Source organism: Capra hircus, chromosome 3 (genome assembly GCF_001704415.2).
Source record: "Capra hircus breed San Clemente chromosome 3, ASM170441v1, whole genome shotgun sequence".
Lineage (NCBI taxonomy): Eukaryota > Metazoa > Chordata > Mammalia > Artiodactyla > Bovidae > Capra > Capra hircus.
In genome coordinates this window covers 7,281,832-7,525,624 of record NC_030810.1, presented here as the reverse complement: position 1 = coordinate 7,525,624, position 243,793 = coordinate 7,281,832, and the positions used below count along the sequence as shown (strand labels likewise).

The window sequence follows — 243,793 nt, the reverse complement described above, 5'->3', positions numbered from 1 at the left end:
TCTGAAAGGCAATATATAGATATTTTAAAATTTATATATTGTAAATTTATTTACATTTATATAAATTATATATAATATGGTACATATAAAATTAAAAACATATATATTTGTAAGTACAAATATAAAGTAAGCATAATTATCAGAGAGAATTCTGACCTCAAAGAAGACCCTTTAACCAAGATCCTTGGATATAGCATAACTACAAAAGGAAATTTTCATGAAAAAACTTATGGACATCATGTATTTTTCCTGTGCACTTTAAAATGATTAAGATGGTGAATTTTTTAAAGTGGAAAAAAATGTCTTTTAACAGCGGATTGGTTTGAATCAGGATACAAACATGTTTCCCACATTGGATCATTTCTTCTAACTATCTGTAACTGCCTCCTCCCTTTTAGCAATTGCTTGTTGTAGTAACTGGATCAGTGTCCTGTAGAATGTTTCACGTTCTGGTTTGTCTGATGGCTGTCTTGTGGTCGTGATTAACTCGTTCCTGTAAACTGGAATTCAGCGTAGGTTTGATTGATCCAGGTTCCTCTTTGGACAAGCACATCCGTAGCATCCGTAGCACTGTGTGGTTGGTACTGCATCACTGCAGATGGCAGTCTATATCTGACTGTTCTACGCTGAGTGATTTTGACTTTGGTCTGAATGCAGAGTCATGCTCTCCTGTGTCTGCTGTGGCTTTCCAAGGTCCTGAGGGAACTTGGACCAGGTGACAAGTAGGCCTGAAGCTGGACAAGTTGTCACCTCCAATCTTTTGGCTCGAAATTGCAGACCCGAGACATCCTTGGTGCAGCTAACAAGGCTCTGTGTCTTCTAGTCCCTGCCCGCCCCACCAGCCATATCCTTCTCCTCTTTTATGTTCCAACCCCACGGCCTGCTTCCCGTCTTTCACACCGTTCCACTTTGGGGCCCTCATACCTGCTGTTCCTCTCTCTGGAATCCTCTTTCTCCCATTCACAGCCAAGCTAAATTCTTATCCTTTTTTTGTTTGGTTTCAATGATGTTTTTTGGGGGAAACTTTCCATGATCCCCATGTAAGGTCATACACTCTACTTATAGGCTCTCATGGGGCCTGATATCACCCTTAAAAAATTAGTAATCCAATGGCAATTAATGAGTTCTCTGGCAATCTTGTGGGTCTGTTACACCTCCCTGTCCTGTAAGCTCCAGGCAGGAACCACATTTGCCTTTCCTGTTGCTATATCTCCAGCATCTGGTCTGGTACTGGGAGCAAACTTGCTGGTTGAATGAAAACACAGTTGGAGTAGAAGGATGTGTGAAAATGTCCCAGAAAGTTATGTTAAGAGGAAGAAAGGCACTGTTTCATGTCAGCCTGAGGCTTTTGCCACTCCCGTTACGAGTACATCGAGCCTTAAAGGACAGGATAAGTGAAAATGCTTGCCTATATCCTAGGTTTCAGTCAAACTGCTTTTTGAAAATGGAAATCTATGGACTTCCCTGGTGGTCCAGTGGTTAAGACTCTGAGTTTCCAATGCAAGGGCACAGGTGATCCCTGGTCTAGGCACTAAGATTCCACATGCTGTTCAGCATAGCAAAAAAAAACGCTAAAAAAATTCACACGTAGAAACTCCAGTACTTTGGCCACCTCATGCGAAGAGTTGACTCACTGGAAAAGACTCTGATGCTGGGAGGGATTGGGGGCAGGAGGAGAAGGGGACGACAGAGGATGATATGGCTGGATGGCATCACTGACTCGATGGACGTTGAGTCTGAGAGAACTCCGGGAGTTGGTGATGGACAGGGAGGCCTGGCGTGCTGCGATTCATGGGGTCGCAATCAGTTGGACACGACTGAGCGACTGACCTGAACTGACTCTCCCAGGCCTCTCAGTGTTAGGAAAGGGGGCGGAGGAGACTAGTCACTGTCAAGGGTTATGTGACAAGTGAGAGCTCACCAGTGGCTGAGAGAACTTTCAGGAACAAGAGAGTCTTCTATGTGGCCTCAAGTAGTTTTCTTTATGTTGTGTTGATCCCTAAGCTCTACCTTAGAGACCCTTGGCCTTCGTAGATGTTTTGGTACATGAAACAGCCTGGCATTTAGAGTTGCTCCGGTGGGGTGAGTGGCACCAAGGAACTGGATCCTATGTCTGATCTGAAATAAACGAATATCCTGAAGACTTAAGGCAAGTCCAGAAGCTGTGAACAGGAGTCGGGAGGCAGCACTATGCTTGGGAAGGGCCAGGGGCTCTCAGCAGAAGGCTGAGTGGTTGTTGGACTCAGTGCGGATCTTCAGGAGCACAAGAACCTCAGCTGAGGTCAGCTGATAGATATGTAGGTGTGACTCAAGATGTCACTCACAATCCCTCTGGATACTTCTGTTCCCGAGTCCAAGCTCACCCTGCTCACTGCCTGATAGGCCAATGAATCCGAGAGATGAGGTGTTGAGGCGAGGAAGAGGCTTTATTTGGAAAGCCAGCCGGCTGAGAAGATGGCAGACTAGCGCCTCAAAATAACCATCTTATCAGGGTCTGGATGCTAGTTTCTCTTACAGATCAGAGATGGGGGAAAGGCAAGGAAGCAAAGCAAAAAGGACATTAATCTTGGAAACATCTCCTAGAATGGCAAGCATCAGGCAGGGGATGTGTTCATTTCCTGCTTCCTGCCATCCACAGGTGGACAGGGTTCTGAACAAAGGCACTTTAGCTTGACAGTCAGGCAGAGGAGCAGCATTCTCTGAGGCAAGCTATGAAGTATGGTTATAATAACAAAAGCAATGAAAAGCTAATCCAAGAAACAGTTCCAACACGCAGTCGGGACTGACTTCTTCCCTGTGACACTTTCTCCTTTACTGTCTCCTGCCTCCCCCTTCCCTGCAGTGCCCTGTTTCTTCCTATCACTATTACACCCATCTTCTCTACCTCCCTCCCACCCATGTTTTCCTATATCACTTTCTCATCATGAATCCTGCCATACAGTGGGCAACGAGAAAGGGCATCCCAGTGTCTGACTCAGACATGGTGCTTTCAGTAAGGAGAGGCAGTGAAGCTTTGCCCAGAGGTACAGAGAACAAGAGTTGGGAACATAGAGGATGTGGTCGGAGAGCCCAGGTTCCCCTGGCCCTCTCTCATTACCATCTCTGTAGCTATAAACCAGTGTTCTTCCCTGCCCTCTGGGTAATGAAGAGCTGCTGCAGATTATGTGTTGCACCTGCTCAGTAAGTTGGGGTTCCCAGGTGGTGCTAGCACGAAAGAACCCGCCTGCCAATGCAGGAGACGTAAGAGACATGGGTTTGATCCCTGGGTTGGGAAGATCCCATGGAGGAGGAAATGGCAACCCACTCCAGTACTCTTGCCTGGGGAATTCATGGACAGAGGAGCCTGTGGGCTACAGTCCATAAGGTCGCAAAGAGTCAGATACAATGGAATCAACTTAGCACACACATACATGGATAAAATAGCACCAGCACACAGAACTCTCTTCCAGATCAAATATGATAATGCGTGTAGAGTACCTAGTGTGCGGCAAAGACTTGGTGACAGCTGTAACCCCAAACTGGGTGATGCTAGGTATTTCCCAGGAAAATGATTTCCAACCGTCACAATTTTTGAAACATGATCAGATACCAATGTTCTCCTCTTGTTGGGAACCACCTATGAATTATTTAACCCTCATGGCTCTCTAATCTCACAGTGGACATGACATTTGTTGGCTTTTTGGTACTACAGAATAACGTGCAGTTGGCCCTTTTTTTGTTATCGTAAAAGATCCTTCATTGAACAGACATCTATTGAGAGTCTTCTATGTGCCTGGTTAAGAGCTGGGGATGTGGCACCAACAAATGAACATGACTGCCTGATGGAAGCTGCCATCCAGTGGGGAGCAGGTATAGACCAGTTACAAATGATGAAAAGCCCTTGAAGAGCAGAGGGTACAAAGAGAACTGACACTGGAGGGTCTTGCCAGATGAGTGACCTTAAGAAGAGCTGAAGAGAGATTGTGCCAAGCCGTGCAGCCCAAACCCAGATATCACGAGGCATCTCACGCTGAAACCCAGGCACGTTCTTCCCCCTTCACCCATGTCTCTGAGGTCTCCTTACTCTAGCAAATGCAGGAAGTGGAAGTCCAATTTCCTGTCTCTTCCAAGTAGTTCTTTGTCATGGCTGCTGAGTGACCTGTGCCCCCTCCCCCTCCTCATTACTGCTGGCTCCTGGGGCCACCACCCACATTGATGCCACACACACTCCCCCACCCCCACCCCGGAAGTCACAGACAAGGTCCCTATGGTAAGATGCCCACCAGAGACATCAGGCTGAGCAAACCATATTTTCCAGGACTGGCCTATCCATGGGTGATTCAGACTTGACCCTTTGGGACCTGTGCCAAGACCTGGGCCCAGAGCACTCTGACTTCAGGGGTCCCCATCCCACAGCCTAGCAAATGGATTAAATTGCCCCTGTATCCCACATTGCATATTCTGTCAATGTCACTTGATGAGCTGAAACACAGTGGACCAACTGACCTGAGGTTATATTTGTATAGCTTTTTATTAATTTGGTTTTGCTCTTTTTAGATTCTGGATTTAGTAAACGTCTTTTTCAGGCCTCAAACACTTGGCAGGACCTTTAAAATCTTGTAGATCCAACTCCTCTTTATCATAAGCTGCAGGTAATTCAAGGGTCAACCTTTCTAATCATCTTCCTTCTATCATGACATCAGCACCTCCACATACACAGAGACCTTTTCACCTCCCCTCTGGTCAAAATGCCAGGTTTCCTCCATTTAATTTTAGGGACATCTCAGCTTCCACCCCAGAATCTGCCCCCTTCTCCCTGTGGATGCTGTATCGTGCTATGCTTAGACGCTCAGGTGTGTCCAATATTTGCCCCTTATGAACTGTAGCCCACTGTGGATACATGCCCTAAACTCAGTGGTTGGGTCTTCAGGAGACCCCGAGAAAAGGCTGACTTTCCACCTTGACACTCAGTGATGCCCCAGGACACAGAGAGTCCCACAGCACTACCCAGAGCAGGCCTGACCCTCCAGGGTGGCTCACCCGTCTCCCCTGCTGTGACTGGCAGACACTCTAGATTCTTCTCCCTGTTGTCTTGTTCGTACACACGCACATGCATACACACACATCATTCTTATTAATAGAAACCATCTTCTACACACTCCCTTCTTAGTTTGCAAGGTTATCTCTCTGGTGACATTTTACAAAGTGGTGTTAGTTTCTTCCTTTCATCTCCTGTCTCCTTGTATGACCCTTTGGGCCTGCTGAGAATAAGAACATGCCCCATAGCCAAGCCTTCCATCCAGCAACTCAGAGACCAGAGCAGAGCTCTGCTAGGAAGGGCCCAGAGTGGTCCTCGAAGGGTGGGGACTAGGCCGAGGAGCCTGAGGTTTGCAGAGCATCTTTCTGCGTCCACCTCCACACACTTTCTTTAGTCTTCCTGCCTCTAGAAGCACTGTTCTTGCTTTAGAAAGGTTGACCCTTGAATTACCTTGAACCTGCGGGGGTCCTGCCTGCCCTGGAGGGTGGACTCTCACCTACTCTGCTCCCCTTGGGACCATCAGGGTCTCCGTGCCACCTTGATGGACACACACCAGGATTCCCTCCTTTCCTGACTCTGATCACTGTGAGTGGGAAACCCTGCTGGCACTCTTCTCCCTGGGATGTTGCAATGAATTTGCGATTTGGCTGGGTTCCTGGGACCCGCGTTGTGCTTGCAACAGCCCCTTCCATGCCGTTTCTCGGGCTTCTTCTCTTTTCCTGAGTCTCAACATGCTTCCTGAGCCCACGGGGCTAGGTTAGAACAGGCCCTTGCGTGCCAGTTCAGCTGTGCGTGACTAGTCCTGGGCGAGTCTGTTAGAGTTCTGCTAGGAACCACCTCTCGCTTCGAAAGCCTGCCTCCCACACCCGTCATCTCCTGGACTCCCTCTACTTGGCAGTAAATCAGGCAGCGCTAACGTGAAACTTGAGAGCCAGGTCACAGCCTGGACTGATGGGCGGGAGGGCTGGAAGTCGCTCCCCGGCTTTCTGACTCACACTCCAGAGCCCTCACCATGTGCTAGCTCCCATGGGGACTTGCACGCATGCAGCAGAACACCTAAAGAACAGCGACTCTTGGGCGAGGAAGCTGCTCAGTGACACTATAATCTGTAATCACGTAAATCTGTAAACTGTCACTTACAAAAAAGAAAAAGAAAAAGTGTCACTCTTCTAATCCTCTAAACCTATAATCTGTCACTTGCAAAAAAAAAAAAATTAAAACAGTGTCCCTCTTCTGTTTTTTCATTTGTTTGTTTTGGGAAATGCAGCTATTTTTCTTTAATATGCTATTTATCCTAACCCAGAATGGACTTATTCTTATTATCTTAAATCAGTTAATGAGGAGCTTTTGTTTACAGTGATTTTAATTTCTAAAACAGATCATTTTGTTGTTGTTGTTCAGTCGCCAAGTCCTCTCCAACTCTTTCCGACCCCATGGACTGTGACAAGACAGGCTCTTCTGTCCTCCACTGACTCCTGGAGTTTGTTCAGATTTGTGTTTATTGAGTTGGTAATACTAACTAACAGATCACTTGGGTAGACATAACCCCCATGGGATTTCGCAGGTGACACACTGGTAAAGAATCTGCCTGCCAGGGCAGGAGATGTGTATTCGATTCCTGGGTCGGGAAGATCCCCTGGAGAAGAAAATGGCACTCCACTCTTGTATTCTTACCTGGGAAATTCCATGGATAGAGCAGCCTGGTGGACTACATACAGTCCGTGAGGTCACTAAGGATTTGGATAGAGCTTAACAACTAAATGACAACAACAACAATGTCCTTATAAAAAGGGAAAGTCATCAGAAGCTAGAAGGGAACCTGGAGCAGACCATTCCTGAAAGCCTCCAGAAGAAACCCACCTGGCCCATGCCTTGATCTCAGGCTTTCAGCCTCCAGAACCCTGGTAGTAAATTTCTGCAGTTTAGACCACCCACTGTGCAGTCTTTGCTTCAGGGGCCCTCATTAGTGGGAAATTCCCTAAGCCAATGGGAATTGTTTTCTAAGCCAAGAAAGTGTTCTCTGGTGTCTGGGCTAGAGACACATTTTTGTTTCAAATGCTGGCTGGTTGAGTTACCATCAAACCCCGTCACCTGCTGCTTTTCCCTTGTTTTATATTTCTACATTCTCTCCTTTTTCACATTTTCCCACTGTCTCTCCTGCCTCTTTGATTCCTCCTATCCTCTTTCCATTCTCAGTACACAACTTGGAACTTTCACTCCTTGAGATTTTATCTTAAAATTAGTTAATTATTAGGCTGTCTTGGGTCTTAGTTACAGCGTGCAGGATCTTTGTTGCACACACTCTCTAGTTGTGGCATGCAGGCCGAGTTTCTCTATGGCATGCCATCTGGACAAACCTAGACAGCATATTAAAAAGCAGAGACATCACTTTGCCAATGAAGATTCATCTAGCCAAAGCTGTGGTTTTCCTAGTAGTCATGTATAGATGTGAGAGTTGGGCCATAAAGAAGGCTGAGCACCAAAGAATTGAAGCTTTTGAATCATGGTGCTGGAGAAGACTCTTGAGAGTCCCTTGGACTGCAAGGAGATCAAACCAGTCAATCCTAAAGAAAATCAGTCCTGAATATTCACTGGAAGGACTGATGCTGAAGCTGAAGCTCCAGTACTTTGTCCCCTTAATGGAAAGAGCCAACTCACTGGAAAAGACCCTGATGCAGGGAAAGATTGAAGGCAGAAGAAGGGGGCAGGAGAGGATGAGATGGTTGGATGGCATCACTGACTCAGTGGACATGAATTTTAGCAAGCTCCGGGAGATAGCAGAGGACAGAGGAGCCTGATGTGCTACAGTCTGTGAAGTCGCAAATTGTAGGACAAAACTTAGCGACTGAGCAGCAATAGCAACAAAGTTATTTGGGATCCTAGTTCCCCGACCAGGGCTCAGGCCCACATCCCTGCATTGCCAGGCAGACTCCCAACCCCTGGACCACTAGGGAAGTCCCCCTTGAGACAATTTGAGGATTTGCTTTTACCCAGCAGAGGGCTTCTCGGTTCATCCACACAGAACCCAGCTGCCTGATCAGAGCCAGAGGAAGCCCCTCTGAGAGACGTGCCCTGGTGCTCACACTCTCGGATTGGCAGATTAACTCACTAATTCTAGATGGAACCCTCTGTGGGAGATGCGGTAATTCAGGTGCAGAGCAGTGGGTTGTGCTGCTGGGGTCGGGGGTGGGTGAGGAAGGGGAGGCTACAGACTTTGGAATTTCTGTTCTTAACCACAGTCAAAGTGGGCATTGTGGTCTTCGAGCACATATCTGTTGGGATTATTTTTTTTAAATAATTTTATTTGTTTAATTTTGGCTGTGCTGCTGTCTTTGCTGTGGCGGGGCTTTTTATCTCTAGTTGTGGCAAGTGGGGGCTACTCTCCAGTGTTCCGCCAGCTTCTCATCATGGAGGTTTCTCTTGTTGCAGAGTGTGTGCTCTGAAGACTTCAGTAGTTGTGGGACGTGGGATCTTCCCGGGCCAGGAATCAAACCCCGGTCTCCTGTGCTGGCAGGTGGACACTTGATTCCGAGAGCCACCGGGGAAGCCCCCTGTTGGGATTCCTTTTGTTTTCTGGTATAACAGAGAGCCCCCAGGCACAGTGGTGAGACCAGGAGAAGTGGGGTGGGAGGAAGGTCAGACTCCTCTCTGCCAGGGTAGCTTTCTTCATCCTCCTTTGAATCCAGCCGTCGCTGTGGTAACCAGGTAACCAGGATTTGGAGTGACCAGCTCTGCTGTGTTGTTGTTCAGAGGCCTGAACTTGCATCTGTTCACCTTGCATTCGGGAATGAGAAAAGTTGACAAGTGGGGAAGCCCTGAGAGTTTTTTGTCCATGGACATGGTCACGGGTGCTGCAGAATCCCGGGTGGGAACTGCTCAGGATGGAGGGCTGAAGCCAGTCCCTGGGACCCTCTGAGATGTCCCCCAGTGGGACTGGGACAGACCCATTGTTGGGGATGCAGAGAGAAACAAAAATAAATCGAGAGGCTCAGGTGAATGCCGGTAAGGGGCCTGGTTGTTGCAAGTTAGCCATGTGCTTGAAAGTGGTTAAACATTAATTTAGATTCCTTCATGTAATAGGGCAGTTCAGAGCAAGGAGAGGTAGGCTGGGTCTGTGAAGGGCAGGGATTCATTGAGGGATAAAAAAAGAAGAAATTCTCCCCGAGCTTGGCCATTTGGAGCCTGTAAATTATTCTTGTTGCTATCTGCCCATCCTCCTCCAGCATGGCTTGCCTTCTTCGCAGAGTTTCCGTGACAGTTTTCTTCTTAGCACTTTGGGGCTTCGCCCTGGGGGACAGGCTGCTGGTGGTCCCTCAGGATGGAAGCCACTGGCTCAGCATGAAGGACATCGCTGAACATCTCAGCGAGAAAGGGCATGAGATCGTGGTGGTGGTGCCCAAAGTCAACCTGCTCCTCCAAGAGTCCAAGCACTACACAAGGAGAATCCACCCAGTGCCCTACGACCAGGAGGAGCTGGAAGCCCGTTACCGTTCCTTCGGGAAACACCACTTTTCTCCACGCTGGCTGGTGACTGCCCCTATGGTGGAGTATAGGAACAACATGATCGTCATCAACATGTACTTTCTCAACTGCCAGAGTCTCCTGAGGCACTCGGACACCCTGCGCTTCCTCCGGGAGAGCAAGTTCGACGCCCTGTTCACAGACCCGGCCTTACCTTGCGGGGTGATCCTGGCCGAGTACCTGAACCTGCCCTCTGTGTATCTCTTCAGGGGCTTTCCCTGTGCCCTGGAGAACACGTTCACCAGGACTCCAAGCCCTTTGTCCTACGTCCCCAGGTACTACACTCAGTTTTCAGACAAGATGACCTTCCTCCAAAGGGTGGCCAACTTCCTGGTGAGTTACCTGGAGAACATTTTGCTCTATGCGCTGTATTCCAAGTACGAAGACCTGGCGGAGGAAGTCCTTGGGAGACAGGTGCACTTGCCGGCCTTGTATCGGAAGGCCTCCATTTGGCTGCTAAGATACGACTTTGTGTTCGAGTATCCCAGACCAGTGATGCCCAACATGGTCTTCATCGGAGGGTCCAGCTGCAAGAAACAGGGCATCCTGCCTCGGGTGAGTGGCTGGCTTTCTTTCGGGTGGCCCTGTGTCTTCCTGGGCAGACGTGGTTCTTTCCTGTTCTGTCTTCCCTTGAGCATGTGGCTCCAGGGAGGGCTGCCTGAGGAGGAGAGGACAGGCTGAGGTTCTGAATGACGCTGTGGCCTGGAAGGAACACAGAGGTGGTGCATGGCAACAGCGGGAGATAGCTTGAGCGAGGTTATCTGGGGGCACTCACAGAATCCTCGAATGAGCCTGAGAAGTTTCCAGTCCAAATCCTCTGCTTGTCTATTGAGGAAACAGGTGAAGCTGGACCAAGAGGACGCAGAGCTAAGAGGCTTGTTTGTTGCTATTGTTGTTTAGTTGGTAAGTCGTGTCTGACTCTTTGCCACCACGTGGTCTGTAACCTGCCAGGCTCCTCTGTCCATGCTGGCCCAGGTCCAAATACCTTCTCCCTGTGGCTGAGTCCCTTTGCTGTCCACCTGAAACTGCCACAACATTGTTAATCGGCTATACTGCAATTTAAAATACAAAGTAAAAAAAAAAAAGTACATTCTCCCATCTCTGTGCACTGCCTTTTCCCTGGACCCTAAACCAGGAGTCAACACAGGATAGCTAGTGGACAGAATCTGCCCAGAGCTAAGAATGGTTTTACATTTTTTTTTGAAGGGCTGTTATAAACCACAACAAAGAGTGTGTGACAGCAATGTGTGGGGTGTGCTGAGCCTGCATATATACTATCTGACTCTTCATAGAAAAGGTGTGCTGACCTAGGCAAGTATCCCTAGATGCCCTCTTGACATGTGTGGAAGAGGGCCCAGAGCTACTTTGGAAAATAAAAACTTGTGAGTTTCGTGAGATTGTTTGGTACTTTGAAAGACTTGTTCACACTGGAACTCTCTTTTAAAATGATTTTTTTTTCCTTAGAAAGAAACCCTGAAATAAATCCCAAAGGCCCTCACCACCCTTCTTGAACATCTGCTGATTACTTTAACACGCTGGACAGTTGGCAGCAGCTGTGGGAACAGGGCAGGGGCTGATGAGCTTAACCAGACTGGTTTCAGGAAGCACAGAGCATGAACTAGAAATTCTGGGTTCTGAGAAGTTTTAATCGACATTAATAAGCAAAAATGTACGAAGAAACATTTGGCATAAGAAGGGAAGAAAATAGCGTTTTTGTTACCTTGAGACCTATCATTTTATTTTTGAAAAAAAAAAAAAAAAGTTGTATTTAGTCATATTGAAAAACCAGATTATAGTGGCTGTACTGTCTGAGCCCCATGGATCTTTACCTGGTGCTTGACTTACATTTATGTGTGAATTGCAATCCCATTTAACAATAGAGAACATTCTGTACAACAATACGTAATTATCAACTTACATTTGTAAATTACTGGGGTTCAGTTCAGTTCAGGTCAGTTCAGTCACTTAGTCGTGTCCGACTCTTTGGGACCCCGTGGACCAGCACTCCAGGTCTCCCTGTCCATCACCAACTCCCAGAGTTCACTCAACTCATGTCCATTGAGGGGGTGATGCCATCCAACCATCTCATCCTCTGTTATCCCCTTCTCCTGCCTTCAATCTTTCCCAGCATCAGGGTCTTTTCCAATGAGTCAGCTATCGAATCAGGTGGCCAGAGTATTGGATTTTCAGCTTCAGCTTCAGTGAAGCTGATTCATTCACCTTCCACGAATGAATCCACTCAGTCACCTTCCATGAATGATCCATTCATTCATTCACCTTCCAATGAATATTCAGGACTGATTTCCTTTAGGATGGACTGGTTGGATCTCCTTGTTGTCCAAGAGACTCTCAAGAGTCTTTTCCAACACCACAGTTCAAAAGCATCAATTCTTTGGCGCTCAGCTTTCTTTACAGTTCAACTCTCACATCCATACATGACCACTGGAAAAACCATAGTTTTGGCTAGACGGACCTTTGTTGGCAAAGTAATCTCTCTGCTTTTTAATAAACTGTCTAGGTTGGTCATAACTTTCCTTTCAAGGAGCAAGTGTCTTTTCATTTCATGGCTGCAGTCACCATCTGCAATGATTTTGGAGCCAAAAAAAGTAAGGCCTGTCACTGTTTCCCCATCTTTTTGCCATGAAGTGATGGGACCAGATGCCATGATCTTAGCTTCCTGAATGTTGAGCTTTCAGCCAACTTTTTCACTCTCCTCTTTCAATTTCATCAAGAGGCTCTTTAGTGCTTCTTTGCTTTCTGCCATAAGGGTGGTGTCATCTGCATATCTGAGGTGATTGATATTTTTCCTGACAATCTTGATTCCAGCTTGTGCTTCCTCCAGTCCAGCATTTCTCATGATGTACTCTGCATAGAAGTTAAAAAAGCAGGGTGACAATATACAGCCTTGACGTATTCCTTTCCCTATTTGGAACCAGTCTGTTGTTCCATGTCCAGTTCTAACTGTTGCTTCCTGACCTGCATACAGGTTTCTCAAGAGGCAGGTGAGATGGGCTGGTATTCACATCTCCTTCAGAATTTTCCACAGTTTGTTGTGGTCCACACAGTCAAAGATGTGAAGATGGGCTCAATAAAGGCCAGAAATGGTATGGACCTAACAGAGGCAGAAGGTATTAAGAAGAGGTGGCAAGAATTCACAGAAGAACTGTACAAAAAAGATCTTCATGACCAAGAAAATGACAATGGTGTGGTCACTCACCTAGAGCCAGACATTCTGGAATGTGAAGTCCAGTGGGCCTTAGGAAGCATCACTAGGAACAAAGCTAGTGGAAGTGATGGAATTCCAGTTGAGCTGTTTCAAATCCTGAAAGATGATGCTGTGAAAGTGCTGCACTCAACATGCCAACAAATTTGGAATACTCAGCAGTGGCCACAGGACTGGAAAAGGTCAGTTTTCATTCCAGTTCCAAAGAAAGGCAATGCCAAAGAATGCTCAAACTACCACACAATTGCACTCATCTCACATGCTAGTAAAGTAATGCTCAAAATTCTCCAAGCCAGGCTTCAACATTACATGAACTATGAATTTCCAGATGTTCAAGCTGGTTTTAGAAAAGGCAGAGGAACCAGAGATCAAATTGCCAACATCCGCTGGATCGTTGAAAAAGCAAGAGAGTTCCAGAAAAACATCTATTTCTGCTTTATTGACTATGCCAAAGCCTTTGACTGTGTGGGTCACAATAAACTGTGGAAAATTCTGAAAGAGGTAGGAATACAAGACCACCTGACCTGCCTCTTGAGAAACCTGTATGCAGGTCAGGAAGCAACAGTTAGAACTAGACATGGAACAACAGACTGGTTCCAAATAGGGAAAGGAGTACGTCAAGGCTGTATATTGTCACCTTGCTCACTTACCTTATATGCAGAGTACATCATGAGAAATGCTGGGCTGGAGGAGCACAAGCTGGAATCAAGATTGTCGGGAGAAATATCAATTACCTCAGATATGCAGATGACACCACCCTTATGGCAGAAAGTGAAGAACTGAAGAGCCTCTTGATGAAAGTGAAAGAGGAGAGTGAAAAAGTTGGCTTAAAGCTCAACATTCAGAAAATGAAGATCATGGCATCTGGTCCCATCACTTCCTGGGAAATAGATGGGGAAACAGTGTCTGACTTTATTTTTCTGGGCTCCAAAATCACTGCAGGTGGTGCTTGCAGCCATGAGATTAAAAGACGTTTACTCCTTGAAAGGAAAGTTATGACCAACCTAGACAGCATACTCAAAAGCAGAGACACTACTTTGCCAACAAAGATCCATCTAGTCAAGGCTATGGTTTTTCCAATGGTCACATATGGATGTGAGAGTTGGACTATAAAGAAAGCTGAGTGCCGAAGAATTGATGGTTTTGAACTGTGGTGTTGGAGAAGCCTCTTGAGAGTCCCTTGGTCTGCAAGGAGATCCAACTAGTCCATCCTAAAGAAGATCAGTCCTGGGTGTTCATTGGAAGGGCTGATATTGAAGCTGAAACTCCAGTACTTTGGCCACCTGATGCAAAGACCTGACTCATTGGGAAAAAACCCTGATGCTGGGAAAGATTGAGGGCAGGAGGAGAAGGGGACAACAGAGGATGAGATGGTTGGATGGCATCACCAACTTGATTGACATGGGTTTGGGTGGACTCTGGGAGTTGGTGATGGACAGGGAGGCCTGCCGTGCTGCGGTTCACGGGGTCACAAAGAGTTGAACACGACTGAGCGACTGAACTGAACTGAACTGAACACAGTCAAAGGCTTTGGCATAGTCAGTAAAGCAGAAGTAGATGTTTTTTGGAACTCTTTTAACTTTTTGATGATCCAACAGATGTTGGCAATTTAATCTGTGGTTCCTCTGCCTTTTCTAAAACCAGCTTGAATTATATCTGGAAGTTCAACATTCATGTACTGTTGAAGCCTGGCTTGGAGAATTTTAAGCAGTACTTTACTAGTGTGTGAGATGAGTACAATTGTGCAGCAGCTTAAACATTCTTTGACATTGCCTTTCTTTGGAACTGGAATGAAAACTGACCTTTTCCAGTCCTGTGGCCACTGCTGAGTTTTCCAAATTTGCTGGCATACTGAGGGCAGCACTTTTGCAGCATCATCTTTCAGGATTTGAAACAGCTCCACTGGAATTCCATCACCTCCACTAGTTTTGTTTGTAGTGATGCTTCCTAAGGCCCACTGGACTTCACATTCCAGGATGTCTGGCTCTAGGTTGGTGATCACACCATCGTGATTATCTGGGTTGAAAAGATCTTTTTTGTACAGTTCTTCGGTGTATTCCTGCCACTTCTTCTTAATATCTTCAGCTTCTGTTAGATCCATACCATTTCTGTCCTTTATTGTGCCCAGAAATAAAAATGGAGTTTCTTTTAACAAATGATCAAACCATTTCAACATCATGGAAAAATGTGCACTTTGAAGTGTTGTTTTGGAAGTCTGTAGCGCTAGTGGCCACATGACCTTGTGAATGTACTTAGTTGCAGAGAACTGTTTTCTTCAAATGGTTAGTTTTGTTCATCTAAATAAATTATTTTAAAAAGAAGGTACGTATAGATCAGAAGGAATAAAGGCCTGATTTATAGCTAAAAAGAAATTTAAAAACTGTAGGATTTCCTTGGTGGTCCCGTGGTTAAGAATCTGCCTTGCAATGCAGGGGACATGTGTTTGATCCCCGGTCGGGGAAGGTTCCAGATGCTGTGGGGCAACTAAGCCCGTGTGCCTCAACTATGGAACCTACTGTCCCCAGTGCCATGCACTGCAACAGGAGAGGTCATCGCGACAAGAAGCTCACGCATGGCAACTAGCAAGTAGCCCCCACTCTCCGCAACTAAAGAAAGCCTGCTCACAGAATTGAAGGCCTAGTACAGCCAGAAGTAATAAATTAAAAAAAAAAATTAAAAACAAAAAAAACCCAAGCTCTCCTTAGCAGGCGAGTAATGTGATCAGGCAATACAAAAATACCACACAAATGGCCAATAAAAGTTTGAAGATACACTTGACTTCAGAAATAATGCAAGAATTCAAGTGAATAAATAACTACATTACACTTGCTTATCAAATCAGCAAGCATGTTTTATAAGTAACTGTTGGCCTAGCTGAAAATAAATACTCCCTGTACTGCTTTCAAAAATGGGCCAAGTCTTTTGCAAACCAGAGCCGGATGACCATTCCTTGCATAAAGCTACAATTCATGATCTAGGAAAGGGCTCAGGGTAACTGGGGGTCCCCAGCCTCGCCACATAGAGAGCAGGGGGTTCCCCTCCCCGCTTGCCCACGTTGGGGCCACTCTGACCACCGCCCCTAGGGCCTCCTCTGCCCACGGAGTGACTCAGCCACCTCCGAGGGCTTCCTTTTGTTTCTGCCAAGATGATTCAGAGAAGCCCAAGGTCATCTGGCAGGTGGTTCCCGTGGGGAAGCTCTCAGAGCCTGGGTCAGGGGGCAGCCCCACGTGTTGTGAAGCCATGTGTCCTGTCGCTGCCCAGGGCCTCAGCTCCACCCTCATGCACCTCAAGACCTGGCCCCAGAGCAGTTCTGCTGCTGGAACGTTACGTCGGGTGCCTTCCCCTCTGCCCGCAGGGGCTCTGATCCCAACCACCTTCTGGAACACTCTCTCTGTTGTTCCTTCAGGCTTTTTAGCTGAGACCAGTCTATCCCGTGGCTAACGTGTCTTCCTTTTGGGAGGCTCAGGTCAAATGTCTCCATCTTAGAGAAGACTTTAGCCTACATTTCATTATTAGAAGGGCCATGGGAGGGACTTCCCTTGGTGGTCCAGTGGGTAAGACTCTGCACTCCCGGTGTGATGCAGGGGTCATGAGTTCAATCCCTGGCCAGGGAACTAGATCCCACATGCATGCTGAAACTAAGATCCCATGCAACCAAAATAAATGAAAGCCACTGACGTGTTTTCTTAGAACAAAGGAACCCGGAGAGCAATCCTAGTGTCTTCCACTTGCAATTCAGAGAGCTGCTGGGAGCTGGGAAAAGTGAAAGGTGCTCAGTCATGTCCGACTCTTTGCTATCTTATGGACTATACAGTCCATGGAATTCTCCAGGCCGGAATACTGGAGTGGGTAGCCTTTCCCTTCTCCAGGAAAGGACAGGGACGGAGCTTGGAAAGGACAGGTTTCTATCCGTATTCGGTTGTACAGATCATGGAGGCAAGTCCTGGCCAGACCTCAGGCTCTGGGCCCAGCATGTCTTCTCTGCCCACCTTGGGGGAAGGAAGGAAGGAGGTGTTTGGCCCTGGCCCATCATTAGGGAGGGGAGGGTCCAGTCTGCCCTGCTCCACTGGCGCCAAGCATTCCTCCCTAGTCCCCATGACCTCAGTAGGGCAAGAGCTGTAAGACTGGGATTTGAACAGGCTGTGTGGTAGAGGCAAATGGCTTATCTCTGGGTGTTCATTTCTCCATCTGTGAAATGGGAACAGTCAGGTAGCCATAGGGTTAAGTGGGTGAGACTCAGTTCATAGGAGAATCTTGAAACCCGTCAGTGCAACTCAAATACCAGAGAGTGACTTTAGGCTGGGATAACAGGAAGGGGGCCAGAGACAGGAGGTCATCCAACTCGTAAAAAGGAAAATGGATGTTTCAAGAAGAGCTGAGGGAGCTGCCCGAGGCCACAGGCTGCAGCCGGAGGCAGAGGCGGGATGAAAACCCACTTCTTGGCTTCTCCCACCCTGAGGTCCAGCCCTCTTTTTTTCTAATTAGGCAAGAGTTGGAAAGACTCAGCCTCATGGAGGAAAGAAAGGAACCAAAGGGCAAATCAGTGGATCTGGCCAGCTTTCTCCTGGTCTTGTGGCCATGAATTTTGGCTTCCCCAGTTGAAATGGGCCTGACAAGGCCTGCCTCAGCCCCTCACAGGGTTATTTGAGGGTTGGTCGAACGGGCAGTACATTACAGCACTTTGTAGATCACCGAAGGAAACTATGGCCTCCATCCTTGCCTTCCCAGGACCTTAACTCAACGCAGGCTGAAACTTTCACTCCAACCAGGGACTGAACCTGTGCCTGCCTGGCAGTGGAAGTGCCAAGTCTTCATCACTGGACTGCCAGGGAAGTCCCTCTTGCCACGTTCTTTGGAGAGCATTTCCCCCACAAGAAAACCAGATTCCAGTTTCTCCTGGACTAGCTTTTCTGTTCCCAAATTTTCTGCTCTTGTGTTCTGAAGTCATTTAGATAGTGGTTCTCAAACAGGGGTGATTTTGTCCCCAGGGAGCAATGTCTGCAGGCATTCTGTAGGGTCATAATTGGGGGATAACGTAGGCTTCCCTAATGGCTCAGTGGGTAAAGAGTCCACCTACGGTGCAGGAGACACAGGAGATAGGGGTTCCGTCCCTGGGTTGGGAAGATGCCCTGGAGAAGGAAATGGCAACCCACTCCAGTATTCTTGCCTGGAGAATGCCAGGGACAGAGGAGCCTGCAGGCTACAGTCCATGGGGTCGCAGAGTTGGACATGACTGAGCGACTAAACCACCGCTATTGTCATCTGCTAGGAAAAGGCCAGGGATGCTGTTAAAAATCCCACAAAGCACAAGAAGTATACCCATCCACCCTCTCCCAGCAAAGAATCACCTGACCCCAGAACAGTATAAGTGCTGAAGCTGAGAGACACTGATCTGAACAAATTCCAAGTGAGCATCAGTGACTTCTTCCCACAGGACCCCCAGCTAGGTGGTGAGGGGGTGGCAAAGGTGCTCTGCTCACCCTCTGAACTCATCTTGTTTCCCAACAGAGGTCTCTACAAGTAATACTCACTCGGGCTTGCAGGTTGAACTGAGGATTAACTTTTAGGCAAGTCAAGGGAACAAAAACCCCAAAATGCCAAGTCATTCTTAACAGGCAATTTTAAAAATCTAAGACTTGAGCCAATGTCTACAGTGCCTTCAGCAGGTTGGTTCTCTTTCAAAATTCCATGTTTATCTTCATGACTAGTTATCTTGGAGATTAACAGACATGCAGTAATTTTGACATCACTGTTTATGTTAATAAGTAATTTCTAAGGAGTGGCTAAGTACTAGAATGAGTTGGGGTTAAAAAAGAAAGCATTCAGTGGGAATGTCTGAAATATAAGAAACTTGGTTGGCTAGTAATTTAGATAATTCTAGGAGAAAGATAAAGTGGGTTTAAAAAAGAAATGTTACTGAGTTATAAACTTATAAGCCATACAGTCGCTCAGTTGTGTCCAACTCTTTGCAACCCCATGGACTATACAGCACATGGAATTCTCCAGGCCAGATTACTGGGGTGGGTAGCCTTTCCCTTCTCCAGGGATCGAATCCAGGTCTCCCATATTATAGGTGGATTCTTTACCAGCTGAGCCACCAGGGAAGCCGTAAGCCATACAAGTCCTCATTAAAATTTACAATTCGATGGATTTGGAGTACATTCATACATTTGTGCAACCATCAGCCCAACTAATCTTAGAATATTTTCAATCACCCTCAGAATAAAGTCTTTTTTATTTTTTTGATGTGAGTCATTTTTAAAGTCTTTATACAACTTGTTATGATGTCATTTCTATCTTATGTTTGGGTTTTTCGGCTGCAAGACATATGGGATCTTAGCTCCTCAACCAGGAATTGAACGAGCTCCCCTCTGCATCGGAAGGTGAAGTCTTAACCAGTGGACCTCCAAGAAGTCCTCAGAATACTCTTTAGCATCAACAGCTATTCCTCAATCTCCCCTCTCCCTAGCCCCTGGCAACCCTCCTTTTCTGTCTCTATGGATTTGTTTATTCTGATCGTTTAATACAAATGGAATATGTAATATGAATATGTGGTCGATTTTTTTTCACACAGCACATCTTCCAGGTCCATCCATTCTTATTGTGGGATAATATTTTGTTCTGGGGCTTCTCTGGTGGGTCAGATGGTGAAGAATCTGTCTGCAATGCAGGAGGCTTTAATCCTGATATACTATTCTCTATGTGTGTGCTTGTCAGACTTCTGCCTTATTTTACTTTTTGGCTCTTATGAATAATGTTGCAGTGAACATTTGATCACAAGCTTTGTGTGGACATATGCTTTCACCTCTCTTGGGTATATACGTAGGAGAAGAATTGCTGGGCTGTATGGTAACTATATGTTTCACCTTGCTTGTTCGCTGTTCCGTCTCTAAATAGCATTTGACTCTGTGACTACATGGACTGTAGACCCCCAGGCTCCTCTGTCCATGGGATTCTCCAGATAAGAATACTGGAGTGGGTTGCCATACCCTTCTCCAGGGAATCTTTCCCACCCAGGGATCAAATCCAGGTCTCTAGCACTGGCAGATGGATCCTTTACCACTGAGGCACCAGGGAAGCATATTTCATCTTTGCTGTGCTTAGTCACTTAGCCACATCGACTCTTTGCAGCCCCATGGACTGTAGCCCTCCAGGCTCCTCTGTCCATGGGGATTCTCTAGGCAAGAATACTGGAGTGGGTTGCCATGCCCTTCTCCAGCGGATCTTCCTGACCCAGGGGTTGAACCCAGGTCTCCTGCATTGCAGGAGGATAATTTTACTGTCTGAGCCACCAAGGGAGCCCCAAAATACTGGAGTGGGTAGCCTATCCCTTCTGGTGAAATACACATATAGTAAAAACGACCATTGTAAAGGGTGCGGTTCAGCGGCCCTTAGCACACCCTCAGTGTTGCACATCCTCACCACTATCTAGTTGCAGAACGTTTTCATCACCCCAAAGGGAAACCCTTTCCTCATTAAGCAGTCACTCCCCACACCCACCTCCCCATAGCCTTTCAGTTCAGTTCAGTCACTCAGTCGTGTCCGACTCTTTGCCATCTCATGGACTGCAGCACACCAGGCCTTCCTGTCCATCACCAACTCCCAGAGTCCACCCAAACCCATGTCCTTTGAGTAGGTGACGCCATCCAACAATCTCATCCTCTGTCATTCCCTTCTCCTCCTGCCCTCAATCTTTCCCAGCATCAGGGTCTTTTCCAATGAGTTAGCTCTTCGAATCAGGTGGCCAAAGTATTGGAGTTTCGGCTTCAATATCAGTCCTTCCAATGAATACTCAGGACTGATCTTCTTTAGAATGGACTGGTTGGATCTCCTTGCAGTCCAAGGGACTCTCAAGGGTCTTCTCCAACACCACAGTTCAAAAGCACTCAGCTTTCTTTATAGTCCAACTCTCACATCCATATATGACTACTGGAAAAACCATAGCCTTGACTAGATTAAATTGCCAACATCTGCTGGATCATGGAAAAAGCACGAGAGTTCCAGAAAAACATCTATTTCTGCTTTATTGACTATGCCAAAGCCTTTGACTGTGTGGATCACAATAAACTGTCAGAAATTCTGAAATAGATGGGAATACCAGACCACCTGACCTGCCTCTTGAGAAATCTGTATGCAGGTCAGGAAGCAACAGTTAGAACTGGACATGGAACAATGGACTGGTTCCAAATAGGGAAAGGAGTATGTCAAGGCTGTGTATTGTCACTCTGCTCATTTAACTTCTATGCAGAGTACATCATAGAAATGCTGGGCCGGAGGAAGTACAAGCTAGAATCAAGATTGCCGGGAGAAATATCAATAACCTCAGATATGCAGATGATCCCACCCTTATGGCAGAAAGTGAAGAAGAACTAAAGAGCCTCTTGATGAAAGTAAAAGAGGAGAGTGAAAAAGATGGCTTAAAACTCAACATTCAGAAAATGAATATCATGGCATCTGGTCCTATCACTTCATGGCAAATAGATGGGGAAATAGTGACAGGGTTTATTTTGGGGGGCTCCAAAATCATTGAACATGGTGACTGCAGCCATGAAATTAAAATATGCTTGCTCCTTGGAAGAAAAGCTATGACCAATCTAGAGAGCATAATAAAAAGCAGAGATACTACTTTGCCAAAAAAGGTCTGTCTAGTCAAAGCTATGGTTTTTTGGGTAGTCATGTATGGGTGTGAGAGTTGGACTATAAAGAAAGCTGAGCACCGAAGAATTAATGGTTTTAAACTGTGGTGTTGGAGAAGACTCTTGAGAGTCCCTTGGACTGCAAGGAGATCCAACCAGTCCATTCTAAGGGAGATCAATCCTGGTGTTCATTGGAAGGACTGATTTTGAAGCTGAGACTCCAATACTTTGGCCACCTGATGGGAAGAGCTGACTCATTTGGAAAGACCCTGTTGCTGGGGAAGATTGAAGGCAGAAGGAGAAGGGGACGACAGAGGATGCGATGGCTGGGTGGCATCACCGATTCAATGATGAGTTTGAGTAAACTCTGGGAGTCGGTGATGGACAGGGAGGCCTGGAGTGCTGCAGTCCATGGGGTTGGAAAGAGTCAGAGAGGACTAAGCCACTGACCTGAACTGGACTGAACGTTTGCTGTGACCGCCCCCTGGTGGAAGAATTCCTGTACTGCCTCTCAATTGACTCAGTCCCCAAGATGGTTTCAACTGGGATACAGGCCCTCCCCTCACACAAACAGCCTATGAGGAGGACCCCTGGGGTCCAGGCTGACCCCTCTGAATTATTCCTCACTTGTCTGCAAAAGGCATTCTTAAAAAGCACATACTTGGCCACATCGACTTCAATAGCTACCCCAGTCTTTGGATGAAGTTCAAGCCCCAGCCTGACTCACACATCCCGTGGAGAGCTGGTGTTTGGTTATAGGTTGAATTGAGGCTACCTCAAAAAAGATATGTTGTGGGACTTCCCTAGCGGCGCCGTGGATAAGAGTCTGCCTGCCAATGCAGGGGACAAGGGTTTGATCCCTGGTCTGGGGAGATTCCGCATACTGTGGAGTCACTAAGTCCACGCACCACAACGGAACCTGTGCTCTCGAGCCTCGGAACCACAGCCACTGACCCCATGTGCTGCAACAGCTGAAGCCCGTGAGCCTAGAGCTCCTGCTCCCGACGAGAGACGCCATCACACGAGAGGCCCATGCGCCGCAGTGAGGAGGAGGTCCCGCCCACCACAACTAGAGAAAGCCTGCACGTAGCAACTAAGACACAGGACAGCCAAAAATAAATAAATGAATAAGTTTTTACCCTTGGGTCAGGAAGATCCCCTGGAGAAGGAAATGGAACCCACTCCAGTATTCTTGCCTGGGAAATCCCATGGATGGAGGAGTCTGGTGTGCTACAATCCAAAAATAAGTCCAGCATAGCCAAAAAAAAAAAAAAAAAGATGATTCTAACACTCAACAGCTGTGCATGTAAGTGTATTTGGATACTGTGTCTTGACAGAGGTAGTCAAGTTAATTGAGCTATGACTTGCTGTTATTGTTGAGTCACTAAGTTGCATCTGACTCATTTTTGACCCCATGGACTGAAGTCCCCCAGGCTCCTCTGTCCGTGGAATGCTCCAGGCAGGAATACTGGAGTGAGTTGCCGTTTCCTCCTCCAGGGGAATCTCCCCAGCTCAGGGATTGAACCCAGGTCTCCTGCATTGGCAGGCAGATTCTTTACCTCTGAGCCACCAGGAAAGTGCTCAGTGCAACTGGTGTCTTTATAAAAAGAGACTCAGTCACAGAAACAGACATGCCCAGAAAGAAGACAGTGTAAAGACACACAGGGGGAAGAAGGGCACAGAGTGATGCATCTCCAATCCACGGGGGACCAAAGCTGCAGGCAGACAGCGAAGTCGGAAGAGGCAAGGAGAGGTTCCCCTTCAGAGCCTTCAGACGGAGGGTGGCCCTGCGACACCTTGATTTGGACTGTGCCCTTCAGAATGTGGGGCCGCCTCGATGGCTCAGCAGGTAAAGAATCTGCCTGCAATGCAGGAGCCACAGGAGACATGGGTTTGATCCCTCCAGAGGAAGATCCTCTGGAGACAGAAAGGACAGCCCTCTCCAGTATTCTTGCCTGGGAAATCTCATGGACAGAGGAGCCTGGAGGCTACAGTTCATGGGGTCGAAAAGAGTCAGACATGACTGAGTGCAAACACCTCCAGAATCAGTTCAGCTCAGTTGTTCAGTCATGTCCAACTCTTTCTGACCCCAAGAATTGCAGCATACCAGGCTTCTCTGTTCATCACCAACTCCCAGAGCTTGCTCAAACTCATGTCCATCGAGTTAGTGATGCCATCCAACCATCTCATTCTCTGCCATCCCCTTCTCCTCCTGTCTTCAGTCTTTCTCAGCATCAGGGTCTTTTTCAATGAATCAGTTCTTCACATCAGGTGGCTAAAGTATTGGAGCTTCAACTTCAGCATCAGTCCTTCCAATGAATATTCAGGACTGATTTTCTTTAGGATGGACTGGTTGGATCTTCTTAATGTCCAAGGGACTCTTAAGAGTGTTCTCGACCACCACAATTCAAAAGCATCAGTTCTTTGGTGCTCAGCTTTCTTTATTGTCCAGCTCTCACATCCGTACATGACTACTCAAAGAAACATAGCTTTGACTAGATGGACCTTTGTCAGCAAAGTAATGTCTCTGCTTTTTAATATGCCGTCTAGGTTGGTCATGGCTTTCCTTCCAAGGAGCAAGCATCTTTTAATTTCATGGCTGCAGTCACCATCTGCAGTGATTTTGGAACCCAAGAAAATAAAGTCAGCCAAGGTTTCCACTGTTTCCCCATCTATTTGCCATGAAGTGATGGGACCGGATGTCATGATCTTAGTTTTTGAATGATGAGTTTTAAGCCAACTTTTTCATTCTCCTCTTTCATTTTCATCAAGAGGCTCTTTAGTTCCTCGTTGGTTTCTGCTGTAAGGGTGGTGTTATCTACAAACCTGAGGCTATTTGTATTTCTCCCGGCAATCTTGATTCCAGCTTGTGCTTCTTCCAGCCCAATGTTTCTCATGATGTACTCTGCATATAAGTTAAATAAGCATGGTGACAATATATAGCCTTGACATACTCCTTTCCCTATTTGGAACCAGTCCATTGTTCCATGTCCAGTTCTAACAGTTGCTTCTTGACCTGCATACAGGTTTCTCAGGAGGCAGGTCAGGTCTGGTATTCCCATTTCTTTGAGAATTTCCCACAGTTTGTTGTGGTCCACACAGTCAAAGGCTTTGGCATAGTCAATAAAGCAGAAATACATGTTTTTCTGGAACTCTCTTGCTTTTTTGATGATCCAACAGATGTTGGCAATTTAATCTCTGGTTCCTCTGCCTTTTCTAAATCCAGCTTGAACATCTGGAAGTTCTCAGTTGGCATATTGTTAAAGCCTGGCTTTGAGAATTTTGAGCATTACTTTGCTAGTGTGTGAGATGAGTGCAGTTGTGTGGTAGTTTGAGGATTATTTGGCATTTCCTTTCTTAGGGATTGGATTGAAAACTGACCTTTCCCAGTCCTGCGGCCACTGCTGAGTTTTCCAAATTTGCTGGCATATTGAGTGCAGCATTTTAACAGCATCAATTTTAGGATTTGAAATAGCTCACCTGGAATTCCATCACCTCCACTAGCTTTGTTTGTAGTGATGCTTCCTAAGACCCATTTGACTTTGGACTCCATACTGTCTGGCTCTGGGTGAGTGATCACATCATTGTGGTTATCTGGGTCATGAAGATCCTTTTTGTATAGTTCTGTTTATGTTGCCACCTCTTCTTAATATCTTCTGCTTCTGTTAGGTCCATACCATTTCTGTCCTTTATTGTGCCCATCTTTGCTTGAAGTGTTCCCTTCTTTTCTCTAATTTTCTTGAAGAGATCTCTAGTCTTTCCCATTCTATTGTTTTCCTCTGTTTCTTTCCATTTATCACTGAGGAAGGCTTTTTTTTTTTAAAATCTCTCCTTGCTGTTCTTTGGAACTTTGCATTCACATGGGTATATCTTTCCTTTTCACCTTTGCCTTCCGCCTCTCTTCTTTTCTCAATTTAACTTATAAGGCCTCTTCAGACAACCATTTTGCCTTTTTGCGTTCCTTTTCCTTGGGGATGGTTTTGATCACTGCCTCCTGTAGAATGTCACGAACCTCTGTTCATAGTTCTTCAGGCACTCTGTCTATCAGATCTAATCCCTTGAATCTGTTTGTCACTTCCACTGTATAATCGTAAGGGGTTTGATTTAAGTCATACCTGAGTAGTCTAGTGGTTTCCCCTACTTTCTTCAGTTTCAGTCTGAATTTGGCAGTAAGGAGTTCATGATCTGAGCCACAGTCAGCTCCTGGTCTTGTTTTTGCTGACTGTATAGAGCTTCTCCATCTTCGGCTGCAAAGAGTATAATCAGTCTGATTTCAGTGTTGGCCAGCTGCTGATGTTCACGTGTGGAGTCTTCTCTTGTGTTGTTGGAAGAGGGTGTTTGCTGTGACCAGTGGTTCTGTTGGCAAAACTCTGTTAGCCTTTCCCTCGCTTATTTTGTACTCCAAGGCCAAACTTGCCTGTTACTCCAGGTATCTCTTGACTTCCTACGTCTGCATTCCAGTCCCCTATAACGAAAAGGACATCTATTTTTGGTATTAGCTATAGAAGGTGTTGTAGGTCATCATAGAACCATTCAACTTGAGCTTCTTCAGCATTACTGGTCGGGGTATAGACTTGGATTTCTGTGATATTGAATAGTTTGCCTTTTATTGAAATGAACAGAGATCATTTTGTTGTTTTTGAGATTTCACCAAAGTACTGCATTTCAGACTCTTTTGTTGATTATGAGGGCTACTCGATTTCTTCTAAGGGATTCTTGCCAACAATAGTAGATATAATGGTCATCTGAGTTAATTTCGCCCATTCCAGTCCATTTGAGTTCGCTGATTCCTAAAGTGTTGATGTTCACTCCTGCCATTTCCTGTTTGACCACTTCCAATTTACCTTAATTCATGGACTTAACCTTCCAGGTTCCTACGCAATGTTGCTGTTTTCAGCATTGAGCTTTGCTTCCATCACTAGTCACATCCACAGCTGGGTGTTGTTTCGCTTTGGCTCCATCTCTTCATTTTTCTGGAGTTATTTCTCCTCTGATCTTTAGTAGCATATTGGGCACCTACAGACCTGGGGAGTTCATCTTTCAGTGTCCTATCTTTTTGCCTTTTCATAGTGTTCATGGGGTTCTCAAGGCAAGAATACTGAAGTGGTTTGTCATTCCCTTCTCCAGTGGACCACATTCTGTCAGACCTCTCCACCATGACCCGTCCATCTTGGGTGGCCCTAGATGGCATGGCTCACAGTTTCATTGATTTAGACAGGCTGTGGTCCATGTGATCAGTTTGGTTAGTTTTCTGTGAATGTGGTTTTCATTCTGTCTGCCCTCTGATGAATAAGGATGAGACTTATGGAAGCTTCCTAATGGGAGAGACTGATGGGGGAAACTGGGTCTTGTTCTGATGGGCAGGACTAAGCTCAGTAAATCTTTAATCAATTTCTGTTGAAGGGTAGGGCTGTGTTCCCTCACTATTGTTTGGCCTGAGGCCAAACTGTCCACCCATGCCTCCACCAGACACTCCTGGAGGCTCATAGGCAAGTCTGGCTCAGTCTCCCAATGGCCTCCAAAGTCAAATTCCCTGGGGATTCTCAGTCCCTTTGCCAGATCCCCAGGTTGGGAAATCTGTTGTGGGTCCTAGAGCTTTCTCAACAGTGCGAGAATTTGTTTGATATCACTGCTCTGCAGCTCGTGGATTGTCTGTTTGGTGGCTCTATGGTGGGGCTAATGGCAACTTCCTCCAAGAGGGCTGATGCCACACGCTGGGGACCCAGGTCTGCTGCAGCCAGAGCCCCTGTCCCCATGGCAGGCCGCTGCTGGCTTGTGCCTCTGCATGAGATACTCAAACACTCAAAGGCAGGTCTGGCTCAGTCTCTGGGGGTCTCTGCACCCTGTTGCACACAAGGTTTTGTTTGAGTCCATGAGCATCTCTGGAGGGTATGGGGTTTGATTCTAAATGTGATTTCGCCCCCCTACATCTTACTGCAGCTTCTCATTTGCCCTTGGACGTGGGATATCTTTCTTTGGTGGGGTCCAACATTCTGCTGTCGATGGTTGTTCAGCAGTGAGTTGCAGTTTTGGAGCTGTCACAGGAGAAGATGAGCGCATGTCCTTTGACTCTGCTACCAGAGTGGGAGGCAACACATTTTTATTGTTCCAAGTCACCCTGTTCCGGACACTTTGAGGTGAACACAGCCCTCTCCGTTTTCAGTCCCTTGCTACCTGCTCTTGCAAGTTCCATGAGATTCCCATGGTGTAGAGTTATCTTACTGTCAAGGACACTTCTTGCTTATTCATACCTCTGTTCAGGGGAAGGTGGGGCCCATCAAAGCACCAACTGTGGCTTGCCTTTGTGTAAAAAATCATAAAACTTGGTGTTGGGCAAGGCAGTCTCATGGAAGCAGTTTTATTTATTTATAAATTATTTTATTAAATTATTTATAAATATGCAATAAAATATGTATTAAATTTATTTATTTATTTATTTTGGCTGTATCAGGTCTTAGCTGTGGCAGGCAGAATCTTCGCTGTGGCACACAAGGTTGGTTGCCCCATGGTACATGGGATGTTAGTTTCTCAACCAGGGATTGAAACCATGTCCTTTGCATTAAAAGGCAGATTCTTAGCCACTGGACCACCAGGGAACTCCCATGCATGTAGTGTTTTGGCCCTCACTTGGCAGCATAAGAATGGGCCTTGGGCTTGGAACTCTTCCTCCATAGGAGCCACCCAGCCTGTGCTAGGCTTATCACCTTGTGTGAGAGTGTATTTCCCTGTTTCAGGCTCAGTGACTGCTCTTCTGTCTTTGAAGTGGCCAACCCTCCTGTTACACTGTCCTCCTCAGGGAGGGGGCAGGGTCTTTCTACTAGGCATAAGAGGGATGCATGTAGGCAAATTGCTCTGCGTCAGCCATCAGGGGAGACTGGCTGGTTGTGGGTACCAATGCCCACTGTTGGGGCTAATCGTGCTCTGTGTAAGGAACGTGTTCTTCCTTCCGGTTCTTGACTGTGCTCTTCCTGGTGATTCAGATAATAGGATGCAGTGGGCAGATGTGTCTGGACTTCCACTCCTGGCGGCTGGCATAGTGATGACCTTTGCTATTCCCCACGGAGTTGGTGCCTGGCTCTGGTTTTGCTGACCAGTGCCCTGGAATCTGCTTGACAGATATGATAGGATTTAAGCTGGGAGTGGAGGTGAGAAAGCGAGCCTTGGGGAAAACATGCAGGAATATGGCTGGGACAGAAAGGATCCAGAAAAAGAGCTGAGATGTTTCTGTTGGAGATCCAGGATCTTGGACCACAGCCTCTAAGGATGGTTAAAGCAAACGCCCCCAGCACGGTGGCAGCCTGTGTGATACAGGAGGCACACTGGCCTGCATGCATTTGCCCCGTGATGAAATCTGTTATCAACGTGGATCCCGAATGAGGGAAACTTATCTCCCAAGGGAAAATGCCAGCCTGGCCGGACATGTGGATCATGGCAGGATGTCGTTATGGCAGAAGCCCGGTGCTCAGTGAGAAAGCTGGGCAGCCCAGAAAGTCCTACCCCATCTTCCCCAGGGCAGATTAGACATGGAGAGGTCACATTCTGTTGAGCACACGTGGCCATCAGTCTCTGTAGTAGGGTCACCTCATGGATCTGAGACACAATCATTGCACAGGCTCCACGTCAGAAGGGTCTCACAAATTCTGGAGCTACTCTGTTCTGAGGAATCTGTCCTTTTCAGGATTTGGTCTGTAACTGACCTTGGAGAAAAATCTGAACATAAACTATAAGATATAATAAAGGTCCAGAGTAATTCACTTCAGTCCCTAACCAGAGTAGTGGAGGACTGGTACCTTCTGCATCAGAAGAGGATTTAGAGAACCTGCATGGAAGCATGGGGTCAGCTTCCTCCTGTCCAGGGTGAGCAAGGTCTGGGACCTGGCACGCTTTGAACCCCACTGTCATTACAAAGAGCTGCCTTGCCCACTGATGATTTAGATAACAGGAAGTTCTATTCCATGAGGTGACAAAGAATTCTCACGCAGCCCTTCTGCTGTTGTCCTCAAGGATCCTTCCAGATGTTTCCATATCAGGCAGCTGCTCCAACAGACTCTCTCCTGAGCAGTGCAAGAGGTGTCCAGTGTGGAACCGGAACAAACCAGAGAGCCACCATTCCCTCCCTGCTGAGAAACCAGCCCTAGCAATGTAATACATTTCCCTGGATTGGCTCTGTGTTCACCTATGGATCAGGGTGAAAGAGTTTAAAGAGTTCTCAGATAAGGCCACATTCAGCAGAGGTTCTGGGTGGATTGGGGCAGAGGTGACTCTTCAGCATTCAGTCGAGGCCCAGAGAACACAGTTAGCAGAGAGGTAGGAGGTGCTCAGGGAATGGGCAGGCACAGCCTTGCTTTGGATCTTGGGTCAAGAACAAGAGTGTGAACTAGAATGTTCCCCAGAGGGAGCAGCAGAGTCAGAGGAGATTTTCCAAGGTTAAGGGGGTGTGATCTTTCCCTGGGTGAAATCAGAGGTGATGAAACACAGGCATAGTCTTATCCTGTAATGATTAATGTTCGGAGGGCACGCTGCCTTTCAATAACATGCAATTTTGTTTAAGTGACTTAATGATAAGATAAGACAAGGGAACACATATAAGCGGCACAGCCCCAGCAGGGACTTAGTTTCTTCTGGGTTGTGCAGAGATGGCCCTGGGACTGCGGCTTCGGCGGCAGGTGCTGGCTGGAGTCCTGCTCTGTGTGTGCGTCGGGCGATGGGCCGAGGCTGGGAAGGTGCTGGTGGCCCCCATGGAGGGCAGCCCCTGGCTCAGCATGCGGGAGGCCGGGCGGGAGCTCCATGCCAGAGGTCAACAAGCAGTGGTTGTTGCTCTGAAGGTCAATGTGCGTGTCAAGGCAGAGGACTTTTTCACCGTTCCCCTACACATAGCTCACATTTGATTCCCTCATGAAGAGTCGTTTACCAGTGCTTTTTGAAAAAGTATATTTTGTAACGATGTTTTTGGAAACTATGGCATCTTTGAAAAACGCGTCTTTGCTCTTTGAAAGGTCTTGTGAGGGGCTGCTGTATAACAAGGATCTAATCAGGCACCTGAATGCCACTTCCTTTAATGTGGTTTTAACAGACCCTGTTCACCCCTGCGGGGCAGTGCTGCTAAGTACCTGTCCATTCCTGCTGTGTTGTTTTGTTTTGTTTTGTTTTTGTTTTATGGCAAATTCCATGTGACTTAGATGCTGAGGGCACAGCATGCCCAAACCCTTTCTCATATGTTCCTAGGTTTTTAACAACAAATCCAGACCACATGACATTCTTCCAAAGGGTCAAGAACATGCTCTACCCTCTGGGCCTGAAGTACATTTGCCTGGTTTCTCTCACTCCTTTTGCACGTATGGCCTCTGAGCTTCTTCAGAGAGAGGTGTCGCTGGGGGAGATTCTTGCCTCTGGATCCGTGTGGCTGTTCAGAGGAGACTTTGTGGTGGATTACCCGCGGCCGATCATGCCCAACATGGTGTTCATCGGGGGCATCAACTGTGCCAACGGGAAACTGTTATCTCAGGTGTGTACTGCTGCTTTTGTTCAATCAGTGCTCCCAGTGGAGCACATTCTTTTAATTAAAAAATTTTAAAAAATGTTTTCATTTTTCATTTCATTCTTCAGTGAAATGATGGGTTCCAACCACTGGACAGATGGAATTCCCAAGTGGAACATATATTTAAAAGACAACCTAGTTCCACATGCTTACTTATCTACTGCTCTTTCTAAAGATTTCTACCTCGCATTCTCTTTTGAACAGTCTTTGGTGTGATACATTGTTAAAGTGTTCCAGGAGTGAACTGTAAGTTTCTGATGGACTGTGAGACGAATGAGAGGCAGGGGTGAAGGTCCATGTTAGGTTTGACAAGGAATGGGGTGGTTCGACCATGATTGCCCTTTCATACAACCTCTGTTGTAACGGTCATGCAGTTTTCTGAATCTAGTAGGAGCCAAGAACTTGAGCTGTGAATCCATCCATCACGGGTTTTTTGCTTGAGGGTGTTCAATTGGAGGAGGAGAGAACTGGCAAATTGCATTTATTGCCCTGATACTTCATTGTGGTTTTGTCTTGGAAAGGTATTAGGGGTGGTCACTGGAGAGCTCAACCCCAAAAGGAAGCAGAAGTTTCAGAGAGGTTGAATAAATAGAGTGGAAGGGAGAGAAAACTGGAGTGGAAGCTGGGCTCTCTGTGATCAGAGAGAGGAATAATTGAGCCAAATTTCTTGAGATGGAGCTGCGCTGACCAGTAGCTGAGGCCTGGGATAAAATGGGGGTATGTACAGAGTTGAATGGCGTGTCAGGTCTTCAGCATGGGCCACTGAGGTCCTCAAAGGCTAGTGGTGGGGGCTGGAGAGGAGGTCAAACTGAGCCATGAGCACAGTGAAGGTGGTGACAAGGATGCTGAGAACTGAGTCAAAGAGGAAGGGACTGAGCGCATCCTCACGCCTACCGCAGCCCAGTCACCAGCCCCGCGTTTCTGTGGTGCAAGCCATGGCTTTCCTCATAGTTACAGAGTCTGCTTATAGTAAGCCTGAATTGTTGCTGTTGTTCAGTTGCCAAGTTGTGTCCAACTGTTTGTGGCCCCATGGACTGTGGCACACCAAGCTTCCCTGTCCTTCACTATCTCCTGGAGCTTGCACAAACTCATGTCCATGGAGTCAGTGATGCCATTCAGGCATCTCATCCTCTGTCGTCCCCTTCTCCTGCCCTCAATCTTTTCCAGCATCAGGGTCTTTTCCAATGAGTCAATTCTTCTCATCAGGTGGCCAAAGTATTGGAGCTTCAGTTTTAGCATCAGTCTTTCCAGTGAATATTCAGGGTTGATTTCTTTTAAGATCAACTTGTTTCATTTCCTTGGTGTTCAGGGGACTCTCTGGTCTCTTCTCCAGCACCTCAGTTTGAAAAGCATCAATTCTTCAGTGCTCAACCTTCTTTACGGTCTAACTTTCACATCCATATATAACTACTAGAAAAACCATAGTTTTGGTTATATCAACATTTGTTGACAAAGTGATATCTCTGCTTTTTAATACACTGTCTAGTTTTGTGATAGTTTTTCTTCCAAGGGGCAAGCATCTTTTAATTTTGTGGCTACAGTCACCATCCGCAGCGATTTTGGAGCCCAGGGAAATAAAATCTGCCAGTGTTTCCCCTTTCCCCCCATCTATTTGCCACGAAGTAATGGCACTGGATACCATGATCTTAATTTTTGAATGCTGAGTTTTAAGCCTGCTTTTTCACTCTCCTCTTTCACCCTCATTAAGAGACTCTTTCATTCTTCTTCATTTTCTGCCGTGAGAGTGGTATCATCTGCATATCTGAGGTTGTTGATATTTCCCCTGGCAATCTGGATTCCAGCTTGTGATTCATCCTGTGTGGCATTTCACATGATGTGTTCTGCATATAAATTAGGTAAGGAGGATGACCATATACAGCTTTGACATAATTATTTCCCAATTTTGAACTACTTTGTTGTTCCATGTCCAGTTGTGTTGCTTCTAGACCTGCTTACAGGTTTCTCAGGAGGCAGGTAAAGTGGTCTGGTATTCCCATCTCTTTACAAATTTTCCACAATTAATTGTGATCCACGCAATCAAAGGCTTTCAAGTAGTCATGAAGCAGAAGCAGATTTCTTCTGGAATTCACTTGCTTTTTCTATGATCCAGTAGATGTTGGCAATTTGATCTCTGGTTGCTCTGCCTTTTCTAAATCCAGCTTGTACATCTGGAAATTTTCGATTCACATATTGTTTGAAGGATTTTGAGTATTGCCTTGCTAACATGTCAAATAATGACACCCCACTCCAGTACTCTTGCCTGGAGAATCCCAGGGATGGGGGAGCCTGGTGGGCTGCCGTCTATGGGGTTGCACAGAGTCGGACACGACTGAAGTGACTTAGCAGCAGCAGCAGCAGCAGCAGCAGCAGCAGCAACATGTGAAATGAGCACAGTTGTCCAGTAGTTTGAAGATTCTTTGGCATTGTCTTTCTTTGAGATTGGAATGTAAGCTGAACTTTTCCAGTCCTGTGGCCCTTGCTGAGTTTTCCAAATTTGCTGGTCTATTGAGTGCAGCACTTCAGCAGCATCAGTTTTAGGATTTGCAATAGCTCACCTGGAATTCCATCACTTACAATAGCTTTGTTTATAGTGATTCTTCCTAAGGCCTGTTTGACTTCACACTGCAAGATGTTTGGCTATAGATGAATGACCACAATTTTGTGGTTATCTGGTGATTAAGACCTTTTTATTTGTATAGTTTTGTGTACGTTCCTCTGTGCATGGACTGTTCCAGGCAAGAAAACTAGAGTAGGTTACCATTTCCCACTCCAAGGGATCTTCAGACACCCAACCTAGGGATTGAATCCCTGTCTCTTGTGTCTCCTGCATTTGTAGGAGAATTCCTTACCACTGCACCATCTGGGCAGTCTTGAACATGAACTATAGATGTAATAAAGATCCAGAATAATGCGCACTTCAGTCCCCGCACAGATCAGTGGAAGTCTATGCGGTCCGCATCAGAAGAGGATTCAGAGAGCCTGCACGGAGGCATGGGGTTGTCCCTCCTGTCCAAAGTGAAGCAGCCCTGGAACCTGGCATCCTCTGAACCCCACTGTCATTACCAAGAGCTGCCTTGCCCATTGATGATTTAGATAACAGGAAGTTCAATTCCATGAGGCAGAGAAAGAGTTCTAAGCAGCCCTTCTGTGGTTGTCCTGAAGGATCCTTCCAGATGTTTCCATATCGGGCAGCTGTTCAGACAGACTCTCTCCTGAGCAGTGCATGAGGTGTGCAGTGTGTAACAGGAACAAACCAGAGAGCCACCATCCCCTCCCTGCTGAGAGAAGGCTGTTCTCGTGATGTTATATGTTTCCCTGGATGTGCTCCGTGTTCACCCATGATGGGGGGAAAGAGTTTGAAGAGTTCCCAGAGAAGGTCACATGCAGCAGCGGTTCTGGGTGGGGACTGGGGCAGAGGTGACTCCTCAGAGTTCGGTCCAGCCCCAGAGAACACGGTTAGCAGAGAGGTAGCAGGCGACCCAGGGAATGGACAGGCACAGCCTTGCTTTGAGTCTTGGATGAAAAACAAGAGAGTGAACTAGAATGCTCCCCAGAGGAAGCAGCAGGTCAGAAGAGTTTTTCCAAGATAAGGGGAGTGGGGTAACCGTTCCCTGGGTGAAATCAGAGGTGATGAAACCCAGGCATGGACTTATCCTGTAATGATTAATGTAAGGCGGGCACACTGCCTTCCAATGACATGCCATTTTGCTTAAGTGACTTGATGATAAAACAAAGATAAGGTAACAAGTATAGGCGGCACAGCCCCACCAGAGACTGTAACTTCTGGTTTGTGCAGGGATGGCCCTGGGACTGCAGCTTCGGTGGCAGGTGCTGGCTGGACTCCTGCTCTGTCTGTGCGTCGGGCGATGGGCCGAGGCTGGGAAGGTGCTGGTGGTCCCCATGGAGGGCAGCCACTGGCTCAGCATGCGGGAGGTTGTGCGGGAGCTCCACACCAGGGGACACCAATCAGTGGTTATTGCTCCGGAGGTGAATATGCACATCAAGGCAGAGGACTTTTTCACCGTGAAAGCCTACGCTGTTCCCTACACACAGGACAAATTTGATTCCCTTGTTAAGACTCATGAGCAATTGCTTTTTGAAAGAGTACATTTTGTAACAATGTTTCTGAAAACTATGGCATCTTTGAAAACCGCGTCTTTGCTCTTTGCAAGGTCTTGTGAGGCACTGTTGTATAACAAGGACCTGATCAGAGACCTGAATGCCACTTCCTTTGATGTGGTTTTAACTGACCCTGTTCACCCCTGCGGGGCAGTGCTGGCTAAGTACCTGTCCATTCCTGCTGTGTTTTTTTTGCGTTTTATTCCCTGTGACTTAGATGCTGAGGCCACAGCGTGCCCAAATCCTTTCTCATATGTTCCTAGGTTTTTAACAAAAAGTCCAGACCACATGACATTCTTCCAAAGGGTCAAGAACATGCTCTACCCTCTGGGCCTGAAGTACATTTGCCAGATTACTTTTACTCCTTATGCACAAATGGCCTCTGAGCTTCTTCAGAGAGAGGTGTCGCTGGGGGAGATTCTTGCCTCTGGATCCGTGTGGCTGTTCAGAGGAGACTTTGTGATGGACTACCCGCGGCCGATCATGCCCAACATGGTGTTCATTGGGGGCATCAACTGTGCCAACAGGAAACCGTTATCTCAGGTGTGTACTGCTGCTGTTGTCAATCAGTGCTCCCAGTGGAGCACATTCTTTTAATTAAAGATATTTTAAAAACTTTTATACCACACTGCAAAGTAGGCCCTTGCAGTGAAATGGACGGTTCCAATCACTAGACCATCAGGGAATTCCCAAGTGGAACATATTTTAAAACAACAGCCTACTTCCACATGCTTACTTATTTACTGATTTTTCTAAAGATTTCTACCTCTCATTCTCCTTCACACACTGTTTGGCGAGATTCATAATTAAAGTGCTCCAGGAGTGTAGGTTTGTGATGGACTTTGAGACAAATGAGAGGCAGGGGTGAAGGTCCATATTAGGTGTGACAAGGAATGGGGTGATTTGACCATGATTGCCCTTTCCAGCAGCATCTGTTGTAATGGTCGTGCAGTTTTCTGAATCTAGTAGGAGCGAGGAACTTGAGCTATGAATCCATCCATCATGGGTTTTTTGCTTGAGGGTGTTCAATTGGAGGAGGAGAGAACTGGCAAACTGCATTTATTGCCCTGATACTTCATCGAGGTTTTGTCTTGGAAAGGTATTGGGTGTGGTCACTGGAGACCTCAACCCCAAAAGGAAGCGGAAGTTTCCGAGAGGTTGAATAAATAGAGTGGAAGGGAGAGAAAACCAGAGATGGAAGTCGGGCTTTCTGTGATCAGAGAAAGGAACAATTGAGCCCAGGTTTCTTGAGATGGAGCTGCGCTGACCAGAAGCTGGGGCCTGGGGTAAAGTGGGGGGATGTACAGAGTTGAATGGCATGTGAGATAGGTCCTTAGCATGGGCCACTGAGGGCCTCAAAGGCTAGTGGTGGGGGCTGGAGAGGAGGTCAAACTGAGCCACGAGCACAGTGAAGGTGGCGACAGGGATGCTGAGAACTGAGTCAAAGAGGAAGGGACTGAGTGCATCACGACGCCTACCGCAGCCCAGTCACCAGCCCTGCTTGTCTATGGTGTGAGCCATGGCTTTCCTCTTACTGTCAGTGTCTGCTTATATTAACCCTGAATTATTGTTCTTGTTGTTCAGTTGCCAAGTTGTGTCCAATTGTTTGTGGCCCCATGGACTGTGGCACACCAAGCTTCCCTGTCCTTCACTATCTCCTGGAGTTTGCTCAAACTCATGTCCATGGAGTCAGTGATGCCATTCAACCATCTCATCCTCTGTCTTCCTCCTGCCCTCAGTCTTTCCCAGCATCAGGTCCTTTTCCAATGAGTCAGTTCTTCTCATCAGGTGGCCAAAGTATTGGAGCTTCAGTTTTAGCATCAGTCTTTCCAGTGAATATTCAGGGTTGATTTCTCTTAGGATTGACTGGTTTGATTTCCTTGCTGTCCAGGGGGCTCTATGGAGTCTACTCCAGCACCACAATTTGAATAGCATCAGTTCTTCAGTACTCAGCTATCTTTATGGTCCCACATTCACATCCATATATGGCTGCTGGAAAAACCATATGTTTGACTATGTCAACTTTTGTTGGCAAAGTGATATCTCTGCTTTTTAATACACTGTCTAGTTTTGTGATAGCTTTTCTTCCAAGGAGCAAGCGTCTTTTAATTTTGTGGCTACAGTCACCATCCGCAGTGATTTTGGAGCCCAGGGAAATAAAATCTGCCAGTGTTTCCACTTTCCCCCCATCTATTTGCCATGATCTTAATGTTTGAATGCTGAGTTTTAAGCCAGCTTTTTCACTCTCCTCTTTCACTCTTATCAAGAGACTCTTTCATTCATCTTCATTTTCTGCCATGAGAGTGATATCATCTGCATATCTGAGGTCGTTGATATTTCCCCTGGCAATCTGGATTCCAGCTTGTGATTCAAACTGTGTGGCTTTTCAATGATGTACTCTGTATATAAATTAAATAAGAAGGATGACAATCTACAGCTTTGACATAATCATTTCCCAATTTTGAACTAGTTTGTTGTTCCATGTTCAGTTCTAACTGTTGCTTCTAGACCCACATACAGGTTTCTCAGAAGGCAGGTAATGTGGTCTGGTATTCCCACCTCTTTAAGAATTTCCCACAGTTTGTTGTGATCCACACAATCAAAGGCTTTCAAGTAGTCATGAAGCAGAAGTAGATTTTTTTTTCTGGAATTCCCTTGCTTTTTCTATGATGCAGTGGATGTTGGTAATTGATCTCTGGTTTCTCTGCCTTTTCCAAATCCGGCTTGCACATCTGGAAGTTTTTGATTCACATATTGTTTGAAGGATTTTGAGTATTGCCTTGCTAACATGTGAAATGAGCAGAGCTGTCCAGCAGTTTGAACATTCTTTGGCATTGTCTTTCTTTGAGTTTGGAGTATAAACTGACCTTTTCCAATCCTGTGGCCCTTGCTGAATTTTCCAATTTGCTGGTGTATTAGGTGTAGCACTTTGGCAGCATCAATTTTAGGATTTGCAATAGCTCAGCTGGAATTCCATCACCTCCAATAGCTTTGTTTATAGTGATTCTTCTAAGCCCTGCCTGACTTCACAGTGCAAGATGTTTTGCTCTCGCTGAGTGACCACACCTTTGTGGTTATCTGATGATAAAGACTTTCTTGAATAGTTTTGTGTAGGCTCCTCTGTCTATGAGCTATACCAGGCAAGAAAATTGAGTGAGTTACCATTTCCTACTCCAAGGGATCTTCCGACATCCAACCTAGGGATTGAGCATTCGTAGGAGAATTCTTTAGCACTGCACCATCTGGGAAGTCCTTAACATGAACTATAGATGGAATAAAGATCCAGAATAATGCGCACTTCAGTCCCCACACAGATCAGTGGAAGCCTAGTGGGGTCCGCATCAGAGGAGGATTCAGAGAGCCTGCACGGAGGCATGGGGCCGACCCTCCTGTCCAAAGTGAAGCAGCCGTGGAGCCTGGTGTCCTCTGAACCCCACTGTCATTACAAAGAGCTGCCTTGCCCACTGATGATTTAGATAACAGGAAGTTTTATTCCACGAGGCAGATAAAGAATTCTCAAGCAGCCCTTCTGTGGTTGTCCTGAAGGATCCTTCCAGATGTTTCCATTTTGGGCAGCTGTTCAGACAGACTCTCTCTGGGGAGTGCAAGAGGTGTCCAGTGTGGAACATGACCAAACCAGAGAGCCACCATCCCCTCCCTGCTGAGAGAAGGCTCTTCTTGTGATGTTATATGTTTCCCTGGATGTGCTTGGTATTCACCCATGAAGAGGGGAAAGAGTTTGAAGAGTTCTCAGATAAGGTCACATGCAGCAGCGGTTCTCGGTGGGGACTGGGGCAGAGGTGACTCCTAAGTGTTGAGTCAAGCCCCAGAGAACATGGTTGGCAGAAAGGTAGGAGGTGACCAAGGGAATGGACAGGCACAGTCTTGCTTTGGCAATCAGATGAAGAACAAGAGAATGAACTAGAATGCTCCTTAGAGGAAGCAGCTGGTCAGAGAGCTGTTCCAAGATAAGGGGTTAACCGTTTCCTAGGTGAAATCAGAGGTGATGAAACCCAGGCATGGACTTATCCTGTAATGATTAATGTAAGGCGGGCACACTGCCTTCCAATGACATGCCATTTTGCTTAAGTGACTTGATGATAAAACAAAGATAAGGTAACAAATATAGGTGGCACAGCCCCACCAGAGGCTGTAACTTCTGGTTTGTGTAGGGATGGCCCTGGGACTGCAGCTTTGGCGGCTGGTGCTGGCTGGAGTCCTGCTCTGTGTGTGCGTCGGGCGATGGGCCGAGGCTGGGAAGGTGCTGGTGGTCCCCATGGAGGGCAGCCACTGGCTCAGCATGCGGGAGGCCGTGCGGGAGCTCCATGCCAGGGGTCACCAGGCAGTGGTCGTTGCTCCGGAGGTGAATATGCACATCAAGGCAGAGGACTTTTTCACCATGAAAACCTACGGTATTCCCTATACACAGGAGAAACTGGATTCCCTCATGAAGACTCATGTACAGCTGCACTTTGAAAAAGTACATTGGGTAACACTGTTTTTGAAAAGTATGGCATCTTTGAAAAATGCATCTTTGTTCTTTGAAAGGTCTTGTGAGGGGCTGCTGTATAACAAGGATCTTATCAGGCACCTGAATGCCACTTCCTTTGATGTGGTTTTAACAGACCCTGTTCACCCCTGCGGGGCAGTGCTGGCTAAGTACCTGTCCATTCCTGCTGTGTTTTTCTTGAGGCAAATTCCATGTGACTTAGATGTTGAGGGCACAGCATGCCCAAACCCTTTTTCTTATGTTCCTCGGTTGTTAACAACAAATCCAGACCGCATGACATTCTTCCAAAGGGTCAAGAACATGCTCTACCCCCTGGCCCTGAAGTACATTTGCCAGGTTGTTTTCACTCCTTATGCACGTATGGCCTCTGAGCTGCTTCAGAGAGAGGTGTCGCTGGGGGAGATTCTTGCCTCTGGATCCGTGTGGCTGTTCAGAGGAGACTTTGTGATGGACTACCCGCGGCCGATCATGCCCAACATGGTGTTCATCGGGGGCATCAACTGTGCCAACAGGAAACCATTATCTCAGGTGTGTACTGCTGCTGTTGTTCAATCAGTGCTCCCAGTGGAGCACAATCTTTGAATTAAAAAATTAAAACATTTTTTTTCACCTCACTGCAACCTAAGACTCTTGTGAAATGGATGGCTCCAATCACTAGACCATCAGGGAATTCCCAAGTGGAACATATTTAAAAAGAACAGCTTACTTCCACATGCTTACTTATCTACTGATCTTTCTAAGATTTCTACCTCTCATTCTCCTTTGAACAGTCTTTGGTGAGATCCAGTATTAAAGTGCTCGAGAAGGGTAGTGTAGGTTTGTGATGGACTTTGAGACAAATGAGAGGCAGGGGTGAAGGTCCATATTAGGTTTGACAAGGAATGGGGTGGTGTGACCATGACTGCCCTTTCCAACAGCGTCTGTTGTAATGGTCGTGCAGTTTTCTGAATCTAGTAAGAGCCAGGAACTTGAGCTATGAATCCATCCATCATGGGTTTTTTGCTTGAGGGTGTTCAATTGGAGGAGGAGAGAACTGGCAAATTGCACTTATTTCCCTGATACTTCATCGAGGTTTTTGTCTTGGAAAGGTATTGGGTGTGGTCACTGGAGACCTCAACCCCAAAAGGAAGCAGAAGTTTCAGAGAGGTTGAATAAATAGAGTGGAAGGGAGAGAAAACCAGAGAATGAAGTCGGGCTCTCTGTGATCAGAGAAAGGAACAATTGAGCCCAGGTTTCTTGAGATGGAGCTGCGCTGACCAGAATCTGGGGCCTGGGGTAAAGTGGGGGGATGTACAGAGTTGAATGGCATGTGAGATAGGTCCTCAGCATGGGCCACTGAGGGCCTCAAAGGCTAGTGGTGGGGGCTGGAGAGGAGGTCAAACTGAGCCAGGAGCACAGTGAAGGGGGTGACAGGGATGCTGAGAACTGAGTCAAAGAGGAAGGGACTGAGCACATCACCATGCCTACAGCAGACCATTCACCACACCCTGCATTTCTATGGTGCGAGCTATGGCTTTTCAGAGTCTGCTTATATTAACCCTGAATTATTGTTCTTGTTGTTCAGTTGCCAAGTTGTGTCCAACTGTTTGTGGCCCCATGGACTGTGGCACACCAAGCTTCCCTGTCCTTCACTATCTCCTGGAGTTTGCTCAAACTCATGCCATTCAACCATCTCATCCTCTGTCTTCCTCCTGCCCTCAGTCTTTCCCAGCATCAGGTCCTTTTCCAATGAGTCAGTTCTTCTCATCAGGTGGCCAAAGTATTGGAGCTTCAGTTTTAGCATCAGTCTTTCCAGTGAATATTCAGGGTTGATTTCTCTTAGGATTGACTGGTTTGATTTCCTTGCTGTCCAGGGGACTCTATGGAGTCTACTCCAGCATCACAATTTGTAAGCATCACGATTTGAGGTTGGAGTGCTGAGCACCAAACAATTATGGTCCAACATTCATGTCCGTACATGGCTGCTGGAAAAACCGTAGCTTTGGCTTTATCTACTTTTGTTGGCAAAGTGATGTCTCTGCTTTTTAATATGCTGTCTAGTTTTGTGATAGCTTTTCTTCCAAGGAGTAAGCATCTTTTAATTTTGTGGCTATAGTCGCCATCCTCAGTGGTTTTGGAGCCCAAGAAAATAAAATCTGCCAGTGTTTCCCCACCTATTTGCCATGAAGTAATGCACTGGATACCATGATCTTAATGTTTGAATGCTGAGTTTTAAGCCTCCTTTTTCCCTCTCCTCTTTCGCCCTCATTAAGTGCTTTCATTCTTCTTCATTTTCTGCCATGAGAGTGGTGTCATCTGGATATTTGAGGTCGCCCATTTTTCTCTGGGCAATCTTGCTTTCAGCTGTGATTCAAGCTGTGTGGAATTGATGTACTCTGCATATAAATTAAGCAAAGAGGATGACAATATACAGATTTGACATAATCATTTCCCAATTTTGAACTAGTTTGTTGATCCTTGTCCAGTTCGAAGTGTTGCTTCTAGACCTGCATACAGGTTTCTCAGAAGGCAGGTAATGTGCTCTGGTATTCCCATCTCTTTAAGAATTTTCCACAATTTGTTGTTATCCACACAATCGACGACTTTAGAGTAGTCATGTAGCAGAAGTAGTTTTTTTCTGGAATTCCCTTGTTTTTTCTATGATCCACTGGATGTTGGTGATTTGATCTGGTTTCTCTGCCTTTTCCAAATCCAGCTTGTACATCTGGAAGTTTTTGATTCATATACTGTTCAAGCCTAGGTTGAAGGATATTGAGCATTACCCTGATCACATGTGAAATGAGCACATTTGTCCAGTAGTTTGAACATTCTTTGGCATTGTCTTTCTTTGAGGTTGGAGTGTAAACTGACCTTTTCCAGTCCCATGGCCCTTGCTGAGTTTTCCAAATTTGCTGGTGCATTGAGTGCAGCACTTCAGCGGCATCAGTTTTAGGATTTGTAATAGCTCGGCTGGAATTCCATCACCTCCAATAGCTTTGTTTACAGTGATTCTTCCTAAGGCCTGCTTGACTTCACAGTGCAAGATGTTTTGCTCTAGGTGAGTGACCACAGCTTTGTGGTTATCTGATGATTAAGACTTTTCTTGTATAGTTTTGTGTAGGCTCCTCTGTCTATGGGCTATTCCAGGCAAGAAAAGTGGTGTGGGTTACCATTTCCTACTCCAGGGGATCTTCCGACACCCAACCTAGGGACTGAGTCCATGTCTCTTGTGTCTGCTGCATTCGTAGGAGAATTCTTTACCACTGCACCATCTGGGAAGTCCTGAACATGACCTATAAGATGTACTAAAGATCCAGAATAATGCGCAGTTCAGTCCCCACACAGGCCTGCACGGAGGCATGGGGCTGGTCTCTCCTGTCCAAAGTGAAGCGGGCCATGGAGTCTGGGGTCCTCTGAATCCCACTGTCATTACAAAGAGCTGCCTTGCCCATTGATGATTTAGATAACAGGAAGTTCTATTCCACGAGGCAGAGAAAGATTTCTCAAGCAACCCTTCTGCGGTTGTCCTCAAGTATTCTTCCAGAAGTTTCCATATCATGCAGCTATTCGGAGAGACTCTCTCCTGAGCAGTGCATGAGGTGTGCAGCGTGTAACAGGACCAAACCAGGGAGCCACCATCCCCTCCCTGCTGAGAGAAGAATGTTCTCGTGATGTTATATGTTTCCCTGGATGTGCTCCGTGTTCACCCATGATGGGGGGAAAGAGTTTGAAGAGTTCCCAGATAAGGTCACATGCAGCAGCGGTTCTGGGTCGGGACTGGGGCAGAGGTGACTCCTCAGAGTTCAGTCCAGCCCCAGAGAACACGGTTAACAGAGAGGTAGGAGGATCCCAAGGGAATGGACAGGCACAGTCTTGCTTTGGGTCTTGGATGAACAAGAGAGTGAGCTAGAATGGCCCCCAAACAGAGCAATAAGTCTTACTTTTTCCAGGAAAGGGGAATGGTCTTCCTTGGGTGAACGCACAAATGATGAAACACAGGCACGGACTTATTCTGTAAGGATTAAACAGGGCACATTGCCCTCCAATGACATGCCAGTGTTTGCAAGTGACTCGATGACAAGGCAAGGAAACAAATATAGGCCGCCCAGGCCCAGCAGACAGTCAGTTGCTTCTGGTTTGTGTGGAGATGGCCCTGGGGCTGCAGCTTCGGCGGCAGGTGCTGGCTGGAGTCCTGCTCTGTGTGTGCGTCGGGCGATGGGCTGAGGCTGGGAAGGTGCTGGTGGTCCCCATGGAGGGCAGCCACTGGCTCAGCATGCGGGAGACCATGCGGGAACTCCACGCTAGGGGTCACCAAGCAGTGGTCGTTGCTCCGGAGGTGAACCTGCACATCAAGGCAGAGGACTTTTTTATCGTAAAACTCTACGCTGTTCCCTACACACAGGATGAGTTTGATTCCATCATGAGGACTCATATTCATGTGTTTTTCCAAAGAGTACATTTTCTTACAATGTTTTGGGAAGCTATGGCAACTTTGAAAAACGTCTTTGCTCTTTGCAAGATCTTGTGAAGCACTATTGCATAACAAGGACCTGATCAGAGACCTGAATGCCAGTTCCTTTGATGTGGTTTTAACAGATCCTTTTAACCCCTGCGGGGCAGTGCTGGCTAAGTACCTGTCCATTCCTGCTGTGTTTTTCTTGCGTTCTGTTCCCTGTGACTTAGATGCTGAAGGCACAGCATGCCCGAACCCTTTCTCATATGTTCCTCGGTTGTTAACAATGAATTCAGACCGCATGACATTCTTCCAAAGGGTCAAGAACATGCTCTACCTTCTGGGCCTGAAGCACATTTGCCAGGCTGCTTTCACTCCTTATGCACGTATGGCCTCTGAGCTTCTTCAGAGAGAGGTGTCGCTGGGGGAGATTCTTGCCTCTGGATCCGTGTGGCTGTTCAGAGGAGACTTTGTGATGGACTACCCGCGGCCGATCATGCCCAACATGGTGTTCATCGGGGGCATCAACTGTGCCAACAGGAAACCATTATCTCAGGTGTGTACTGCTGCTGTTGTCAATCAGTGCTCCCAGTGGAGCACATGTTTTTTTAAAAAGGTTTAATTCGATGTGCTTCATTATATACTGATCTACCTAAAGATTTCCACCTCTCCTCCTCCCAGCAGTCTTTTTGAGCTAAATTTGTTCAAGTGTACCAGTAGTGTAGTAAAGGTTGTGATGGTCTTTGAGAGGAATGAAAGGTAAGGCTGAGGGTCTGTAACAGGATTGACAAGCCATGTGTGATTCAACTGTGATTGTCCTTTTGAAAAGCAACTGTCGTAAAGGTTGTTCAGTTTTCTCTTGCTGAGGGAGAACAGAGAACATGAGCCCTGAATTCATCCATCAGGGGTTGAGGGTGTTCAATAGGAGGAAGGAAGATCTGGCAGATTGCATTTGTTGCCCTGATAATTCAGAGTAGTTTTATCCTGGAGGGGATTGATGTGTGGTCACAGACCTAAACCCCCCAAAATCAGAAGTTTTAGAGAAGTGGAATAAATTAATTGCACGTGAGACAATGCCAGGGAGAGAAGTTGGGTTTTCTGTGATTAGAGAGAGAAATAAGTGAGAACACTTCTTCAGAGATGGAGCTGTGCTGATCAGATGTCTTCTGGCCAGGAGTTGTGGTCTGGAGTAAAATGTAGGGGCATACCGAGTTGGATTCCCCAAAGAAAGGTCATCAAGGTGGGACATGGAGGTCATTAAAGGCTAATTGTAGGTGCTGGGGAGGAGCTAAAAGTGAGCCTATGGACATAGTGAAAGTCTGGACAGTGATGCTAAGAACTGAGTCTCAAAGAGGAAGCGTTTGTTATGAGGGCGGATCACATTCACAAAGCTCCCCTAGCCCAGGTCACCACACCCCAAGATTCCATGGTGGGAACTATTGCACTCCTAATGGTTTCAGAGTCTGCATATGTTAATCCTGAATATGTGAGCTTAAGTGAAATAGGACTCTTGTGGGCAGGATTTGTTTTTTTTATCCATTGAATCAACCATCTTTTTTGTCCTCTTTTGTCACATGTACTGAGTTTATTTTAACTTCCCTGACTTTAGGCCTCTTATAGTTTTGTATTCTGATTTGTACATCTCTTTTCATTAATGTATTTATTTTTGCACAACTCTAACTTCATTTTTCTTTATTGCTCACACTGCAAAGTTTTATTCTACTTTATTTCCTCTTCATGCAATGCATTTGTCCAATGATGAAACATGTATGTATCTGTGAGATTTGTAAAAAGTGAAATGTGAGGAGGTGGTGTTCTTTTTAGTTTTTCTATGTGAGTGTATTTTCTAGAATGAACTGCATTGGTTCAAATCTTCACTCCCATTTTCCTAGCTGCATGAGCTTGACTGGGTGAGTGAACCATGAAGAAAGTGAAAGTCGCTCAGTCATGTCCGACTCTTTCTGACCCCATGGGCTGTACAGTCCATGGGATTCTCCAGGCCAGAGTAGTGGTGAGTGGGTAGCTGTTCCCTTCTCCAGGGGATCTTCCCAACCCAGGGATTGTCTCCTGCATTACAGGCGGATTCTTTACCAGCTGAGCCACAAAAGGGAAGCCCAGAGTTAACCATTCTGACCTTAATATTGTCACTGTGAGCACTCAAATATTGTCTATTATCATTAGTTAAAATATGCTCAGCAGGAAAAGTTGTGTCATTTGGAGGCATTTAGGTATGTTTCTGCCAAATGAAAGATTACTTACCCTGAAATTCTCAAATGTTATACATGATAAGTACACTCTTAGCATTTTTGTTCCAACTAAATTGATTTTACTTTGAGATTTCATCAGTCTTATTTATTTGGTATGTTTTATCCTTAGATGTGACTCCTTTAAATGTTTATGGAAAATTTTTCACAATAGGAAGAATAAAGTTTGTAATATTTTTGTTCCTTCTCCTTCATTAGTTTTATGATGGGTTGAAATATTTTATGGGTCCCCTCCAAGAAAGAACTTTTGGATTTGCTCATTCTTTTTACTATTTTTGTTTTCTATTACATTAATTGCAGCTTATTGTTTTTGTTGATGATATCATCTTGTTTCCTTTGTTTTACTTTATAGCTGTTTTTCTAATTTCTTATGTAAGCATTAAGTTCCTTTATGTTTTCTTAACAATGAAGAACTGAAGGTCATAGATAAAACATTCTCCCCGTTCCTTAGATTTTGGTATAAATGGCTTTCATTTTCTTTTTTTTAACTTAAATGCATGTTTTTGATTTCTTTTTTAAGTCAGTGAGGTTTTTAAAATGAGATTGTTTCCTAACTCCCATATTGTTAACATTTGTTGCAGCCATCTTTTTGTTATCTTTTGCAATTATTTTGAATTATAATCAGAATGTTTCTTGTGGAGTCACTACTTTAAAAAATGTTCATAGGTTGCTTTATAGTCTAGTACAGAATAGTCCAATAGAAATCTAATGCAAGTCCCATATGTCACTGAAAGCTTTTTAGTAGATATATTAAAAAAAGCAAAAAGAGGGTTGAAATTAATTTTAATTATATGTTTTACTGACTCAAATATATAAAAATACTAACCTTTAAACATATACTCAATATAAACAATTTTCAGATACTTGTTTGTTTTTGTTTCTTTCAGTTTTATTGAGATATAGTTGACAGGCTTCCCTGGAGGTTCAGATGGTAAAGACTCCTCCTGCCGTGTAGGAGACCCGAGTTCCCTCCGTGGGTCGGGAAAATGCCTTGGAGAAGGGAATGGCTACCCACTCCAGTATTCTTGCCTGGCGAATTCCATGCACAAAGAAGCCTGGCAGGCTACAGTCCATGGGGTTGCAAAGAGTCAGACATGACTGAACAACTCACAGTTTTGCTTGTCACTTTCTTGTAGAACCTTACGGTGGACAGCAGAATGATTTGACTTACCTAGATCATGAGACGTTTACTAAAACAAATTTAGTGATCACGCATTAGCTCACATAGACACAAAATTAAAGGAGTTAATGTTGTTAATGCTTTCTGGAGTTGTTTCTCCACTGATCTCCAGTAACGTATTGGGCACCTACCAACCTGGGGAGTTCATCTTTCAGTGTCCTATCTTTTCGCCTTTTCTTATTGTTCATGGGGTTCTCAAGGCAAGAATACTGAAGTGGTTTGCCATTCCCTTCTCCAGTGGACCACATTCTGTCAGACCTCTCCACCGTGACCTGTCTGATTTGGGTGGCCCCATATGGCATGGCTTAGTTTCATTGAGTCAGACAAGGCTGTGGTCCACGTGATCTGATTGGCTAGCTGTCTGTGATTGTGGTTTCAGTCTGTCTGCCCTCTGATGCCCTCTCTCAGCGCCTACAGTCTTACTTGAGTTTCTCTTACCTTGGACTTGGGGTATCTCTTCATGGCTGCTCCAGCAAAGTGCAGCTGCTGCCCCTGACCTTGGATGCGGGGTTGCTCCTCGCAGCCGCTCCTGTGCCATTATAGCCACCTCTCCTGTGCTCAACATTCAGAAAACTAAGATCATGGCATCGTCCCATCACTTCATGGCAAACGGATGGGGAAACAGGGGAAACAGTGGCTTACTTTATTTTGGGGGGGTTCCAAAATCACTGCAGATGGTGATTGCAGTCATGAAATTAAAAGACGCTAACTCCTAGGAAGGAAAGTTATGACCAACCTAGACAGCATATTAAGAAGCAGAGACATTACTTTGTCAACAAAGGTCCATCAAGTCAAGGCTATGGTTTTTCCAGAAATTACATATGGATGGGAGAGTTGCACTATAAAGAAAGCTGAGTGCCGAAGAAGTGATGCTTTTGAACTGTGGTGTTGGAGAAGACTCTTGAGAGTCCCTTGGACTGCAAGGAGATCCAACCAGTCTATTCTAAAGGAGATCAGTCCTGGGTGTTCATTGGAAGGACTGATGTTGAAGCTGAAACTAATACTTTGGCCACCTGATGAGAACAGCTGACTCACTGGAAAAGACCCTGATTCTGGGAAAGATTGAAGGCAGGAGGAGAAGGGGACGACAGAGGATGAAATGGTTGGATGGCATCACCGACTCAATGGACATGGGCTTGGGTAGACTCCGGGAGTTGGTGATGGATAGGGAGGCCTGGCGTGCTGTGGTTCATGGGGTCGCAAAGAGTCAGACACGACTGAGCGACTGAACTGATACTGAATGTTGTTAATTACATCCCTATGTTTATTTCTCATATAGCTCCGCGTTGTACCCTGAGACTGTCTGCATGCAATCCCCCTCCCCGCGTCTCCTGCCGCTGGTAGCCACAAATGTGGTTTCTCTTTCTATGAGCTTGCTTGCTTGCTTTTGTAGCATGGTTGGCCTGCAGCACTGTTTCCTCCTGTTATGCAACTTAGTGTTTCAGTACTTTGATCCACTTCAAAATAATCACCACAATAATCCAGCTGTGATATTCATCATAGAAATGCATTACGTAACTATTGACTGTATTTCTCACACTCCTTTCATACCTGTGACATTTATTTTGCAGCTGAAAGTTTGTAGTTTAATCCCCCTCAGCCTTCTCTCTCCTTCCCTCACTCTCCTGCTTTTTGTCGACTACCTGTTTGTTCTCTATGAGTCTGTTTCTGTTCACTTACTTTGCCTTTTATTTTTTGTATATAAGTGAAATCATGCAGTGTTTGTCTTTCTCTGACTTATTTCAGTAAGCCTGATACCCTCTGGGTCCATTCATGTTGTCACAAATGACAGGATTCCTTTCTTTCTTATGGCTGAGCAATACTCGGTAGCCAATGTTCTCGACTGTAGTAAACAAGGCTGCAATGAACATAGGGGTGTATATATGTTTTCTAATTAATGTGTTTTGGGGTATTTTTTTGATAAATACCCAGGAGTGGAGTTGTTGGATGATATGACAGTTTTATTTTTAACTTTTTGAGAAACTCCATACTGTTTCTATAGTGACTGCAACAATTTACATTGCCCACAACAGTGCTCTAGAGTTCCCCTTTCTCAACATCCTCGCCAACCTTTGTTATTTACTGTCTTTTTGATAATAGCCATGCTGACAGGTGTGAGGTGATAGTTCCTTGTTTGATTTGCATTTCTCTGGTGATTAGTGATGTTGAGCACCTTTGCACATGCCTATTGGCCCTTTGTATGTCTTCTCTGGAAAAATGTCTCTTTAAGTCTCAGTCCACTTTTAATCATGTTATTATTATTATTTTTTGGTTTATATTGACTTGTATGATTTCTTTGTGTCTTTTGGATATTAACCTATTATCAGATATATTATTTGCACAGGTCTTCTTCCATTCCGAAAGTCACCTTTCCCTTTTGTTTGTAATTTTCTTTGCTGTTCAAAAGATTTTAGTTTGATAAAGTCCCATTTGTTTATTTTACTTTTCTCTCTCTTGTCTAAGGAATCATATCCCCCCACATGTAATAGTAATATTATTAATAATAATATTAAAAAAAGTTTAAAAGGTTACTGTCTTATGTCTTCTACCTGAAGTTTTATGGCTTTAGGTCTTTAATCTGTGTTGAATTCATTTTTGTTCATAGCGTGAGAGAGCAATCCAGGTTGATTCTTCGGCGTGTAGCTGCCCAGTTTTCCCAATACCATTTACTGAAGAGGCTGTCTTTCCCCCATTGTATATTATCACCTCGTTTGTTGTAGATCAGCTGCAATATAGATCTGAAGTTACTTCTGCTTATTTTCTGGTCCACTGATATATGTGTCTGTTTCTGTGTTAGTACCTCACTGCTTTGATCACTGTAGTTTTGTAGCATAGTTTTAAACCAGGAAGCATGATTCCTTCATTTTGACTCTTTTTAAAAAAACTGAAGTGTAATTAATATACAACATTGTGTTAGTTTCTGTCATACAGCAAAGTTATTCAGATATATATTCCTTTTCATTACAGATTAATACAAGGTATTGAATATAGGTCCCTTTGCTATACGTAGGAACTTGCTATTTGTCTCTTGTATGTATAGTGATGTGTAGCTGTTAATCCCAAGCTCCTAATTTAACTCTCCCCTCTCTTTCCCTTTTGGTAACGAAAAATTTCTTTTCTATGTCTGTGAGTCTGTTTCTCTTGAAAAATAAGTTCGTTTGTATCATTTTTTAGATTGCACGTATAAGTGATACCACACGACATGTGTCTTTATCTGATTGTTTCACTTAGTATGATAATCTCTAAGCCCCATCCCTGTTGCTGCTCCAGTTCTGTTCTTTTTTCTCAAGATTTTTTTGGTTACTCAGTCTTTTATGCTTCCATAAATATTTTAGAATTATTTTTTCTTGTTCTTTGAAAAATGCCATTGGTGTTTTCATAGATACTGTGCTGAATCTGTAGCTTGCCTTGGGTAGTATGGTCATTTTAAAAACGTTAATTCTTTCAATCCACGTATCCACAGTGTATCTTTCTATTTGTTTATGTCAGCTTCAATTTCTTTCATCAGTGTCTTATAGTTCCCGGAGTATAGGTCTTTAACCTTCTTAGATTTATTCCTAGGTGTTACATTCTTTTTGATATGATTGAAAATAGAATGGTAATATTGTTAATAATTTCTTTTCCTGATAGCTCACTGTCAGTGTACAGAAATGCAGTAGATTTCTGTATAATAATTTTGTAGGTCTTAATATTGCTGAATTCACTGATGAGTTCTAATAGTTTTTGGTTGTGATTTTAGGATTTTCTATGTGTAGTGAGTATCGTGTAATCTGTGAAAAGTGACAATATTACTTTATTCTGTCAACACCAATCCCAGAGCTTGTGTCATCCTGCTGTGCCGGGGTCAGCCCCGGTGGATGCGGGGTAATTTGAAGTGGGGATGGAGTCAGCGTCCTAGGAATTAATTGCTTAATTAAAGATATGGAGGGAGATTAGAAAGAAGTAGTGTAGTAGGAAAATACTAGTGGAGAAAAAGAGGCTGAATAACTTGGTTTATGTGGAAAACCAATAAAACTCCAAGACAAGGAATTTGCACCATCTACGTAGGCCACCGGCACCCACTTGAATAGCGGAGGGTGCCCCGCCTGGGGCTCCCTCTCGCATGGATCTTAGAAGCCAGGGCAAGCAAGTAGACATGGCGAGCCTCCACACTCCAGATGGGAATTCAGCCAGAAATACAGAGAACGAGAAAAGACCACATGGGAGAAACCAGTCTTTCCAGGAACTGGTCCATTTTCTTTATTTTTCAGGTTCACTTATATACTCTTTGTTATACATAGGGATGAATACAGAGTCACGTGGGGTCAGCAGACCTGACCTTTATCAAAATCAGGTGCTTCATATAAATGTATACCAAAAGGTCTTTAAAGGTTTTACATCATCTTCTGGCCAGGGGGCTTGCTAACATTTTATGATCCTTTCTTTCTGATGATGGTTAGTCAACCAGAAACTTATTTTCCAGGGGTGATTTTTCTTAAACCAGGCACCACCCTCTGAAGGTACCAGATAAAGTTGCATTCCTGTAGGGTGAGGGTGTTGTGGGTTACAATTAAGAAAGGAATTTACTTAGCCTAAGGTTTAACATGATTAATCTTAAAGGTTAATACTTATTTCTCCTATATGTTAGTTATATTCATTATAAGGGCAGGGAATATGAAGATTTAACAGTAAACATTGGCCCAATAAATGAAAAACCCTTCACCAACATGATTTTTATCTTTAAAAAAACACAATGCTAACTAAGACTTTCAAAATACTCCAAACTCTCTGTGCTGTATAGTTGAGAGGTTATAAACAATCACGTACATAGTAGCAAGAGTGTGGATAATCCTGTCACACAAGCTAGTCTGCCAGCAGAGAGGTTTGACCTGAGACACCATTGTATCAGCTAGGAATTTTTATTAACTGGAGCTGTAGGTTAACTCCTTCTCTGAGAGAAATGGTGGGGAACGGCGCCCCGTAAAGTCAGAGGTGTAGGTGAGAGCATAAAGCAGTAAAGTAGGCAGACTCTGGTTTTGGGGGTAGATGCTCGGGAAGAGGGGGTTTCCTGAGGCTCGATCCCACCTTTGCGTATGCCGAAGCCTCCTTCCTCACGACCTTTGCCATGGGCGGAGTTCCTCACGCTGGCTCCTGGCACTGCTGGAGGGTAGGTGAGGCCCAGGAGCACGGGTAGGCAATTCTAGGTCCCAGGTGGCTGAGAGCTCAGGGGATTCTAAGGTAGCTGGTCACTAGTGGATGGGTCTGCGTCTCCACTCAACCAGCCCTTTTACATGAGGCATCCTTGTACTGGTGTTGACAGGGTGATGGGTGGGGCTGGGTCCTGATACTAATGATTTCAAAATGGCACTAGCCAGCACAGTGTCACTGTTAGAGCTGAGCTCCCCCAAAACAGTTGGTGCCTGTATTTATACCTCAGAATGATCTCTGTCTCCTGCCTCTCTGGGAGGCTGTTTAAGTTCAGCAGGTGGGTCTGACCAGGCTCCTTTCTGACTGCTGCTTCTTCCCTGGTCCCTAGAGTATGTGAGATTTTGTGTGCACACTTTGAGAGTGGAGTCTCTATATCCTACAGCCCTGGCTCTCCTGAAAGTAAGCCCCACTGGCCTTCCAAGCCCACCATTCTGGAAGCCCTTCTTCCCATTTCAGGACCCCCAGGTTAGGAAGCCCAATGTGGGCTCATATCCCTCACTCCTGAGGGAGAACCTCTGCAATAAAATTAACTCCCAATTGTGGATCGTCCACCCTGGGGTGTGGGTCTTGATTATACCATGTCTTCAGTTCAGTTCAGTTGCTTAGTTGTGTCCGACTCTTTGTGACACCAGGGACTGCAGCACGCCAGGCTTCCCTGTCTATCACCAACTCCCGGGGTTTACTCAAATTTGTGTCCACTGAATCGGTGATGCCATCCAGCCATCTCATCCTCTGTTGTCTGCTTCTCCTCCTGCCTTCAATCTTGCCCAGCATCAGGGTCTTTTTCAGTGAGTCAGCTCTTGGCATCAGGTGGCCAAAGTATTGGAGTTTCAGCTTCAATATCAGTCTTTCCTATGAACACCCAGGACTGATCTCCTTTAGGATGGACTGGCTGGATCTCCTTGCAGTCCAAGGGACTCTCAAGAGTCTTCTCCAACACCACACTTCAGAATCATCAATTCTTCAGCACTCAGCTTTCTTTATAGTCCAACTCTCACAAACATACATGGCTACTGGAAAGACCATGGCCTTGACAGAAGGACCGTCTTTGGCAAAGCAATATCTCTGCTTTTTAACATGCTGACTAGGTTGGTCATAACTTTCCTTCCAAGGAGTAAGCATCGTTTAATTTCATGGCTGTAATCACCATCTGCAGTGATTTTGGAGCCCAGAAAATTAAAGTCAGCCACCGTTTCCACTGTTTCCCCATTTATTTCCCATGAAATGATGGGACCGGATGCCATGATATTTGTTTTCTGAATGTTGAGCTTTCAGCCAACTTTTTCACTCTCCTCTTTCACTTTCATCAAGAGGCTTTTTAGTTCCTCTTTACTTTCTACCATGAGGGTGGTGTCATCTGCATATCTGCGGTTATTGATATTTCTCCTGGCAATCTTGATTCCAGCTTGTGCTTCCTCCAGCCCAGCATTTCTCATGATGTACTCTGCATAGAAGTTAAATAAGCAGGGTGACAATATACAGCCTTGATGTACTCCTTTCCCAATTTGGAACCAGTCTGTTGTTCCATGTCCAGTTCTAACTGTTACTTCCTGACCTGCATATAGGTTTCTAAAGAGGCAGGTCAGGTGGGTCTGGTAAGATCTTTCTATTGTTAATTCTAATCTTGTTAATTTAAAATGTTGATTGTGGCAGTGGGCCTGAAAAAAGTATATAAGGCCTTGATAAGCCTAGCACTCTCTGTCCCCCTTCTGATGTCTATGTCAGAAGTTTTCTCTGTTCCATTTTACACTTTAATAAAACTCTGGTACACAAAAGCTCTTGAGTGATCAGGTCCCTGGTCCTGAAGCTAAATCTTCTTCTTTGGAGCTCACAAATCCAATATTGTTCATTGGAAGCTATCAGTCACTTCAGTAACTGGCTTTGTCTTCTACCCCAGTCAACCGACATCTTCCCTAGGCCTTAGGCGACCACTGATCCTATATCTGTCACTGAGACTACAATGCACTTTCTAGAGCTTCATCTGAATGAAATTGTACAAATATGAATGGAAAAAAGCTGCTGTGAATATTTGAGTATGTGTGTTTTTGTGAATGAATTGTTTTATATTTCTTGGGTAAATATTTAGGAGTAGGATTGCTGGGTCATATGGTAGGCGTATGTATAACTTTATGAGAAACAGCCAAACTATTTTGTAAAGCAGTTTTAAAATATAAAACTATTTTATATTCCTGGCCTATCCACTCTTGGTGACACTTGCTATTGTCAGTTTTTTATATTTTAACCACTCTTGTGGGAATGTGGAATTTCATCCTGGTTTTAATTTGTATATCCCTCTTTCATTCTTTCCTTCCTCCCTCCCACTGTCTCTATTCCTTCCTGCTTGCCCTCCCTTCTTCATTCATTTCATTCTATTTTGGCCACGCTGCATGGGTTGTGGGATCTTAGTTCCCCAACCAGGGTTTGGATCTGGGCCACAGCTGTGAAGGCTACAAATCCTAACAACTAGGCCGCCAGAGAACTCCTAATTTGCATTTCCATATGACTGATAACATCTTTTCATGTGCTTTTTGATCACATGCGTACCTTTCTTTCACACAACTATCCCTTCACAGTTGTGGATCTGGACTCATCATCTGTGTTTTTCTGCTCATTTTTATTGGGATGCTTGTCTTATTTTTGAGTCACAAGTGTTCTTTATCCTTTCTGTATACAAGTCCTTATCAGAAACGTATCTTGCTGATGCTTTCTCCTAGTTTCTGGTCTACACTTTCATATTTTTAAAAAGGTATCCTTCAAAGAGCAGAAGTTTTATGTTTTGATAAAGTCTGATGAGTCGAGTTTTTAATAGTCTGTACTTTTGTGTCCTAAGAAATCTTTGCCTACTCTGAGGTGTGAAGATTTGGTCTTATGTTTCCTTCGAAAAAGTTGATGGTAAAGAATCCACCTGCAGTGCAGGAGACCTGGGTTTGATCCCTGTGTTGGGAAGATCCCCTAGAGGAGGGCATGGTAACCCACTCCAGTATTCTTGCCTGGAGAATCCCCATGGACAGAGGAGCCTGGCAGACTATAGTCCCTGGGGTTGCAGAGAGTCAGACACAACTGAGCGACTAAGCACAAGGTGTGAAGATTTGGTCCTATGTTTCCTTCAAAAAGTTTAATGCAATAGTTTTAATTTTTATGTTTAGGTTTATGAGATTGGAAGTGGGGAAACACTCTCTCTCAGGGGTCATGCTCGAGAAATGTCCTTTTCTATTTTTGGACTTTTTTGGAGTGACCTCACACACACCCCTGGCTTAAGTCTCCACCATATACTGAGAGTTCCAAGTCCATCTGTGCAGTTCAGACCCTCCTCTGCTCCAGACCCATGAAGCCAACCACCTTGGACATACCCTTCTGGTATTTCATAGGCACCAGGAAGACATGCTCCTCCCTCCCCACAGCCCTGCTTTTGCCAAGCCCTGCCTCCATCTCTGTGAAGGTACAAACATCCTCCATGGGTCCCGCTCTCCCTAGGGCTCTGAGTTCAAGAAGTGCCAACAGAGATCAGAGGACTCTAGTGTCTACACAAAAGGCCAGCGAGTTAATTTAGAATGGGGTTGGTGGCAGCACTCAGCCATGCCCTGCTCTTTTCGACGCCATGGACTGTAGTCCCCCAGGCTCCTCTGTCCAAGAGATTTCCCAGGCGAGAATACTGGAGTGGAGAGCCATTTCCTGCTCCAGGGAATCTTCCCAATCTAGGGATCAAAGCTGCAGTTTCTGCATTGGCAGCTGGATTCTTTACCACTGCACCACTTAGAATGGGGGAGAGAGCCCTTAAAAGGGACAAGATGTGCCTGCCCCCATCCTATACTCACAGTCCTTTTAATGGGTTTGAGGGACTAGTTCAGGGGCTGAAACATTTCACCCATAGCTAAGAAACCCTTTCTAGTGCCCTGTCTATGCACAGCTCCCAAATCCAAACTGTTCTTTTTTGGGTGATGCAGGACGCCCTCGGCAGCCCTGCCTCTGCCTTCTCTGGGCCCATTCTTTATGCACTGCCGTAGGAACCTGGAATGTTAGGTCCATGAATTAAGGTAAATTGGGAGAGGTCACACAGGAGATGGCAAGAGTCAACACTGACATTTTAGGAATCAGCGAACTAAAATGGACTGGAACGGGTGAATTTAATTCAGATGACCATTGTATCTACTACTGTGGGCAAGAATCCCTTAGAAGAAATGGAGTAGCCATCATGGTCAACAAAAGAGTCCAAAATGCAGCACTTGGATGCAATCTCAAAAATGACAGAATGATCTCTGTTCATTTCCAAGGCAAACTATTCAGCATCACAGTATCCAAGTCTATGCCCCGACCAGTACTGCTGAAGAAGCTGAAGTTGAATGGTTACACGAAGACCTACAAGATCTTCTAGAGCGAACAGCCCCCAAAGATGTCCTTTTCATGATAGGGGACTGGAATGCAAAAATAGGAAGTCAAGAAATACCTGGCGTAACAGGCAAATTTGGCCTTGGAGTACAGAATGAAATAAGGCAAAGGGTAATAGAATTTTGCCAAGAAAATGCATTGGTCATAGTAAACATCATCTTGCTACAACACAAGAGAAGACTCTACACATGGACATCATCAGATAGTCAATACTGAAATCAGATTGATTATATGCTTTGCAGTCAAAGATGGAGAAGCTCTAAGTAGTCAGAAAAAATAAGACCAGGGGCTGACTGTGGCTCAGATCATGAACTCCTTATTGCCAAATTCAGACTCAAATTGCAGAAAGTAGGGAAAACCACTAGACCATTCAATGAATTTGCTCAGTTGTGTCTGACTCTTTGCGACTCCATGGACTGTAGCCCACCAGGCTCCTCCATCCATGGAATTTTCTAGGCAAGAGCACTGGAGTGGGTTGCCATTTCCTTCTCCAGGGGATCTTCCCAACCCAGGGATTGAACCCAGGTCTCCTGCATTGTGGGCAGGTGCTTTACTGTCTGAGCCACCAGAGAATCCCTCTAGACCATTCAGGTATGACCTAAGTCAAATCCCTCATGATTATACAGTGGAAGTGACAAATAGATCCAAGGGATTAGATCTGATAGAGTGCCTGAAGAACTACTGATGGAGGTTCGTGACATTGTACAAGAGGCAAGGATCAAGACCACTGCCAAGAAAAGAAATGCAAAAGGCAAAATGGTTGTCTGAGGAGGACTTACAAATAGCTGAGAAAAGAAGAGAAGCAAAAAGCAAAGGAAAGATGTACCCATTTGAATCTAGAGTTCCAAAGAATAGCAAGGAGAGATAAGAAAGAGTTCCTCAGTGATCATTGCAAAGAAACAGAAGAAAACAATAGAATGGGAAATAATAGAGATCTCTTCAAGAAAATTAGAGATATCAAGGGAACATTTCATGCAAAGATGGGTACAATAAAGGATAGAAATGGTATGGACCTAACAGAAATAGAAGATATTGAGAAGAGGTGGCAAGAATACACAGAAGAACTATACAGAAAAGATCTTAATCACCCAGATAACCACGATGGTGTAATCACCAGCCTAGAGCCAGACATCCTGGAATGTGAAGTCAAGTGGGCTTTAGGAAGCATCACTACAAACAAAGCTAATGGAAGTGATGGAATTCCAGTTGAGCTATTTCAAATCCTAAAAGTTGATGCTGTGAAAGTGCTGCACTCAATATGCCAGCAAATTTGGAAAACTCAGCAGTGGCCACAGGACTGGAAAAGGTCAGTTTTCATTCCAATCTCAGAAAAAGGCAATGTCAAAGAATATTCAAACTACCACACAATTGCACTCATCTCACACGCTAGTAAAGTAATGCTCAAAATTCTCCAAGCCAGGCTTCAACAATACGTGAACCGTGAACTTCCAGATGTTCAAGCTGGATTTAGAAAAGTCAGAGGAACCAGAAATTAAATTACGAACATCTGTTGGATCATCGAAAAAGCAAGAGAGTTCCAGAAAAACATGTATTTCTGCTTTATTAACTACACCAAAGACTTTGAGTTTGTGGACCACAACAAACTGTCGGAAATTCTGAAAGAGATGGGAATACCAGGCCACCTGACCTGCCTCTTGAGAAATCTGTATGCAGGTCAGGAAGCAACAGTTAGAACTGGACATGGAACAATGCACTGGTTCCAAATAGGAAAAGGAGTATGTCAAGGCTGTGTATTGTCACTCTGCTCATTTAACTTCTATGCAGAGTACATCATGAGAAATGCTGGGCTGGAAGAAGCACAAGCTGGAATCAAGATTGCCAGGAGAAATATCAATAACGTCAGATATGCAGATGAACCCACCCTTATGGAAGAAAGTGAAGAGGAGCTAAAGAGCCTGTTGATGAAACTAAAAGAGGAGAGTGGAAAAGTTGGCTTAAAACTCAACATTCAGAAAACTAAGATCATGGCATCAGGTCCCATCACTTCATGGCAAATAGATGGGGAAACAGTGACAGGCTTTATTTTTGAGGGGCTCCAAAATCATTTTGGTCAATGCTGAAATCAGATTGATTTTGCTCTTTGCAGCCAAAGATGGAGAAGCTCTATATAGTCAGCAACAACAAGACCAGGACCTGACTGTGGCTCACATAATGAACTCCTTATTACAAAATTCAGACTTAAAGTGTAGAAAGTAGGGAAAACCACTAGATCATCCAAGTATGACCTAAACCAAATCCTTTATAATTATACAGTGCAAGTGACAAATAGACTCAAGAGATTAGATCTGACAGAGTGCCTGAAGAACTGTGGACAGAGATTCATGACATTGTACAGGAGGCAGTGATCAAGACCATCCCCAAGAAAAAGAAATTCAAAAAGGTCAAATGGTTGTCTGAGGAAGCCTTACAATTAGCTGTGAAAAGAAGAGAAGCTAAAGGCAAAGGAGAAGAGGAAAGATATACCAGAGTTCCAAAGAATAGCAAGGAGAGATAAGAAAGCCTTCCTCAGTGATCAATGCAAAGAAATAGAGGTAAACAATAGAATGGGAAAGACTAGAGATCTCTTCAAGAAAGTTAGAGATACCAAGGCAACATTTCATACAAAGATGGGCTCGATAAAGGACAGAAATGGTCTGGACCTAACAGAAGCAGAAGATATTAAGAAGAGGTGGCAAGAATACACAGGAGAACTATACAAAAAAGATCTTCATGACTCAGATAACCACAATGGTGTGATTACCCACCTGGAGCCGGACATCCTGGAATGCCAAGACAAGTGGGCCTTAGGAAGCATCACTACGAACAAAGCTAGTGGAGGTGATGGACTTCCAGTTGAGCTATTTCAAATCCTAAAAGATGATGCTGTGAAAGTGCTGCGCTCAATATGCCAGCAAATTTGGAAAACTCAGCAGTGGCCACAAGACTGGAAAAGGTCAGTTTTCATTCCAATCTCAGAAAAAGGCAATGTCAAAGAATGTTCAAACTACCACACAATTGCACTCATCTCTCACGCTAGCAAAGTAATGCTCCAATTCTCCAAGCCAGGCTTCAACAGTATGTAAACCATGAACTTCCAGATGTTCAAGCTGGATTTAGAAAAGGCAGGGACACCAGAGATCAAATTGCTAACATCCATTGGATCATCGAAAAAGCAAGAGAGTTCCGGCAAAACATCTACTTCTGCCTTATTGACTACTTCCAAAGCCTTTGACTGTGTGGATCACAACAAACCGTGGAAAATTCTGAGAGAGATGGGAATACCAGACCACCTGACTTGCCTCCTGAGAAATCTGTATGCAGGTCAAGAGGCAACAGTTAGAACTGAACATGGAACAGCAGACTGGTTCCAAATTGGGAAAGGAGTATGCCAAGGCTGTATATTGTCACCCTGCTTATTTAACTTATATGCGGAATACATCATGCGAAATGCCAGGCTGGAAGAAGCACAAGCTGGAATTAAGATTGCTGGGAGAAATATCAATTACCTCAGATATGCAGATGACACCACCCTTATGGCAGAAAGCTAAGAAGAACTAAACAGCCTCTTAATGAGAGTGAAAGAGGAGAGTGAAAAAGCTGTCTTAAAACTTAACATTCAGATAATGAAGATCATGGCATCCAGTCCCATCACTTCCTGGCAAATAGATGGGGAAACAATGGAAACAGTGAGAGCCTCACTGTTTTGGGCTCCAAAATCACTGCAGATGGTGACTGCAGCCATGAAGTTAAAATATTCTTGTTCCTTGGAAGAAAAGCTATGACCAACCTAGACAGCATATTAAAAAGCGGAGACATTACTTTGCCATCTGTCTAGTCAAAGCTATGGGTTTTCCAGTGGTCATGTATGGATGTGAGAGTTGGACTATAAAGAAAGCTGAGTGCCGAAGAATTGATGGTTTTAAACTGTGGTGTTGGAGAAGACTCTTGAGAGTCCCTTGGACTGCAAGGAGATCCAGCCAGTCCATTCTAAGGGAGATCAATCCTGGTGTTCATTGGAAGGACTGATGTTGAAGCTGAGACTCCAATACTTTGGCCACCTGATGGGAAGAGCTGACTCATTTGGAAAGACCCTGATGCTGGGAAAGATTGAAGGCAGAAGGAGAAGGGGACGACAGAGGATGCGATGGCTGGGTGGCATCACCGATTCAATGATGAGTTTGAGTAAACTCTGGGAGTCGGTGATGGACAGGGAGGCCTGGCGTGCTGCAGTCCATGGGATTGGAAAGAGTCAGAGAAGACTAAGCAACGGACCCGAACTGAACTGAACGTTTGCTGTGACCGCCCCCTGGTGGAAGAATTCCTGTACTGCCTCTCAATTGACTCAGTCCCCAAGATGGCTTCAACTGGGACACAGGCCCTCCCCTCACACAAACAGCCTATGAGGAGGACCCCTGGGGTCCACGCTGACCCCTCTGAATTATTCCCCACTTGTCTGCAAAAGGCATTCTTAAAAGGCACATACTTGGACACACCGACTTCAGTAGCTACCCCAGTGTTTGGGTGAAGTTCAAGCCCCAGCCTGACTCACACCTCCCGTGGAGAGCTGGTGCTTGGTTATAGGTTGGATTGAGGCTACCTCAAAAAAGATATGTTGTGGGACTTCCCTGGCGGCGCTGTGGATAATAGTCTGCCTGCCAATGCAGGGGACAAGGGTTTGATCCCTGGTCTGGGGAGATTAGACAGCATATTCAAAAGCAGAGATGTTACTTTGCCGACTAAGGTCCGTCTAGTCAAGGCTATGGTTTTTCCTGTGGTCATGTATGGATGTGAGAGTTGGACTGTGAAGAAGGCTGAGCGCCGAAGAATTGATGCTTTTGAAGTGTGGTGTTGGAGAAGACTCTTGAGAGTCCCTTGGACTGCAAGGAGATCCAACCAGTCCATTCTGAAGGAGATCAACCCTGGGATTTCTTTGGAGGGAATGATGCTGAAGCTGCAACTCCAGTAATTTGGCCCCCTCATGCGAAGAGTTGACTCATTGGAAAAGACTCTGATGCTGGGAGGGATTGGGGGCAGCAGGAGAAAGGGACGACCGAGGATGAGATGGCTGGATGGCATCACGGATTGGATGGACATGAGTCTGAGTGAACTCCGGGAGATGGTGATGAACAGGAAGGCCTGGCGTGCTGCGATTCATGGGGTCACAAAGAGTCGGACACGACTGAGCGACTGAACTGAACTGAACTGAACTGTGGAGTCACTAAGTCCACGTGCCGCAACGGAACCTGTGCTCTTGAGCCTCGGAACCACAGCCACTGACCCCATGTGCTGCAACAGCTGAAGCCCGTGAGCCTAGAGCTCCTGCTCCCGACGAGAGACGCCATCACGACCAGAGGCCCATGAGCTGCAGTGAGGAGGAGGCCCCACCCACCACAACTAGAGAAAGCCTGCACGTAGCCACTAAGACCTAGGACAGCCAAAAATAAATAAAAGAATAAGTTTTTATCCTTGGGTCAGGAAGATCCCCTGGAGAAGGGAATGGAACCCACTCCTGTATTCTTGCCTGGGAAATCCCATGGATAGAGGAGTCTGGTGTGCTACAATCCAAAAATACGTCCAGCATAGCCAAAAAAGAAAAAAAAAAACTTAAAAAAATATGATACTAACACTCAACAGCTCTGCATGTGGGTGTATTTGGATACTGTGTCTTGACAGAGGTAGTCAAGTTAACTGAGGTATGACTTGCTGTTGTTGTTGAGTCACTAAGTTGCATCTGACTCATTTTTGACCCCATGGACTGAAGTCCCCCAGGCTCCTCTGTCCGTGGAATGCTCCAGGCAGGAATACTGGAGTGAGTTGCCATTTCCTCCTCCAGGGGAATCTCCCCAGCTCAGGGATTGAACCCAGGTCTCCTGCCTTGGCAGGCAGATTCTTTACCTCTGAGCCACCAGGAAAGTGCTCAGTGCAACTGGTGTCTTTATAAAAAGAGACTCAGTCACAGAAACAGACATGCCCAGAAGGAAGACAGTGTAAAGACACACAGGGGGAAGAAGGGCACAGAGTGATGCATCTCCAATCCACGGGGGACCAAAGCTGCAGGCAGACAGCGAAGTCGGAAGAGGCAAGGAGAGGTTCCCCTTCAGAGCCTTCAGACGGAGGGTGGCCCTGCGACACCTTGATTTGGACTATGCCCTTCAGAATGTGGGGCCGCCTCAATTTCTCAGCAGGTAAAGAATCTGCCTGCAATGCAGGAGCCACAGGAGACATGGGTTTGATCCCTCCAGAGGAAGAGCCTCTGGAGACAGAAAGGACAGCCCTCTCCAGTATCCTTGCCTGGGAAATCTCATGGACAGAGGAGCCTGGAGGCTACAGTTCATGGGGTTGAAAAGAGTCAGACATGACTGAGTGCAATCACCTCCAGAATCCGTTCAGCTCAGTCGTTCAGTCATGTCCAACTCTTTTTGACCCCAAGAACTGCAGCATACCAGGCTTCCCTGTCCATCACCAACTTCCAGAGCTTGCTCACACTCATGTCCATCGAGTTAGTGATGCCATCCAACCATCTCATTCTCTGCCACCTCCTTCTCCTGTCTTCAGTCTTTCCTAGCATCAGGGTCTTTTTCAATGAATCAGTTCTTCACATCAGGTGGCCAAAGTATTGGAGCTTCAGCTTCAGCATCAGTCCTTCCAATGAATATTCAGGACTGATTTTCTTGAGGATGGACTGGTTGGATCTTAATGTCCAAGGGACTCTCAAGAGTCTTCTCCAACACCACAGTTCAAAAGCATTGTTCTTTGGTGCTCAGGTTTCTTTATTGTTCAGCTCTCACATCAGTACATGACTACTCAAAGAAACAGCTTTGACTAGATGGACCTTTGTTGGCAAAGTAATGTCTCTGCTTTTTAATATACCCTCTAGGTTGTTCATGGTTTTTCTTCCAAGGAGCAAGCATCTTTTAATTTCATGGCTGCAGTCACCATCTTGGGTGATTTTGGAACCCAAGAAAATAAAGTCAGCCACTGCTTCCACTGTTTCCCCATCTATTTGCCATGAAGTGATGGGACCGGATGTCATGATCTTAGTTTTTTGAATGATGAGTTTTAAGCCAACTTTTTCACTCTCCTCTTTCATTTTCATCAAGAGGCTCTTTAGTTCCTCTTTGGTTTCTGCTGTAAGGGTGGTGTTATCTACAAACCTGAGGCTATTTGTATTTCTCCCGGCAATCTTGATTCCAGCTTGTGCTTCTTCTAGCCCAATGTTTCTCATGATGTACTCTGCATATAAGTTAAATAAGCATGGTGACAATATATAGCCTTGACGTACTCCTTTCCTTATTTGGAACCAGTCCATTGTTCCATGTCCAGTTCTAACAGTTGCTTCTTGACCTGCATACAGGTTTCTCAGGAGGCAGGTCAGGTCTGGTATTCCCATTTCTTTGAGAATTTCCCACAGTTTGCTGTGATCCACACAGTCAAAGGCTTTGGCACAGTCAATAAAGCAGAAGTAGATGTTTTCTGGAACTCTCTTGTTTTTCCTATGATCCAACAGATGTTGGCAATTTCATCTCTGGTTCCTCTGTCTTTTCTAAATCTAACTTGAACATCTGGAAGTTCTTGGTTGGCATATTGTTAAAGCCTGGCTTCGAGAATTTTGAGCATTACTTTGCTAGTGTGTGAGATGAGTGCAATTGTGCGGTAGTTTGATGATTATTCGGCATTGCCTTTCTTAGGGATTGGAATGAAACCCGACCTTTTTCAGTCCTGTGGCCACTGCTGAGTTTTCCAAATTTGCTGACATATTGAGTGCAGCATTTTAACAGCATCAATTTTAGGATTTGAAATAGCTCACCTGGAATTCCATCATCTCCACTAGCTTTGATTGTAGTGATGCTTCCTAAGGCCCACTTGACTTTGGACTCCATACTGTCTGGCTCTGGGTGAGTGATCACATCATTGTGGTTATCTGGGTCATGGAGGTCCTTTTTGTATAGTTTTGTTTATGTTGCCACCTCTTCTTAATATCTTCTGCTTCTGTTAAGTCCATACCATTTCTGTCCTTTATTGTGCCCATCTTCGCATGAAGTGTTCCCTTCTTTTCTTTAATTTTCTTGAAGAGATCTCTAGTCTTTCCCATTCTATTGTTTTCCTCTGTTTCTTTGCATTCATCACGAGGAAGGCTTTCTTATCTCTCCTTGCTGTTCTTTGGAACTCTGCATTCACATGGGTGTATCCTTCCTTTGCACCTTTGCCTTCCGCCTCTCTTCTTTTCTCAGTTTAACTTGTAAGCCCTCTTCAGACAACCATTTTGCCTTTTTGCGTTCCTTTCTCTTGGGGATGATTTTGATCCCTGCCTCCTGTACAATGTCACGAACCTCTGTCTATAGTTCTTCAGGCACTCTGTCTATCAGATCTAATCCCTTGAATCTATTTGTCACTTCCACTGTATAATTGTAAGGGATTTGATTTAAGTCATATCTGAATAGTCTGGTGGTTTTCCCTACTTTCTTCAGTTTCAGTCTGAATTTGGCAATAAGGAGTTCATGATCTGAGCCACCGTCAGCTCCTGGTCTTGTTTTTGCTGACTGTATAGAGCTTCTCCATCTTTGGCTGCAAAGAGTATAATCAATCTGATTTCGGTGTTGGCCAGCTGGTGGTGTCCATGTGTGGAGTCTTCTCTTGTGTTGTTGGAAGAGGGTGTTTGCTATGACCAGTGCGTTCTATTGGCAAAACTCTGTTAGCCATTCCCTCGCTTATTTTGTACTCCAAGGCCAAACTTGCCCGTTACTCCAGGTATCTCTTGACTTCCTACTTCTGCATCCCAGTCCCCTATAATGAAAAGGACATCTATTTTTGGTATTAGCTATAGAAGGTGTTGTAGGTCGTCATAGAACCATTCAACCTGAGCTTCTTCAGCATTACTGGTCGGGGTATAGACTTGGATTACTGTGATATTGAATAGTTTGCCTTGGAAACGAACAGAGATCATTATGTTGTTTTTGAGATTTCACCGAAGTACTGCATTTCAGACTCTTTTGTTGATTATGAGGGCTACTCGATTTCTTCTAAGGGATTCTTGCCAACAATAGTAGATATAATGGTCATCTGAGTTAATTTCGCCCATTCCAGTCCATTTGAGTTTGCTGATTCCTAAAGTGTTGATGTTCACACTTGCCATCTCCTAGTTGACCACTTCCAATTTACCTTGATTCCTGGACCTAATATTCCGGGTTCCTATGAAATATTGCTCTTTACAGCATTGGACTTTGCTTCTATCACCAGTCACATCCGCAACTAGGTGTTGTTTTCACTTTAGCTCTGTCTCTTCATTTTTCTGGAGTTACTTCTCCACTGATCTCCAGCAGCATATTGGGCACCTACCAACCTGGGGAGTTCATCTTTCAATGTCCTATTATTTTGCCTTTTCATAGTGTTCATGGGGTTCTTAAGGCAAGAATACTGAAGTGGTTTTTTCATTCCCTTCTCCAGTGGACCACATTCTGTCAGAACTCTCCACCATGACCCGTCCATTAGGGTGGCCCTAGATGGCATGGCTCACAGTTGCATTGAGTTAGACAGGCTGTGGTCCATGTGATCTGTTTGGTTAGTTTTCTGTGACTGTGGTTTTCATTCTGTCTGCTATCTGATGAATAAGGATGAGACTTATGGAAGCTTCCTAAAGGGAGAGATTGGTGGGGGAAACTGGGTCTTGTTCTGATGGGCGGGGCTAAGCTCAGTTCAGTTCAGTTCAGTCGCTCAGTTGTGTCCGACTCTTTGTGACCCCATGAATCGCAGCACGCCAGGCCTCCCTGTCCATCACCATCTCCCGGAGTTCACTCAGACTCATGTCCATCGGGTCTGTGATGCCATTCAGCCATCTCATCCTCTGTCGTCCCCTTCTCCTCCTGGCCCTAATCCCTCCCAGCATCAGAGTCTTTTCCAATGAGTCAACTCTTCGCATGAGGTGGCCATAGTACTGGAGTTTCAGCTTCAGCATCATTCCTTCCAAAGAAATCCCAGGGCTGATCTCCTTCAGAATGGACTGGTTGGATCTCCTGGCAGTCCAGGGGACTCTCAAGAGTCTTCTCCAACACCACACTTCAAAAGCATCAATTCTTCTGCACTCAGCCTTCTTCACAGTCCAACTCTCACATCCATACATGACCACAGGAAAAACCGTAGCCTTGACTAGACGGACCTTACTCGGCAAAGTAATGTCTCTGCTTTTGGACATGCTATCTAGGTTGGTCATAACTTTCCTTCCAAGGAGTAAGCGTCTTTTAATTTCATGGCTGCAGTCACCATGTGCGGTGATTTTGGAGCCCCCCAAAATAAAGTCTGACACTGTTTCTACTGTTTCCCCATCTATTTGCCATGAAGTGATGGGACCGGATGCTATGATCTTCGTTTTCTAAATGTTGAGCTTTAAGCCAAACTTTTCACTCTCCTCTTTCACTTTCATCAAGAGGCTTTTTAGTTCCTCTTGACTTTCTGCCATAAGGGCGGTGTCATCTGTATATCTGAGGTGATTGATATTTCTCCCGGCAATCTTGATTCCAGCTTGTGTTTCTTCCAGTCCAGCGTTTCTCATGATGTACTCTGCATAGAAGTTAAATAAGCAGGGTGACAATATACAGCCTTGACGCACTCCTTTTCCTATTTGGAACCAGTCTGTTGCTCCATGTCCAGTTCTAACTGTTGCTTCCTGACCTGCATACAGGTTTCTCAAGAGGCAGGTCAGGTGGTCTGGTATTCCCATCTATCTCAGAATTTTCCAAAGTTTATTGTGATCCACACAGTCAAAGGCTTTGGCATAGTCAAGAAAGCAGAAATAGATGTTTTTCTGGAACTCTCTTGCTTTTTCCTTGATCCAACGGATGTTGGCAATTTGATCTCTGTTTCCTCTGCCTTTTCTAAAACCAGCTTGAACATCAGGGAGTTCACGGTTCACGTATTGTTGAAGCCTGGCTTGGAGAACCTTGAGCATTACTTTACTAGCGTGTGAGATGAGTGCAATTGTGTGGTAGTTAAGAAAGGCAATTCCAAAGAATGCTCAAGCTCAGTAAATCTTTAATCAATTTCTGTTGAAGGGTGGGGCTGTGTTCCCTTACTATTGTTTGGCCTGAGGCCAAACTGTCTACCCACGCCTCCAGCGGACACTCCTGGAGGCTCATAGGCAAGTCTGGCTCAGTCTCCCAATGGCCTCCAAAGTCAGATTCCCTGGGATTCTCAGTCCCTTTGCCAGATCCCCAGGTTGGGAAATCTGATGTGGGTCCTAGAGCTTTCTCAACAGTGTGAGAATTTGTTTGATATCATTGCTCTGCAGCTTGTGGGTTGTCTGCTCGGTGGCTCTATGGTGGTGCTAATGGCAACTTCCTCCAAGAGAGCTGATGCCACACGCTGGGTGACCCAGGTCTGCTGCAGCCAGAGCCCCTGTCCCCATGGCAGGCCGCTGCTGGCTTGTGCCTGGAGGCAGAAGAGGGTGCTCAGTGAGAAAGCTGGGCAGCCCAGAAAGTCCTACCCCATCTTCCCCAGGGCAGATTAGACATGGAGAGGTCACATTCTGTTGAGCACACGTGGCCATCAGTCTCTGTTTTAGGGTCACCTCATGGATCTGAGACACAGTCATTTCACAGGCTCCACGTCAGAAGGGTCTCACAAATTCTGGAGCTACTCTGTTCTGAGGAATCTGTCCTTTTCAGGATTTGGTCTGTAACTGACCTTGGAGAAAAATCTGAACATAAACTATAAGATATAATAAAGGTCCAGATTAATTCACTTCAGTCCCTAACCAGAGTAGTGGAGGACTGGTACCTTCTGCATCAGAAGAGGATTCAGAGGACCTACATGGAAGCATGGGGCCAGCTTCCTCCTGTCCAGGGTGAGCAAGGTCTGGGACCTGGTGCCCTCTGAACCCCACTGTCATTACAAAGAGCTGCCTTGCCCACTGATGATTTAGATAACAGGAAGTTCTATTCCATGAGGTGACAAAGAATTCTCACGCAGCCCTTCTGCTGTTGTCCTCAAGGATCCTTCCAGATGTTTCCATATCGGACACTGCTCCAACAGACTCTCTCCTGAGCAGTGCAAGAGGTGTCCAGTGTGGAACCGGAACAAACCAGAGAGCCACCATTCCCTCCCTGCTGAGAAACCAGCCCTAGCAATGTAATATATTTCCCTGGATTGGCTCTGTGTTCACCTATGGATCAGGGTGAAACAGTTTAAAGAGTTCTCAGATAAGGCCACATTCAGCAGAGGTTGTGGGTGGGGACTGGGGCAGAGGTGACTCCTCAGCGTTCAGTCCAGCCCCAGAGAACACAGTTAGCAGAGAGGTAGGAGGTGCTCAGGGAATGGGCAGGCACAGCCTTGCCTTGGGTCTTGGGTCAAGAACAAGAGTGTGAACTAGAATGTTCCCCAGAGGGAGCAGCAGAGCCAGAGGAGATTTTCCAAGATAAGGGGGGTGATCTTTCCCTGGGTGAAATCAGAGGTGATGAAACACAGGCATAATCCTATCCTGTAATGATTAATGTAAGGCAGGCACGCTGCCTTCCAATGACATGCAATTTTGCTAAGTGACTTGATGATAAGGTAAGACAAGGGAACACATATAGGTGGCACAGCCCCACCAGGGACTCAGTAGCTTCTGGTTTGTGCAGAGATGGCCCTGGGACTGCAGCTTCGGTGGCAGGTGCTGGCTGGAGTCCTGCTCTGTGTGTGCGTCGGGCGATGGGCCGAGGCTGGGAAGGTGCTGGTGGTCCCCATGGAGGGCAGCCACTGGCTCAGCATGCGGGAGGCCGTTCGGGAGCTCCATGCCAGAGGTCACCAGGCAGTGGTCGTTGCTCCGGAAGTGAATATGCACATCAAGGCAGAGAACTTTTTCACCACGAAAACCTACACTGTTTCCTACATAGGGGAGAAACTGGATTCCTTCGTGAAGACTCATGTAAATCTGGTTTTTGAAAAAGTACATTGGGTAACGCTGTTTTTGAAAACTATGGCATCTTTGAAAAATGGGTCTTTGTTCTTTGAAAGGTCTTGTGAGGGGCTGCTGTATAACAAGGATCTAATCAGGCACCTGAATGCCAGTTCCTTTGATGTGGTTTTAACAGACCCTGTTCACCCCTGCGGGGCAGTGCTGGCTAAGTACCTGTCCATTCCTGCTGTGTTTTTTTTGAGGCAAATTCCATGTGACTTAGATGTTGAGGGCACAGCGTGCCCAAACCCTTTCTCATACATTCCTCGGTTATTAACAACAAATCCAGACCGCATGACATTCTTCCAAAGGGTAAAGAACATGCTCTATCCTCTGGGCCTGAAGTACTTTTGCCAGGTTACTTTCACTCCTTATGCACGTATGGCCTCTGAGCTTCTTCAGAGAGAGGTGTCGCTGGGGGAGATTCTTGCCTCTGGATCCGTGTGGCTGTTCAGAGGAGACTTTGTGATGGACTACCCGCGGCCGATCATGCCCAACATGGTGTTCATCGGGGGCATCAACTGTGCCAACAGGAAACCATTATCTCAGGTGTGTACTGCTGCTGTTGTCAATCAGTGCTCCCAGTGGAGCATAATCTTTGAATTAAAAAATTAAAAAAAATTTTTCACCTCATTGCAACCTAAGACTCTTGCGAAATGGATGGTTCCAATCACTAGACCATCAGGGAATTCCCAAGTGGAACATATTTAAAAAGAACAGCTTACTGCCACATGCTTACTTATCTACTGATCTTTCTAAGATTTCTACCTCTCATTCTCCTTTGAACAGTCTTTGGTGAGATCCAGTATTAAAGTGCTCGAGAAGGGTAGTGTAGGTTTGTGATGGACTTTGAGACAAATGAGAGGCAGGGGTGAAGGTCCATATTAGGTTTGACAAGGAATGGGGTGGTTTGACCATGACTGCCCTTTCCAACAGCGTCTGTTGTAATGGTCATGTAGTTTTCTGAATCTAGTAAGATCCAGGAACTTGAGCTATGAATCCATCCATCATGGGTTTTTTGCTTGAGGGTGTTCAATTGGAGGAGGAGAGAACTGACAAACTGCATTTATTGCCCTGATGCTTCATCGAGGTTATGTCTTGGAAAGGTATTGGGTGTGGTCACTGGAGACCTCAACCCCAAAAGGAAGCAGCAGTTTCAGAGAGGTTGAATAAATAGAGTGGAAAGGAGACAAAACCAGAGATGGAAGTTGGGCTCTCTGTGATCAGAGAAAGGAACAATTGAGCCCAGGTTTCTTGAGATGGAGCTGTGCTGACCAGAATCTGGGGCCTGGGGTAAAATGGGGGGATGTACAGAGTTGAATGGCATGTGAGATAGGTCCTCAGCATGGGCCACTGAGGGCCTCAAAGGCTAGTGGTGGGGGCTGGAGAGGAGGTCAAACTGAGCCACGAGCACAGTGAAGGTGGCGACAGGGATGCTGAGAACTGAGTCAAAGAGGAAGGGACTGAGCACATCACCATGCCTACAGCAGCCTAGTCACCACACCCTGCATTTCTATGGTGTGAGCTACGGCTTTCCTCATAGTTACAGAGTCTGCTTATATTAACCCTGAATTGTTGCTGTTGTTGTTCATTTGCCAAGTTGTGTCCAACTGTTTGTGGCTCCATGGACTGTGGCACACCAAGCTTCTCTGTCCTTCACTATCTCCTGGAGTTTGCTCAGACTCATGTCCATGGAGTCAGTGATGCCATTCAACCATCTCATCCTCTGTCTTCCTCCTGCCCTCAGTCTTTCCCAGCATCAGGTCCTTTTCCAATGAGTCAGTTCTTCTCATCAGGTGGCCAAAGTATTGGAGCTTCAGTTTTAGCATCAGTCTTTCCAGTGAATATTCAGGGTTGATTTCTCTTAGGATTGATTATTTTGATTTCTTTGCTGTCCAGGGACTCTATGGAGTCTTCCCCAGCACCACAATTTGAAAGCATCAATTGTTTGGTGCTCAGCCTTCTTTATGGTCCAACATTCATGTCTGTACATGGCTGCTGGAAAAACCGTAGCTTTGGCTATATCTACTTTTGTTGGCAAAATGATGGCTCTGCTTTTTAATATGCTGTCTAGTTTTGTGATAGCTTTTCTTCCAAGGAGTAAGCATCTTTTAATTTTGTGGCTATAGTCACCATCTGTGGTGATTTTGGAGCCCAAGAAAATAAAATTTGCAAGTGTTTCCCCATGTATTTGCCATGAAGTAATGGCACTGGATACCATGATCTTAATTTTTGAATGCTGAGTTTTAAGCCTCCTTTTTCCCTTTCCTCTTTCACCCTCATTAAGCGCTTTCATTCTTCTTCATTTTCTGCCATGAGAGTGGTGTCATCTGGATATTTGATGTCATCCATTTTTCTCTGGGCAATCTTGCTTTCAGCTGTGATTCAAGCTGTGTGGCATTGATGTACTCTGCATATAAATTAAGCAAGGAGGATGACAATATACAGATTTGAAATAATCATTTCCCAATTTTGAACTAGTTTGTTGATCCTTGTCCAGTTCGAAGTGTTGCTTCTAGACCTGCATACAGGTTTCTCAGAAGGCAGGTAATGTGGTCTGGTATTCCCATCTCTTTAAGAATTTTCCACAGTTTGTTCATATTCACACATCAATGGCTTTAGAGTAGTCATGTAGCAGAAGTAGATTTTTTTTTTCTGGAATTCCCTTGCTTTTTCTATGATCCACTGGATGTTGGTGATTTGATCTGGTTTCTCCGCCTTTTCTAAATCCAGCTTGTACATCTGGAAGTTTTTGATTCATATACTGTTCAAGCCTAGGTTGAAGGATATTGAGCATTACCCTGATCACATGTGAAATGAGCACATTTGTCCAGTAGTTTGAACATTCTTTGGCATTGTCTTTCTTTGAGGTTGGAGTGTAAACTGACCTTTTCCAGTCCCGTGGCCCTTGCTGAGTTTTCCAAATTTGCTGGTGCATTGAGTGCAGCACTTCAGCGGCATCAGTTTTAGGATTTGTAATAGCTCGGCTGGAATTCCATCACCTCCAATAGCTTTGTTTACAGTGATTCTTCCTAAGGCCTGCTTGACTTCACAGTGCAAGATATTTTGCTCTAGGTGAGTGAGTACAGCTTTGTGGTTTTCTGATGATTAAGACTTTTCTTATATAGTTTTGTGTAGGCTCCTCTGTCTATGGGCTATTCCAGGCAAGAAAAGTGGTGTGGGTTACCATTTCCTACTCCAGGGGATCTTCCGACACCCAACCTAGGGACTGAGTCCATGTCTCTTGTGTCTGCTGCATTCGTAGGAGAATTCTTTGCCACTGCACTATCTGGGCAGTCCTGAACATGAACTATAACATGTACTAAAGATCCAGAATAATGCGCAGTTCAGTCCTCACACAGGCCTGCACGGAGGCATGGGGCTGGTCTCTCCTGTCCAAAGTGAGCGGGCCATGGAGCCTGGGGTCCTCTGAACCCCACTGTCATTGCAAAGAGCTGCCTTGCCCATTGATGATTTAGATAACAGGAAGTTCTATTCCACGAGGCAGAGAAAGATTTCTCAAGCAGCCCTTCTGCGGTTGTCCTTAAGGATTCCTCCAGAAGTTTCCATATCAGGCAGCGGTTTGGACAGACTCTCTCCTGAGCAGTGCATGAGGTGTGCAGCATGTAACAGGAACAAACCAGGGAGCCACCATCCCCTCCCTGCTGAGAGAAGGCTGTTCTCGTGATGTTATATGTTTCCCTGGATGTGCTCCGTGTTCACCCATGATGGGGGGAAAGAGTTTGAAGAGTTCCCAGATAAGGTCACATGCAGCAGCTGTTCTGGATAGGGACTGGGGCAGAGGTGACTCCTCAGAGTTCGTTCCAGCCCCAGAGAACACGGTTAGCAGAGAGGTAGGAGGCGACCCAGGGAATGGACAGGCACAGTCTTGCTTTGTCAAACGGATGAAGAACAAGAGAGTGAACTAGAATGCTCCCTATTGGGAGCAGCAGGTCAGAAGAGTTTTTCCATATAAGGGGTTAACCGTTCCCTGGGTGAGATCAGAGGTGATGAAACTGAGGCATGGACTTATTCTGTAATGATTAATGTAAGGCGGGCACGCTGCCTTCCAATGAGATGCAATTTTGCTTAAGTGACTTGATGATAAGATAAAGATATGGGAACAAGTATAGGCGGCACAGCCCCACCAGAGACGGAGCACCTTCTGGGTTGTGCAGAGATGGCCCTGGGGCTGCAGCTTCGGTGGCTGGTGCTGGCTGGACTCCTGCTCTGTGTGTGCGTCGGGCGATGGGCCGAGGCTGGGAAGGTGCTGGTGGTCCCCATGGATGGCAGCCCCTGGCTCAGCATGCGGGAGGTCGTGCGGGAGCTCCATGCCAGGGGTCACCAGGCAGTGGTTGTTGCTCCGGAAGTGAATATGCACATCAAGGCAGAGGAGTTTTTCACCACGAAAACCTATGGTATTCGCTACACGCAGGAGAAACTGGATTCCCTCATGAAGACTCAAGTACATCTGGTTTTTGAAAAAGTACATTGGGTAACGCTGTTTTTGAAAAGTATGGCATCTTTGAAAAATGCGTCTTTGTTCTTTGAAAGGTCTTGTGAGGGGCTGCTGTATAACAAGGATCTAATCAGGCACCTGAATGCCACTTCCTTTGATGTGGTTTTAACAGACCCTGTTCACCCCTGCGGGGCAGCGCTGGCTAAGTACCTGTCCATTCCTGCTGTGTTTTTCTTGAGGCAATTTCCATGTGACTTAGATGTTGAGGGCACAGCGTGCCCAAATCCTTTTTCTTATGTTCCTCGGTTATTAACAATGAATCCAGACCACATGACGTTCTTCCAAAGGGTGAAGAACATGCTCTACGCTCCGGGCCTGAAGTACATTTGCCAGGTTGTTTACACTCCTTTTGCACGTATGGCCTCTGAGCTGCTTCAGAGAGAGGTGTCGCTGGGGGAGATTCTTGCCTCTGGATCCGTGTGGCTGTTCAGAGGAGACTTTGTGATGGACTACCCGCGGCCGATCATGCCCAACATGGTGTTCATTGGGGGCATCAACTGTGCCAACAGGAAACCGTTATCTCAGGTGTGTACTGCTGCTGTTGTCAATCAGTGCTCCCAGTGGAGCACAATCTTTGAATTAAAAAATTAAAACATTTTTTTTCACCTCACTGCAACCTAAGACTCTTGTGAAATGGATGGTTCCAATCACTAGACCATCAGGGAATTCCCAAGTGGAACATATTTAAAAAGAACAGCTTACTGCCACATGCTTACTTATCTACTGATCTTTCTAAGATTTCTACCTCTCATTCTCCTTTGAACAGTCTTTGGTGAGATCCAGTATTAAAGTGCTCGAGAAGGGTAGTGTAGGTTTGTGATGGACTTTGCGACAAATGAGAGGCAGGGGTGAAGGTCCATATTAGGTTTGACAAGGAATGGGGTGGTTTGACCATGACTGCCCTTCCCAACAGCGTCTGTTGTAATGGTCATGCAGTTTTCTGAATCTAGTAAGAGCCAGGAACTTGAGCTATGAATCCATCCATCATGGGTTTTTTGCTTGAGGGTGTTCAATTGGAGGAGGAGAGAACTGGCAAATTGCACTTATTGCCCTGATACTTCATCGACGTTTTGTGTTAGAAAGGTATTAGATGTGGTCACTGGAGACCTCAACCCCAAAAGGAAGCAGAAGTTTCAGAGAGGTTGAATAAATAGAGTGGAAGGGAGAGAAAACCAGAGATGGAAGTCGGGCTCTCTGTGATCAGAGAAAGGAACAATTGAGCCCAGGTTTCTTGAGATGGAGCTGTGCTGACCAGAAGCTGGGGCCTGGGGTAAAATTGGGGGATGTACAGAGTTGAATGGCATGTGAGATAGGTCCTCAGCATGGGCCACTGAGGGCCTCAAAGGCTAGTGGTGGGGGCTGGAGAGGAGGTCAAACTGAGCCACGAGCACAGTGAAGGTGGCGACAGGGATGCTGAGAACTGAGTCAAAGAGGAAGGGACTGAGCACATCCCCACGCCTACCGCAGCCTAGTCACCACACCCTGCATTTCTATGGTGCGAGCTACGGCTTTCCTCATAGTTACAGAGTCTGCTTATATTAACCCTGAATTATTGTTGCTGTTGTTCATTTGCCAAGTTGTGTCCAACTGTTTGTGGCTCCATGGACTGTGGCACACCAAGCTTCTCTGTCCTTCACTATCTCCTGGAGTTTGCTCAGACTCATGTCCATGGAGTCAGTGATGCCATTCAACCATCTCATCCTCTGTCTTCCTCCTGCCCTCAGTCTTTCCCAGCATCAGGTCCTTTTCCAATGAGTCAGTTCTTCTCATCAGGTGGCCAAAGTATTGGAGCTTCAGTTTTAGCATCAGTCTTTCCAGTGAATATTCAGGGTTGATTTCTCTTAGGATTGATTGGTTTGATTTCTTTGCTGTCCAGAGGACTCTATGGAGTCTTCCCCAGCACCACAATTTGAAAGCATCAATTGTTTGGTGCTCAGCCTTCTTTATGGTCCAACATTCATGTCTGTACATGGCTGCTGGAAAAACCGTAGCTTTGGCTATATCTACTTTTGTTGGCAAAATGATGGCTCTGCTTTTTAATATGCTGTCTAGTTTTGTGATAGCTTTTCTTCCAAGGAGTAAGCATCTTTTAATTTTGTGGCTATAGTCACCATCTGTGGTGATTTTGGAGCCCAAGAAAATAAAATCTGCCAGTGTTTCCCCATCTATTTGCCACGAAGTAATGGCACTGGATACCATGATCTTAATTTTTGAAGCTGAGTTTTAAGCTTCCTTTTTCCCTCTCCTCTTTCGCCCTCATTAAGCACTTTCATTCTTCTTCATTTTCTTCCATGAGAGTGGTGACATCTGGATATTTGAGGTCGCCCATTTTTCTCCGGGCAATCTTGCTTAAAGCTTGTGATTCAAGCTGTGTGGAATTGATGTACTCTGCATATAAATTAAGGAAGGAGGATGAGAATATACAGATTTGAAATAATCATTTCCCAATTTTGAACTAGTTTGTTGATCCTTGTCCAGTTCTAAGTGTTGCTTCTAGACCTGCATACAGGTTTCTCAGAAGGCAGGTAACGTGCTCTGGTATTCCCATCTCTTTAAGAATTTTCCACAGTTTGTTATTATCCACACAGTCAATGGCTTTAGAGTAGTCATGTAGCAGAAGTAGTTTTTTATCTGGAATTCCCTTGCTTTTTCTATGATCCACTGGATGTTGGTGATTTGATCTGGTTTCTCCGCCTTTTCTAAATCCAGCTTGTACATCTGGAAGTTTTTGATTCATATACTGTTCAAGCCTAGGTTGAAGGATATTGAGCATTACCCTGATCACATGTGAAATGAGCACAGTTGTCCAGTAGTTTGAACATTCTTTGGCATTGTCTTTCTTTGAGGTTGGAGTGTAAACTGACCTTTTCCAGTCCCGTGGCCCTTGCTGAGTTTTCCAAATTTGCTGGTGCATTGAGTGCAGCACTTCAGCGGCATCAGTTTTAGGATTTGCAATAGCTCGGCTGGAATTCCATCACCTCCAATAGCTTTGTTTACAGTGATTCTTCCTAAGGCCTGCTTGACTTCACAGTGCAAGATGATTTGCTCTAGGTGAGTGACCACAGCTTTGTGGTTATCTGATGATTAAGACTTTTCTTGTATAGTTTTGTGTAGGCTCCTCTGTCTATGGGCTATTCCAGGCAAGAAAAGTGGTGTGGGTTACCATTTCCTACTCCAGGGGATCTTCCGACACCCAAATTAGGAACTGAGTCCATGTCTCTTGTGTCTGCTGCATTCGTAGGAGAATTCTTTACCATTGCACCATCTGGGAAGTCCTGAACATGAACTATATGATGTAGTAAAGATCCAGAATAATGCGCAGTTCAGTCCCCACACAGAGCCTGCACGGAGGCATGGGCCAGTCTCTCCTGTCCAAAATGAAGCGGGCCATGGAGCCTGGGGTCCTCTGAATCCCACTGTCATTACAAAGAGCTGCCTTGCCCATTGATGATTTAGATAACAGGATGTTCTATTCCACGAGGCAGAGAAAGATTTCTCAAGCAGCCCTTCTGCGGTTGTCCTTAAGGATTCTTCCAGAAGTTTCCATATCAGGCGGCTGTTTGGAGAGACTCTCCTGAGCAGTGCATGAGGTGTCCATTGTGGAACTGGAACAAACCAGAGAGCCACCATCCCCTCCCTGCTGAGAGAAGGCTGTTCTCGTGATGTTATATGTTTCCCTGGATGTGCTCCGTGTTCACCCATGATGGGGGGAAGGAGTTTGAAGAGTTCCCAGATAAGGTCACATGCTGCAGTTGTTCTGGGTGGGGACTGGGGCAGAGGTGACTCCTCAGAGTTCAGTCCAGCCCCAGAGAACACGGTTAACAGAGAGGTAGGTGGAGCTCAAGGGAATGGACAGGCACAGTCTTGCTTTGGGTCTTGGATGAACAAGAGAGGGAGCTAGAATGGTCCCCAAACAGAACAGTAAGTCTTACTTTTTCCCACAAGGGGTGTGGTCTTGGGTGAACGCACAAACGATGAAACAGGCACGGACTTATTCTGTAAGGATTAAACAGGGCACATTGCCCTCCAATGACATGCCAGTGTTTGCAAGTGACTCGATGACAAGGTAAAGAAACAAATACAGGCTGCCCAGGCCCAGCAGAAAGTCAGTTGCTTCTGGTTTGTGTAGGGATGGCCCTGGGACTGCAGCTTCGGTGGCAGGTGCTGGCTGGACTCCTGCTCTGTGTGTGCGTCGGGCGATGGGCCGAGGCTGGGAAGGTGCTGGTGGTCCCCATGGAGGGCAGCCACTGGCTCAGCATGCGGGAGGCCGTGCTGGAGCTCCATGCCAGGGGTCACCAAGCAGTGGTCGTTGCTCCAGAGGTGAACCTGCACATCAAGGCAGAGGACTTTTTTTACCGTGAAAGTCTATGCTATTCCCTAAACAGAGGATGTGTTTGATTCCATCATGAGGACCCATAATCACGGTTTTTCCAAAGAGTACATTTTCTTACAATGTTTTGGGAAGCTATGGCAACTTTGCAAAACGTATCTTTGATCTTTGCAAGATCTTGTGAAGCACTGTTGCATAATAAGGATCTGATCAGAGACCTGAATGCCAGTTCTTTTGATGTGGTTTTAACAGATCCTTTTAACCCCTGCGGGGCAGTGCTGGCTAAGTACCTGTCCATTCCTACTGTGTGTTTTTTTGCGATCTCTTCTCTGTGCCTTAGATGTTTAGGGCACAGCATGGCCAAACACTTCCTCATATGTTCCCAGGTTTTTAACAAGGAATTCAGACCCCATGACATCCTTTCAGAGGGTCAAGAAGATGCTCTACCCTGTGGCCCTTAAGTACATTTGCCTGGTTTCTCTCACTCCTTATGCACGTATGGCCTCTGAGCTTCTTCAGAGAGAGGTGTTGCTGGGGGAGATTCTTGCCTCTGGATCTGTGTGGCTGTTCAGAGGAGACCATGTGATGGACTACCCGCGGCCAATCATGCCCAACATGGTGTTCATCGGGGGCATCAACTGTGCCAACGGGAAACCGTTATCTCAGGTGTGTACTGCTGCTTTTGTTCAATCAGTGCTCCCAGTGGAGCACATGTTTTTTTAAAAAGCTTTAATTCGATGTGCTTCAGTATATACTGATCTACCTAAAGATTTCCACCTCTCCTCCTCCCAGCAGTCTTTTTGAGCTAAATTTGTAAAGTGTACCAGTAGTGGAGTAAAGGTTTGTGATGACTTTTGATAGGAATGAAAGTAAGACTGAGGGTCTGTAATAGGATTGACAAGCCATGTGTGATTCAACCGTGATTGTCCTTTTGAAAAGCAACTGTCGTAAAGGTTGTTCAGTTTTCTCTTGCTGAGGGAGAACAGAGAACATGAGCCCTGAATTCATCCATCAGGGGTTTTTGGTTGAGGGTGTTCAATAGGAGGAAGGAAGATCTGGCAGATTGCATTTGTTGCCCTGATAATTCAGAGTAGTTTTATCCTGGAGGGGATTGATGTGCGGTCACAGACCTAAACACCAAAAAGCAGAAGTTTTAGAGAAGTGGAATAAGTTAATTGCACATGCGACAATGCCAGGGAGAGAAGTTGGGTTTTCTGTGGTTAGAGAAATAAGTGAGAACACTTCTTCAGAGCTGGAGCTGTGCTGATCAGATGTCTTCTGGCCAGGAGTTGTGGTCTGGAGTAAAATGTAGGGGCATACCAAGTTGGATTCCCCAAAGAAAGGTCATCAAGGTGGGACATGGAGGTCATTAAAGGCTAGTTGTAGGGGCTGGGGAGGAGCTAAAACTGAGCCTATGAACATAGTGAAGGTCTGGACAGTGATGCTAAGAACTGAGTCTCAATGAAGAAGCATTTGTTATGAGGGCGGACCACATTCACAAAGCTCCCCTAGCCCAGGTCACCACACCCCAAGTTTCCATGTTGGGAACTATTGCACTCCTAATGGTTTCAGAGTCTGCATATGTTAATCCTGAATATGTGAGTTTAAGTGAAATAAGACTCTTGTGGGCAGGATTTGTTTTTTTATCCATTGAATCAACCATCTTTTTTGTCCTTTTTTGTCACATGTACTGAGTTTATTTTAACTTCCCTGACTTTAGGCCTCTTATAGATTTTGTATTCTGATTTGTACATCTCTTTTCATTAATGTATTTATTTTTGCACAACTCTAACTTCATTTTTCTTTATTGCTCACACTGCAAAGTTTTATTCTACTTTATTTCCTCTTCATGCAATGCATTTGTCCAATGATGAAACATGTATGTATCTGTGAGATTTGTAAAAAGTGAATGTGAGGAGGTGGTGTTCTCTTTAGTTTTTCTATGTGAGTGTATTTTCTAGAATGAACTGCATTGGTTCAAATCTTCACTCCCATTTTCCTAGCTGCATGAGCTTGACTGGGTGAGTGAACCATGAAGAAAGTGAAAGTCGCTCAGTCATGTCCGACTCTTTCTGACCCCATGGGCTGTACAGTCCATGGGATTCTCCAGGCCAGAGTAGTGGTGAGTGGGTAGCTGTTCCCTTCTCCAGGGGATCTTCCCAACCCAGGGACTGAACCTAGGTCTCCTGCATTGCAGGCGGATTCTTTACCAGCTGAGCCACAAAAGGGAAGCCCAGAGTTAACCATTCTGACCTTAATATTGTCACTGTGAGCACTCAAATAGTGTTTATTATCATTACTTAAAATATGCTCAGCAGGAAAAGTTGTGTCATTTGGAGGCATTTAGGAAAGTTTCTGCCAAATGAAAGATTACTTACCCTGAAATTCTCAAATGTTATACATGATAAGTACACTTACCATTTTTGTTCCAACTAAATTGATTTTACTTTGAGATTTCATCAGTCTTATTTATTTGGTATGTTTTATCCTTAGATGTGACTCCTTTAAATGTTTATGGAAAATTTTTCATAATAGGAAGAATAAAGTTTGTAATATTTTTGTTCCTTCTCCTTCATTAGTTTTATGATGGGTTGAAATATTTTATGGGTCCCCTCCAAGAAAGCACTTTTGGATTTGCTCATTCTTTTTACTGTTTTTGTTTTCTATTACATTAATTGCAGCTTATTGTTTTTGTTGATGATATCATCTTGTTTCCTTTGTTTTACTTTATAGCTGTTTTTCTAATTTCTTATGTAAGCATTAAGTTCCTTGATGTTTTCTTAATAATGAAGAACTGAAGGTCATAGATAAAACATTCTCCCCATTCCTTAGATTTTGGTATAAATGGCTTTCATTTTCTTTTTTTTTAACTTAAATGCATGTTTTTGATTTATTTTTTAAGTTAGTGAGTTTTTTAAAAATGAGATTGTTTCCTAACTCCCATATTGTTAACATTTGTTGCAGCCATCTTTTTGTTATCTTTTGCAATTATTTTGAATTATAGTCAGAGAATGTTTCTGTGGAGTCACTACTTTAAAAAATGTTAATAGGGTCCTTTATAGTCTAGTACAGAATAGTCCAATAGAAATCTAATGCAAGTCCCATATGTCACTGAAAGCTTTTTAGTAGATATATTAAAAAAAGCAAAAAGAGGGTTGAAATTAATTTTAATTATATGTTTTACTGACTCAAATATATAAAAATACTAACCTTTAAACATATACTCAATATAAACAATTTTCAGATACTTGTTTGTTTTTGTTTCTTTCAGTTTTATTGAGATATAGTTGACAGGCTTCCCTGGAGGTTCAGATGGTAAAGACTCCTCCTGCCGTGCAGGAGACCCGAGTTCCCTCCGTGGGTCGGGAAAATGCCTTGGAGAAGGGAATGGCTACCCACTCCAGTATTCTTGCCTGGCGAATTCCATGCACAAAGAAGCCTGGCAGGCTACAGTCCATGGGGTTGCAAAGAGTCAGACATGACTGAACAACTCACAGTTTCACTTGTCACTTTCCTGTAGAAGCTTACGGTGGACAGGAGAATGATTTGACTTACCTAGATCATGAGACGTTTACTAAAACAAATTTAGTGATCACCCATTAGCTCACATAGACACAAAATTAAAGGAGTTAATGTTGTTAATGCTTTCTGGAGTTGTTTCTCCACTGATCTCCAGTAACGTATTGGGCGCCTACCAACTTGGGGAGTTCATCTTTCAGTGTCCTATCTTTTTGCCTTTTCTTACTGTTCATGGGGTTCTCAAGGCAAGAATACTGAAGTGGTTTGCCATTCCCTTCTCCAGTGGACCACATTCTGTCAGACCTCTCCACCGTGACCTGTCCGATTTGGGTGACCCCATATGGCATGGCTTAGTTTCATTGAGTCAGACAAGGCTGTGGTCCACGTGATCTGATTGGCTAGTTGTCTGTGATTGTGGTTTCAGTCTGTCTGCCCTCTGATGCCCTCTCTCAGCGCCTACAGTCTTACTTGAGTTTCTCTTACCTTGGACTTGGGGTATCTCTTCATGGCTGCTCCAGCAAAGCACAGCTGCCGCCCCTGACCTTGGATGCGGGCTAGCTCCTCGCAGCCACTCCTGCGCCGTTGCAGCCACCACTCCTGTGCTCAACATTCAGAAACTAAGATCATGGCATCGTCCCATCACTTCATGGCAAACGGATGGGGAAACATTGGAAACAGTGGCTTACTTTAATTTGGGGGAGTTCCAAAATCACTGCAGATGGTGATTGCAGTCATGGAATTAAAAGACGCTTACTCCTTGGAAGGAAAGTTATGGCCAAACTAGACAGCATATTAAAAAGCAGAGACATTACTTTGTCAACAAAGGTCCATCGAGTCAAGGCTATGGTTTTTCCAGAAGTTACATATGGATGGGAGAGTTGCACTATAAAGAAAGCTGAGTGCCGAAGAACTGATGCTTTTGAACTGTGGTGTTGGAGAAGACTCTTGAGAGTCCCTTGGACTGCAAGGAGATCCAACCAGTCCATTCTAAAGGAGATCAGCCCTGGGTGTTCATTGGAAGGACTGATGTTGAAGCTGAAACTCTAATACTTTGGCCACCTGATGAGAACAGCTGACTCATTGGAAAAGACCCTGATTCTGGGAAAGATTGAAGGCAGGAGGAGAAGGGGACGACAGAGGATGAGATGGTTGGATGGCATCACCAACTCAATGGACATGGGCTTGGGTAGACTCCGGGAGTTGGTGATGGATAGGGAGGGCTGGCGTGCTGCGGTTCATGGGGTCACAAAGAGTCAGACACGACTGAGCGACTGAACTGATACTGAATGTTGTTAATTACATCCCTATGTTTATTTCTCATATAGCTCCGCGTTGTACCCTGAGACTGTCTGCATGCAATCCCCCTCCCCGCGTCTCCTGCCGCTGGTAGCCACGAATCTGGTTTCTCTTTCTATGAGCTTGCTTGCTTGCTTTTGTAGCATGGTTGGCCTGCAGCACTGTTTCCTCCTGTTATGCAACTTAGTGTTTCAGTACTTTGATCCACTTCAAAATAATCACCACAATAATCCAGCTGTGATATTCATCATAGAAATGCATTACGTAACTATTGACTGTATTTCTCACACTCCTTTCATACCTGTGACATTTATTTTGCAGCTGAAAGTTTGTAGTTTAATCCCCCTCAGCCTTCTCTCTCCTTCCCTCACTCTCCTGCTTTTTGTCGACTACCTGTTTGTTCTCTATGAGTCTGTTTCTGTTCATTTGCTTTGCCTTTTATTTTTCGTATATAAGTGAAATCATGCAATACTTGTCTTTCCCTGGCTTATTTCACTAAGCCTGATACCCTCTGGGTCCATTCATGTTGTCACAAATGACAGGATTCCTTTCTTTCTTATGACGGAGCAATACTCGGTAGCCAATGTTCTCGACTGTAGTAAACAAGGCTGCAATGAACATAGGGGTGTATATATGTTTTCTAATTAATGTGTTTTTGGGGTATTGTTTTGAATAAATACCCAGGAGTGGAGTTGCTGGATGATATGACAGTTTTATTTTTAACTTTTTGAGAAACTCCATACTGTTTCTATAGTGACTGCAACAATTTACATTGCCCACAACAGTGCTCTAGAGTTCCCCTTTCTCTACATCCTCGCCAACCTTTGTTATTTACTGTCTTTTTGATAATAGCCATTCTGACAGGGGTGAGGTGATAGTTTCTTGTTTGATTTGCATTTCTCTGGTGATTAGTGATGTTGAGCATCATTGCACGTGCCTATTGGTCATTTGTATGTCTTCTCTGGAAAAATGTCTCTTTCAGTCTCAGTCCATTTTTAATGTTATTATTATTATTATTATTTTGGTTTGTATTGACTTGTATGATTTCTTTGTGTCTTTTGGATATTAACCTATTATCAGATATATTATTTGCACAGGTCTTCTTCCATTCCGAAAGTCACCTTTCCCTTTTGTTTGTAATTTTCTTTGCTGTTCAAAAGATTTTAGTTTGATAAAGTCCCATTTGTTTATTTTACTTTTCTCTCTCTTGTCTAAGGAATCATATCCCCCCAAAATGTAATAGTAATATTATTAATAATAATATTAAAAAACTTGAAAAAGGTTACTGTCTTATGTTTTCTACCCGAAGTTTTATGGCTTTAGGTCTTTAATCTATGTTGAATTTATTTTTGTTCATAGTGTGAGAGATCAATCCAGGTTGATTCTTTTGTGTGTAGCTGCCCAGTTTTCCCAATACCATTTACTGAAGAGGCTGTCTTTCCCCCATTGTATATTATCACCTCGTTTGTTGTAGATCAGCTGCAATATAGATCTGAAGTTACTTCTGCTTATTTTCTGGTCCACTGATATATGTGTCTGTTTCTGTGTTAGTACCTCACTGCTTTGATCACTGTAGTTTTGTAGCATAGTTTTAAACCAGGAAGCATGATTCCTTCATTTTGACTCTTTTTAAAAAAACTGAAATGTAGTTAATTTACAGCGTTGTGTTAGTTTCTGTCATACGGCAAAGTTATTCAGATATATATTCCTTTTCATTACAGATTAATACAAGGTATTGAATATAGGTCCCTTTGGTATACGTAGGAACTTGCTATTTGTCTCTTTTATGTATAGTGATGTGTAGCTGTTAATCCCAAGCTCCTAATTTAACTCTCCCCTCTCTTTCCCTTTTGGTAACGAAAAATTTCTTTTCTATGTCTGTGAGTCTGTTTCTCTTGAAAAATAAGTTCGTTTGTATCATTTTTTAGATTGCACGTATAAGTGATACCACACGACATGTGTCTTTATCTGATTGTTTCACTTAGTATGATAATCTCTAAGCCCCATCCCTGTTGCTGCTCCAGTTCTGTTCTTTTTTCTCAAGATTTTTTTGGTTACTCAGTCTTTTATGCTTCCATAAATATTTTAGAATTATTTTTTCTTGTTCTTTGAAAAATGCCATTGGTGTTTTGATAGATACTGTGCTGAATCTGTAGCTTGCCTTGGGTAGTATGGTCATTTTAATAATGTTAATTCTTTCAAACCACGTATCCACAGTGTATCTTTCTATTTGTTTGTGTCAGCGTCAGTTTCTTTCATCAGTGTCTTATAGTTCCCAGAGTATAGGTCTTTAACCTTCTTAGATTTATTCCTAGGTGTTACATTCTTTTTGATATGATTGAAAATAGAATGGTAATATTGTTAATAATTTCTTTTCCTGATAGCTCACTGTCAGTGTATAGAAATGCAGTAGATTTCTGTATAATAATTTTGTAGGCCTTAATATTGCTGAATTCACTGATGAGTTCAAATAGTTTTTGTGGCGATTTTAGGATTTTCTATGCATAGTGAGTATCATGTAATCTGTGAATAGCGACAATTTTACTTCATGCTGTCAACACCAATCCCAGAGCTTGTGTCATCCTGCTGTGCCGGGGTCAGCCCCGGTGGATCCAGGGTAATTTGAAGCGGGGATGGAGTCAGCGTCCTAGGAATTAATTGCTTAATTAAAGATATGGAGGGAGATTAGAAAGAAATCAAGTAGTAGGAAAATATTAGTGGAGAAAAAGAAGCTGAATAACTTGGTTTACGTGGAAAACCAATAAAACTCCAAGACGAGGAATTTGCACCATCTACGTAGGCCACCAGCGCCCACTTGAATAGCAGAGGGTGCCCCGCCTGGGGCTCCCTCTCGCGTGGGTCTTAGAAGCCAGGACAAGTAAGTAGACATGGCGAGCCTCCACACTCCAGATGGGAATTCAGCCAGAAAAAAAGAGAACGAGAAAAGACCACATGGGGGAAACCAGGCTTTCCAGGAACTGGTCTGTTGTCTTTATTTTTCAGGTTCACTTATATACTCTTTGTTATACATAGGGATGAATACAGAGTCACGTGGGGTCAGCAGACCTGACCTTTATCAAAATCAGGTGCTTCATATAAAAGTATACAAAGGTCTTAGGGGCTTTACATCATCTTCTGGCCATGAAGCCTGCTGACATTTTATGACCCTTTCTTTTCTGATAACGGTCAGTCAACCAGAAACTTATTTTCCAGGGGTGATTTTTCTTAAACCAGGCACCACCCTCTGAAGGTACCAGATAAAGTTGCATTCCTGTAGGGTGAGGGTGTTGTGGGTTACAATTAAGAAAGGAATTTACTTAGCCTAAGGTTTAACATGATTAATCTTAAAGGTTAATACTTATTTCTCCTATATGTTAGTTATATTCATTATAAGGGCAGGGAATATGGAGATTTAGCAGTAAACATTGGCCCAATAAATGAAAAACCCTTCACCAACATGATTTTTATCTTTAAAAAAACACAATGCTAACTAAGACTTTCAAAATACTCCAAACTCTCTGTGCTGTTTGTAGTTGAGAGGTTATAAACAATCATGTACATAGTAGCAAGAGTGTGGATAATCCTGTCACACAAGCTAGTCTGCCAGCAGAGAGGTTTGACCTGAGACACCATTGTATCACCCAGGAATTTTTATTAACTGGAGCTGTAGGTTAACTCCTTCTCCAAGAGAGGTGGTGGGGGACGGCGCCCCATAAAGTCAGAGGTGTGGGTGAGAGCATAAAGCAGTAAAGTAGGCAGACTCTGGTTTTGGGGGTAGATGCTCGGGAAGAGGGGGTTTCCTGAGGCTCGATCCCACCTTTGCGTATGCCGAAGCCTCCTTCCTCACGACCTTTGCCAAGGGTGGAGTTTCTCACGCTGGCTCCTGGCACTGCTGGAGGGTAGGTGAGGCCCAGGAGCACGGGTAGGCAATTCTAGGTCCCAGGTGGCTGAGAGCTCAGGGGATTCTAAGGTAGCTGGTCACTAATGGATGGGTCTGCGTCTCCACTCAACCAGCCCTTTTACATGAGGCATCCTTGTACTGGTGTTGACAGGGTGATGGGTGGGGCTGGGTCCTGATACTAATGATTTCAAAATGGCACTAGCCAGCACAGTGTCACTGTTAGAGCTGAGCTCCCCCAAAACAGTTGGTGCCTGTATTTATACCTCAGAATGATCTCTGTCTCCTGCCTCTCTGGGAGGCTGTTGAAGTTCAGCAGGTGGGTCTGACCAGGCTCCTTTCTGACTGCTGCTTCTTCCCTGGTCCCTAGAGTATGTGAGATTTTGTGTGCACACTTTGAGAGTGGAGTCTCTATATCCTACAGCCCCTGGCTCTCCTGAAAGTAAGCCCCACTGGCCTTCCAAGCCCACCATTCTGGAAGCCCTTCTTCCCATTTCAGGACCCCCAGGTTAGGAAGCCCAATGTGGGCTCATATCCCTCACTCCTGAGGGAGAACCTCTGAAATAAAATTAACTCCCAATTGTGGATCGTCCACCCTGGGGTGTGGGTCTTGATTATACCATGTCTTCAGTTCAGTTCAGTTGCTTAGTTGTGTCCAACTCTTTGTGACACCAGGGACTGCAGCACGCCAGGCTTCCCTGTCCATCACCAGCCCCTGGAGTTTACCCAAACTTGTGTTCATTGAGTCGGTGATGCCATTCAGCCATCTCATCCTCTGTCATCCCCTTCTCCTCCTGCCTTCAATCTTGCCCAGCATCAGGGTCTTTTTCAATGAGTCAGCTCTTTGCATCAGGTGGCCAAAGTATTAGAGTTTCAGCTTCAACATCAGCCCTTCCAATGAATACCCAGGACTGATCTCCTTTAGGATGGATTGGTTGGATCTCCTTGCAGTCCAAGGGACTCTCAAGAGTCTTCTCCAACACCACAGTTTAAAAGCATCAATTCTTCGGCCCTCAGCTTTCTTTATAGTCCAACTCTTACAACCATACATGGCTACCGGAAAGACCATAGCCTTGACTCGATGGACCTTTGTTGACAAAGTAATGTTTTTAAATATGCTGTCCAAGTTGGTCATAACTTTCCTTCCAAGGGGTAAGCATCTTTTAATTCCATGGCTGTAATCACCATCTGCAGTGATTTTGGAGCCCAGAAAAATAAAGTCAGCCACTGTTTCCCCATCTATTTGCCATGAAGTGAAAGTGAAAATCTCTCGGTTGTGTCCAACTCTTTGCGACACTATGGACTATACAGTCCATGGAATTCTCGAGCCCAGAATACTGAGTGGGTAGCCTTTCCCTTCTTCAGGGGATCTTCCCAACCCAAGGATCTAATCCAGGTGTCCTGCATTGCAGGCGGATTCTTTACCAGCTGAGCCAGCAGGGAAGCCCAAGAATACTGGAGTGGGTAGCCTATCCCTTCTCCAGTGGATCTTCCGAACCCAGGAATCAAACCAGAGTCTCTACAAATCTTCTTGTGGTTCCTTCTTTATATAGTTAGCTGTGGAAGATCTTTTCAGCTAGTCTTTGGTGTTTCACATCAGTATTTGCTCTGTAAGTTGTAATATTGGTGAGCCTGTTAGAGCAAGTGAACCCAAGGTCTTCCCAGTCCAACATCTTGGCCAGTTTCCTCAATATAAAATTTTTCTGGGTGGGGACTGGGACAGAGGTGACTTCTGAGAGTTCAGTCCAGGCCTGTAGAGCGTGATTAGCAGAAGGCAGAAGTTGATCAAAGGGAATGTGCCCACACAGCCTTGCTTTGGGCATTGGATGACAAATATTTCAGTACCTAGAATGTTTTCTACCAGGAGCAGCAGAGTCAGAGGAGATTTTCCAAGATATGGGAGGAAGGGACTTTCCTGGGGTGAAATCGGAGGCAATGAAACCCAGGCATGGACTTATCTTGTAATGATTAATGTAGAGATGACAAACTGCCCTCCAATGCCACGCCATTTTGCTTAAGTGACCTGATGATAAGATAAAGGGATCAAATATGGGTGGCATAGCTTGGCCAGAGACTCAGTAGCTTCTGGTTTGTGTGGAGGTGGCCCTGGGACTGCAGCTTCCATGGCAGATGCTGGCTGGACTCCTGCTCTGTCTGAGCATCAAGTGATGGACCCAGTCTGAGAATATGCTGGTGGTCCCCATGCAGGGCAGCCACTCACTTAGCATGCAGGGAGGCCATTAAAGAGCTCCAGGCCCAAGGCCACCGAGCAGTGGTTGTTCCTCTGCAGGTGAATATACACACCCAGGCAGAGCGCTTTTTCACCACGAAAATCTATGCGATTCCTGACACACAGGAAGAATATGATTCTATCATGAGGGGTCATATTCATCTGCTTTTTGAAAGACGATGTTTGCTAGCACTGTTTCTGGGAGCTATGGTGTCTGTAACGACTGTTTGTTTGCTCTCGGTAAGGTCTTTTGAGGGATTGTTATATTCCAAGGACCTGATCAGGCACGCGAATGCCAGTCCCTTTGATGCAGTTTTAAGGGACCTTACGTACCGCAGCGGGGCTGTCTTGCCGATCCAGTTCACAGCAACAACTGTTCCGCTGTGTCCCACTTGCGCAATGTTTGTTGAACCCGCGGTAGGCAAGGCGCCAGCTAAGAGGCTGGAATAAGACTCAAGGAGCCGTGGAAACTGCAGGCGCATTTCTTCTCTTCTGGCTGGCACAGCAGCCGTAGCAGCAGACACGCTATGTTATCTTCTCTCGTGGCTGATCCAACGGACACAGCCGTGAGGTAGTAGTAATGCCGTAGCTCTTTAGGTGGAACTCAGTCCGGCACACTGCACAAAGTAGCCCGGGACCAAGCAAGTACCTCCTGAGGCGCATGAGCAGCGCTAGACAACGCGCTCAGCTGTTCAGTTCAGTTCACTCGCTCAGCCGTGTCCGACTCTTTGCGACCCCACAGACCGCAGCAGGCCAGGCCTCCCTGTCCATCACCAACTCCCGGAGCTTACTCAAACTCGTGTCCATCAGGTCAGTGATGCCATCCAACCATCTCATGCTCTGTCACCCCCATCTCCTCCTGCCCTCAATCTTTCCCAGCATCAGGGTCTTTTTCAATGAATCAGTTTTTAACATCTGGTGGCCAAAGTATTGGAGTTTCAGCTTCAGCATCAGTCCTTCCTGAACTGGTTGATTAGCTGTCTTCCTCACAGGGGCTGGCTAAGTACCCGTTGATTTCTGCTGTATTTATTTATTTATTGTGTTCCCTCTGTGTGACTTAGATTTTGAGGGCATGCTGCTGGGAGTTCCCAAGTGAAACATACTTTTCATAAATGTCTTACTTCCAGGTGCTTAATATATATTGATCTTTCTATAAGTTCCTACCTCATATTCTCCTTCTAACAGCCTCTGTTGTGGTGGATCATTTAAGTGCCTGCAGCAGTGTAGTAAAGGTCGTGATGGTCTTTGAGAGGAGTGACAGTCAGGGATGAGGGTCTGCAACAGGACTGATAAGTGATCCTGTTTGTTATTCAACTGTGATTGCCCCTTTGTGAAGGCACTGTTGTAACCATTGTCCGATTTTCTCCAGCTGAGTAGGAACATGTTTGTTGAGCTGAGAATCCATCCATCAGGAGTTTTTGCCTGAGGGTGTTCCATAGAAGGAGGAAAGAATAGCAGATGGCATTTGTTGAACTGATAGTGGTTTTGTCTTGGAAAGGACTGTGGTTGCAGGAAACCTAAACACCATAAGGAATCTGAAATTTCAGAGAGGTAGAGTAAGTGGAAGTGAGATAATACTGGAAAGAGAAGTCGGGGTCTCCGTGATCAGAGAAAGGAATAATTGAGCCCAACTTCTTAGAGATGGAGCTGTGCTGACCAGGACTTGGTGTCTGGAGTAAAATGGGGTGATGTACGGGGTTGGATTGGGTGTCATGTAGGTCTTCAAGGTGGGACACTGAGGTCATCCAAAGGTAGTGAGTGGTGGGGGCAGTGATGCTGAGAACTGAGTCTCAGAGTGGAAAGATTTGACCACAGCACCAAATCTGCCCCAGCCCTGACCACTCCACCCCGTTTCCATGATGCGAACTACGGCTTTCCTCACCGTTTCACAGTCTTCTCATGTTAACTCTGGATATTTGGGTTTAATTGAAATAGGACTGTTGGGGGCAGGATTTGTTTCTTAATCCACTGAGTTAGCTGTTTTCTTTTTTTTTTTCTGACTTGTGTCTCATGTACTTAATTTATATTAACTTCCATGACTTTAGGTCTCATAGCTTTTGTATTCAATTGTGGGAGATCTTTTTATTGCTGATTCAACTTCATTACTGGTAATTGGTTTGTTAATATTTTCTATTTCTTCCTGGTTCAGTCTTGGGATGTAGTCCTTTTCTAAGAATCTGTCCATGTCTTCTAATTTTTCACTTTATTGGCATATAACTGTTCACAGTAATCTCTTATGATCCTTTATATGTTTTGTGTGTTTGTTGAGACTTCGTCTTTCTCATTTTGGCTTTTATTTACCTGGACTTCCTTTCTTCTTGATGACTCTGACTGAAAGTTTATCAATTTTATTTTTCTCAAAGAATTAGTTCTTTGTGTCATTGATCTTTTAAATTTCTGGCTTAAGCTTTATGATTTTTTTTCTTTATATTACTTCTGGATTTTGGTTATTCTTTTTAGTTACTTTGGGTATAATTTTAGGTTATTTCAGATTTTTCTTATTTCATGAGCTATGCTTGTATGGCTAAAAACGTTCCTTTTAGAACTACTTTTACTGTTTCCCATAGATTTTTGGATTGTCATATTTTCATTTTTATTTGTCTTGAGGTATTTGTTTAATTTCTTCAGTGACCCATTGACTGTAACACATTGTTTTGCCTCCATGTGTTTTTGCAGCTTTTTTTTTTTTTGTAGTTCAGTTTTAGTTTCATAACATCATGGTTGGAAAAGGTGTTTGATATGATTTCAGTATTCTTAAGTTTAGTAACACTTGATTTGTGTGACTTATCAAGACAGATATACCATGCACACTTGAAAAGAATGTGTATTTTGCTGCTTTTGGATGGAATGTCTTGTGTATATCTATTAAGCCTAGCTGGTCTAATGTGTTGTTTAGGACCAGTGTTTCCGTATTGGTTTTCTGTCTGAATGCTGTGTCCATTGATGTATGTGGGATTTTAAATCACCCCAATATTGTTGCTTACTGTCATCTTGTCTTTTTATGTCTGCTAATACTTGCTATTTGTATTTAAGTGCTCCTATGTTGGGGCCAGATATGTCTGCATATATATCTAATGGTACTGGTAGGTTAATCTGGGTCCTGGAGTCCCTGTCTATAGAGCCCAAGTTTCCTGGAGCTGGTGTCAGTCTGCTGGAGGGTGGGGTGAGGTCCAAGGGTGTCCTGGGCTCGTGCTGGTGCACTGGTAGGTAAGTCCAGCTCCTTGGCACTATGGTGCACAGGGCCTGGTTCTGGGCCTTCTGGTGGATGGGGTCAGGTCCCAGGTGGCCTGTTCTCAGAGGATTAATGCAGCTGCCCTACTAGTGGATGACTCTGTGTCTCCACTCAACTAGCTACTTGACCTGGAGTATCCTAGTACTAGTGCTGACTAACTGATGGGTGAGGCTGCGTCCCAATGTTAATAATGTAGAGGGATGATCCAAACAGCACTTGCTGGCACAGTATCATTGTGGAAGAATGAAGCTCTCCAGAATTGCTGCTGCTCATATCTATATCCCAAGATGATCTCTGTTTGTCTTTTGCCTTTCTGGAAGGTTCTTCAATATCAGCAGGTGGGTCTGACCCAGGTTCCTTTCAGATTACTTCTTCCCTACATCCTAATGTGTGTGAGATTTTGTGTGCACCCTTTGAGAGTGGTGGAGAAGGAAATGGCAACCCACTCCAGTACTCTCGCCTGGAGAGTTCCCATGGATGGGGGAGCCTGGTAGCCTGCAGTCCATGGGGTTGCAAAGGGTTGGACACAACTGAGCGACTTCACTTCACTCGCTTCACTCACTTCATACTTTATCAGTGGAGAAGGAAATGGCAACCCACTCTAGTGTTCTTGCCTGGAGAGCCCATGGACAGAGGGGCCTGGCTGGCCGTGGTCATGGGGTTGCAGAGAGTTGGACATGACTGAAGTAATTAAGCATGCATGCATTTGAGAGTGGAGTCTCTATGCCTTATGGCTCCTGGCTCTCCTAAAAGGAAGCCTTGCTGACCTTCCCAACCCAACATTCTGGAAGCTCCTCTTCCTGGTTCTGGACCCCCATGCTGGGACCCCAATGTGGGGTCATATCCCTCACTTCTTAGGGAGAAGGTCTGCAGTTGTAATTATCCCACATTTGTGGACTGTTTGCCCAGGGGTATGGGTCTTGATTATACCATGTCTCCACCTCTCTCTGGGCTTCCCTGGTGGCTCAGGTGGTAAAGCGTCTGCCTGCAATGCGGGAGACCCAGGTTCGATCCCTGGGTTGGGAAGATCCCCTGGAGAAGGAAATGGCAACCCACTCCAGTATTCTTGCCTGGAAAATCCTGTGGACAGAGGAGCATAGTAGGCTACAGTCCATGGGGTCGCAAAGAGTCAGACACGACTGAGTCACTTCACTTCACCACCCCTCTTACACATCTTGTTGTCATTCCATCTTTACATATTTAGTTGTGAAAACTTCTTCAGCTAGTCATCAGGTCTTTCTCATCAATGTTTATTCTGTAAATTGTAATATTGGTGTGCCTGAGGGAGGAAGTGATCTCAAGGTCTCCCCAGTCCGATATCTTGGCCACTTTTCTCAGTGTAAATTAATTAATGAGATACTTCACATTTAAAAATTTCATGCTAAGTCTTCAGAATCTGGTGTATAGTTTAACTTACAGACATATCAATTTATACTCTACATAATTCAAGTGCTCAATAGTCATGTGTAGCTAGTGGCTACAATAACAGCATATGATCAACATTTGTAAACATTACGGAGATAAACCAAAAGATGTATATTTTCATTTTTTGTTAGAAAACCCAACATCCCTAATTCTGAAAATGATGTCTTAAAATATTTCTTAATTTAACTGAATTTTTTCAATTTATGTTTAGAATTTTTATAGTTTTTACTTTAAAAATATGGCTACTAGATTGGCACACAAAGTTTCGACCGTTGTGTTTTATTCATAAAGTTTGCCTGTCCAAAATGTTTAATTGTGACACAATACCCCAGCATGATTTACTAGCTTGACCATTGTATGTGTACAGTTTAATAGTGTTAATTATACACACAGTACTGTGCAGCCAATCTCCAGAATGCTTCATTATGAACAACTGAAACTCTGTACCCCTTAAATATCTCCCCATTTCCCTCACTCTGTAGTTCTTGGGAACCACCACTTTACTTTCTGTCTCTATGAATCTGAGTACTCTAGGTTCCTCATATTAGTAGAATCATACAGTATTTTTCTTTTCGATACTTAGTATTTCACTTAGCAGGCTGGCCTCTGGGTTTATTCGTGTTGTGTATATGTTGTTCAAATTTCCTTTCTTTTAAAGATGGAATAATAATCCATTGTATAGACAAACCACAGTTTGCTTATCTATCTGTTCATCTGCCAGTGAACATGGGTTGCTTTCATCTTCTGGGTATTGTGAATAATGCTGCTATGAACATGGCTGTACAAATACGTCTTTGAGACTCTGTTTTCAATTCTTTTGGGTATTGTACAAGTGCAATGGTTGGATCATCTGCTTTTTTTTTCAATTTTTTGAGGAACTTTCATCCTGTTTTCCACAGCGGCTACACCATTTTATATTTTCAGCAACAGTACATGAGGGGTTCAATTTCTTCACATCCTCTCCAAGGCTTGTTATCTTTCTTCTTTCTTTTATTTTTATGATAGCTATCCTAATGGGTGTGACCCGACATCTTGTTGAAGTTTTGATTTTCATTTCCCTAATGATTAATGCTGTTGAGCATCTTTCATTGCTCATTTGTCATTTGCGCATATGACCAATGTCTAAGTCCTTTGTCCATTTTTGAGTCAGGTCTTCTGTTGTTGAGTTATAGGCGTTCTCTGTATGTTCTGGATATTAATCCCTTATCAGATATATTTCGTGTCCGACTCTTTGCGACCCCATAGATTATATAGTCCATGGAATTCTCCAGGCCAGAATACTGGAGTGGGCAGTTTTTCCCTTCTCCAAGGGATCTTCCCAACCCAGGGATCAAACATAAATATTTTCTTCCATTCTATGGTTTGCCTTTTTACTCTGTTGACAATATCTTTTGATGCACACACTTAAAATTTTTTCATGAAGTCTAATTTGTTAATTTTTCATCAACTATGCTTTGGTGTAATTTTCAAGAAATCTTTGTGAAATGCAAGAGGTTTATAGGTTTAGGTCTTACATTTATGTCTTTGATCCAAACTGAGCCGAACTTTTATATGGCATTTGTAAGAGTCCAAATTCATTGTCTACATTTGGACATTCAGTTTTCCCGGCACCATTTGCTGAAAGGACTGTCCCTTTTGAATATTCTTTGCACCCTTGCCAAAAATAACTTGACCATATATGTGAAGTCTATCTTTTTTAATTTGAAAAATTTATTTAAAAGTTGTGTGGCAAATATGTATGGGAATATTGATATGATAGGAGCTACTCCTATCAGAAGCCAGAAATGCTTTTTGTTCTTGTTGTTTAGAGCTAAGTTGTGTCTGACTCTTGTTGTTTAGAGCTAAGTGTGTCTAAGTTGTGTCTACTCAAAGGACTGTAGCCCACCAGACTTCTCTGTCCATGGGATTTCCCAGGCAAGAATACTGGAGTGGGTAGCCATTCCCTTCTCCAGGGGATCTTCCTGAGCCTAGGAACCTGAGTCTCTGCATTGCAGGTAGATTCTTTACCATCGGAGCTACCAGAGAAATGCTTTTAGGTGAATTAAAAAAAATATATATATATTTTTGTTCATAATACAAATCCTGGTGACATTTTGCTCGATCTGCCATTACATCTATAGCTTAATTTGGGGGCAAAATCAAGAATGTCAGAGTGTTAAATCTCCCTATGCATGAGGCTGTATGCATCTTCAGTTATTTTATTCTAGTCTAGATGTATATTTCTAACTGTAGCAGAGAAAACACCACACCTCTTGCCAATCCCGTAAGTGCACCGTGTATCCTCACTTGGTTCATAGTATCCATGTAGGTTGAGTGCCAAACACGGGGCAGCTGATCACAGTGAGAGAAGCCAGAAAGTTGTCCCGTAACCTTTATGACATGCAGTTAAGAGCCAGACAATTAACAGGGGTCACTGAGTTCTTAGTGAGTCAGTTCTTATCAGGTGGCCAAAGTATTGGAGTTTCAGCTTCAACATCAGTCCTTCCAATGAACACCCAGGACTGATCTCCTTTAGGCTGGACTGGTTGGATCTCCTTGCAGTCCAAGGGACTCTCAAGAGTCTTCTCCAACATCAGAGTTCAAAAGCATCAATTCTTCTGCACTCAGCTTTCTTTATAGTCCAACTCTCACATCAATACATGACCACTGGAAAAACCATAGCCTTGACTAGATGGACCTTGGCTGACAAAGTAATGTGTCTGCTTTCTAATATGCTGTCTAGGTTGGTCATAACTTTCCTTCCTAGGAGTAAGCGTCTTTTAATTTCATGGCTGCAGTCACCATCTGCAGTGATTTTGGAGCCCAGAAAAATAAAGTCACTCACTGTTTTCACTGTTTCCCCATCCATTTGCCATGAAGTGATGGGACCAGATGCCATGATCGTAGTTTTCTGAATGTTGAGCTTTAAAGCCAACTTTTTCACTCTTGTCTTTCACTTTCATCAAGAGGCTCTTTAGTTCTTCACTTTCTGCTATAAGGGTGGTGTCATCTGCATATCTGAGGTTATTGATATTTCCCCCAGCAACCTAGATTCCAGCTTGTGCTTCCTCCAGTCCAGGTCTTGGTGGAGAGTTCTGACAAAATATCATCCACTGGAGAAGGGAACGCAAACCACTTCAGTATTCTTGCCTTGAGAACCCCATGAACAGTATGAAAAGGCAAAATGATAGAACACTGAAAGATGAACTCCACAGGTCAGTAGGCACCCAATATGCTACTGGAGATCAGTGGAGAAATAACTCCAGAAAGAATGAAGAGATGAAGCCAAAGCAAAAACAACACCCAGTTGTAGATGGGACTGGAGATAGAAACAAGGTCCAATGCTGTAAAGAGCAATATTTCATAGGAACCTGGAATGTTCAGTTCAGTTCAGTTTAGTCACTCAGTCGTGTCCAAATCTTTGCAACCCCATGAACTGCAGCACACCAGGCCTCCCTGTCCATCACCAACTCCCAGAGTCCACCCAAACCCATGTCCATCAAGTCGGTGATGCCATCCAACAATCTCATCCTCTGTCATCCCCTTCTCATCCTGCCTTCAAACTTTCCAGCATCAGGGTTTTTTCCAGTGAGTCAGCTCTTTGCGTCAGGTGGCCAAAGTATTGGAGTTTCAGCTTCAACATCAGTCCTTCAGTCCTACCAAAGAATACCCAGGACTGATCTTTAGGATTGACTGGTTGGATCTCCTTGCAGTCCAAGGGACTCTCAAGAGTCTTCTCCAACACCACAGTTCAAAAGCATCAATTCAGGAAACCAGAATTGAAAGAGACACATGTACCCCAATGTTCATCGCAGCACTGTTTATAATAGCCAGGACATGGAAACAACCTAGATGTCCATCAGCAGATGAATGGATAAGAAAGCTGTGGTACATATACACAATGGGGTATTACTCAGCCATTAAAAAGAATACATTTGAATCAGTTCTGTTGAGATGGATGAAACTGGAGCCGATTATACAGAGTGAAGTAAGCCAGAAAGAAAAACACCAACACAGTATACTAACACATATATATGGAATTTAGAAAGATGGCAATGATGACCCTGTATGCAAGACAGCCAAAAAGACACAGATGTGTATAGCAGACTTTTGGACTCAGAGGGAGAGGGAGAGGGTGGGATGATTTGGGAGAATGGCATTGAAACATGTATACTATCATGTAAGAATCGAATCACCAGTCTATGTCCGATGCAGGATACAGCATGCTTGGGGCTGGTGCACAGGGATGACCCAGAGGGATGTTGTGGGGAGGGAGGTGGGAGGGGGGTTCATGTTTGGGATATAAAGGGATGGTGTGTCCACCCACCAAAAAAAAAATTAAATAAATAAACTGTAGTGTTGTGGGAAAAAAAAAGCATCAATTCTTGGGTGGACTTACACGGCATAGCTTAGTTTTCATTGAGTTAGACAAGGCTGTGGTCCATGTGATTAGATTGGAGATAATCTCGAGAGGAGATTCTCCATGTCCCCCACCTCCAAGGTAAGGAGCAGCGGCTGGGCTTTGCTGGAGCAGCCATGAAGAGACACCCCATGTCCAAGTTAAGAGATACCCCAATAAGATGGTAGGCACTGAGAGAGGGCATCAAGCGGGCAGACAGACTGAAACCACAATCACAGAAACTAACCAATCTAATCACTGACACTTTAGATAACAGCAATTCTAATTTCATGAAGTGCAAATAAAATTAACCAACTCTTTAGCTCTCTTCCTCAAGGATCCCTCCAGATATTTGGATGTTTGACAGCTGTCCCAATAGATTTTACCCTGAACATTTCAAGAGGTGTCTCAGTGTTGAACAGGAAAAAATGGACAGCTAGCGTCCCCTATTCGCTAAGAGAAAGCTGTCATAGCAATGTCATGTATTAATATCTCCCTCGAGGTGTTCTGAGTTCACCCATGAATAGGGAGAAAGAGTTTAAATAGAGTTCTCAGATAAGGTCACATTCAGCAGAGGTTCTGGGTGGCGGCTGGGGCAGAAGTGACTCCTCAGCATTCAGTCCAGCCCCAGAGAACACGGTTAGCAGAGAAATAGGAGGTGATCAGGGGAATGCGCAGGCACAGCCTTTCTTTGGGTCTGGGTGAAGAACAAGAGAGTGAACTAGAATGCTCCCCAGAGGAAGCAGCAGGTCAGAGGAGTTTTTCCAAGATAAGGGGGAGTGATCTTTCTTTGGGTGAAACCAGAGGTGGTGAAACATGGGCATAGATTTATCTTGTAATGATTAATGTTCAGAGGGCTCAGCGCCTCCAATGACATGCTATTTTGCTCAGGTGACTTAATCATAAGGTAAACGAAACAAATATAGGAGGCAAAGCCTGATCAGAAAGTCAGTTTCTTCTGGTTTATGTGGAGATGGCCCCGGGACTGCAGCTTTGGCGGCAGGTGCTGGCTGGACTCCTGCTCTGTCTGTGCGTCGGGCGATGGGCCGAGGCTGGGAAGGTGCTGGTGGTCCCCATGGAGGGCAGCCACTGGCTCAGCATGCGGGAGGCCGTGCAGGAACTTCATGCCAGAGGTCACCAGGCAGTGGTCCTGTCTCCGGAGGTCAATGTTCACATCAAGGCAGAGGACTTTTTCACCATGAAAACCTATGCCATTCCGTACACCCAGGATGATTTTAATTACTTCCTGATGGGCAGTTTTAATATGTTTTTTGAAAGAGTGCATTTTCTAACACTGTTTTGGAAAACTATGACAGCTACGAAAAATCTGTCTTTGGCTTTTGAAAGGTCTTGTGAGGCACTGTTGTATAACAAGGACCTGATTAGAGACCTGAATGCCAGTTCCTTTGATGTGGTTTTAACGGACCCTGTTTACCCGTGTGGGGCAGTGCTGGCTAAGTACCTGTCCATTCCTGCTGTGTTTTTCTTGCGTTTCCTTCCCTGTGACTTAGATATTGAGGGCACAGCGTGCCCAAACCCTTTCTCTTATGTTCCTAAGTTGTTAACAAGGAATTCAGACCACATGACATTCTTCCAGAGGGTCAAGAACATGCTCTACCCTCTGGCCCTGAAGTACCTTTGCCATTTTTCTTTCACTCCTTATGCACGTATGGCCTCTGAGCTGCTTCAGAGAGACGTGTCGCTGGGGGAGATTTTTGGCTCTGCATCCGTGTGGCTGTTCAGAGGAGACTTTGTGATGGACTACCCGCGGCCGATCATGCCTAACATGGTATTCATTGGGGGTTTCAACTGTGGCAACAGGAAACCGTTATCTCAGGTCTGTATTGCTGCTTTTGTTCAATCAGTGTTCCAAGTGGAACACATTATTTTCAACGAAAAAATTAAAGAAAATTGTATGCCATGCTTCACATCTTATGGGATCCTAGTTCACCCACCAGAGATTTAACCAAGCCCTTGGCAGTAAACGCTTGGAGTCCTAACCACTGGACAACCAGGGAATTCCCAAGTGAAATATATTTTTAGGAAACAACTTACTTCCAGCTTCTTTCTTATCTACTGTTCTTTCTAAAGAGTCTAACTTTCAAATTCCTTCTAGCAGTCTTTGGTGACATAAGTTGTTAAAATGCCTCCAGTAGTGTAGTAAAAGTTTGTGATGGTCTTTGAAAGGGTTTCCCTATTAGTTCAGCTGGTAAAGAATCCACCTGCAATGCAGGAGACTCCAGTTTGATTCCTGGCTCAGGAAGATCTGATGGAGAAGGGATAGGCTACCCACCCTAGTATTCTGGGGCTTCCCTGGTGGATCAGATGGTAAAGAATCTGCCTGCAATGTGGGAGACCTGGGTTTGATCCCTGGGTTGGGAATACCTTCTGGAGAAGGGAACAGCCACCCACTTCAGTATTCTGGCCTGGAGATGTCCAGGGACAGGCTACAGGCTACAGTCCTGACAGTCCATGGGGTGCAAACAGTTGGACATGACCAAGCTAATTTCACTTCCCTTTCACTTTGAGAGGAATGAGCGGCAGAGATTACGTTCAGTAACAGGTTGACAAGAAATGGTGTGATTCAACCATGATTATCCCTTGTAAAGGTACTGTTGTAACTGTTGTGCAACTTTCTTCAGCTTAGTAGGAGCACAGAACTGGAGCTATGAATCCATCCATAAGGGATTTTACATTGAGGTGTTCAAATGAAGGCTGAGAGAACTGATGAAATATATTTACTGACCTGATAATTCTTGGTGGTTTGTCTTAGAAGGGATTGAAGTGTGATCACGGGAAACCTAACACCCAGAGGAAACAAGTTTCAGAGAGGTCAAATAAATTAAGTGGAAATGAAATAATACTGGACAGAGAAGTTGGGCTCTCTATGATCAGAGAAAGAAATAATAGATCCAGCTTTTCCGAGATGGAGCTGTGCTGACCGAAAGTCTTCTGACCAGGAGTTGGTGTCTGGAGAAAAATGTGGGGGTGTACAGAGCTAGATTGGGCTTTTTAGTGGCTCAGCTGGTAAAGAATCCACCTGCAATGTGGGAGACCTGGGTTTGATCCTAAGGTTGGGAAGATCCCTGGGAGAAGGGAAAGGCTACCCACTCCAGTTTTCTGGCCTGGGGAATTCCATGGACTGAGAAAAGAAGAGAAGCTAAAGGAAAAGGAGAAAAGGAAAGATATATCCATCTGAATGCAGAGTTTCAAAGAATAGCAAGGAGAGGTAAGAAAGCCTTCCACAGTGATCAATGCAAAGAAATAGAGGAAAAGAATAGAATGGGAAAGACTAAAGATCTCTTCAAGAAAATTAGAGATACCAAGGGAACATTTCATGCAAAGATGGGCTCGATAAAGGACAGAAACAGTATGGACCTAACAGAAGCAGAAGATATTAAGAAAAGGTGGCAAGAATACACAGAAGAACTATACAAAAAAAGATCTTAATCACCCAGATAACCACGATGGTATGATCACTCACCTAGAGCCAGACATTCTGGAAAGTCAAGTGGGCCTTAGGAAGCATCACTACAAACAAAGCTAGTGGAAGTGATGGAATTCCAGTTGAGCTATTTCAAACCCTGAAAGATGATGCTGTGAAAGTGCTGCATTCAATATGACAACAAATTTGGAAAACTCAGCCGTGGCCACAGGACTGGAAAAGGTCAGTTTTCATTCCAATTCCAAAGAAAGGCTATGCCAAAGAATGCTCAAACTAATGCACAATTGCACTCATCTCACATGCTAGTAAAGTAATGCTTAAAATTCTCCAAGCCAGGCTTCAACATTACGTGAATCGTGAACTTCCAGATGTTCAAGCTGGTTTTAGAAAAGGCAGAGGAACCAGAGATCAAATTGCCAACATCCGCTGGATCATTGAAAAAGCAAGAGAGTTCCAGAAAAACATCTATATCTGCTTTATTGAGTACGCCAAAGACTTTGACTGTGTGAATCACAATAAACCATGGAAAACTCTTCAAGAGATGGGAATACCAGACCGCCTGACCTGCCTCTTGAGAAATCTGTATGCAGGTCAAGAAGCAACAGTTAGGACTGAACATGGAACAACAGACTGGTTCCAAATCAGGAAAGGAGTACATTAAGGCTGTATATTGTCACCCTGCGTATTTAACTTCTGTGCAGAGTACATCATGAGAAATGCTGGGCTGGATGAAGCACAAGCTAGAATCAAGATTGCCGGGAGAAATATCAAGAACCTAAGATATGCAGATGACACCACCCTTATGATAGAAAACAAAGAGGAACCGAAGAGCCTCTTAATGAAAATGAAAGAAGAGAGTGAAAAAGTTGGCTCAAAGCTCAACATTCAGAAAACTAAGATCATGGCATCTAGCCCCATCACTTCATGGCAAATGGATGGGGAAACAGTGGAAACAGTGAGAGACTTTATTTTGGGGGGCTCCCAAATCACTGCAGATGGTGACTGCAGCCATGAAATTAAAAGATGCTTGCTTCTTGGAAGAAAAGCTATGATCAACCTGGACAGCATATTAAAAAGCAGAGACATTATTCTGTCAACAAAGGTCTGTCTAGTCAAGGCTATGGTATTTGGAGTAGTCATGTATGGATGAGAGAGTTGTAACATAAAGAAAGCTGAGCACTGACGAATTGATGCTTTTGAACTGTGGTGTTGGAGAAGACTCTTGAGAGTCCCTTGGACAGCTAGGAGATCCAACCAGTCAATCCTAAAGAAAATCAGTCCTGAATATTCATTGGAAGGACTGATGCTGAATCTGAAACTCCAATACTTTGGCCACCTGATGCGAAGAGCTGACTCATTTGAAAAGACCCAGATGCTGGGAAAGATTGAAGGCATGAGAAGGTGATGACAGAGAATGAGATGGTTGGATGGCACCACCAACTCAATGGACATGGGTTTGGGTGGACTCCGGGAGTTGGTAATGGACAGGGAGGCCTGGTGTCCTGTGGTTCATGGGGTCGCAGAGTTGGACACGACTGAGTGACTGAACTGATCTGAACTGATATATGCACAAGAGGGTGCTCAGTGAGAGAGAGCACTCGGCAGCACAGGGAGCCCGCCCTTATCATCCCCAGGGTGGACAGGATACGGAGATGTCCACGTGGGCATCAGTCTCTGTGGCAGGGCTACCTCATGGGCCCAAGATACAATGTGTTGCACAGGCCCCACCTGAGAAGGCTCCCACAAATTCAGGAGCCCCTCAGTTCTGAAGAATCTGTCCTTATTAGGACTTAGGTCTGTAAATGACCTCGGAGAAAAATCTGAACGCAGAGTATACGGTGTACCAGGGGCCCAGATTCACGTACACTCCAGTTCCTAAGTAGAGTAGTGGAAGATCGGCACCATCCGCATCATAAGAGAAATCCAGAGAGCCTTCTTTGAGGCCAGGAGAGTGCTCGCTCCTGTCCTAGGGTGAGCTGACATTGGGGACTGGCCCTCTCTGACCCCAGTGTGTCATTGCTAAGGGTTATTGTCATTGCTAAGCCCACTGATACTTTAGATTACAGTCGCTCTTATTCCATGAAGTAGATACAGAATTGTCCAACAGCCATTCTACTGCAGATGTTTCTATATGTGACATCTGCTCCAATCAAAAACTCTCCCCCAAACATTGCAGTAGATGTCCCAGGGTGGACCAGGAGAAAAATTGACAGCCAGTGTCCCCTCCCTACTGAGAGAAAGCTGTCTTAGGAATATCATGTATTTCCCTGGATGTGCTCCAAATTCACCAGTGAATTGGGGTAAAAGAGTTTAAAGAGTTCTCAGATAAGGTCAAAATCAGCAGAGGATCTGGGTGGGGGTTGGGGCGCAGGTAACTGCTTAGAGTTCAGTCCAGCCCAATTGATTAGCAGAGAGGTCGGAGGTGACCAAGGGATCCTGCTGACACAGCCTTGCTCTGGGTCTTGGATGAAGAGCGAGCGAGTGAACTAGAATGCCCCCCAGAGCAAGAAGCAGAGTCATCGGAGTTTTTCCAAGATAAGGCGGAGGGATCTTTCTCACAAGGTGTAACCAGAGGTGATGAAAACAAGGCATAGACTTACCTTATAATGATTAATGTATAGAGGGCACACTGCCTTCCAATGACATGCAATTTGCTTAAGTGACTTGATGATAAAATAAAGATAAGGGGACAAATATAGGCAGCACAGCCCTACCAGAGACTCAGTAGCTTCTGGTTTGTGCAGAGATGGCCCTGGGGCTGCAGCTTCGGCGGCAGGTGCTGGCTGGACTCCTGCTCTGTGTGTGCGTCGGGCGATGGGCCGAGGCTGGGAAGGTGCTGGTGGCCCCCATGGAGGGCAGCCACTGGCTCAGCATGCGGGAGGCCGTGCGGGAGCTCCACGCCAGAGGTCATCAAGCAGTGGTCGTTGCTCCGGAGGTCAATGTGCGCGTCAAGGCAGAGGACTTTTTCATTAAGAAAACCTACGCCATTCCTTACACCCAGGACGATTTTAATTACTTCATGATGGGCCGGTTTAATCTGTTTTTTGAAAGAGTGAATTTTCTAACACTGTTTTGGAAAACTGCTGAAGCTACAAAAAATGCATCTGTGGTCTTTGCAAGGTCTTGTGAGGCACTGTTGCATAACAAGGAACTGATCAGAGACCTGAATGCCAGTTCCTTCGATGTGGTTTTAACGGACCCTGTTTACCCGTGTGGGGCAGTGCTGGCTAAGTACCTGTCCATTCCTGCTGTGTTTTTCTTGCGTTTCCTTCCCTGTGACTTAGATACTGAGGGCACAGCGTGCCCAAACCCTTTCTCTTATGTTCCTACGTTGTTAACAAGGAATTCAGACCACATGACATTCTTCCAGAGGGTCAAGAACATGCTCTACCCTCTGGCCCTGAAGTACCTTTGCCATTTTTCTTTCACTCCTTATGCACGTATGGCCTCTGAGCTGCTTCAGAGAGACGTGTCGCTGGGGGAGATTTTTGGCTCTGCATCCGTGTGGCTGTTCAGAGGAGACTTTGTGATGGACTACCCGCGGCCGATCATGCCCAACATGGTGTTCATTGGGGGCATCAACTGTGGCAACAGGAAACCATTATCTCAGGTGTGTACTGCTGCCTTTATTCAATCAGTGTTTCAAGTGGAACATATTATTTTTAATGAAAGAAATTAAGAAAAATTTTTATGCCTTGCCACACATCTTGTGGGATTCTAGTTCACCCACCAGGGATTGAACTCAAGCCCTTGGCAGTGAATGCTTGGAATCTAAACCACTGGGCCACCAGAGAATTCCCTAGTGAAATATATTTTTTTAAAATGACTTACTTCCAGGTTCTTTCTTATCTACTGATCTTTCTAAAGATTTCTAACTTTCAAGCTCCTTCTAGCAATCTTTGGTGAGAGAAGTTGTTAAAGTACGTCCAGTAGTGTAGTAAAGGTTTATAATAGTCTTTGAGAGGAATGAGAGGCAGAGGTAATGGCAATAATAGGTTGATAAGAAATGGTGTGGCTCAACCATGATTGTCCTTTGTAAAGGTACTGTTATAACTGTGTGAAATTTTATCCAGATGAGTAGAAGCAGAGAACTTGAGCTGTGAATCCACCCATCAGGGATTTTTCATTGAGGTGTTCAACTGAAGGGTGAGAGAACTGGCCACCTGCATTTATTGACTGATAATCCTTAGCAGTTTTGTCTTGGAAGAGATTGAGGTGTGATCACTGGAGACCTGACACCTAAAGGAAACAGAAGTTTCAGAGAGGTCAGATAAATTAAGTGGAAGTGGGACAATGCTGGATAGAGAATTTGGGCTCTCTGCGGTCGGAGAAAGGAGTGATAGACTCAGCTTTTCAGAGATGGAGCTGTGCTGACCGGAAGTCTTCTGACTAGGTGTTGGTGTCTGGAGAAAAACGTGGTGTCCTATAGTGTTGGATTGCATGTCATGTAGATCTTCAAATGGGACACTGGGGTCCTCCAAGGCTAGTGGTGAGGGTGGAGGGGAGGTAAAGCTGAGCCTAAGAGCACAGTGATGGTGGCGACTTGATGCTGAGAACTGAGTCTCAAAGAGGAAGCATTCTGACCACATCATCAAACTTACCCCAGCCCAGTCTGCCCGACCCCAAGCTTCCATTATGGGAATTACTGCTTTCCTCATAGTTTCAGAGTCTTCTTATGCTAACCCTGAATATTTGGGTTTAATTGAAATAAGACTCTTGGGGGCAGTTGCTTCTTAATCCACTGAGTTAATCATGATTTTGCCCATCCATGTCACATGCAGTGAATTTATATTAACTTTCATGACTTTTGGTCTCAATGTTTTTGTTGTTTTTCATTTTTTGTTGAATCTTTTTATACTAACTGAACTCCATTACAATAATTAGACTGTTGCTATTTTCTATTTCTTCCTGGTTCAGCTTTGGGAGATTGTGCATTTCTAGGAATCTGTCCATGTCTGCTACTTGTTCATTTTTTGGTTTATTTTTGTTCACAATAAGATCTTATGATCCTTTACATTTTTGTGGTGTTGGTTGTGCCTTCTCTGTTTCATTTCTGATTTATTTTGACTGTCTCTCTTTTTCTCCAGATAAATCTGGGTGAAGTTTCAGAAAATTGAGGTGTATCAATTTTCTTTATTTTTTTCAAAAAAATAGTTCTTCATTTCATTTAGCTTTTATATTTCAGCTCTTATTTGTATTTTTTTCTGTATACTGTCTTGGATTTCATATATTCTTTTATTTACTTTTGGTATAAGGTTAGGTTATTTATTTGAGATTTCTCTTATTTCTGGATGTACACTTGTACTGCTATAAACCTCCTTCTTAAAACTGCTTTTGTTGTTTCCCGCAGATTTTGGATTATTGAGTTTTCATTTTCATTTGTTTCCAAGTATTCTTAATTTCCTTTTTGATTTCTTCAGTGACCCATTGGTTGTTTGTTGTACATTGGTTAGCCTCCATGTGTTTGTGTTTTTGCAGTTTTTTCTTTGTAGTTAAATTTTGGTTTCATAACATCATGGCTGGAAAATGTGCTTGATATGATCTCAGTTTTCTTAAATTTGCTGCGACTTGTTTTGTGGCCTTACATGTGATCTATCCTGGGGGACGTTCCATGTTCCCTTGAAAAGAATGTGTATACTGCTGCTTTTGGATGGAATGGTCTATGTATATCGATTAAATCTAAGTGATCTAAAGTGTTAAGGCCAGTGTTCCTTTACTGATTTTCTATCTGAATGATGTGTCTATTCGGAGAAGGCAATGGCACCCCACTCCAGTACTCTTGCTCGGAAAATCCCATGGATGGAGGAGCCTGGTGGACTGCAGTCCATGGGGTCACGAAGAGTCGGACACGACTGAGCGACTTCACTTTCACTTTTCACTTTCATGCATTGGAGAAGGAAATGGCAACCCACTCCAATATTCTTGCCTGGAGAATCCCAGGGACGGGGGAGCCTGGTGGGCTGCTGTCTATGGGGTTGCACAGAGTCAGACATGACTGAAGCGACTTAGCAGCAGCAGCAGATGTGTCTGTTAATGTATGTGGAATTTTAAAGTACACTAATACGGTTGTTTGCTGTCAACTTCTCTTTTTATGTCTGTTAATACTTGCGTTTTGTATTCAGGTGCTCCTATGTTGTGGCCGTATCTGTCTATATGCATATCTAATGGTGACACACTGGTTTCTGCGTCCTGGAGTGTCTTGCTATAGGCCTGGGGGCTGGAGCTGGTATCAGTATGCTGGAGGGTGGACTGTGGCCCAGGGTTCCCTGGGCTGATGCTAGTGCACTAGTAGGTGATTCCACATCCTGTGCCCCCTGGAGGACAGGGCCAGGTCCTGGGACTTCTGGTGATGAGTCCATGTCCCAGGTAGCTGGGATCTCAGCAAGTCTTAAGACAGTTATCCTGTTAGTGAACCAGTTTGTATCTCCACTCAACTCTCTGCTATACTTGAGGCAACATAGTACTGGTGCTGACAGGCTGATGGGTGAGGCTGGGTCCTAAGGCTAATATGCCATAGATATGATTCAAAAGTGGCACTTGCCAGTGCAGTGTTTTGGGGTAAAATGTAGCTCCCCAAAAAGGCAACGGTCAGTATCTATATCCCCAGGATGATCTCTATTTGCCTTCTGCCTCTCTGTGATGCTCTTCTAAATCAGCAGGTGGGTCTGATCCAGGCTCCCTTCAGAATATAGTTTATTCCCTGGGTCCTAGAGTGTGTGAGATTCTGTGTGCACCCTTTGAAAGTGGAGTATCTATATCTTATAGTTCCTTGGCTCTCCTGAAAGTAAAAGCAAGCCCCAGTGGCTTTCCATGCTCAGTGTTCTGGGCGCTCTTCTTCCTGGTTCTGGACCCCAAGCTGGGAGGCTCAGTGTGGGTTCATAGGCTTCACTCCTTAGGGAGAGCCTCAGCAATTATAATTATCCTCTATTTGTGGATCATCTGCCCAGGTGTATTGGTTTTGATTATACTGTGCCTCCTCACTCCCACACATCATGTTGTGGTTTCTTATTTATATATTTTGTTGTAGAAGACCTTTTCTGCTGGCCTTCAGGTCTTTCTTATCAAAATTTGCTCTATTAATTGTAATATTGGTGTGTCTATGGGAGGAAGTGAGTTCAAGGTCATCCCAGTCTGACATCTTAGACTCATTCTCCAAATAAAATTATTAATGAGGGATTTTACATTAAAAAAATCATAGTAACCTTTCAAAATTAATGTCTTTTATACATACAGTACATATCACTTTGGACTATCCACATTTCAAGTGCTCAATAGTCAAGTGAAGTTAGTGGCTACTATGTCAGACAGCCTATGATCAACATTTGTAAATGTTCCATCCCTGGGAGGGAAGATCCCTTGGAGGAGGCCATAGCAACTCACCCCAGTATTCTCGCCTGAAGAATCCCATGGACAGAGAAGCCTGGCAGGCTACAGTCCATGGGGTTGTAAAGAGTCAGACACAAGTGAAGCGACTTAGTGTGTGCACGCACACACACACACAGACACACACAGACACACACAGATGTTTCATAGATAAGCCCAAAGATGTACATTTTCAATTTTTTTATTAAAGAAAGCTCAATGTACCCAATTTTGAAAATGATGTCTTAAAATATATCTTCATTTAACTGAATTTTCAATTTGCTTTTGGAATTTTTAATAGTTTTTCCTTTAAACATATAGCTGCTAGATTGTTGCGCAGAGGTTTATGACTGCTGTTTTCCTCATAAAATTTGCTTTTTAACAATGTTAAATTGTGATAAAATACCTCTAACATAAGATTTGCCATGTTAACCATTTCCAAGTGTACAGTTTAGTAGTATTAATTACAGTCATATTGTTGTACAACCAGTCTCCAGAACTCTTCATCTTGAAAAACTGGAACTGTATACCCCTTAAACAACATCTCTGCAGTTTCCCCCACTCCATAGTCCATAGTCCACCATTTTACTTCCTGTCCCTATAAATTTGACTACTCTAGGTACCTCATATTAGTGGAGTCATACAATATTTTCATTTTTGATACTGACATATTTCCGTTAGTATCTTGTCCTCTAGGTTCAATCATGCTACCATATATGTTGTCAGAATTTCCTTCCTTTTTAAGGCCAAATAATATTCCATTGCATAGCTAGACCAAATTTGTTATGTTTATCTGCCAATGAAATGGGTTGCTTTCCCTTCTATAGTTGTGCATAATGCTGCTATGAATATGGATGTACAAGTACCTTTTTGAGACTTTTTTCAATTTTTTTTTCTGTGTATACCTAGAAGTGGAATGGATGGATCACCTGGTATTTCTGTTTTTAATTTTTTGAGGAGCTGCCATACTATTTCCACAGTGGCTACACCCTTTACATTCCCATCACCGTTACACAGATGGGATGTACATTACGTTGTACATTGCACATTGTATGTTACACTTGTGCATTACACTGATGTACAAGTCCTACACCATTACATTCCCATCGCCATAACTTTCCCAGTACATGAGGGTTACAATTTTTCCACATTTTCTTCAAGACCTGTTTTCTGTTTGTTTTTTTTTTTAATGATCTGATTCCTAATGGTGTAAGGTGATATCTGATTTCCTTAATGATTAATGATATTGAGCATCTTTTCATTGCTCATTAGTCATTTGCACATATTCTCTCAAGAAGTGTCTAAGTCCTTTGTCCATTTTTGAATTAAGTCTTTTTGTTATTGTTGAGTTATAGGAGTTCTCTATATATTCGGGATGTATTAATCCCTTATCAGATATATGATTTGTAAATATTTTCTTCTATTCTATGGTTTGCCTTTGTACTCTGTTGATAATATCTTTTAATACATGCACTTAAAAATTTTCAAAGTCCAATGTGTTATTTTTTTATTAGCTATGATTTGTTGTAATTTTAAAGAAAGCTTCACCAAATACAAGATGGTGAACTTTTGTCATATGTCTTTGTCTAAGAGTTTTATAGTGTTTGGTCTTACATTTATGTCTTTGATCCATTCTGAGTTCAACTTTTATATGTCATTTGTAAGTGTCCAAATTCATTGTTTACATTCAGACATCTAGTTTTCCAAGCACCATTTGTTGAAAAGACCTTCTCTATTGAATATTCTTTGCAATTTGCCAAAAATAACTTACCATATATATGAAGTCTATCTCTTTTAACTTGAAAAATTTATTCAAACATTGGATGACACATATGTTTGGTAGTATTGGTCTGATAGGAACTATTCCTATCAGAAGCCACACATGCTTCTAGGTGAGTTGAAAAAATTTGTTTTTTTTTTTTTTTTTATTAGAAACCCCAGTGACATTGTACTTGGTCTGTCACTACATGTGTAGCTTACTTCAGTTCAGTTCAGTCACTCAGTCGTGTCCGACTCTTTGCGACCCCATGAATCGCAGCACGCCAGGCTTCCTTGTCCATCACTATCTCCCGGAGTTCACTCAGACTCATGTCCATCGAGTCCGTGATGCCATCCAGCCATCTCATCCTCGGTCATCCCCTTCTCCTCCTGCCCCCAATCCCTCCCAGCATCAGAGTCTTTTCCAATGAGTCAACTCTTCGCATGAGGTGGCCAAAGTACTGGAGCTTCAGCTTTAGCATCATTCCTTCCAAAGAAATCCCAGGGTTGATCTCCTTCAGAATGGACTGGTTGGATCTCCTTGCAGTCCAAGGGACTCTCAAGAGTCTTCTCCAACACCACACTTCAAACGCGTCAATTCTTCGGCACTCAGCCTTTTCACAGTCCAACTCTCACATCCATACATGACCACAGGAAAAACCATAGCCTTGACTAGATGGACCTTAGTCAGCAAAGTAATGTCTCTGCTTTTGAATATACTATCTAGGTTGGTCATAACTTTTCTTCCAAGGAGTAAGCATCTTTTAATTTCATGGCTGCAATCACCATCTGCAGTGGTTTTGGAGCCCCCAAAAATAAAGTCTGACACTGTTGACACTGTTTCCACTGTTTCCCCATCTATTTCCCATGAAGTGATGGGACCGGATGCCATGGGGCAAAATCGAGAGTGTTAGAGTGTTAATCTTCCCATGCACGATGTTGCATACTTCTTCGTTTATTTTATCCTAGTCTAGATTTATATCCCTACCTATAGGAGAGAAAACACCACCACCATTTCCAATCCCCTAAGTGAGCTGTGTTTCCTTACTTAGCTTATGGTATCTGTGTTAGGGCTTTCCTTGTGGCTGAGCTGGTAAAGAATCCACCTGCAATGCAGGAGACCTGGGTGCGATCCCTGGGTTGGGAAGATCCCCTGGAGAAAGGAAAGGCTGGCCACTCCAGTATTCTGGCCTAGAGAATTCCATGGATTGTATAGTCCATGGGGTCGCAAAGAGTCGGACACTACTGAGCGACTTTCACTCACTCACTCACTCATCTGTGTTAGGTTCAGTGGCAAACACAGGGCAGCTAATACAGTGAGGGAAGCCAGAACATTGATCAGATACTTGCAAACAGGTGTCCACTGAAATCAGAACCAGACGATTAAGAGGGGCCAGTGAGTTCTTAGCAGAATGAAGGGGAACAGACTGGGCTATGCTGTTTCTGCTACCAGATAGGGAGCCACTAGATTCTCCGGTGAAAAGAAACTGAACCAGTAGCTTCTCTTGCTAATGACAGTGACAGTAGCTTCAGCAGCAACAAATGTGAAGTCCCACCTTTCCAGCTAACCTCCTTCCTTCTCTCACATGCCTTTCTACCCTGAAGGTAGGACATGAGCAGCCTTGATCCTGCACTCTCAAGAAATGCTTCATGGCTGTTTATAGAAGTTAATGGGGGACAGAAATGATAGGAGTATACAGGGAATAGAGGACTGAAACTAAGCATAGTGTAAAACATACCATTATGTTACTGGGACAGAATGAAGATACAGAAAAAGAGAGCATAGATATTGATGTAGGAGATCCTGGAACCTGGACTCAAGGCCTCCAAAGATGGTTAAGGCAAACATCCCCGGCACAGTGGCAGCCTGTGTGATCCAGGAGGCATATTTGTGTGCATGCATTTTCTCAGTGGTGAAATGTGTTATCAACATGAATCCCAAGTGGGGGAAAACTTTCTTCCAAAAGAAAGTGTCAGCCTGGCAGGTCGTGTGGCTGAGGGCAGGATGTCACTTTGGCAGAAGCCATGGATACAGAAGAGGGTGCTCATTTCAAGGGAGAGCTGGGCAGCCCTGGAAGCCCTACCCCATCATCCCCAGGGTAGATGGGACACGGAGATGTCACATCCTGCTGAGTACACGTGGACATCTGTCTCCATAGCAGGGCAGGCCTCACTGGCCCAAGACATAAACAGTTCCACAGGCCCCACCTCAAACTGGTCCCACAAATTCTGGAGCACCTCTGATCTGGGGGAATCTGTCCTTATCAGGACTTATGTCTGTAGCTGACCTTGGAGAAAAATCTGAACATAAACTATTAGTTCAGTTCAGTCACTCAGTCGTATCTGACTCTGCAACCCCATGGACTGCAACATGCCAGGCTTCCCTGTCCATCACTCCCGGAGCTTAGTCAAATTCATGTCCATCGTGTTGGCGGTGCCATCCAACCATCTCATCCTCTGTCATCCCCTTCTCCTCCCACCTTCAATCTTTCCCAGCATCAGGGTCTTTTCCAATGGGTCAATTCTTCGCACCAGGTGGCCAAATGCAGTTTTTTTAAAAAAATTTTTTAAAATTTTTTTATTTTTTAAATTTTAAAATCTTTAATTCTTATATGTGTTCCCAAACATGAACCCCCCTCCCACCTCCCTCCCCATAACATCTCTCAGGGTCATCCCCATGCACCAGCCCCAAGCATGCTGTATCCTGCATCAGACATAGACTGTCGATTCAATTCTTACATGATAGTATACATGTTATAATGCCATTCTCCCAAATCATCCCACCCTCTCCCTCTCCCTCTGAGTCCAAAAGTCCGTTATACACATCTGTGTCTTTTTTCCTGTCTTGCATACAGGGTCGTCATTGCCATCTTCCTAATTTCCATATATATGTGTTAGTATACTGTATTGGTGTTTTTCTTTCTGGTTTACTTCACTCTGTATAATCGGCTCCAGTTTCATCCATCTCATCAGAACTGATTCAAATGAATTCTTTTTTACGGCTGAGTAATACTCCATTGTGTATATGTACCACAGCTTTCTTATCCATTCATGTGCTGATGGACATCTAGGTTGTTTCCATGTCCTGGCTATTATAAACAGTGCTGTGATGAACATTGGGGTACATGTGTTTCTTTCAATTCTGGTTTCCTCAGTGTGTATGCCCAGCAGTGGGATTGCTGGGTCATAAGGTAGTTCTATTTGCAATTTTTTAAGGAATCTCCACACTGTTCTCCATAGTGGCTGTACTAGTTTGCATTCCCACCAACAGTGTAGGAGGGTTCCCTTTTCTCCACACCCTCTCCAGCATTTATTGCTTGCAGATTTTTGGATCGCAGACATTCTGACTGGTGTGAAGGGGTACCTCATTGTGGTTTTGATTTGCATTTCTCTAATAATGAGTGATGTTGAGCATCTTTTCATGTGTTTGTTAGCCATCCATATGTCTTCTTTGGAGAAATGTCTATTTAGTTCTTTGGCCCATTTTTTGATTGGGTCGTTTATTTTTCTGGAATTGAGCTGCATAAGTTGCTTGTATATTTTTGAGATTAGTTGTTTGTCAGTTGCTTCATTTGCTATTATTTTCTCCCATTCAGAAGGCTGTCTTTTCACCTTGCTTATATTTTCCTTTGTTGTGCAGAAGCTTTTAATTTTAATTAGATCCCATTTGTTTATTTTTGCTTTATTTCCAGAATTCTGGGAGGTGGATCATAGAGGATCCTGCTGTGATTTATGTCTGAGAGTGTTTCGCCTATGTTCTCCTCTAGGAGTTTTATAGTTTTTGATCTTACATTTAGATCTTTAATCCATTTTGAGTTTATTTTTGTGTGCGGTGTTAGAAAGTGATTTAGTTTCATTCTTTTACAAGTGGTTGACCAGTTTTCCCAGCACCACTTGTTAAAGAGATTGTCTTTACTCCATTGTATATTCTTGCCTCCTTTGTCAAAGACAAGGTGTCCATATGTGTGTGGATTTATCTCTGGGCTTTCTATTTTGTTCCATTGATCTATACGTCTGTCTTTGTGCCAGTACCATACTGTCTTGATGACTGTGGCTTTGTAGTAGAGCCTGAAATCAGGCAAGTTGATTCCTCCAGTTCCATTCTTCTTTCTCAAGATTGCTTTGGCTATTCGAGGTTTTTTGTATTTACATACAAATCTTGAAATTATTTGTTCTAGTTCTGTGAAAAATGTGGCTGGTAGCTTGATAGGGATTGCATTGAATTTGTAAATTGCTTTGGGTAGTATACTCATTTTCACTATATTGATTCTTCCAATCCATGAACATGGTATATTTCTCCATCTATTAGTGTCCTCTTTGATTTCTTTCATCAGTGTTTTATAGTTTTCTATATATAGGTCTTTAGTTTCTTTAGGTAGATATATTCCTAAGTATTTTATTCTTTTCGTTGCAATGGTGAATGGAATTGTTTCCTTAATTTCTTTTTCTACTTTCTCATTATTCGTGTATAGGAATGCAAGGGATTTCTGTGTGTTGATTTTATATCCTGCAACTTTACTATATTCATTGATGAGCTCTAGTAATTTTCTGGTGGAGTCTTTAGGGTTTTCCATGTAGAGGATCATGTCATCTACAAACAGTGAGAGTTTTACTTCTTCTTTTCCAGTTTGGATTCCTTTTATTTCTTTTTCTGCTCTGATTGCTGTGGCCAAAACTTCCAGAACTATGTTGAATAGTAGCGGTGAAAGTGGGCACCCCTGTCTTGTTCCTGACTTTAGGGGAAATGCTTTCAATTTTTCACCATTGAGGATAATGTTTGCTGTGGGTTTGTCATAGATAGCTTTTATTATGTTGAGGTATGTTCCTTCTATTCCTGCTTTCTGGAGAGTTTTTATCATAAATGGATGTTGAATTTTGTCAAAGGCCTTCTGTGCATCTATTGAGATAATCATATGGTTTTTATTTTTTAATTTGTTAATGTGGTGAATTACATTGATTGATTTGTGGATATTGAAGAATCCTTGCATCCCTGGGATAAAGCCCACTTGGTCATGGTGTATGATCTTTTTAATGTGTTGTTGGATTCTGATTGCTAGAATTTTGTTGAGGATTTTTGCATCTATGTTCATCAGTGATATTGGCCTGTAGTTTTCTTTTTTTGTGACATCTTTGTCAGGTTTTGGTATTAGGGTGATGGTGGCCTCATAGAATGAGTTTGGAAGTTTACCTTCCTCTGCTATTTTCTGGAAGAGTTTGAGGGGGATAGGTGTTAGCTCTTCTCGAAATTTTTGGTAGAATTCAGCTGTGAAGCCGTCTGGACCTGGGCTTTTGTTTGCTGGAAGATTTCTGATTACAGTTTCAATTTCCGTGCTTGTGATGGGTCTGTTAAGATTTTCTATTTCTTCCTGGTTCAGTTTTGGAAAATTGTACTTTCTAAGAATTTGTCCATTTCTTCCACGTTGTCCATTTTATTGGCATACAACTGCTGATAGTAGTCTCTTATGATCCTTTGTATTTCTGTGTTTGCTGTTGTGATCTCTCCATTTTCATTTCTAATTTTATTGATTTGATTTTTCTCTCTTTGCTTCTTGATGAGTCTGGCTAATGGTTTGTCAATTTTATTTATCCTTTCAAAGAACCAGCTTTTGGCTTTGTTGATTTTTGCTATGGTCTCTTTTGCATTTATTTCTGCCCTAATTTTTAAGATTTCTTTCCTTCTACTAACTCTGGGGTTCTCCAATTCTTCCTTTTCTAGTTGCTTTAGTTGTAGAGTTAGGTTATTTATTTGACTTTTTTCTTGTTTCTTGAGGTATGCCTGTATTGCTATGAACTTTCCTCTTGGCACTGCTTTTATAGTGTCCCACAGGTTTTGGGTTGTTGTGTTTTCATTTTCATTAGTTTCTATGCATATTTTGATTTCTTTTTTGATTTCTTCTGTGATTTGTTGGTTATTCAGAAGTGTGTTGTTCATCCTCCATATGTTGGAATTTTTAATAATTTTTCTCCTGTAATTGAGATCTAATCTTAATGCATTATGGTCAGAAAAGATGCTTGGAATGATTTCGATTTTTTTGAATTTATCAAGTTTAGATTTGTGGCCCAGGATGTGATCTATCCTGGAGAAGGTTCCATGAGCACTTGAAAAAAAGGTGAAATTCATTGTTTTGGGGTGAAATGTCCTATAGATATCAATTAGGTCTAACTGATCTAATGTATCATTTAAAGTTTGCGTTTCTTTGTTAATTTTCTGTTTAGTTGATCTGTCCATAGGTGTGAGTGGGGTATTAAAGTCTTCCACTATTATTGTGTTATTGTTGATTTCCCCTTTCATACTTGTTAGCATTTGTCTTACATATTGCGGTGCTCCTATATTGGGTGCATATATATTTATAATTGTTATATCTTCTTCTTGGATTGTTCCTTTGATCATTATGTAGTGGCCTTCTTTGTCTCTTTTCACAGCCTTTGTTTTAAAGTCTATTTTATCGGATATGAGTATTGCCACTCCTGCTTTCTTTTGGTCTCTATTTGCATGGTATATCTTTTTCCAGCCCTTCACTTTCAGTCTGTATGTGTCCCTTGTTTTGAGGTGGGTCTCTTGTAAGCAGCATATAGAGGGGTCTTGTTTTTGTATCCATTCGGCCAGTCTTTGTCTTTTGGTTGGGGCCTTCAACCCATTTACGTTTAAGGTAATTATTGATAAGTATGATCCCGTTACCATTTGCTTTATTGTTTTGGGTTCGGGTTTATACACCCTTTTCGTGTTTCCTGTCTAGAGAATATCCTTTAGAATTTGTTGGAGAGCTGGTTTGGTGGTGCTGAATTCTCTCAGCTTTTGCTTGTCTGTAAAGCTTTTGATTTCTCCTTCGTATTTGAATGAGATCCTTGCTGGGTACAGTAATCTGGGCTGTAGGTTATTGTCTTTCATCACTTTAAGTATGTCTTGCCATTCCCTCCTGGCCTGAAGAGTTTCTATTGAAAGATCAGCTGTTATCCTTATGGGAATCCCCTTGTGTGTTATTTGTTGTTTTTCCCTTGCTGCTTTTAATATTTGTTCTTTGTGTTTGATCTTTGTTAATTTGATTAATATGTGTCTCGGGGTGTTTCACCTTGGGTTTATCCTATTTGGAACTCTCTGTGTTTCTTGGACTTGGGTGATTATTTCCTTCCCCATTTTAGGGAAGTTTTCAACTATTATCTCCTCAAGGATTTTCTCATGATCTTTCTTTCTGTCTTCTTCTTCTGGGACTCCTATAATTCGAATGTTGGAGCGTTTCATATTGTCCTGGAGGTCTCTGAGATTGTCCTCGTTTCTTTTAATTCGTTTTTCTTGTTTCCTCTCTGATTCATTTATTTCTACCATTCTATCTTCTATTTCACTAATCCTATCTTCTGCCTCCGTTATTCTACTATTTGTTGCCTCCAGAGTGTTTCTGATCTCATTTATTGCGTTATTCATTATATTTTGACTCTTTTTTATTTCTTCTAAGTCCTTGTTAAACCTTTCTTGCATCTTCTCAATCCTTGTCTCTAGGCTATTTATCTGTGATTCCATTTTGATTTCAAGATTTTGGATCATTTTCACTATCAATATTTGGAATTCCTTCTCCGGTAGATTCCCTACTTCTTCCTCTTTTGTTTGGTTTGGTGGGCAACTCTCCTGTTCCTTTACCTGCTGAGTATTCCTCTGTCTCTTCATCTTGGTTATATTGCTGCGTTTGGGGTGGCCTTTTTATATTCTGGTAATTTGTGGAGTTCTCTTTATTATGGAGCTTCCTCACTTTGGGTGGGGTTCTATCAGTGGCTTGTCAAGGTTTCCTGGTTAGGGAGGCTTGTGTTGGAGTTTTGGTGGGTGGAGCTGGGTTTCTTCTCTCTGGAGTGCAGTGGAGTGACCCGTAATGGGTTATGAGACATCAAAGGTTTTGGGATAATTTTGAGCTGCCTGTATACTGAAGATCAGGGGAGTGTTCCTGTGTTGCTGGAGAATTTGCGTGGTATGTCTTGTTTTGGAACTTGTTGGCCCTTGGGTGGAGCTTGGTTTCGGTGTAGGTATGAAGGCATTTGATGAGCTCCTATTGCTTAATGTTCCCTGAATTCAAGAGTTCTCTAATGTTTTCAGGCTTTGGATTTAAGCCTCCTGCTTCTGGTTTTCAGTTTTATTTTTACAGTAGCCTCTAGACTTCTCCATCTATACAGCACCGATGATAAAACATCTAGGTTAAAGATGAAAAGTTTCTCCACATTGAGGGACACTCAGAGAGGTTCACTGAGTTACAAGGAGAAGAGAAGATGGAGGGGGTAGTTAGAGGTAACTGGAATGAGATGCGGTGAGATCAAAAGAGGAGAGAGCAAGCTAGCCAGTAGTCACTTCCTTATGTGTGCTCTATAGTCTGGACCGCTCTGAGGTATTTACAGAGTTATACGGGGAAGAGGAGAGGGAGGAAGTAGACAGAGGTGACCAGGAGGATAAGAGAGAGGAATGAGTAGGAGAAAGACAAATCCTGCCAGTAACCAGTTCCTTAGGTGTTCTCCACCGTCTGGAACACACAGAGATTCACAGAGTTGGATAGAGAAGAGATGGGGGAGAAAAGAGACAGAGGCCACCTGGTGGAGAAAAAGGAGAGTCCAGAGGAGGAGAGAGTGGTCAAGCCAGTAATCTCGCTCTCAGGTAAACTTGGGTAGTGAAGTTTGGGTTTTTAAATGTACAAAATTGACAACAAAAACCTAAGAGCAAAGATTAAAAATCTAGAGTAGAGGTTGGATTTTCAAAGATACAATATTAAAGAAAAGCAGAAGGATAAAGGAAGAAAGAAAAAAAAAGAATTATTAAAAAACAAAGAAACAAACAAACAAACAACAAAAAAACCACCAACAACCATCCAAAGACTATATATGGTGTTTCCCTTAAAAAAAAAAAAGTCTTTTTTTTAAAAATAGTAATAATAGGTTATAGAAATAAAAATTAGAGGAGAAATAGAAGACTTAACAATTAAAAAAAGTTAGAAAAAAAAAAGAAAAAACAAAAAAAAAGAAAAAAAAGAAAAAGAAAAAAAGGAATGATTTTAAAAATATTAAAAATATATCTGGCCCTTCTCTGATGTTATGGGCCGTGTGGGATCACTTCCAAGGTGGTTCCCTCTGTTTAACTTCTTCTGTTTGCTGGTTTTTTAGGCTCACTAGTTCAGTCGCGCTGTGGGGAGGGGGGATGCTGCAAACAAATAGCACTGTCATGTGCACACAGTATCTCAGCCCCGCTTGACCTGTCCTTTCTCGCGGCACACAAACCGCTCCGGCTCTACGATGCTCAGCCGGGAACCGTCTGGGGCCTGCCCTAGGCTGCGTGCACTTCCCCGGTCCAAGCCGCTCAGGTTCGGCGCTCAGGCAGCCCTCAGAGGCACAGATTCGGCTGGGACTGCGCTTTGTGCCCTTCCCAGGTCCGAGTAGCTCAGGAGTTTGGCGAGCGCAATCGCCGCGGCTTGTCACCTTTTCTGCCGCTGCTGCTCAGCTTTCTGGATGGACCGCTGGCGCCTCCTGTGAGGCAGATGGTGACTGTCCAGCACCCCCAGAAGTCTTAGCAAAGGAGCCTGCTTGCAGTTTGGTAAGTGAAGTCTCTCCGGGTCTGCAATTGCCCCTTTCCAGTCCTTACGGCTCTGGCTGCCCGTCCCCGGCAGGGGATGGTCTGCAGCTGGCTTTTTCCGTTCCGTCCTTTGTTCTGTGCTCGGTCCTGGCGGTGTCTTATGTTCGAGCTTTTCGCGTGGTAGCTATCCCACAGTCTGGTTTGCTAGCCCAAGTTAGATCTTTCTGGTTGCGCGTGGGGCGTTCCTGCCCGATTCTTACAAAGCTCTGCAGCCCGCGCCTCCCGCGCGTCCCTACCCTGCCCCCACTTCCCAATGGCGGATGCAGGCGTCTGTGCTGCTTTTCCGCTGGGGGAGTTACTGTTGGGCTTGTAATCTGTTGGTTTTAATTATTTATCTATTTTTCCTTCCTGTTATGTTGCCCTCTGTGTTTCCAAGGCTCGCCACAGACTCGGCAGGGAGAGTGTTTCCTGGTGTTTGGAAACCTCTCTTCTTAAAATTCCCTTCCCGGGGCGGGCTTCCCTTCCCGGGACGGAGCTCCCTCCCCACCTCCTTTGTCTCCTTTCTCATCTTTTATATTATTTCCTACCTGTTTTTGAAGACAATGGTCTGCTTTTCTGGTTGCCTGATGTCCTCTGCCAGCCTACAGAAGTTGTTTTGTGGAGTTTGCTCGGTGTTGAAATGTTCTTTTGAGGAATTTGTGAGGGAGAAAGTGGTCTTCCCGTCCTATTCCTCCGCCATCTTTCCCTCCCCTCTCCAAATGCAGTTTTAAAGGACCCTGTTTATCACTGCAGGGCAGTGCTGGCTAAGTACCTGTCCATTACTGCTGTGTACTTTTTGTGTTACATTCCCTGTGGCTTAGATGTTGAGGGCACAGCATGCCCAAACCCTTTCTCATATGTTCCCAGGTTGTTAACAAGGAATTCAGACCACATGACATTCTTCCAAAGAGTCAAGAACATGCTCTACCCTCTGGCCCAGAAGCACATTTGCCATGTTGCTTTCACTCCTTATGCACGTATGGCCTCTGAGCTGCTTCAGAGAGAGGTGTCGCTGGGGGAGGTTCTTGCCTCTGGAACCATGTGGCTGTTCAGAGGAGACTTTGTGGTGGACTACCCGCGGCCAATCATTCCCAACATGGTGTTCTTCGGGGGCATCAACTGTGCCAACAGGAAACCGTTATCTCAGGTGTGTACTGCTGTGTTTGTTCAATCAGTGCTCCCAGTGGAACACATGTTTTTAATTAAAAAAAAAAATCTTTGGTCAAGCCACATTGTGTATTGGATCCTAGTTTCCTAACCAAGGATTGAACCTGGGCCCTTGGCAGTGATGGTGTGCAGTCCTGAATACCTGATTGCCAGAGTATTCCCAAGTAGAACATGTTTAAAAACAAACAAACTTATTTCTAGGTGCTTAATTACGTATTGACCTTTCTCAAGACTTCCACCTCTCATTCTCCTTCTAACAGTCTTTGGTGAGATAAATTGTTAAAGTACTTCCAGTCATGTAGAAAATGCTTGCAATGGTCTTTGAGAGGCCTGAGAGGCAGAGATAAGGGTCCGTAATAGGGTTGACAAGCAATGGTGTGATTCCACCATGGCTGTCCGCTTGCAAAGGTACTGTTGTAACAGTTGTGTGACGCTCTCAATCTGAATAGGAACGGAGAATTTGAACTGTTCATCTGAGTGATTCAGGGAAGTGAGACCATGTCAGAGAGAGAAGTAAGGGTCTCTGATCAGAGAAAGAAGTAACTGCATCCAAGTGTTCAAGATGGAGCCATGCTGACAAGTCTTCTGACCGGGAGTTGGAGTCTGGAGAAAAATGTGGGGGGCATACAGAATTGAATGGCGAGTCAGACAGGTCCAGCTTGGGACACTGAGGTCATCAAAGGCTAGTGGTGGGGGCTGGAAGGAGGTAAAACTGAGCCTATGAATGCAGGGAAGGTGGGGGCAGTGATGCTGAGAACTGTGTCAAAGATGATGAATTTGACTACATCAACAAACACACATATGTATATGTTCCATAGGTAGACCTTAAGATGTATATTTTCAATTTTTATGTTAAAAAAAGCTCAGTGTGCCTAATTCTGAAAATGATTTCTGAAAATATTTTCCCATTTCACCAGATTTTTCTCAATTTGCATTTGGAATTTTTGTTTTCATTTTAGACACATACCTGCTAGATTGTTGCACACAGGTTTATGACTGCTGTGTTTTCTTCATAAAATTTACTTTTCAACATTGTTTAATTTTGGAAAAGTATCCCTAACATAGGATTTAACGTCTTAATCACTTTAAGTATATAGTTTAATAGAGTGAATTACACTCACACCGTTAAGCAACCAGTCTCCTGAACTCTTCATCTTGAAAAACTGAAGCTATGTACCCCTTAAACAACATCTCCCCATTTTCCTCCATTCCATAGTGTCTAGCTGCCACCATTTTCCTTTTTGTTCTCTATGAGTTTGACTGCTCTGTGTACCTCGTATTAGTGAAGTCATACAGTTATTATCTTTTTGATATTGCCTTATTTCATTTAGCATCATACCATCTAGGTTCCCAGGTAGCTCAGCTGGTAAAGAATCTGCCTCCAGTGCAGGAGACTTCGGTTTGATTCCTGGGTAGGGAAGATCCCCTGGAGAAGGGATAGGCTACCCACTCCAGCACTCTTGGGCTTCCCTGGTGGCTCAGCTGGTAAAGAATCCACCTGCAATGCGGGAGACCTGGGTTTGATCCCTGGGTTGGGAAGATCCCCTGGAGAAGGGAAAGGCTACCCACTTCAGAATTCTGGCCTGGAGAATTCCATGGACTGTATAGTCCATGGGGTCCCAGAGAGTCAGACACTACTGAGCAACTTTCACTTTCCTTTCCTCTAGGTTCAACAAGGTAGTCAGAATTTCCTTCTTTTTAAAGACTGCATAGTATTCCATTTTACAGATAGAGCACATTTGGCTTGTCTATTCATCTGCCAATGAACATGGGTTGCTTTTACCTTCTGCTGTTGTGAATAATGCTGCTATGAACCTGGTTGTACAAATACCTCTTGAGACCATGCTTTCAATTCTTTTGGGTATATACCCAGAAGAGGAATGGCTGGATCATTTGGTATTTCTATTATTTATTTTTTGAGGGGCTGGATATATTTTCAACAGTGGCTGCACCATTTTACACTCCCACCAACAGTACGCCAGGGTTCCAATTTCTCCACATCCTCTTCAAGACTTGTTTTCTGGGTGTTGGCTTTTATTTTTATGATAGTCATCCTAATGGTGTGAGGTGACTTTTCATTGTAGTTTTTTAAATTTTTATTTTATTTTTAATTGGAGAATAATTGCTTTACAATATTGGGTGGTTTCTGCCATACCTCCACAGGAATCAGCCATCTGTTGCTCAGTTGTGACCAAATCTTTGGGACTCCATGGACATCAGCACACCAGGCTCCCCTGTTCTTCACCACCTGCTGGAGTGTGCTCAAATTCATGTCCATTGAGTCGGTGATGCCATCCAACCATCTCATCCTCTGTCGTCCCCTTCTCCTGCCCTCAATCTTTCCCAGCATCGGGGTCTTTTCCAATGAGTTGGCTTTTCAAGTGGACAAAGTATTGGAGCTTCAGCTTCAGCATTAGTCTTTCCAATGAATATTCAGAACTGATTTCCTCTAGGATTGACTGGTTTGATCTACTTGTAGTACAAGAAACTCTCACGAGCCTTCTCCGACACCACTGTTGAAAAGCATCAATTCTCTGGTGCTCAGCCTTCTTTATGGTCCAACTCTCACATCCATATATGACTACTGGAAAAACCATAGCTTTGACTAGATGGACCTTTGTCGACAAATTAATGTGTCTACTTTTTAATATGCTGTCTAGGTTTGTCATAACTTTTCTTCCAAGGAGCAAGCGTCCTTAATTTCCTGGCTGCAGTCACCATCTGCAGTGATTTTGGAGCCCAAGAAAACAGGGCAGAGGTGACTCCTCAGCGTTCAGTCCAGCCCCAGGGAACGAGGTTAGCAGAGAGGTAGGAGGCAACCAAGGGAATGGGCAGGCACAGTCTTGCTTTGGGTCTTGGATGAACAAGAGAGGGAACTAGAATGTTCTCCAGAGACAGCAACAGAGTCAGAGGAGATTTTCCAAGGTAAGGGGGTATGATCTTTCCCTGGGTGAAATCAGAGGAGATGAAACACAAGCATAGTCTTATCCTGTAATGATTAATGGTCAGAGGGCACACTGGCTTCCAATGGCATGCCATTTTGCTTAAGTGATTTGATGATAAGACAAGATTAGGGAACAAATCTAGGCTGCACAGCCCCACCAGAGACTCAGAGCTTCTGGTTTGTGTGGAGATGGCCCTGGGACTGCAGCTTCGGCGGCAGGTGCTGGCTGGACTCCTGCTCTGTGTGTGCGTCGGGCGATGGGCCGAGGCTGGGAAGGTGCTGGTGGTCCCCACAGAGGGCAGCCACTGGCTCAGCATGCGGGAGGCCGTTCAGGAGCTCCATACCAGGGGTCACCAAGCAGTGGTCGTTGCTCCGGAGGTGAAATTGCACATCAAGGAAGAGGACTTTTTCACCACAAAAACCTACGCCGTTCCCTACACACAGGACGAATTTGATTCCTTTGTGAAGACTCATGTATGTCTACTTTTTAAAAAAGTACATTTTGTAACAATGATTCTGGAAACTATAGCATCTTTGAAAACTGTGTCTTTGCTCTTTGCAAGGTCTTGTGAGGCACTGTTGTATAACAAGGACCTGATCAGAGACCTGAATGCCAGTTCCTTTGATGTGGTTTTAACAGACCCTATTTACCCCTGTGGGGCAGTGCTGGCTAAATACCTGTCCATTCCTGCTGTGTTTTTCTTGCGTTCTGTTCCCTGTGACTTAGATGCTGAAGGCACAGCATGCCCGAACCCTTTCTCATATGTTCCTCGGTTATTCACAGTGAATCCAGACCACATGACATTCTTCCAAAGGGTCAAGAACATGCTCTACCCTCTGGGCCTGAAGTACATTTGCCTGGTTTCTCTCACTCCTTTTGCACGTATGGCCTCTGAGCTTCTTCAGAGAGAGGTGTCGCTGGGGGAGATTCTTGCCTCTGGATCCGTGTGGCTGTTCAGAGGAGACTTTGTGATGGACTACCCGCGGCCGATCATGCCCAACATGGTGTTCATTGGGGGCATCAACTGTGCCAACAGGAAACCGTTATCTCAGGTGTGTACTGCTGCTTTTGTTCAATCAGTGCTCCCAGTGGAGCACAATCTTTTCATAAAAAAATTTAAAAAACTTTTTCACCATATTGCAACCCCAGGCCGTTGCAGTGAAATGGTGGGTCCTAATCACCAGACTGACATGGAATTGCCAAGTGGAACATACTTTTAAAAAACAACCTACTTGCATGTGCTTACTTATCTACTGATCTTTCTAAAGATTTCTACCTCTCATTCTCCTTCAAACACTCTTTGGTGAGATAAATTGCTCCAGGAGGGTAGTGTAAGTTTGTGATGATCTTTCAGAAGATTGAGAGGCAGGGTTGAGGGTCCATATTTGGTCTGAGAAAGAATTGTGTGGGTCAACTATGACTGCCTTTTTGTAAAGGCACTGTTGTGATGGTCATGCAGTTTTCTCAATCTAGTAGGAGCCAAGAGCTTGAGCTGTGAATCCATCCATCATGGGTTTTGCTTGAGGGTGTTCAATAGGAAAAAGAAAGAACTGGCAAACTGCATTTATTGTCCTGATAGTTTATCGTGATTTTGTCTTGGAAAGATCTCAGGTGTGGTCGCGGGAAATCTAAACACTGAAAGGAAGCAGAAGTTTCAGAGAGGTTGAATAAATTAAGTGGAAGTGAGACAATACTGCAGACAGAAGTTGGGCTCTCTCTCATCAGAGAAAGAAATAATTGAGTCCAACTTTTCAGAGATGGAGCTGTGCTGACCAGAAATCTTCTGACCAGGAGTTGGGGTTTAGAGGGGAGGCAGGGAGGTACATAGTTAGATGCATGCCAGATGGATCATCAACTTGGGATACTGAGGTCATAAAAGGCTAGTGGTGGGAGCTGGAGAGGAGGAAAAACTGAGCCTATGAACACAGTGGCAGAGGGCACAGTAATGAAGAAAACTGAGTTTCAAAGAGGAAGGGTTTGACCTCATCACCACGCCTACCCCAGCCCAGTCATCACACCTCACATTTCCATGGTGGGAGCTACTGCATTCCTCATCGTTTCAGAGTCTTCTTATAATAATCCTGAATTGTTGCTATTGTTCCATTGCTAAGTTACCCCATGGACTTCAGCACAGCAGGCTTCCCTGCCCTTCACTATCTCATGGAGTTTGCTAAAATCATGTTCATTGACTTGGTGATGCCATCCAATTATCTTATCTTCTGTCGTCCCCTTCTCCTGCCTTCAATCTTGCCCAGCATCAGTGTCTTTTCCGATGAGTCGGGTGTTCACCTCAGGTGGCTAAACTGTTGGAGCTTCAGCTTCAGCTCAGTCCTTCCACTGAATTTTCAGGATTGATTTTCTTTAGGATCGATTGGTTTGATCTCCATGCAGTCCAATGGACTCTCAAGAATCTTCTCCAGCACAATCAATTCTTCAGTGCTTAGTCTTCTTTATGCTCCAGCACTCACATCCGTACATGACTACTGGAAAAATCATAGCTTGACTCTGTTGAATTTTGTTGGCAAAATAATGTCTCTGCTTTTTAATACTCTGTTTAGGTTTGTCATAGCTTTTCTTCCAGGGAACATGTGTCTTTTATTTTTGAAGCTGTAGTCAATGTCCACAATGATTTTGGAACGCAAGAAAATAACACCTGTCACTGTTTCCAATTTTTTGCTATTTATTTGCCATGAAGTGATGGGACTGGATGCCATGGTCTTAGTTGTATGAATGTTGAGTTTTAAGCCAGCTTTTTCATTGTGCTCTTTAGCTCTCATCAAGAGGCTCTTTAGTATTCTTTGTTTTCTGCCATTAGAGTGGTATCATCTGCATATCTGAGGTTGTTGACATTGCTCCTGGAAATCTTGATTCCAGGTTGTGATTCATCCACCCTTTGCATTTCGCATGATGTACTTTCATCTAAGTTAAATAAGCAGGGTGACATTATACTGCCTTGATGTATTCCTTTCCCAGTTTGGAACAGGTCTGTTGTTCCATGTCCAGTGCTAACTGTTGCTTCTTGAGCTGCATACAGGTTTCTTGGGAGGCAGGTAACGTGGTTTAGTATTCTCATCTCTTTTAGAATTTTCCAGTTTGTTGTGATCCAGTCAAAGGCTTGCACATAGTCAATGAAGCAGAAATAGATGTTTTTCTGGAGTTCTCTTGCTTTCTCTATGATCCAACAGATGTTGGCAATTGGATTTCTTGTTCTTCTACCTTTTCTAAATTCAGCTTGCACATCTGGAGTTTTTGGTTCACATAGTGTTGAAGCCTCAGTTCAGTTCAGTCTCTCAGTCGTGTCTGACTCTTTGCGACCCCATGAACTGCAGCAAGCCAGACCTCCCTGTCTATCACCAACTCCTGGGGTTCACCCAAACTCATGTCCATTGAGTCAGTGATGCCATCCAACCATCTCATCCTCTCTTGTCCCCTTCTCCTGCCTTCAATCTTTCCCAGCATCAGGGTCTTTTCAAATGAGTCACCTCTTCGCATCAGGTGGCCAAAGTACTGGAATTTCAGCTTCAACATCAATCCTTCCAATGAACACTCAGGGCTGATCTCCTTTAGGATGGACTGGTTGGATCTCCTTGCAGTCCAAGAGACTCTCAAGAGTCTTCTCCAGTACCACAATTCAAAAGCATCAATTCTTTGGTGCTCAGCTTTCTTTATAGTCCAACTCTCACATTCATACATGATCACTGGAAAAACCATAGCCTTGACTAGATGGACCTTTGTTGGCAAAGTCTCTGCTTTTTAATATGCTGTCTAGGTTGGTCATAACTTTTCTTCCAAGGAGTAAGTGTCTTTTTATTTCATGGCTTCAGTCACCATCTGCAGTGATTTTGGAGCCCAAAAAATGAAGTCTGCTACTGTTTCCACTGTTTTTCCATCTATTTGCCATGAAGTGATGGGACCAGATGCCATGATCTTTGTTTTCTGAATGTTGAATTTAAGTCAACTTTTTCACTCTCCTCTTTCACTTCCATCAAGAGTGTCTTTAGTTCTTCTTCACCTTCTGCCTTAAGGGTGGTGTCATCTGCATATCTGAGGTTATTGATATTTCTCCCAGCAATTTTGATTCCAGCTTGTGCTTCTTCCAGCCCAGTATTTCTCATGATGTACTCTGCATATAAGTTAAATAAACAGGGTGACAATATACAGCCTTGATGTACTCCTTTCCCTATTTGGAACTAGTCTGTTGTTCCATGTCCAGTTCTAACTGTTGCTTCTTGAGCTACACCGATTTCTCAGGAGGCAGGTCAGGTGGTCTGGTATTCCCATCTCTTTCAGAATTTTCCACAGTTTATTGTGATCTACACAGTCAAAGGCTTTGGCATAGTCAATAAAGCAGAAATAGATGTTTTTCTGGAACTCTCTTGATTTTTTGATGATCCAGTGGATGTTGGAAATTTGATCTCTGGTTCCTCTGCCTTTTCTAAAACCAGCTTGAACATCTGGAAGTTCACGGTTCATGTATTGTCGAAGCCTGGCTTGAAGAATTTTGAACATTACCTTGCTAGCACGTGAAGTGAGCCCAATTGTCCAGTAGTTGGAACATTCTTTGGCATTGCCTTTCTTTGAAATGAGAATGAAAACTATCCTTTTCTAGTCCTGTTGCCACTGCTGAGTTTTCCAAATATGCTGGTGTATTGAGTGCAGCACTTTAACAGCCTCAATTTTAGGATTTCAAATAGCTTAGCTGGAATTGTTTCACTTCCACTGGCTTTTTTTTTTTTTTGGAGTAATGCTTCCTAAGGCCCTCTTGACTTCACACTCAGTGATGTCTGGCTTTGGTGAGTGACCACACCTTCGTGGTTATCTGGGTCATTAAGCCCTTTATTGTACAGTTTGTGTAGACTCTTCTGTCTGTGGAATTTTCCAGGCAAGCATACTAGTATGGGTTACCATTTCCTACTCTAGGGGATCTTCCTACATCCAACCTAGGGACTGAATCCACACTTCTTGTGTTTCCTGCATTTGTAGGAGAATTCTTTACTACTGCACCATCTGGGAAGTCCTGAACATAAACTATAGCTGTAATAAAGATCCAGAATAATGCTCACTTCACCCCTACACAGAGCAGCGGAAGCCTAGTGGGGTTCACATCAGAGGAGGATTCAGAGAGCCTGCATGGAGGCATGGGTCTGATCCTCCTGTCCAAAGTGAAGCAGGCCCTGGAGCCTGGCATCCTCTGAACCCCACTGTCATTACAAAGAGCTGCCTTGCCCACTGATGATTTAGATAACAGGAAGTTCTATTCCACGAGGCAGATAAAGAATTCTCAAGAGGCTCTTCTGCTGTTGTCCTCAAGGATCCTTCCAGATGTTTCCATATCAGGCAGCTGCTCCAACAGACTCTCTCTGGGGAGTGCAAGAGGTGTCCAGTATGGAACAGGAACAAACCAGGGAGCCACCATCCTGACTCAGCCTGCTGAGAGAGGGCTGTTCTCGTGATCTTATATGTTTCCCTGGATGTGCTCCGTATTCACCCATGATGGAGGGAAAGAGTTTAAAGAGTTCTCAGATAAGGTCATATGCAGCAGAGGTTCTGGGTGGGAATGGGGCAGAGGTGACTCCTCAGAGTTCAGTCCAGCCCCAGAGAACAGGGTTAGCAGAGAGGTAGGAGGTAACCAAGGGAACACGTAGGCAGTCTTGCTTTGGAAATTGGATGAAGAACAAGGGAGTGAACTAGAATGCTCCCCATTGGGAGTAGTAGGTCAGAAGAGTTTTTCCAAGATAAGAAGGGTAACCATTCCCTGGGTGAAATCAGAGGTGATGAAACCCAGGCATGGACTTATCCTGTAATGATTAATATAAGGAGGGCACACTGCCTTCCAATGACATGCCATTTTGCCTAAGTGACTTGGTGATAAGGTAAAGGCAAGAAATACAGATGGCACAGACCAGACAGTCTGGTTTGTGCAGAGATGGCCCTGGGACTGCAGCTTCAGCAGCAGGCACTGGCTGGACTTCTGCTCTGTCTGTGCGTCGGGTGATGGGCTGAGGCTGGGAAGGTGCTGGTGGTCCCCATGGAGGGCAGCCACTGGCTCAGCATGCGGGAGGCCATATAAGAGCTCCATGCCAGAGGTCACCAAGCATTATCTCTGGAGGTCAATGTGCAAATCAAAGCAGAGGACTTTTTCATCACGAAAAGCTATACCATTCTGTATACCCAGAATGAATTTGATTTCCTCATGTAGGGCCATTTTATTCTGAGTTTTGAAGGAGTACATTTTGTAACGATGTTGTTGGAAACTATGGCAGCTTTGAAAATGTGTCTTTGCTCTTTTAAAGGTCTTGTAAGGGGCTGCTGTTTAACAAGAACCTGAATGCCAGTTCCTTTCATGTGGTTTTAACAGACCCTATTTATCCCTGTTGGAGAAGGCAATGACAACCCACTCCAGTACTCTTGCCTGGCAAATCCCACGGACGGAGGAGTCTGGTAGGCTGCAGTCATTGGGGTCGCTAGAAGTCAGACATGACTGAGCGACTTCACTTTCACTTTTCACTTTCATGCATTGGAGAAGGAAATGGCAACCCACTCCAGTGTTCTTGCCTGGAGAATCCCAGGGACGGCGGAGCCTATCCCTGTGGGGCAGTGCTGGCTAAGTACCTGTCCATTCCCGATGTGTATTTATTATTGAGTCTGTTCCCTGCGACTTAGATGTTGAGGGCACAGCGTGCTCAAACCCTTTCTCATGTGTTGCTAGGATATTAACAACGAATCCAGACTGCATAACATTCTTCCAAGGGGTCAAGAACATGCTCTACCCTCTGGGCCTGAAGTACATCTGCCAGGTTGCTTTCACTTCTTATGCATGTATGGCCTCTGAGTTTCTTCAGAAAGAGGTGTCGCTGGGGGAGATTCTTGCCTCTGGATCCGTGTGGCTGCTCAGAGGAGACTTTGTGATGGACTACCCACGGCCAATCATGCCCAACATGGTGTTCACTGGGGACATCAACTGTGCCAACCAGAAGCCATTTTCTCTGGTGTGTACTGCTGCCTTAAGCAATGTGTGTGCTAAGTCTCCTCTTTGGTGTCCAACTCTGAGTGACCCTAAGGACTGTGGCCCCCACCAGGCTCCGTGGGATTCTCCAGGCAAGAATATTGGAGTGGGTCGCCATGACCTCCTCCAGGTGATCTTCCTGCCCCAGGGATGGGATCCGCATCTGTTTGGTCTCCTGCATTGTCAGGTGGGTTCTTTACCACTCATGCTACCTGGAACACATTAAAAAACAGCAACAACAACAACTTAATTCCAGGTGCTTCAGGAGGTACTGGTCTTTCTGATGATTTCCGCCTCTCATTCTCCTCCTCACCGTCTGTGGTGAGACACATTGTTAAAGTGCCTCCAGGAGTGCAGTAAAGGCTTCCAGTGATCTCTGAGAGGAGTGAGAGGCAGGGTTGAGGGTGTGTAACAGGATTAACAGGCAGTGGTGGCCCTTTTGTAAAGTCATCAGTGTAACTGTTGTGAGGTTTTCTCCAGTGGAGTAGGAGCAGAAACTTGAGCTGTGAATTTATCCTTCAGGGGTTTTGCCTGAGGGTGTTCAATAGAAGTATAAGCAAAGTGGAGTCCGGTTGCTTGCAGCTCAAAAGACAATAAAGAAGCAAGACTGATGGATGTGAAAGTTTGCTTGGATGAATGTTCCCGGGATGGGGGTGCAGAGAGGCGAGTCCTTTCCAAACACTTCTTCCCTCCTTGGACAATCTGGGGCAAGAGCTTTTATTGACAGAGGGAAGGGCCTCTGTGTAGAAACAGCACAGTCAGCTCTGACAGTGGTCTTGAAGTTGGTCATCAGTGGTCTGACCACCATCATGTTGATTGCTTTGTGCTCAGTCGCTCAGTTGTGGCCAACTCTTTGTGACCCCATTGATGGTAGCCTGCCAGGCTCTTTTTTCCATGGAATTTTCCAGGCAAGAATACTGGAGTAGGTGGCGGTTTCCTTCTCCAGGTTTAATTGCTCTAAGTACAGTTAATCTTCTGTCCCAGGGCCAGTTTGTTCCCATTTCCTTGAGGCCAGTTCTCAGAACTGTGGCAGCTTCTATGTCATGCCTACATCTGGTCACCATGTAGTGAACTCCTCCCACCTCATGGGGGTTTCAGTGTCTGTGGCAGCTCACGGGATATGGCTCAGAGCATTAGCCATGGCCCCTGAGGAGGAACTAAAGGTCCTTGACTTTGCGTACTGACTATTTAGTTTCATTGGACTGTTTTCCTTTGTTTTTGCATTTTCTCACTTCGTTGACTAAAGTCATTCTTGGGTTAAAGGTTTTCCACAGACAGAAGGCCGACAGAGGACATGGCCGGTAAGGACCATGGGGTCTGGCACCATCAAAACCAAGAAAGAACTGGCAGATTGTATTTGTTGATCTGATAGTTCCAAGTGGTTTTGTCTTGGAAGAGATTGAGGTGTGGTTACAGGAGAATTAATGCCAAATGGAAGGAGAGTTTCAGAGAGGTTGAATAAATTAAGTGGAAGCGGGACAATAGTGGAGAGAAAAGTCTGGGTCTTCTGTGATTGGAGAAAGAAATAATTTGGTCCAACTTTTCAGAGATGAAGCTGTGCCTGCCATAAGTCTCTGAGCAGGAGTTGGGGTCTGGAGTAAAATGTGGGGATATACATAGCTGAATGGCATGTTAGATAGGTGTTTAAGGTGGGACGTCATCAAAGAGTAGTGATGGAGCCTGGAGAGCAGGTAAAACTGAGCAGTGATGTTGAGAAGTGGGTCTCAAAGAGGAAGTTTCTGACCACATCACCACACCTACCCCAGCCCAGGTCACTGCACCCCAAGTTTCCATGATAGAAACTACCACTTTCCTCATGGTTTCAGATTCTTCCCATGTTAACCCTGAATATTTGGGTTTAATTGAAATAGGACACATAGGGGTACAGTTTGTTTTTTTAATCTACTTAGTAAGCCCTCTTTTTTTTGCCCACTTATATGACATGTGCTGAGTGGATATTAACTTCCATGACTTTAGATCTCTGATAGTTTTTGTATTCTTACCTTTATATCCCTTTATAGTCCTGTGTTTATTATGGCAAAGGACTCTATCTTCACATTTCACTTTTGCTCACACCACAGTCTCTTCTGCTTAGCTTTCGTCCTCTTTGCAGTGCATTTGTGCAACTATAAACCATGTATGTATCTACTAGATTTGTAAAAGGTGGAAAGTGAGGAAGCATTTAAAGAGCATTTGCCACTCTGTTCTTTTTAGTTTTTCTGCGTGAATATATTCTCTAGAGGTAACCGTATTGGTTCAAATCCTCACTCCCATTTTTCTGGCTGAATTACCTTGGCCGTGTGACCTAACTATTTTGACTTTATACTGTCATTGTAAACACACAGATAGTATCTAATTATTATAAAGTGCCCAGCAGGACATGGTGTATCATCTGAAGGCATTTGGATATGCTTGTGCCAATTTATGTGGTACGTGAAAAATCATGTACACTGAAGTTCTCAAATGTTGCCATGGTAACCACACTAGTAATCACCTTTTCTCCACTCTACTGTTGTTTTTCCTTTGAGATTTTGTCACTCATTTATTTAGTGTGGTTTACACTTAGAGGTTTACCTTTGGAGGTGGGCTTCCCTGGTAGCTCAGATGGTAAAGACTCCACCTGCAATGCAGGAGACCCTGGTTTGATTCCTGGGTCTGAAAGGTCCCCTGGAGAAGGGAATGTTTGCCTGCTCCAGTATTCTTGCCTGGAGAATCCCGTGGACAGAGGAGCCTGGTGGGCTACAGTCCATGGGGTTACAAAGAGTTGGACATGACTGAACGACTTTCACTTTACCCTTAGAGGTGATGTCTTTATTAATGGACCATTTTTTTCAAAATATGAAATATTAAAATCTAAATCTTTTGCATTTTTGTTTCTTCTCCTTCTTAAGGTTTATGACATGTTGAATTATTTTACTGGTCTTCTCAAAGAAATAGCTTATGGGTTTGCTTGTTCTTTTTACTATTTTTGTTTTCTATTTCATTAGTTGCCACTTGTTTTTTATTGATGATGTCATGCTTGCTTAGTTGATTTTATAGCTGTTTTCCTGCTTTCTTTAGGTAAGCATTAATTTTCTTTTGCTTTCCTAATAATAAAGAATTGATGGTCATAAATAAAGCACTTCTTAGATCCCTTAGATTTTGAAATAAATTGTTCTCATTTTCTTTCTATTTTTTAACTTAAACTTTGTTTTTGATTTCCTCTTTGAGTCAGTGACTATCTGTTTTTAAACATTACTTTATTGGTTATTTATTTATTTTTGGCTGCGCTGAAACTCTGTTGCTGCTCAGGCTTTCCTCTAGTTGCCGCAAGCAGGGTCTACTCTCCGTCGCAAGGTCCAGGCTTCTCGTTGTGGTGGCTTCTCTTGTTGGGCAGTGCAGACTCTAGGGCGTGCCGGCGTCAGTAGTTGTGGAGCGTGGGTTCATTAGCTGTGGTTCCCAGGCTCTAGAGCACAGGCTCAGTAGGTGCGGCCCTCGGGCTCCGTTGCTCTGAGGCTGGCGGGGTCTTCCCAGATCAGCGATTGCACCTGGGTCTCCTGCGATTGCCCGCGGATTCTTTCCCATTGATCCACCAGGGGAGCCCTGCCGTTCGTTGTTGCTGGTGTTAACAAGGTTGCTTCTCAGTTCCCACGTGGTTAAGATTTATTGTGGCCACCTTTCTCCTATTTTTTCTATTTATTTTGGATTGTAATCAGAGAATGTTTCTTGTGAAGCCACTGCTATAAAAAATTTCTCAATAGGTCTTCTTTCTGGTCTATTACACAATTACCCAATAGAAGTATAACGCATAGCACGTGTGTAACTGAAAGCTTTGTAGTTGGCATACGTAGAAAAACAAAAAGAGGGTTACGTTAATTTTAATAGTATATTAAATCATATATATATATAATATTATCCTTTAAAGATATACTCAGTGTAAAAAATTTAAAGGTGTTCATTTGCTATCATTTCTTTCAGTTTTATTGAGGTATAATTGACAGGCAGCCCTGAATAAGCTTAAAGTGGATGGCAGAGTGATTTGACTTTTCTAGATCATGAGGCGATTGCTATAACAAGTTTAGTGATCATTCATCATCTTATACAGATACAAAATTAAAGGAGCAGAAAAGTTTTTTTACCTTGTGATAAGAATTATTAGAATATACTCTCTCAACGATGTTCATATGTAACGTACAATAGTGTTAATTATATCTATCATGTTGTACATTACACCCCTGTCCTTATTTCTCTCATAATTGAAGACTGCCTTCATCCATCTCCCCTTTGCCCCTGCTCTCTGCCTCTGGTAGCCACAAATCTGATTTCCATTTCTATGCATTTGTTGATTTTTGAAACACAATTGACCACAGCACTATGTTAGTTCTGTTAGACAGCATAGTGATTCAGTACTTCCATACCCTTCAAAAGAATCACCATGATAAATCCAGTTATGATATTCACAGTAGAAAGGTGTTACATAACTTTTGACTCTGTTTCTTGCACTCTTGTTTCATACCTGTGACATTTATTTTGCAACTGGAAGTTTGGATCTTTTAAAAAACTTTTTAATTTGCGGATAATTGCTTTACAAAATTGTCTTGGTTTCTGCCGTACGTCAACATGAATCAGCCATAGGTATACGTATAACTCCTCTCTTTCGAACCCCTCTGCATCTCCCACTCCACCCCACCCCTCTAGGTTGTCATGAAGCACCTGATTGGAGCACCTTGCACCATACAGCAAATTTCCACTGCCTATGTGTTTCACACACGGTAATTTATATGTTTCCCTGCTATGCTCTCAATTCCCCTCCCCCCCGCCTCCTCCCCTCACTGTGTCCACAAGTCTGTTCTCCATGTCTGTGTCTCCATTGCTGCTCTGCAAATAGGTTCATTAGTACAATCTTTCTAGATTCCATATACATGCATTGAACGAAAGTGCCAGTCAGTCATGTCTGACTCTTTGTGACCCCACGGACTGTAGCTCACCAGCTTTCTCTGTCCAAGGAATTCTCTGGGCAAGAATACCGATAGAGTGGGTTACCATGTCCTTCTCCGACATAGGCATTAGTATATATTTGTTTTACTCTTTCTGACTTCTTCGCTCTGTGTAGCAGGCTCTGGGTTCATCTACCTCATTAGGGCTGACTCAAATGTGTTCTTTTGTATGGCTGTGTGATATTCCATTGTGCATATGCACAAGAAAGTCTGTATTCTCATCCCCTGTGCCCTTCTCTCTCCTTTCCACCCCCATCCCCTCTGCCAGCTGCCTGTTTGTCTGTCTCTATGAGTCTGTTGGTTTTGCCATGGTTGCTCATTTGCTTTGTCTTTTTTCCCACGTGTAAGTGAAATCATACAGTATTTGTCTTTCTCTGTCTTACTTCACTAAGCATAATACCCTCTAGGTCCATCCATGGACCGAGACAAGATGACAAGATTTCTTTCTTTCTTATGGCTGAGTAATATTCAATAGCCAATATATCTTGGCTATTGTAAACAGCAGTACAACAAACATATGGGTGTATATAGCTTTTCTAATTAGTGATTTCCATTTCTTTGTATGAACACCCAGCAGTAGAATTTCTGGATCATATGGTAGTCCTATTCTTACCTTTTTGAGAATCTCTGTAGTGTTTTCCATAGTGGCTCTCCCAATTTACGTTGACACCAACAGTGCCCTAGAGTTCCCTGTTTTCTGCATCCTTGCCAGTACTTGTTATTTATCGTCTTTTTGATAATAGTCATTCTGACAGGTGTGAAGCAATAGTTCCTTATGATTCAATCTTCATTTCTCTGATGATTAGTGACGTGAAGCATCTTTTTATGTACCTGTTTGCCTTCTGTATGTCTTCTCTGGAAAAATGTCTGTTTGAGTCTTCTGCCCATTTTTAATCACGTTTTGTTGTTGTTGACTTGTATGAATTCTTTGTGTACTTTGGGTATTAGCCTATTATTAGATGTGTCATTTGCAAATATCTTCTTCCATTCGGTAAGTGGCCTTTCCCTTTTGCTTGTAATTTTCTTTGCTGATCAAAAGGTTTTAGTTTGATAAAGTCCATTTGTTTATTTTACTTTTATTTCTCTTGTCTGAGGAGTCATATCCTCCCACAATATGTATTACTAATATCGAAGTTAAAGAGCATACTGCTGATGTCCTCTACTAGAAGTTTTATGGTTTTAGGTCTTACACTTAAGTCTTTACTCTATTTTGAATTTATTTTTGCTCATGGCATGAGAGATTAATCCAGCTCGATTCTTTTGCATGTAGCTGTCAATTATGCTTGAAGCATAATTAATTTGCAATCTTGTGTTAGTCTCTGTTGTACAGTAAAGTGATTCAGATATATATTCTTTTTCAGATTCTTTCCCATTATAGATTCTTACAAGGCATTGAAACACTTCCCTGTGATATACAGTAGGAACTTGCTATTTATCTATTTTATATAGAGAGATGGACATCTGTTATCTGAACATAAGCTATAAGATGTAATGAAGGCCCAGATTAATGTACACTTCAGTCCCTAAACAGTGTAATGGAAGACTGGCACCTTCAGCATCAGAAGAGGAGTTCAGAGAGCCTGCTCTGAAGCCAGGGGAAACCCTCCTGTCCCAGGGTGAGCAGAGTTGGGGGGCGGCGCCCTTTAACCCTGCTGTGTCGTTGCTAAGGTCTGCTTCCCCACTGATGCTTTGTTGCTGTTCTTCTTCTTCAGTCGCCAAGTATTGTCCAACTCTTTGTGACCCCATGAACTGCAGCATGGCAGGCTTCTTTGTCCTTCACGATCTTCTGGAGTTTGCTCAAACGCATGTCCGTTGAGTCAGTGAAGTCATCCAACCATCTCATCCTTTGTCACCTCCTTCTCCTCTTGCCCTCAGTCCTTCCCAGAATCAGTGTCTTTTCCAATGAGTCTGCTGTTCACATCAGCTGGCCAAAGTATTGGAGCTTCAGCTTCAGCATCAGTCCTTCCAACGAATATTCAGGGTTGATTTCCTTTAGGATGGACTGGTTTGATCTCCTTGCAGTCCAAGGGACCCTCCAGTTCTTCTCCAGCACCACAGTTAGAAAGCATCAACTCTTTGGTGCTCAGCCTTCTTTATGGGCCACTCTCACATCTGAACATGACTACTGGAAAAACCAACGCTTTAGGTAACAGCAACATGTATCCCATACAACAGATAAAGAGTTCTTAACCAGTCCTTCTGCTGTCTCCCTCAGGGATCTTTTCAGATGTTTCCATATCTGATGGCTGCTCCAATAAACTGTCTGCTGAACAGTACAAGAGGTGTCCATTGTGGAACAGGAACAAACCAGAGCGCCACCATCCCCTTTTCGCTGAGAGAAAGCTGTCTTAGCAATGTGATATGTTTCTCTGGATGTGTTCTGTGTTCACCCATGAGTGGGGGGAAAGAGATTCAAGAGTTCTCAGATAAGGTCACATCCAGGAGAGGTTCTGGATGGGGACTGGGGCAGAGGTGACTCCTCAGTGTTCAGTCCAGCCCCAGAGAACACGGTTGGCAGAGAGGTAGGAGGTGACCAAGGGAATGGGCAGGCACAGTCTTGCTTTAGGTCTTGGATGAAGAACAAGAAAGTGAACTAGAATGTTCCCCAGAGGGAGCAGCAGAGTCAAAGGAGTTTTTCCAAGATAAGGGGGAGTGATCTTTCCGGGTGAAAGCAGAGGTGATAAACACAGGCATAGACGTATCCTGCAATATATGTGTAATCATCAATCTGCCTTCCAATGACATGCCATTTTGCTTAAGTGACTTGATGATAAAACAAAGATAAGGGAACACATATAGGTGACACAGCCCGACCAGGGACTCAGTTCCTTCTGGGTTGTGCAGAGATGGCCCTGGGACTGCAGCTTCGGCGGCAGGTGCTGGCTGGACTCCTGCTCTGTCTGTGCGTCGGGAGATGGGCCGAGGCTGGGAAGGTGCTGGTGGCCCCCATGGAGGGCAGCCACTGGCTCAGCATGCGGGAGGTTGTGCGAGAGCTCCACGCCAGAGGTCACCAGGCAGTGGTCCTGTCTCCAGAGATAAATATCCACATCAAGGCAGAGGACTTTTTCACCACGAAATCATACGCCATTCCGTACACCCAGGACCAGTTTGATTCCATCATGAAGGGCCGTCCTGATGAGGTTTTTGAAAGAGTACATTTTCTAACACGGTTTTGGGAAACTATGGCAACATTGAAAAATGTGTCTTTGTTCTTTGCAAGGTCTTGTGAGGCACTGTTGTATAACAAGGACCTGATCAGAGACCTGAATGCCAGTTCCTTCGATGTGGTTTTAACGGACCCTGTTTACCCTTGCGGGGCAGTGCTGGCTGAATACCTGTCCATTCCTGCTGTGTTTTTCTTGCGTTTCCTTCCCTGTGACTTAGATGCTGAAGGCACAGCGTGCCCAAATCCTTTCTCTTATGTTCCTCGGTTATTAACAATGAATCCAGACCGCATGACATTCTTCCAAAGGGTCAAGAACATGCTCTACCCTCTGGGCCTGAAGTACATTTGCCTGGTTTCTCTCACTCCTTATGAACGTATGGCCTCTGAGCTTCTTCAGAGAGAGGTGTCGCTGGGGGAGATTCTTGCCTCTGGATCCGTGTGGCTGTTCAGAGGAGACTTTGTGATGGACTACCCGCGGCCGATCATGCCCAACATGGTGTTCATCGGGGGCATCAACTGTGCCAACAGGAAACCGTTATCTCAGGTGTGTACTGCTGCTGTTGTTCAATCAGTGCTCCCAGTGGAGCACATTATATTTTATATAAAAACAACAAATCAGGGTGTTTTGTTATGTACTGATCTTTCTGATGATTTCCACCTCTCATTCTCCTCCTCACCGTCTGTGGTGAGACACATTGTTAAAGTGCCTCCAGGAGTGCAGTAAAGGCTTCCAGTGATCTCTGAGAGGAGTGAGAGGCAGGGTTGAGGGTGTGTAATAGGATCGACAGGCAGTAGTGGCCCTTTTGTAAAGTCATTGGTGTAACTGTTGTGTGGTTTTCTCCAGCAGAGTAGGAGCAGGAACTTGAGCTGTGAATTGTCCTTCAGGGGATTTTGCCTGAGGGTGTTCAATAGAAGTGTAAGCAAAGTGGAGTCCAGTTGCTTGCAGCTCAAAAGACAGTAAAGAAGCAAGACTGGTGGATGTGAAAGTTTGTCGGATGAATGTTCCTGGGATGGGGGTGCAGAGAGGCGAGTCCTTTCCAAACACTTCTTCCCTCCTTGGACAATCTGGGGCAAGAGCTTTTATTGACAGAGGGAAGGGCCTCTGTGTAGAAACAGCACAGTCAGCTCTGACAGTCATCTCAAAATCAGTGGTCTGACCACCATCATTTTGATTGTTTTCAGTACAGTTAATCTTCTGTCCCAGGGCCGGTTTGTTCCCATTTCCTTGAGGCCAGTTCTCAGAACTGTGGCAGCTTCTTCATGCCTACATCTGGTCACCATGTAGTGAACTCCTCCCACCTCATGGGGGTTTCAGTGTCTGTGACAGCTCACGGGATATGGCTCAGAGCATTAGCCATGGCCCCTGAGGAGGAACTAAAGGTCCTTGACTTTGCTTACTGACTATTATTTTTGTTGGACTGTTTTCCTTTGTTCTTGCATTTTCTCATTTATTTGACTATACTCATTCTTTGGCTAAAGGTTTTTCCACAGACTAAAGATAGACAGAGGACATGGCCAGTAAGAATCATGGGGTCTGACTCCATTTCAAAAGAAAGAACTGACAGATTGCATTGGTTGACCTGATCGTTTTAGTGGTTTTTGTCTTGGAAGCCGCTGAGGTGTGGTCACAGGAGACCTCGATCCCGAAAGGAAGCAGAAGTTCCAGAGGGATTGAATAAATCAAGTGGAAGTGAGACCATACCAGAGAGAGACGTTGGGGTCTCTGTGACTGGAGAAAGAAATAGCTGAGTCCAGCTCCTCAGAGATGGAGCTGTGCTGACCAGAACTCTTTTGACCAGGAGTTGGGGTCTGGAGTAAAATGTGGGGATTTACGCAGTTGGATTCTATGTCAGCTAGTTCTCCTTCACGGGACACTGAAGTCATCAAAGGCTGGTGGTAGGGGCTGGAGAGGAGGTCAGTCTGAGCCTATGAACACAGTGGACGGGAGGAAGGCAGTGAGGCTGAGAACTGAGTCTCAAAGAGGAAGGGTTTGACCACATCATCACACCTACCCCAGCCCAGGTCACTGCACCCCAAGTTTCCATGAGGGAAACTACCACTTTCCTCATGGTTTCAGGGTCTTCCTATGTTAACCCTGAATATTTGGGTTTAATCAAAATAGGACTCTTGGAGCACGATTTGTGTTTTAATCTACTTAGTTAGCCCTCTTATTTTTGCCCACTTATATGACATATACTGGATTTACATTGACTTCGATGACTTTAGATCTCTTAGAGTTTTTGTAGTCATATTTTTATATCTCTTTATATTAATGCATTCATTATTGCACAGGACTCTAACTTCAGTTTTCTTTTTTTGCCCACACCACAGAAGATCTATTCTACTTTGTTTTCTTCTTTCTTCATGCAATGCATTTGTTCAATTATAAAATATGTATGTATCTATTAGATTTGTAAATAGTGAAAATGAGGGAAGAATTTGAAAAGTAAATGCTGCTGTTTTCCTTTTAGTTTTTCTGTGTGAATAGATTCTCTAGAGTTAATAGCATTTGCTCACATCTTCACTCTCATTTTTGTGGTTGAATGTCCATGGGTGGCAGACCTAACCATTCTGACCTTAATATTGTCACTGTGAACGTGCAAATAGTATCTATCATCATTATTAAAAGGTGCCCAGCATGACAAGTAATGTCATCTGGAAGCATTTAGATATGTTTGTGCCGATTTATTTGGTACATGTAAGAACATTAACCCTGTAATTCTCAAGTGTTATCATCTTTGTTCCACTAAATTTTTATTTTGAAATTTTTGTCATTCACATTTATTTTATTTGGTTTACTCTTAGATGTGACTCCTTTAAATGTTTATGAAAATTGTCATCAAAATATGAAAGATTAAAGTTTAAATTTTTAATATTTTTGTTCCTTCTCCTTCTTATAATTTATGATATGTTGAATTACATTATTGGTCTTCTCAAAGAAATAGCTTTTGGATTTGCTTTTTCATTTTACTCTTTTTGTTTACTATTTCATTAATTGTAGCTTGTTGTTTTATTTTTTTTTTTAATGATACCATCATTGCTTCCTTTGGTTTATTTTATAGCTGCATTTCTAATTTCCTTAGGTAAGATTAAGTTCCTTTATGTTTTCTTAATAATTAAGAATTGAAGTTTCTTTATTCATAAATAAAACATTTTTCTCAATCCCTTAGAGTTTTACATAAATTGCTCTCATTTTTTGACTTAAATTTATGTTTTTGATTTGCTCTTTGTGTCAGTGGCTTCTATTTATTTTAAAGAAGGTTGTTTCTTAATTCCCATATAATTAAGATAATTGCAGTCATTTTTCTCTTAATTTTTCTAATTATTTTGAATTATAATCAGAGATTGTTTTTTGTGAGTCACTACTTTTAAAAAATTTCTTAATATGTTTTCTTTATGGTCTAGAATTGTCCAATAGGAATCTAATGTAAGTCATATATGTAATTGAAGGCTTTTTGGTATGTATATTAAAAAAAAGTAAAAAGAGGATTGCAGTTAATTTTAATAATATATTTTATTGAATCAAATATATTAAAACATTATCCTTTAAACATATACTCAATATAAAATTGTATTTAGGTGCTTGTTTGCCATTGTTTCTTCCAGTTTTATTGAGACATAATTGACAGGCAACCTTGGTTAAACTTAAGGTGGATAGCAGCGTGATTTAGCTTTCTAGATCATGAGACTTTTACCACAAGTTTAGTGATCACGCATCATCTAAGCACAAAATTAAAGGAATTAGTGTTGTTAACTACAGTCTTGGTATTTATTTCTCTTATAACTGAAAATTATGGACATGAGTTTGGACATGCTCTGGGAGCTGGTGATGGACAGGGAAGCCTGGCGTGCTACAGTCCATGGGGTCACAGAGAGTTGGACATGACTGAGCAACAGAACTGATGACTGGAAGTTAGTACATAGACTGCTTGTGCGCTCAGCTGCTTTAGTCATGTCTGATTCTCTGCAACCCTATGGATTGTAGCCTACCAGGTGCCTCTGTCCCTGGGATTTTCCTGGCAGGAATACTGGAGTGGGTTGCCTTGCCCTCTGCCAGGGGGTGGTCTTCCAGACCCAGAGATGGAACCTGCATCTCCTGCATTGCAGGCAGATTCTTTATCGCTCCCCCTCCTCCCATCCCCTGCCTCTGGTAGCCACAAAGCTGGTTGCTATTTCTGTGAGTATGCTTCTTAGTTCTCAAAGTATGATTGGCCTGCAGCTCTATGTTTGTTCCTATTACACAACATGGTGATTCAGTCCTTCTGTACACTTCAAAATAATCACCACAATAAATCCAGCCATGACATTCATCACAGAAATGTATTATATAACTATTGACTGTATTTCTCACACTCTTATTTCATACCTATGACACTTTGCAACTGGAAGCTTGGCTCTTAATCCCACTCACCCTTTACTCTCCTTTCCCCACTCTGATCCCCTGTCGATAGCCTGTTTGTTCTCTGTATCTGTGAGTCTGTTTCTGTTTTGTTATGGTTGTTCATTTTCATTGCCTTTTATTTTCCACATGTAAGTGAAATCATACGGTATTTATCTTTATACGTCTTACTTCACTAAGTGTAATACCCACGAGGTCCATCCATGTTGTCGCAATGGCAAGATTTCATCCTTTTTTATGGCTCAGCAATGGGTGTTCTTTGAAAGGACTGATGCTAAAGCTGAAACTCCAGTACTTTGGCCACCTCATGTGAAGAGTTGACTCATTGGAAAAGACTCTGATGCTGGGAGGGATTGGGGGCAGGAGGAGAAGGGGACGACAGAGGATGAGATGGCTGGATGGCATCACCGACTCAATGGACATGGGTTTGGGTGGACTCTGGGAGTTGGTGATGGACAGGGAGTCCTGGCATGCTGCGATTCATGGGGTCACAAAGATTCGGGCATGACTGAGTGACTGAACTGAACTGAATATGCAATAGCCAATATTTTTGGTTATTGTAAATGATGCTGCAATGAACCTTGGGGTGCATATCTATTTTCTAATTACTGTTTTTATTTTCTTTGTGTAAATACTCAGGAGTAGAATTGCTTCATCATATGACAGTTGTACTGTTTTCCATTGTGGATGCACCAATTTACATTGCCTCCAACAGTGCCCTAGAGTTTCCTTTTCTTTACATTCTTACCAACTTGTGTGTTTTACATTTTTTTCACACCATCTTTTGTTATTTGCTTAATCACCACGTACATGTAACAGTTCTTTGAAAAATGCCATTTGTATTGTGATAAGTATTTTATTAAATCTGTAGATTGCCTTAAGTAGTACAGTTGTTTCAACAATATTAACTATTCCAATCCATGAATATGGTACATCTTTCCATCTGTTTGTGTTGTCTTCAATTACTTTTATCAGTGCCTTATAAATTTCTCAGTATAGGTCTTTTATCTTCTTATAGTTATTTCTAGGTATTTTTATTATTTTGATGTTACTGGAAGTAGATTGTTTCCTTAACTTCTCTTTCTGATAGTTCATTGTCAGTATATAGAAATGCAACAGATTTCTGTTTTACTAAAGTCATTAATGAGTTCTAATAGTTTTCTTGGTGGCATCGTTAGGGTTTTCTCTGTGTAGTGTCATGTCCTCTGAAAACAGTGACAGTTTTACTTCTTCTTTTCTAACTTGGATTATTTTTTTGTGCGTTATAGATGTTTGGTTGGTGGTTACCATGTTGTTTCCTTGGTAGCAATCTCTCTATATATGTGATTATTTCAAATTGTTAATATTTTAAGTTCAAAAGCATTTTAACAACTCTGTTTTCAAACTCTCTCCACATTTACTATTTTTGACATATTTCAGACCTTTTTGTTTTGTGTATCCTTTAGCTACTCACTGTGGATGATTTTACTACTTTTGTCTTTTAACCTTCCTGCTAGCCTTATATGTGGTTGATGTACTACCTTTGTTGTATATTTATCTTTACCAAAGAAATTGTTTTTCTTTTGTAATTTTCATATTTTAAATGGTGGCCTTTACTTTTCCACTTAGAGAACACTCTTTAAAAATTCTTGTAAACCTGGTTTCATGGTGCTAGACTGTGAGTTCTGCTTGTCTGTAAAACTTTTGATCTCTGCTTTGAATCTGAATGAAAGCTTTGTCAAGTAGGGCACTTTTGGTTGTTTTTCATCGCTTTAAATATATCATGCCATTTCCTTCCAGCCTGCAGAATTTCTGCTGCAAAGTTAGCTTATAATCTGATGGGTTGGCTGTGGGGTCTGGAGTGTCACAAAACTTGTTTTGGCCTGCTGGTACATGGAGCCAGGGCCCACAGAGTCCTGAGGCTTGTACCAGCCTGCTTGTGGGTGGGTTGAGTCTGGGGCTAATGCTGGCCACTTGTAGGTGGAGCTGGGTCCTGGAGTCTCTGATTGAATGGCCCAGGGGTCCATGATCTGGTGTCAACTTGCTGGAGGATAGGGTCAGGGTCCAGGTAGTCCAAGGGTTAGTGCTGGCTCCTTGGTGGCTGGAGTTGTGACCCAGGGTCTCTGGCTGCAGGGCCTGGGGGTCCTGGATTTGGTGTTGACCCACTGGAGGATGGGGCCTGGGCCCTAGGCATCCTTGGGCTACTGCTGGAGCACTGGTAGGAGTCCAGGTCCTGGGCCCTCTGGTGAATGGGTCCAGGTGCTGGGTGGCAGAGAACTCAGGGGGTCTTAGGCAGCTGGCCTGTTAGCAAGTGGGCCTCTGTCCCCACTTGGCTAGCTGCTTGACTTGAAGCATCATAGTACTGGTGCCTACAAGCAAGGAGAGTAGGGCTGGGTCCTGATGCTAATGAGCTAGAAGGTTGATCCCAAAATGGCCCTTGCCAGCGCAGTGTCATCATGATAGAATGGAGCTCTCCAAAGAGCTGCTGTCAGTGTCCACATCCCCAGGATGATCTCTGTTGCCTCCTGCCTCTCTGGGAGGTCCTCTGAGCCCCATATCAGGTATCCAAGACAGCAAGAACAACTTCCAGAATATCTGGTTTGAAGGTCAGTGGGGCTCACTTTTGGGAGAACCAGAGGGCTGTAGGAAACAGACTTTACTTTTCAAGGATGCACACAAAATCTCATACACTCTAGGGCCCAGAGCAAAAGCAGGAACCCGCTAGTCTTGGAGAACTGCCGGGAGCCAGCGTGGAGGATCCCGCCTATGGCAAAGGTCATGAGGAAGAGGCCTGATGGGCAAAGGCGAGATCAGGACTCGAGGGACCCCCTGGATCTGCTTGAGCATCTACCCCTCAACCAGAATCTGTCTGTCTTACTATTTTATGTCTTTCACCAACTCTTCTGACACTAACAGGGGGCTGTCCCCAACCACCTTTCTCTGGAAAGAGTTAACTTAGGGCTCTAGTTGATAAATCTCCCGGGCATGAAAGGAATGTTTCAAATCCCCTGTTAGCATTCTAGCTTACTTGGCAGGTTTATCCAGACTCTTGCAACATTGTTGGGCCAATGCTTGCTGCCAAGTTCTCACATCCCTTATCCATTGTGTTCCTGGGAGTGCATATAGTCAGGATGTAGAAATAACAAGCAGTAGCTTTAGCATTAGCAACATTAGACTTTGAGTTAATAAGTTCTTTCTTTGTCAATGGCAGAAAATATGATCTGTGTAGAAGGTGGAGACCCACCATCATCCACCGCCATAGCCTCTCCCATAGGCTATCTAACAGCCTAATGACGGGGGTCCAGAACATCTCCAATCATATTACACAGAGCAAAAGCATCTACAGGAAGCTTTTTTGGCCTATGCAAAGTGTAATAAGTTTTTAACTGTTTCCCTACCCTTTTCAAGTATCTAAATCAATAGTGTCCTCTTCTGGAAACCAAGGACATTGTTCTTGTACAAATGTAAAAAAGGGTTAAACGCTAGCTTTTTTAACCTTAATTTCTCTTTTGTTTAACAGTTGCAAAATTACTCCTATAAAAACCTGTCATTCTTTAGACTCACTTTTACCCATGTCAGAAATTTGATAGAGAAAGATTTAAGATTTCAGTACAGATTTCTTGTCTTATATTGCAAGAATCAACACTTCAGGTTTCTTTCAACCTATCAACCGGGTTTCTTCTCAACCCAAAACTTCCCACCCCTCTTCCCCTACCTATCTTATGCAGGGAGGTCTGCGGCACCCTGAGTGGGGTCCTAGCCATCCGAAAACTGAACAATGGGGGAGACCTACCTTCAGATGTCCCTGTTCCAGGTGCCACTTGCCGCGGTCCAGCCCTGGTTGGATCCAGGATATCTTCAGGGTGATGGCATAGAGATAAGGAAAGAATGACACAGGGTGACCAAGCTTCAGTGAGCGAGGCCCACTTACTTTGTTTCCAGAGAGGGCATTTATACCCTGAGTTATACATAGAGCAAGGTGAAAAATGCAGAGTCAACTCAACATTCCATCAGTATTAACTTTTATCTATATCAGGTTCCTTCCTGGAAGAGTCTTATTTTTTGTACATTATCCTCTGGCCTGGAGGCCTGTTGATATTTTATGACCTCTTTTTGATAAAGGTTGGTCAGCCAGAACAATAATTTTCCCTTAAAGTGTTTCTTCTTAAATTTCTAGCCTGTGTCACCCTTAAAGTACAGAGTTACATTTTTATGGAGCAAAGATTCAACGGGTTACAGCAAAGAAATAACTTGCTAACTCAAAGTCTAATGGTCAGTTCAGTTCAGTTCAATCTCTCAGTCATGTCTGACTTTTTGTGACCCCATGAATCACAGCATGCCAGGCCTCCCTGTCCATCACCATCTCCTGGAGTTCACTCAGACTCACATCCATTGAGTCCGTGATGCCATCCAGCCATCTCATCCTCAGTCGTCCCCTTCTCCTCCTGCCCCCAATCCCTCCCAGCATCAGAGTCCTTTCCAATGAGTCAACTCTTTGCATGAGGTGGCCAAAGTACTGGAGCTTCAGCTTTAGCATCATTCCTTCCAAAGAAATCCCAGGGTTGATCTCCTTCAGAATGGACTGGTTGGATCTCCTTGCAGTCCAAGGGACTCTCAAGAGTCTTCTCCAACACCACACTCCAAATGCATCAATTCTTCAGCGCTCAGCCTTCTTCACAGTCCAATTCTCACATCCATACATGACTACTGGAAAAACCATAGCCTTGACTAGACGGATCTTAGTCAGCAAAGTAATGTCTCTGCTTTTGAATATACTATCTAGGTTGGTCATAAGTTTTCTCCAAGGAGTAAGCATCTTTTAATTTCATGGCTGCAATCACCATCTGCAGTGATTTTGGAGCCCCCCAAAATAAAGTCTGACACTGTTTCTACTGTTTCCCATCTATTTCCCATGAAGTGATGTTGCTAATGCTAAAGCTACTGCTTGTTATTTCTACATCCTGACTATATGCACCCCTAGGAACACAATGGATAAGGGATATGAGAACTTGGCAGCAAGCATTGGCCCAACAATGTTGCAAGAGTCTGGATAAACCTGCCAAGTAAGCTAGAATGCTAACAGGGGTTTGAAACATTCCTTTCATGCCCAGGAGATTTATCAACTAGAGCCCTACGTTAACTCTTTCCAGAGAAAGGTGGTTGGGGACAGCCCCCTGTTAGTGTCAGAAGAGTTGGTGAAAGACATAAAATAGTAAGACAGACAGATTCTGGTTGAGGGGTAGATGCTCAGGCAGATCTAGGGGATCCCTCGAGTCCTGATCTCGCCTTTGCCCATCAGGCCTCTTCCTCATGACCTTTGCCATAGGCGGGATCCTCCACGCTGGCTCCCGGCAGTTCTCCAAGATTAGCGGGTTCCTGCTTTTGCTCTGGGCCCTAGAGTGTATGAGATTTTGTGTGCATCCTTGAAAAGTAAAGTCTGTTTCCTACAGCCCTCTGGTTCTCCCAAAAGTGAGCCCCACTGACCTTTAAATCCAGATATTCTGGAAGTTCTTCTTGCTGTCTGGGATACCTGATATGGGGCTCAGATTCCTCACCACAGGGTTCCTTCACTGGAACCCTCATAGTGCTGTTGGTGGGAGTGTAAAATGGTACATTGTGGAAAACAGTATGTCAGCTCCTCAAAAAATTAAAAATAGAATTATCAGATGATCCAGCAACTCCACTTCTGGGTATATACCCAAAATAATTGAAAGCAACATCTCAAAGAGGTATTTGTATACCCATGTTCATAGCAGCATTATTCACAACAGCCAGAAGGTGAGAGAAACCCATGTCCAGTGGCAGATGAACAGATAAGCAAAATGTGGTCTATCTATACAATGGAATATTATTCAGCCTTAAAAATAAAGGAAATTCTGACAACATATATGACAACATGAATGAACCCAGAGGACATGATGCTGAGCGAAATAAGTCAGTATCAAAAAGACACATACTGTATGACTCCACTAACATGAGGAACCTAGAGTAGTCAAATTCATAGAGACAGAAAGTAAAATGGAGGTTGCTAGGGACTATGAAGTGGCGGAAACTGTGGAGATGTTAAGGGGTATACAGTTTCAGCTTTTCAAGATGAATAGTTCTGGAGACTGGTTGCACAACAATATGACTGTAATTAACACTACCAAGCTGTACACTTAAAAGTGGTTAAGATGGTAAATCTTATGTTGGGGTATTTTATCATGATTAAACATTTTTAAAAGGCAAACTTTATGAGGAAACAGTCAAACCTATGTGAGCCAATTCAGCAGCTATATGTTTAAAGTAAAACCTATTAAATATTTCAAATGTAAATTGAGCAAAATTAAGTTAAATGGGGAAATATTTTAAGACATCACTTTCAGAATTAGGTGTGTTGAGCTTTTTAATTAGAATATTGAAAATATGCATTTTAAGATGGATTAATGGAACATTTATAAACATTGATCATATGTTATCTGATGAAGTTAGCCACTAACTACATATGACTACTGGGCACTTAAGATGTATAGTCCAAATTGACATAAGTGTAAGCGTAAAATACACTGTAAGTGTAAAATACATAGCATTATTTGAAGACTTAATGTGAAATATCTCACTAATTTTATATTGAGGGCAGTGGCCAATATGTTGAAGGAATAACTCGAATTCACACCCTCCCATGTTGTACTCAGTCGTGTCCAATTGTTTGTGATTCCACGGACTGTAGCCTGCTAGTCTCCTCTGTCCATGCGGATTCTCCAGGCAAATATACTGGAGTGCGTTGCCATGCCCACCTCAAGGGAATCTTCCCAACCCAGGGATCAAACGGGTCTCCCACATTGCAAGTGGATTCTTTACCATCTGAGCCACCAGGGAAGCCCAAGAATACTGGAGTGGGTAACTTATCCCTTCTCCAGGGGATCTTCCTGGCCCAGGAATGGAACTGGGGTCTACTGCACTGCAGGCAGATTTTTTACCAGCTGAGATACCAGGGAACACCAGTATTACCATTTATAGAATACTGATGTGAAAGGCCTGAAAACTAGCAGAAAAGACAAGTTTATAATTAAAGATATAAAGAAGGAACCACAATGAGATGTGTAGGAGAAATGAAGATACAGTATAATCAAGACTGATACCCTAGGTGGTAGACTCACAAATAGAGTGATTATAATTTCAGATGAGAAAACAAGCTGCATTTTTAGCCTGTCCAGTTCAGATATCTTTTCAATCTCATGCCTTATGCTAACCTTTCTTTGGAGATGACCAACGGCTGGGGGTTGCACACTTTGTAATGGAATATCCTAAAGCAACTATGCCCCAAAAGATTTTGAGGGCATAAAATGTGCCAACAGAAAGCTACCTCTCAGATCTGTGTATGTTGCACCACTCAATCAATATTCCAAACTTTCCACTATTCGAAGCTTTCCAAAATTTCTGGCTTTTGTCAACCTGAGATGAGATACACTGTGCATGTGGCAATGGGAAAACTGTGTGTAGCCTTACAGAAATGCTTTTTACATTTCCAGCCGTCATAGTTGCAGAACCAATCAAAAGCTAGCAATGCGATTTTCATTGTTTTTGGTCATCACCACCGTTTTTTTTTGTTTGTTTGGTTTTTCATTATTGCTTAAGTCAAGCTATCTGAATACTGTCCTGAGGCTGCTCATAGTCAATTGTGTACTATGATGAATTCACTTGAGTGTTTTGCCCTAGCCTTTGGAGGGAGAATGAGTTGGGGGCGGGGAGAGAGAGAATGTGTACGTATGTGTGTGTGTAGTCGCTCAGCTGTATTAGACTCTGCAACTATTCGGACTACAGCCCGCCCATCCGCGTTCCCTGTAGTGACTTCATTCCTATAAAACCAACTTCAGATTTCTGACCTCCAGAACTTTAAGAGAATAAATACACATTGTTCCAAGTTACCGAATTTGTGGTAAATTGTTAGTGCAGGCATGAGAAACTAAATACATTACCTTTACCAGGCTTACCTGGTTTTAAAAAGCCTAGGCTTAACGTTTTATTTAAACAGTTAACTCTCACTGTGTCACCAGCAATATGTGGAACTAAACGGCATCTTTAAACCAAAAGTTATTATTAATATATTCCTATCTCTTCTTTGTGCTAAAAAAATGGAAGTAAACTGATTTATCTTGGCAACATTAACTTCAGAGCAAACCACTAGGTTCACATTGCAAATAAAGTAGAAAGGCCAGGTTGAAGGTGCCCTGGTGAACATTCTGTCTCAGTAACACGAAATAAGCAGCGTCTGCCCTGGGGTTATGTTTAATAAATAGCAAAGTGCATTACAGATATTTACAACAGTTTTAAAGAAAAACAGAGGTCCTATTTTGTGGTCCAACAGAAGCAACAAATTGGCGTTGGCACGAACTGTTCATAAATTCTTGAGTACAGTTGTTTTGCAAGTAGAGCTTGCTTACAATCTTCAAAAAAAAAAAAAAAAAAAAAAAGAAGAAGAAGAACGCCCTGCTATTCTCAAGTTGTGCTCTAAGTTCAACATGGACCAGGATCACTTGGTGTCAGTGCTTAACAACTGCTCTTTGCCATTTATTATCAGGGACTTCAGCTCCCCATCTTCTTCCACTTCTATCCTTTCTTGGCCATTCTCCACGATTCTCTTGGTGGTGATCATTTTGCCGTTCATGATTTCGGTGGAAGTCGACATAGATTTAAAGTTGCCCATCCCCCCACTACCACAGGACATGGAGACGGAAGAGAGGCCCCCATTCCCAATGGAACCAAATGAGGTAAACCCTGTATCAAAAGGAGAAAAACCACCTCCAAATGCTGGAAATTCACTGAAGGCGGAGAAGAGCGACGCGGACCCCCGGCTTCGGCTTCCTCGGGATCTCCTCCGACCCCCCAAAAAGTTCTCCAGCGGGTCTCCAAAGAAGTCGAACGAAAACGGGTCCCGGCCGCCGAAGAACTCTCTGAAGACGTCGGCCGGGTCCCGGAAGGTGAAGACGCACTCGAAGGGGTCCTCGAATGGCCTGCCGCCGCCGGTGCGGCCGCTGCCCTCCACTCCCGCCTCGCCGTAGCGGTCGTACACGTTTCTTTTCTTGGCGTCGGACAACACCTCGTAGGCCTGGGCCACTTGTTTGAATCGCCTCTCCGCCTCCTCCTTGTTCTCTGGGTTTTTGTCCGGGTGCCACTTGAGCGCCAGTTTGCGGTACGCCTTCTTGATGGCTTCCGACGAGGCCTCGCGGGGCACGCCCAGCACCTCGTAGTAGTCTACCATATTGGAAGGCCGGGAACGGCCCCGCGGGCCAAGGACAGGGGCTGGCTGGCAGCCCCCGGGTCGCGGACCCGAGTGCCCACCAGGCCAGGCTGCCCGGAGTGGGCACCCCTTGTGATGATGCCGCCTCTCATTGGGCGAGCCCAGAATGCATTGCTCACACGGTGCTCTGTGACCGGTTTCACGCAGCCGCAGAGGCCCCGCCCACTCACTTGCTCCGCCCACCCGACCTCCGCTGAGCGGTTATCGCCAAACCAGAAGATGTGCCTCTGACTACCTTAGCGGGTAGTTCTCACAGGTACCTCTCTGATGGTCCTGTGGTTATGACCCTATGCTCTCAATGCAGGGAGCACTGGTTCCATCTCTGGTCAGGAAATCAAGGTCTTGGATCAAGAAAGTCATTTTCTTTAAGTAGGCTTGACATCAGGCTTCCCCTTGGCTTGAGGTGGGGGCTGTTGTCCCGTTGTTCAATCCGTCGCTTAGTCGTGTCCAACTCATTGCGACTCCATGGACTGCAGCCAGGCTTTCCTGTCCTTCACCATCTTCCAGAGTTTGCTCAGACTCATGTCCGTTGAGTGGGTGATGCCATCCAACCATCTCATCCTCTGTCCTCTCCTTCTTCTGCCTGCTGTCTTTCCCAGCATCAGGGTCTTTTCCAATAAGTTTGCATCAGGTGGCCAAAGTATTGGAGCTTCTGTTCAGCATCAGTCTTTCCAATGAATATTCAGGACTGATTTCCTTTGGGATGGACTGGTTGGATCTCCTTGCATTCCAAAGGACTCTCAAGAGTCTTCTCCAACACCACAGTTCGAAAGCATCAATTCTTCAGTGCTCAGTTTTCTTGATAGTCCAGCTTTCACATCCATACATGACTACTGGAAAAATCATAGCTTTGACTAGACAGACCTTTGTTGGCAAAGTAATGTCTCTGCTTTTTAATATGCTGTCTCTGTTGGTCATAATTTTTCTTCCAAGGAGCAAGCATCTTTTCATTTCATGGTTGCAGTCACCATCTGCAGTGATTTTGGAGCCCAAGAAAATAAAGTCTCTCACTGTTTCCATTGTTTCCCCATCTATTTGCCTTGAGGTGATGGGACCTCTGCCTTGAGCTTTGTTTTTGGACTGTTGAGTTTTAAGTTACCTTTTTCACTCTCCTCCTTCACTCACTTTCATCAAGAGGCTCTTTGGTCCTCTTCGCTTCCTGCGATAAGTGTGGTGTCATCTGCACTTCTGAGGTTACTGACATATCTAAGTTGGGGGTAGAGTAGAGTAATCGGAGTAAAGTTTAGTTTGATCCTTGTCTGAGAAACAAACACTCTTATCATTTGTCTAGGACAGCATTTCTCCAACGTTTTTTCCTCAGGACCCTTTTGCTTTTGTTTATGTGGGTTATATCTATTGGTACTTGCTCCAGCAAAAATGAAAACAAAGTCAATTTAATAACGATAAACCCATTACATGCTAATATAAATCATATATTTATGGAAAATAACTTTTTCAAAACAAATTAATAAACAGTGGCATTATTTTCTATTTTTTTTAAACATCTCTCTGGATTAACAGAAGAGCTTGATTTTTATATCTGCTTCTGCATTCAATGTATTGCTATATCACGTGTCATGTAGCCACTGGGAGACTCCAGTGTATTCAAAAGTCAAATATTATCTTAGAAATAATTTTAACTTTGAAAAATTCTCTGAAGAGTTTTTGGGGATCCCCAGGGTGCTCTGGCCCATAGTCTGTTAACTCAAAATGATGAAAACTGCTGGCCATGTTTAAGTGCTGCATGTAAACTTGGGATTCCGTGATTATTTCTGCTAAAACTGCTGCATCACCATGATTTTCTTTTTGGCATCTGACTCTTTTCTATTCCCTTCTTTTTCTTTCTATGACACTATATTCTTTGCCTTGATAAATGGTGAGGCAACACCAATAAAGTTCACTTAGTTCTAAGAAGAAATGATTAACCAATGAACTCAATATTTCATCATAAAAGATAATAGATCCAAAAGGGTTCACCTTTTCACCAGAACAAACTGCTGATTCCGTATCACCTTGAGAAACTCAAGCCAACTTGGCACTTGGGAAGCATGCAATAAACAATAGTAGAAAGTAGAGATTGGTAATAGAGTCCAGTGTGAACAAAGCAATATGGAAAAGCACAAGGTGTGTTTGGGGTAGGCTAAGTGATTCAGAATGGCAGGAGGGAAAGGGGCAGAGAGAGCAGTTAAGCAGAAGGGCTAGAGAAGTGGAATGAAATGGAGTCCATTCCAGGGAGTTCTGAAGGCAAGGCTGAGGAGTCTGCATTTATTCTGAGCCCTAGGAGTGTGCTGACCAAGGTTTCAGGGGTGGTAGTGGCATGGGGCTGTGCGATGGATGGCCGATGCAGGGAATCAAAAGGGAGAGGTAGGGACTAAGAGCCTTGGAGGCTGAGGCCTAGAAACAAGACCATGGCAGCTGGGTCTGAGAACTAGTGGTAGAATGATCCAGATTTGGCACTTGCTGGGTTGACTATAGGGCCTAGAGCAAAGGGAGAAGGGGCATCATACCCATACAGAAACATGACTTCCCTGGTGGCTCAGAGGGTAAAGTGTCTGCCTACAATGCGGGAGACCCAGGTTCAATCCCTGGGGTGGGAAGATCTCCCGGAGAAGGAAATGGCAACCCACTCCAGTGTTCTTGCCTGGAGAATCCTGTGGATGGAGCAGCCTGGCAGGCTACAGTCCATGGGGTCGCAAAGAGTCGGACATGACTGAGTGACTTCACTTTCACTTTCAATGTCTGCAAAGCCATGGATAGGTAGAGAGAGAGGCAGAGAGGGAGTCTAGTAGGGAACTCAGATAGGCCAATTGCTGAAGGATACAAGGCAGAATACAGGCTTCCCTGGAGGCTCGATGGTTAAAAAAAAAAAAAAGTCCACCTGTCAACGCAGGAGACGTGGGTTTGATCCTTGGGTTGGGAAGCTCCCCTAGAGAAAGAAATGTCAACCCACTCTGGTTTTCTTGCCTGGGAAATCTCATGGACAGAGGAATGTGGCAGGCTACAGTCCACGGGGTTGCAAAAGAATTGGACACGATTGAGCGAGTAAATGGTGATAGCGACAAGGCAGAATAAAGCAATATGCTACGGAGAGTCAAGGAAGATGACTTTGTTTTCCCTGGAGGGCCCCACAGATTATCCAGAGGGAGTGGACTTGTTTCAGTTCAGTTCAGTTCAGTCGCTCAGTCATGTCCGACTCTTTGCGACCCCATGAATCACAGCACGCCAGGCCTCCCTGTCCATCATCAACTCCCAGAGTTCACTCAGACTCACGTCCATCGAGTCCGTGATGCCATCCAGCCATCTCATCCTCGGTCGTCCCCTTCTCCTCCTGCCCCCAAACCCTGCCAGCATCAGAGTCTTTTCCAATGAGTCAACTCTTCGCATGAGGTGGCCAAAGTACTGGAGCTTCAGCTTTAGCATCATTCCTTTCAAAGAAATCCCAGGGCTGATCTCCTTCAGAATGGACTGGTTTATGTAGCCCTTTTCAGTTTAGTAACAAGCAGCTCCAGTGTGATTCCATCAAAAGAGCTAGGAGTAGTTGGGAGGGTGAGCTTCTTCACTTCACTTCAGCATGGCTTCAGCTTCAAAAGAAATCACCTTCCAGTGGGTCTAGGAATGCTCTTGCAGACACCTCACTCTTCAGTAGATGCCAGAGCAAGACTACATCACTGCCCTGCTCGGTTTCCGTGGCCACCCATGCTCCCTGACCCCAGCACATCTCAGCTTGCCCTGTAATTGCCTTGTTGTTTGTCTGCCAGAGCCCTCTTGACAGGCACAGACCATGTAACCTGGATTTCGGGCCCTGGCTCTTCACATCATGCTGAGAGGGCCAACACTTGCCATAAATCTTTGATGAGTGGGGGAATTCACAGTGGATTTTAAGTGTCAGGTCTCCACAGGTTTCAGGGCAGAGTTTTATTGGATTGCTTAGTCATGGTACTTGCTCATAATTTTTGAGAGTGGGTGTGGACTGCCTGCTATTCATTTTGGTAAAGAACAATTTCTGGTCTTGGACAGAGTCACACTCTTAAACCATTCAAGTGCACAGAGGCCTCAAAAAGTTCTGAGGCTCTGCCTGATGCAGTAAAGTCATAAAATCATTAACATGGTGACTGTGTGTTTTTACAGCCCCTTTGCTCTGTGTAATCTACAGATGAACACTCGTGACACAGGCTTTAGAAGAACGACTGCCCTTATTGTTTAAATTGGACTATGAATTTCAGAATGACAGATAAGCACACACCTATGAGCCAAACCCTTGCCACCTTTTTCCTTTTCACCTAGAATCTTGATCTTGGTGAACTCCTGGGCAGGGGAGGGAGGGGAAGGAGCTTAAGAGTGCAGAAGCATGAGCATGCATATGCCTGAATCACTTTGTTCTACACCTATAGTTCAATTGAAAAGATAAAAAAAGAATGTGATTCAAGTGGTGCTTAGGGGCTTCCAGCCAGTGAAACTGTTGCCTGTGGCGAGACCTAGAAAGCCCTGCCCTCTTTATCTCTAAAAGTAAACGCCCAGCAGTCTGTAGTTGACTGACAGCTATGGTCACGTGACACAGGCAAACATTAACTTGGTGCGTAGTTTGGTTCCTGCGTTGTGTAAGTGAGAGAGGGCAGTCCGGCAGGTGACCATCTTGGTAGCAACGGCAGAGCAAGCATGACAGCAGGGTCCCAGGGGGAACGCCCAGTCATCCTGCTCCTGCTGCTGTGCACGCTCGGCCCCTCTGTGTCCCAGGCTGGGAAGCTGCTGGTGGTCCCGGTAGATGGCAGCCACTGGCTGAGTTTGGTTGGACCCCTCCAGCCCCTGCAGCAGAGGGGACATGACATAGTGGTCCTGGCACCTGACGCCTCTGTGTACATTAAAGAGGAAGCATTTTACACCTTGAAGAGGTACCCTGTGCCATTCCAAAGGGAGGACTTGGAAGAGACTTTTATCAGCCTCGGGCGTACTGTTTTTGAGGATGATCCTTTCTTGAAGCGCGTGATCAAAACATACCAGAAAATCAAAAAGGACTCGGCTCTGCTCTTATCCGCCTGCTCCCACTTACTGCACAACAAGGAGCTGATGGCCTCCCTGACGGCAAGTAGCTTCGATGCCGTTTTGACAGACCCTTTCCTTCCCTGCGGCCCCATCGTGGCCCAGTACCTGTCTGTGCCTGCTGTGTTCTTCTTGAATGGACTGCCATGTGGCCTGGACTTTCAGGGTACCCAGAGCCCCAGTCCACCATCCTACGTGCCCAGGTATCTGTCCTTTAACTCAGATCACATGACCTTCCTGCAGCGGGTGAAGAACATGTTCATCACCTTGTCAGAGAGTTTCCTGTGCGATGTGGTTTATTCCCCGTACAGGCTACTTGCCTCCGAATTCCTTCAGAAAGACATGACTGTTCAGGATCTCATGAGCTCTGGGTCTGTCTGGCTTCTCAGAAATGACTTTGTGTTTAATTTCCCGAGGCCCATCATGCCCAACATAGTGTTTGTTGGTGGGATCAACTGTGCTAGCAAAAAGCCACTCTCTCAGGTGTGTATTTGAGTGGGAACTTTATATACCTGTATTCTAGCAAGAACTTTGAGTGAATGACCTTGTCATGGATCTGCTGAGACAGCCTCAAATGCCTTCTCTTGTTCATTTCTATTTCACCAGTCTCTTAGGAGTGAGTTGTAATTTATAACTCTTTGGCATCTTCTTCTAGTTTTTTTTTTTTTTTTTTAATCGGAGACTTTAGGAAAGTGTACTTTGGCCATTTTATTCTGTGTGCTCCAGTGGATAGTAATCGATTAGATGTGACATGGGTTAAATGCCATGAACACAGGGCCCTGGGTCCAGGGTTCCTCGCAGAGAACAAAATTGTGCAGCGTGCACTTTGCCCATGGTCAGGTCAGGCTCACAAAAGTCAAGATTGCTGAAATAATTCTTTGGCATCTATAGATCTTGCGTGGCAGGGAAAATTGCCTTCATCTTCCCAGTTAAAAGTCCAGTTTCTAGATAATAAGAAGCTGAATACGGCAGTTCCATTTCTTATAATAAAGCAAATCACTAGACAGCCAGGTTCTGATGTTGGATTCAAAGCTCATGCATCTCACTCTCTTAAATGCTTGTATATTAATGTTTTCACCCTCTGCAACTGGAAGTTTGCAGAAAAAAAAAAAAAAAAAAAGCAGCATTCGCATTCTCTTCCAAATCTCTACAGAGGGGACAGAGAATAGCAGGAGAGGTTCCTTCTAACGGGGGATTTGGGAAGGATTCTTCAAGTAGGTGACATTTCAGTGGGCATTCCTTTGTTTATTTGAGTATTGGTTGGGGATCTGCTGGCAGCCCAAGTACTTTCCAGATGCTGAGTCTGGCTCCTACTAGGGGCTACTATCACCCTCATAGAGTGATGAATCTTATTTTCAGTGAGCTTCTGACATTCATATTTTATATTATTGAAAAAATAATTATTTTTGACTTTGGGTCTTTGCTGCTGCCCAGGCTTTTCTCTAGTTGCCGCGAGAGGGACTTAAGCCTCGTTGCGGTGCACAGGCTTCTCGTGACGGTGGCTTCTCAAATCCACTAATGGTTCTTAAAAGGGGTGAGATGTCATCAAACCAACGGGCACATCTCAGATCAAAGGAAAGAAAGTTAGCCAGCAGGTCCAAGCAAGATATTTTTGCATGTTTGCTGTTGCGTTTTGGCAAACAGCTTTTATTTATGTAAGCGATTTTCTTCTTTATTTAGGATGTTTCATGGGAGAGACCGCAGAACTTTATCAACTGTCTTTCTTGATATCACGTCTTTATATCGTTTATTGACATATTTGCCCCTAAAGTGGTAAATTGTATTGAATGTGTGTTGGTTGCTGCCTTGTTTGGTGCAAGTGAGCTTAGATGTGAGAATATTTCTGTAAATTGTACCTGACAGTAGTTCCCAGTGTCTTACTGAAATTCTTTTAATTTGAAATTCCATTTTTAGATACTAATATCACCATTCCTGCACTGTTTTTGTTTACATTTCTCTCTAGCGCCTCCTTAGCACTCCAGATCTTCAACCTTCTTCCTTCTCTTTAAACAACATGAAGCAAGGACTTCCCTGGCAGTCCATTGATTAAGACTCTGTGCTACCAATGAAGGGGACATGGGTTTGATTCTTGGTCAGGGAACTAAGACCCCACATACTGTGCTGCAAAAGATAAACACAACAAAATAAAGCCAAAAAAATCTACAGAGCCAACATTCTTAACCGAGTCAGGCAGATTCCTTCAACAGTTGAATTTCTCCTGTTTGCACTTAACAATCAACAGATATGATTATAACTCTTGCAGTTTATTTTTACTTTGCCTCATCATCTCCCTTTTTCTTGATTTATGCTGGTCTGTCACACTGCTGTTATCTTTTTTCCCCTTGGTTAATTAGTGCTGCTCTGCACTTTCTTCCCTCTACTGGGGATCATACTATTCCCAATGCTCTTGGTAAAAGTCCTGAACTTTTCAAGTATAAAGATGAAATCTTTGTCAATGAGAGTCCCTAGAGAAAGCACAGCTTGGTGTTGGGCATACCTTTGGGATGCCATCAAAGAATAAAGATGGTAGAACAATGCTGAGAGCAAAGGCCTGACACTCAAGAATTCCAAGATGTCAGTCCCCTCTCAGGCTGAGAACACCTCTGAGAGTACACAGAGATCCAGAGATGGTGTCCACCCATCTACGCTGGTTGTAAGGAGAACAGTCAAACAGGATCGGTAAGAACAGCCTTGAAGATGATGAAGAGAAGAAAGAGTGGTGACGAGGAAGCCTGCAGTGTTCCTAAGTGGCTCTGAATGTACAATGATAAAGCAACACATTTCCAACATAGTGTTTCATGAGTCTCCTTGCAAAACAAAAGGCATCTGGGAAGGAAAAATCTAATAAAAGCCTAGAACTCAAAATACTAAACTCACAGCCAAAGTCAGGACTTCTAATAAAAGCCTCCTGGGTTTCGAAGTCAGTACACTTGACAAACAGGAGATTAACAAGGCCCAGGATGCCTGATAACACTGCAACTGCTTCTGAACCTGGAAAGGTCAACAATACTCTGCTACATGCCACGGTTCTCAGTCACCCGAGATGCAGCGGTGACGGAGGCAGGGGTCCGTGTCCCGTAGCAGTGGCACCTGGCATCCGGCTTTTTTACCTCTGGACACCAGCTCTCAGGGCCCTGGGCCACAGTGCGTGGACAGGGGCAGGAGATTGGACGTTCTTCACCTGTGCGGTCTTACCTTTTGTTGTTGGCAAGCCACACGTTTGTTATGCAAAAAGCTGATTAATGAAATTGAAGAAAAAGGTTCTTTTTTCAATAAATGGTTTATTTTAGGTGGGGTGGGGGGAAGCCTCCTGGGCATGTAGGCATGTATTTTCCCTTTGAGGGGGCCTCATTTTTTCTGGAATGGGATAAAAGATAGAGGATTAAGGCTTATTGTGGTTAGCATGTTGCTTCACACTTTGGCCTGACTCCAGAGAGTGTGGAGTCAGGGCAAGGTTTAGCTGTTGTTGCTGTTATTGTTTAGTCGCTAAGTCGTGTCTGACTCCGACCCCATGGACTGCAGCCCACCAGGCTCCTCTGTCCATGGGATTTCCCTGGCAAGAATGCTGGAGTGGGTTGCTATTTCCTTCTCCAAGGGATCTTCCTGACCCAGGGATCGAACCTGCATCTCCTGCACTGGCAAGCTGATTCTTTACTCTGAGCCACCAGGGAAGCCAGGGCAAGGTTTAAGGAAGTTTTGCCAAGTATGGGGTGGACCTCACCGTTATGGAATCCTGTACTGGCCCAGAATCAACACTGGCCTTAATAACATAACCTCTGCAGTTTGTCATTCTGTAATTTGTAGATGAACTTTCATGCCATTTAAACTCCAACCAAGTGCTACTATTTAGCTTTCAATGTTTATGGCTCTGTGTGTTCTTTTTATGCTAATCACATCCTGCCCAAAACTGAGTGGGTGCAGCGGGGACATTAGACTTGGTCCTTTCTAGACAAGGCTAAAGCCCTAAGAGTGGGTTTCGTGAAGGAGAAGAGGTCTAGAAAATGGAGGAAATTTAGCGTGGGGGTAGGCAGGATGATATTGCCTCCCTGATCTTTCGAATAAGCCTGATAAGAAAGGCCAAGACAGCTGCCAGGAGCCAGGGACCTCAAAGAGGGCCTGAGGCTGGTGGGGGCAGACTAGACAGTGGGCTGGCCTGGGAATAGGGCTGGCCAGTGTTTGGGTTTTATGGCCATGTTCAGACTCAAGGTTGGCAGCCATCTGTGAAAATCAGGTGTGCTGGGCCCTGTCTGAAGTCTTCTAGGTCACAGCCAGGGTAGACAGCATCGTGGTTTGTTCAGGACTGTTCTGATTTTAGGGTTTCCCAGGTGGTGCTAGTGGTAAAGACTCCACCCGCCAATGCAGATTTGAGAGATACAGGTTCGATCCCTGGGTTGGAAGATCCCCTGGAGGAGGGCATGGCAACCCGCTGTAGTATTCTTCCCTGGAGAATCCCATGGACAGGGCAGCCTGGCAGGCTACAGTCCATGGGGTTACAAAGAGTCAGACACAATTGAAGTGACTTAGCACGCACACACGTTCTGGTTTTAACACAGAGAGTCCCAAGAAACCCCTCAGTTCACACAGTCTCACTACTGGCCGTGGCATTCATTGCTGCGGCTAGGTTGCTTCAGTTGTGTCCGACTCTATGTGACCCCATAGATGGCAGCTCACCAGGCTCCCCTATCCCTGGGATTCTCCAGGCAAGACCATTGGAGTGGGTTGCCATTTCCTTCTCCAATGCATGAAAGTGAAAAGTGAAAGTGAAGTCGCTCAGTCATGTCCGACTCTTCGTGACCCCATGGACTGCAGCCCACCAGGCTCCTCCGTCCATGGGATTTGCCAGGCGAGAGTACTGGAGAGGAGTGCTATGGCCGTCTCCGTGGCATTCTCTGGAGACATATAAAACCATCTGGAGACGCTCAGGGAGTGAATTAGATCATCAATAACCGACAGTTCAGGGAAAGTTGCCCTGCTTGTGCCTTGCTCTGCTTCCTTCCAGTGGATTCCCACCGCATGTGTGTGCATGCACGGGTAGTGTGTGTGTTTCGTGAAGCTTGGAGCACTCGGGAGTTGGCTCTGAAGTTTGGGAACAGATCACGCAATGCTAAGATTATTGCCCAAGGCTGACTCTAGGGTTTTCCTTCCTTTCTTTTTGAGATACACCCACCATTCATCTCCAGGTTCTAGTTTCAACATTGTGACTAATGCTGCTTTTCTTCTGATTGCACTGTTCCTGTTGCATCTTGCCGAAACAGTTTGGCGTCATCTCAGGAGGACTCCAAAGAGTTCTGGTACCATAGTTCTTTATGTATCAGTGTAGAGAAGAATTCGGTGAGAGGCAGAGTGATAGATAAGAAGTGATTTATTAGGGTAGGATGCTTGTGAGGCTTACATGGGGCTTCCTGAGTGGCTCAGTGGTAAAGAAAAATATACCTGCAATGCAGAAGATGGAGGAGACACTGCAGGTTCGATCCCTGGGTCAGGAAGATCCCTTGGAGGAGGGCATGGCAACCCACTCCAGTACTCTTGCCTGGAGAATCCCATGGATGGGGGAGCCTGGCGGGCCACAGTCCATAGGGTCGCACAGAGCTGGACACGACTGAAGTGACTGAGCACACACCCTTGAGACTTCCAAGAGGGTGGGTGAGAAATGCCACACCTGAGAACTTAGTGTGCGACAGTTTTATGATCAAAGGAAAAGCAGGGAGGGGAAGAAGACCTTTGTCTTCCTTGAGTAGACTTCACGCTTCCATCATCTGCTCCTCCTCCAGGAGCGTTTTCCTGTCCCTATATGGTCAAGCTAGGTACACGATTATGTGTGCAGACAGCAAGTCCTAGGAATCATTAACTTACTGAACTCACTGGGCAGGATGTGGGTCACATGCTGCCATTGTTTTGCTGTTTGGGGCACGCACCATGCTTTTGCTGCCTGGTTTTGTTGTTAAGCAAGCCTGCTTGGTTTTGTAGTTAAGGAAACCTCTCTCTCAAGTAATCATGAACTTACAAGGGTCTCCTGTTTTTCTACTTATAATTCCCTAGTGGGATTAATTATGTAATCATCTATTGTGTCCCTTCATTCTATCCCTATTATTTTCAGGGCTTTCATTTGACATTGATCTCTAAGTCTATCCCTTATTCCTTAAGGGATAGGCCTTTGCCAAGTCATAAACTCTAACCTGTACTTACTAGCTGGGATCCCTGCCATCTCTGATTCTCACCCTACACACACAGACATTTTCTAATATTCATCTTCCTGCTTCATTCAAGGAACCACAGGTTATTTGGGTTCTAGTAGTTGTAAGATTCATTGTTAACTGGCAAATCAATCCTAGTTGATAGCTCAAATACACCAAAACTCACTTGGGTTCAGTCCTTGGTCGGGGAACCCACAGCTGCATGGCATGCCCCCCGCCAATTACTCCTTGACTTAAAAAGTCGTCATGATGGCAATAGGACGCTGTTAGTAAAGGGAAGGACTTTGAATGCACTCAGGCCCTAGTTTTTGAATGATCCTGTCTCACATGCAGAGGAAAACAAGCTGGTGTAATCCACACAGGGGTCGGCACGCCACCCTCTCTCTGTTCTCCATTCCTTATTCCTTGGGTCACCTGGCCCTGAAGTTTCTTCTGAAAGTCTCGTTGCCTTGTCTTGATCTTTGTCCTAAAGTAGCCAAGGCTGTGTGCCTGCAGGTGATCTTTGCTGGATGCTTCCTGAGACAATGGAGCAGCCTTATACGTGCAGGCTTCCTTGGATGACGGAGAGGGATGTAGTGAATTAAGAGCAGGAAGCGGGCACTAGGTGAGGGGCGTATGCTGTGTGGGTGAAAACTGTGCCTGTTTCTCCTTCCTTCCAAGAGGCTTTGGTGGTCAAGGTCTACTCACATGCCCTTCACCTTCTCTGAACCCCACAGAAGGGGCTCAGTCTCTGGGACACACTTGGGAAGGGTTTCTGTCCCCTATTTGTGTTTTTCATACCTAGGGTGGAACAGTTTACGTTTTACAGTGCATACGGAATCAGCAGAGAAAGATTCAAATAAGTTTCTGTATATTCTTTCTGCTAAAGCAGGCAAGTTGACTTAAACACCTTAGAAACTCTTATCCAGGAAAGGTTGGGAAAATGCACGGTTGACTGGTTACATTTTAGTACGGAGTTGACATGGATATGAGATTTACTCATTCAAGTGTATTGACTGCCATAGGGAAACTCTGCCACAGGCTGGAGGGAAGCAAGAGTTGTGGAAGGATTTTTTTGCTATTTGAAGTTTTTCCTTAATCATGAGTCTAATTCTTAATGCCCTCTGTAGCTTTGTGCTTTGACTTCATTCATTCTTTCAGCATAAAAAGAATATTCTAGAAGTCTTGAAAAGTAATATGGGTCTTTACATAGATTTTCTTAGAGAGGAAGTGCCGGAGCTTTTGAGTCCGCACAGAGTTTGCTGGAATTCTATTTGGACAGTGTTTCTCTCCTCCCATGTTTCCTTTCACGGAATCTGCTGAAATCTCGCTCCTCTCTCCAGGAGGCTCCTTCCGCTTTCCTCCCTTCTTACTGTTGCCTTCAGCTCACTCGTTCAGCCCTCCTCCCCAAAGCCTGCTTTCTTCCAAACTTTCCCAGCTGCATGAAGCCCTGGAGCAAAGGATCTGGCTTTACCTCTGGTCAGTTTTCTCTCAGAAACTTGACATATGACTTGGAGTCTACATTTCAGAGGAGAACCCAGGTGATAACTCTGTAAGCAGGAAGCCCTCCTCCTTTGGGATGGAAAGGACTTGGGGAGGGAGGGATGTTACAACACACATTAATACTTTGTGTCTCTATCACACACATACACACACACACACACACACAAATACACACTCCTGTAATCACTTTCTTAAGAGGAAGCTACCTTATTCAGAGCTGAATGCATATAGTCATCAAAGAATATGAGAAAAAATTAACTGGAAATTTCTCTTCTGCTTCTAGGAATTTGAAGCCTATGTAAATGCTTCTGGAGAACATGGAATTGTGATTTTCTCTTTGGGCTCAATGGTCTCAGAGATTCCGGAGCAGAAAGCTATGGAAATTGCTGATGCTTTGGGCAAAATACCTCAGACAGTAAGAAGATTCTATATGATTTTTTAAAATATCTATCTTCACAAGAGTTCTAACCCCAGACTTTCAATAACTAAAGTAATTTATGAGTTGGGCTTTAAACTTGGATTTCCCTGCCACTTCCCAATTACTACTAATAATCCAAAGGTTGTTTTTTGTTTTTTGTTTTTTTTTTGCTATTTCATTCTCAACTATGCTGTTAAACCATGATCCACTGCATGAGGAGGACTCTTTCTCTCTTAACTGACTCAAAAGTATATTAAAGAGAATTTATTTTTTAAAATAAAATGAGCAGGATAGTGTTCCTTCATATTGCATAAGAATATTTCTCCAGAAAGCAGTTGGTTAGGACACTGGATTCATTTCTTATATTTCTGCTTTTGTAGTTCCATGCCCACTCATTTTATTAAGTAATTTCCCTTGAAGTTCAGAAAAGTGCAAAAATCATAGATATACAACTTGCTGAATTTTCAGATTCACAAAGTGAACACACCCATGGAATCAAGCCTCGGAACAAGATACAGAATGTTACCTGTCCCCAAAAGCCTTCTTACCTACCTTTTCCAAGGTTATATTCATTCAGAGACTCCAATTTCTAGCTAATATAGCTGATGTCTTGTGTTTTTTTTTTAATTTTTATTTTTACTTTATTTTACTTTACAATACTGTATTGGTTTTGCCATACATTGACATGAATCCACCATGGGTGTACATGCATTCCCAAACGTGAACCCCCCTCCCACCTCCCTCCTCATAACATCTCTCTGGGTCATCCCCGTGCACCAGCCCCAAGCATGTCTTGTTTTTAAAATTGTATGTGTACATTCTTAAACTCAGCTTTTTTTTCTTCTTCTGCAAGGTCCTGTGGCGGTACACTGGGACTCCACCACCGAATCTTGCGAAGAATACGAAACTTGTCAAGTGGCTGCCCCAAAATGATTTGCTTGGTACGTGGGGAGGATTTAGCATGTAGGGTCTAACCAAGGTTAAATTAAGAAAGTGGCTCAGGCAGGGCTATTCTAAAGGATTATTTAGCCAGAAAGGATTATTGTCAATGTATCCCACATTGCCTTTTACCCAGTAGGATATCTCACCCACATGCGCTTCTGCACATTTCTGCAAGGGCCATGTGTGGACGGCACTGGGCCCTGAGCATGCTTGGAGAACCCAGACGATGTCAGATGTTGAAACTCGGTGGCTTGACTGGTGGCATCACCCCCTGCTTTTCTCCTCAGGTCACCCAAAGACTCGGGCCTTTATCACACATTCCGGCTCCCATGGCGTTTATGAAGGAATATGCAATGGCGTTCCCATGGTGATGATGCCCTTGTTTGGTGATCAGATGGACAATGCAAAGCGCATGGAGACCCGGGGAGCTGGAATAACCTTGAATGTCCTGGAAATGAGTTCGGAAGATTTAGAAAATGCCCTGAAAGCTGTCATCAATGAAAAAAGGTAAGAGAAAAACTACCCAGGAATACTTGCTACTTGTATTTTGGCCATCGCCTCATAATAACCATTCAGATGTGAAAACAAGTACACCAAGATCTAGTTTATAAGTAAGATGACTTGGGGTTATTACCACTCATTTTATACAAAGGTGCTTTAATTTCTATAGAATTTATCATAAAAATGATTTTAAATATTATTTCCCCTGGTGTACTTAAAATTTCAATTTATTTTAAAAATGTCAATATAATAAATGTCTGATCTCTACGTTCCTGCAAAGAAAGAAATATTCCATTAGAAGAAGCATAGTGTCCCAGATAAAAACAAATCAGTTACTTAAGGTATGGTTTTTCCCAGCACTGAAACCTGTGAGAAATTTTGTCCATGGGGATTTAAAAATCTGCGTGTGTGTGTGTGTGAGATGTGCTGTGACAAAGGCTTGTGATAAAAGCAAAGTCAAGTTTGTTCAAATGTGGCTCTGAAAGCAAATCAATAGGTAAAAGCCATTAGATCAGATTATCTCTGCGTGAACTTTATTGTATTGCTGTCAATTGCTACAAGTAATAGGCTGATCAGAACCTTCTAGGAAGAAGTTATGGACAGGAGTGGACTTCATCCAACAGTCAGCTCTGTATGTGCACAGGGGTGCATGTGTGTGTATGTGTATGTATCTATGAGAGTATCAGGAACCTTTACCCATAGTTTCTTCATTTTGAAGGAGACATCAGTCAGGAAGACAGATGTAAAAAGACTGGAATGTTCGAATAGGAAGAGACACTATACAGGGGAACTATGATGGTGCTCACATGCATGTGATGCTTCTGATTAAAAAAGAATTGTCTACATAACCCCAGGGTAAAGTGCCCACAGTGTTAGTAACAACCTTCGCAGAGCAGTTGATGTGGTTCTTATCCATCGTTTCAATTGGCTTCTGGCAGCCCAGCTTGTCAGCATTAGGTCATGCTGCTAACGCATCACTACAGTTAAAGCCTGATTTCTTTCCATATGCTGGTAACTCATTCTTGAGGTTTGTATTAGTAACATAACTTTGACCTTTTGTTCAGTGATATGGACAACTACTTATAATCTAAAAGTGACTTGGTGGAAGTTCTCTAGTACATTACTATCTAAAAAAAAAAAAACCCACTAATCAGTCATTTCAAGTTACTAACTTTATTTCTTTCTGACCCATCGCATGTGAATCTCCTTGTTCCCCAAACTCTAAACTGGGACTGCACCCAGCTTAGAGAAGTGGAAAGATAAAGAGATAAAGAGAAGATAAAGAGAAGTGGAAAAATTTCCAACATCGTGTTATAAAACCAGGCCCAGGTGCTTAATAAATTAATGAGTGAAAGTACAAGAAAATCTATTTTGTATGAGACAATTTATATAAAAAGGTGTTTAGCAGAATTTATGGCCAAATATTAGTAGTACATTATAATAATGTACCCATATGAAATGATGGACATGTTTAAGGTCAGATATGACCAGGGACAGGGGAGCCTGGTGGGCTGCCGTCTATGGGGTTGCACAGAGTTGGACACGACTGAAGCGACTTAGCAGCAGCAGCATGACCATAATCACTCCTGAATAAGTGTCTTGCTTTTCCCTTTCTTCTCTCTTTTCTTCCCCTTGCCACCTCCTCCTTCCCCTTCTCTTCCTTCTCTTTCTCTTTCTTCTTCTAGTACATCCATACTAAGGGATGAAGTATCAAACCCATTTTGGATTTGGATATTGACTCAGCTGTTCACACAGTCCAAAATAAACAGGAACCCATTTTTTCCTTAACAGGCTGCATAGACACTCCCTCATGCAAAATTTAGCACTTAGATGGTCTGATGCCTCAGTAGTTGAAAGTATATCACTGTCTTGGATATGGCACTTTAAAATGTCTTTTATGTTGGCTAGAAGTGATTATTTGCAATCCCATTGAATGGGAAATCATTAATAATTTCTGAGATGACCTGTTCCTTTATTTCTTTATCTTGTTACCAAAAAGTATGACTAATTTCCTATAAGGATATCACTAAAAAGAGAAGAAGAAGAATAGGAAGCAAGTTTCAAATAACTTAAAATTAAAATTTTGGCTTCCAGTTTTAAGAGATAAAGAATATTTAGTGTGTGAGTGTGTGTGTGTGTGTATTTCTGATTACAATAGAAACTCTACCACGTTTGGAAAATCTGGTAGCATTCCTAACTGGAAGCAAGGATAGAGGGAGGATGGCTCACTACTGATGGTGTTCCAGGCATTCACATAACTGTCTTTGTGTTCAGCTATAAGGAAAACATCATGCGCCTCTCCAGACTTCACAAGGACCGCCCCATAGAGCCTCTGGACCTGGCTGTATTCTGGGTGGAGTTTGTGATGAGGCACAAGGGGGCATCCCACCTGCGCCCTGCAGCCCATGACCTCACCTGGTACCAGTACCACTCTCTGGATGTAATTGGCTTCCTCCTGGCGATCACGCTGACAGTCATCTTCATCACCTTTAAGGCCTGTGCCTTTACCTTCCGGAAATGCTTTGGGAAGAAAGAGCGAGTGAAGAAATCTCATAAATCCAAGACACACTGAGAACTGGGTTGGAAACTTTAGAGAAAGGTTAAATTCATGTTATGCTTACTCAAGAACTACTTTGCCAGAGAATGATGCCCCAGGGTGTGTTTTGAAAAATAAAAATGACACAGTCCCTAGTCACACACACAGGCAGAGATCTGTGAGTCTCTTTGCTGCTCCCTCTAGTACTTTAATCCGGACTTCACTCGTCTTTCAAATGACTTAAGAGAACTGGTAGGTCCTTCCTTCAACCTACAGTACCGTTCCTAGCCAGAAATGGGACCTGTCTGGGGACCACGTCTTCCTCCCCCTCCCCCAGGAATGTGTCCAGCATCGGTAGATACATTCCTCCACCAGTTACGGCTGGTTCTCAGTTATGCTCATGTTTCACAGATGCCTCTGTGCATCTAAAGAAGATGTCTCTTCCTTGTCCTTGATGTGATATGAATGAATGACATAGAGTTCTTCTGAGACAGTGTATGATTTCTGACTTTAGTGGGGAAAGAATGATGTATGAAATGGGTGGGTGATATGCCTGAGTAGATAATCATTGCTTGTACCAAACAGATCTGAATTTGACAGATGCCTAAATTATAGTGACTGGAAAGTATATTTTTTCTGATGTGATAACTAAAAATACATTAATAAATTTATGTTAATTATATTTGTTAGGTGTTCGGTCTATGGGTGTTGCATTTATTTATTATTAAACTACATGTTCTAACTACAAAAGTAATACATGATTCTGACAGAAAATTTGAAAAAGGTGTACACACACACGTGCAAGGAAATTAAAGTCACCATTACTCATGTTCCCTCATGTTTGCCAAAATAACCACACTTATTATTTTGGCAAATATGTGGAGTTATAAAATACTGCGAATATACCATATTTGGTATATTGAAGGAATGCTACTGTATTTGGTATAAGTGAAGGAAGAATTTAGAAAACACATTCTTCCTTCACTTTACCCTATTGTGAATGCTCTCTCCAGGTCTTTGTATAACATTTAATTTGTTTTAAGTGGCCAAGGAATATTCTATTGCATGAATATACCAGGATTTATATAACCACAACTTCCAGGTGTATTCACTTTTGTTTTCCTTTGTTAAAAAGATATCACTAAATATTCCAGTAGCTGAGTCTTTGTACATACATATCCATGACTGTTTCCATGGGAAAGGGCCTTCCAACAGATCAATGGTTGTTTGTTTGGCTCCATTCGTGTGAGGACTCATGGGCAAGCAGTTTATTTGCAAAGGGAAGGAAACCCTGAAGAGGAGTGGGGAGGAGGGTGGGCAGTGATGACCACCAAGAAGGCAGCTCTCTGTGGGCAGCTGGAGCTCAATCCTGCTGCTTGCCACTGGCAGCCAGTGCAGAAAACTTGGTGGATTTACCCCCCTGGAGGCAGAAGGCCCCTGGGGATCCCAGCACTTGTCCCTGTTGGTGATTGGCTGCTCCCAGGTGGTGTTCATTTCCCTGTACTTCCGGGGGTCCACAAGGGCAGGTAAGAGGGCTTTAAAATCCAGAGAGAACCCACGGGAGAGAAATGCAGATGCCGTGTTGGAGATCAGGCCCTGTGCACTAAGATATAAGAACACAGGGATCTGGGTGGGGCACCGATGCATGGTTCCCTCCGGTAAATGGTTTGAGATAGTCCCAAACTGTGTCCAGAGAGGTTCGGTCGGTGTTGAGAGAGCCAGGATCTCACCTTCTTCAGTCTAAAGTATAATCTTGAGAAAAAGACAGCATCAGTTTGATAGGCAAACGTGGAATTTTGTTTTACATTTGCTTTTATTATTATTATGATGGAGACAGGCTGGGCCCCGGGACCCTTGCTGCAGCATAGCAAGGCTTGCACTTGGACACGCCTCTTCTCTGAGCAACCAAATGCAAAGAAATTGTATGGAACCAAAAATGACTGCCTGCATACAGCAGTTGTGGCAAATTCTGGCCCAAAAGATGCAAAAAAACAAAACAAACAAACAAAAAAAAACCACCCTAACTGCCACTTTTGAAGAGCCTGGAACGAAAGCAGGGAAAGTGAAGTGGAAGTGTTGGTTGCTCAGTCATGTCTGAGCCAGGCTCCTCTGTCTTTGAAATTCTTGGAACAAGAATACTGGAATGGGTAGCCATTCCCTTCTCCACGGAATCTTCCTGACCCAGGGATCGAACCTGAGTCTCCTGCGTTGCAGGCAGATTCTTTACCATCTGAGCCACCACGCAAAGCAGCATTGGGAGTAAAAGTAGGTACTGTGAATGCCCCCTGCACACAGCACTGCCTAAGAGGTGGGCAGGACACCCCTACCCTTGCCCCATATAAGGGATAAGCTATCCCCGTAGCTGGGAGCCAGCAAGGCAAACAGTTGTGTGTTTCCACTCCCCACCCTGCAAGCCTTGCTTGAGTTTCTTGTCTGGCCTCTAGTCAGTTTCTCTTGATTGGGGAAGCAAAACCCTAGTCAGTAATGTTATTATTAAAGGCTGATTTTTTCCCAAGCCTATGAGCCATTTGTATTTGTTTTTTTGGAGAATATCTTCTGTCTGTTTTCATGTGGTATTTATTACCCTTGAACAGCAAGGAGATCCAACCAGCCCATCCTAAAGGAAATCAGTCCTGAATATTCATTGGAAGGACTGATGCTAAAGTTGAAACTCCAATACTTAGCTTGCTTAAATTCGTGTCCATTGAGTCGGCGATGCCATCCATCCATCTCATCCTCTGTCGTCCCCTTCTCCTCCCACCTTCAATCTTTCCCAGCATCAGGTCTTTTCCAGTGAGTCGGCTCTTCGCATCGGGAGGTCAAAGGATTGGAGCTTCAGCTTCAGCATCAGTCCTTCCAATGAATATACAGGACTGATTTCCTTTAGAATGGACTGGTTGGATCTCCTTGCAGTCTAGGGGACTCTCTACTTAATATTCTCCACTAAATATTATATATTTATTGAGGAAAAGGACCACATCTTCATGAGCTGTGAGCCCAACCTTCATGCGCCGGGCTGTGTTGACCCCTTTTCACACCTTCCTTCTTTAAGCCCCACTTGAACCCTTTGATTAGATAGGTTCTGTCCAATGGGTCATGCTAATTCCTTTCATCAATGAAGCTGTCTCAGCAGATCCATGACAAGTTCATTCACTCAAAGTTCTTGCTAGAATACAGGTATATAAAGTTCCCACTCAAATACACACCTGAGAGAGTGGCTTTTTGCTAGCGCAGTTGATCCCACCAACAAACACTATGTTGGGCATGATGGGCCTTGGGAAATTAAACACAAAGTCACTTCTGAGAAGCCAGAAAGACCCAGAGCTCATGAGATCCTGGACAGTCAGCATGGGAGTTCTTAGTTGTGGCACAGTGTGTGTGTGTATGTGTGTGTGTTCTAGCTGTGCCGGGTCTTCTTTGCAGCATGGGAGTTCTTAGTTGAGGCACAGTTGTGTGTGTGTGTGTGTGTGTGTGTGTGTGTGTGTGTGTGTGTATGTATTCCAGCTGTGCCAGGTCTTATTTGCAGCCTGGGAGTTCTTGATTGAGGCACAGATGTGTGTTTGTGTGTGTGTGTGTGTGTGTGTGTGTTCCAGCTGTGCCGGATCTTATTTCCAGCGTGGGAGTTCTTAGTTGTGGCACGTAGGGTCTAAGCTCTCCCACCAGGGATTGAACTGGGTCCCCAGCATTGGGAGTGTGGGGTCTTGGCCATTGGCCGCCAAGGAAGTCCCCAAGGAAATGCAGCATTAACTCCTGAGTCCATACAGGCATGCATGGCTGGGCCAGGATTTGAAAGCCCAAGGTCTTAACCACCAGTTTGCGCTGCCTGCTTGAGGAACTGCTGTCACTATTGTTTCTTTACATTCCTTAGGGTATTTATAATGACTCAAGTATTCATGTATATTCTCTTCCCCTGGAAAAGAGAATAGCTACCCATTCCAGGATTCTTGTCTGGAGAATCCCATGGGCAAAGGAGCCTGGTGGGTTCCATGGTTTGCAAAGTTGGACATGACTGAATGACTAACACAAATAACAGTTAAGCTTTGGGGGGCTGGCATGGGAATTCTAGCGAAATTGTACTGAATTTTCTTCCCCCTCCAGAGAAAAGAATGACGCATCTTTCAGGATGGAAGAGACAAATGATTTCGTGTCAGAAAAACTCAAAGGTGAAAATCTATTGCCAAGTTATTTTGGAGTATTCCCTCTTTGCACTAACTGATTTTTGTGTATTTTTTAATTCTTAAGAAAGTCCAAGAACTTGCTTCACTTATCTGCCCTTCAAAGCAAATTTCAGTGAAATTGGTTCCATTGATGTGACTATGGATTTTTGGAAATTATTTGAATAAAGTTGCTCAATTAAAATTTTAAACGTTATCCTTTACAGGCCTATTTTTCTCATATTTTCTTTGCTAAATTTAGACATGACCAGGAATCCTCCTTTACGTTTCCTATTCATTTAGAGAAGTTGTTTGCTCTGAACCTAGTTTTAAGCCCTAGAAAGAAAGTCCAGCTGCTTAGCCTTTTAAATTCAGGCCAGCAGGACTTGGCGTCTTCCATGTTTGTTACTGTTATTCAGTCGCTAAGTCATGCCCAACTCTTTGCAACCCAATGGGCTGCAGCACGGCAGCCTTCCCTGTCCTCCACTGTCTCCCAGTGAACGTCACTCAGTCCAGCTCTTTGCGACCCCATGGTCTATACAGTCCATAGAATTCTCCAGGCCAGAATACTGTCTCCCAGAGTTTGCTCAAATTCATATCCATTGAGTCAGTGATGCTATCTAACCATCTCATCCTCTGCCACCGTCTTCTCTTGCCTTCAATCTTTCTCCAGCATCAAGGTCTTTTCCAATGAGTCCACTCTTTGCATCAGGCGGCCAAAGTAACGGAGCTTCGGCTTCAGCATCAGACCTTCCAATATTAGGAGGTAGCAAATTGAATCACCGGTCAACTCACCCATAAAAGTAATTCCAAACAGCTTAATATTTTTAGATGAAAATGGAAACAGTTCTGTGATGGTCCCAAAACACCTGTAGCCACTTAACACCTGTGATATCTCATGAGTTTTTTTGGAGCTGTTTATAATAGAGTATCACAGTGACTTTTTGGTTGTTGTTGTCTTTTTCAACTTGTATACCCTTTAATTTTGTTTACTTTTTGGATACATGTAGCATTTTTAAAAAATTAACAAATGCAAATATCCCTTTTAAAATATTTATGTATTTATTTGGCTGCACCTGTTCTTAGCTGCAGCATGTGGGGTCTTCAGTCTTCCTTATGGTATGTAGGATCTAGTTCCCTGACCCCAGCCCCCTGCGTCAGGAGCACAGAGTCTTAGCTGCTGGACCACCAGAGATGTCTCAACATTTAAGTTTTAATTCTTGATTTGATTTTTTCAGTTGTAAAGACAGTTTCTCATCTAGATCATCATAAGATACAGACAGTTAAAATTTATTTTTAATTGGCGGATACTTGGTTTACAATACTGTGCTGTTTTCTGCCTTAAATTAACAGGAAATCAGCCATAGGAATATGTATGTCCCCTCCCTCTTGAACCTCCCTTCCACCACCTACCCCGTCCCACCCCTCTATGTTGTCACAGAATGTTGGATTTGAGCTATGTCACGCAGCACATTTTCACTGGCCACCTATGGTAATGTGTGGCTTTCAATGCTACTCTCTCAGTTCATCCCACCCACTCCTTCCCCTAAAAAGCCTCTTGATGAAAGTGAAAGAGGAGAGTGAAAAAGTTGGCTTAAAGCTCAACATTCAGAAAACAAAGATCATGGCATCTGGTCCCATCACTTCATTGGAAATAGATGGGGAAACAGTAGAAACAGTGTCAGACTTTATTTTGGGGGGCTCCAAAATCACTGCAGACGGTGACTGCAGCCATGAAATTAAAAGATACTTACTCCTTGGAAGAAAAGTTATGGCCAACCTAGATAGTATATTCAAAAGCAGAGACATTACTTTGCTGACTAAGGTCCGTCTAGTGAAGGCTATGGTTTTTCCACTGGTCATGTATGGATGTGAGAGTTGGACTGTGAAGAAGGGTGAGTGCCGAAGAATTGATGCATTTGAAGTGTGGTGTTGGAGAAGACTCTTGAGAGTCCCTTGGACTGCAAGGAGATCCAACCAGTCCATTCTGAAGGAGATCAGCCCTGGGATTTCTTTGGAAGGAATGATGCTAAAGCTGAAGCTCCAGTACTTTGTCCACCTCAAGTGAAGAGTTGACTCATTGGAAAGGACTCTGATGCTGGGAGGGATTGGGGGCAGGAGGAGAAGGGGATGACAGAGGATGAGATGGCTGGATGGCATCACTGACTCGATGGATGTGAGTCTGAGTGAACTCTGGGAGTTGGTGATGGACAGGGAGGCCTGGCGTGCTGCAATTCATGGGGTTGCAAAGAGTTGGACATGACTGAGTGACTGAATGGAACTGAACTGATTGTGACCTGTGTGTGGTGATACCTCATTAGTTTTAATTTGCATTTCTCTAATAATGAGCTATGTTGAGCATCTTTTCATGTGTTTATTAGTCATTAATGGGTCTTCTTTGGAGAAATGTCTGTTTAGGTCCTCTGCCCACTTTTTGATGAGTTGTTTCCTGGTATTGAGCTGAAGTAGCTGCTTGTATATTTTGGAGATTAATCCTTCATCAGTTCTTTTGTTTGCTATTATTTTCTCCCATTCTGAAGGTTATTTTTTCCTCTTGTTTATCGTTTCCCTCATTGTGCAAAAGCTTTTTAGTTTACTTAATGGACAGTAACTTTTAAATAAAATATTGCAAATATTCACAATGCAGTGACAAAACCCATGTACCAACATCTGGAGTAAATGGTTGTTAATACGTTGCTGTGTGTAATGGTTTTTTAAGTTATTAAAGATTAAGTTGCATACCTTTCCTTCCCATCCCCCTGCCTGAGGTGACCCTCTCCCTGTATGGATGTTCCCTTTCCACCCACAGCTCTACACTGCAACGTCACCTGAGTGTTTTAGCCAGGTTTGCTGCCATAACAAAGCACCAGAGACGGGTACTTAAACAACAGAACTTTGCTTCTGGAGATGAAGGCTGAGATCCAGGAGCCAGCACAGTTGGGCTCTGGGAGGACCCACTTCCTGGCCTGCAGGTGGCTTCCTTCTCATGTCACGTGGAGAGAGGAGGAGCTACCTAGTGTCTTTTATAAAGGGGCCCCACCCTCATGACCTTATTCAAGCCCAGTTACTTCCCAAACCAGCCTCCTACTGGCTTTACAAGCATCCTCTTGTGATACTGTTTTTTTAATTTGCATTATTACTGATTTGGGCATATTCTGTATGCCAATCTGCTTACATGAACCAACCTAGTTTTATGTCAATTGCAAGTAACTTCTTCCATCTGTGACTTAACTATACAATATTTTATTGTACAGAAGATAAATTTATTTTTAATTTTTATGTTGACATGTTGTGTTTTCATTTTTATTCAAGAAATTTTCTTTTTTTTTTTAATTGCACTGCATGGCATAAGGCTCTTAGTTCCCCAACCAGGGACAGAACCTAAGCTCCCTGCAGTGGAAGCATGGAATTTTAATCACTGTACCACCAGTGAAGTCCCAGAAGATATATTGTAACTTACAAAAGTTAATCCTTTATTTTTAACTGGTTTCTCTTATTACTCTCAAAGGACGTCCTACCCTAGTCTCAGGATCAAAATGACTATATTGTCTTAAATTTTTGCTTTCTGAGTTCAGGTCCATAAACCATCTGGAGATGTTTTGCACAGGCATGAACAGAATTGATCAGAGACCTGACTCTGCAATCGTACGGCTTCCCCCGGGCCTAGAGTGAAGGGCACATCCTTTCCGGCTGTGTCACGGGGACTTGAGTCTTCCAGCAGCCACCATCTTCATCACTCAGCAGGAAGTAACTCCACTGTCTGTTCCGTGGGCACCACCAAGAGTGTGAGACCAGTTTCCTGGGAAGCCTCCGGAGCAGGTTGGTTTTCTGGACTGCTTTGCAATCCTCCCACCCATGGGCCCAGGGTGGTGACTGCCTTGGGCTGTTACAGTGGGACTGGTTTGGAAATCCCACCTCCATCTGCTCTGGGGACAACCCACGACTGTCCTGCTGGCAGCGTGAGTGTAGGAAGAGTTTCCCTGCCCTTCTCCCCCTGCCTGTTTCTTGGACTTGAAGGTAACTCCTCCCTTTGGCCCTTCATGGGTTCTGCTCCAGGCCTCGCTGGGTCCCTTCCCATCCTGGCCCAGTGGACCCTGATATGAATGAGACAAGGGTGGACGGTGTGGTGTCACTTCCTCCCTGAAGCCCCCTGAGTTACACCCTGCAGACGGGCACCAGCACTTCCCCCACTGGTGGCCACCCTCCCTCACCCTGGGTGCATCATGGGTGCTGGGAGATGTCTCCCTTCCCTTAGAGCGGGGCTCCTGGAAGCAGGGCTGGACAGCAGCTGGGCCTGGCAGTGGACACACACCATCTACTTGGGAGGAACTGAAATGCAGTGAAGACACAAAGGGGACCCCAGATTCTCTGGCCTCACACACACACTCACACACATTCACACACACACACACTCAGGGGACACAGGAATCTAATCCCTGCTAGAACTGGAATTTCCCTTCACTTAATTTCCCTTCACCTCATTATCCCAAAGAGGTAAACAATTACTGTCTCAGCTCTGGGGCGTCATCTCCTTGCAGTCAGGAATCTGCTCTCCAAATAGCAAGGGAGGTTTATTTCAAGGGGAGGAAAGAAAGGGGCACTGATTATTTAAGTATAATACTTTTTCTTACAAACAGAATTAAAAGTGGTTCGCGGTGGTGCAGTGGGGTTTGACCCCCAGGAGAAAGGTATGTTTTACACTTGGACCACCTAGGAGATTCCTTCAGGTGAAGCCAAAAGCCGCTGCTGACTGCAGGTATCCAAGATGTTGAGCGTCTCCAGAGCTGCCCTCCAAACACCAGGATCTGAGTCCAGCTGTAGCTCCTGGAGAGCTGAGAGTGAGTGTACGAGGAGGATGAGGACCCCTGCAGCCAGGTCCTCATCCTCCACCCACCCTGGGTGGTGCATCCTGATGAGAGCTGACTGCGGGGCGAGGGGCTCACAGGGCTTAGAACTTCATCCCCACCCCAGTGTGAATTAGGAAGATGGCAGGTGCAGTCGTGCCTCCACACGCATCTCCCATTCCTGGGGTCTTCCATCACGTCAACAGGGACAGGAAGATGACCCCCAGGCCCCAGGTGCTATGGGGAGCAGACAGAAAGCACAGGGAACCATCAGAGCTGTCTTCCTAGAAAGCTCCCCGCAGGTTCATCCACCTGTGTGTGCCCTGGCCACCCCTGCCCCACACCCCAAATATAACCAGGGTCAGCTGACTCTCCCCTCCGGTGGTTTCACTAAACTCCCAAATGAGCAGGGTGGACTCATTTTGACTCACACTTGAATCTCCACTACTTACAATTCCGTAATGCTGGAAAATCCAGCTTTCTCAAGTAATGCGCAGACATCTGCTTCATAATGATTCCTAAAATGACAGTTAGAAATGCCCAACATATGAATATCAGGTCAGCGAGAGATTTGGTTTCTCCTGATGAGAGTTTCTGTTAAGGATTTAGTTCAGGACGTCTAGTTCAGCATCGGGCAGGTATGAAGTGCCATGGGACACACACGGGGAACTTCTGCCCGAGCCTGACTCCCAACACCTGTCCCCACTCCAGACCTGGGTCTGACCAGATGGTCTTCAAGGTCTCTCCTGCATCAGGAGACCTGCCTGCTCACCTGCCAAGTTACATGCAGCGATTCTGATCCTTGACAAGTTGCTTTTAACATAGGTCATTGTTTCTAGCAAGAAGTTGTAGAGAATGGCAGGCTTCTTCTGAGTCTGCAAAACACAAGTGACACCCAGTGCCATGGAAGAGGAGGTCCAGCAGGCTGGCTGCTCACAGACGCGGTCATCTGCTCACAGATGCCCATCCGTCTGATGCTACAGGGTCTGCCCAGAGAGGGCAAGTGCTCATCTCAAAGTCACACAGCAGAGTAGCAGGTAGGCAACCTCAGGACCTTCAGGTTTCTGTTACTCTTCTCCGGCCCAGAGAGACCACACTCGCCCACAACCTGCACTGTCTGATAGGGTAGTCACTGGCCACACATGATCCCTGAGCACCTCAAATGTGGCTTGCTGTTGTTCAGTCGCTCAGTTCTGTCCGACTCCCTGGAACCCCATGGACTGCAGCGCGCCAGGCTTCCCTGTCCTTCACTATCTCCCGGAGTTTTCTCAGACTCATGTCCACGGATTCGATAATGCCATCCAACGTGGCTAGTCTGAATTAACTGTAAAGTGCCTCCTGGATACTGAAGACATTATCCCCAAAAGGTAAACTATTACATTAATAATTGTCTATTGATTGCATGTTGAAATGGCAATGATTTGGAATTACTGGGTTAAATAAAATCTATGATTAAATTTGGTTTCACCTCTTTTCACTTTTTTTCAACAGAAATCTTAAAGATGGGTGTGTGGTTGGCATTCCCTTTCTGTCAGACAGAGCTGGTCTCAACACCTCATGTCTAGCAGGCTTACAGAATGAAGCCCCAAGCCCCTGGGGCTGTCCTCTGCCTCAGCTTCCTCACCAGGACGGAGCACAGGGTCATCTGGAAACTGCTCATCTCCTTGGGGGCAGCGGCATCACTGTGGTCCACGGAGCTCTCCAGCGCCTTCCAGCCCCAGAAGTGCACACACTGGAACATGGTGGCCACGCAGGCCTGGAGGACACAGGACAGGATGGCAGGAGAGGCGTCAGGCAGCCCCGGGGGCTGGCACTCCATCAGTAAGCTAGGAGCAGCCCCCAAAGGCCTCAGGGAACCAAAGAAGGGTGGGCTGATGAGCCCCAGGCGGCTGCCTGGGACCCAAGCCCTCCTGGCCCATGTGACACCTCGGACACGTTTACTGAGAAGCCCCATGAGTGTAGATGCAGCCCCAGTGCCCCCTCAGCCATTAGCCAGCACTGGGTGCCCTCAGCAGCCCTGCCGGGACCTACTACCTCCAGGAGCCTGGAGTTTGGGGGCCTGGCTGCAACCCCCCAGATCCCCTCTCCCCAGATCTCCCTCACCCCGTCCCCTGCAGTAACCAGGCCACTGGTCTCTGGCCTCTGCTGGGGTTGGGCCACAGGAAGGTACTGGAATGGACGGCAGGGAAGGAGGTTGGGGTGTCTGCCCCCCCAGGAGGAGGGGCAACAGCCACCAAGGGGGCCCCTGTGCCATGCTGGCCTCTCCTCTTTGTGGCTCCTTCATTAAGGCCTCTCATCCCCTTTGGGGGTAGGTGGTCAGTTTCTTCCCTGAAGCCCTGCCTCCAGGTCAGTTGCTGTTAAAACATGAAAGGACTGTGAACTTTTGATAGAAGGCAGTGAGGATAATGAAAGTGTTAATTGCTTCAGTCATGTCCGACTCTTTGAGACCCCATGGACTGTAGCCCGCCAGGCTCCTCTGTCCATGGAATGCTCCAGGCAAGAATTCTAGAGAGGGTAGCCATTCCTTTCTCCAGGGGATCTTCTCAATCCAGGGACTGTCATGAGTCTCCTGCATTGAAGGCAGGTTCTTTACTGTCTGAGCCACATGGGAAGCCTTTGACGGTGTGGATCACAACAAACTGTTGTGGAAAATTCTTAAAGAGATGGGAATACCAGACCATCTTACCTGTCTCCTGAGAAACCTGTATGCAGATCAAGAAGCAACAGAATCAGATATGGAACTATAGACTGGTTCAAAATTGGGAAAGGAGTGCGTCAAGGCTGTTTGTTGTCACCCTGTTAAATTACTTACATGCAGAGTACATCATGTGGAATGTTGGGATGGATGAATCACAAACTGGAATCAAGATTGCTAGGAGGAATATCAACAACCTCAGATATGCAGATGATAGCACTTTATTGGCAGAAAGTGAAGAGGAACTAAAGAGCCACTCAATGAGGGTGAAAGAGAAGAGTGAAATCTCTGTCTTAAAACAGCATTCAAAAAACTAAGATCATGGCATCTGTTCCCGTCACTTCATGGCAAATAGATGTGGGAAAAGTAGAAATAGCGCCCGGTTTTATTTTCTTGAGTTCCAAAATCACTACAGACGATGACTGCAGCCATGAAATTAAAAGATGCCTACTCCTTGGAAGAAAAGCTATGACAAACCTAAACAGCATATTAAAAAGCAGAGACAAATCGCTTTGCCAACAAAGGTCTGTATAATCAAAACTATGGTTTTTCCAGCAGTCTTGTATGAATGGGAAAGTTGGACCATAAAGAAGGCTGAGTGAAGAAGAATTGATGCTTTCAAAGTGTGGTCCTGGGGAAGACCCTTGAAAGTCCCTTGGACTGCACAGAGATCAAAGCAGTCAATCCTAAAGGAGGAAATCAACCCTGAATATTCATTGGATAGACTGATGCTGAAGCTGAAGCTCCAATATTTTGGCCACCTGATGTGAAGACTGACTCATTGGAAAAGACTCTGATGCCAGGAAAGACTGAGGACAGGAGGAGAAGGGGGTGACAGAGGATGAGATGGTTGAATGGCAGCATCGATTCAGTGGATGTGAGTCTGAGCAAACTCCGGGAGACAGTGAAGGCTAGGAACACCTGGCATGCTGCAGTCTATGTGGTCACAGGATGGGACACCACATAGTGACTGAAAGACAGCAGAAAGGGTGGCTGGGGAAGGCATCTGGAGAAGAAGGAAAGTACGCCATGTTTCCCTTCACAGAGCTGAGACTCCTCAGTCAGCCGGTTTGTGGGCTGTCTTGACTGGTCCCTTTCTCAGCCTGGTGGGAGGAACCAGCAGATGGTGGCCTCTGGGGTCCTGGGAAGACTGAGCGAGGTGGGGGACACCTCAGCTAGCCAGGGTGGCAGCCCCGAAGCATGTGCTCCTTGTGGGGACAGCGGGGCCTGGGCATTGTGCACAGAGCCCAGGTGTATCTCACCTGGGCCGCATCGGAGCAGGGGTCCTGGCAATGTAGCATGAGGGGGACCCAGGCTTTCTTTACTTCCTGCTTGAAGAAATGCTTCTTGGAAATCCTGACCACCTGTGCCAGCTTCCCGAAGAGGACGAAGGCTTTTAAACGGAGCAGCTCACTCTCCTGCAGCCAGAACACACAAGCTATTTCTGAAACGTAGGAAGCAAGAAGCCCAACAAAACCTCAGCCGTTTGCCATGGACCTTCTTAAATGCCTTGGCGCCTGCAGAGCCTTCTGGATCATTCCATCATGATGGAGTGTCTCCTGCAGGGCTCTGGGGACTGGGCAGTATTGGTGTTTGTGATCTTTTCTTGCCTAGACAGGGGCTGCGCTGGATCTGATCGCCTACCACCCCAACCTAGCAGAGTCCCCACACCACACCTCACAGGTATCCAAAGAGCATTTTTGGCTGCGAGGAATTAAAGTCAGGGGAGGAGGGTCCCATGGGCCCTAGAACAAGATTTTTTTTTTAAACCAGCTCCCGTGATCAGCCAATTGATACATCAGCACCCAAGTGCGAACTGCAGCCCTTTTCATTCCAGGGCACCTCTCTCCTTTAGGGGGTGAGCAGTGGCCACCTTCTACCAAGCAGCCATTTGTGGGGACCCCCACGAGGGCCAGGGCTGAGTAAGGCGCCAGTGTGGACTCACGTTGTCAAAGAAGGTTCTGCACTGCTCAGAGATGGCGTTGAAGGCGGACCCCAGGTCCCCTTCCCGCAGCTCAGCCAAGACCTTGGCCAGGACCTCCAGGCCCTCAGAGGTCACGCTGGTGCTCACGCCCGGCACCCGCAGGGAACACAGGCACTTCTCCAGTAAGAGCTTCCGGTACTGCCTCACCTGGGGCACGGGGATGTCAGCCCCCGCCCGGCTGCCCGGGACAGGCCAGCATGGGCCCCCACCCCCCACCCCTGCCTTGGCCCCCGCGGACCTTCCTTGGGGCCCCGAGGGCCATGTTGCCGAGGGCGCGCAGGGAGAGCACCCGCAGGACCTCATCCTCCTGCTCTGCGCCCTTCTCTAGCATCAGCACTGCCCGCTTCAGCAGCTTCTCCTGGTGCAGGATCGGGTCACTCATGAACTGGAAAGGAGAACTGTTCACAGTAACCCCCGAGAGAGGCTCTTGTTCCTCAGCCTCAAAACGGGACAGGTGATGCGACTCGATGCCCAGAGTGGCGTCCCTGGGAACAGGAGAGGATTCGGAGCTCCACCTCCCAGGATCGCCTCTGGGCTCCTCCGCCGCCAGCTGTGGGACCCTGGTAAGTCCCTGGACCCCTCGGAACCTCAGCTTCCTCACCTGTAAAAAGGGCAACAGCAGTACCTGCCTCATGGGGTCGCTGTGAGGCTCCGATGCTGAAATACGTGGGGAAATCCTAGCTGAGTGTTATCTAAAGGAACACACCTGTTCATCATTTGTTCCTTCCCTTAACGTGATGGGAGCGGCCATGGTGTGCAAGAGCCACGCCCACTGAGTCAGAGCAGAAATGCCCAAAAGGCATGGATTCCACTCCCCTGGGCCTCCGACAGTCACTTCTAGGCTCGCACCCAAAACGCTGGGCCCTCGGGGCCACGCGGAGGCCTGTGGCATGCCTGGGTGCACGTGCGTTTTATAAACCTTGGTGGTGGTGGTTTAGTCGCAAAGTCGTGTCTGACTCTTGTAACCCCATGGACTGTAGCCCGCCAGGCTCCTCTGTCCATGGGATTCTCCAGGCAAGAATACTGGAGTGGGTTGCCATGCCCTCCTGCAGGGTATCTACCTGACCCAGGGATCGAACCTGGGTCTCCTGCAGTGCAGGTGGATTCTTTACCGACTGAGCTACAAGGGAAGCCCCATTATAAACCTTAGAAAGTGAAGTCGCTCAGTCGTGTCCGACTCTTTGTGACCCCATGGATTGTAGCCTACCAGGCTCCTCCATCCATGGGATTTTCCAGGCAAGAATACTGGGGTGGGTTACCATTTCCGTCTCCAGGAGATCTTCCCGACCCAGAAGAAAACTAAATACCCAATGGGTGGCCGTGGAATGGAAAACTGATTCTTCAACCTTCTACAGAACAAGTCTGCCAGCCCCACCCTAGGGCGATGGTTGGTTCTGATGACACTTTGGGTGTCAGACAGCCATCAAGAGTTCCCCCCAAAAGTTTCCTGGACAATTCCCTCAGGGCCCCATAAGGAAGGGTAGCTGGGCATCAGTGGCTCTGACCCCCCTTTTGGGCCTTCCTGCCTGGCTCAGCCTGGCCCGCCTCTCAGAGCCCTCTGCCTGGCCTTCCCAGGAAAGCCCTCCTCTGGCCCCTTGATGCTGGTGCTCACCACATTACGCAGCCCTTGGCGGCTGTACTATAGGGCACAGGACGGGGTCCTGTGCACAGAAAGGGGTCTCAACCCCTTTCCCCTCGGTGCCTGCCCTGAATCATGCGCTTGAGGAATGAATGAATGGAGAGGGCATGAGGGACATCCACCTGTCCCTCCAACCCCGGACTCAGAGCCTGCATGCCTGCCCTGAGATGAGCCCCCAGGACAGCCCGGGGGGTCACCCAGCACCCACCCCACATCCCTGCCCGCCCCGCCCACTGCCCACCCCCGCCCAGCCCCCACCATGGCCTCACTTCCACGCAGACCGCCGTGCTGCTGATGCGGCAGCTCAGAGCTTCCGAGGCCATGCCCCTGAGCGCCAGCTCCGACAGCCTCTGCCGGTAGTAGCCCTGTGGGCTCTGTACACACAGCCTGCAGGGACGGCACCACCGAAGGGGCTTCTCAGCTCCTGTCTGGCACAGCCGCTCTGCAGCAGGGTGCCTGGGGTGGGGCTCCCAGGTCAGGGGGTCACTGAAGTATGGACCCTCCACCTCCTCTTTATAAAAACTGAAAGTGCAAGTCGTGTCCAACTCTGTGACACCATGGACGGTAGTCTGCCCGGCTTCTTTGTCCAAGGAATTCTCCAGGCAAGAAGACTGGGGTGGGGAGCCGCTCCCTTCTCCAGGGCAATCTTCCCAACCCAGGGATCGAACCCAAGTTGCCTTTTTATAAAAAGGGGACCAGATTGAGGGTCTAGACCCAGGAAGGAACTCCCGGTCCTGCCGTCCTGGCCTGGCTCAGAAGCCCTTTGTGACCCTGGGCACACCCCACCCACCTGGGACCTCGCTTTCTTGCCTTGGAGCAGGAAGGGCTGGAAGAAAAGATTTCCTTTGCCCTGCACCCTCCTGCCACTCAGAGTCTGGGATGCGGGTCAACATGGCAATCTGCTGGCCCCCCCCCCCCGCCAAACACACCTGGGAGCGAGGCATTTAGCCACCAGGCCCAGACCTTCCAGCCAGACGATGGAGCCCTGGGGAGCCGGGCACCCACCTGGCCAGCTGGCTGACTCCCTGCAGGAACGTCGAGCTGCTCTCCAGAAGCGTCCACACGCCCTCCTCCTCCAGGGTGCAAAGCAGAGACTCACTGTTGAGTCTCCGGAACAAGAGCTGCATGGACCTGATCGTGACCCTGGAAGAAGGTGGGGCCGCATGAGGCTGAGGCTGCCCTACTGGGAGCACCTGCCCTGCCTTTGATAAGCTCTTGGGTAAGCTCCGCACCCAGGCCCGTGAAGGGGTGCCCAACACAGGCGGGGAGACTTGCTCAGGGCCCAAGAGCAGCCGTGGGAGACGATGGGTCTGCAAACTCTGAAAACCACACAGGGCTGGACCCACACAAGGGAGAGTCGTAAGCTGAGCTTCCAGAAATTTCTCCTCCCCACCAGGAAGGGAAAACGAGGGCCTCTCAGCGGAGGCAACACTTGTAGTCCAGTGACTTCTTCTTCTTCTTTTTTTTAAGAACATTTATTTACTTGGCTCTACAGGCTCTTATAGTAGAGAATCTGCCTGCAATGTGGGAGACCTGGGTTCAGTCCCTGGGTCAGGAACATTCCCTGGAGAAGGGAATGGCTACCTACTCCAATATTCTTGCCTGGAGAGGCCCATGGACAGAGGCATCTGGTGGGCTACATTCAGTCCATGGGGTTGCAAAGAGTTGGTCACTACTGAGCAATGAACATTTTCACTTTCAGAGGGTCTTAGTTTCAGCACATGGGATCTAGTTCCCTGACCAAGGATTGAACCTGGGCCCTCCACACTAGGACCTTGGAGTTTTAGCCACTGGACCACCAGGCAAGTCCCCAGTTGAGTGACTGCATCCAGCCCAGGCCCACAGCCTCACCACACCATGCCTTCCCACCCTCGAGCACACCTCTGCAGGTTGACCTCCTCAGGGAGAGTCCCCGTGTGGATGAGTCTCCATGTCTTTAGGACGGGCGACACGGCCTCTGGGCTCTGGCTGCCACCCAGCTGCAGGAGCAGCGTGTAGACAAGGTCCAGGAAGAGCTCCAGGAGCCTGTTGTCCCAGTCCATCCTCTCAACGAGCAGGTGGATGGCGCACAGGGTCTGCAGAGAGGAGAGCCGGAGGTGGCAGGGGTCCCACTGAGCCCCCAAGGCGGGCCTTCCCCCTGCCTCACCATCAGAGGGTCCACCGCGGCCAGGCGCCAGATGTCGGCCTTGGAGGCAGCGTTGGCCCTGGGCATGAATCTCGCCTGCAGCCGGCCCATCAGTGCGTGGAGCATCGTCCGGGCAAAGGGCACGTTCTCGGCCACAGCCAGCCACACCTCTGTCAGGTGGCTAGCCAGAGACAGGGGACAAGGACTGTGGGTTTGGGGTCACGTGCCCTGGCAGGTCAGAGCCCCCCGAGACCCTCGGGCGGCCCCTGGAGTAGGGGCTGGACCCTGGAGGCGGGATCTCAGGGAGGTGGGCGAGGCACCAAGGCTGCACAGCCAGAGGCCGAGTCCCGCCCCGCACCTCTGCCTATGGTCCTTCTGGGAAGCCATGGCCTTCTCTCTCTCTGTCTCTTTCTCTCTCTCTCTCTCTCTCTCTCTCTCTCTCGGAAGGCCCAGCTCTGCGTGATGACCTCATGGACACGTCGGGTCATAGCCTCCCAGTGCTTGTTGTGTCAGGCCGGCACAAGGCAGCTTGCTGATACCTATCACTTCCTCCTCCCAACACGTCTATGTGGAAGGAGCCTTCGTCTCCATTTCCACAGAAGAGGAAATGCTGCCCGAGGAGGTCAGGGAAGCTGCCAGGCTACAGCTTGGAGCAGCCTTCCTGACCCCAAGTCCTGCAGCCCTGCTCAGAAAGGGAGGGACAGTGACTTAACGAGCCCCCCCACACACAGGTATAGGCATGTGGGGCCTGGTGGGCGCTAAAGGGCTAAAGCCATGAACCCAACAGAACCAGCCTGCCGATTCAAATCCACAAAACCAAACACGTAAGTGCAGATAAGTGAGTTCTGTCTAGGATGGGAAAACTGTGGCAGGGGCCCAATGGCAGGAACTGAATAGAAGGGTGGGCACAGCATGCTCATTAAAATCAACTCAGAAAGAAGCCACAGGAGTGCAAGGAAACCAGGACGTGGGGACCTCAGCCCTATAACTCAAGAAACAGCCACATGAGTTCGAAGGCGGCCCTGGGCTCCAGGAAACAACGCAGACTGGCTGACACCTTGACGACTCTGAGACCCTGAGCCAAAGCCCCGGCTTGGCCACGCCCAAGCTCCTGACCACACAAACCAAATGATAACCGGTTGCTGTTCCAAGCTCCTGAGCTGGAAGCAATTTGTTATGCAGGAATAGCTGACTAATACAGCGAAAGCCAGCCTGCCAGAGGCCCCAGCCCAGCACTGCTCTGAGAGGGGCTGCTGCTGCTAAGTCACTTCAGTCGTGTCCAACTCTGTGCGACCCTACAGACGGCAGCCCACCAGGCTCCGCTGTCCCTGGGATTCTCCAGGCAAAAACATTGGAGTGGGTTGCCATTTCCTTCTCCAATGCATGAAAGTGAAAAGTGAAAGTGAAGTCACACATTCGTGTCCGACTCTTTGTGACCCCATGGACTACAGTCTACCAGGGTGATGCCGTGACACAGACAAGGGGGCTGGGCATAGTTCAAGATAACACGAAGAGGAAGGCTTGCCCTGCTTCCCTGTGAGGCCGCCTGAGAGCCTGGGGGATCTGTCATTTCACCCCTCGGGCACCTGGGTCACTTCCCTCTCGGGGCCCTGTTTGGAAAGGGGGAAGGGAGCTTCTCCAGAGGCCTTCTCAGGCTCTGGGGACCACGTCCTGTGGTCTGTCCGTCCTGGAGCTCCGTACTCAGCAGGGAGGAGAGGGCTGTCAAGAGGAAAGCCCAGAGCGGGAGGCCAGGACCCGTGAGACGTGGGATCTGGACTCCAGCTTGATAGGAGGGAGATGGAGCTTCAAGGCTCCAGGTCTGAGGTTCCCAGAGGCTGTACCAGCCACAGAGATGCAAGTGCGAGGGTCTGACCACTCCCTTCCCCCGCCACAGGTCAGACGAGGCACCACTCAAGGCCCCAGGCTCCTGGGACGTGTCCATGGTGGCGGGTCTGGCTGATCTCGGGGGCGTGGGAGGCAGCAGCCCCGCACCTGGGAACCCACCTTTCCATGGGCAGGGGCTGCCGCAGGAGCGCCGTGAGGACGGTCTCCTGGTGGTAGTGGGCCAGCAGGAGGATGCCCTCGATCAGGAGGCGCCGCACCTCCCGGTGGTCCACCATGGGCAGGTGCACCAGGATGGCGCCCAGGATCTCGGGCACCTGGGGGTACGGGGCAGGGCATCACCGGGCAGCCCGGCCCTCGAGGGGCTCCTGCCCTCCCCCCGCCGCACACCCCTCCTCCTGCCCAAGTGGACGCTAGGCGGGCACAGCTCGGCCCCTTCCAGAGCATCCTCTGGTCTCTTTGAAGATTTTATCACATTTTCATGTGGGAGGTGCCGCGATTCAGAAGGGCCAGCCTCAGGTCTCCAGCCCAGCGTCCACTCACCGACCAAGCCTCCTTCAACAGGTTCTTTCCCCTTCCAGAACCCGACTTCCTCCCCTCTTTATAATCATGGACTCGGGGATGGTGAGGAGCCCTTAGCAAGCGAGGCTGGGCCCCTCTGCCTGGCCCTCTAGGCTGGATCCACCAGGCAGCCCCAGGCCCCCGGCGGGCCGGGCCGCAGGCTGTCACCTTGTCCTCCAGCTCCTTGACCCGCATCTGGAGGAAGGTGCATATCCAGGTGACAGAGGCCTTGTCGTGCTGGAGGTCCATGGCCCCGAAGTTCTCACAGAGCTTCTGGACCAGCGAGACCACCTCGTCGCAATTGAACTGCAAGCAAGCCACCTACAGCCAGAGCAGGCTGTTCCTGGGTCCGACACCAAGCCCAATGGCTCCCCTGCCTGCCCTGCTCTGCTCAGTGTCGCAGTCCAGCCCAGCCCCCATCCTGAGCCTCCTCGCCCCTCCTCACCCAGCCTCTGGCCCTGTCAATCACCGGCCAGCTTGGAGACCATTCAGTGTAAAAGCCTGGAGGATGCTTGCCAACCCCTCCCTCATCCCATCGCCTTCCCGCACCCCTCCGAACCCTGCACAGGGAGCTTCTCCCCAGACCCTCCCAGTCCTGCCTCTACAGCCCTGCAGCTTTCTCTGGGAGTGTCCTCTGGCCCCTGAAGCAGAAGAGGCCTCGCCCTCTGCAGCCCCGAGGGTCTGGGCGGCCCTGGACACTTGCAGTCACCAGGTGCCGTCAGCCTGCCCGTGGGCTGACACCTGTGTGCAGGGCCACTTGTTCAGTTCTTTCCGGGACCCCCGCAGTGTAGCATATGATACAGACAAAGAGAAGACAGCTGGGGTCTGTGATGCACCTACTGTGTGCCAGGCACCAGAGTGGGGACTGTACATATCACAGGTCACTTAAATACACATAACTTGAGTTGGACCAAGGTCTATGGAAGACCCAGGGAAGACCACCAGGAGGAGCCCGGCCCCGCCTGAAGAGATGGCCCAGGCACCCAGAGGCCACACCCACACAGCCTTCCTGCTCATCACCTTGGAGATTCTGGAGGATACGCTGAAAATCTTCTCCATGTCTGAGCCCTGCAGGTCCTCCTTACATTTCTCAAGCTCCAGCTCTTTGGAGGCACCCCAGAAAGAGCAGGTCTGGCTTGCTGTTGGGATACAGTGTCAGGAACGATGGTCCACATCATGGTGGCCCCCTTTCCCGCCCCCACCTGTCTCTCCCACCTCCCTGCCCCTTGGGTTGTCTTGGTTCCCTGGGCCTGGACACTCTCCAACATCTACATTCCCACCTCTCTTGCTTGGCCCCTGGAGCCATCTCTGTGCACAGCTCAGATGGGTATTCTGTCAGCTGCTGGGCCAGAGGCAACCCACCCTGAAGGTCCCCCAACTGCCTTCCCCTCTGAGCTTGTTTCTGGCCAGTTCCACCACATCCTTAGTATCTGTGAGGCAACCCTGTCCAGTGGGGCCCCTCATGTGCCCTCAGCTAGTCGTGCTGACACAATGAGCCTCTCCTTCTAGAAGCTTCCATGACCTTTCAGTGAACTCTGCAACCCCCGCCCCCTCTGGTCACCCTTGTTTGTCTACAGAGAGATCACAATCCCCGCCGACCCCCAGGACAGCCCCACAGCCAACTCCCTGATATTGGGCCTCCCTCTCCACCTGGAGAGCCTCAGTTCTGCCCACCCGCACCACCCCTCCCATACCGTGAAGATCCAGCAGGCTGGCCAGGACATCCATGGAGGCCAGGCGGGTTTTTCTGTGTGAGTCACAGGTGCCTGGTGCAATGAGTCCCACCAGGCTGCCAAACTGCCCCAGCTTCAACGGGATCTGAGGGACGGGAGACCTCAGAGTTCACACCCTCTGTGCAGCCGAGCTCACCTGGTGATGCCCGAGGGCAGTGCAACCAGGGGCCAAAGAGAGTGAACCCTGCTCTGAAAGCACCTCTGTTTGGGAAGGGAGAGGATGCCACCATCTGCCTGAGCCCAAGCTTCCGTCCCCAGGCCACCCCCACCTTGGGCCCGGGAGGCTGAGCAGCTAGGATGTCGCCCTGTGACCCTGGCCCAGGTGCTAGGTCTAGGTGCCTGCATTGTTTCTATAACTGAGCCCTGCCTTCAAATCTGGGCTTCCCCGCTCCCTAGCTGTGACCTGGGGAGGCACTTAGGCCCTCTTGTTCCTGTCTGCTACTCAGAGATGACAACTGTTGAGTCCTGCTCCAAAGCCACAAGTGCAAGCCTCGTACCAAGGCCACAGAAGCAGAGCTCAGAACCAAGGTCACCTCTGAAACTGACTGAGCCCCTTTGCAATCACTGCCAAAGTTCCTATGACCACCACGAGCAGGCTTCCTGACCCCAGATTAGGCAAAGATGCCCACCCTGGTAGTCATTCTATAGCCCCCTAATGCTAACCTTCCCACAGGAATTTTCTTTGTCTTGAGGCTATAACAATTGACTACTAACCCAGGACAACTGTTGAATCTTCCTGGTCTGTCAGGACGTCAGCCCACTGCACTTGCAAGGCCCACCTTATCTCTGCTTTTCATTCTTAATAAATGCATTCCCTTCTGAAATGCTGTGTGTCTGGAAAGTCTTTTCTAACCACACTTGCACTGCCTCAACAGTAATGGTGTCCCTTCTTCCAGCGAGTGTTGTGAGACTCACGCCGGAGAGTCCCGGAAGCACTCTGTGCAGCACCTGGTTACTTAGCGCTAGTCTTGGCCATGGGTTCGCTTGGCTGGGCTTGGGTCCCACCTGGATGGTGCTCCAGGACTGGGGTCCTGCCCCACCTTGTCCTCACCGTGTACTGGTCCCAGGACCCCACTGTCATCCTCCCAAGGCCATTCCTGAAGACCAGACAGTGGAAGAGTAGGAGGCCAACAAAGGAAGGAAGAGAGGTCTTGTGGAGCCGTGTCAGAGGCTCCATCACCAAAAACCCTCATTGCTTTTCTAGATTTTGCGATGTCGATGGTATTTGTTAAGCTTTGTAAAATTTGTCATTTTGTAGTGATTCATTTTCTTATTCTAAGTAAATACTTTCTTAATCAATGTGGTATTCATAATCGTGTGCCTCATTCTCTTAAAGAGGGCCCTCACCCTGTGTGAACCTCAGGCCCCTCAAAACCCGGACCCACACCACGCCCTGCCCATCCTCCCTCAACACCCCAGAGGCCCAGGGCCAGCTCCCCCTGGGTCTCCTTTGACATTCCCCAGTGACTCAGCCTCTTCCCAAGGGTCTCTCCAGGGGCAGAACTGGATTACAGAGACGTTTCCTCTCCTAGGATAGAGACTGGCATTTTCCTGTGGGTGTCAGCGGGGCAGGCTGGGCGGGGTGGGGCGGGAGGCGGGGCGGGTCTCCGGGACTCACGCAGACGCCGACGCTTTGGACATAGATTTTCATGAGATGGAGATAGAGGTTCACTGCTTTCTCCCGCTCCCATTCTTTCTCCGACAAGATCCACTTCTCCAGGAGCTGTGGGGAGAACCAAGAACACAGAGGAGACTTCAAAATCCCGAGGCCAGCCTTTCCTAGCAAGCTGCTGCTCTCCTCTCTCCCACTCAGAGCCTGATTTTCAAAGTTCTGGGAGGTTCCCAGGTCCCCCCGCCCACCCCCGAACACTAGGGAGGTGAAGGCCATGAGCAAGCAGAGAACAAGGCCAACATCCTCACCAAGCTGGTGCTTGGCTGATGAGTTTGGCTTTGTTGCAAGTGTTGGCCTGTAGGTGAAAATGCCACTAGCACCTGCGTGCTCCTGCACCTAACTACACAGCTTAGCAAAACAGGGGGCAAAAACTGATAGAACTGAAAGGAGAAACGGGCAAATCCACAGTGACAGAGATTTCAGTACCTCTATCTCTATAACTGAAGACAGAGAAGACAAAATCAGGATGGATATAGAAAACTTGGACAACACTTCCAACAGTACCTGGCTTAAGTGATATTTAGGAACATATCATTCAGGGCAGCAGAATACTTTCCAAGCACACACAGAACGTTCACCAAGATAGACCACACATGGGCAACAAATTAAGTCTCAATGGATTTAAAAGGCTTTGAGTTGTACAAAGTATGTCCTCAGACTACAATGGAGTTAAACTAGAATCAAAACCAAAAAGGTCTCTGGAAAACTCTCAAATATTTGGAAATTTCTTGATGACCCATGGGTCAAAGGAGAAGTCAAAAGAGAAATGAAAATGCATCTTGGAACTAAAATTAGAACACAACATACCGATATTTGTGGGGTATAGCCTCAAAGAACAAAGTCAGTGGACTTACACTATCTGGTCCTGATTTCAAGACTTACTATAATGTTGACAGGATTATGATGAAGGCAGGATGACACTGGTGTAAAGGACAGAAACATCAGTAGAGCAGAAGAGGCATCTAGAAATAGACCCACACATAGGTGGCCAATTGAATTCTGATAAAGAGGCAAAGGTAATTCAGTGGAGAAAAGATAGTCTTTCCATCAAATGGTGCTGAAACAATTGGTTATCCATGTGCAAAAAATTAAAATAAATTAAACTTTGATCCATATTTGAAAACTGAGCTCAAAATACATCATAGACTTCCATGTAAAACCTGAAACTGTCAAGTTCTAGAAGAAAATCTAGGAGAAAATCTTTGTGACCTTGGTTAGGAAAGATTTCTTAGTCATGATACCAAAAACGCGATACATAAAAGAAAAAATAATAAATTAGACTTCATCAAGATTAAAAACTTTTTCTCTTCAAAAGAACCTGTGAAATTAATGAAAAGGCAAGTCACAGACCAGGAGAAAACATTTGCAAATCATATATCTGATAAAAGATTTGCTTCTAGAATATATACAACCTCTGAAAAATCAATAATAAGAAAGCAAACAATCCAAGTTTTAAAAAAGCCCTAGCAATACTATATTCAAAAATACCAAGATTATGAAAGACAAAGACTGATAAATTGTTCCAAATTGAAGAAGAGAGACAAAAGAGATAAGACAATTAAATGCAATTAATAATCCAGATTAGATCCTCGTTCTGGGAGGAAATAACTATGAAGGTCATTATTGGACAATTTGTGAAATATGAATATGAAAAATTGATTAGACTACAGCTTGGTATCAGTGTTAAATTCCGTGATTTTGAACAGTATATTGTTATATAAGAGAAGATTCTTGTTGTTCATGTATAGACCTAACTCTCCGTGATTCAAAAGGTGTGTGTGTGTGTATGTAATGTAAAGAGGAAAAAAAAAGAAAGGGAAAAAGAACATGTCACAAAATATTAAGAATTGTGGATCTGGGTGAAAGGCATGCAGGAGTTCTTTGTACTGTTCTTGCAACTTTTCAGCTTTTAAGAATTTAACTTCAACTTTTGAGAACATTTTGTGATATTGAAATGTCACAAAATATTAAGAATTGTGGATCTGGGTGAAAGGCATACAGGAGTTCTTTGTACTGTTCTTGCAACTTTTCAGCCAGCTTGAAGCTTTATCTAAAGAAAATTACCAAATCAATTCTTAATGCACGCCTGTTTCCCACTGAGAGTCTGGCCCTCGGACCAGCATTCTGGGCCACCACCAGCTCCTGGCCCTCCTCCAGGCAACTCACATGCACCATCTCCTGCAGCCCCTTGGGGTCTAGGTGTCTCTGCATGAGGCCCTCCATCAGCTGCTCCAGGGCACGCAGGGCGTTCGTATACAGGGTCTGTGGCCAAGAGAAGGGAGAGCTTGGCAGCAGTGAGGGAACAGCCACCTGCCAGGACTCTGGGTGGCCCATGCCAGGGTCAAATATTGTGAGATGGTCTGATAACTTCCTTTTGACTTCTGCTCAGACTGAGTTCTTTATGTTCCTTATGTGACACATAAGACATTCTCAAGAGGAACCCCTTTTGCAAAGGAGGAAACTGGACTCCTAAGCCTAGGTCTCCTGACCCCTCGCATCCAGGGCCAGGACCTGGAGGCACAGATGGCTCCCTGTCCACAAGAGATTTGTCCTCCTCTTCCACAACCTTTTGGGAAACAGTCATCAAGTTGGGGACTACATTTCCCAGGATCCCTTGCAGCTACATTTCCCAGGAGCCATGTGACCAAGTTCTGGCCAATAAGGAGGGCCAAGCGGCTCATAAATCCTTCAGACTCCCTCTGGAGCTGGGTATCACTGCCCACCTGAGGAGCCATGGGGCCTCTGCCAGTCCACGTCCCTGAACAACTGCAGGAAGCAGCCCCCTCTCCACCTCTGCTGCCAACTGGACATCATTTGAGTGAGAAAAACAATCATCTTGTTAAACCATGAAGATTTCAGAGCGTATATGTTACAGCAGCTAGCATCACCTTACACTGACTGACAGAGGCTGCTGTACTTTGCTCCCCTAACCACTCCCAGATGGTCCAGGATGGTGGGCTCCCAGCACTGCCCATGTTAACATCAACTTCCAAGTCCTGACCCAGAAAATGAGGTGGCCCAGAGGGACCTACCTTAATGGACTCATTGCTCTCTCCTGGGGGTTGGAGAGAAATTACAGAGTGTATACTAATATCCATCAGATCACTGCTTTCCTCTGTGGAGTAGAAAGGCTTCAGTTTGCTAGAGAAAGAAGTGATAAGAGGAGTGATCAGTGGGGAACTGAGACCCTGCTCTGCCCAGTCTGGGGGGTGGTGGGAGGTGCCATGTCACAGAACGAAGGAGGGGCCAGCTTCTCTGTTTGGGGGTTCAGGTGTCTGTCCCCCCTCAAGGGCCCTGGCTCCACCCACCAGTGTCCACTGTCTGTCTGTGACTGAAGCGGAGACTCAGGCATCCACAGCCTCCTCTCCTATCACTGTCTGCTCTGAGTCTCTCTCTCCTGTTCAGAAACATTCCATTGGTCCTCCGTGACTGCAACCACAGACTTTGCTTCTGGTTGGTCCTGGCCCAGGAGTTGTCAACTGTAATACCTGGACCAGGAGCAGCAGCAGCATCACCTTGGAGTTTATTAGAAAATGCAAATTCTACATCTCCACCTCAGAGCTGCTGAATCAAACGCTCTGGAGTGGAGGATTTCCCTAGCAGTCCAGTTGTTAAGGCTTTGCCATACAGTGCCAGAGGTGCAGGTTCAATCCTACGTATCTCATGGCCAAAAAGCCAAAACATAAAACAGAAGCAATACTGTAAAAAATTCAATAAATCTTTTAAAAAATGGCCCACATTAAAAAAAAATCTTAAAAGAAAAAAACAAAAAACTTCTGGAATGGAGGCCATCTGTGTTTTAATAAACCTTTGGTGGTAGTAGCTAGCTGCGTGATGCATGCCAGCTGATTCTCTTTCTGCCCCCTTCATAGGTGATTCTCAAGCCTAGTTGCATATTAGAATCACAGGAGAGCCTTCTAAGGGCCCCATGGGCCGTGCCCAGCTCCAGGGATCCTTATTTAAGTCTTTGGCGGGGCAGGGTATCAGAACTGTTACAAGTTCTTCTTTGGCTCTGTTTTGCCTTCAGAAGGGAGAGCCACCCCCGACTTAAACTTCAAACTCCTGCCTTCCAAAGGGGTCCTGTATTTCACCTTTCTAGGGCCCTCCCGCTCCTACTCAAATCCAATAATTTTGTTTAAAGTGCAAGTGTTCGTATCCGACTCTTTCTGACCCATGGACTATAGCCCGTCCTTGGGGTTCTGCAGGCAAGAATCTGGAGTGGGTTGCCATTCCCATCTCCAGGGTGTCTTCCCCACACAGGGATAGAACACGCGTCTTCTGATTGCAGGCAGATTCTTTACCGTCTGGGCCACCAGGGAAACCCCGAAGGAGGTGCAACCTCCCCCAGAAGCACTGAGAGGTGGCCTCAGACCTCGTCTCCAGCCCAGGGCAGGTGCCCGGCTCACCTCAAGTACGAGAGGGCATCCATGGCCATGGTCCGCACGGGAGAAACCAGGCTGTCAGTCGGTTCTGCCTTGATGATGGCCTGCCGGGGTGGCAGGGCAGTGAGCCGCCAGGCCACCCGAGCCCCGCGATGGCCAGGGAGGGGCTTGGGCGGACAGTGACTCCGCTGGCAGGGGCGCTCCCTGGTTACAGCCAGGAGGGCCTGACGTCGTACGACGGGCTCCAACACCGCACGCACTCTCATTCTTTTCGTGATCAGCTGGCCTTTGACATTTTAGGTGAAGTTGCTCCAACTTGCGACCCAATGACTATACAGTCCCTGGAGTTCTCCAGGCCAGAATACTGGAGTGGGTAGCTTTTCCCTTTACCAGGGGATCTTCCCAACCCAGGGATTGACTCAGGTCTCATTGCAGGCAGATTCTTTACCAGCTGAGCTATGAGGGAAGCCCAGGGGAAGCAGCAAAATCTCATGGGAGGAGTGGAGCTAAGATGGGCTGGTGCTTCTTGCTCATTTCTGCCACTTACTGGCTGTGTGTCCTTGCGCAGATCACTTCCTCAGCCTGAGCCCTTGCTCAGGTGTGACATGAGGACTCGGGGCCTGGTCCACAGGGCTGTACCAGGCTGGTGTGAAATTACATGCGTGTTGCTCTCGACCTCGAGTGGGAGCCTAATCAATGTTTGATTCTTTCTCAGGGCCACCTGTTCCATCCATATCTCCCTTCCCTCCAGGCTGCTGCCAGTGCAACCAGAGGGTGTTCAGGGGCTAGGGTTTCCACCGCAGGGAGTGGAGAGGTCTGGGGACGAGGGTCAGGGGCTGACCACAGCCTCAGCAGCCCCTGTCACTGCCTCTTGCCTTTGGACAGCTGGTACTTTCTACATCTTAAGAAAGTTCTGGGCAAAAGTAGCTGTAAGTCCTGCCCACAGCAGAGCCCAACCTCCTGGTCCTGCCTATGGAGAAACGCTGGGGCTAGCTAGGGCTGACCCATGGGGCTCTGTCTCCCAGCCCTAAACCAGACACCTCAGGGGCATCACTGGGCTCGAGGGCAGGGGTCTTCAGCCCCGGCTTCCGGAATGTTCCTGGCCATGAAAAGCTTTTATCAGATATAAGAATGTCACATGCAGAACGCCTATAGTCGGGTCAAAGCCAAACTGAGACAGGTGGTGCCTCGGAGACTCCTGCCACCCCTTGGGCCTCAGACGGCCTCAGGTCAGCAGAGTGAAACCCCCAAACTGCCCAGGATGGAGGAAACCCCCCAGATGGCTTACCATGATAATGCCAGTCAGGGTTGCCTTTTGGGAAAATTGGAAGTCTTCCAGGTCCTTGATGTTCTTGATGGCATCCGTGACCTGCACCACACTCTTCATGAAGGCCAGTTTGAGGCAGATGTCCTGTGACCATGACGAGGGGCAGGGAGGACCTTTTTTTGGGTGAGCCACAAAGACCCCAAGACCGGGCCCCTGCTTCCAGACCCTGGGGCCACATAGAACACCCTCTCCTCTGCTGAGAAAGTATCAGTGTCAGGGGCACGCTGAGAGACGGTCGCCCCATTCTGCCCTTCAGCAACCTGGCGGGGACATGGGCCAGGCACTGGACAGGGCACAGCGCCCCCATGGTCCCCCCAGAAGGTGCTGAATCCCCGAACCCCTCCATTCTGAGCCCGAGTACAGCAATGCCAGTCAGGGGGACCTTCACTGACCAGAGGACCTGAGCCCTGTGCATCACCGTAGGGGCGAAGTAAGTTACGGAGGTCAAATCAGTTTTGCTTTTAAGGCATGCACTTACCTTCAAGACATCATGCGAAATGAGATCAGCCAGTCTCAAAAGGACAAACACTGTGATTTCAGATCATATGAGATGCCTGGAGTGTCACCATCTTACAGATAGGAAGTAGAAGGGTGGATGCCAGGAGCTAGGGCAGGGGGACTGGGGAGTTGATGCTAGTGGGGACAGAGTTTCAGTTTAGGAAGATGAAGGTCTGGAGATGAATGATGGCGATGGCTGCTCAACAGTTTGAACGCACTTAAAGTCACACTAGTAATGCTCAAAATTCTCCAAGCCAGGCTTCAACAGTATGTGAACCGTGAACTTTCAGATGTTCAATCTGGACTTAGAAAAGGCAGAGGAGTCAGAGATCAAGTTGACAACATCCGTTTGATCATCTAAAAGCAAGAGAGTTCCAGGAAAACATCTACTTCTGCTTTATTGACTATGCCAAACCCTTTGACTGTGGATCACAACAAACTCTGGAAGATTCTGAAAGATATCGGAATCCCAGACCACCTGACCTGCCTCTTAGAAATCTGTATGCAGGTCAGGAATCAATAGTTAGAGCTGGACATGGAACAACAGACTGGTTCCAAATAGGAAAAGGAGTACGTCAAGGCTGGATATTGTCACCCTGCTTATTTAACTTATATGCAGAGTACATCATGAGAAACGCTGGGCTGGATGAAGCACAAGCTAGAATCAAGATTGCTGGGAGAAATATCAATAACCTCAGAAAAGCATATGACACCACCCTTATGGCAGAAAGTGAAGAAGATTTGAAGAGCCTCTTGATGAAAGTGAAAGAGGAGAGTGAAAAAGTAGGTTAAAGCTCAACATTCAGAAAACTAAGATCATGGCATCTGGTCCCATCACTTTATGGCAAATAGATGGGGAAACAGTGGAAACAGTGACAGACTTTATTTTGGGGGGCTCCAAAATCACTGCAGATGGTTACTGCAGCCATGAAATTAAAAGACACTTGTTTCTTGGAAGAAAAGTTATGACCAACCTAGACAGCATATTGAAAAGCAGAGACATTACTTTGCCAACAGAAGTCTGTCTAGTCAAAGCTATGTTTTTTCCAGTAGCCATGAATGGATATGAGAGTTGGACTCTAAAGAAAACTGAGTGCCAAAAAACTGATGCTTTTGGAGAAGAACTCTTGAGAGTCCCTTGGACTTCAAGGAGATCCAATCAGTCCATCTTAAAGGAAATCAGTCGTGAATATTCATTGGGAGGACTGATGCTGAAGCTAAAACTCTAATACATTGGCCACATGAAGCAAAGAACTGACTCATTGGAAAAGACCCTGATGCTGGGCAAGATTGAAGGTGGGGGGAAAGGGGACGACAAAGGATGAGATGGCTGGATGGTATCACCAACTCAACGGACATGAGTTTGTGTAAACTTTGGAAGTTGGTGATGGACAGGGAGGCCTGGTGTGCTGCAGTCCATGGGGTCGCAAAGAGTCGGACACGACTGAGTGATTGAACTGAAATGAATGCCAATGAACTGCATGCTTAAAAGTGGTTATGATGACAAATTTCACGTCATGTACTTCACCATAGTTTTCAAAACAGTAATAATAAAGTCATTTCTCCTTTATTCCGAGTTTTCTCCTCCTGGCTTTTCCAAGAAAGCAGCCATTCCCTTTGCCTCTCTGAAGACAACCCCTTTCTTGATCCTTATGAAAGGTCTTGGGGTCAGGTGTCAGGTAGGGGCAGAGGTGAAAGAAGGCATGTGCAAAGGGCTGGGCAAAGGCTTGTCCTATGACTTCAGCAACCCACAATCACCCCTACTCAGTAATGGGGGAAAGGCTGCTCCCCACCGCTGACCCCCCCTGCAGCAGAGAGATTGGGGCAATGATCTTCCCAAATGCTGAGTGACAGGCAGGACTCCAGGACTCGAATCTCCTGCGTGGGGCTGGCAGTGCCCAGATAATGATGCAGGGTAGCTCTCCCCCTGCCCCAGTCTGGGGCTCAGGAGGGCATCATCGGGGCATGGCATGTCTGTGGGATCCCAGGGTTACCTGGCAGCTGCTGGAGTAGTGGTGGATGATCTTGGTGGTGATGGGGTTGTCCACGTGGATGAGAAGCATCTGCGGGTGGCAGTAGGAGGCCACGCAGCTGTACATCACCATGAGCGCACCCTTCACCGTCTCCCGCCTCCAGGGATGGTCCTTCTGTGAGGCCAACGAGAAGGGGAAGAAGCCACTGTGGCCATCGGGGAGAGGGTCTGTTCCTTCAGATGTTTCCTGGGCACCGGAAGTGCTCAGTCGTGTACTCGTCCATTGGGCACACCTTTACTGAGCTCCTGCTGTACGCTGTGCCCTGGCTGTAGCGTGTGAGCAGGTCAGACATGGCCATGACTGCTGGTCGCAGGGGCTTTGTGCAGACACCGCGACCAGAGGCGGCTGTGCACGCCCTCATGCCTTCACCTACTGAGCACCTGGTCTGGGCCAGGGGCTCCCGAGATGCTGGTGATTCACTGGGAACAGAGAGCCTCAGCCCAGCTCTTCCGGGAGGAGGTGTCGGAGGCCACCCAACCCACCATGGAAGGAGGAGCAGGGGAGCCCACATTCTCCAGGCTTTGACTAGAAATCCAGGTCTCAGTCTCCACTTTGTGGAGAAGCCGGGAGAGAAGCCGGGACATTCCCAATTCTCTATATTCAAACTACCAGACCCACAGGGGAAGGGTCCAATCCAAGGCCAAAACCTGAAGCATCAGTGACTCAGCTGGTGGCCCTTGGGGGCTCAGCCAGCCCCGGGCACTGTGCCCTGAGGACAGACTGGACAGCCTCCAGGCCCGGCCCTTGGCCTCCTTGATCTGATTCCCCAGTCCACTTTGGCGAAGGAAACACAGAGTGGAGTTTCTTATTGAGATCCAGTAAGACTGCAAGGAGAGCCAACCAGTGCATCCTAAAGGAGATCAGTCCTGAATATTCATCGGAAGGACTGATGTTGAAGCTGAAACTCCAATACTTTGGCCACCTGATGCGAAGAGCTAACTCATCTGAAAAGACCCTGATGCTGGAAAGATTGAGGGCGGGAGGAGAAGGAGATGACAGAGGATGAGATGGTTGGATGGCATCACTGACTCAATGGACATGAGTTTGAGTAAACTCCGGGAGTTGGTGATGGACAGGGAGGCCTGGTGTGCTGTGGTCCATGGGGTGGCAAAGAGTCAGACATGACTGAGTGACTGATCTGAACTGAAGAGCCTTGGTTGGGGGCTGAGAGCACCATTCTAAGAGGCCCCCAGGGAGCTGACGATGGAGCAAGGGCGCCTCACCCGCCAGGCGCCAATCTGCCAGGACTGCTCCGACTCCTGGATCCTCTCTTCAAAGTCATGGAGCACGCCCAGCACCGTCTTCACCTGGCCCCGGGCACACAGGCCAAAGCACAGGATCACGCCCTGCGGGAGGACCCAGCGGGCAGGCTGAGGGCGGGGGTGCTGGGGACACCCCGTGCGCTGCGCCCCCCCTCCCCCACACACGGAGAGACGCACAGGCACGCGCACACGCACAGGCACGCGCACACGCACAGGCACGCGCACACGCACAGGCACGCGCACACCGCGTCCTCCCAAGGCCCGGAGGGGACCACGGGGCACCCGCACCTCCCGGTCGAAGTCGTTGCTGTAGTCCGTCTTGTACAGCAGCTCCAGCAGCAGCACTTCCACCTTGTCGGCCTCCAGGCCCGTGGCCAGGGTGAAGCCCAAGGCCCGGTACAGAAAGCCCTGGCGGGGCGGAAGGGACACAGGGAGCTTCAAGCCTCCAACCCGGCCCTCTCCCAAGGGGAGGTCTCTACTCGTCCCTCCAGATTTAAAAATATGCCTTTTGTATATTTTTAAAAACAAGTATCCAGGCTAATCTGAGAGGTTAGGCTGTAGCAAGGCAGGCATGTTACCAAGAGTGGGGGCCAGGTTTCTCCCCTATATAAACTGCATCAATCTACACTCCCACCAACAGACCCAGGAGCACTTATCCTCCTGCCTTCTCTCTGCCTTAGGATGTTATCCACGAGAGGTGGAATGTTTGCATTTGGTTAGTCATCTTTGCATCTTCTCATGGTCCAATCTTGGAATTTCTGCCTGAATTCTTTCCCCATTGTTGGATTATTTCTCTTATTTTTTGTTTACAAGAACATTGTGTATACATTTGGGGAAGAAAAATGAGAACAGACATATATTATCTCACTTAATCTGCACAACAATTCTGAAAGGCAAAAGGCATTTTGAGACGATAAAATTAGCAGGAAGCAGTAGAACCAGGGTTAAAAATCAAGCAGTCAAAAAGCCAAAACATAATATAAAAACAATACCATCACAAATTAAAAAATAACTTCTAAAAAATGGTCCACATTAAAAAAAATCTTAAAGGAAAGAATAAAACCCAGCATAGCCTGAGGCTCACTTCTTAAGTGATCACTCCTGTGGTCCATTTCGCCAGTGTCCCATTTCACTTTTGATTTTATTCATACTGATTTCTTTTTGTCATGCAGACAATTTTCATTTTCACAGAGTACGGTCTCTTTCTTTTCCTTTGTCTTTCTAAAAGATTCTTTTCATGCATATGACGGTCTCTTCTATTCCATGTTAAGACTATAAAAATATTCATCAGTATATTCTTCCTGTCACTCCATGGTTGTATTTCATTTCATTCACTTACATCTTTGTTCTGGGAGAACAAATCCTTCTCTAATGAGCTTTTAAAAAAATATGCTCTTAGCTATTATTCTCTTACATTTTTTTCATTAGGGCAAACGTAGAAATAATCTTGTCAAATAAAACTGTCAGATTTCCACAAATTTCCCTTTTGGGAAATTAGAAGTAAATTGCATTGCAGATTTTTTTTTTTTTTTTTTTGGCCGCATCACTTGCTGTGCAGGATCTTTGTTCCCTGACAAGGGATCAAACCCTTCCCCGCTGCAGTGGAAGCACGGAGTCCTAACCAGGGGACCACCAGGGACGTCCCTGTACTGCAGATTAACTTGAGAAAAAAAGGACACCTGAGCAACGGAGACTTCCTATCCAAGAAGCAGAGGTTGTGTATGTTTGGTCAGGCTTTCTTTCAGCCTTTCTGCCCCTTCTTGTACTTTGGGGTTCTTCACCTTGGTTCCACATATTTCACATATTCCCTAGTTTTATTTGGTTGCAAATTTTCCATTGTGTTGCTGCTTTGAATAGGGTCTCTTTTCATTATCTCGTAATTTTGTTTGTTTATAGGGGAGATGATGGTTACTTTTGGGGAAAGAATGATTCTATCTACTAGAATTACAAATCTGGAGGCTTCAGCAGCCTTGCTCCCCCTAGCCCCAGAAGATGCCTGTCTGAGTGATGAGGAGTCTGGGAGAGTCCTGATGAAATTCCTTAAGGCACTGTATCCAGTCACGACTTTTTAAGCTATCTGAGCCAATGAAACCCTATTTATTTGTTTACTTTGCTTTAAGCTAGGTGAGTTATTGTAATAAGGTTGAATTGTATGCATTGGCTTACTAAATACTACATACAAGTTTCTTTCAAATGGGCATCTGGCCCTGAACTGACATCTGATAAGATCTTACACCCACAGATCTATAGCATTTAGCTACAGAAGACAGACATGCTGTGTCTATTTTACATATGCTATTATGAAGGGTGCATATTTGAACAAATGAAAACTTTAGTTGACTTCTCTAAAAATTCTTTTTAAACATCTTTCAGTTTAGTTCAGTCGCTCAGTCGTGTCTGACTCTTTGCGACCCCATGAATCGCAGCATGCCAGGTCCCCCTGTCCATCACCAACTCCCGGAGTTCACCCAAACTCATGTCCATCGAGTCAGTGATGCCATCCAGCCATCTCATCCTTTGTTGTCCCTTTCTCCTCCTGCCCCCAATCCCTCCCAGCATCAGAGCCTTTTCCAATGAGTCAACTCTTTGCATGAGGTGGCCAAAGTATTGGAGTTTCAGCTTCAGCATCAGTCCTTCCAAAGAAATCCCAGGGCTGATCTCCTTCAGAATGGACTAGTTGGATCTCCTTGCAGTCCAAGGGACTCTGAAGAGTCTTCTCCAACACCACAGTTCAAAAGCATCAATCCTTCGGCGCTCGGCCTTCTTCACAGTCCAACTCTAACATCCATACATGACCACTGGAAAAACCATAGCCTGTACACATTGGCAGTCACCCCACATTCCCCTCGTCTGTGACAACCACCCGTTTAATTTTCTGTCTCGTTAGATTTGCCTGTTTTGGATATTGCAAATAAGTAGAGCCATATCATTCGTGGGCCTTCGCATCTGGCTTCTTGCACTTAGTGTAATGCTTTCAAGGATCATCCTTTCTGCAGCAGATGTAAGCACTTCACTCCTTTTCATGGCTGAATAACACTCTGTTGTATGGATATAGCCCAGTTTGTTTACTCATTTATCCACTGATGAACTCTTGAGTTTTTTCCGCTTTTTGGCTATCTGAATGATGTTGCTCTGATTATTTATGTACAAGCTGTTGTGTGGACATATGTTTTCATTTCTTCTGGGCATATATAATTAAGAGCATGATTGCTAGGTCATAGGTAGCTCCATATTTAACATTTCAAGGAAATGCCAAACTGCTTTTCAAAAACACTGTACCATTTTGTATTACACCAGCAATATATCAGAGTCCCAATTTCTTTATCTTCTTGTCAATATTTGTTATTATCTGTCTTTTTGATTACAGCCATCCTTGTGAGTGTGGAGTGATGTCTTGCGGTTTTGATTTGCATTTCCTTAATGGCAATGATCTTGAAAATTTTTTCATGTGATTACTTGCCATTTGTATATCTTTCCTTCACCCATTTTTAAATTGGTTTATTTGTCATTGTATTATTGATTATAAGGGTTCTTTATATATTCTGGATACAATTCCCTTCTCAGGGACTAGATTTGCAAATATTGTCTCTCATTTGGTGGGTTGATTTTTCACTTTCTTGACGGCACCATTTTCAGCGCAAAACTTTTTAGCTTTGATGATGTCCCATTTACCTATTTTCTCTTTCATCACTTGTGTTTTGGGTGTTATTTCTCAGAAGACTTTGCTCAAGCCAAGATCATGAAGATTTATATTTGTTTCACTCTAAGAATGTTATATTTTCATCTTTTACATTTACATATATGGTCCATTTTGAGTTAGTTTTTGTGTATGGTATGAGGAAGGGGCCCAACTTCATTCTTTTGTAAGTGGCTATGCACGTCTTCCCGGCATCACTTGTTGAAAAGACGACTCCTTCCCCACTGAATTGTCTTGGCACTCTTGTTGAAAATCAGTTGACAGTAAATGTGAGGTCTATTTCCAGACCCTCAATTCGATTCCATCGGTCCATTACCTGTCCTGATGCCAGCATCACCCTGCCTTGTTTACTGTGACGATGCAAGAAGTCTTGAAATCGCAAAATCTGAGTCTTCCAATTTTGTTCGTTTTTAAAACATAACTGTGTTGGCTATTCCGGGCCCCTTATATTTCCACAGGAATTCTAGGATCACCTTGTCAGTCTCTGGGGGTGGGGGCAGGAAGCCAGCTGGGATTATAGTGGGGGTCGTGTTGAATCTATAGATAAATTGGCAAGTGTCACCATCTCAAATATATTGTCCTCCAATCTGTGAACATGTTTTCCATTGGTCAAGACCTTCTCTGACTGTCAACAATGTTTATAGTTTTGCAAAGACCCCTTAACGATGATATACAAACATGCGGTGGTCATGAGCCAGTAGCTGGGTGAGGTGGGAGGAGACACTAGTGTGGGGGGGGGATGGGGGCGGGTGTGCGGCAGGGTCTGAGAGAAGGGGTGCTGTTGCTCTACCCCGCCTGCCACAGGTGGAGCCCCCCACCCAGCCCCAGCTCTGGCTCCCCTCCAGGCCTCATCTTCCCGCTTTGGCATCCTGGGGTTCGGTGTCACCTTCCCCCTTTGCACTATTTACCAGAACACGCTCAGACATCTCACTCCTTGCCAGGGGCTCTGCAGGGTGACGCTGCAGGTGGGGGGCGAGGTGAGAGGAATGGGGAAGCGGGTGACTGGGGGGAAATGCCCCCAGCTGCAGCAAAGCAGGCTCTTGAGGGAAAACAAGACAGAACAAAACACTACAGCCCTCGGGCCAGGAGCAGGCGGCCGCCTCCCCTCCCGGGGCGCTGGGGCAGCCTCAGGCGCACCTGCTCTCCCACGCGCTGGCCCCGGAGCCCCCTCCCTGTCTGAACAGCCCTGCCTCTGGGAACCAACCTTCTCCAGGGAGGGGCTGTCGAAGCTCTCGATCTGGTTGTTCAGCTCTTTGCTCAGACGCAGGCTCCAGTTGGAACCCCGAGTCTTCTTGAGGGAGTTTCTCAGAAACTGGGGGTGGGGGAGAAGGCAGAGGTGCGCAGGGCTCAGAGGGCTGTGTGCCTTGAGCAGCGACTGCCCCTCTCTAGCGCCTTCCCCGGCCTCTGGATGGCTTCGCCCTCTCAGCCCCGACCCAGAGCCAGTGCTGCGTGGGCTTGGGGGCTGCCGGGAGGGCTCCCCTGGGCCGCCTCCGGGGCTCCTGGTTTCCAGGCTGGGGTCTCCTGCTGTGGCTGCTCGTGCTCCCCAAGCCTTCTGACAGGAGGGGGACGTGTTCCCTAGGGGCTCCTCAACTCCCCACCGCCCCCCACCCCGGCCTCAGGCTGCGGGATCGCCTCTACCTGAATCAGCTTGTCCTCCCACGTCTCCTGGTTCCACGTAAACTCAGTGTGTTCTGCAGAGAGAAGGCCGCCCGCGCTCCTGCCTCCTGCCGCTCCTCCATGCCGCCTCCCAAATGCAGCAGCTGGGGTCCTCCGTGGACGGGCTCCCCACATGCCGCACTTCCCTCCCCACCCTCCAAGGACCAGAGTAGGCTGTGCTGGCCACCGGGAGCCTCAGCGCCCTGGCTCAGGCCACGTGACTTGTACACGGCAGGTACACAGATGGAGGGTGGCTCACACGCCCCAGGCTCCTTTGCTCAGATCAGGTGGTTAGTACATTGCATGTACACTAGGGGTGTGTGTGAGGAGATCACAAATACACTCTGAGCTTCTTTGCTCAGGCCACATGACTGGCACCCAGCGGGTACGCGGTGGGGGGTGGGGAGTGACTCACACAAGCACCGCAGGCTCCTTTGCTCAGGCCACATGTTTAGTACCCAGCGAGTACACCAATGTGGTGGGGGATGCTGGCTTGAGAACACAACTTGGGCTCCTTTGCTCAGAGCCAGGTGATTAGTACACAGTGTGTACACTAGGGGTGTGTGTGGGGTATCGCACAGGCACTCTGGGCTCCTTTGCTCAGGCTACAAGACTAGCACCCAGTGGGTACACTGCAAAGCGGGGGTGACTCACACAAGCACCACAGGCTCCTTTGCTCATGCCACACGTCTAGTACCTGGCATGCGCACTTAGGGGGTGGGTTGCACATGCACCCGGGACATCTCACCTTCCAGGTACTTCACCAGCAGCGGGATCTCTAGCTCCCACATGTCAGCCATGGAGGGGGCGATGCTCTGGCTCAGGGTCTTCAGAAGGTTGAGCATGGCGATCCCGCGGCCCTCCCCCTTGTAGGGGGATGACATCAGTACCTGGGGAACACCGAGACTCCAGTGGGGCCCCTCCTGTGCTGGGCAGCCCCAGGCCCCATGCACCCTAACCTGAGGCCTCGCTGTCTGAGCCCATAAAGGGAGAGTTGGATAGGATGGGGCCTTTCAAGCAGAGCTCCGAGGATTCCCAGGATCAGAGCATCCCTGCAGAGGATGCTGAAGAGAGGAAAAGAGAAACGAGAGCGCAGACTCCCTCCCCACCCAGGGTTCCATGGAGCTTGGAGCAGGGTCAACACAAGGAGGAAGATGCATGGGTGCAGGGCAGAGCTGACCCCCAGGGAAGGGCAGGCTGCTGACAATGTCCTGCAGATGCTTGGGGCCATTCAAAGGCCCAGCAGAGAAATCTGGGAGCCTGCTGCCCTTGCCGCATCTCCCCAGAGAGACGACGGGGGTGCTGGAAAGCTGTGTCCTGCCAAGCATCCAGCTCCATGCTCCCCCTGGAGGCCCTGGGGATTAGGAGCTCATGGGAGGGGCACTGCAGGACTCAGACGGGGCCAGGCCAGCGCACAGACCCCGTGAGCCACTCACCAGGAGACGGGCCAGCAGTTTCTGTGGCGCAGGCAGGTCCACTGGGGAGAGAAAGATACAGGATACTGAGGCTGCCCTGCTCCTGTGCCCCGGGGAGCTTCTCCCTGCGAGGTGCTGCCCCAACAGCATCGCAGCACCCCCCAGAATGCAGGAGGGTTCAGGACAGGGGATTTTCCATAGAGAACATCATTACAACTGGCCATCCCGGGAAGAAGGCGCCTGGTGCTACAGGCTGGGTTTGAGAAGATGCCCCCCTCCTTGTTTTTTTTCAGTTTAACAATTTATTTTAATTGGAGGCTAATTACTTTACAATATTGTGGTGGGGTTTGCCATACATTGACATGAATCAGCCATGGGTGGACATGTGCTCCCCATCCAAACTCTCCCTCCGACCTCCCTCCCACCTCCCTCCCCATCCCATCCCTCAGGGTCATCCAGTGCACTGGCCCTGAGCAACCTGTCTCATGCATCAGACCTGGACTGGCGATCTGTTTCACATATGGTAATAGACATGTTTCAGATCTATTCTCTCAAATCATCCCACCCTCGCCTTCTCCCACAGAGTCCAAAAGTCTGTTCTTTACATCTGTGTGCCTTTTGGTGTCTTGCATATAGAGTCATCGTTATCTTCTTTCTAAATTCCATATATATGCGTTAATATACTGTGCTCTTTTCAGGATGTGCCTACTTGGGAGCACACACCAGTCTGGCTGTGAGAGTGTTTCTTTCCTACTGTGAGTCTTGGCCTTGTTGAGCCAACAGTAACTAGACACCCGCCCGTTCCCCTCCCCTCCCTCTGCAGGCTCTGGGAGGCTGGGAGCCCAGGAGTAGCAGGAACTCACAGCATTTGGACCAGCGGCCGAGGGAGGGGCAGGCCTGCTGAGAAGCTGCGGGGAGGGGCGGCACCCAGGAGGGAGGAGGTAGACCGGGGGTGATCTAGCCAGATGCTCAGACCTGGCTCTGCCCTTCACCATCGCTGGGTCCTGTGAGGCTCCCAGTCACCTCCTGAAAGTGGACACATCCATCCTCAAAGCCCCAGGACCATGACAGCAGCCCCCTTGGATGGCAGGGTCCCCCATAAGTAGGTCGGTCTAGTCCCTTTCTTGAGGGTCTGATGCTAACAAGTGAGTCATCAGGGGCGAGTGGGAGGGCCTGGTGGGGGTGGTTCCAGAGGACTCAGATGGGATATACAGTCCTTCCAGCTGGCTCTTGGGGGCCAGAGAGCTCACACTTGGGGGAAGCCTGAGCCAGGACCCCTGCCCTGGGGTCTGGGCCAGGGTCAGGGGGAGGTGGGGACGAGAGGAGTGGACTGCCAGAGGAAGAGTGTATGATTGTAACCTCCTGTGATTTTGGTAAGGGCAGCCTCTTTGGCAAGGCCTGGCTCTCTGGGCTCCAGGCTGCTTCCTGGAGAAGGGGGAACCATCCCAGCCACGGGGGAGCCCACCTGCCCAGTCCCTCCAGCTGGTGCAGGGGGGCTGCCCACCGTGCCTGCTCTTGCTTGCGTTGGCCTCCTCATCCTTGGCGTGCAGCTGGCGTTCAGCCAGGTTGGTGAGGCTGACGCAGATGGGGGTCAGGGCCTCCGTGTAGTCCGTCTCCATGATGTAGCACAGGAGCCTCACCCAGAACTCCTGTGGACGGGCAGGGAGGGGGCACGGGGTCAGCCTGCAGTGCCGAGCCTGCGGGCCTCACTCCACCCGCATCGAGCACATCCTCTGACCAGCTCTCCCTCTAACCCCCAATCCCCTAGAGAGGCACACTGGGCCGACAACCCAGCTGCTCTTGCCAACTGTGATGATCAGTTTCTGTGTGTCAACTTGGCGAGTGAACACACAGTTATTCAATCAGGCACTAATCTAGGTGTGGCAGTGAAGGTATTTTGATGCAATCTGATGAAAGTCCAAAATCTATATAGGAGTTTACTCTGGATAATGTGAGTTGACTTCACCAGTTCAGTTCAGTTCAGTTCAGTCACTCACTCGTGTCCGACTCTGCGACCCCATGAATTGCAGCACACCAGGCCTCCCTGTCCATCACCAACTCCCGTAATTAACTCGGACTCACGTCCATCGAATCAGTGATGCCATCCAGCCATCTCATCCTCTGTCGTCCTCTTCTCCTCCTGCCCCCAATCCCTCCCAGCATCAAAGTCTTTTCCAATGAGTCACCTCTTAGCATGAGGTGGTCAAAGTACTGGAGTTTCAGCTCTAGCATCATTCCTTCCAAAGAAATCCCAGGGCTGATCTCCTTCAGAATGGACTGGTTGGATCTCCCTGCAGTCCAAGGAACTCTCAAGAGTCTTCTCCAACAACACACTTCAAAAGCATCAATTCTTCAGCGCTCAGCTTTCTTCACAGTCCAACTCTCACATTCATACATGGCCACTGGAAAAACCATAGCCTTGACTAGACGGACCTTAGTCAGCAAAATAATGTCTCTGCTTTTGAATATGCTATCTAGTTTGGTCATAACTTTTCTTCCAAGGAGTAAGTGTCTTTTAATTTCATGGCTGCAGTCACCATCTGCAGTGATTTTGGAGCCCCCCAAAAGTCTGACACTGTTTCTACTGTTTCTCCATCTACTTCCCATGAAGTGATGGGACCGGATGCCATGATCTTTGTTTTCTGAATGTTGAGCTTTAAGCCAACTTTTTCACTCTCCTCTTTCACCTTCATCAAGAGGCTTTTTAGTTCCTCTTCACTTTCTGCCATAAGAGTGGTGTCATCTGCATATCTGACATTATTGATATTTCTCCCAGCAATCTTGATTCCAGCTTGTGTTTCTTCCAGTCCAGAGTTTCTCATGATGTACTCTGCACAGAAGTTAAATAAGCAGGGTGACAATATACAGCCTTGATGTACTCCTTTTCCTATTTGGAACCAGTCTGTTGTTCCATGTCCAGTTCTAACTGTTGCTTCATGACCTGCATATAGATTTCTCAAGAGGCAGGTCAGGTGGTCTGGTATTCCCATTTCTCTCAGAATTTTCCACAGTTTATTGTAATCCACACAGTCAAAGACTTTGGCATAGTCAATAAAGCAAAAATAGATGTTTTCCTGGAACTCTCTTGCTTTTTCCATGATCCAGCAGATGTTGGCAATTTGATCTCTGGTTCCTCTGCCTTTTCTAAAACCAGCTTGAACATCAAGAAGTTCACGGTTCATGTATTGCTGAAGCCTGGCTTGGAGAATTTTGAGCATTACTTTACTAGCATGTCAGATGAGTGCAGTTGTGCGGTAGTTTGAGCATTCTTTGGCATTGCTTTTCTTTGGGATTGGAATGAAAACTGACCTTTTCCAGTCCTGTGGCCACCACTGAGTTTTCCAAATTTTGCTGGCATATTGAGTGCAGCACTTTCACAGCATCATCTTTCAGGATTTGAAATAGCTCCACTAGAATTCCATCATCTCCACTAGCTTTGTTCATAGTGATGCTTTCTAAGGCCTACTTGACTTCACATTCCAGGATGTCTGGCTCTAGATGACACCATTGTGATTATCCAGGTCGTGAAGATCTTTTTTGTACAGTTCTTCCGTGTATTCTTGCCACCTCTTCTTAATATCTTCTGCTTCTGTTAGGTCCAGACCATTTCTGTCCTTTATCGAGCCCATCTTTGCATGAAATGTTCCCTTGGTCTCTCTAATTTTCTTGAAGAGATCTCTAGTCTTTCCCATTCTTTTGTTTTCCACTATTTCTTTGCATTGATCGCTGAAGAAGGCTTTCTTATCTCTTCTTGCTATTCTTTGAAATTCTGCATTCAGATGCTTATATCTTTCCTTTTCTCCTTTGCTTTTCACTTCTCTTCTTTTCACAGCTATTTGTAAGGACTCCCCAGACAGCCATTTTGCTTTTTTGCATTTCTTTTCCATGGGGATGGTCTTGATCCCTGTCTCCTGTACAATGTCACGAACCTCGTTCCATAGTTCATCAGGCACTCTATCTATCAGATCTAGGCCCTTAAATCTATTTCTCACTTCCACTGTATAATCATAAGGGATTTGATTTGGGTCATACCTGAATGATCTAGCGGTTTTCCCTACTTTCTTCAATTTAAGTCTGAATTTGGTAATAAGGAGTTCATGATCTGAGCCACAGTCAGCTCCCAGTCTTGTTTTTGTTGACTGTATAGAGCTTCTCCATCTTTGGCTGCAAAGAATATAATCAATCTGATTTATGTCCATGTGTAGAGTCTTCTCTTGTGTTGTTGGAAGAGGGAGTTTGCTATGACCAGTGCATTTTCTTGGCAAAACTCTATTAGTCTTTGCCCTGCTTCATTCCGCATTCTCAGGCCAAATTTGCCTGTTACTCCAGGTGTTTCTTGACTTCCTACTTTTGCATTCCAGTCCCCTATAATGAAAAGGACATCTTTTTTGGGTGTTAGTTCTAAAAGGTCTTGTAGGTCTTCACAGAACCGTTCAACTTCAGTTTCTTCAGCGTTACTGGTTGGGGCATAGACTTGGATAACTGTGATATTGAATGGTTTGCCTTGGAGACGAACAGAGATCATTCTGTCATTTTTGAGATTGCATCCAAGTACTGCACTTCGGACTCTTTTTGTTGACCATGATGGCTACTCCATTTCTTCTGAGGGATTCCTGCCCTCAGTAGTAGATATAATGGTCATCTGAGTTAAATTCACCCATTCCAGTCCATTTTAGTTCACTGATTCCTAAAATGTCGACATTCACTCTCGCCATCTCTTGTTTGACCACTTCCAATTTGCCTTGATTCATGGACCTGACATTCCAGGTTCCTATGCAATATTGCTCTTTACAGCATCGGACCTTGCTTCCATCACCAGTCACATCCACAACTGGGTATTGTTTTTGCTTTGACTCCATCCCTTCATTCTTTCTGGAGTTATTTCTCCACTGATCTCCAGTAGCATATTGGGCACCTACTGACCTGGGGAGTTCCTCTTTCAGCATCCTACCATTTTGTCTTTTCATACTGTTCATGGGGTTCTCAAGGCAAGAATACTGAAGTGGCTTGCCATTCCCTTCTCCAGTGGACCACATTCTGTCATCAAATCAGTTGAGGGTAAGAACAGTTTTCCCTGAGGAAGGAGAGAGCTTGCTTGCCTCAAGGCTACAGCCTCAGCATGAGGAGCAAGCATGAGTCTTCAGCCTGCCGCCCTACCCCCTAAATTTCAGACTTGCCAGCCTTCACAACTGCACAATATATATGTTGTTGTTCAGTTGCTCAGTCATGTCCGACCCTTTGTGACCCCATGGACTGCAGCACGGCAGGCCTCCCTGTCCTTCACCATCTCCCAGAGTTTGCCCAAACTCATGTCCATAGAGTCAGTGATGCCATCCAACCATCTCATCCTCTGTTGTCCCCTTCTCCTCCTGCCTTCAAGCTTTCCCAGCACCAGGGTCTTTTCCAATGAGTCGGCTCTTCTCATCAGGTGGCCAAAGTATTGGAGCTTCAATTTCACCATCAGTCCTTCCAGTGAATATTCAGAGTTGATTTCCTTTTGCATTGACTGTTTGGACCTTCTTGCTGTCCAAGGGACTCTCAAGAGTCTTCTCCATCACCACAATTCTAAAGCATCAGTTCTCTGGCACTCCCCCTTTTTTTATGGTCCAACTATCTCATCTGTACATGACTCCTGGAAAAACCATAGCTTTGACTATAAAGATCTTTGTCTGCAAAGTAATGTCTCAGCTTTTTAATATGCTGTCTAGGTCTGTCATAGCTTTTCTTCCAAGGAGCAAGAATCTTTTAATTTCATGGCTGCATTCACCATCTGTAGTGATTTTGGAGCCCAAGAAAATAAAGTCTGTCACTGTGTCCATTGTTTCCCCATCTACTTGCTGTGAAGTGATCGGACTGGATGCCATGATCTTTGTTTTCTAAATGTTCAGTTTTAAGGCAGCCTTTTCACTCTCTTCTTGCACCTTCATCAAGAGGCTCTTTAGTTCCTCTTTGCTTTCTGCCATAAGGGTGGCATCATCCGCATATCTGAATTTATTGATATTTTTGAGATACACACACACACACACACACACACATCTCCTACTCATTCTATTTCTCTACAGATTCTTACAGCCGTGACTCTAGCCTTCCAGCTTCACCCTGCCATCTCCCATCTCACCAGATGATCACTGAACACCCCCAGTGACCCTGATTCCCTTTAGCCCCACTCCCACCCCTAGGAGTTTGGGGTGAGCTCCTATGCTACTAACAAGTGAAGTTGCTTGATGTGTTCTAGCGATCAGGACTAGAACCCCTGGCTACTGGGTTCCCCCAGGGATGTAGCATAATGAACAGGAAAGAGCATTTTCATCCTGGCTCCACTCTTTATCAGCTTAGAATCCTTGAGCAACTTAATGAGTCCCTCTGAGCCTCAGTTTCCTTATTTATAAAAGCTAGGTAATAATAACAACAGACCTTACCTTACAGGGTGGTTGGGATAATTAAGTAAGACTCTAGATGCTACACATCTGGCACAGTACCTGCCGTGTGTGATTAATGAATTGTAACCATTATTATTATTATTACTATAACTATTATTTCTGTAATTAAGAGAAGCTGCCACTGGATGGGAGCATCTGGCCCATGGCCTTGATTAATAGACAATGATTCCCTCCATATGCAGTCATGGTAAACTTTCCCTATCTTATTGCTATGTCACATTGTAATGCAATTAAAAATGGACACGTTTGTTTCCCCTAAAGCCTGTGAACAACTTGGGGGGTCATCCTGAGCCTTCCTGTGTATGCCCTGATGACTTACACACAGTTGGAACTCATGAATGTTTGTGAGATGTAATCCCTAGAATCATTTATTTGCACACTCACACATATACACACATGCATGCATATGCACGGGCTTCCCAAGTGGCCCTAGTGGTGAAGAATCTGCCTGCCAGTACAGAAGACACAGGTTTGATCCTTGGGTCAGGAAGATCTTCTGGAGTAGGAAATGGCACCCCACTCCAGTATTCTTGCCTGGAAAATTCTATGGGCAGAGGAGCCCGGTGGGCTACAGTCCATGGGGCCACAATTAATCAGACATACTGAGCGACTGAATACACATGCACGCGTGCACACACACACACACACACACGCCTGGACTGAGGGGCTTTAAGTTAATGGATGCATTTCAAGCAATAAGTCAAGTGATACGTATTAGGCCTACTGTGTGCCAAGCACTGCCCTGGTGAAGATAATAAGGGCCCACCGAGGAACTGAATCTTGAAAACAAGCTCAGGTAATTGGAAGATCTGGGGCCCCCCATCCTCCCAGGTAGTGGCAATGGGAGAAGCAATAGTACAGAATTCTGGGCCTGTGCTATCGTCCTCTCACAGCCTAGCACAGCACAGACACGAGCCATCAGCCCCAGTGGGCCAGCCCAGTGGGCCAACTCACATTAGTCATCCCACTGACAGAAGAGGTTATGATCTTCACGGTGTCCATGGTGACCTTGTGGACCATCTTCTCCTCTAGGTCCCTCTGATAAAAGTTGTCCCTGCGGTTGGTCTGGAAGACAGAACCAAGGAGTGCCTGCTTGTGGGCCAGCAGGAGCTTGCCATGGGCTCAGCTGTGGTTTCCTCTCCCGCAAGAGGCTTGACACCCAGACACTGAGTCTCCCAGATGCCCAGAGCTATGCACGTTTCACTGTTTTCTAGACCTCTGGCAGCTTCCTGTGTGTCTGCGCACGTGTGCACGCATGCAGGCTCATCGAGCAGTGCTCTTTCCTCAATGCAGTGGAAACCGTTTCCAAAGCCCAGCTGCTCCATCATCACTCACCAGTTTGTAGGTGGACAAGGTCAGCTGCACAGACACATACTTCAGGCCCCAACCTTTGATTCTGTCCTGGAAGCCGGACAGGGCCAGCTGCCCGATGATGCGGAGAATGGCCATCCTCACCTGAGAGGCCAGAGCACAGACGTGCTGGGCGCTAGAGGTTCCACCTCCTGCACCCAACCCCATGACACGAGACAGCTAGGGTCTGAGGGTGCTGTGGTCTGGAAGGGGTCTCCGGGGCTACCTGGCTGCTGCCCACTCTGTCCACCACCTCATCCAGGTGACTCCGCCTGCCTCATCCAGGGGACCCTGCTCAGCAGCAGGCCTACCCAGGAGCCTCATCTAAGCCCTTCAGAGACATGAGCACTGCTTTCTCTGTAGAGTTGCTCCATCCTCAGGAAGCCCTAGCGAGAACCAGCTGATTCTTCTCCCGGGCTCCCCAGAGCTCATACATGGGGATGACACAGAATAAGCCTATTCCCTCTACCCCTGACATCCTCCAGGTATTAAAGACAGCTCTGCCTCAGGCTCAAGACCGAGTGCCCCTGTTCCCTCCCTGGTTTATGCAAACCCTCACCGTTCTGAACTGCACCCCCAGGACATGAGGGTCAGCCGCAGGGGCTGTGTCCAGAAGCCAAGCTATTCTCCAGGGGGCCGAGGCTGGAGTGGCCAAGACGGTGGGTTTTTTTAACCTTTATTTGCAGAGTTGCTTTTCTCAAATGTGGTAATGACCTTACAAAACACCTAGCTAGCCAAGCAGCTTGGGCTGACGCTTGGTGTGTTTGGCCCCTCCTCTGTCCAGGGTGGTGTCGGAGACCCTTTACAAGAAAAACTCCAGATTCTTGGTGACAGGGAGGGTCTTGGGGGAGGGGCCACAGCTTCAAGGAGCCTTATTCTTCTCTAGCCCCACTCAGGACTGGCTGGGAAGGTAGGTTTTCCGTCAAAGGGCCTTCCTTGAGAAGGCAGCCCTACCTCCATGCACAGAGGGGAGGGGTGGGCAAGCAGGCTGCAGCTGATGAAGAAGGCGCTCTGACTTCCCTCCACTTGCCCTGCAGAGGCCCAGCACACACCCCCTTTCTAGGTCTCTCCACCCTGTTACCTTGGACCGGGTGTCGGAGAGAGTGTTCTTGACCACCCGGATGGCCAGGTAGATGGTCCTGATGTTCATTTTGGGCTCTGAAAGAGGGAAACCCACCTGGAGGTCCACTGGCCTCAGGGCTGGGCTCTGAGGAGATGCCCAGAAGTGGTGAGGCCTCGCCTGCCCCCTTCCACGGGAGACAGGGGTTTGGGGACTCATCCATGCCATGCCTCCTGAGAACCTCTGTCTCCCCCCACACGCTCCAGGCTGCTGCCCTCAGAAGCCACCCGGTGCTCTCAGTGCCCGCCCACCCAGCCCAGGGGTCGTCGTCTTCATGCCTCACGCCCTTGGCCTTTGCATCACATGGTTTTCTTTGGAAACTAGTGGCCTCTCCTTGAGGGCAGGGTCTCCTCCTAAGAGCTCGGTGGTTCCCTCAGTGGGACACACAGGGCCAGACACACAGTGGACACACGGAGACTGCGGCGCCCAGCTGCGGAGGCTGGGGCTCCAGGGCCAGGCTGCTGCGCTCAGGCTCTGGCTCCACCGCAGCCCGGCTATGTGACCTCGGGGACTTACTCAGCCCCTCTGAGCCTCAGCTTCCTCCTCTGTAAAAGGTGGACACTGAGAGCACGTCCTCACTAAATCTCTGAGCAGTGACACAAGTTAAAACACACAGGGGCTGGTGTGCAAGAGTGCTGTGTGTGTGCTGGAGGGAGGGCTGATGGGGAAGATTAGGGAGGTGAGAAAGAGCCTGGAGAAGGCTCTCGAGAGGTTGGCTTGGACAGACCCACAGTCAGGCACTCAGGGTGTTGCTACACTCAAGTCTAGGTGTTACTAGACGTCACTGCAGGAGGAGGAATAAGAGGAAAGGAGGTCGGGGTGGAAGACGGCGGGAATTCAGGCACCAAGGGACGATGTCACACTTGAGAGTTCTTCATCTCTAAAATGGAAACCTTTTTTTCTGATTATAAAAATAGTCTGTGTTCACTGAGAAATTAAAAGACAAGCAGTCTTCACAGTTTAGGTGTATCCTTCTAAACTCATTTATGCATAAATGAGCACCAGATTACTTTCACATAACTGAGGTCATGGAGGTGGAGATGATGGAATTCCAGTTGAGCTATTTCAAATCCTAAAAGATGATGCTGTAAAAGTGCTGCACTCAATATGTCAGCAAATTTGGAGAACTCAGCAGTGGCCACAGGACTGGAAAAGGTCAGTTTTCATTCCAATCCCAAAGAAAAGCTATGCCAAAGAATGCTCAAACTACCACACAACTGCACTCATCTCACATGCTAGTAAAGTAATGCTCAAAATTCTCCAAGCCAGGCTTCAGAAATACATGAACAGTGAACTTCCAGATGTTCAAGCTGGTTTTAGAAAAGGCAGAGGAACCAGAGATCAAATTGCCAACATGTGATGGGTCATTAAAAAGGCAAGAGAGTTCCAGAAAAACATCTATTTTTGCTTTATTGACTATGCCAAAGCCTTTGACTGTGTGGAACACAATAAACTGTGGACAATTCTGGAAGAGATGGGAATACCAGACCACCTGACCTGCCTCTTGAGAAACCTGTATGCAGGTCAGGAAGCAATAGTTATAATTCGACATGGAACAACAGACTGGTTCCAAATAGGAAAAGGAGTACATTAAGGCTGTATATTATCACCCTGCTTATTTAACTTATATGCAGAGTATATCATGAGAAACACTGGGCTGGAAGAAGCACAAGCTGGGATCAAGATTGCCGGGAGAAATATCAATAACCTCAGATATGCAGATGATACCACCCTTATGGCAGAAAGTGAAGAGGAACTAAAATGCCTCTTGATGAAAGTGAAAGAGGAGAGTGAAAAAGTTGGCTTAAAGCTCAACATTTAGAAAAAAAGATCATGACATCTGGTCCCAAAACTTCATGGCAAATAGATGGGGAAACAGTGGTTGACTTTATTTTGGGGGGCTCCAAAATCACTGCAGATGGTGACTGCAGCCATGAAATTAAAAGACGCTTACTCCTTGGAAGGGAAGTTATGACAAACCTAGACAGCATATTAAAAAGCAGAGACATTACTTTGTCAATAAATGTCCGTCTAGTCAAGGCTATGGTTTTTCCAGTAGTCATGTGTGGATGTGAGAGTTGGACTATAAAGGAAGCTGAGCACCGAAGAATTGATGCTTTTGATGTTTCTCCAATTGCGGTGTTGGAGAAGACTCTTGAGAGCCCCTTGGACCGCAAGGAGATCCAACCAGTCCATTCTAAAGGAGATCAGTCCTGGGTGTTCATTGGAAGGACTGATGTTGAAGCTGAAATTCCAATACTTTGGCCACCTGATTTGAAGAGATGACTCACCTGAAAAGACCCTGATGCTGGGAAAGATTGAGGGCAGGAGGAGAAGAGGATGAAAGAGGATGAGATGGTTGGATGGCATCACCAACTCAATCGACATGAGTTTGGCTAACCTCCGGGAGTTGGTAATGGACAGAGGCCTGGCGTGCTGCAGTTCATGGGGTCACAAAGAGTTGGACATGACTGAGAGACTGAACGGAACTAAAACGAACCAAGGTCATGATATATATAACTGTCCCACGCTGTACTGCTATACTTAATATACAAAGAGTGGCTTTTCCATGAAAAAGATGGTATAATATTCCATATGTGGCATGCGTGCCTGTATGTGAAGTTGCGTCAGTCATTTCCAACTCTCTGTGACCCAGTGGACTGTAGCCCTCCAGGCTTATCTGTCCATGGGGATTCTCCAGGCAAGAATAGTAGAGTGGGTTGCCATGTCCTCGTCCAGGGAACCTTCCCAACCCACGGACTGGACTTGCGTCTCTTATGTCTCCTGCATTAGCAGGCAGGCTCTTTACCACTAGTGCCACCTAGGAAGCCCATATAAGGCTATGAAGTGAAGTGAAGTGAAGTGACTCAGTCGTGTCCGACTCTTTGCGACCCCGTGGACTGTAGCCTGGCAGGCTCCTCTGTCCATGGGATTTTCCAGGCAAGAATACTGGAGTGGGTTGCCATTTCCTTCTCCATATAAGGCTATACTATTATTAATTCCACAAATTTCTTGTAGAAAAACATGTAGATTGTTTTTGATGTTTTGCTTCTATGCACAATGTTATAAGGAACATCTTTATCCAATTGCCTTTGGGCAATTAATTCCTTCAGAGAGCTGATAAAATGTTAGATTTTGAGCCCAAGTTTTGGGCCTTATCCAAGTGAGCATCCAGAATGGTTTATCAGTTTACACCCTTGACAAGGAAGTATCGGCGGGTTGTTTCTTGTATTCTAGACCAGGGACTAGCAAAGTCTAGCCCTAAGTCTAATTCCAGCCCAAAGTCTGTTTGTAGATACAGCTTTATTGGAACACAACCGTGCTTCTGTTCTACAATGGCAAATTTGCATAACTGTCACAGACTGTGCGGTCTGCAAAGCTGAAAATATTTTTGCTATCTGCCCTTCTGCAGAAAAATGGGTAGGCCAACTCTAGTCATTATCATCTCTGCCCATCAGATAAGTAAAAAGGAGTCTCACTGTGGCACTCCAGTATTTGGGCCTGGAGAATTCCATGGACTGTATAGTTAAGTTTGTGGGGTCAGGAAGAGTCTGACGTGCCTGAGCAACTTTCACTTTCACTGTTGCTTAAATTTTCATTTCTGTAAGAGATGGGTTGACTGTCAGGAGAAGGTCTTTCACATACAGTTGCTCAGTTTGTGTACTGCACAAGGATATGCAGCTGAAGGGCTGAACTGAAGCCAGCCATGCACTTCTCAGGGCTTTCAAGGTTGCACTAGTGGAAAAGATCTCGCCTGCCAATGCAGGAGACATGAGAGATGTGAGTTTGATCCCTGGGTCAGGAAGATTCCCTGGAGGAGGAAATGGCAACCCACTCCAGTATTCTTGCCTGGAGAATCCCATGGACGGAGGAGCCTGGCGGGCACACAATGGGACATGACTGAAGCAACTGAGCACAGCCCGTGTGGTTCTCAAATCATACAAAAACAAATGCTGCCAGTAGAGGGCACCTTGTTCAAATTCAAGCGGATGCTCTGAGCCGGTGCTCTTGGGAACCGTGATTTCCTATGGATAGCAAGGCCAGGTTTAGGGTTTGGGCTTAGGGATTCGGAAGCAGGGTTTCAGACTTAAGTTTTGGCACTGGGTCAATGGGGCTTTAGGGCTACATCTATACTGTAGATCTAGGCTTTATATTCAGCCTTTCATTTAGCTTTGGGAGTTATACTAGGATTTGGGCAAATGGTTTGAAATTCAGGCTCAGGTAGAAGCTGGGATTCAGGGTTGAAGAAGAGGGTCGAGGGTGTGGAGGGTGGGACCCAAGGCCGGTGTAGGTTCAAGGATAGGAAACACGAAGCTACGGAGAGCCCTGACTCCGTGGCCCACCCAGCAGGGTCTATAAGAGATGAAATGGTCCAGGGACTTCCCTGGAAGTCCAGTGCTTAAGACTCTGTGCTTCCAACGCAGGGGGCAAGGGTTCGATCTCCGGTCAGGGCACTAAGATCCCACATGCCACCGCAGGGTGCGGCCAAAAATTTAAGGGGAAAAAAAAAAAAAAAAGGCCAGATATGAGTGAAACCTGCCACCCTAGCTCCCGCCCGGTCTTCTTGCGGGGTGAGTGCTCACCATCTGCGCTCACCACTGCCCTGATCAGGGCCAGGGTCCCCACGCGGACGGCCTCCTTGCTCATCTCCATCTGGCTGAGGAAGAACTTCATCAGCTCCTTGGGGTAGGAGCGGGCTGCAGGGGGTGGGGGGGAAGGACGTCTTTAGTCGTGCCCCGAGTCGAGAGCAGCAGAGCGACAAGGCAGCCCCGGGGCCCGACGCTCAGAGGGGGCCGGCACTCCCGAGGGCTCCCGGGGGCCTGGGGGCGCCTCACCAAGGGCTACGAAGCAGTGCACGATCTCTGTCAGGTTCTGGCTGCTGTACTGCTGCTGGGCGGGGGCCCTGGAGCACACCTGGGGCGGGGGAGGCAGGGGGTGGAGAGGTCAGCTCCACAGAGGGGCACACGAGCAGGAGCCCCACCTGTGCCTCGCCCCGGGCAGGAGGCCTGTGGCATCGGGACGGGGGCCCCACCGCCACCCTGCCACCTGGAGCCCTGGTCACACACCACCCGCCCCCAGCCCGCCTCCCCTGACTCGCCCCCAGCGCCCCACCCCTGACCCGCCCCCAGCCCGCTTCCCCTGACCCGCCCCCAGCCCGCCTCCCTGACCCGCCCCCAGCCCGCCTCCCTGACCCGCCCTCAGCCCGCCTCCCCTGACCCGCCCCCAGCGCCCCTCCCCTGACCCGCCCCCAGCCCGCCTCCCTGACCCGCCCCCAGAGCCCCTCCCCTGACCCGCCCCCAGCCCGCCTCCTTGACCCGCCCCCAGAGCCCCTCCCCTGACCCGCCCCCAGCCCGCCTCCCTGACCCGCCCTCAGCCCGCCTCCCCTGACCCGCCCCCAGCGCCCCTCCCCTGACCCGCCCCCAGCCCGCCTCCCTGACCCGCCCCCAGCCCGCCTCCCTGACCCGCCCTCAGCCCGCCTTCCCTGACCCGCCCCCAGCGCCCCTCCCCTGACCCGCCCCGGAGAAGGCCCCGCCCAGGAGAAGGCCCCGCCCCTCGCGGCCCTGGGGCTCACCTGGACGTGCAGCTCCGTGAAGATGGTGTGCAGTTGCATCTGCGGGACGGGGCTGTTGGTGATGACGGACATCTCCAGGATCTGCCTCAAGACCTGCCGCGGGAAACGGTGGCAGGTGACCTTCGACCGACTCAGGTCACACGCCAGACCTTTGCTCCTTGACGTGCTCCCTGCTCTGGAGGTATCAGTATCCCCTGGGAGTTGGGCAGAGAGGCCACCTCTCAAGCTCCGCCCAGACCCCTGAGTCCGACTCTGTTTCTAGCCGCCTTTGAGGATTGCCGTGGACACTACAGCTCGGCAGGGCTGCACTAGGGCCACTGTGCGTGGCGTTCAAGGCCTTCTTCCCCTCTCTCTTCTAGTCACTGGGAGGTGCATTCCAACTTTTAGACAGAAGATCTGCACGTGGCTCCCCAAATCTGGCAAGTTCATTTCTGTTCCCAGCTTTCACAAGGCGAAGGGTCTCGTCTCGTCTGTAAATGAGTGACCCCCTTCACAGTATACACCAGCCCAGGTCACAACTCAGCTCAGAATCTTGCAAAAACTCCATCTCACACACGTTCAAGGCTGGTAAGAGGTTGAATGGTGCTCCCAGAATCCATGTCCACCCAGAACCTCAAAATGTGACCTCACTTGGAAATAGGGTCTTTGCAGACGTAATTAGTTACGGCTCTCAAGATGAGATCACCCTGACAACACCTTAGATCCAAGCACCGCTGTCCTTACGAGAAGAGAAGACACAGAGAGAGAGACCCAGAGACGGCCATGTGATGACGGAGGAGGACACTGGAGTGACGCAGTGCCTGGGCCACCAGAAGCTGGAAGGGCAAGATTCTCCCCCAGAGCCTGCAGAAGGAGCACAGCCCGCCAACACTTTGACTTCAGAGTGCCGGCCTCCAGGACCATGATGGAACACATTTCTGTTGTTTTAAGCTACCTGCCTCCTGATTCTTTGTTACAACAGCCTTAGGAAACTGATATGAAAGTTGTGGCCTCACTGTGGGCCCCAGAACCCTTTGAGGTATCATCGTTTCTGCCTGGCTTCCCTGGTGGCTCAGAGAGTAAAGAATCTGCCTGCAACATGAGAGACCTGGCTTCGATTTCTGGGCCGGGAAGATCCCCTTGAGAAGGAACAGGCAACCACTCTAGTATTCTTGCCTGGGAAATCCCACAGACAGAGAATCCTGGTGGGATACAGTCCATGGGGTTGCGAAGAGTCAGACATGACTGAGTGACTAACATACGTGGAACAGCAGCATCTATCTCTTGGCAATCGGGCAAGTGCTAGGTCCCGTGGCTCCATCTCCCACCCAGACAACACCCCACAGGACACTCAGGAGCCCGAAATACCCTGAGCCCCCAGCCCAGGCCCCTCACCTGCGTGATGAAGAGCGCCTCCAGGCTGCCCTGGTACTCTGCCAGCAGCAGGGGGATGTAGTCGTACACCTGCTCCCGCAGGTCATCATTGGGCAGGAGGAGGCTCAGCATGGGCTTCAGGGACTTGATGACCCCCAGCTTCACCTAGCACAGGAGCCGGGTCTCTAGACCCTCCTCGGCCAGGACCCCCTGTGGCATCGGCCCCAGCCTCGGAATCAAGGACAGGTGACAGAGGGGACCTTGGAGTAGGGTCCAGGCCTCCCCCAGGCCCCACAGGTGCGAAGCCTGTCCCCCGAGTCCTGATCCGTCACTCAGGGGACCTTGGGCAGGTACTCAACCTCTCTGTGTCTCCGTTTCATTTGTGAAACAGTCCTGTGGCCCAGAGTTGGCGTGGAAGTGGCTCCCACAAGTGAACCGCTCGGAGAGGGCCCGGCACACGTGTAACAGGGACCCTGGTCCAGCAACTCCAGGGGCCTTTATCAAGACATCTCTCCAGGGCCCCCGTGGCTCTGCCATTAATCAGGTCTCCACCTCCTTGGACCCCGTGGTGTCTCAGCTCCGCCAGCTGCACAGGCTGGAGAGCGATGCCCTGAGGACCACGGGCTCCCACCCCCACCCAGCAGGGCCTGCACAGGCTGGAGAGCAATGCCCCGAGGACCACGGGCTCCCACCCCCACCCAGCAGGGCCTGTCTCACCTCCGGGTTGTTGTTCCGCAGCCACACCGTCACGAAGTAGCGATACATGGGGAACAGCTTCACCGCAAACTGGTCCTCAGTCATCACGGGGTACACGCTGTCCTCCAGGTGCCTCAGGTAAAACTGCACTGTCTCGCAGAAGGTCTCCATGGCTGCTCCGGGGGATGTGCAGTGAGCCCCAGGGGGCAGGACGCAGAACAAAGCCTTCCAGGGCTGCCTCCTCAGAAGGAGCCCTCACACTTCCCTAACCAGCAGCTTACTGAGACGGCCAAAGATGCTGCTAGAAAAATCTCCTGTGTTCCTCTCTGTCTGCCTTTCCAACCCTCCTCCCAGCTCCCTAAGTTTTGTCCTGCATGAAGCTCCTCCCTGTCTGAGGGTGAAAGACTACCCCCGAGGGGCAGAGCACACAGGTGTGACTGGGCCCCCGGCCTTGAGGTTCATGTGGCAAGGTCAAGGGTGAGCCCTGGAAGAAGACTTTTTCACTCAGATCCTGGGGACTCCAAAGCAAAGAGTGGCAAACACATTTTGTCCTACTTTTCTCAGGTATTGGGGATTTGGGCTCACAAAAACATGACATAATTAAAACCTGGGGCAAGGTGATAGATATAAATGGCCCACGTCAAGCCCAAGCTGGGATCGTTGGCCTGGTCTTCTCCTGCGATTCCCACTGCCCTTTCGTCTCTACCTGTCTACCCACCTCCTCCCTTTGGCACCCTGATCGGGCCAGACCTGCAGGCCCAGGTGGGACACTTACCACCACAGATCACCTGGCGCATCTTGGCTTCATTGGCGAGCCTCAGCATGGTGAACATGGTGGCCAGGGTGATGCCCATGTATGGCATGAACTCAAACACTGCAGGGTGTGGGCAGAGGTCTCAGGGAGTCAGAGGAGGAGGGTCAGCAGAGAGGACAACACCACCGCCCACACCTCCAGTGCCCAGAACAGGGCCAGGGTACCCCTTTGCATGGGCTGGGCCACAGGAGAGGGTAGGAGGCAGGGGAGGTAAGAAGTGTGAGCTGGGAGCAGGTGAAGGGGAGGGGAGATGGGAGGCTGGGGAGGGGGGAGGAGGAGAGGGGAGAACGGGGAGGGGAGACCTCACTGCCCCCCCAACCCTCTCCCCATCTCCCCTCCAGTCTCCCCATCTTCCCTCCCCTCTCCCTGTTGACCCTGCCCTCCCTCCAGAGAAAGGGAAACTGGGAAAGTGGAGGAGAGGAGAGGGGAGGAGAGATGGGGGCGTGGGAGAGGGGAGGCATAAGGGAGAGGGGAGAGGGAAGGGGAGGGGAGACGGGGGAAGGGGAGAGGGAGGAGGGGAGGGGAGATGGCGGAGAGGAAGGTAGACCTCCCCCAGTCTCCATCCCTCTCCCCATCTCCCCCCTCCTCTCCCCCTTCTCCCCTTCCCCCTCCCCCAACCCCTTCCCTTTCCCTGTCTCCCTCTCCTCTCCCTTCCATCTCCCAGGACAGGGAAGGAGACGAGGGGAGGGGGGAAGGGAAGGAAGAGGAGGGGGGAAAGGGAAGGGGGGGGAAGAGGAGGAGGAGGGGAAGAGGGAGGAGGAATTGGGGGAGGGTGGATGGGGGAGGGGAGACGGAGGCTGAGGAGGGGAGACGAGGGGAGACAAGGGGAGACAGGGATGAGAGGACGGGGTGGGGAGAGCGGAGGGAAGGGAGGGGAGGGGCAATGGGGGGGGAGGGTAGGGGCGGAGGAAAAGAAGGAAGAGCCCTGCCCTTCCTGGGGCCTCAGGGAACAGAGATGAGGCAGGGGGTGGGCCTCCCAAGCCGCCACTCTGTTGTCTCATAAACAGTTTTCATTTCAATCCCAAAGAAAGGCAATGCCAAAGAATGCTCAAACTACCACACAATTACACTCATCTCACACGCTAGTAAAGAAATGCTCAAAATTCTCCAAGCCAGGCTTCAGCAATACGTGAACCGTGAACTTCCAGATGTTCAAGCTGGTTTTAGAAAAGGCAGAGGAACCAGAGATCAAATTGCCAACATCCGCTGGATTATCGAAAAAGCAAGAGAGCTCCAGGAAAACATCTATCTCTGCTTTATTGACTATGCGAAAGCCTTTGACTGTGTGGATCACAATAAACTGTGGACAATTCTGGAAGAGATGGGAATACCAGACCACCTGACCTGCCTCTTGAGAAAGTTATATGCAGGTCAGGAAGCAACAGTTAGAACTGGACATGGAACAACAGACTGGTTCCAATTAGGACAAGGAGTGCGTCAAGGCTGTATATTGTCACCCTGCTTATTTAATTTATATGCAGAGAACATCATGAGAAACGCTGGGCTGGAAGAATCACAAGCTGGAATCAAGATTGCCAGGAGAAATATCAATAACCTCAGATATGCAGATGAAACCACTCTTAGAGCAGAAAGTGAAGAGGAACTAAAGAGCCTCTTGATGAAAGTGAAAGAGGAGAGTGAAAAAGTTGGCTTAAAGCTCACATTCAGAAAACAAAGATCATGGCATCTGGTCCCATCACTTCATGGGAAATAGATGGGGAAACAGTGGAAACAGTGTCAGACTTTATGTTTTGGGGCTCCAAAATCACTGCAGATGATGACTGCAGCCATGAAATTAAAAGATGCTTACTCCTTGGAAGGAAAGTTATGACAACCTAGACAGCACATTAAAAAGCAGAGACGTTACTTTTCCAACAAAGATCCATCTAGTCCAGTGGTCACGTATGGATGTGAGAGTTGGACTGTGAAGAAAGCTGAGGGCCGAAGAATGGATGCTTTTGAACTGTGGTGTTGGAGAAGACTCTTGAGAGTCCCTTGGACTGCAAGGAGATCCAACCAGTTCATTCTAAAGGAGATCAGCCCTGGGTGTTCTTTGGAAGGACTGATGCTGAAGCTGAAACTCCAATACTTTGGCCACCTCGTGTGAAGAGTTGACTCATTGGAAAAGACTCTGATGCTGGGAGGGATTGGGGGCAGGAGGAGAAGGGGACGACCGAGGATGAGATGGCTGGATGGCATCACTGACTTGGTGGACTTGAGTTTGGGTGAACTCCGGGAGTTGGTGATGGACAGGGAGGCCTGGCGTGCTGTGATTCATGGGGTCGCAAAGAGTCGGACACAACTGAGCAACTGAACTGAACTGAACTAAACTGAAACATTCTAAAATGACGACCCAGAGACTGAGTGCGATGGCGGTTAGGAGGAGGACAGCCGCATACCCTCTCCCATTGTGACACTCCGTTTTCTCGAGTACTGGTTCCCAGTGCCTCACTCACCCACGGCCCACTGCCCACCGTGAGGCCTGCGCAGAGCAGACGCTCAGCATGTGTGCACGGACTGAAAGGGAAGAAAGGAGGGAGCGAGGGAGAGAATGGGGCCAGAGGTGGGGCGAGGAAAGAGAGGTGTGTGAGAGAAGGGCCGGCAGGAGAAAAGACACAGGATGGGAGGCACAGGGAGGGGATCTCAGCAGCTGAGAGGGACAGAGACACCAGAAGTGAAACAGAGGAATGCCAGAGGAAGGCACGAAGAGGGAGAAATGGGAGGGGGAGGGGCAGGAACCAGGGCAGAGGCACAGGGGTGGCCAGATGGGCAAACGCTGAGGCCCCATCCTCACGAGCCCTACCGTTGCCATTGGCCAGCTTGGCCAGGGTGACGATGACAAACTCTTCCGTGAGGTTGAGGGGTTTGAGATGGTGCTGCAGCTCGTACATGACCAAGCTGAAGTGGTTTCGGGACAGGGCCACCAGGGTGTCGCTGGCCACCTCTGCCCTCATGTAGCCCTCCATCTGCAGGGCATGGGAGGACACGTGGACTTGCCAACAGTTCCTGCCCCTCACCTACTCCAGCCCTGCTGGGGTCCCTTGGGCCCCCTCAGCCTACTGTTGTTCCCATGAGATAACCGGACAAGGGCCTCGGGCCTCCCACGCCTCGCCCACCAGAGCCCAGCCCCCTGGGGCGGCGGCCAGGCGGGTGGGGGCAGGACATCCGCTACCTCCAGCATGTCCCTCATCTCCTTGGAGGCGATGGCGACCAGCCTCTGGACGCAGCGCTCCTCCAGCTCTCCCTCCTGCTGGATGATCTCCTGGAGGATGTTGTAGATGTTGACTTTGCGCTGAGTGGAAATCTGGGGAACAAGTGTGGCAGATGGGGAGGTCCGGGACCAGGCAGTGGGGCCTGGGAGCCCACAGATCCACCGCAGTCTCCCTCCTACTAGCCCTCCCCCCAATACCTAGGAGGTTGTGATTTATAATAAGATTTGTGTTTGGTCTTCACCCAAGCACAGAAGCCGGAAATCCTTGGAATTTCCTAAGTAATGAGAGTGACAAAGATGTCTTTTTTTATTGTATTAATGAGATGATTTTTTGTCCACACCTAAGGATGGGGAGGGTTTCCCTGGTGGCTCAACTGGTAAAGAATCCGCCTGCCATGTGGGAGACTTGGGCTCGATCCTTGGACTGGGAGGATCCCCTGGAGAAGTGAATGGCTACCCACTTTGGTATTCTGGCCTGGAGAATTCCGTGGACTGTAGTCCATGGGGTTGCAAAGAGGGGGACAAGACTGAGCGACTTTCCCTTTCACTTGAAGGATGGGGAATGGTTGGCAGGAGAACCCATCATCCGATTAGAGGACTAGCACTCTCAGTCCCAACCACTCGGACCCCCAGGGAGGAGAGTGGGTCTGGAAGTTGAATCAATCGCCAATGGCTAGTAATTTAATCAACCATGCCTAGATAGTGAAGCCTCCATAAAACTCCAAAGGGACAGGGTTCAGAGAGCTTTAGATTGGTGAACACATGAAGATTTAGAGGGGATGGGAGGCCCAGAGAGGACATAGAAACTTCACGCCCTTTCCCATACCCTTGCCCTATGCATCTCTTCCATCTGTCTGGTCCTGAGTTATAAGAAACTGGTAAGTAAAAGTTTTCTCTGGATTTTGTGAGCCCCTCTAGCAAATTCATTAAACTCGAGGAGGGGGTCATGGGAACCTCCGGTCTATAGCCAATTGGCCAAACTTACCACTGGCATCTGAAGCACAGGCCTGGCTGGGGTCGTCTTATGGGTGCACGTGTGCATGTGAGTCACTTCAGTTGTGTCCACTTTTTGTGACCCTGTGGACTATATAGCCCGCCAGGTTCCTCTGTCCATGGGATTCTCCAAGCAAGAATACTGGATTGGGTCACCGTGCCCTCCTCCAGGGGATCCTCCCAACCCAGGGATTGAACCCCCGTCTATTATGGTCTCCTGCCTTGGTGGGCAGGATCTTTACCACTGATGCCACCTTAATGGGACTGAGCCCTTAACCCATGGAATCTGACATTATCTCCAGGAAGACAGTGTCAGAACTGAGTTAAATTGTAGGACCCCCACCCCCAGCTGGTGTCAGCAGATTGGCTTGAGGTGGGGAATCCATGCATTGGAATTGGATGCCATGTGATTAACACTCGAGCTGGTTGATGAACCCACAATCCTCAAACCGCCCCAAGCCTGCCCCCAACTCCAGCCTGTCTCACACCCCCTCCCCTCCCCCATCAGACTCATCCAACTGGCCCTGCCCCCATGGCCTGCATCTGTCTTCACTACTCAGCAAGACAGGGGTCAAACGGTCAGCATACAGGGTCCTCCCCAGACTTGGCACTGACCCTCTTGCAAAGTTCAAGACAACATGCTCTATTTTGCTTCCTACATAGCTCTGGTCACCACTTTAAGTGACCCGAATGAGGATGGGATTGGACAAATAGGTTTTGCAACCTGACCACTGCTGGAGAGTCAGATTTGACAATGACTCTCATTCAATCAGGGATGGTACATCACCAAGAAAGAAAGAAGGTGGACTCCTCTCTCCATGGAGCCTCATTGGCGAAGCCCTCTGGGAAGATGGCCCCTCCCTCAGCTGGTAAGGAGGTCACTTCTCAACAGTCAGGACCGTAGCAAATTTAGGGACCTCACGAGGAGAGGAAGTCACCGAAATGTATACTTTTATCCAGTAGAGAGTCTTGGTACAGAAAGTAATGCTGTTTTTCAGTCGCTCAGTCATGTCCGATTCTTTTGTGACCCCATGGACTTCAGCCTGCCAGGCTCCTCTGTCCAGGGAATTTCACAGGCAAGAATACTGGAGTGGGTTGCCATTTCCTTCTCCAGGGGATCATCCTGATCCAGGGATCAAACCTGGGTCTCCTGCATTGCAGGCAGAGTCTTTACAGTCTGAGCCACCAGGGAAGCCTACAAGCCTCTAATACAGGAAGTAATAGAAGCTTATAGCTCAGCTGGTAAAGAATCCACCTGCAATGTAGGTAGACCCCATTTCGATTCCTGGGTGGGGAAGATCCCCCTTGGAGAAGGGAATGGCTGCCCACTCCAGTATTCTGGCCTAGAGAATTCCATGGACAGAGGAGCCTGGCAGGCTACAGTCCATGAGGTCACAAGGAGTTGGACGTGACTGAGCAACTTTCACTTACACTTTTCAGAGGCTTAAAAACTCCGGTGAGAGCCTCCTCATAAGAACTCCTGGACAGAAGGGAACTGTGTGGCCTTTACTGCGTAGTATCGATGGTCCTAGTTTTCTCAACCTCTTTTTTTTTTAAATTGTCCCCTAAGGAACCTCCTTAAGCATGTTTTTCCCTAATTACTCCCCACCATGAAAATGTAATGCCACAAAGATATTATATATTTGATTATCCATATCTGTGCTTTGTACATCAAAAACTAAAATTTCCTTCACACACACACCACATCCCACCCCACTGTGCAAGAACCAATATTACCTGTTGTGGTGCAGTCTCACCCTGTTGAAAATTCATGCTCTTGGTTTTCACAGCAAACTCAAGGAAGCCTTGATGCGCAGCTAACACTATGGCTGCAGATATGTAAGCAGCCAGGTAAATTATAAACCCAGTCTTATCTGTGATCAAAATTAATCTTGGAGAATATTTATGGTCACAAGAGAAAAATTGTCCAAGATTTTGAAAGTGTCATAAAACAGGCACCGAGTGGCCTCCCAGCGACAGGCTTAGGGATGTCCGGCCGCCTCTGAAGGATGATCTGGACTATGGGAGTGTGTGTCTTTGATTGACTGTGATGGTCTAGGCTATATCTCCACAGGGATAGAAGCTTAGTTTCAGGATAGTGATTATTAAAATGATTCCTGTCTGTGACAAGGCAATGAAATTTTGACTGGTAAAGAATATAGATCTCTAGAAGTAAAAGTCTCATTTTAACAGATTTTAACATCTTATTAGCTTCCCAGCTGGTGCTAGTGGTAAAGAGTCCACCTTCCAATGCAGGAGACCCAGGAGATGTGAGTTCAGTCCCTGGGTCAAAAAGCTCCCCTGGAAGAGGGCATGGCCACCCACTCTGGTTTTCTTGCCTGGAGAATCCCATGGACAGAGGAGCCTGGTGGGCTGCAGTCCATGGGGAGGGCATGGCCACCCACTCTGGTTTTCTTGCCTGGAGAATCCCATGGACAGAGAAGCCTGGTGGGCTACAGTCCACGGGGTCACAAAGAGTTGGACGCGAGTGAGCGCCTGAGCACGCAGGCAACATCTTACTGCTTCCTTCACTAACGAATAACTGAAAATTTTGACACAGATCACATTGTACAACGTGCCTGTTGTTTATCACCTGTTTATTGCCACTGGTCATTTATCAGGCCTGGGTATTGGTCACGGTTTTTGTAATTTTCTAAATTTCCCAACGCTTTGATTTCTTGGGGTCTTGTGGACCCGAAAGACTGCCCGGGGGTTAGTCAGTTCCCGGAGACAGCAAATAACTCCGCCACCAGCAAGCTTGTTAAACCAGTCCAGAGCCCACACCCAAGCGCGTCCTCCCGCAGCCCCTCATGCTCTGGGCCACTATGCCGCTGCCGTTTAGTCGTGCAGCCGTGTATGGCTCTTTGCAATCCCATGGACTGTAGTCTACCAGGCTCCTCTGCCCATGGGATTCTCCAGGCAAAAATACGAGGGCAGGTGGCCCTTCCCTCCTTCAGGGGATCTTCTCCACGCAGGAACTGAACTCGTGTCTCCTGCATTGGCAGGAGGATTCTTGACCGCTGAGCCACCTGGGAAGCCCTGGACCACTGTACACCTGCTCTAATCACCCTGGGGCCAGGGACCAGACCGCTCAGGGAGTCCCAGCAGCCCGGAGCTGACTAGCTAATCTAGAGCTTCTCCCCTAGAGAAGCCACACCTGCACACATTTCCCCCTTGGTCCCTCTGCCTCCTGCCCAAGCTGGTGCTTTCCTGTGGGACTGCATGGCATGGCATGCCCCTGTCTGTGCGTAGCAGACTAGTTTTTCAAGGCGATCCTCTCCTGAGCTGTTGGGCTCACTATGAAAGTGAAAGTGAAAGTCGCTCAGTGCTGTCTGACTCTTTGTGACCCTGCCAGTCTCCTCTGTCCATGGAATTCTCCAGGCCAGGATACTGGAGTGGGTAGCTGTTCCCTTCTCCAGGGGATCTTTGATCCAGGGATCGAACCGGGGTCTCCTATGCCTGAGTAATAATAAAACCTAGATTTTAAAATCTGTTTTGCAAACCTCTTTCCTCTGCTCCTGAACCCTGGCATGCCTTCCTCACGGCTGCCACGTGTCTTTCTGTAAAATAAGCTTGCTATGGAGAACTCCTAGGGACTTCCCTGGCTGTCCAGTGATTAAGATTCCGAGCTTCCGATGGAAGGATCCAGGTTCAATCCTTGGCTGAGGAACTAAGCTCCCACATGCTGCTCAGAGTGGCCAGAAAAAAAAAAAAAAGAGGAAGAGGAAGGAACTCCTAAAAGGAATTCCCTGGTGGCCTAGTGGCCTCACTACAGAGGCCCAGGTTCAGTCCCTGGTCAGGGAAACTTCCTGCACGACAGTGACATGATGGGGCTGAAATACACACACACACACACACACACACACACCACACACACACAAGAACTCCTATAAGGAACAACTCCTTTGCTACCCACCCTCAAAAGCTCAAGGATAGTCTAAAATCCAGCAACTCTCTAAGTGTGCTCTGCAGACCAGTAGACACATCACTTGAGAACTTGCTAAAAATGCTGAGTCTTGGGTTCCACCCCATACGTCCACTGAATCAGAAGCTCTCACGATGGGCCCCAGAAATCTGAGTTGTACCAAGCACTCAGAGGATGCTGATGCTCTGATGCCGGTGCTCCTGTTGTACAAGGCCCAGCGAGATCTTGGCCACATTCTCCATTACTCCTGTCAACACCCTCTGCCCCACGAAACAACCTCTCCACTGGCAAGCACCCGTGTGCCCTGCGTCTGCCACGTCTCTGCTCCCCCACACCTACCTGCTTCACTGCTACTCAATATCTTTGTTACTTGGCTCACCTGCTCTAAGACGATGAATCCCAAACCCACCGAATCAGAATACAGAGGAGCTTTGAAAAATTGTGAGCACCCCACAGCCCAGTTGGTCCTCAGGGGCCCCAGCACCTAGCCCCGCTCTGACAACAGTCAGTAAAGGTGTGCTGAGCCGTGGATGGACGTGCAAGCAGGTGACCAAGCTCAGAGAAGCGCCTAGGGGGAGGAGGCCCTACCTCCGGCACCTGCAGGCAACGGATAAGAGCGTTCATCACCACGGAAGGCTCGGTGGTGGCCTTCTCCGTGATGATCACCGAGGCCAGCCTCTTCCTCATGTCAAAACCTGCCCCTGCAGTGTCCGTTTTGGTTGACTCGCTCTCCATGATGTTGAGGAGGTTCGTGACTTGCTGGAAGGTACCTGAGACAAAGGTGGTCGACGTGATGGCAAGATGACTGTTACAGGGGGTGCCCCTGGTGCCCCAGTCTCCCTGACACCACCCAGCCTTAGCTCCATCTGGGGCATGGGTGGGACCTTTCTGCCCACTGTACCGATGGGAAAACTGAGACCTTGGTTGGGGCTTACCCTCAAGGAGTTAGTAGAGAAAACGAAGCAGGAATGCAGGGAGGGGGTTGGTTTTCTTACCACTGTCATCTGGTTCCAGAGGCCCCAGGTCCTCTGTTTCCTCTGATGGGTCCTCATGTGACTCTGTTGCTGCTTCTGCCATCTCTTCTTCAAGTTCTTTCGAGGTAAGATTGATAATACTTGGCATGCTACCCATTCTAGGATGACCCCCCCAGTGAGTCCCACCCTGCATAACCCCCTTCCCTAGAGTGTGGGAGGAACCTGTAACTTGGTTAGACCCATATTCTAGTGATGGCTCAGTGGGTAAAGAATCTGCCAGCAAGTAAAGACATGCAGGAGACTTGTGTTCGATCCCTGGTTCAGGAAGATCCCCTGGAGGGGAAATGGCAACCCACTCCAGTGTTCTTGCCTGAAAAATACTAGGGACAAGGGAGCCTAGCGGGCTACAGTTCAAAGGGTTGCAAAGAGTCAGACATGATTGAACATATGCGTGCGTGCACACACACACACACACACACACACACACGCTAACCAATAGTACATGGCAAAGGTGAGGGGAACCTCCTGTGATGGGCTCACTCCCATGATTACATTATGTCTCACACAACTCCATCTTAGCAGACTGGAAATTCTCGTGCTGTCTTTGAAAAGTAAACAGCAGTGATGTAAACTGCCTGCGTCACAAGGAACCAAGGGCCTCAGTCCTACAACCGAAAGGACCTGGATTCTGACAACAACCACATGAGCCTGGAAGAGGACTGGGCTTCAGAAAGGTTGTAGCCCAGGTGACATCTTGAGGGCAGCCTGTGAGACCCCAGGCAAAGGGCCCCGCTGAGCCATGGACTCCTGACTAGAGACACTGTGAGATAATAGACGGTGTCATTTTAAGCCATTACATTTAGGTGGTTAGTCACGCAGTGACGGGCCACCACCCCTGCTTAGGAAGGGCCTTTGCTCCCTCTCTTCTGGACACAAAAAACGAATGATTAGTGAGGAATCCCTCTGAGGTGCCCTCATTGCACCTCTCAAGGGGCTCCCTCCACACCAGCAGCTTCTGAATTGCTGACAAACACCAACACAGATGTCAACACGGAGGATGAAGACCTCCCTGATCCTTTTTCTTTCTGTCCCAAGTTTCTCAAACTCCGTCCCAGCATCTTTCACTATCCTGTGCTCCCTTCCTCTTGGGAGTCCTTTAAGGAGTAAGCCTGGGACCTGTATACTGACCTTTTCTCTGAGTTCTTTCCTGGACAGAACAAAAATACACCACAAGAAAAGGCTCTGTTCTCTGCCCAATACACATCAACAGTAGTGTGGATGACGGCAGGATGGGCTGACAAAGGAGGAGCCCTTCGGGGTCCTCAGTCGTGACTCAATGGGGAGCAGGTCCCCTGGCAGGGTGGGGGGTGGGTTTCACTGGACTTATCACCGTTGGGTCCCAGACCCTTGGAACTCTCAGATCCAACTGCCTCTCTGAGCTCTGTGAACCCACTCTTGGAGGAGTGCCCAGGTCCCGATGATTAAAAACTCACATTACTTTGTCACTCAACGTTTCTGTCACCCATATGTGTGGTGAGGTATGGTGGCCTTTTTGGGGAAAGGAAAATTGGCGGGGATGGGGATTCACAGCCAAGACCCCTGAGGGTATAGGCATAGGAGCCCAGGGTGGGGAGGTGTGGTCTGGGCAGTTGGAGGAGATGGGTGGACAGAGGGGTCCTGAGAAGAAGAGTCCTCTTCCCCAAGGACTGGACAGCTTGCAGGATGGGACAGGGTGGTCCCACTGATAGAATAAGTAGAATATAAAGAATTCCAAAGACAAGTGAAAGGACCCTGTTTCCCTGAACCAAAAGTCAGGCTCGAAGAATGTCCTTGTTATTTTTAGCTGAGAGAGAGCCCTGATCAGCAGTTTGAGCAATAAAATAATGAATTTCTATGCATTACAGATCAAACCAGTCAATCCTAAAGGAAATCAACCCTGAATCTTCATTGGAAGGACTGATGCTGAAGCTGAAGCTCCAATACTTTGGCCACCTAATGTAAAGAGCTGAATCATTGGAAAAGACCCTGATGCTGGGAATGATTGAAGGCAAAAGGAGAAGGGGATGACAGAGGATGAGACGGTTGGATGGCATCACCAACTCAATGGACATGAGGTTGGGTAAACTCCAGGAGTTGGTGATGGACGGGGAGGCTTGACATGCTGCAGTCCATGGGGTCGCAAAGAGTTGGACACGACTGAGTGACTGAACTGAATTGTTGTCGCTGAAAATACCCTTCTATCCATGTGCATCTTTTTCTCCACTTGTTCTTTAATTTTGTCCACACCTTTGTTGGCTTGTTTTCTTCTTTGTGTTACACATAGAAGTTTCAAATATATGGGTTTCCATTTGGAGCTGGGGTCATACTAGCTAGGATTTCTCCTGACCTCAGCCTGCTTTAATCCTTCCCTGGGTGGCTTTGGGAACACAAGCTGTTCACACCAGTTATGTTCTCAAAATCTTGGCTCCTGGTCCACAGATGCCAAATAGAAATACGTAGACAGAGTTTGGAAGAAATAGAAAAGAGTAAATTATTTTTTCCAAGCAAAAGGGAAACAGCAGGCTAACGCCTCGAGAGTTGTGCCCCTCCCTTGGGGATAGAAAGAAGTTTTATATCCTCTAGAAGGTCATGCTTTTTTTTTCTTCCTCAGAGTTTCAGAATGGCCACAGCTGGTATCAGGCAACTCAGCCACTGGGTCTGGTGTCCCTAAAGTTATTGACCTGTGACCTTTCTGAAATACACAATGCTACAAGAGAGTGTGGGCTTCCAAGGTGGAGCAAGTGGTAAAGAACCTGCCTGCTAATGCAGGAGACATAAGAGATGTAGCTTTGATCCCTGGGTTGGGAAGATCCCCTGGAGAAGAAAATGGTAACTCACACCAGTATTCTTGCCTGGGGAATCCCATGGACAGAGGAGCCTGGCGGGCTCCCGTCGGGTTACAAACAGTCAGACACAACTGAACAACAACCATCCATCTCTGTATCTACCACATGGAGAGCCATAGTTTCACACAGCAGGAGCACAGTCAGGGTCTTTGGGATGGAATTGCAATCATGTCACTTGAATAATCTTTGAAAGAAAAAGACAGAGGAGAGTGGAAGGTAGAGCAAATGTGGGCTGTGAAAGAAGGGGCGTGTGATAAGTGCCTTCTGGGGTCTGCTCCATGCTGGTTAACAGGTCCGCAGAAGACAGACTGAGGAATGATGAGAGAATTTTGTGGGGATGAGTGTTGGGCACTACGTGGAGGATACTTGTGTTCTGACCACCTGGATTCGGTGAAGCAGAAACGGACTGCAGAGGGTCATGGGCTCCCTGGTGCGAGAGGCAGCAGGCAGAGGCTGAGGCAGTGTGGACAGACATTGGGTGGGAATTTTAATCAAAAAGCCTTGGACCTAGGTGCCTTTGGGTCTTGCTCTGTTGACCTGTAATGCATTTGTTATTGTTTCAGTAGCCAAGTTGTGTCTAAATCTTTGAGACTCCATGGACTGCAGCCTGCCAGGCTCCTCTGTCCATGGGATTCTTCAAGCAAAAATATTGGAGTGGGTTGCCATTTGAGGGAGGGCTAGTCAAAGAAGATGTGCTGGATGCAGGGTTAGAGTGAGGCCAGCGGGCACAGCGTTCAAGGGCCCAGGACTAGCTGACCCCCTTGGCAATGTCAGGTGGTTGCGGCTTAGATGGCCTTGGCAGAGATCCAGGCTGGGCAGCGGGCCGGACAAGGCTGAGGTGGTCAGTCAGCGGGTCGGAGTGTGGTTCTGGAGTAGGTGGGCTGAGACAATGCTGTCTGGGCAGTCGGGGGGGCTGGGACAGACCATCTCATCACAAGGCTGTGCACTGCCCAGGATGGCTGGTCCCCGCGCCCCCTTCCTCCTCGCCCCCCAGGGATTTTGGGTGAGGCTCCTGTCCTACATCATGGAGACGGATGCCTTAACCCCCATCTGCGCCAGCCTCACCAACCTGGCCGAACGCCAGCTGCACGCCGAGGACGAGGAGGCCAACGCAAGCAAGAGCAGGCTTCCTTCTCCAGGAAGCAGCCCGGAGCCCAGAGAGCCAGGCCTTGCTGAAGATGCCGCCATTGCCAAAATCACAGGAGGTTAAAATCATACACTCTTCCTCTGGCAGCCCATTCCTCTCCTCCCCACCTCTCCCCCCAACCTGGCCCAGACCTCAGAGCAGGGGTCCTGGCTCAGGCTTCCCCCAAGTGTGAGCTCTCTGGCCCCCAAGAGCCCACTGGAAGGACTGTATATCCCATCTGAGTCCTCTGGAACCACCCCCACCAGGCCCTCCCACTCGCCCCTGATGACGCACTTGTTAGCATCAGACCCTCAAGAAAGGGACTGGACCGACCTACTTACAGGGGACCCTGCCATCCAAGGGGGCTGCTGTCATGGTCCTGGGGCTTTGAGGATGGATGTGTCCACTTTCAGGAGGTGACTGGGAGCCTCACAGGACCCAGCGATGGTGAAGGGCAGAGCCAGGTCTGAGCATCTGGCTAGATCACCCCCTGGTCTACCTCCTGCCCCAACCCTGAGTCTGGGGCTGGCTCCCTCCTGGGTGCCGCCCCTCCCTGCAGCTTCTTAGCAGGCCTGCCCCTCCCTCGACCGCTGGTCCAAATGCTATGAGTTCCTGCTACTCCTGGGCTCCCAGCCTCCCAGAGCCTGCAGAGGGAGGGGAGGGGAACGGGCGGGTGTCTAGTTACTGTTGGCTCAACAAGGCCAAGACTCACAGTAGGAGAGAAACACTCTCACGGCCAGCCTGGTGTGCACGCCCAAGAGGGCACATCCTGAAAAGAGCACAGTATATTAATGCATATATATGGAATTTGGAAAGATGGTAACATGACCCTATGTGTGAGACAGCAATAGAGACACAAATGTAAAGAACAGACTTTTGGACTCTGTGGGAGAAGGCGAGGGTGGGATGATTTGAGACAATACATTTGAAACATGTATATTACCATATGTGAAACAGATCGCCAGTCCAGATTCGATGCATGAGACAGGTTGCTCAGGGCTGGTGCACTGGGATGACCTTGAGGGATGGGATGGGGAGGGAGGTGGGAGGGAGGGTCAGGATGGGGAATGCACGTATACCCATGGCTGATTCATGTCAATGTACGGCAAAAACCACCACAATGTTGTGAAGACTCCAATTAAAATTTAAAAAAAAAAAAAAAAAAAGGGCATCTTCTCAGCCCTAGCCAGTAGCACCAGGCGCCTTCTTCCCGGGATGGCCAGTTGTAATGATGTTCTCTATGGAAAATCCCCTGTCCTGACCCCTCCTGCATTCTGGGGGGTGCTGCGATGCTGTTGGGGCAGCACCTCACAGGGAGAAGCTCCCCGGGCACAGGAGCAGGGCAGCCTCAGCATCCTGTATCTTTCTCTCCCCAGTGGACCTGCCTGCGCCTGAGAAGCTGCTGGCCCCTCTCCTGGTGGGAGGCTCACGGGGTCTGTGCGCTGGCCTGGCCCCCGCTGTGTCCTGCGGCACCCCTCCCATGAGCTCCTAATCCCCAGGGCCTCCAGGGGGAGCATGGAGCTGGATGCTTGGCAGGAAGAGCTTTCCAGCCTCATGGTCATCCCTCTGGGGAGATGCGGCAAGGGCAGCAGGCTCCCAGATTTCTCTGCTGGGCCTTTGAATGGCCCCAAGCATCTGCAGGACATTGTCAGCAGCCTGCCCTTCCCTGGGGGTCAGCTCTGCCCTGCACCCATGCATCTCCCTTCTTGTGTTGACCCTGCTCCAAGCTCCGTGGAACCCTGGGTGGGGAGGGAGTCTGCGCTCTCGTTTCTCTTTTCCTCTCTTCAGCATCCTCTGCAGGGATGCTCTGATCCTGGGAGGCCTCGGAGCTCTGCTTGAAAGGCCCCATCCTGTCCAACTCTCCCTTTATGGGCTCAGACAGCGAGGCCTCAGGTTAGGGTGCATGGGGCCTGGGGCTGCCCAGCACAGGAGGGGCCCCACTGGAGTCTCGGTGTTCCCTAAGTACTGATGTCATCCCCCTACAAAGGGGAGGGCCGCGGGATCGCCATGCTCAACCTTCTGAAGACCCTGAGCCAGAGCATCGCCCCCTCCATGGCTGACATGTGGGAGCTGGAGATCCCGCTGCTGGTGAAGTACCTGGAAGGTGAGATGTCCCGGGTATGTGTGCAAGCCATCTGCTAAGTGCACATGCCAGGTACTAGATGTGTGGCATGAGCAAAGGAGCCTGTGGTGCTTGTGTGATCCCTACTGTACATGCTGTGTACTAACCACCTGGTCTGAGCAAAGGAGCCTGGGGCGTGTGAGCCACCCTCCATCTGTGTACCTGCCGTGTACAAGTCACGTGGCCTGAGCCAGGGCGCCCAGGCTCCCGGTGGCCAGCACAGCCTACTCTGGTCCTTGGAGGGTGGGGAGGGAAGTGCGGCGTGTGGGGAGCCCGTCCACGGAGGACCCCAGCTGCTGCATTTGGGAGGCGGCATGGAGGAGCGGCAGGAGGCAGGAGCGCGGGCGGCCTGCAGAACACACTGAGTTTACGTGGAACCAGGAGACGTGGGAGGACAAGCTGATTCAGGTAGAGGCGATCCCGCAGCCTGAGGCCGGGGTGGGGGGCGGTGGGGAGTTGAGGAGCCCCTAGGGAACACGTCCCCCTCCTGTCAGAAGGCTTGGGGAGCACGAGCAGCCACAGCAGGAGACCCCAGCCTGGAAACCAGGAGCCCCGGAGGCGGCCCAGGGGAGCCCTCCCGGCAGCCCCCAAGCCCACGCAGCACTGGCTCTGGGTCGGGGCTGAGAGGGCGAAGCCATCCAGAGGCCGGGGAAGGCGCTAGAGAGGGGCAGTCGCTGCTCAAGGCACACAGCCCTCTGAGCCCTGCGCACCTCTGCCTTCTCCCCCACCCCCAGTTTCTGAGAAACTCCCTCAAG

At 46.4% G+C, this 243,793-nt stretch overlaps 4 protein-coding genes, 1 non-coding gene and 7 pseudogenes across 10 annotated transcripts; 10 read left to right on the top strand and 2 right to left on the bottom strand.

Moving 5' to 3' along the window:
• Positions 9,192-171,620, top strand: LOC102190288 (UDP-glucuronosyltransferase 1-1). Of its 6 annotated transcripts, none has more exons than XM_018040974.1 (5): positions 9,192-10,093; positions 166,825-166,956; positions 167,813-167,900; positions 168,189-168,408; positions 170,677-171,620. In XM_018040974.1, exons 1-5 carry the CDS (start codon positions 9,242-9,244, stop codon positions 170,972-170,974), a joined length of 1,590 nt encoding a protein of 529 aa, XP_017896463.1. In that variant the 5' UTR covers positions 9,192-9,241; the 3' UTR covers positions 170,975-171,620. The 6 variants fall into 6 exon arrangements, with proteins under 6 accessions (XP_017896463.1, XP_017896455.1, XP_017896447.1 ...); XM_018040966.1 differs by lacking the exon at positions 9,192-10,093 and adding an exon at positions 69,597-70,490; XM_018040958.1 differs by lacking the exon at positions 9,192-10,093 and adding an exon at positions 104,945-105,823.
• On the top strand, positions 30,022-30,971 carry LOC102171758 (annotated as a pseudogene).
• LOC102172029 lies at positions 34,734-35,651 on the top strand (annotated as a pseudogene).
• On the top strand, positions 39,204-40,146 carry LOC102172320 (annotated as a pseudogene).
• LOC102172594 lies at positions 43,671-44,618 on the top strand (annotated as a pseudogene).
• Positions 73,964-75,051, top strand: LOC102172863 (annotated as a pseudogene).
• On the top strand, positions 78,536-79,513 carry LOC108635609 (annotated as a pseudogene).
• On the top strand, positions 93,920-93,991 carry TRNAC-GCA. The gene has a single exon. It is a non-coding gene; the product is annotated as a tRNA-Cys (tRNA).
• On the top strand, positions 99,742-100,734 carry LOC108635608 (annotated as a pseudogene).
• On the top strand, positions 130,949-132,059 carry LOC102173709 (UDP-glucuronosyltransferase 1-3; the record flags this gene model as incomplete). Its single annotated transcript, XM_018040983.1, is given in 4 exon segments — positions 130,949-131,285; positions 131,288-131,395; positions 131,603-131,646; positions 131,649-132,059. Coding segments are annotated over 4 exon segments (900 nt in total), but the record flags the coding sequence as incomplete, so codon positions are not given.
• Positions 152,801-154,108, bottom strand: DNAJB3 (DnaJ heat shock protein family (Hsp40) member B3). The gene has a single exon (XM_005678747.2). The coding sequence runs from the start codon at positions 153,787-153,789 to the stop codon at positions 153,061-153,063; it is 729 nt and encodes a 242-aa protein (XP_005678804.1). The 5' UTR covers positions 153,790-154,108; the 3' UTR covers positions 152,801-153,060.
• MROH2A (maestro heat like repeat family member 2A) lies at positions 179,645-238,169 on the bottom strand. Its single transcript, XM_018040933.1, has 42 exons — positions 238,094-238,169; positions 236,927-237,022; positions 236,520-236,701; positions 230,975-231,106; positions 230,606-230,768; positions 227,767-227,862; positions 227,010-227,164; positions 226,314-226,457; positions 224,940-225,032; positions 224,203-224,281; positions 223,951-224,064; positions 219,329-219,405; positions 218,233-218,352; positions 217,852-217,962; positions 211,962-212,106; positions 210,479-210,519; positions 209,791-209,932; positions 209,025-209,077; positions 208,591-208,698; positions 203,978-204,097; positions 203,651-203,773; positions 202,389-202,541; positions 199,858-199,980; positions 198,594-198,673; positions 197,220-197,328; positions 196,354-196,449; positions 194,134-194,238; positions 192,477-192,600; positions 191,803-191,921; positions 190,951-191,103; positions 190,384-190,538; positions 188,401-188,560; positions 188,136-188,329; positions 187,260-187,397; positions 186,524-186,641; positions 184,854-185,000; positions 184,577-184,762; positions 183,894-184,049; positions 181,561-181,692; positions 180,709-180,811; positions 180,389-180,454; positions 179,645-179,924 (listed from the first exon to the last, which is right to left on the bottom strand). Exons 1-42 carry the CDS (start codon positions 238,167-238,169, stop codon positions 179,803-179,805), a joined length of 5,109 nt encoding a protein of 1,702 aa, XP_017896422.1. The 3' UTR covers positions 179,645-179,802.

Coding starts and splice junctions, on each gene's coding strand:
- LOC102190288 (XM_018040966.1), top strand. CDS start 69,627: ATGGCCCTGGGACTGCAGCTTCGGTGGCAGGTGCTGGCTGGAGTCCTG. Junction 166,957..167,812: donor TGGGCAAAATACCTCAGACA/GTAAGAAGATTC, acceptor TTCTTCTGCAAG/GTCCTGTGGCGGTACACTGG. Junction 168,409..170,676: donor GCTGTCATCAATGAAAAAAG/GTAAGAGAAAAA, acceptor CTTTGTGTTCAG/CTATAAGGAAAACATCATGC.
- DNAJB3 (XM_005678747.2), bottom strand. CDS start 153,789: ATGGTAGACTACTACGAGGTGCTGGGCGTGCCCCGCGAGGCCTCGTCG.
- MROH2A (XM_018040933.1), bottom strand. CDS start 238,169: ATGTGTATTGGGCAGAGAACAGAGCCTTTTCTTGTGGTGTATTTTTGT. Junction 199,981..202,388: donor ACTACTCCAGCAGCTGCCAG/GTAACCCTGGGA, acceptor TCATGGTCACAG/GACATCTGCCTCAAACTGGC. Junction 192,601..194,133: donor TCCAAAGCGTCGGCGTCTGC/GTGAGTCCCGGA, acceptor CCCGTCCCTCAG/ATCCCGTTGAAGCTGGGGCA.